A 284256-nucleotide genomic window follows, 5' to 3' on the forward strand; every position below is an offset into this window, starting at 1 on the left:
AAAATCACGTTTTAAGCGGTGTAATGTAATTTTTTCAACGATAATAATAACAAAACTTGCACTGCCGCTTTAAAAGGCCTTAAAAGATATTTACCATCGTGTTACCATGTACACACGTTTGTACGCGATTTCTAGGTGAAAATGGAAAGTACATTAGTTGAAGTGTGAATACATGCGTGTACTTGCTAATAGAGCTACATACAAATGTCGATCGGACGAGATATATTGAACTAATCATCGAAACATTCTTCCGCGTATAGAAAGTACGTGACTCTGATTTACAATTAGTTCGTGAATTTTTCAATTTCAATTTTTCGATTTCATATCGATATTTTATTCCACACATTTCTAGTAAAGGTTGTATATCCTATCGGATATTTTTTATCAATCGCAATGATACATTTAATATTTTGTCTTCTCAAACGAAATTTCTTCGATACCATATCCTCCACGTACATTGTACGCTTCCCTCGAAGATCGTTCGCGAAAAAAATTCCTGCGGTGTAATAACAAAAGTGTATCGTCGTTCTCGTACATAGCGGTAAAGATTCCGCGCTCCTCAATCTCGGCGGCCCACCGATACAAATCTCTCCAAAGGTATAATATCCTTTCTCTCTTTCTCTCTCTCTACCAGAGTATGTATCCCTCGAAGATCCTTGAAGAATGCCAAACCGGTTCCTCGCATTGAGCTGTCTCTAACCTCTTGCGCGCTCCAACTCTGCGCTGCAGCGTAACCCAATTAGAGAGAGAAACCGAGAGATGGACGAAAATTTCGGGCAGTTTTTGTAGCTATAGTCTGTTGAACCTGCGCGAACCTGCGACTATCCGTGAAGCTCGTCAGCTCTTGCGTGTACAAAAGTGCACGAGACTGTCGGATCGGAACCGCATGATCGATTATTTAGATTTAATCTATCTTTTGAGCAAATACAAACGAGAACGATTAACGTAGCTCGTATTGATGGTTTAAGGGGGAAAAATCAACAGAAATTAGAGACGCAATCGACCGAATAGACGTTGGGATTGAATACACGTACTCAATCCCTTCGCAACAGATCAGCAAACAGTTACTTCTTTGCCAAAAGTATCCATTAGCTGCTGATTTCAGACTCACGCACTCGCTACGTACAGTACGAGCGCAGCTCTCGGCGCGAGTAATAAATCAAATTTCGAGAGAAAAAGTCATGAAATATCTTGGCGGCCTCTATACTAGCGCTGGAAAGATTCCTTCTCGCAAGCAGCTTCTAATTCATCAAAGTTTGCGCGGAGTAAAACCTTATAACTCTCGGAGCAGTACACGTTTGTTTGCATTACATTTGAACTTATTGAAAATCGAGCTTGCCTCCATTTTTCTCCTATACCCATTGGACACGGTATAAAGTCTGCGTACGCACAGATATACTGTAGAAACACATCGATCACATCTAGTTTATAAAGCGAAAACGCAGAGCGAGATATGCGAGCATTGCACTCTCCGAGCACGTATGAGCCATGTGTAGACCAGTTATTCTGGTTGACTTGGTACTACTGCGACTACACTGTGTACTCTGCCTCGAGAAGGAGAGAATTTTCCCGATGTGTCGCTCTGCGACGTGTCCCTTTTTGTTTTCCACTGCGTTTCAAACGCGACGCGATCCTTTTCTTTCGTTTTTACCATTCCCGCAAATATACCTCGGCGTACAGCTCGTGCAACAAACTCACACACACTCAAGCGGCTGAGCTCCGATTTTTTTGCTCTGCTACTGCTGCTGTGTGTGTACTGTTGTAGACTGTTGCTTCCTCGCTGCGCAAAGGTATGACTTTGCTTATAAATAATCATCCAGTGCTACTACTGCACTTCAAAGGAGAAAATTGTAAAAAAAGTTTGAGATGTGTATATCCCGAGGATGTTTACCGCCTACCGAATGTTCAAACGTTAAAATTAATAGCGTACAACAGTCGTGTATTTCTCGGGTTTGATGGGATTCATCAAAAGTTCAGTATCCAGACGCTCTTGAGCATACTTTTTTATACGATAGAGCGAGATTAAAATTGGTGTTTCTGCAGCTGATGTATAAGTGCAATCACTTTTACAAAGCTCGAGATGATGAAAGGCTTTTTTTATTTATTTGCGAGATATAAGGTAACGATTGCTACGTGTCAGATTCAATGAAGTCTTTACGACGAGTCGAACATAATTTTCAAAGCCATTCTCTGCCGATAACAATCGCATAATCAAGACGCGCCTCGTGGGTGTATTTTATTGCTGCTGGGCTCGAGCTCGGCATCGGTAGCGCTACGCGGAGATCACGATCTCTCACAGAAGCGTCGATCCGCACTCCAACGAGGACGAATTAATTCCAGCGTCAGAATTTTGCAGCGCGTATTATATATACGGCTACTGAACTGCTCTCATCAATTTATGCACATTTAAATGGCTGCTGCCGATTGACGTGTTATATACCGCGCTGGTTGCTGTATACGCACCGCTTCGCCGAGTAAGACCTTGGCGATTTATGCCTGACGCGTCGTCGTCGTCGCGCAGGTGAGTGCGTCGGCCAAGTCGAGCGCTCGTTTCTGCTTTTGCTTCTGCTTAAATATACTTTGTTTAATCGAGTCAATATCGCGCGACGCGATCGTGACTTGTTTGGACTCACGATTGGCTGTCTGATCTGCGAGCTTGACGAATCAATAATTCAATAATTCAATATTTTGTTCGAGTGTATAATATCAAATTCGATTTAGCCTACATTTATTTATTTTGTAATGTAGAGTATCGACGCGACTGCACGAGTCTTCGCTGACTTGCAGGAAGTGCATGAACGACGGAATATTATAAACAAGCTCGACGTATCGGGGCCGGATAAAAATATCATGACACTCGCCAGGAGCGAGTTGCTCGCTCGACACACCTTGTAGTGTACGTGGTATCTTGTACAGAGCTGGCGAGGCGCTTAGGCGCGAGAAGGCGAGAGGCGCATAACAGAACTATTAAATCATCTGAAGCATTTCGCTGCGGAGCCACCGACTTGGACTTTTATCTTTCTCAAGTCTCAATGAAAAATAGCAGAGGCTAATTGATGCGTTGCATTACGAGCTCGAGCAGTTACTACTAGCTACTACTACTACTACATAGTACACACTGCAAACAACTCGCGAATTATGTTGTGCCTCTCTCTCTCTCTCTGGCGCACGTTTGATATATAATATATAGGAACTGCATCGCAGCTGTGTATACTCGGCAAAGTGGAAGATTCCATAAGTTCATCGTATGGCGTGCGAGCACTTGAGCGCATATAATACCGCCTCGTTTGCATCGAGGCAAATTATAATCGATCCGTCATCGATAAGGGGTCAATCAACTCCGAGAAGATCGCGGCGTGGTCGTGAAATTGACTCGCTGCTGCATCTGTCTGAGACGGAAACAAAGCCAGCTTTTTTCATCATCGTCGTCGTCGAGGCACTGCACAACACCATTGGCCGTGAAACCTTAGATTAAACAGCGCCTCGACTAGAACCGGCGCGACATAGACCTTCGCCGGAGCATCGTCATTGCAATATGCTGCACTCGGGCTTTTCCCTTTTTAGCATGGTACTTCTACCGGCCGTATAGCGCCGAGTACGTCCCGTTTGACACCCGTGTACAAGAAAAAATAGAGAGAAAAAGAATCATCGAAACGATAGACGGCGAGTATAGTAGCGAGCGAACGAGCACATTTAGACGCGCGCCTGCATTAGACGAACTGGTATTTCGATTATCGAGAGGAAACCTTATACACGGCAGCCGTGCAGTGGAAAAAACGCCATATAAGCAAATGTGTGTATGTGTGCATGCGCACACGCACGTGAGTTGTATAGAAAGATGACACCTCGTGTGATGTTCGCCAAGTATATGCATGCACTCCTCCGCGTGTGTATAAATGCATGCGCATATACGTGTTTATTTATATACTCGTAAAAACGAAGAGTAAATAGCGAATACTCGCTCGACTGCGATGGAAGCCTGCCCACGTACATACTCCACGTATCCAGCAGATACGCACGATTTTATCATTTCGTCATTTCGCTTTGTGGACGCCAAAATGAAAATTTATGTACTCTTTTTATTTTGTCAAATTTCACACCTTACGACAGACATCTAGATGCAAGCTGGGCTCCGCATTTACATTTCTTTTCGTACTACTCGAGCCGTCGATACTCCAAAGACGACGCGGATGTAATTGATAGTGCGCTCGGAGTTTCGCACACGAGCACAGCTCGCGAGTAAGAAACGGATATAGGGTTACCCCCAAGTTCTCCATTATAGGCTGGTTGAGTACATGCTACGTCTTGAGAAGCTATCGGGCCTATACGTAGCATTATTCTTAAAAAAAAAGGGTTCCGAGCTATAATCCACTTAAGAGAATAAAAGCTCCTGCCATGCAGCCGTATACGCACTCGCGCATCTATACTTTATATCAAAAGTTCCGCTCTTATTTTGCCTCGAAGAACGGGAGCAAAAAAAATACTCAACAGAAAAACAAAGGAGAGAAACGACTAAGAATTTCTCGCTAATAGATATTTTATAGACGCAGTGAGCGCAGGCCCCGAACGAATTGGATTTTAAAGACTCAAAGATGGTATAAGAAAAACCGGCGCAGATCGAGCGAGATACGTCGTTTTATTTTCCATTCGCCGAGAGAGAGAGTAAATATTTTCGCTGCGCTCGGCTCGGCAGAACTTGGAGAATTAAAAGCTGCTTCTTCGTACATTATAACTTGCTCTGCGAAGGATCGGAGTGCTCTAAGCGAAACTTCTTTAAAAACGAAAGCGAAAACACCTCGTTTTTTTTCATCAATCGAACCTCCACAGCTAGTTGGACAACACGAAGATTCAAGTTGATTTTCACCTCATTGTTTTTATTCGTTAACTAAGTGAAAGGATTTATTCTTACGTTACATAAGAAAATTTTACACGCGTTGAATATAGCTCAGCAAAAGTCCGTCTGAGCTTATACTGCATTGGTACATTACAAGAACAACGACCGGACATATAAACAAAACGGTCAGGGTACGCGACCATGCGCGCATCTGCCCTTTTTCCGGGCTGTGCAACCCCCTCTTCTACTTTTTATCCTGTTCTTCTCTCTTTAATCCGATCTGGTGCAAGCACTACTCGACACACACACACGCACACACACGCACACGCAGACTGAAGAGAATGAGAGCAGCTGCCGCTGGTTTTTTTTTATATCACACAAGCGTAATATGCAAAATTGGCTGAATAACCGACAGGACAGGGTTAGACTCAGAGCCGTTCAGACTAGGCTCGGCGTGCAGCAATAATACATTTGAGTGGGGTGCAATATATTTTGGCAACACCCTGATAATGTAATGACGCGATGACAATGATGATGTAAGTTTACTCGATAATCTGCGAATAATACCCAAGTTTTAATTTATGATGGCTCGAGAATTCATGTCCATGTACTCATTGAAGCATTTACGTCTACTAGTAACTTTCGGACGTATACATGCATTTTAATGCTCGATATTTGTCATTTCGTTTGCAATTGCTATTTTTTCAACATTTTTTAAAATTACAAGCAAAGATCGTCTCTAGTCTTGGTCTGCTGACCAATCAGAGGCTAAAATTTTATTTCGAGTGGATAGAGATTACCTACATACATTTTAATGAATACACAAGTATTTACGCAATTTAAAATCCAAAATTAAAAAAAGATTGTACGAGCAGGCAATGAAAATAAAAAAATATTCTTCATTTACTCGAAGAGCGAGCGTACCATCACTAGTGGCAAACGTGTTTTTTTTCATTCTACGAGAATGCATATAAGAGTTGTGCCGTGTATGAAAATATTGTAGAGCAGGGTGGGGTTTGAATGCTTTTTTGATGACTGACGGTCCACAGCGTGGCTATAATACACAGATGCTACATAGCTGAAACTCGTTGCCGCAAGTCTACGAGAGGGGTGAACATAGCGAACTTTTTTTTTACTGACAAGTTTCAATACTCCAGGGGGTTGTTGTTGTTGTTGCTGCTGCATTGCTAGCTTGGAGCAGGGTAATAGAGAGAGACTCGAGATATGCGAGATATATCGGAAACGCGTGTAATACATCAATCAATTCGTTTGGGTAATACTCCGTGGATTATTATCAGCGCGAGTGCGTTGGAATCGTTGCGGTTGAGCCGCGGAGCACGATGAGCGGGGAAAAATCGACGTAATGAATATTTTCAGTACGCAACGACGATGAGGACGACGACATCGACATCGATGAGAAAATTATTAAATGCTTTTAGCCTGGAGCGCGTCGTTTGGAATTATATCCATGCAGGCGCGTAGGCGGATAGCTCGATGGAGGAACGGCGCGCGACACGCCCGAAGCACTGCTTGTCAATCATAATAACAATATTTCATCGGCGCATCGACGCACACGAGAGGAGGCTCGAGCCGTAAGTCATTTTCATCGAAAATGTTGAATAAACTATCCCCGCGTCGATGCGCGCGGTGCGTTTACAAAGGAAGTCGCAGCTAGCTGTAGCAGCTCTTTAGCAGCGATCTCCGAGCGCTCATATGTACGCCTAAATAAATCAAGCACTTTGATAGCGAAACGGAAGCAAACTCGAGCCTACACTCGAATAAGAGCTTTTCACCCGCATAGACAATATTGCATGACGCGCGCGCGAGGGTGTAGCGCTTACCGATCGGCAACTTGGACTTTTTCCGTCTTAGTCTCTCCCTCCCACGTTCGCTCAAAGCTTCCACGCGTCTGGCCTTGAATTTTTTTCAAGTGCCTCCGACAAAAAATCATCTTACGATATACATAAATAATTCGCGATAGGCGCGCGAAACGATATTTAACGTATCTATAGGAGAAAGCTCGACGCGCGGCTACTTATAGCTTGGCTTTATTGCGCACCGGACATTCCAGGTAGGCCGCGCGATATCGCACGAAATTAATGGCGCTGCCGCTCGACTTTACGGCCGCATGTATTTATACAACAACAAATCATTTGGGTCACTACTGAATCGAGGTTTTTACGATACTCGCCGCAGTTGTCGTTCGATAGCATAATGCGCGTAGTTTTCTCCTGTACTTACTGCACGTGTACAGAGTCGGTGGCCGAGACGCATCGTGTACAGTACACGTATCAATTGTTACAATCCGGAGCTTCATACTCGAATCGATAATAGATTCGAGTTTCCGATGCGGCGGTGTCGGCGAGCGGGCATGAATCCGACGTTACACGTACCGGCGTTTGTTGTCCGTTTCGTTGGGGCAAAAATCGACCCCGCGCTCACCTCGCTCGACCGTACAACACAGCTGTATACGTCACGAGAGAGAAAGAGAGAGAGATGCAGAGAGCCTTACAACGAGCCAAAGCGAGCGAAGCCCTTGGAACCCAAGCCTTTCGTCGTTGTAGCAGTCGTGCGCTCACGCGTCCGATAAATCAACCGTGCACACTCACACATAGACACACACACACACACGTGAACGTGAGCACGGGGGTAAAGGAACTCGATACTACGTCGGACAGCCGCGCGACGCGACTACTCCAAGGTGGACGACAACTCCAAGCCATTTTTTTTCTTTTTCCTATAAATTATTTTTTCTATTCATTTTGCCGTTTAACGCCAAACGCGTCAGCTCGAGTCACGTATCGCGAGTCTACATAGGTGCTTGACTTTATCGAGGCACTGTGTAAGCTCTTTTCACACTTTCGAGCACTTTTTTCAAAAGCCCTCGTTTATTTTTAACCTCGAGACGGACAATATTTACGAAATGTAACGCGTTCCTTGCGAGCGAGACAAATGTGTATCCTCGTGCAGACTCACTTACATGATCCGACCGTGATTTTGTTGTAGAGCTTGGCTCGAGGCCGTATAACGTCGTTTGCGGACACGCCGAGCCCACTGTGGGCAAACCAGTTTCTTTCTATATAGGTGATTCTCTGCCATATCGAATGTGTCTAAAAAACTTTGTTATGCAACGACAATCCAAAGTTGAAAGAAATTAGCTCTTCAGCTTTGAATTTTAGTATTTTTGTCTCGCATCGATCTCACAAGTTGGTTTCAATGTTGCTGTTGGACTGACACATCAGATTCGCAAACAATTTTCAACGGAAGTGTGTTGCAGAGATGAGACGCACCCTTTACTTCATTTGTTTTTCTATTCTTCGCTTTTAACGTGGGTGTATCTATCCGATCACTTGTACGTATTTAATGTACAAGGTGGGTTATTTTACTCATCTTCAGTCTCCTATTTACATTTGATCTTGGTTTTTCTCTCGTATTTTCGAGCAAGCTCGTTCTTCTGAAGCATCTCAAAGTATTTAATTCAAGCTGCGCATGTATAGCGAAGAGAAATTATGCTCCTTTTATTTTTCTTTCTAACCAAGCAATTATTTTTTTTGACCTTGCATATATCGTAGCATGCAGCTAATCAGACAGTCGTGATCCTTGACCCATGTTCGAGGATTTTTCTAATCGTCAAGCAAGAGATGATTTACTACTGCAGCTCCGAAATGGCCGGCGAAGCGTCGTCACGTTCATGCATGCAAGACCTTGACTGGTAAAAACCCAAAGACACGATCGTGGCAGGCGATTGTTCTCCGAACCTAATGCAGCGCATCTATACGGCGCTCCAAAGATATCCAACATCGCAGGAATACGCTCAGAATGTAGACATTAAAACGTTTATACCGTGAGTTTTTTCAACGTTCAGGATTACCCCATAATCGTATAAAATGCGACAAGATTTTTGGCACGAATACGGCAAGTTTCGAGTACGTACGATACGCACTGCCTCGTAAAGTTCAGCAAACTTTTAAGCGCACGGAGACTTCATAATGTTTCAGCAAACGTGCACATAGTCCGTTTTCTTGCAGCAGTATTTTTAATGTAGCTCGTCGAGCATTACACGTAGATATATATAATATGAGCGAGGATACTTTACGATGGAGAAGGTATCCTTTGCGCGTAGGTTGCAAGGCGATTGTTGTAATCTAAGTAAACAGGCGAGATCGAACGAGCGCCGAGGGTGAACGAACCGATCAAGCCTACGACTATTTACTGTAAAAAAAACCTGTTCTTCTTCTTCTTTTCCCTCGCAGTTGGCTTCATCGTCGTCATCATCATCATGATGATGTTGGTCATCGTCTACCCTTCAACGATCATCACCGTACACACGGTCAAACACACACATAGCGAAGCTTTTTGATGCAAATCGCAGGGGGGTCCGCAACTGCTGAGCTGCAACTGCTCGGCTGTAGTTATACGTTTCGTGTGTATGTATATAGCTGCTCTGCGCGTTACAAAGAAAAAGACTCGATCTCTGGATCAGCTCCAGCTGACAACACTGCACTTTTGTCTCTGCTTCTCTGTACACGTCGCCCGCGCGCCGCCATATACCGCGCGCACACTTCTCCCGTTCTTTTTGTTTTTCTTTCTCACTCTCGGCTCGCGCGAGCTTGCCATTGCTCTCGCTACTCTGTATACGTGTGTGCGTGTATATATTCCGCCACGATGTTACAGAGGATGATTTCAAAGATTCTCTCTTTTCTGCGCATAAAGTTGGACAAAAATATATAAAGAACGCGTACTTGCTCTTTTGGCCTGTGGAATATATAAATATGAATAAGCCGGTAGGGGCGCGCAACTTTATATTTTACTCGCAGGATTTATAAACGATATCGAATGCAAAATTTCAGCCTCGTTCAGCAAGTTCACCTTGGACGTTCGGAAATTTCAATAATATTTGGTCGGCTGCAGGAGCTCCGAGTAAACGAAACTGCTTATACACAAATTCTTAAGATTCTCATTGCCAGCGATTGGAAATAAATTAGCTTTTCGTGTAATTAGTACATAAAAAAAGCGCCGAGGCAGAGGACCCTTTTAAAAGCCGCATACGTATTACATTATTCGAAATGGCTTTTGAGTTGACGGTGAAAAACATTAAAGTCGCGCAAGTACGACTGCGGTATGTACCCGTATACTTGCAAACTGCTGAGAAGCGAGAGAGAAGGAACGAGAAGGCAATTCCGAAAGTTGCACCTTTAACGACTGACGCTCGGTTCATTACCGAGCGGCCATCCGCGAGTCAATTGTACGTATTAAATCGGCCTCGCAGCGTACAGTCGAAAAAGAGAGTATATAGTCCTCGAACGATTGATTTTTTTCCTCGCAACTCAGCCAAATCGCTGCCCGACTAATTTTTCAAGCGTATTCCCAACGAGGCCAGGCCGAACTCGATTAAAAAATTACAGCGCTCCGGGCTCGCGCGGCGTCGTCGTCGTCATTAGTCCTCGACATAATCGGCTGCACGCATTGGCCTCATATATTATAATGTATACATTATCGTGTACGAGTGCAATGCACGAGCTTTTGGAGGGAGTTTTCACGCGCGATGAATCGCCGTTCGAGTGCGCCCGCGGAGCGATTCATCTTTTTCGTTGTCCGATGATTGGCCTGACTCCAGAGAGACGCGGCGCTCGCGCGGCCTGGCGCGAACGAGTTTATTGGTACTCTGGAATTGCTCCAAACACACTGCAGCGTCGAGAGCGCGCGCGTAAGTGTAAATGCCGTTTGTTGCAAGAGCAGCGCCAGAACGACTTGTTATGATCCTGCACTATCGCGATTCTATGCGCGGGCTTTTAACGGATTAGTGTGGCACGTATACGACGCGCTCCGATTGAATTTTCCAGACCATATTTTCTTTTGTTTTCTATGCAGTCTAGTTGCGTCGCTGCGTTAGAAAAAAATGATCCCATTGAAAAATCGACGCGGGACCGAGAGCGCACGAGTTCGCTGCAGATGCACGTTGTTTCGGTAAACGGCTGCGCGTAGAGCGTTCCAAGACGCTTATTTTTCTGAGATACGCTTTCGTACCTCTATATACGAAACGCAAAGTCTTGAAGATTCACGGAGGAAAAGTTCAATTAGCGCAGGGTCTACTACTCTCTGTCCCTCTGTCGTTTGGACTGGAGGCATAAAGTAGATAGCGGAGAGCCGAGCCGGCAAGTCCGCTGCAGGGCCGAGCTATCTACTTGCGAGCACTCGCCCACGCCCTTTTATATACATCTCGCGGAGCGCGTGTGCGAGCTGCGACGACGGTCAACGACCGTGCGAGAGTATATAAGGGGAATATCATGTGCACATGCACGTTTTTACGCTCGTTTCGCGCCTGACTATCGACTTTATTTATTTCCATTTATTTTGGAGTTGAAATTTCTAGTGTTTTGTCGAATGTAATTTATGACCAGTTTTCCTGTCGTTGGTGCGTGGGATGTTTCGCGCATCAAACGATACAGAGAAGTTTAAGTTGAAGATCCGAAAAAGTGAAGTTTGACTTTCGATACTTATGATTTGTCGTAGAACTTCGAGTTATTTTATAAAGCTCTAGATGGCGAATATTGTTACCCATAAAAAGTCTTCAATTGAAAATCATATAAATGTTGATTATTTCATACTTTTCTTAATTTTCACAATCTCTTAATTTTATTATAAACTTTGAGACAAGTATTTAGTTGGTATTTTATTTGGAAGTTGTACTTACGATTGATACGATACGCAGCTCATATAATTTGCGTTTAAAAAAGTTTCTTTTTTGTCTATAAATTAGGGAGGTCCTCGTATTAGTTAGTTCAAAATAAGAAAAGTTCCACTGTATTTAGAAAGAGGTGACGCTATCGATGTTCGTATTAACCAACGTACTGCCGTTCGAACGAATATTAAATCAGCGCGAGGCAAGCCTGGAACGCGTCTCTCTCTCTCTTTATCTTGGGCATAATACTGCAAATGTATTATACGTACGTTATATTAGATAGAGCTGCCAGTAAAAGGCCGAGCTGCAGCAAGTACACAATAAAAGAGAGCCCGCTCGCGCATATTATATATATTAACGCACGTAGGCAGCAAACATAAGCGCATTGACCAATAAAACGTCTGGTTCTTTCTTTAGACAGTCGTACGCATGGTACAAGCGTCCGGTCCGAATGCCATACAGGCAGGAACATCGGTTGAAACATGATTTACGCAGCTGTTACGAGAGGGTTGCGGGTGAGAGAAGCGATCGTTAAACAACGACGGCCGCTACGTGTCCCTCGCAAACCAGTGCGAGTGCGTTCGCTGCGCTATATACAAGCGCAATATACTTATCGCGGCAGTCATCGATATTTCGTAGATATATCGCTGGTCGCCCACCTACTTGTGGTGCGCGTGTACCTAGTCGACGAAAAAACATATATTTTTCGTCTAATGACTTGGCGCCGCGTATGGAGCCGAGAAAGAGAGTGAGAAAGCTGCGGGCAATAAAGCAAGTGGAAAAGGAAGCTTTAATATGTCTGGCCTCGTACAGGAGGCTCAGAGCCGGGACTCTCTTTCTCGAGCGTGCGCGCAATTAATTTAGCGGCTACCATTGGTACACCGCGCGCGGACTAATTTGTTGCCGATTGTTGGACGCCAAATGTACGTTGCTGCTGCTGCTGCTGTGGTCTGTGGAAGGAGCACGCGCGAATCTTTCTATTCTGCAAATAACGCGCTTGGCCACTCTTACCTACATAGGCGTGTAGCTGCACAAATGGATCTATTTCGGGTCGCCCTCTTTGCTTGACTCGGAGCTGCGAGAAGAAGCCTATACTTACGTGCTCTCCCTAATGTTTGGTCATTTTCCGCGCGCCGCCTGCAAGAGCTCAGCCACTTCTTCTCCGACACGCTGGCAGAAAATCGACCATATCGGACTTTTTCCTGCGCACTGCTCTGCGAGGCCTGATTAACTTTGGCTACGTCGCGTAGTGGCTGCATTAAAGTCATTTGCGAAAAACCAGACGAGCTCGTTCTGGGACGAAAATCTTCCTAGATTACATCGCGAGGCGTTGGTCGTCGAGCCCTTCCTTACTTTCTGCGTGACGAGTCTACGAGAAGCCGCGCTATATCATCGTGATAAAAACGTGATACGAGTCGTTGACTTTGCCTCATCTTCCTTTGCTTTACAGCTTCGCTCGACGTCCCTCCGTGTCTCATCCACATGCTTGATCGTTCTTTGTCACGTTGTTCAACCAGTCATGTCTTATCTGTCCCTTATACGTACTATATATTTGCAACGTGTTCAATTGATTGGTTTCTTGCGAGAGATTCTTTCGCGCTTCACAGACCTCGACTGACCGCATTGATTCATCGATGCGAGCTTCGAGTAGTTTAATTTTGTTCATAAACCTAATACGCACGAAGCTCAGTTGGTAAATTCTACATCTAGCCGCAAGTTTAATTATCGAAATTGTTTTGTCTTTGTACGAAATGTTGCATATACCAATTTCTTGCAAAAGAGGAGAATACGCACGAGCTATATCGCACGATGCACGAAACGAGAAAGTCGCGGCTCTTTCCCCCTTTTGGCACGTAAATTCGCCTTTGTTGCTTGTGTACTTTTTTTGGTTTCTCTCCTCTTGCGCCGTAAATACACTTTTTAATGACACCCGCTTCGTCGCAACACAATGAGACGAAATAAGCTCTCTCTCTCCCATATAATACTCTCTCTCTCTCTCTCTCTCTCTCTCTCTCTCTGGTTTTCTCTCAATGTTTGTATTACTGTTTGAAAGACGCCGAAAAAGAAGAGGGGAGACACAGAGTTGATGCTTTATTTTACAAAAGTTAACAAAGCCAAAAGGTTCCATTGGCTAAAATAAAGGCGAGTTTGTGAAGTCGATTGATTGACTCTGACCTTCAATGCGTTAGTGTCAAATAGCGCCACGAGCCACAAAAAAGAGGACCGAAGAACGAATTCGAGCCTCGCGTGCAATACGAGACTCGCCCAAAATATTTTCCATGCAGCTGAATGTTTTTTTGTATACTTCGGTCTCCGAGTCAGTTGTTCGTACGGCACAATAAATAGTGCCAAAAATACAAGTCCATTGGGGCTGAGAAATTTTATTACGGCGAATTTCTTGTTTAACCGAGCGTCTTACATTGATTGCGTTATTAGCCATAAAAGTGTCAGTGCAAAAATTACCTTTTATTGCTTTTCGGATGCAGCCTGTGGTGCTAGGCGCACAGAACATGCTTCTAAGAGAGCTGTATATAGACGTCTAATATACACTTATTTCGGCTGCAGGCGGTAATGACCGTGCTTGCAGCTGCCAACGACGACGACGACGACATTATATATTTAAAGCTCGCAAAATCTCTTCGTCACTTTGGTTTTCCACACCATCGTTAATTCAGACGCCTTGGACTCGCTTGTATCTCTCCACGAGCTCTCAGAGGTATTATATAAACGGAATTGCATTAAAAGGCAAATTGAGAACTCGCAAGATATTTTGACAATTGGACTCAAGGACGCAACGCGCCACAACTCGAGAAGCACAGCAATTCTATTTTCTCCGACAATTTCGGACGCTGACCGGATTTCGACGCCGATTTGGCAATTCTCTTCCTCTCGTTTCTCGCGAGTAAGCAGCTGGTTTAAAGCTCAAGCTCGTAAATATTCTTTCTCGAGACCCTCTACACAGTCCCTCTTCTCTGGCCCAGCCCCAGGAGAAACTGGTGCGTTATAAGAACGATATAGTGCTTGCGTCTTACTCATGGGTTATTTGTTGGGGAAGAAAGGGAAAAATCAAGCTCGCTTCGAGCCTAGCCTCGCGTGCGCCCCTTAAAGAATTCGATTTTCTTAAGTGCTTACGAGCACTTGCGCGCGAGCCTGCACCGAGCAATATGTAAAATGTAATCGAGCGATCGGTTTGAAAAACTAATTAAGCGCCGTCGCGTACACAGCTCTTGGAGCGAACGAGACTATAACGCCAAGTAGCAGTTAAAAAAAAACGGCATCGGATGCAAATGCATTTCTTTTATCTCTCGTGTACCCAACGTTGGCAAGTAAATATGGTAAATACATAAATAGCAGGTGTGGAGAAGAAATTCAGAGGATCGGTACAGTGCTTAATGGAAATCAATGATAATCGAGCTTTGAAGACCTGGCCTTGTGGCATCGCGTACTTGCCACACGGCTCTCCCTTGTAATTTTATTACGCGAGTAACATTTATAAGAATATAAATTCAAATTACAAAAAGTGCGGATATCTACACGCTCTTATCTCAGCGCAGTATACACACAATTTATTACGAGGATTCCGCGTATAAAAAGGCCGTAAAAATGCGTATGGGTTGGTGCGGGTTTGCGTACACGCAGGCCGGGAATGTGGTCACGAGCAGCGCGCAGATACCAATCGAATAACAATACAAGGCAAGATTCGGTCAATTGATTTTACGAGTACAGCCCAGATACATCGTTCAGCGATCGTCCAACGCGAAGGCCACAAGGCTCCGCTTTCTCCGGCGCGCATCTCGATTGTAAATACCCCACCGTACATTATATAGCTCCACTGGGAGAAAGTAATCCACGAGCTTGACTCGTACAACGAACAAAAAAATAAAATATCAAATGGAAGTGTCACTTGGGCAGCGTTTAGCGCGCGTCGCTCGACCGCACGAGTGAAAAATCATCGACACGGCGTTGCTGGTGAAAAGTATAACTCTGCTGCGCTACAGTATAAAAAAACACACGAGTGGGGATGCAATTGCAACGCGATGTGCGCGTGCATTAAGCGTGCCGCGCGTACATATACATATCTTTAAAGAAGAGAGAGAAAGAGAATCTTGCGGATCTAGGAAACTATTAAAGCCGTGTACTGCCACTGCGCAGCGAGCTTTGTTTCCCCGAACAGGATAGAAAGAGAAAGAGCTCGAGGATCGAGCAGTGCAGATATGGCTTTGGCGCGCTTAATAACGTGACTTTGTGCTCCTTAGCGCAAAGTAAGTGCGATCGAGGCTTTACGACTTGGAAGCTGACACAGCGAAAAACAATGCGTATCGAATTAAGCCACTGCTCGAGAGCTGTTAATGCAGCAACACTCGACGTGCTCGCATGCCAAAGCGCACAATATATAATAGCCGAGCAAATAAAGCAAATAACGAGATGTTTGTACGCATGTACACTCGCGTGTGATGTATCTTCTCGTCGTCCTCGAGTCTCGTACCGATTTCTCGCGGCCTACCTACGCACGCGACGTATACGCTCGACGCGAACACGACGTATACAAGCGCGCCTGAGTTATAATTCGCAACTGCCCCAGAGCCGACGATGCTGCTACATCACCGAAAAATCCATACACGCGAACAGAAGTACATACATCGTAAGTGCACATGTCTCAACGCATATACGCGCCGCGGACTGAGTGCAAAACTCCATCTTCTCGACGACGACGACGACACGTCAATCTTATCTTTCGGATTATATACACTTTGTAATGTATGGTTTCATATTCATGAGTGAATTACGCGGCTCTGCTCGCGTATGCGTCGTGCCGTGCGTACTCGCGCGGCAAGTGCATACACGTATCATACAAGCGAATGTATGCGATTCGCAACCGAGCCGCAACGCACAGGAAGGAGGCGAATCTTCAAGTGAGTGTAACGAATGCATACAGCCACAACAACGGCAAAAAAAGGAAAAATTTAAACGAAGATCTTGATCCCGCATGCTCGAGTGATCATTGTAATGTGCTATGGCGTAAATTACTGCGTCACGAGCACACATCACACAAAAAAAACGACAACGTATCATACTCTTCTTTCCTTCCTCTCTCTTTCTATTTTCGTTCATTTTATTACACGAGCCGTGTTTTTTGCTTGTTTTCATTATTATTTTTCTCTCCCCGTTAGCCACTACATACATTCATAAATAATTTTTTCCATAAATAATAACCTATTGAAACGTCGCCTTTAAGCTCATTGATCGCGGGGTACAAACTACTGTATATAGAGGTGCGCTCGTTTGAATTTTGAGCTTTGAAGTCGCGCGCGGCCGCATTGAAAAGCGAACGTGCTTAAATTGCCCTCGAGTCGCTCGCTCAGCTTTACCCGGACGACGCTCGCGCTGTTTTCGCGGTTGAAAACGTAATGTATACATCCCAATTTAGCGCTACGATCGACGTTAATTGGATGTGCGCAGCCTTTCCGACGCGCGGCTTCTTCTTATATGGGCATTTGTTGCCTTTTATGCATGGAAAATGAGGCCGTACGTTCCTGAGACACAGACATAACAACGATTTCCAATGAGCCTTTGACTTTTTCGCTATTTTGGGCGCAGAAACCCGCAAAATATATTTCAGCTACGTGACTTACGCGGTTCGGCAAAAGCTGGGCAAAATATTGAAAAAAATGATCGGGTTAAAGGCCGCACAGGCGACGCCAGCACCGGTACCAGCACCACCACCACCACAGGCTGCATTGTGTTTTTATCCGCTGCTCGGCAATATGCTCGTGCTGCAGCGTACATGTATATATATCCACACGGAAGTAAGGAAACTGACGCTCTCTCGCAGCGAGGCATCGCAGCCGCGGCAGACTATAATGCAGACTCGACTATGCACACGATGGCTCGATACAATAAAGAAACAAGTCCGGATGTATCCTCTATATACACAGCCTCATCCGGTCATCGGTCCCTTTCTTTCTGACAAAAAAAAGCAGCGTCACGACAGTACGTATACGCGCGCATATAACTCGTGCAATTTTATCGCTTGCGCTCGTGCACGCAGGGCATGCGCGTTGCACGCTGTATAATATACTTAAGCGTTCGCATGCACTATCGTACTCCTTCCTTTTTCTTTTTGATTTCAATAACTCCGTCGATCGATCGGAGTCCAAAATTCGTCGCGTGCGTGGCGTAATATTGCCTCGCCAAGAGGGTTGAAAGAAAGCGAAATCGAGCTTCGGATGTATTATAATATGTATGCACGCGAAATGTTTGAATTCCTTCGCGTGTCATCGCGAGTACAGCACGTGGCCAACTCGAGGGGTGAGCGAGAGAGAGAAAGAAGAGAGAAACCTTTCAATGCGACATATCTTTCTCGAGTGACTCGATATGACTCGCGTGAGCTAATACGGAGGCGCGCTTCAAGCTCGAATCATTATTGTCGTCGCGCGCGTGCACGCACACATCTGTATTTTGCCTTATCATCGCTCCTAACTATATACCGAACCGTTGCTTGGAATACGGGAAAACTACTCTACCGCAAAAAAAAAATATTAAGCGCTAAAAAAAAGAATAATAAGAAGAAGCAAACCGAACAACAAGTACGCATACGGAAAATTGCAAAGTCCTAACGGTACGCATGTACGTAGGCTGCCACGCGCGAACGAATAATATATAGCGCGTCGACGTCGTTTGCATCACTTAGCATCTTCCCTCTTGAGCTGCGAGGAGTGAGCAACTTGTTCGCATGTGCAACTACTTGTTACGCGCAGCGGGGAGAGAAGGTACGAGGAAGAGTCGATTTTCTCGGCCAAACAACAACAATCGTCTTGTGTATTTGCTGCTGCTACACTTTGTGCGAAGGAGGTAAACACACAATGATCGTTACACTTCTCGATCGAGCTTCATTCTGCAGCCGAGAAATATATACGAATGGAGCGCCAAAACTTCCTACACTGGAATCGAGTGGCTCTTTTGTGTTCATCTATACACGACGGAGCAGAGGCGCGTTTAGTTATGTGTATATAGGTAGTGCGTTGTGTACATGCCCCTTTTGGCTCGACTCTTAGGACGATTGAGAGCTTTGTGGCTCTATGCGTCTGTATGCGCGTGTGTGTGTGTACTGCACACGTACGCGTCGCGCTAAATGCTTTGTAATAGCTGGTGCGCAGCGCGAGTCACTCGTTCGACAATAGGAACATCGATTTAGAAAGATTAGAACATAATAGCGAAGCGAGCGGTCTACGCATGCGTTTATTACGCGATATTACTTTCTCACGAGCAGTTCATTCTGCGACAATGATAAAAAAAATGAATAAAACTTAATATAACAGATGTTTGTTTCGCCCATGCTCTACACAATATGTATATATGGGCCTTTTTCGATCGGCCGATTCGATCCATTCGTTGTGCATGTATGTACGCGAGGCCGCACAAAAGACGCCGGAGTTGCATTGAACATTCGCGAGCAAGCGAGATAAGAGATGTTGCAGTTTGTGCGCGCAACGCCACACGTACACCAGGCACAGACATACACCGCATTCGTTGCACAGAGAGTGCAAAGTTTCTTGACCTTACGTACACCATGTATTATAATGTACGGCGCGTACGTGTCTGTGTGAGCCTGGACTGCACCGACTGTATAGTACCGCGGAGAACTCATAATGGGCCGCAGCGCGAGTTTACATTACACGCGGCGATGGCAAACAAATAGCCAATATCTGCGTTTCCTATGCATCGAAACTGATTCATTATAAGGGTTGTATAGGCTGTGCATGCGACTGCCGTGCGTGGGCGGAAAAACGATCTTCCTTTCACGTTAAGTTCCAAGATCGTTTTCAGTACTATATACCCGTAACGTCGCGATGCGCAAATAAACGCGGATAAATGAACTTTTAAATATTCTTAGCATTGATTTACGGCACAGTCTTGAGATTCACGCGACATGGCTTCTAGCGCTTTGTGCAGCTATTTCACCATACATGCACGTCGTACAACTCGAAGAACATCTTAAAATAAGCACGCTTCGCGAGCAAAAGTCTGCAAAGCCCTCCCAAAAACAAACACGTCGCAATCGAGAATAATGCGCTCACCGGAGACTCGGCATTCTCCTTACTCTTTCTTTTTTTTCATTCTTTAGCCGAAATTGAGTTTACACGTGCTTCTGAGCTTTCGCTTAAATGAATGAAATAACCATCTAGATGGAATCGGCGATCTAGTGTCGCCGGTTGCGCGGATTTCGAGAGTCAAAGCGGGCAGCTCGCCAACACCTCACTGCTATGGAAGTCAATGCTCGTTATTACCTTCCTTACTTTAGTCATTTTCGCTTCATGAATTACGTCATTACATACACGTATACGAAATTGCACATAATTTGTTGTTTAATCGATCTCTCAACACACTCTCATACATGTAGCAATAAAAAGTCTTCGATGATCGAATTACGGATAGGCTGACATTCAAATATCATCGATGACGTTTCCGTCGTGGTTGTGCGCAGCCGCGCGTCTGCTTTTTTTACACGGTAATTCAGCGATTTGCGATCACAATTGTCGTGCGGCGCGTCGCGTTTATTAATAATCGCGCTTGTATAAATGCTCATAAACGCTCGTCATACGTGCACAGCCTGTACGAGTCGAAATAATTTAATGACATATAATCTCGTCGAACTTCCGGATGCGCCACGACTGCAAAAGTACATGTATGCCACGGAGCAGAGATCGTGCGACGTTTCGTAGCTGTGATTAAGGGAAGTCGAGCTTTTGTTCAAGCGCGAGAATTCGTATGAAAAAATAAGCCTGCGAGTACGGGCAGCGCAGCGAGAAAGAAAGAATGAAAGAAAGAAAGATAGAGAGAGAAAGAGAGAAAAGGGAAAGTATGTGTGTGCTTGTGTATATAAAATACACAGGGCAGCAGCTCGTCTCTGCACCGAGAAACGTGACCAGTTTATGCTAATGCTCATTCCGAGCATGCAAACGTATTATATTGAGTCGCGTCGCGATCATGGCATTGCGGATCCGACAGAGTAGGCGCGAGAAGAAGCTATACATATTATATACAGTCGATCCTTCGCAGATGTCGTGTGCAACTATTTTTTTTTAACGGCAACGGCACCAGCCAACGACGACCGATTAGATTATATATTACTTTAATTAATGAACTTATCCGACTGGCAATCAGTGCGAGCAGACGTCCGTGAGACAAAAGACCTCTTTATATGTACATAGGTCCGTGCATTGCGCCGATATTGTATTCCAGACGCGCTCGCAAGCAGCTCACACCACGACTCCTCTCGACTGCCTGTCTGTATTCACAATTTTTCCTCTTGAGCCCCAAGCTCAAGCTGCTTCTGAATATGCACACGCATACACAGAGAGGCTGTCTTAATGGAATGGCAAACAAATGCGCATACACACGGGCACGCACAATATCTTACATCATATATCTTATGCAAGAAAATGGCGAACGCATTATCCTTGCGATGTATCATTTAGTCGCGTGACAATCACTTCTTTCATTCGCGAGCTTTTACAGTTAGCGTGCATATTATCTGCCGTTCGCGCGCACATGACGTTTCCATGATTTTTCTCTTCTTCACGGTCGCAGAGTCGTAACTCGTGTGCGTCTATTTTTTTCCCTTTCTCTCTCTCTCTTCATTTGTGTCTCTATGCTTTCAAGAACAAAAAAGCCATTATTACTGCACGAGCTAAAGTGAATCACGATTACAGGCGGGTGGTCACCGCCGCAGCTCTCGTGACGCGTCAGTCCGACAATTATGTATTTCGCTCGTGTTTTATTTTTATTTTTTCCTTTTTTTTCGTGCCACTTTCTGTGTCGAAATAATTTCCGCTGCAAAGAGTATAAACAATATACTCCTGCCTGCAACGTTATACTGCGAAGAAGAAAAAAAAGTACTCTTGACCGCAAAAAGGATCTACTGTGTTTGCGCGTAATGTGCGCTCCGCATCCAACCCGCGTAAATCTCTCTTTGAGCTAAATCGCGAGGAAAATGAAATTCATTTTAGCCCCCAGCGAGTAATTTTTGTTTCGCCAAAGATTACGCCCAGAGTTTTTTGAAATATTTTTAAAAAAGGCGACGATGCACTGGAGTGCACGAACGCATCATTATCTACATCGCATGAAGCGTGGCTAATTCTCTTTTTTATCACAGTCAACGAAATTCAGCACTGCTCGTGATCGCGTGTATTGCTCGAGTTTAAAAATTGACGCGTTTTAACGAAAAGCCACCGTGCAATATTTTACGCAAACGCTTATGATATTCGATTCTGGAAACCGAAATGCCGAGTATATCAAAGCATAGCCAATACTGCTCTTAATAGATTCCCAAATAAGATGGTCTTGAATACGTGCATAGATTACCTCGAGCATAAACAGTTTTTAAATATACACGTACTCTAGTAAAAATAAAAAAAAAACGTGACCCGAATTTAATATAAAATCTCAAGATATATTATATAGAGCACGTGTGTACCGATTCGCACAGTAGACCGGGTCATCGGACTTTTCGAGGATTTAAGAAATAAGCTGATGGCCGATCGACTTCAGCCGCGCGTGTAAATACAAAGCAAAGGAAAATCTCCGCTCGAAGAACTGCTCAAACTCGAGCATGGCAGAAGTGGCGCATTGGCTGATCTCGCAGATGCGGATGATCCACGCGCGTCCAAGTTTCTTTTTCGCGCTCGCAGAAAAGGAAAAATGACGAAATCTCATATTGCTGATTGCACGGAAATAAACCGATAAATCGCGCTTATAACATATCGCTTTACCGATCTCGTACGCTCGCCATAGCGAGTAATCGAATCGTTGGGCATATCCGTGCACAAGCTCGATACGAGTTATACTGTTTATTTGCTCAAGACGTTTTTTCTTCCCCCTTTCTTTTTGTATAATCGCTACCGTAACATAAATGTGTGCCATTCAATCGATCAGATCTGGTTTTTGCTCTTTGATGTATGCATACACGATACTCGAGATGAAGTATTAGAAGAAAAAAAGAGCACTCGTGACTTGGAGTGCTTTTCACCTAATTCCGAGTTATGGTATTGAAGCAACATAGGAGTTTCTTTATGCATAACACATACGCTTTGTAGGTCAAACGTATAAACAATATAGCAATTTGTCGACGCCGTAGCCGATCGCCGCATACGTCGCGATAAGACGCTGCAATTGACCTTTAGACATGGTCTATCGTGTTATTGCTATCATCGATCTATTCTTATGTGTGTGTGTGCGAGCTCACGCTATAAATCACGACACGCGTGTAATATGGCTTGTCTGCTCGATGTTTCATAACACGTCGATGACATAATTCAAGATTTAAATGAAATTTATTTGATGTAAACACTCTCTCCCAAAGGCACAGGAAACTCGAATGACGATTAATTTTTTTTCCTTGCCCCGAACGTTTCTGCTGGTCATAATGCGAATGCGAGGCCGCCGCGTCAAAAAGTGTCCGTCTCGATTTAGCACCTGCAAAAATTCACGCTCACCAAGCTCGTACACCGTATCAGCTGAATCATGGAGATGATTTCGATCGATTATCCGCTCAGCATGAAATATACGATTTTTATGGCGCAGAAAAAATTGATCAACTGCGATCGTCGTATTTTAAAAGAAATGTAAAAGTTGACGTGCTTTTTACCTCGTTCAAATGTAATTAGCAAATTTTTCAAATTAAACTTGTAATCAAATTACGTGTCAACAATGTTCTCAAAGTTTCATCAAAAGTATGTTATACATTTTAAACTCGGTTTTCATTACAGTCGAAGCTTTTCTCTGCTTATTTTCACGTGTACGTTACGAATAAATAAATCGCACTATGGATAAAGTTACGCGAGCCAGTTGCAAAATTGTGGAAAAAAAACCATGAGTGTATATATTTATATAGCGACTTGAGTAACGTGCAAATATTGACATTACAGAAGATTACAAACAATATGAATGCCGAGTCATCTCCGATGCATAACTGCGTGTAAATGAGTAACGTGTAAAACGAGAAACTCATGAGCGTAGGCGAGTCGCTGCCACGATACAATCGTATTCCAGAGAGCAAAAAATACAACGAGAAAGAAATGTATTAATGCACACACGAAAAACAAATTCGAAAACGTCGAGTGCAAGAAATACACGCGCCGAGTTTACTTTGTCACTGAATCCGCTCGTTTGCATGCTGCTGCGTACACGCTAAAATGCTTACAAGCACGCAGCAGCCCAGCGCGATACATACATGGTCGCGCGTAAATCAGTGCGCGAACGTCATGGTACTGGTATACTGCTCTTTGCGCCTTTCTCTTCGTTATGCGCGTCAATCAAAAACGAAGGGCATTATATGTAAGGCAGAGACGCACATTATGCATGTGTGTGCGCGCTCAACGCTCCCGGGCGCTCGAGCTCCGGCCGAATCAGCTTCAATTTCGACATAATTACGCATAAGAGTGATTTAATGGACGCTTCCGAAAATATTATACGCTGCTAATTTGCAAGTATGATCTCTAGCGAGAAAAATAAATCAAACTCTTGCGCTTCGATTCGCGCGCGTGAATTAGGCGATATGTCCTCGGCTGTCCAGAGTATTGTGCCTATACCTTTGTTTATTGCCGGGGAATGTATTGGCAAACTTGCATTAAGCTCTCTAATTCGCTCGTGAAATCAACTCGGAAGCTGCCCGTCGAAGAGAGAGCCCGAGAGACGAAAACAATCAAGAGGGAGCTTTTATGTTGTATCAACCTCTCGACAGGCAACAATGAGCACTACATAATATGAACCTTATTGTAAACGCTCTTTCATTACTCTACGGCAGCAATTGCCACAAGCTAACCCTTGACCAGTGCATTTTCGAGTACTTATTATTAATTTATATAATATAGAGTACGCACGCCTCGCTTAATTGTTTGGTATCGCGTGCTGGGAAATGATTTTAATTAACGACTACCTATAATTAACGGCGCAGTCAATTAACTGATTTTTTTGTTTCATTTGTGTTTCAGGTACGTATCGAATCTTAAGCTGCTCGTTTGGTAACGTATGCAACGCACACAACACTGGACATAAATTTGCGAGGCATCTTCATGCGTATAAGAGACAGGGCATTTTTCTCGCGTCCAATACACACTCGAACTTTACACGCACACTGCACCCAGTCGCGAATCGGCATGTACATGCATATACGCACGATGCAGATCGCATATCGCATCTCAAGTAGAACAAACACGTCTCGGATGAGCTACCGCGCATCCTCTCCTCTCGCTTCCCGCAGGAATCACGTCCTATAACGGTCTTGCGCGCCTCCAAAAGCTATATAACGAGATATGCGCGGCCAACGAGCCAACGAACGAACGAACGAGCAAACGAGCTGCCTCGCAATGGGATACGATCGTATTGCCGGCCGCATGTTATACATCAGCCGCCGCGTGCGTGATAAATTTATATTATAAACGTATAGGTATATATATAGGCGAGGCATCGAGGTGCGAAACCGTTTCTCGCACGCCACATACGACGTGCTTGTAACTACGACGGCGACGATCGCACGCCAATATTAAAAGTAAGCCATGCTTCATTGGCCGCGCTGAAACAAGATATATCGATTAATATAAGTAAGCCCTTCCTGCGACGTCGCCCCGTAAGTATATTGTCTCTCTCTCTCTCTCTCTCTCTCCTTCTCTCGCGCGCGGCAGTTTTGTTCTGCAGTATGTAGGTACACGGCGCAGCATCGCAGCCTGCGTAGGCGAGGTCAATGCACATTAGTCCGTATATAAAACACGACTCGCGCGATAGCGACTATTTGACCTGCGTACACTCGAGTTGACTGCACATTATTCCAAGCATTCGGTCGCACTCGAGGTGGAGCACAGCTAGATTAGACGCTAGGAATCATTACTCATCGCTCGGCGCTTGCATATTACAATAATATCGTTCGTGATACTTCCAAGAAAGATATTCTTTCTCTCGGTGGCGTAATTGATGCTCTTTTGCGAGCAACATCTTTACGTTCAAAGAAATAGTCGCTTCTCTCGGCCGCGACATCACGACAAAGAGCCCATTTATAGCTGCTACGTAGCATAGCAGGCAGCTCATATAGGAGAATAATATAAAAAGCCAATGACAATTATTCAATCTGCCAAATGCTCGTATTATCCGCGCCAAGCGTACGTATGGTATATAGATAAATTGCGAGTCGGAGTATAACGAGATTATACCGCTTGCTGCACACAGCTTAGGATGTGCAATTTGCTCGCTTAGGACGCGTCACGCCTATCGCGACTCTATAAATCTACATCTTCCGCTCGCGTATGTACATGCATGCGAGCTAATGCCCAGGGATATCGTATCATAATGCATTATCGATTCATTCAATTGGCCAGCGGTTCGGGGCCACTTATATCGAAATTACGATGTTCCAGCGATTGATTGTATATCACGCCGCTTCTCGGATTATATGCGTCGCGCGATTTCGTGCTATTCACTCGGCGACTGCATTAAACCAAAAAACAAAATTATACATTACGATATAAACAAAAGCGAGCAATTAAGTTTTTTGGCTGGCGTTCGCGTTTCGCACCTACGTAGTAAGGCCAAAAAACTTCAGAAGGACCGCCCGGCGTCGCTGTGGTAGGGCAAAAAAGTCCGTCGAGAGTCGTTAAAAACTAAAGCAACAAAAAAAAAAGAGAGAAGGAAGAGAGAAGTCAAAACGATCGAGTTTCTTCTCGGCGCACTTTTGTAAGGACCTGCACGATGGCTCTTTGTTGTAACTTTACGATTTCTACGGAAACGTAGTTTTACCAAAAAAAAAAAAAAAAAGTTATAAACCTACACTACCCGGGGTCTTGTACAGCACAAACGAAGTTTCGCGAGCATAATGCAGAAAAAAATGACGAATTTCAGGGGTTTACACGCATGGTTTTTTCCCCTCTTCGAAATAAGCATGTAAGCAGCTAAGCTTTTTTTGCCGTGGCGATGGAAAATTTTCCCGGCAGATGCGTCGAGTCAGTCATCTTTCTCGGTCTCAACGGCTGCGGATAAATTGATGACGACGTAATGTGACATAATAAAAACGAATTGGGCATGACTGTGCAGTGCACACACGCGGGCTCGTGACCATTTTCAATTACCTCCTCATAGATTTTATGCGCACAAAGTACGCATATTAAATATTTGTGCAGAGCGGAGAACCAATTAAAAAGTCAAAGAGAGAAACAAAAAGCAAAGAGGGGCTGTTTTACCCGCTCGCTGTTATATATAATAAGGTTTCTCTCGCTCGATAAAATCGCTCCTCTGTCTCTGGCTCACTGCTCTGTGTATGCTCTACTGGAATCTTTTCTTTGCTGCTGCTGCCGCCGTCGAGTGCAGTCCATAAGCTGCCACCAACGTCGATTTTGCCCGCGTGAATCTTGATAAAGAGTCATGCTAGAGGTTTGAAAGCCTCAGAGCTATTATTATAAATAAGCGTAATAATAATATTAACAGAGCGAGCCTCGAGATAAAGATATATATATAATACAGTTGCGCGGCAATTGCGGCCTTACGTGGAATTTATGTAATTTCTGGGAGGATTTTGCCCCAGCGAGCGGCATACGAAACCGATTAGCGCCGATTTTTCGTCCAAGGAGCTTCGCGAGACCAAAAGCTACTCTCGAGCGAAACTCGAACGGTAAATCACGACTAGACTCGGTGCTTGCGCGGAACAAGAGAGTCGGGCTTTATCAATCATAACGAATCACGCAGCTCAAAACAAACTGCATTGTACAAGCTAGCTTCGCTGGGTAGTTTGTAGTTTTCCTTTTCGGGCTCGCACACCGAAAACGTGACTCAATGCTGCAACTCTCTCTCTCTTTCTCTCTTACAGTGCCGGTATAAAAAGACGAAAGACAAACGTGCTTTTGCGCACACAGTGCGTATGCGTACACAAACGTGCATGTGTATGGAGCTTGAATTATTCGCTGCAGCCAGTGATTTCACAAAGAGTACAATATACGTGCACAAGCGAGTAAAGTCATTCTCGGGGACCATAAATATCATACACATACGCATGTATATCGTATATGAGTGAGCCGCTACATAGCACGTATAGCTCGAGACTGAGAGAGAGAGAGAAAAGAAATCTTGCGAGCGAGGCATTGTGAGTTCGTAAGAACTATTTGCGATTGGATATTACAGAGCGACGCATGTATACGCTCGATTATAATAGGAATACGCGCGGCTGATAATGAGTAAGTGGAAATGAGATAAGTAATAATAGGCGCGGGATGCGCGACATCTCTCGCTGCGCTGCGATCGGCCAGTCTGACGTGAGAATATTACGAAGCTGCTATAAAGGCATCGATTACGGAATGCTTGAATTATATATTGGTCAGGGCTAAAATCGACTCATTTAACTGGTTGAATAAAAGCTATATAAGCGAGTACGGCTGGGCATAGTCGGAGCGAATCTCGTAGCGCCCGGCCTTATGTCGTCGTAAATCACCTGGGCTGCGCGCGGCAACGGCGGCGCGGCACACAAAAATAAAAATCCAAAAAGGCGTTCACCTTTCTCGCGGCTAAAGTCTCTGCATGCGCCTCTCTTTCTTTCTCGAGGCTGTCCTTGAGCGCGAGCTAACCTTGACTCTCGGTGGCGCAAAAAACCATCTATGTTCGTCGTAGTCGTCGTCGTAAACGCTGCGCGAGTATTATAAACACGTACAAAGCCTAGAGCTGCGCAGCGCGGAGCGAAGAGTGCATAAAAGGGATCCTCGCTCAGCTCGAGTATTATAAAATTTGCTCGTAACTCACCATATCTTTGCGCACGAGCGACTCCGCGCTATGTACATTATGATCATGAATAAGGGATGACCGATCGGGTCTTTGCGCGCAGAAGAGCCGGCGGTTCGAGGGAAGGCGAAATGCTACGTGCGAGGGTGCAATGATACATTTCAATTTGACCAGATTCGTTACATATATTGGCGAGCAAGTGTAAGCGTGCTACGAGACAAGTGTAAATATCAACCCTTGGGCCGCGACGGCCTATACGTGCGTGCGCCAACGCATACACGAGCTAGACTAAAGTACCTACCACGTTGAGTTACGGCTTTAAGTATTATAATCCATGCATATGCACTCAGGGGAAAATAGCTTTGACAACGTGAACCAGTTTACAGAGAAGCCACATCGAGAATTTCCATATTTACTCTTAATTAAATAATCGTCATTTTTCAATTTTTCCTCTCTCTCTCTCTATCTCTCTTTCTTTTTTTTTCCACGGAAAATAAGCCGTTCTTTGTCCGAATTTCTCGGAAAAAGATTCGTTGAGAAAAGCTGGTGAGCGCGTAAAAATCGCCGTCTTTGCGCGCCCATTGTACTTTCTGAAATACTTGGGCAAACAACAGAAAACATCATCCCTCCTTGCTGCTGCTACGCAAGGGCGACGAGCAGACAAATGCGTTTGACGCGGGCGTATCGTGCAAAAACCTCATTTCCTCGTTTATAATACGCGAAAAAAACTCCGTGTCTCGCTCGGTCGAAGTCGAGGCCATAGCATAGACTCCTGCGCGCACAAGAATAATATACGAGTGTGTATCGATTTGGCAAACGAAGCGTTTAAATCACGAATCCGGCATATATACTCGCGCGGAGAGTGCGAAAAAAGACGTTTGATTTTTACGATATTATACGCATTGCGGAAGCGACGCAGCGGTGCTACTGCTGCACACGGGCATCGATCACCTCGTTCGACCTCCCCCGAAGGCGTTGTAAGCTCGCCTAATATGGCCCGAGGAGAGAGAACCACCCCCTAAGACATAATGCACAGTTAGACCCTCGTTCGTCCTCCGATAAATACGCGGACGATTGCTTGCGCAAACAATAATACGACGAGATGGTCGAAAAACTTGGCCAACGCACAGTGGCTGCCTAAGCATTGGGGAGAGTAGCCATGGCGGTGATGCGTGGGTGGGACTTTACTCAAACAGCTCACGACTCCGCAGAAGGGAGAAAGACACGTAGATATATGTATTCAAAAGACGAACTATATCGAGGGGATTAAGCTCGCGTACAAAGCTTATGAATAACTGGAGCTATTGCCTTTACAAGCATCGAGTTTACGCTCGTACTTTCATGCTTATTAAAATTCGAATTAATTAAACGGCTTATGCATCTGATCTGTGCTCGCAGCTATTTTTCTTCTTGTAAGGATAAATTTGCGCGGCATGAAAACCAGAAGCTCCAAACACGTGAAAGATAATGCAAAAACATCTTCTGCCGGGTGAAAGAGTATGAGATTTAAACTAAAATCTTCTGTGAGCTCGAGTCAATGTAGATATTACACGCGGTATAGCCGTCTTAGCTCGCAATTACACATCCACTAGATAAAGAAGATAATGTCAGCAAGCATAAATACACGAAAAGCTTCATATTGAGCTTCTATAAACAATGTATATTACTTACACTGAATACACCGTTTGCATTTAAAACGTCATTCAAGCGCGCTAATAATAGCTCAACAGTAGTTGACAATAATGTACGAGACTATAAATTTTCATAATTTTGTTGTTGTTTTGCCCACAGCCGAATCGGACATGAGTACGTTCGCCCAGCGCACCGAGCACTTCCACGCGTCCAACGAGCCCACGAGATGTCTATTCCTGAAGGAAACGAGGCCGAAGGCCCTCAGCCAGATTTACGATGCCGCAGCGGCCGCAGCTGTGCGCAGCCTCGACTCGCTGAGACGCGACGTGCCGGATTCCGCCATGGATCTGTTCGTCTGCACGCCGATACTCTCGAAGCGAGCTGCCAAGCGAAGAGATCAGAGCCTGGATATCGAGTCGAGAGTGGTGAGTTGAGAATCTTTACTGCTGCATACGTATCCGAATTCGCATACGATAACGTGTAGCGAATGTAGGCTATGCATACGTATATACAAGAAGGATACCGTAATCTATCTTTCAAAGTTGAAGATCGGCCGGAGCGGACACGTTCGCTCGTTATAACTTAAAACAGGTGTGCGCGCACATGCTGCGACCAATATGCCGATGCCTCCGACTTTTGGCAGCCTTATACGTGCCGCGTCTTTTTTCATCTTACTTTATTCGCATTTTTCTCGCACGAAAGCCCAAAAGAAAAACCTCGATGTCGTTTTGTTTTCTGATTTTTAAAAGTCGACGACGCTACAGGGATACAGCTTCGTATAGCGAGGCAAAAAGACCGCCACCAGGTGAGAGAAGGCACCGCATCAAAGGAATTCATATCATCTTTTTCTTTCTCTCTCGCGTTGGATTCTCGCTTCTCCTTCTCTCTCTTCGCACGCGATTTTTGCGCGAGCGCCACGCGCATTAGTGCCTTTTTTGTTGTTGCTGTGCTCGCTCAGGCCCGAGAGAAGCGTGGGAAAAGCTAAAGCGATTTTTCACCTATACTGCAGAAAGGGATTTATTTTTGAAGCGTAGAAATAATCACGTATCCGCTCGATTGCACTGGAGGATATGCGTTACTTCATGATCTCACGCGTGTCTGTATGGGTAGAGAGGGGCGGAAGAAAACTCCACGTGTATCGTGTACAAAATGAAAAAGAATCATAAGATCACGATGGCGAAGGTTAATAAATTTAAATTTGCATAGGTGATCCATAAAGTTAATTATGCGTTATGAACTATTCACTGATTCCTATGCTGCACTCGTACACACACACATTATAATCCCGTTGTCCGTTCGTTTGGCTGCATAACGAATGAATCGGTATTCGCAGGATTAATTACGCGGCTTGTAATGAGAAATGCTGCGGGCTCGAGTCGAGCCTTTTTTTCAAAATCAAATATTCAATAATTACAGGGCAACACATCTATTATAAATAAACGCGTGGGTTTAATTGCCATTGTAGATTTCTGCCATTGCAAACACGATCTCGCCTGTGCAGCAGTTAGAGCTGCAGCTATTTTTCACTCGCGCTTTGCTTAAAGGATCAAATTACACTTTTACAGATAGATCTCTAGTAAGCACTTGGTAATTTAGTCGTAACTTTGTTTAGATAAAAATCTTGTAAATGTCTATTCGGGAAGTGCAAATTTAACTATTGTTCACGAGTATGAAGTCATTCGAACATTTAAAAATCATGTAATGGTACAAAATGGGCAGTACTTGAATCGAATTTTGAAATAATTAGATCGGGAGAAAAAATGAGCATCACGGTCGGATGTGAGATTTTCCGAACATGTTGACAAACAAAAGTGAGTCAGAATCGGTATATCCGCGCTGGGGTTCACCGAGTGAGAAGCTGAGCTGGAGCACAGCAGCAGCAGCATCTTGTATAATACGGACTCTGGTCACGAGATGGGCGCGAGTATAATATATATAAGAAGAAACGAGAAAGAAGAAAGAAAGAGAGAAAGAAAGAGAGTAGGTATAAACGCGGGGAAAAATCTGGCAACGTTGGAATTCCACCCACCACAGGCTCTGTATACGTAGCGAGGGTCCCGTAAAAGTGCTCCGATCTTCGCTCGAGGGAGAGGGAGCGCACACACATATAGATACATTCAGCGCACACATTTACAAAACGTAATGTACGCGCACGAAAGTTGCTCGCGTGTGTGTGTGTAGTCGTGCGCGCAGAGGCCTGCAGACCCAGAGCGAAATTTCCGAGCGTACGACGGGTGGTCCTGTGTGAACTGTCCTGTTTGTAAAATCGGCGCTCGTCTCTCGAATTCGCACGGTGGCTTTGTTTCAATTATAAACACGAGTCACATGTACACGAGAGATAGATTAGCGAGCCTCGAGTCGGATTTCCAAAACGATTCGTCATAATGTACGCCGTACACGCGCCGATAGATTCGAGTGGAGTTTAGGAAATCCCCTCTACTGTAAGAGCTCGTGGTACACGGCATACTTTGGTCCTTATTATTCATTCTCGTGGTCTGTGTACTCGCCGATGCACGTGGATCCAGAAAGCGTAACACACATGCGCGTATATTAAGATAAAAACGGCTCGATTCAAAGTGGCAGCCGCCGCCACCGCTAGCAGCATCAGCAGCAGCAGCAGCCACTCAATGTGTGCAGCTCAACACACAATGATAAAAAGTATAAATATCGCGGCTACAGCGGCGCGTAAGACCAGAATGCAATCTCTCGGCTGGCGCGCGGAGCACTATAGCTCTGCATGATATACACACACACACATCCAAACGAGTTAATGCAGATTCCCGCGGTTATATCATGCCAAGCATCATCATCATCATCATCATTGCTGCTCGCTCGCGCCACTTTTCCTTCTCTGTTTCGCGCGCGCGCTCGCGGACCCCAATAATTTTCTCCTCTCTTAGCTCTGACCACGCTCACGGTTTCGCCGAGCGCAGAATACGTATATAGCATGTATATAAGAGATACGACTGCTGCTGCTGCTCCTACTGCCATGGGTAGATTCCTTCAAGCAAAACTGGTTCTTACGACGACGACCCTTGTATGTGTGTTTGTGTGCCTGTTCATAAACATACACAGACACACACACGTACGTACGTACGTACCTTCTCTGTCTCTCCTTCGTATTATATACTCCTTGGAGATATCCTTTACTCCTTTTTGTCCGTAAGCTGCACGAGAGAAAGAGCAAGAACGAACAGCGTTGTGTTCTTCTCTCTCTCTCTCTCTCTCTATATATATATATATTATACGTAGTACACGGGTAAAATTGCGCGAAGGGCAACGAGCGCCTGATGGCCTTCCATACCCCCCCGACTGACCGAACCATTACTATATAGTCCAGGCTGGTATGAGTGTGTTTGTGCCACACACGGTAATGATGCTTCTTTTTTCGTCCTTTTCGTCCAGCGTTGACCACGAGGAATTTTAAGTTCCATTTATATATTCACAGCATACGATGTATACGTCGCTTTATGTGTACACTGTATAGCACGCATCGCTTTGTATATTACGCGGCTACTGGCACCAGATCAAAAATCAATTTTCTTATATTTTTTCGCTAGAAAATAATTGAATCATACATTCGATTTCCCTTTTTTATCCAATTGCCTGTGTCGCATCTTCCGTTCCCTTCTGTATATACGAGGAAAGACCGAGACGAACGAGTAGAAAATTCCATATAAAGTCGTGCATTATATGTGCAGCTTCTCCTCTCGGTGTCTCTTTCCCTTGTGCACGGCACAACACCGAGAGAGAGAAAGAGAAAAGGGAAGGAAGGAAGAAGGCTAAGTGGCGGCTGGCGTCGATGTCATTGCTTCTTTCATCGCGAAACACATAAGAGAGAAAGAAAGACTGCCGATGCTGCTGCCACTTCTTTTTTGCTTGGCAAGATATTACTGCGACGGTGAAGCGAGATGATGATGATGATGCCGATGCCACTGCAACCTGCCATACGGCCTTGCATATGATCGTGCGCGCGCCTGTAATAATCCAGACTTCTCTCCGTGCGCTGTAATGTACGTGCACCGAGCCCGATCGTATAATGCGCGCGGCGCGCATAAAACGCAAATTGTGCCCACTGCATCTTAAAACATTCCCCGCGGCATGATCCTCGAGATACTTTTATTTCTTTCTTCGTTTCGTTTCGTTCCAAATTTTTCGTTCGCGCGAGCGCAAGAGGCACACGCGATAATTGCTTGAGAATTATGCTCGTGGATCACCTTGCGCTCCGAATTTTTCTGCCGAAATTTCAATCGTCGCGCGCGGTATTCGTGCGCTTTTTTCTCTCGTTTCTCGTTGCTCCACCATAAAACTCGACGCGAAAAGAGACGTATTATCGTGCGAGTAACTATATCACTTCCACGCGTCTTTCTACACTTTCACGCGCATCCTGTGTGTGCGCGTCTATGATGATATACATATAATACGTGCGTCAACACTACGTCTCTATTGCGCAAAGACCGCACATAACTGTGAACGAAGAGACAACGAAAAAGTAACGTTAAAAGAAGAGAGTAACTGAATCTTCTCGACTTCGTAGCCCGCGGTATAATAAGCTAAATTTTTCCGCCCCGATAACCGCAAGACTACCGCGCGCAGCTCTCGTGGTCTCGGAAAATATCGTATATTATGTGCGTTTCTATGTATTTTCTTCTCCTCCGCAACTTTCATCCTAGGTGTAAGTTATCAGAGAAAGTGCCATCTTCAACTTTGTTTTTTCCTCTTTTTATTTCTCGACCCCCCCAAAAAAAATGAATATATTCAACAATCGTCACTTTTTTTGTCGATACAGCCGCGGGCGATCGAAGATCTACGTCGGTGGACGTCGGCCGAGGCACTGGGAGACGTGACGGTCGCACCGGATTGCGCGTCACGCATACTGGCCGACAGCGTCGACGACAGCCAGCCGGTCGACCACAAATTGCCGAGTCCAGAGGAGCAAGTCCAGGCCGTCGCGCTCAAGTGAGTTTTTGCCTGACGACGGACGCAATTAATACCGCATCTATTTTCTATGAAATAAACAAAATGTTATACACGTATCGACATTTTTCTCGAAACAGATTCCCGGCCGAAGTCGTCGCGGTGGACGTGAGTGGACGTGGCTTCCGACGAATGTCCATGCACCGGAGGTCCCTGCACGCGGGTCTGCAGGAGCCGCAGCAGCAGGAGACCGTACGCAGACGCTCGAGAACGCGAAGGCCGCGGGGCAAACGGCGCAACACGATCGCCGGCACCGATCACAAGGAAATACGACAGGCTGTTGTTGGGTAAGTTTTGCTGCACGTCACAACCAGAGATGATACCGCACGCGTCTTATCCGTGCGTCGACTCTGAATTTGCATTCAATAGATAGTGTAATAATATCGTGGCCTATATACATAGCCTACAGTACGATCCATTGTTCCGTGCGCTAATTGAACGAAAATCGATTTAGAAGAGCGTAAAATTTTACAAAAAATATTTCGACGATCCTAGCGGGTAAAAATCACCATAGCAATTAAGAGCTGCGTACACGAAATTATTATTCTCTAGCGAGCGTTGTACGAGCTCGCCACAACCAGTTCGCCCACGTAGACTATTCGAGATATAAATCAATGGAAAAATTGCGTCGCATGCGGCTCATAATTCGTTTGGTTAATATCGGTATCGCGATCTGTGGCGTGCGTTATGTGACTTGCACAATGCCGAAAGTAAGCGAGTTCAACCCGTACTTTTTTCGACGCATATCTTCAAAGGATACATAAAAGCATGCGTATTTTCCACGAAAAAATAATTACGTACGGATTTTCACTGTAATCCAACACTGTCATTAGTCGCGCGGCCCCGAGCGCGCCGCTATATTCTTTATCGATCACCGATTATTACGTGTATCGCGTAATCCAGGCTTATTCATACATTACGTACCTGTCTGTATAGTATATATACTATATACGCGCTCAGTCAGGAGAGATGCACTTATGTTGCGCGGCTGCAGGTACGACCTCGAGCGGCCTCGTAATAATCAGACATGTTCTCTCCTTCGCCTCTTAGATTATTGGTATACGCGCGTTCGCAAAGCTGTGGCAAAGGAAAAAATGAGAAATAAATTTGAAAATCGCTGCGGCCGGCCGATTGGATGATTGCCGCCGCATAGCGTATTATACAGCGCAATACACGAGTAGTACAGTCTGAATAAACGTATAATATCCTTCGATCTCCGACATTCGAAGGAAACAAAAGTTGAAATTCCTCGGGTGTGTATGGCTCCTCCCGCACGCGACTAGATGCTTTCCCACAAAATCAAACGAGCTCGCTTCATTTCCTCTCTCTAGCTGTCTCGTCGACTTATACAGACTGTACAGCACATATATACTTCCTGCATTATTTCACTTTGCTCCTCGCTCCGGCAAACAATCTTATCTGGATTTCGTACATTACATACGAGTGTGTATATCTGTGTATGTGTGCGTAACTATACTCACTCTCGTGCGTATTTTCACAGAGAAATTCCAGCGGACGAGTCGCAGGATCAGCAGCAACAGCAGCAGTCGGCGCACGGGTCCGCGGGCGGCAAGAGCAAACGCGCCTACCGATCGGCCAGTACAGATCTGCTCGAGACCAAGAGCAAAGACACGCCGGCCGAGAAGAAGTCTCATTTCAATACCCTCAAGGCCTGGGGCCGCTCGAGATTGAGACTCATCAGTCCCAAAAGCGCACAAGCCAGTCAACAGCACATGGTATGCATTCTTTTCATTCTACGATATTGAAGATTCGTATACGCAATGCTCGAGGTGAATTGAATGGTAATGGCGTTGTAGGACAATCTGGATGTTTCGTCGATCTCTTTGACGCCGACGACGACATCCTCGAGGCCTCTGTCGCCCGAAGACGAGATCCTCGACGCCAACGACGCGGCCACCTACGTAAAGGCAACGAATCGCCGATCCTACCACGAGCGCAAGCCGTCCTCCTCCTCGTCCAGCGGCAACTCCAACGTCAGCACGCCTAAGCTCCAGCAGCAACAGCAGCTACAGAAACAGCTTCAGCAGCAGCAGCAGCAGCAGCAGCAACAACAACAACAACTGCAGCGCCAGTCGCTGGTGCCGAAGGTCCTGGTGAACGGCCAGACGCAGGATCAGGAGAGCGGCTTCGTCAAGGAGACGGCCTCGGCCTCGTCGTCGACCTCGTCCAACGGCAACGGCAACGTGAAGCTGCGTGAGAGCGCGGCCGAGAGGCGCGAGCGCAGAAAGGCCAGCAGCAAGCCCGACGAGCCGCCGCACTCGAGCTCTGGCAATTGGAGCGCCTCGTCCGAGAGCGGCAGAGCCAGTATCGGTAGCGAGACCACAACGGCCACTACTCATCAGCCGAGGTAATTCATTCGTTCAGCGACCAGCTGCTTGCACTTTTTCTTTTGCTATACAGGCTAATTACTCGTATAACTTATGCGCGACTGATCAAAATTACTCATCTCGTTGTCATACGGTGAAAAATATATTAACCCTTTCCGTCTTGGAACTATCTTGTATAAATTTACTCGATAATCATTTTTTTCACGAGCAGAAAAACTATTCATACAGCTCAGACTAATTATCGCCACTATCTTATATAATAAAACGATGCCATAGCTTTTTTTGTCATTTTAATCGCGAATTACATAAGTCACGCGTATGCAGCAGCGAGCATACAACAAGTCGTTACACGTAACGCACATAGGAGCTACGACATTGGATATTGCTTGCTTGATTTTCAAGAACGACTTATTAACCTCCATATTGAACATATGCTTATTACGTGCACGTAGAGGCGTGCAGTGCACCGTCGTGCACATAGTCGCCGCGACATGTTTTATAGTCGATTTATAATCCACACGCACTGCATTCCATCGGGGATCTGCCGGACGATAAGTGCCGCGTATAGTTAATTTTTACGAGCCTCAACGAAATTAGCTTAGGCGCGCGAGCTGGCGATAAAAATCCTTAAACAACCTTTTCCGAACTTCGCTTTGACTCTCGAGCCGACCGATTTCTACGAAATGCACTACACGCACATCCGTTGCAAATATTTGCCGTGAACGATCCTTTGAGTGAATCGAGCCGTCGTCTAATGCTCGCCTGAGCGTCGTCAAACATCGTTAAACGTAGACCAACAAAAAGAGTTTTCACTTTGTTTTAGTTTGGTATGTTTGTTACTGCATTTTTTATTTAAAATATCAATAATAATACGTTTTTACTTGGTTCAACAGATCGACGACCACAGCCTCGATCGGCACATCGTCGAACTCACTGTCGCACGCGCGTCGGCTGAAAAATCGCGACAACTCGGCCTCCTCCTCGGTCACGTCCGAGGGCACCCTCACGCCGGACATAATCCAGGACATCAACGTCGTGCCGTTCTCGGACGACGGCGAGACTTCCTCGGTCTACTCGTGCGACACCGAGGGCTACTACACGTCGTTCCACGTGGACTCGGGCCTGAAGACGCTGCGCGAGGAGGAGCCCGCCTCGACGGCCGCCTCGTCGATCTCGGCCTCGCAGCAGCACCTGCTCCAACCGGTCCAGGCCCTCACCAAGACGAACGAGGTGCAGAGCGAGCCCGCGTCGCCCTGCGTCGAGAACGAGTACGAGCTGTTCGGGCGCGGATCGACCAGTACGACGACGAGCTCGGCCGGCACGGTTTGCACGACTCTGTTGGCGCCACCGCCACCCGAGAGGAAGAGCAGTCTCACCGTCGTCGCCATCGTAAGTAAACGATACGTTCAATTTTTCGGCCAACTCGAGTACTATATCGTACGAATTCGATGGACGCACAGGTGCACGGAGGCGCGAAGAAGAACGGCGGCGAGTCGCCGGACAGCGGACACAACACGTCCTCCTCGCCGGTGGAGTCGGCCTCTTCGCCGGCCTGCACCGGTCGATCCTGCTCCGAGTTCGAGTACTCCGAGTCGTCGGACCTCGAGGGCTGCGAGCGCATCGAGCGCATACGCTCCAAGACGGCTTGCACGACCAGTCGTATACCCTCGATGTGCGTCATCACGCCCCCAGGTTCGGACGACGAGCAGAGCCATCGCGAGCAGCAAGAGCAGCAGCAGCAGCAACAGCAGCAGCAGTCGCGATCGAAGAAGGACCGACCCAAGAGTAACGTACTCATGTCCGCGACCGTAGGCAGCTCCAAGATGGAGGTCATCAATGGCCAAGATAAAAATTTGTACGCCACGGTGCAGACGGTGCCGATTCAAGTTAGAGAACAGCAGCCAGTCACCAGTCAAAGTACCTACGACAAAGGTTTGTTATCGGTTGATTCGCTTCGTGAATTATCCATGCACGCTCCAGTCTCATTGGATAATTTTACAGTACCTCCAGCTCAAGCTCTGAAAACGAGTCCACTGAGTAGTGTGCTTGGTAAGCTCCGTACCGTCTTATCGAGTCACAAACAACAGCAGCAGCAGCAAGTGAAGTCGAACGTCGACTTGGAAACGAACAATCTGAACAACAATCGGCCACCGTTGGGGGCCAACGACCCGGGCGACTACGTGACGATCGCCGACGTGCGCAACAACAACGACAAGCGCACTTCGGCCGGGGCTGCCTCGAGTGCCACCTACGCCAACGCCGACCTCTTCAAGCGCGACGCCGAGTACGTGAGCCTGAGCGAGCTGCCGAGGAAGCAGGACTCGTCGCTCGAGAGGCGGCGACAGGGCGCCAGGGTGACCCTCGACTCCGAGGGCAAAGTCGTCTACTCGTCCGATAGTCTGAAGCGCAGGAAAGCCGCGCACACAACCTTCATTCCAGGTTGGTTTCTCCTATCCTCTATTTTTTTTTATTTTTTTTTTTCGCACGAATATTACATACTCGTAGCACGATCCAGTTGTAGTACGATTTGGTGAGTGGAATGAGCGAAAAAAAAAAACGAAAATATTTTACTACCTCCCCAGGACCATTTGTTAAAGAAGGCTCAAGTTCGCCTGGTCAATCGCCGATTTTGCGCCGAGCTCAAGTCGTGCCCCGGGCAGTGATTAGAACGGGTGACACAGTCGACGCAGCCTCGATCAAGCCCACGATCATCGCCGAGACGCCCAAGTCGAGCATCGCCGGCCAAGCTCAGCAGCAGTTGGGCAAGCTGATAATCCGCGCGGCCAAGTCGCCGGAGCGCAGCGTCAGTCCGGATTACGTTCGAACGCCGACTACCGTGGTCGGACCCACGCCTACGTCGGCCACGACGACGACGACGGCTACGCCGCTGAGCAGCATCGGCGCCGCGAGACTGGCTCGTCAGGGTGCCTACGTCAACGTCCAGGGCAGCGAAGGTAAGGCAGCGACCAACAACAACAACAACAACAACAACAACCACAACAACAGCAATAGGCGGTCTATGGTCAGAAGCTTCGATTCCTTTACTAATAACGGCGCTAAATCGCTTGCAAACGGTCACAATAACAAGAGCTCGAAGCCGATTAAGAACGGCGTCGTTTCGCCACCCGTCGACCCGAGCCGGCGAATAATCGCCAACAAGCAGGTGGCCGCGGGTAGAAAGTCCACAGGCGCGAGATTCAATTACATTCCGCAGAGCTTGCGCCAGCGGGGCGACACGCCGAAGCTCGTGCGTAGACTGCCGGTTATCGCGGACGGTGCCGTCGTTATCAGTCGCTCGAGCGACAGCGACAAGCCGAGCGCGACGGCCGATCGTAGCGCCGAGGCCAAGTCGGTCGGTAACAAGGAGAACAGCGAAAGCCTCGCTAATAATAACGTCGACTCGCCCAAAGTCGAGCGCAAGCTCCGACGCAGCGAGAGCTACAGGCTGGCCAACAGCCCGATCATGTTCATCAAGAAGCTGAATTCGTCGGCCGGCGCCGACAAGAGCCCGAGCAAGATCGTGAGAACGGCCTCGGACGAGCTGCGCGAGGAGCTGCTCAAAGAGCGCATCAATTATCCCGAGAGCGTAGCGAGTCCCGGTCCCCCGCAGCAGCAGAGTCCGAAGACGATCAACAACGATCGCGACGAGGACGAGAACGACGAGGACGCGCGGAATGCTGCCGATGTCGGTGCGGCGGCCCGTCTCGTTCTGGCCAATTTGACCCAGAGTCCGAGGCCGAGGGCCATCGATCTCGAGCCCGCCCGCGTTTTAAAGTACACGGGCTTAGAGTCCGAGATTTGGTAACTTTTCGACCTTCTTATCTTCCGAAATTGTCTTCCGTTATAGTTATAATCCTTAAACGAGCGAAAAACTGATCTCCTGATGCAATGAGCGAATAACGACCACCGACTATCAATCATTTATATTTTTACTAATTGTCCCCTCGTTTAGAGAATCACGTTTTTGCACTCGCGACTTTCCCACTGATAAAACTCATGATAAGACTCCTCTCGATGTTGTGACTACGATACATTAATTCAATGCATAGATTAATTGTAAAAGAAACAATCTTGATTCTTTTTCCACGATTAATAGACGATAAACAAAAAACACAAAGTTATACATTAACGCGGCAATGCATTCCGAGTGAATTTTCCACTTACTCGCGACTTCGCGCCGATAACTATACAGTACGCTATTAAATTTCGTCTCCATACAAGTACGATACCTTTTGAGGGTGCACACGCGCGATCAACTAAGCTTCGAGACAATGAAAGGGCTAAAAAATGCAGAGAAGCTCGACAAGATCGATGAACGATATTTTCTTTCTTTTGCGTTTGACTTTGCTATAGGTGCGATGCCGGTGCATTGCCCTCTATATAGCTTTAACGATCCGAATTAATGGCCTAAAATTTACGCGTCAACAATATCGACGAGCAAACAATATATTGCGTAAACGAACATTTGGTGCTAAAAATCGAATTGGAACGATGATCGCGAGACACTGACGTGGCTAGAGATCATCCTACTTTGATCCAGTTTTGGTTTATCGTCTCGTTTCAAGGACGCACGCTTGCATTAACGTTGCCGCGCATGGAATTTTTCGCTAAAGCGGCAAAACAAACTAATATTTTTGCAACGATAACGTTACAGAATTCACACAGACAAAGGAACGATCGCATATGACCCTTTGTAAGCCGTGGCTGTTGCGCAATGCAATTTTTTTTCTTTCCAACGAGCCTTGGCGAGATATATAGAAAATAGAAAGACTTTGTATAGCTCTCGTTTTTTCTTTAAATTTTCGTGTGTGGTCTATGGTGCGATCTTTCAGGACAATTAATGAATTATTTATCTTCGTTCACGCGTTCACGATTTTTGTTTCACGGGATTTTTTTAACTCAACCGACCCATTAGCGCTTCATTAGATCATTGTATACGATGATCGTGTCACAATTAATCATTTCCTCGAGAAAACATTGCGATAAATTTCTCTTTTCTTCAAACGTTTATGAGCCATCGTTTATTTGTACAGCCCAAACCACCAACGTAGTAGTCAATTGACCAAGTGAACTTGTGATCCGATTGATTTTTGGGATTCATTCAAGTATTGGAAGGACAGTGGAAAAATTTCGCGCCTTGTTTGATGCAGCCATTGTTTTCAATTTCGATATCTACTTTTGCATCGGAGTTTTCGCGAGTGAAATGAGAAATACATCCGCAATAAGCAGCCTCTATTGCATCAGAATACATTGAGATTGTGCTAAAAGCGATGTTTGTCACTTTTTATAATTGATATTGATGATTTGTTATAAACAAACATTCATTACGTGAGAAATAAATCAATTTTTAATTGATAACTTTCGACGTTTCCAAAAGTGGACTTGGTCTAAAAACCATAAAAATCAATGCAACGCGAGCCGGTGTCGAGCTCCTTCCATCAATAAATCGTTAGTAATCGCTCGCTGAAAATTATATTGTTTTCAATGGCTCAATTCTATTTTCTATTGCATCATAGAATGGAATAATTGTTAGCGCTGATCACGAGGTTGCCTCTAAGAAAAAGTGTGGAACTTGTCTATTTATTTTCGAACCCTAAGCTATTAGACAAACGATAATGATGCACCTATAAACGTTTCCATTTCCAGACAAAACTGTTTTTATTTTTAGAAAAACTGCAATCGCAGCTAATAGAAAATTTTTCGATATTTCTTCGCGTGTGTCAAGTATGTCAGTGACGATAAAGTCGCGAGAGTTAACGAGTGGAAAGACTTTCGGTGCAGCTCGAGATTACGCATTTGCGTTACTTACACATGCACATTGCACACATTTGCCGTAACGCTAGACGTGCAGTCGCCTGCCAATCCGGAGAAAACCTCGGAGCACGAGGAGAATCTTCGACAGTCGAGATCGGGCAGCCGGTCGGATCGTGCGAGCACACGCCACGCTGCAATTGCATCGATTGTACATAATTTCGCGTTTGTTTGTTAGTTGGTTTTCCTTCTTTTTTTTTTTTAACACACACATTTCTCAAGCTGAAGCCGACGTGGTTGAAAAAGCTTAAGATGCTGGCAAGGCATTTACTCTTTCTCGCAACGAGAAGACCCAGTGAGTTTTTTTCTCATACTTTATTTGGTGGATATATATTTATATTACTCGGGGAAATGTAATTGCTTATTCGCATGATCATACAAATTGGAATATCAGATTGTTTATATTTTGCTCGGCATCCCCAGCAAAATTCATATTAACCTTATTTTCTACAAAAAAATTGCACTTGGTCCTATTTCTCTTGTTTCCAATTCTTATCGTTATCTTATGCGCGAAGCGCAGGCGGAAAAAATTCATTCGCGTGAGACAAGTCGGCTTGAGTTTCTCACGTTAACGCGTGCCAAGACGCGAGGGAAAAAAACAAATTTATCAAATCACCAGTTTGTACTTTTCCTCCATTTCACATTATACTTAAACTTTTCTCTAATCAACTCTAGAGTAATTTGAATGTTTTAATTATTCTCTGGATGATAATTATTATATGGAATATGTTTTAAAACATATATTTCATATTCATATTTAATCGCCATCACTCGACTGAAATCGCGAACATGCGACTCTCGAGATACTTTTCATCTTGTATGTTGCAGCATATTAATGCATCTGTATACTTAAGTATTATGCATCGCATCGAAATTTCAAAACCTTTGATTGATTTTTAATGGAATTTGCTCTCGTTTATCTTATTTTTACGCGCGCGAGAGTCGTGTGTCCTGCCAAGTTGGATGACCCTCATCAGAGATTAAATTATCTTCAAGCATTTGAACGTGTCGTTGCAGTTAATTTCCTTTTCTGAAACCTTCTTTGCTCGCTTGTTGACAAAGCTCGCCGTGTGGGGAATTTATTATTCGAGGCTTCCAAGTTTTAATAAAGGGCAATAATTCTTGCCAGGGCTGAAAAAGCATTCTCGAGTTGACCGTATCAACATTTATCTCGTGACGTTTTTTTCTGCTCATCGAGACAACGCAGAATCATCGAGATTTGCACTAAAGATGAAAATTAGTTATCGGACGCCAACAAACGTAGCACGTACGCTTATCAATCGAAAAAAAAATAAAAAATTTTTTTTTGACGGATATAATGAGTTTTTGATAACAGTGACTCACAAATACAAGTGATATTACTTTCACACTATAATCATAAAAAAGGGTCAATAAATTGCGAATGTACAAAAATGACTCATGTGTGTATTTTCATGAGCTCGGCAGACAAAAACTCGAATCATTCAAAATATAGGACTAGCGTCAATTGTTATTAGCTCATTGCCTCACGCATCAGTTTTTTGAAAGACGCGCGCGTATACGTATAGCTCGATGAAATTTTAGTTAATTTTCGCATCTAGAGCAGCGAATACGCGTTACAAAAGTTCCGGTCACTTTTTCTTATTTCCTTCTTACGGTTGGAAGAAAAAAAGAAAATCAGTGATATTTACGTGAAATAAAAGTAATAAGCGCGAAGGAATCAAACACTTCTGACTTTGATAGAGTATTGTAATTTTTTTATACTCCACAGTGGCTTGTTTCGTTCGTTTAACATTCAGTCTTCTAGAGTTTAAGTAAAACAATCATCGCTAGTTGCCACATTTATATAGTTGAAAAAAAGTACAAAAGAAATTTAGAGGAAACATTGTAAATATGAAAAAATGAATTACATATATTTATATATATTGAAGGCTTGTAGATTTAGCGCAATGCAATGGTCGCTGTTTTTGAGTTAGAAAAAATTAATTTAATTAGGCGAAGCAATCGATCGAATAATTATATTATTTATATAATATAATATACATAATTAAATATTTGTGTAAATATTATGGTTAAACATACATTGTATCGTGCTCGCCTCGCGTTGTAAGTCTGGTCAAGCGAATGATCAAGTGACTAACACCTTTCACTAACTTTTTTTCGCTAAAATGTACATATCATCATTATTAATTTTTTATATGAAATTCACAAGAGGATAATAATTTTTATATGGCTTTTGCTAATAATATTTTACCATTATAAGGGATTTTAATTACTCATTTTAACATGATTATTTTTATTAAGTTTTGACTAAAAAAATTACATTGCGATGGGATAACTATAATGAAGCGGACGTATACTTACAACACGGGAGGTGCATATGTGTGTATTTGTGTATCTTAATTTATGATTTTATTTTAAGTTTCTTATCACTGATTGTTTACTTTTTATTTTTTTATCTATACTTTTTTATTATTCTTTTTTCTAATAAATTTTTTCTAGTAAGCACAACTTGATATAGCCTTAAGAATTGTATAATTTTTACATTTAAACCATTGAATGGTACTTTTCTTTTTTGTAAATATTTTGTAGAAAATCATTTAAGTTTTAGAACTGTACATTGATAAATAGATTTATGTTTTATCGATCTTTCGTTTTAACAAATTTTTGGAAATCAAGCGATAATTATTTTTTTCATTATGAAATATGTATCATATGAATGACTGCTTATTTTTTAATTAAAGGTTATTTAATTGCATCTGCATAAGATATTTTTTTCTTGTGTTTTTTACCGCACACTTTTTTCATACATTGTAGCACGTTGCACAACTACTACATCACACAAAATCAAGTATACAAAAATTACTAAATAATTCCATGATTGGTATATTGATTAAAGATAACATTCGAATGTAAACAATCGGGTTAATGAATTTTTGCCTGTGTTCGTGGAAGACACGAATGAAATCGTATTGATTGAAAAAAAAGAGTTAATCTTCACTTCTCAATATTGAATTTTTTGGCACTTTGGTTTGTTTGTCTTTGAGTTTTCATGTGTGACTCGTTCATCGTAATGTACTGTAGTGATAACGAGTACTTTTTGTTTTAATTTTTAAAAATCACCAACGCACCCAATCACACGAGTTTACGTTGTAACTCTCATCTATCATTATAGTTGCATTGTCATATATGCACGGTGAGTACAATTTTCGTTTTTTTTCTTATTTCACGCACGATTTGTTTTATCACAACCATTTTCTACTAACAAGTAATTTTGTAAATTTAATTTCTAACTTTTCGAAATAATATATGGGATGAGAGTGAATGCTTTCGCCAAATAACAAACAGAATATTAACCCAAAACCGTCCACGCAAAATTAAAATTATCGCTAATACTACATACGCTTGATGATTCATTTGACCAAACTATACAAGAAATACTGTAATTTCCATAAATAGTGTATAGCCTCTCAATTTCTACAAGCATATTCTATATAAGTAAAAAGCTTTTATTTTATAACGTAATTGAATCGGTTAGGCGCAGGATTAAATCAACAATCGATCATCTGAGAAACGGCAATGCAAACTCTCACGAGGTCATTGTTTGTTCACAGAAAAACCTACGCTTGTCAGTCAAGTGGCCGAGCAAAGCAACGCCGCTACTGCTTGCCAACATCAACAGCCGCCACCTTACATCGGTCCTCCGCAGGTGACCTACGCCGACAATCGCCTAACGCGTCCTCAACACCCAGTGCAAACTCAGCTTCCGTCGGCTACTCAACTGCAACAGAAACACCAACAACAAATACAACCACACAACATTCATCCTTATCAATTGCAAGCGAATCATCTGGCTCATCAACATCCTCATCATCCTCATCATTTAGTCTACGAATTCGATCCTCAATACCAAAGATTATACTCTAATTACGCGGACAATCAGCGAATCCTCTGCCAGAATCAGTTCTTCACTCTGCCAAATCGAAAGTCCCAACGCGAAGTGATCGATCCCCCGCGCAGCATAACTCCCGACATCACCAGAGGATTGGTAAATAGCAAAGTAGCGGTGGGCTCTCTAAGCGCAGCACACATGCTCGCCCGACAGGGTCAGAAAAATAATGTGTCGGAGAAATTGCTGGCCCACCATCATCAAGGCCAGATGTCGATGTATGCCCCATGCCAGGCTGAGCAACATCTGCAACAGCAGCAGCAACGAAGGATGTCACCCGTGGACATGAAAAACAGGTGTGTATCGATTTATAAATTGAAAATGTTTCAATTAAACTGATTCTTTGGCGTTCATTAGGTTCGCTTCTCCACACAGCTTATCAGCCGTGGGTTATCGTCTTTTTGCCTCGCCTGGCCTTCAACAGCAGCAGCAACAGCAAATGCAGCAACATCAACAGCAGTATCAAGAAAATCTGAAAAACGCGCCGTTTTCGCCAATCGGACCGGAGCATTCGAATGGAATTAGAACGTCGACACCAACATTGAAAAATAACTATCGAGCATTACCAAGCGTCGCCGAGAGGCTCGCGCTTCAATCGCAACGTTGCGCCTCTCCCAATCCAGCCCTTCTGAATTATTCGGACCGATCGGACTCTGGCAGGAATACACCGACGAGCTTGCTACTGTCGCCGATCAAGAGCACCATGTCAAACGAGGAACTGTTCGCAGTCATACACAAGTCGAAAAAGAGACTGAACATACGGGAGGACGGTGAGAGTCTCTCGCCGGCCAATTCGATCGGTTCGTTGAGCAAAGGACAACAAATGATCGGTACGAGACACAGTTGGAGTCCCGAATCTCAGAAGACACCCGAGGTAAGCTACTAGTTCTACCAACAGTTTAAAAAATACGAGCACATTTCCCGAGCTAAAGTGATTTTCCATCTTTTATAGATTCCAAAAACGATCCTAGCTCCACTGGCAACGTCTCGCATGGATTTCAAACGTCTACTGCTCCAACAGAGCATAAAGGTCGGACCCACTCGAATATCGGCGGCCGAACAGCTGAAGCTGTCGCGCCAACAACAGCTCCAGGAGCCATCTCAACAGACGGCCTCACCGATCAAGCACACGAATCAACAGATACCGTTGAACAAAGTCATGAGTCCGCGATCGGCCTGGAGATTCCAGACGCCGCGCACGGATGTGCTCTCGTCGACGATTATCGAGGACGCCGCCGCCGAGGAGAAGGCGATGAAGCCCTCGCCCGAGACCCCCTATCCCGTCACGAAATTGCCACCGGTGTCCACGAATTCGAGGCGGCAGCTCGACATGGCCGATGAAAATAAAAAGGAAGAGCTGACGAACGTCCTGAAGGAGAGCAAAAAAGTCATTAATCAGCTGGCACCGTCGCGGCCCCTCATGAAGAACGAGAAGGAACTGGAAAATCGTTTGCAGGCCATCGATGACAATCCAATCAAGGCCATTGAGAATCGGCGTATCAGCAATCAATTGGCCCGAGCACAATTTTTAGCTGGTAACAGCGCGACGAGCGCAGCCGACAACAACCCAAAAGATCTGTTCGGCGCGCGGTTCAGGGCGCGATCGGAATCGCCGCAGCAGAACGCTCACCAGCATCGGGTACTTAATTCGGGATCGCCGAGCAGCCAAGCGCAGCAACAGGCGGCCTCGGCGGCCGACGCGATCGTGTCGCGCAGCCCGAGCGCACCGGCCCTCGAAACAGCGCTCTAGAGAGCAAGCTGGGCATAGGCCTTTTCGACGTCAATTTTTTACTAGCTTTAACCGCTGCCTTGCATAGCCCATAGACGTATTAGCCCTTCGGAAGGGATTGTAAAATATATATATATATTATATAGCAAACAACTTGTACAATAACGAATCGATCTCGATAGTTATATTCATTTATGTTCTCGAGAAAGTCGCCAAAATATCATGCAACGTTCACATGATGAATTTCGCCAATCAGATTGCGAAATCGTTTCTTGACATTTTGAGCCAGCGAAATGTTATTTTTTTTTTTTTTTTGTATGTAAATTTTTAGTCTATAATGTTTTCTCATTTATGTACAGTTTACATATGTATATGCAAAATATTACGATTAAATTATTATACTTTGTATAAAAGCGTGAACATTTTGTGTTGAGTTTGTTGGTTTGTGAACGGTATATATTTTTGAAAGAAAATAATGTAAATATTTTTTATGACTTTATCACGCCGTTTACTCTGCGTACATACTATATAGTTTACTCAACGAGCACCACGATATAATTGTATTTTTCTTTTCACAAATTTGTATAGCACGCGATCGAACTAATTCAACAGTACGTTGTACCTTGATTTTATCAACTGGATATATTTGTAACAAATTGTATATTTTTCGATTTCGAAAAATGTTCAACAATGTAAAATGTAAATTAAATTTACTACGCTTATAAGTTTTCGCGCCTCTAACATTACGATAACGCAGCAATTTTTTCAAAAAATCAGTTAAATCATTCTTCCAAATGACTGAATTGCATTTAACTTATTGCAAAACGCAGTCTGAGCGAAATAAATTTCGTTCATTTGTCTCGCGTTTTGATTTAATTTGTACGTTTTATCGTTGAAAAAAAAATACACAAAAGAATTCAAGTGTCAGAGACTCGCAACAACGTAGATCAATATCTACGACTTTGTAGAGACTCAAGGCAATTGAACTTTGTCTTCTTTGTCAAATTTATACATCAAGGATATAATTATATAATACCTTCATCGTAACTGATGGAAAATTAACTTGAAGAATCTCAATCGCTTGCTACTAGTCTAGTCTGGGTAGATTATTTTCCTACTACATGTATGTTCTTACCTGAAAAAAATAAAATCAATTATTTATAATCTAGTGAACTATCGAACGAATTTGCCAAAAAAAGCCTTTTTTAATGAAACGATAAGAGATATTCAACGATTGGCTTTCATATATTATATTATATATTATATATACGCATCAACTTCATAAAATTTACATAATATTATATACACATATTTTTAATTATTAATTTGAATTATTGTCAACATAGTAGGCATTTTTTAAATATATGTAACTGCCTCACTTAACATGTATAAAAAATCGATCTATATGAATATTTATTCTTAAACATAAGTTATTAATAAATTATTTGAGCGCGTTAAAACAATAATGACCAAGTTGCCTTAATCTGAAAATTCAAAGTCTATAAATATTACAAATAACTAAATAAGTAAAAACTTTTTTTTTTTTAAATTCCTATCATACAATTGAGCTTGTTCTTTGTGTTTCTTCATTTTCATGCATTGATTGTTCAACTTGATAAATATGACGTGGATATTATTATTACAATTTATTAGCGTTTAAGCTAATCCTACAATTTTGTATCAAAGTGAAACTTATAAAAGAAAATATAAAATTTATCATAAATACACGCTTCATTTGAGTAATATTCTGAACATAGTATATTATTCAGTAGCTTTATGTACAAAAAAAAAATGATGACATTCTCAGTTCAAAACTTTAATAAGAATCGCCTTATTTTCCCGATCCCTTAGTTATCTCTCGAAAATAAATTTTTCCAATAACATTTTACTATTTTAAGGGTCACATTTCCTGACTGCTTCTTATCTACTATATGCTGCTGTAGCAAAAATATCATCTTTTCGTTTTTTCAAATAAATATTACTAATAATCAACCATTTCAAAAATGTAAGGTTTTATAAGGCATGATTTTATCTTTACTAGAAAATTAAACACATTCAGTAACTTACTATATAGATATTTATTTGTTTCCTTTATTTTCATAACATTTATTTTAAAATTCTATTTTAACACTTGAATTCAATAAGAAACTTACTATACGAAACTTATTATTAGCTAAAATTTCTTCTGTAGTTTGTAACCCTGTTGAAAATTTTGGCTGAATTTCTAGCTGAAGTCCAGCTAACGAGAAATCAACTTTGAAAATTTTTTCGAATTTTTTTATTTAAGCAACCATAACTTTTTAACTAAGCATCAAATCTCAAATTTAAGACCGGATTATGAAAGGGAATTAAATTTTACATAAAATTAAGTATGTGCGAAGTCTTTTCAAGGTCCTAAACATGGGAAAAAATTGCATCTATGGCGAACAAAAAATTTCGTCACTTTCGCCATTAGTGGGTTAACATGCATGAAAAATAAAAAAAAAAATTTCTCAGAAACCGATCGCAACTATTGCTTTTTATTGTACACATAAAAACCAACTTTTTTTGTAAATAAAGTTTTTTTCCACACCCGCTTGAACTCCGAGTATATGTGAATGAATAAAAAGGTTTTTTTCACTATAAAACGGCTGTATATTTGTGAAAAAGCACGTAGGACAATTTTTAAAAAAAGGATTTAAAGGTCTTGTCAAAACCTAAAAATCTATAGGCTTAAAATGTTTCTTTGACTTCTTTGTCTAAAATGGCAAGAGAATTAGCAGAGACAAAAAAAACAATATTTTTTTTCGTTAATTGTTAATAAAAATTGATAGATAAATAAATAAACTGAATAACAATTTTAATAACTTTAAAGTGCTGGCAAAGACCTTTCAAATGGTGCATCCCAAATTCAGATCTGACGTTTTTTTGACTGAGCTACGGCACTTTGAAGACTTAATCACGCAGATGCACTTATGTAGTTACAATAAATTATTCGCACAACACATCCATAGAAGAACACAATATTTTAAGTCCCATTGCTGACTATCTGCCTGAGCAGAAGTATAACTCTTTCATAATTATATTCAAGCTTTATTTTTTTCACTATAATTATAAGTATCAAAATGGTTATCCGCATGATGCTATGATGGTTATTGGCTGTATGGTATTTTCTGTTTGACATAAATTTGTTATCGTTGTAATAACAGTAAGTAACCCAAGTAACCCAAGTAACCCAAAGTTTCCCATTTTCCTAGGAAAAATCGCCGGGAAACCTTTAAAGTTGATTATCTCGAAAACTTCATTTTTAAGATTTTTCTAAATAGTCTAGAAGAAAGATCAGGGAATTTTCCATCGATATCACAAGGATGCCCAAATATTTTAGTTGACGAAGCTTTATTTAAGTAGTAAGAAGTGAAAACTTGCCTATCGCTGGTCCTATTTTTCTAATGCAAGCAATTAAATTGGCCACGGTATTTATATGTTCAAATATTACATGTAGTTGCGCATAGATCGATATAGTTCAATTTTTTAACTATTAAAGCCCTTCACCCATCAAATTTACGTCATGCACTTTTTATTTAATAGGATGTTCTTTCTATTGTTCCAGTTTTTGTGAATTTTTTGCATCAGTATAAGGAGCTAGGCTGATTTGCATTCAAAAGGGCAAAATCTTCTAGATAAAGCATCAATTTCACGAGTTAGAAAAACCTTAAGCATAAATTCAAATTTTAATATATTTTTGAATTTACCGCGCTGGCGCCATCTTAGTTTCTTTCGTGGTCGGGAGTTTGGACGGGAATAGAACTGCTTTGCTGCGCATCATGAGCATGTAAGCCATAAACTGTTCCCAATATCTAAGCTACGTCCAGAGTATTGGAGTTACGACTCCAATATCTACACGTAATTCAACAGAGTACATATAGCTACTAGCCTTAACATACGTGTGAGTGTGCACTGCGCAGTGCGCTCAACGTCTACACTCTACAATCTACCTCACCATATAACATATAACTGTTCAGACTTCACAGTTGGCATATTGTTAATGCTAGGCTAGGACGCCGTAGTTGAGGCGTAATTCTCTTTATACTCTGCTCGAGCTGATTTCTTGCTCGATTCACGTCGCATCCGAGATAAGACGTCCGAGTGACCACGAACATCGTTGTCTTGTCAGCTTGGTGAGCTTTTGTTTTACCACCCAGAGTACAGAGAAAACGTTCGCTGCAGCTTCGAGGCTGCTATCATCCATAGTCGATTCCCCGCGCCGTCGTCCAAGATGACGGCCCACGACCAGATGCGTGCTATGCTCGACCAGCTCATGGGCACCGGGCGCAACGGTAAGGTTTTTTTTTACTCTACACGTTAATATTTATCAAAAAACCATCTCGTATAAATACAAATACAATATGAAAAATATTTTTACTCAATGCGTTCTGTGCGTTGCTACCTATATCTAGCCGTGAAAATGTGATGGCGTAAGTCCCGCGAGTTCTTGTTAATCTTATCATTTTAGCCCCCCACGCCTGTATACTATCGGGAACATTTATCATGAGAACGCGCGGCAGCTTTTTTCATGTTTATTTCTATTTGTAAAAACTTGAATATTAATATCCTGCTAATAAAGCTAAAATGTTATAGAATTAAAATGTTGTTATATAGATAATACCATACTTAAAGAAACCAAAATGCTTATTAATCCATTATATATCACTAAGACGTTGTGATGTATCTGTGGTAGTTTATTTAATAATTATAAATGATCAATAGAAACAAGGACTATCTGCAGAACTTCTGTGATTCAAATAGATTTTATGTCTCATAAAAGAATTGTTTTATTTGTTTGTTTAATTCATATTTTATAAGTAACAATAATATACTTAATTGTTCAATTTTTAAAAGTTTAATTAATCAATGTCTTTTTTTATTTCAATTTTAGGTGAAAACAACAAGTTCCAAGTGAAATATTCTGATCCCAAAGTCTGCAAAAGTTTTCTGCTTGCATGTTGCCCTCATGAAATTTTATCATCCACGGTGAGTACATTGGGAGGTCCTTGAGGTCCTAAAATTTGGTTAAGTTGGTCTATCTTTTAAATCTTGTATAGGACTTTTCTACCAAATGAAAGAATTAAGTAATCATTTTAGATAGGTGTTAATACTTTTCATTTGACTCCAAATACTTCTACGCTATTATTTTTGATAATTTACTTCCTTTCATTTTTTTTTTAAATTACTTCATCTTACCCCAGTCTATATTTGGAACTAATGCTGTACTGTTATCCAGCGGTACTCTATTTCCAGAGCGTCTGGAAAAACAATTGCGAACCAATTGTTTGTGATACCCTGTTGAATTATGTTCGATTCTTAGATGTTGAAATATGGTAACGCGTTCATTCCGTAAGTACTAAAAAATAGTTTCAAAAACACATAATATTACGTACGTATTACATTTATCATTGATTCTACTTAATATACTTAAACTACTTGGTTGATTTGTGTTGCATACACAATTACCTAAAAAGACTCTTGTAGAAAGTAAAATAACTTGAAAATTTATAACTAACTTGATTTTACTTGAATCATGCTTTTATATATCCATTTTTCTGAATTATACAAATGATAGCAGTATTCAAGTATATCTTGTAAAATTTATGAATTTTGCTTGTAAAAACTTCTACTAGGGTGTATGCACATATATTTATATTGATTGCTTGGAAGTGAGAGTAACACTGGAGTTTCATCTGGATTTTTTCCAGTACACATTAAAATGAAGTCCATTTTTTGCTTTATTCCAAGACTACACATGTTGAACTACCCTTGATCTGTTGCGTGCTTGGGTGAGTAGAGCGTTTCTTGAAAAACAAAATGTTTAAAGATTATTCATATTCAACTGCCAAAATCAGATTCTCTAAACCCAAGAGAGAAAAGTTATGAAACACTAAAACTTTCCGTGAGTATGAGTGACTACAGAAGAGAGAGTTCAATTTATTTTGTTTTGCTCGCAGAAGCGTATAGAAAAAGGGAGGCACTGACTGTAAGTAAAGCTTCACAAACTGCCAAAAGTTGGGATAAATTTCTTCATTTTTACGATTGATACATCAACTAGATTTTTTTTTATGCAAGTGAAATAGAATCTTTTTAACTGATATTTTGACTTTATGTTGAATACATTTTTTACTTAAATTTAGAACTTTGGCAATTTGTGAAAGAAACCGTCAAAGTAGGTGGAAGAAAGGGATTTGGCTCTATGGATAAAACAGCAGAGCGAGGTTTTTATCGTACGTATAAATTGAAAAAACTTTTTAGAAATCCATATTTATATTCGGAATTGTTGTAATTACTTGGTTACCAAGCAAACGATTGAAAATCGAAAAGAATATTTTGATTCACTTCTGCTAAGTCATTGTTTTAAATTGATGAAATATAAAACTTAAGGTTGTGCTGATGCGTGTAATTCATCGTTGTTCATCTCTCAATGTCAGACGTCGCAGGGGGTAGCTACTCTGTAAGTGAGTCCAAACCAACATACTATCATTATAGAAAGTTAATAATTTGTTATTTCTTTTTATTTTATTAATAATTAAACTCTCTTGATTTAATTTTTTTATTACTATTACCTGTATGTTAAATGATATGATGATTTAACTGCAAAAAAATGAAGCAGTTTTCATCGGGCATGAGTTCAATGAAATATATTAATACTTAAATTTATCTGGAGAGCAGTAAAACTTATTTTACAAAAAATCAGATGGGCTCTCTTATTTCCTGTGTATAGGAGCAATGTCTCTATCAATTTATTGACTTTTATTCAAAAGTTCAACCATAAGCAGATTCAACCGCACAGCCTTTCAAATTCACTACAATAGGTTCTGTTTAACCAGTGTGGAAGACTTTTGCCGAAGACACAAATGCCTTTGTAAGTCTGACAAACGCAAATCATATTCGAAATAACGAATAAAAATGTTTATAGCTCACAAAAGGAAGTTAACTATAATAAAATAAGAATTCATATCAATCTGTACAATTTAGGTGAACATTATTTGATGTTTTATCTTTGTAAACATCTCTTGAAATTTCAGTTAGATTGCAATCAAAAAGTGTTCAATTTCTTAAAAATAATGATCAGTTAAAAATCAATTATATGATAAAAGTATAGAGTACTGAACCTTTTATACCCTTTGATTGCACATTGTCTTAGGAAAGAAACTATTACAATAATTATAGAATATACTCATTTTACCTGTAATAAATGAAATTAACCGCGCAATATTTTAATATCGATGATCAGTTATCAAAGGGGATCTAAAAAAATTGGATCTCATTTTTCATGATATTTTTTACAAAAACTAATGAAAGTTGATTGTTAATCGCAGCGCATGGACTTGGGAGAATGTCCTCAAATTCACGACTTGGCATTGCGTGCTGACTATGAGAACGCGCAGAAGAAGAAAGATCACTTTTATGACATTGACGTGAGTATCTTTACACATTGTTATTCATTCTCATTCATGAAGTAGTTCTATCAATTAGCAACTAATTAAATTTATTTTATACAGGCCAATGAACACTTGAAAAACTTCATAGCCGACTGCGATCGTCGTACTGAGCAAGCCAAGCAGCGACTAGCTGAAACACAAGAAGAGCTAAGTGCTGAAGTAGCCGCCAAGGCCAATAGCGTTCATGTTTTGGCTGAAGAGATCGGTAAAAAACTGGCAAAAGCTGAACAATTGGGCGAAGAAGGCTTCGTAGAAGAATCAATGAAGCTCATGGGTGAAATTGACGAGCTGCGTAAAAAGAAAAATGATGCTGAACAAGAGTACCGTAACAGCATGCCGGCATCGTCATATCAACAACAAAAGCTCCGAGTTTGTGAAGTGTGCTCGGCTTATCTGGGAATTCACGACAATGACCGTCGTTTGGCGGACCATTTTGGTGGCAAATTACATCTTGGCTTCATTAAAATCCGTGAAAAACTTGCCGAACTGGAAAGTACCATGGAGAAACGTAGAAAAGAGAGACGAGAAATTCAAGATCGCGAACGTGGAGGAAGCAGGTACAGGAGTCGAAGCAGAAGTCGTAGTCGAGGTAGGGACAGAAGCAGAGAACGGCGAGACAGAGATGGCAGAAGGGATAGAAGCAGGGACAGAAGAGATAGAGATAGGGATAGGGAAAGAAGAGATAGAGATAGAAGAAGGTCCAGAGATAGAAGGAGGGCATCTAGGTCAAGGAGTCGTAGTCGTGATAAGAGAAGGTAATTTGATTATTCAATAGTACTTGATTTCAAGAATATTTAAAACTAATATTTTCTATTCTATATATTTAATTTTTACTATGATGAATCAAACGGCCGATCTGAGCTTCATTCAATCAAGTCGATTGATTCTTATGAATCTCCTTTTTGTCTGTACAATGATTTTTCAGCCGAAGCGATTAACTGATAACAATATTTAAATGTTACATTTTTATAGAAAACGTATTACATTTTATTTACGAAACTTAATTATATTTTTGTTTCAGGTCTAAGCGTTCTCGCAGCAGCAGTCGTAATAGAAGATCACGCTCTCATCGCAGTGGCTCCAACGACCGCAAAAAATAATTTCAAAGATGTCCTTTCATTAACGTACAAAACATCGTACGGTTATTCTTACCTAATTTATAATATTTAATATATGATAAATGCTTGAATAGATTTTGTATATTAAGATAAATAGTAAGATTAATTTCAGGCATCAATTATATTATAATATACTCTTAAATTAGAAATTAATGAAGAAAAAAATGAATTCATTAATAAATTTTAAATTGAATATTGAGAATTTTTATTTTCAGTTGTGAATTATAAAACGGCGATTCTCTTGTACTTGTAAAATTTAGCAAAACTGTATGTTTTATTATAAATAGTTAGGTTAATGATTTATTTCATTTAGATAATAATAACAATGATTACAACTACAATAATGTAAATCCTTTTTTATTTACTTAAGCAATAATAAATATATAAATGTGATTTCAATCAGTTTCTTTGTCACTTAAAATTTAATTTTTATCCAACTTATTGACTTTTTATAACTATTTTATGGAAGAAAATAATTGAAAATAAATAACAATATAATGACATCATGCTTTGGGGATTTTAAATCGATTCATCATTACCAAACTTTCATTAATCTATTCATTTTAAAAATTGTGAATTAACTTTCTTCTTGAGTTAAAAGCTTTATGGGTCTAAAAAAATTCCATATTTGGTATATTTACTTGTTTCAGCCTTTTTGATTTTATTATTTATTTTGTATTAATATCACAAAGACATAATCTTTTACATTCAATAATGGTGTACATTTTTATGACAAATTTTTATTATATAAATTTACTAAAACAATATCTACAACAAAGTTTCTTAAAATTTATGTTCATCAATAAAAGTGTAACAATAAATAAAGTCTATAATACAGTAAATAATACTGCTATCATTAACAATCAACTAAAATATGCTCAATTGCTTGAAATATACAAAAAATGTAAAACAAGCAGGGAAAACAGTAGTTTTAAAAAATACCAAAATATTCATCAAAGATTACATTCATTAGTTTGTTATTATAACAATAAAAATCACACACAAAATCCATCATGAAACACTAAAAATATCCACAATTCAAATTTTCAAAAATCAAACATTTGATAAAAGTAGTCTTTTCTGTAATCTGTTTTGACGTGCTACACATAATTTTATAAATTTAAAAATTTTGTTACAACTGAAACTGTCAGGGTTTTGTTTACTATAAATATTTAAATAAATTCCAATCACGACTAAAAGTCCAGACCAAATGTATTGACTTGTGAAAGGTTTATAAAACAGGAAAAAACTTATTATAATAGTTACTGCTTTACGGCAAGTAGTCACTGTTGCTGCTACAAAAGCTCCACTAGATTGAACTAATGAAAGAACAACTTGAATTCCTAAGTAACCAGAGATTGAAAAAAGTAAGGCATATCCATAGGTTTCAACTGGATTCTAAAATTGGAAAATGTTACTTTGAATAAAATTATGCCTATTACCAAAAAAAATTATAGAATGGATAATAATTTACCTTTACACAAAAAGCTGTTCCTTTGAAAAAATCTCCTGTTAAAAGCAGTATAATGAACAAATAAACAAATCCAATGCTGTAAGAATACAGAACAATTTCTGCATTGGCTGCTTTAAATTTTTTCATTGTTTTTTCCTGAATATTTCCTATTAAAGCATCACAAAGTAGGGCACAGCTTATCATAACTACTCCAATAATATCAAAGCGAGGTGAAATCATACTATCAGCAAGAGTGAAAAGTATAAGCCCAAAGCACATAAGGCTTGCAGCGAAAAAGTCCAGCCAACCATAGCGTTTTTTCTGAATGATGATGCTTCCTATCAGCACAGGAATAAGCTTGCAGCATTTAAAAATCACCTATAAAATAGCAATTTTGAAATAGAAATGTCTCTATTAGCATTTAACTGTTTAAATTTAACAATTTGAAATTCAAATTTGAAACATATTATAGGAAAAATTCTTCATTATTAATATTGCTATGACTGACCTGAGTAGGATAGTTCAAGTAACCCAATGATGAGTTAGAAAATCCCATTGTTCCAAGAGTCAACAATGCAAGCAGTAAGTAAGTACTAATAGAAACTTTTCTACTTATGTTTCTTATTTTGCATTCTATCCATCCAAATATTGTATAATAGGCAAATTGTATGAGTGTTAGATACCATCCAAATGGTCGAAATCCATCAAGGGTAAATATCAATTCCTATTAAATTGTAAAAGAAACATTATTTAACATTAGAACCAATGATGAATCTCAATTCCACAAATATACCTGCAAGTATCCGTAAATAATATAACACGTGAAGATTCCAATACTACACCAGAATACTTGTGTTTTTGTACTGCAATCACTAAGATCAAAGCAAAATAACTTAACATCTTTTTGTTGTTGCAACTTAGGAACAGAACCATTCTCCATTGATATCACTAAAAAACATTCACGATTGAAAAAATAACATCATACTGTATCATACACAAATAATATTATCAAAAAATACAAAAATATAAATCTTAAATTTCTACCTTGATAATCAATTTCTCGCTTGTTACGAGACATGCTGATATTTGAATGTCAACGAGTGGGCGTTTGTTTTGGTTCTATTCTGGCTAACCTTGTTTTGCCGGCATTCTATTTCCATTAAAAGAAAAATAATGGCCTATGAAACTTGAAGGTAGGTGAAAATTTTTTCTCGTGTTGAAACTACTTCATTTCAGTTTAGTTGACAGAAAATTGGTTAAAATAAATTCTAACAAAGAATACAAGCAAATATTCGTATGCTAATTTTAAGTTGTGCCAGCAAAGTGCAATTGCAAGTCGGTAGTAACACTGACAACGTTTCAGTAGAGGAGCGCGTCATCTACTGTTATTAGTTAGTACTTTATAATATTTTGCACGACAGAGATCAGTTTTTTGAATTAAACTTTTTGTCGATGCATAAAATTTTAAACAAATGATTCGAGGTAGAATTTGTCGCTTTTGTCGATATGAAATTCATAAAAAAAAATAATAATAATAAAGCTACTCCCGCTATGCTATGAGCAATGAGCAATCCACCATAAAGCGCCTCCTACTAGGGGATTCCCTGATCACCGCATTTATTCAATAACGATTGACGATCGGGATTCGGGACAGTAAAGTTCGAGAATCAGTGAATTCTTGATTTATAGTTTTTCGACTTCATCGATTTGTCTACTAAGTATAAGTATTACTGAAAACACATCAGATATATTTTCATTATTATGGGTGATCAAGAGAAATCCATTTTCGAAAACTTGAATATTCATAAAAAGACTTTTCTCAGAGCATGGAAATTGAAACCTATTCAGGAGCATAAAAATGCCAGTATTGCAGACAAATTGAGAAAAGAAGGCAATCGTCTTTTTATCAACAATGAACACAATCATCGCATGCACTACCAAATTCTTGAGCATTACTGCAAGAGTTTAGCCTTTGCACCGATGGGCTCCAAAGAATTTATTTTTGCTAATGCTAATCTGTCCGCGTTTTTAGTTCATGTCAAAAAATATGAACAATGTATTGATGTGATTGACAGTACTTTGGGCATGACAAGGAGCCTTATTTTAAAGATTAAGTTGCTGTGTCGTAAAATGGAATGTTTAAAACAACTTGGTTCACATGACTACAAAAAAGTTTTGGATGAAGCTAAAGAGAGTCTTACTAAGCTGGATAAAGATGAGCTTACCCAAGGAACATACTACGTATCAAAATCAGAAAAAGCTTGCAAGTTAATGAGTATACTAAATAGTAATAATTATCAAATTAATGTAGCAAAAAGTGCTCAGTTTGATCAAGAGGCAGATGATGTTGAAGCAGCTATTTCAGTTAATTACAATGATAAGTTTGGTACCCACTTGATAGCAAAAAGATCATTTAAACCTGGAAAAATAATTTTTGTGGATCAAGTTTATGATACTGTTTTAGATGCCAAAAAAAAATACACAAATTGCAGCTACTGTTTCAAAATACTTTGGAAAGCAATACCTTGCAATACATGTAACAATACCTTGTACTGCTCGACCAATTGTCAAGAAGAAGCTTGGTCTAAATACCATGATACAGAGTGTTCTTTGATTCCACAAATTTCACTTGTAGCCCCAGGTTTTATAAATTCTTATCACTTGTGTGTACGGTTACTTGTAAAGGGCTTAAAAGAAACCAAAAAGATAAGCATATTAAAAAACAAGGTTGAGCATATTTTAAAAGGTAATTTGTTAAAATCATAAATAATCTGAAAGTTATGTTACAACAATATTATTAGAATAATGAAAGAATTTTTACTTGCAGGTGATGCTCAAGATAATAACAACAAAGCGAAAAAATTTATGAAAAACAACTTTGAATCAGTTTATTCATTAAAAGTTTCTTTAAATAATAATTTTACATCAAGAAATCAATCTGATGCTATTTATGTTGGTGTTTGGATGGCTATTATATGCTTTGTGAAGCATTCTTTTCTACATGAACAGATACAATTAAAAAGCCTGAAAAGTTTCATGATTAATGAAGATGTTATTTTTTTGGCCAAATTATTATTGAATTTGTGCTCAATAAAAGACCAATATGGACTCAAAGTATAATATATTAACTAATCAATAATGATTTGTAATTAAAATTATTTTATAATCCATTAATATTTTCAGTATCAAGAAGTACAAAATGGATGGCTATTGTGTGATGAGTTTGAAAAATACTCAGAATCTTATGTTGATGACACTAATGAATCTTTTTGTATGTCTCCATTGACAAGTCTAATCAATCACTCCTGTCAACCAAATGCTATGTACACTTACTTAAACAATAGAAAAATAGCTGTGGTTGCTTTGGGAAGGATTAAAAAAAATTCTCAGGTCTTTTTTTTTAATTTAATTCTCTATAATTAATTTATTTTTCATGATAATTTATCATTTTTTATTGACATTTTACAGATATTTATTAACTACATTCCACAATTTTTCAATCTTGAAGTAAAATACAGGCATGAAGAATTAAAAAAATTTAATTTGATTTGTGATTGTACCATTTGTGAAATAAATATGCCTCAACTAGGTATTCCATGGAGACTTTACCCATCGGTAAAATGAGTATTTTTTAACCAGTTAAACTTATAAAACATATAGTAGTAATTGCAAAAAGTAATATAAAAATTTATTTGCAGCATTTATATTTCATGGCTCAAACAATACAGGATAAAACATTTATGAAAATTGTAGAAAAATGTAAAAATATTTTTTGGGTTCTTACTGCAGGAGGATATTTGAACAGAGATGCAATACCTCTATTATCAAAAGCTATCACTGAGGCATCCATAAGTCTACCACAGCCAAATATACTTTCCTATTATTTGCAAAATTTGTTGCAAAATATAATTCTACATGTTCATGGAATAAAGTTTGAAAAATTCTATGAAAATTGTAACACAGTACGCTCATAGTAAGTTTTTATAGTATATTTGAAACTTCGTTTCATTACTGTAGTGCTGATATTGTGCTTTAATGATTTTATCCTTAAAATGAAAATTCAAATTAATATTATACAAATTAATATGAGCAGCATTGTAAATGTGAGGTAAACAGCCTTTCTGATGTGCATTGTATACCATTGACATTTACTTCAAAAATTATTAATAAAGCAAAATTTACCTTAAAAATTTCTTTGTATTATATTATTTAAAATACTTTTGAATATCATTACAAAAAATGTTTATATCTTTTTTTAGGCAAAAGATTGTGTAATAGGTTACTTCATTACATAGCTCGCGCAAAAATTGTTATGACTATAATCATTAATTTGATTAAAAATATTTCTCAATTTAGTGATCAATGCAAAACGGGGTATGCCGCCGTCATTTTTAAATAAGTACATTCGACTGAAATAAGACTTGAAAGTAACTGCAATGTAACACGTGAAGAACTTAGCTCAGTTGCCACTCGCTCATAGCAACATACCTCATTTCTCAATAATGTCAGCTAGTGTCGAGAATAATTTTTGTTTCAGTCTAAGAGTAGAGGACTAATTTTCCAATTATTTTGTTCTCGAGCAACAGGTGAATACTTTAGTTAGCCCAGTCAGAATTTATTTTGAACCATTTATTAATAATTCACTAAGTAAATCCAATTGTTAAACAGTACTTAAATGTACGTTTAAGAATTCGATCATATACAATATTCATTAAATATGATAGATATTGAATTATGATCATATTTTGTTAATCTAATTCATGATAATTAACTTCGAGATTATTGTTAACAATTATATTCTTATACTTTCTTGAAATATAAATACTTTGCATATTTCGATAAAATACTCATTAGATTGCATTAAAGAGTGCAAAAATATTTTACAAACGATTTTTTATTTAAAAAGCTATTTAGGTCAAACAATGGATAACGTGCTAAAACCTATTCCGATAGAAGACTGGCATTTACTGAGAGACTTGCTAAAAAGACAATGGCCTAAATATATAAAGGTTAATAATTTTTTTCTTTTAAATTAATAGTACTTATAATCAATTCGAAAAATGTATATTTGATGTTATCTTAGTATTACTATTGGCTGAACAATGCGATTAGATGGATGACTACTGGATTCGATAAAGACTTATATCAAATATACTGCCCAAATGGAAAATATGAAACTGGCACTTTTATTGGAGTGCTTTCAGTAAGTAAATTAATATTATTTATTCGCAAGTTGCACAGTAACCGAAAAGACACGATTTCAAACGATAAACCGTGTCAACAAAATTTGAGTTTTACTCGATAGTTATACTGATAATTTATTGTTTTAAATGTATAAAATATTTAAAATCAATTTCATGGAACATATTTTGTAAAGTAATTAATTTAGCATTCGTGCGTAATTATCGAGGGAGTTATCATTTGAATATGTTTAAATATCAGTGAGCCTTTATATAGTGATTAATGTATAATTTGAGATAGTATTCTCGTTAAAATTTTGAAAGTAAGGAAAAATTTCCTATTATCGAGCAACGCTTAACACGGCGTACTTTTGTTGAAAAATAATAGAGATTATTCATAAATAATTTTACGCAGTAATAATCTGTCCGAATCGAATAACTAATTAGGCATTCCTAAAAAGTGCCTTAATAGCCAATTGACAAACGATCGAAAATTCCATCAGCACACCACACAAGGCGATTCTCATACGCGTGATCTGCGGGGAATTTCATAAGTTTGTTGAATCCATTAGTAAACTTATACATATAAATTAATAACACAAAGTCGATGAAAAATTATTTTAATCATTACTTTTTTAGCTTCTGACGTGTAGGGTTGTAATATTCAGTTTTGAAGAAACAAAAGAACTATTGCAAAAATCAATCCTTGATCTTCCAAGAGTAATCCATTGGTCCGAAGTAATATTTTGTGCCGTTCATGAAAATCTCGAGGAAGTTTTATCAGAGTCATTAAAACAAATGAACATTCTCACTGAATTTTCAACCGTCACTATTTGTCATTACAAAACTAAAGAAGATTGTGCTCAACAATTAGTGGAGTGAGTTACTGTCGATTTAGTTTAAACTTTTCAAGTTATAAAACGCTTGGCAACATTTTTTTTAGAATTCCGCCCGAGGTTTATGTCGAAAATTTGGATCTTAAGCATGTCAAGGAGATTCATTCGGTTTGGCCGCATCGTGACAAGAAAAACCCTGAATTATCATTTAATTTTTTGTACACTTTAGTCGAATACAATGGTGGACTCGGTCTATTTTTGAAGGACAACGATCGTCTGGTTGCGTGGGTATTACACAGCGAATGGGACGGTCTTAGTATGTTACAAACCATTGATGACCACAAAAAAAAAGGCTACGGTGCGGCAATAGTTCGAGCAGCGTCCAAGGGATTGGCAACCGAACACAATATCGATACGGCATTAGACGTTGTAGAGGATAACGCAGCGGCACTAAAATTGTTCAAATCCTTAGGTTACCAGAGCTTGCATAAAGCCGTTTGGGTTCATACGCTAGGGCCAAAAGAAAAAAAAAGTTTATAGTTTTTCGTTGAAATATAATCCTTAATTTTATTTTTGTATTCTTTCAAACCTGTCAGTTGAAAAATTATGTATAAATGCATGTAATTTTTTACTAATACTCTTTTTAAACTTGAATAAAAAAATTCATTTATTAAATTTCGACTAACTTATTATTTCATTTATTATAAAAATAACCCGAATTCAATAATCAAGAAGTTCTGTTGACATCACTTTAATTCATCAAATAATTATAAAAACACCCGAGGGACGTTCGAATTAAATTTCCCAATCTGAGACGCTCAGACTAGTTAAAAAATTGCCTTTCGAGCTTCATTCAGCCAACTACATGCTTGATGCTCGCCTGTTCAGCAGCATATTACTTATTTTATTTTCTGCTAGTTTGGAGTGTCTGCATGTTATGAAAACCATTTCATAACCTACGTATATTTTTATTTTCTTACAGACAGCAATAATATGTGCAATTATTTGAAAAATAATTTTCTATGATAAAAAAAAAGTTAAAAAATAAATTTTGATGAATGTTGATACATTAAAAATGTTTAGTTGGCAGTTTACAATTCCCTCTTCATGTTTCGTAACATTGTTGTAAAAGAAAAAGTGGAGCTTTCGAAATTATCAGAAATTAGCGTGCATTGGAATAACAACAATTTAACGGTAAAAATTCAAATTGTTTATTGAGTAAAAATGCTGATTTTCAAATCATCAATTTTTCCATTTGACTCTTTAAGCACATCAATCCAATTGTTACTCTAATATTTGTTTTGAAAAAGTGGAATTCGAGATATTCTGATGATTGTTGACTAGCAAGTTTACCCAAGTTTTTAAAATTTTCAACTAATACCAAAATAATTTACTCGATATGATTTGCTACTAACAGGAGCAGACATCTCCAGAGGTTCAAGTTTGAAGTAAATAAAATACTGCAATACAATGGCTTTCTTTAAAAAATATAATTATTCTACAATTTGGGGTAATGCTTTGAATTATCTAAAAGCTCAACTAGGACTCCAGCAAGTAACAAAAAAATTATATCAAGTGGAAAAACTTGATATACCAAAACCACAGTTAAAGTTCAAAGAGAAAGTTGACAACAGTGAAACTATTTGGAAACCTACTTTAATGTATAAACCTAATTCAATGCAACCTCTTGATTTACAGCTTGAATTGAAATCTGATGGGACTTATGAATATTGTCATCCTTATAAATATGAATTAGAGAATTTTCATCCACCTTCATGGCAACTTAAAAAAAAATTGACTAAAAGATTTCAGCCATTAGAAGATACACCATTATACTTCATTGACAAAGAAGATAAGCTTCATGATATGTTGGAAAATTTAAAAACTTGCAGTGAAATTGCTGTAGACTTGGAAAATCATTCGCCAAGAAGTTTCCAAGGAATAACATGTCTCATACAAATATCCACTAGAGATACTGATTATATTATAGATACTTTGAGCTTACGTTCAGAATTACATGTTTTAAATGATATTTTCACAAAACCAACTATACTCAAGGTCTTTCATTCTGCCGAAATGGACATTATTTGGTTACAAAGAGATTTTTCATTGTACGTTGTAAATATGTTTGATACTCAAAAAGCTGCTAAAAAGTTAGAATTTCCCTTAAGTTTATCATATCTATTAACAACATGTTGTCAGTTAAACATTGATAAGAATTCAAAAAAAAACTTTCAAATGTCTGATTGGAGAAAAAGACCGTTAACAAAAAGTTTATTGAAGTATGCTCGCGAGGATACACATTATTTGCTATACATAAAGGATGTATTGACAAATGCTCTAATTGAGAACAATAAAGAAGATTTACAATCTCTGTTAAATGTTTACAAGGAAAGTACGGAAGTATGTAAAAAAGTGTATGCAAAACCAGTTAATAGTGAATTCAGTTTTCTTCATGTGCTTAGACGAAAAAGAAAAAATTTTAACAATAGGCAATTATTTGCACTTAAAGAATTGTACAAATTAAGATTTGAAGTTGCTAGAAGAGATGATGAAAGTGAAAATCATGTTTTGTCTAATTCAATATTAATACATATTGCAGAAAAATTACCAATCAGTGATGAGGAAATTCTAAATTACAATGAAAACTTTTTAAGTGAAAACATTACAGAAATAAAAAAAATTAATGAACAAGCAAGAAAGCTACCACATGCACCTTGTTTGGAAGATATTAAAAATGTACATAATAAAGACTGTATAGATAAAATTCTTTAGCACTTAAGTGTTTTTATAAAATATTTGTTCGTAATATTGTATTAAATATGTAAATATGAAAAGAAAATTGTAAATGTGATAGAATAATTCTTGAGTCTATAGTAAAAATTTTACTTTAGTGTTATGTACAATTGTATTAAATAAAAAACTGTTACAGTGATCATTTTCAACATTTGAAATATTCACTTCCATTAGAAATTTTAATTAACAAACATAGAATGTAAAATCGCTGCAAGTCATTCGTAAAACTATAAAATTTTATAAAATTTACTTATTGAAATAGCACTTAGTTTCCTCGTATTAAAAAATGTGTACATCAAGGTGCAATTTCTATGAAATTATTTGGTATATGCAAGTTACCAAAATGCTCGTCATGCGTGATTTTTAAAAATAAAATAAAAATTTTTAATTACAATCTTCAATCTTTTTTTCTACCTTTTGAAGCGATCTTTGTTCTGATTGAACAAAAAATAACAATTTTGTGAAAACAGATTTTTATTTTAAAATGACTATACAACAATATCAATACTGATCTTATTATAATATACATTTTTTATATACAATCACATATGTAACATTTTTTATATGTATCTAAAATACAATTTTATAAAAACTCACTTTAAAGCAAATAATATTTTTTTAAATTACTTAATCATTATTTTGATTAGTTTTTAATTCCTTAATTTCTTGGCTATTGGCTTCATTTTCATTAGTGGCTACAATATTAACTATTTCAGCAGAAGCATCTTGTTTTTGTGTTTGTAATGTAGTGGAGCTCAACATAACAGATATTTGTTCTGGCAATGGACAAGCTATCAGCATAAGTTCTTCACCAGAGTAATACTGACTGAGTAATTGGCCTAACTGTGCGAAAGCTCCGACTATGTTATTACGAATGGGTCGGAAAAGAATACTCTCTGTTTCTCGGTTCGCCAAATAAAGCTGCATAGAGTTTTGAATGCTAGGTAATTTGAACTTGATTAATCGCTGCGCTTCACTTATAACAGCTGCTACTTGCTCTGCTGTTCCTAACAATTTTTGAGCTTGAGGTTGCTCTTGTTGCTGCTGTTAAAATAATGATTTGATTAAAAATAAGATAACAACGACTTTAAATTGATGGGTTGATTTATGTTTTACCTGTTGCGTATATTTACTTCTTTCTAGAAGTAAAATAACCGGTTCAATTAATAATTTCGTAATATGATCGATCAATCGCTGACAGGACAATTTTAATTTCGCATCAACATGCTTTCGTGAATCGAACAATTGTTCTCGCATTTGCGGTGCACCTTCGAGTAAAAACTCTAGCAACGCGTTATTCGATAATGTGAACAGTCTTGAGCGCTTTCCCAAAAGGCCAAAAGCAGCAGTTTTTACTTTTGAAAAGTCCAAACTATATTCTTTTACGGTAAAATCAACTTGAAATGGAGCAATCTGTTCTCGAAGAATTAACAAATGTTTTACCTAAAATTTTCAATTATATTAAGTTAAATAAATTCAATTTAAAATTATAGATTTACTGAACACTATACCTGAAATAGCTCTGCATCTAGAGGCGTTGAACGAAGCTGAATCTTTTCTCGTGCTGACTCAATACTTTGAACGCAGTATGTTATGGCTTCTTGGCTGAGAGACTGAAAAACGGGTCTATCAACACATCTGTAAAGGCGCGATAAACACACCAAAGTTCGTCGAACTGTTGGATACCACATCCCATGTAAATCGGCAGGAGAATTACCCATGTGTGAACCTCGTGGATAGAGTGGATCCATACCCTGATTAATTTAGAAATTACTATCTTAATTCAAATTCAATTAATTTAATAAATAATTGCTTACCATTGACATAACATGAGTCCTTCCAACAGGTTCAATACTACTATTTGTAGCTCCACTTTCCATGCTAGATAAAGATATTTTTTTCATGCGCACCTGCCTTTCCTCTTCTCTTATACTTTCTGCAATATCTTCCATCATTTTCAATTTTTCAGGATAAGCCAAATCACCAGGAGATGGATTGTAACCAGTTACATCACTTTGAAGATATAGATGGGCTCTGAATACTAATCTCTCTTGAGCATCTTGTAGTAATTGAAGACACACATTACCAAACCCTTGCAAAGGTTCAGTATTATTTTGCACATGTTCATCTAACATTTCTATACGCAATATACAACATATTTCAGCAAGAGTTTCTAAATGATTAATGTGAATTATAAAAGGACGTATCATATCATACAAAGATGTGCAAAGACTTTCTGAAAAAGCCAGAAGTGCTGGTGATGGTTTAGAAAAAAATTGATAAAATAATCTATATTCATCAATAGAAGCATGTAAAAGTAATGAACAAGAGTGTCTGACTAAACTGCAGTGATCGCCATTATATTTTGTTTTAACATTTTGAAGACCTTTTTGTACACTAGGTCCTAAAACCAATCCTCTATGATTTAAAAAATGTTGATGACATTCAAACAATAAACTTTCATATTCCTGTCTCTTTTCAGATTTGGCTTCAATTTGTTCTATTATAGGTTTAGCTTTGGGTAATATAGCTTGAAATCTTCCATAAAATAGAGCTAATGCAGCATCTGGATTTTTTTGTATAACGTCACCATCGTTAGGATGCATTATACTTTCAGTTGCTTTTGTAAATAATCTGAAGATATAATGGTGAATTAAAGTTATTGCTTTTGATTGGCAATGCCTGTACTTGATAATGTAAGGACTGCTTTCTTTAAAACTTGGATGTTCTATCATAAAATCAATATTTTCATCTATTTTGTTTATAATTTCAAAAAATATATCGCTGTTTACTGAAAGAGTTGGGGCATCTAGTTTGTCCATAATTTGATCAACTTCTTTAAAATGCTGTACATTTTTAGCTATTTGTTCTACAAATGATATAAGATTTCGCTGATCAGATATAAGCTGTTCACTAGCTTCATGCAAAGAAGTCGTTTTTGTAGAAACAAGATTATATTGCTTTGTTAACGAGTTAAAGTCTTCAAGGACACTTTCAATTTGTTGACAGAGTTCATCACACTCATTTTGTCGAGACTTTAGTTGATTAAGATAAGAAATATATTTTGTATCTTCAGCAAAAGTATGTTTTTGTTCAAGTCGAGAATAGCACAGTAGAAGCTCTTGACAAGTTTCAATATGACTTATAGAATCTTCATCGTTTGTTTTATTATCCTATGAACAATTAATTAATTGAATTTTGTAATATAAATTAAAATAGATAATAAAATTCAAATAACAACCTCCACTGAATCAGATTTAGCAGATAACTTTTTCAAATTGACTGGGTCCAAAGATGCTACTTCATCTTCTAAGGCAGATAACTTAGACTTTTGTTGTTTAGTTAATGGAGCTAATGGATCATTCATCAAATCCCATTTGACTAGATTATCTGTCACGCTCACAGCACCTGACATATTGAATGATTTCATGTAAAATGTTTACTGCCCAAGATTACTCAAATGTATTAACTTGAACTATCTGGAAAATTAACAACACACATTAGTTTTTTATAAAAATTTACATGTCAGAGATAAGAAAATGAAAATTTAGCATGTATAGAATAATAATCAAGCATTGTACGTGATTTGAAAAAAGAAAAAAACAATAGTTATTCACAAGTAACATAAGCAGTAAAAAAATTGTTCACAGCCTGAAATATTGTAAAACATTTCTCACCATTTTTATTTAAACTTGCTCACAAATTTATGAATAATGTCAACGAGATACGAAATATTTACGGTAATAGATGCGAAAATTTTAAGGAATAAAAATTATAAAATATCATAATTAAAACAATAATAAAATTAATCTGGTTTTATCCGGCCATATTTTTGCCACGAACACTACAGCCATATGAATTGCAACAACTATGATAAGAGGCCTCTGTAGTCTGTATACAGTGCAAATGTAGCAGCCGCCGCAAAAAGGTTATAGGTACGCCTGCCGATTGCTCAGTGTGTGATGTTGGTGGAATAGCCCGAATAGCTTACTCCCTATGTCGTGTCTGCAAATGCAAACTATAGTCGCTCATTAGCGAACAATGTTGTGGAACTTCTGTCGCGCATTTCGAGTTGCACCCCAACTTTTATCACTTCCAGCGATAAGTGGCCCCTGCTGTGATTACTGATTAAAAGAAATTAAAACTATTTCATCTCCTTACGAGAAGCGTAAAGTAAACTTTGACTTACAATGATGTTAATGTTGTAGTGGACGAAAAGCTTAATACGTTTGATAACTGATACTATTTAATTTAGTTCGAAAATAAGTTCTGTGAAGGTTAAGTGGATTAAAAAAGTATAAGACTTTTGTCGCAGTCTCGGTTTCATTACATTTACGTGAAAATCATGAAATACAGTTTATTTTTGTGACAATGAAGCGTAGCCGTCATCGTAGACAAGTACTCGATGTTAATGGCGAGTCTGATTCTCCACATAGACGTAGGCTACAAGAACGTGAGTAAATATTATCTATTATGAATGCATCCTACTTTCTTACTCATTATCATAGATTCATTTTTTACTGGATTGATGATAGGTTATACACATAATGGTTCGCCCAGCAATTCGTTAACGGGTTTTGTTGGACAGTACAATTCAACTGGCGAAAGTGAAAACGATAAACCTACAGATCAACTGAACGACCAAGTTAACGATTTTCTTAAGGAAATACAACAAATAACTCCTAACGAATCTAATACAGAAGCTTCAAAAAAAACCATGGCTCATCCTGGATCGTGTAAGTATTTAGTTTTTCATTGCAAAATTAGAAAAAGGTTTTCTTCAAATGTTATGCCTGCTTTTGACAGATTGGCAAGAATGTGTAGATGAACAAACAGGATATCCATATTACTGGCATACAGAAACTAATCAAGTCACATGGGAAATACCCATTGAACTGAAAATGTTTAAAGAAAACAGTCAAGGAGGTAATATAACTCCTTCGACTCCCCACATTCCTCAATGGTCCAAAATGAGTAAATGTATGGTTTTATTTAATTTCACTATTATATGATAAAAATAACTCTTTTTTAACTATAAATGCACTTAGTTTCAGATTCTCAAAACAATATTCCCGATGGTATGATTCCAAAAGAAGTGGTTGCAAGAAATCGCAATCGTCAAGCTGGTATTATCAACAAACCAGAAAAACCTTTACACAAATCGGATAGTACTAAGACCCGTAAAAGAAACGAGAGTTCAGATGACGAGTATGCCTAATTTAAATATTTTTAGTATTCTAGCCATATTAGATTCATTCAAATTCACGGGTTTTTTATTATTTTAGAAAAATTGAGATGATTACTTCGTTTGGTAATGAAGATAGTGAATCTGAAGAAGAGGATGACAAACAGGAAATCTCTAATAAACCTATTATTCCTGCTCCACAAAGTATTTTAAAAAAGCCAAATCGAGCTCCTAAATTAGTAAAGTCAATAGAATCTACAACAGTAGAAGGTCCAATGTTACCTCCTGTACACTATGGTCCTCAAAATCAAGAAAAATTAAGCGAAAAATTAATACAAGTATGTATAAAGCAGAAATGTGTTTTATAAAAATTTATTTTAAAACATAACAATAATTACTATAATGAATTTTATTTTCTTTTAGAAAACTCAAAAAAATAATGATACCTCAGATGATGATGAAGTTGATATTTTACAAAAATTAAAAAGCCATGCTAAATTAATGCAATCACGGGAAAACCAGCATTCATTAACTCGTGAAAAATTTCAAAATTCCAGTAAAAATATAAGACCTTCTCTTGTTGGTTATGAAGATGATTCAGAACCAGAAGAAGACTTGCCTAAAAAACCAAATAAACCTCTGTTTCCTATCGCTGAAAAAAATGTAGAAACTAGTGAGAAGCCAGCCAAACAATTAGAAACTGGCTCTTTAAAAATTTATGACTACAGAAATAAAGACAATAGCATTACTGATAAAAGTGACGGTAAACTAAATGATGCCCTTGAAAATGAAAAATCAGATGAGCACAGAGAAGAATCAGACAGTAAAACAAATAAATTTTTGGAAAGCATTGATATGCCCAGTAAAGGTTTTAAGAGAAAACGTCGCATTGCTTTTGATGGTAATGTATCTTATACCTTAATCATAAATTCCAGTATCAAATTACTTTTTTCTCGAAAATTATAAGTTTTATGTTCAACAGTTGCGCCAGTTAAAGTCAAAACACCGGAGCCTGTTCAAACCGAATCGAGTAATAGCGATGAACAAACTGAGCAATGTAACCTTATAGAAGAAAGTAATAACGATGAAATAAATGAGACTTCAAAAAAACCTGACAAAGAAGCTTTGAAAAAAAGTCTGACGATAAATTTTGTTAAAAGTTCTTCTCCATCATCATCATCATCAAGTACAGAAGAAAATATTAATCCGACAGCTGGTAGTAGTGCGGTGTCTACTAATGAAAAATCTGTTGAATCTACTCCTGAAACTGACGCAGATGCTACTGCTGTCACAGCTACTGAAACCAATAGTGTTATAGCTAAAACGACCACTACTTCTACTGCTGCAAGAACAGAAGAGGAAAAATCAGAAGTTTTAACTCTTACTGAACCTGTACTAGAGAAGCTTAAATTCTTGTCTGAAGGTAGTCCTGCTGCTTCACCTGTCCAAATTATGGCCATACAGTTACAAGTAAGAAATAAATTGCTTATATAATGTCAAATTTACTGTGTTGATATTATATACATTATTTATTATTTGTTTTGCAGACTCTGATAAGTGCATGGGAGAGCAGTGACCTGCAAAGTTCCTATTTGAAAAAGTGGCTGCAATCAACTAGTTGCGAATTGACGAGACTTGAGCAAACGGCTGCTCCGCCTGGCTGGGAGTGTCAGTGGGATAGGTACAGTATCCTGCAGATATCTACTCATAAATCACACTTGTCTTTGGACTTTCATAATGTAATGGAAAAAAGCGTGAGACAAGGAATCGTGTGTTACATTTCCAACTACATTTGGAGTCTATAACATATGCGAGTTGCTTTAATTTGACACTCGAAATTTGCAATTCGGCATGAATATTTATGAAAATCGATCAAATCGTTTTCCTTCGGTTTTCGCTAGAAATTGATCATTTTTCTTTCAATTACTCCGAGAATGGCTGTGATATATTCCACTGTGATATTAAATATAATATATATATTTTTTCAGTTAAAAACCAAAAAGTTTAAGTGAGATTTAATGCATAAGTAAATATTTTTTATTGATTTGTCAAATAATTTTGTTTATAGCTGAGCTTGTTACGTTTTTGTTGTTAAATTATAACTGTTAAATTAGAATTCAAGGAAAGTGAACATATGACTCTTTATGTTAAACGAGTGAAGATTTAAAGAGAATCAGTGATTACTTTTCAGCTATACAATACAACATGACTTGGATGTAATTTAAAAAGAAGTTGTGGTTTTGATAATCTTTTGATTAGAAAAAATGCGGAATTTATAAGGTGTTTATTTAGCCGTAGATGTAGTTGATTTTTCCCTCTTCATCGCGTAGAAAACGTATTTTAACTGAATACTCATAAATCATTGTTATACAAAATCTGTGTAGTTAAATTAATGAAAGTGTTTTTTATTCATATCAACAAAATCGTTGGCAAATGACATATATATCATTGGCTAAAATTTTTGAAGAAGTTCGTATCAAATACTTTTTCAAGAACTCGTTTAAAAACGAAAACCATTAACTTAATTTTCATACGTTAAAACTTAAATACTGATTGTCAATTTTATCCATGTGTTTTGACAGTTAAAATCTTCTTTTTTTAACAAAAATAAATGCGATCTTATTCATAATCAAATTGATTTTTTATGCAGTTTTTCATTAACTCAATTAAAATACTTACAGTCTTATACTATCACACATATCAAATATCATACGATTGTTTGATCAACTTTATTGATATATATATAAATAATATAAATATATTATTAATTGAACCAGAGAAAATCAGTTATGTTGTTACATCAAAATCCATGTACTTGAATTATTCTTAAATTTGACTAATTATTAACCATACCGTGCCACAATGATAAAACAAAAACGTTCCGCTGCAGCCGATAAATATAACAAAAGGATAAAACAATGATTTTATCATCCACGTGATGCTGAAATATCCGGAGACCGAATATAGTCAATCGCTGTTACTACTTCTTCCACTTGTTCTCCCTGATACCTGCGATGCGAGTTGGATAGACATTGCTAAAAAATAAATAAATCGAACAAAACCCAGAGTTTAACTTTTACAGGAGGAATCTATGGAAGATTTATGTGTCAAAGCAGGTAGGAGGGTACGATGTAAAGGCTCGTTTCCATACCGGAATTGCCTGCCTTAGTACCAATAAATAAACTGCTTATTCTTTATTTTTAAATAATATTAATAACAATGACGATGATAATACTTGCTATTTTGTTACACAACGGTTTAACGAATTGAAAATTGTTATTTTTTTCTCTAAATTTTAAATTAAAAAAAAGTGAGAGAGATTAAAGTTAAGTAGATAATTTAAATGAAAATACTGTGCATCCTGTGCTCTCATTGTGCTTTTGTATCTTTTTGTTTGTTTGGCGGACTGCGTATGATGTGTCGTTGCATGTGTACACACGCATATACGCGCGCTTTCGTACAGGTTGCACAAGCGCTACTATTACCGAAACGCGACGACCGGTGAAGCCCAATGGACTTATCCGCAAACCGACGTTGTCGGCGGTACCGAGGAGATGGATTTATGTACAACGCCACCGCCACCCGAGCAGGAGGAAACAGCCATTATCGGTGAGTTGAATTTCATCTTTTTTACAATATTATATATCCATCGTTCGTGACAGATCGTTAACTTTTTTACTTATCAATCACGCAGAAATGAATGTAGCCACTTCTAAAGATGCAAGTGAAAGCTCAACGCCGCCTTTATCGGAGAATCAACCAGAGCAGACACCGCCGCCGCCAGCCCTGCAATCAACAGCGGCACCAGTAGCTGCACCGGTGGAGGACGATCAGCCCCCGACATCGGTACCGCCCCCGCCGATCATCTCGAGCCCGAGTCCGCCGCCGCCACCGAAAATCTACGCGGAGGACTTGAAACGCAGCGAGAGTCGCAAGCGCAAGGGCAGCCCCTACGAGGAGCCGAGCGAGATCCTCGCGAAAGTACCGACCACCGGCGGCCCGGTGGCGGCGGTCCACGAGCCGCTGCCCTCGCCCGCTTACGAGCCGCCAACGCCGGATCTGGCTGCCGCCGCTGCTGCCCATTACGCTCTCGATCCGACTAGTGCTGTTCTCTACGGCACGGCTGCAGCCCATCATCAGCAGCCCCATCCGATTTACGCCGCTACTTTAGCCGGAGCCGCAGCGGCTGCAGCTGCTGGTCTGCCTCTGCTGCAGCATCCCCACGCACATCATCATGCGCATCATCACCCCCATCCCCATCCGGCACTGGTACAAGGTCAATTGATGCACTACAATCCGGCTTATCATCAGCATTTGCATAATGTATGGAAACATTATTTTACCACATCGTTCAATAGACTCAAGCCATATAATTTCGAATATTTTTTCTTTTTAGCAAGCATTGGTAGCAGCTCGTATAAGCAATCAAGAGGCAGCTGTACAATTCATGGTTGCTGAATATGCCAGGGTGTACGAGAACAACCAAGTGATCGCCAAACCACCGGTCAAGGTAACGGCTCAAGAAGCCAGTCTTGGCTCGGCACTCAATTCCTTCTACAGTGATATTGCGTCAATTGAGAAAGCCGAGGTTGATCTTCATCAACCACTGCAGCATCAACAGCATATGGTCGCTGAATCAACGACACCTCCGGTATTAGTGCAAATGCCGATGCCAGGTATTACTGAAAATCCAGTAGATTCAGAGGCTTTGAAGGAAAAGAAGAAGAAGAAGGTAAATAAACGTTTATATTTTTACTTTTTTCAAAAAAAAGCTTACTTTTAACAATTAATAAATGATGAATAATGATTTGCCAAATATTTTTTAGACAAAAACTGGACTGAGCAAGAAACAAAAGGAAATGTCTAGTATGGTGGCTAAGTGGCAAAGAGCTCAGAAAAATTACAAAGATTGTGATTAACCCAAATTTTAATTTATCTTAAAATGAACTTTAATTATGCAAACATGTATAGTATAAGTTTTTTAAGATTCAATGAAAATTAGAAAACCGCCCGTTTTATTTGTAAATAATATTGTAAGAAAGTAGTTTAATTAATTTATTTTAAATCTAATAACACATGAGTGATGATTATTATCAAACGCTCTCTCTGTACAGTTTATCATATAATATTGATTATATACTGTTGAATAAATAATGAAAATAAATTTATGTACAAAAAAAGGTCTTTGATTACTGAATTGCAAGCTTAAAACTTCACTTGCTTTTATATTGCTATAATGAAATGTTTCTCAAGATAAGACACTGCTTGTTAAAAAAAAATCAAGGTTGCCCATAAAATGTGTAGACAAGTAAATTTTTGTATTAGGACTTGAAAGGGAATTATTAATTTATGGTTGAGTGTGCTTCTTTATTTGAAGTATTCAGTTAGAAATTTGAAATATGACTCATTCAGGATTGTTTTAAATTATTTTTTATTGCCGTTAAAAAAATTAAGCAACAAGTGCGCTAGCAGTGGAGCTCTCGTACTTCCAGTTTGGAGGAAGAGATCCTTTTGTCTTATAATACCGAGCCAATCGGTGAATTCTAGATTCAACCAGAATTAATCGGAACTTGGAATCCTTATCCTTGCGATTCCTTTCCAGATGCTTGCGGATGGCAACTGCTTTTTTAATTAAATAGTAAAGGTCTTCTGGAAGATCAGGAGCAAGACCCATGCTCTTGACAATACGCAGGATTTTATTACCAGTGCGGAAACGCACTTGTGCAACGCCATGGCTGTCCCTCAATATGACACCTTTTAAAAAATATGATTATTAGTATTGAGATATATAATAACAGGTACGGTAATTTTCTAAATTAATTTGAAATACAAAGATAAAAAAATTAAATAAAGTCATGAAAAGTACTAACCAATTTGAGATGGCGTATGTCCTTTCTTGGCGAGCTTGTAGATCAGCTCTTTGGTGTCTTCGACAGAGAGTTTCAGCCAATTTGGCACACTCCTCCTGTATGGCAAAGCTGACTGGGATATACCCTTACTGGAAACAAAAAAATTGTTTGTTAATGGTGGTAGTGATGAAGAATTATCCAATAACAGAACAATTTAATTTTAAAGATCTTTAGTAGAAGCCTTATCACTAGTGTAATTGAGAATTAACTTTTTTTGGTTGTCAATGAAAAAAAAAGATAACATAATGAATAAGGACATCATTATTGTGAGGTATTTATTAATAGAAATGTTTGAATACTTTTGAGAATTTTGGGATATGAATACTCATACGAAACACATGGCTTCTTCATGAACCTGTTGACTACAACTACATAGTTTATTTTTTTACATAATTTAACAAGTAAAAAATTATCAAACAAAAGAAAGAACACGATAATTGTGAAAACTGTCTTTTCTTACCCAGGTGCATGCATACGACCCATCTTTTATGATTTCCGACTAAAATTTCACTCACGATGGTGTGTTGCTCTTGGCAGTGTTGGCATAGAAAAGAGGTTAGAAGGAATTAAGAGAGATTTTTAATTCTTCCACCAGGTGCAGCTTCCGCTGTAGTTACAAGTTTAACCATGCGCCACTACACGCATTACATTCAAATATCGGATTCAGAATTCAGATAACTAAACATTTTGATAAACATGAGAGATTTAAGATTATTCATTGATATTGTTCGTTACATTTTATAGTTAAAGCACTTAAATTAATTTTTAACTGTATTTGAAGAGGCTCAAAAAGCATTAAATTAGCTATAAATCTCAGAAAATTATTTTGTAAATAAAAAATATGTTCAGAATATTTTTTTATAAATTGAAACAAAGATGAATGTTGAATGAATTCTAGAAAACGCACGGCATTCGAGTTGTTTGACTTACTGAAAATAAATTTAAAAAATGATTTCAAAAAAATCAAACATTTTGTTTAAGGAGGATGATTTAATAAAACGAACTGGTGGCTATACTTTTAGATAGATACTGCTCGTTGGACCTGAATCTCATATAAAAGTCTAGTTTTATGATAAACCGCATACGCGCATAGAACAAGAAGCTGTGGGTTGTGTTGTGATACCTAGTACCAAACTACCAAGACACTATCTGGCAACATTGTGCATCGAAGTTCTATTGCAACGTTGCATTAATATTGCTGGTACAATATATAATACGACTTTCAACACAGACAGTCTTTAGCCAAGGCAAGTGCCTTCATGTCTGACAGCTTATGTGAGCTTTATGCTTATAACTTATAAGTATACCTATAGCTAAGTACAGTCCGTGCTGAGTTTGTGTGCTTGGAGGCGCTCGAAGCGATGTGTGTTTTCTTGGCTTCGCGGCATGCGCAGTTGCGACGCGTCTCGGTTCGCTCGGCTTTAACTGTAATACTCGCATAAATACGCTACGCTTTATATCTATATTTTCTATAAATATAGTATAGCCTATAGCATACGTGTATACTGTACGCCAGTGACCAGTCCCCAACTATTGCCAATACTATAGCCGAGACTATATAGCCCGAGTACCGAGCGCATACACAGACACTGCGTGTATAGTGTAGGACATATTCAAGATGTCGGCAGCTCATGCCTCGACCTCGCGGCTTCTCCAATAAATGTTTCTTACATATGATATCTTAATTGTTGATGCTTCCTCTTTTTCTTTTTAATGTTGTGATTTAATCGAGTGCGCTTTTGTAGCTTTACAATTTTTTACTTTCTCAAGTCCTATTCGTTTAATTGTGTTTGTTTTTATTCGATATAATCTATCGCGAGTTTTTCGGTTATTAGTGTACAGTGTAAAGGACGTTACAGTCCAACGCATCTAGTAGTTGTGGCCCAAGGGTGATTCGAGCTAGGATCACAACGTCCACGTCAACCGGCGAAGGTAAAAGAAATTTTCGTCTTTGAAGCATTTACTCTTCCACGTATATAGTAATATCTACACATACATAACGGATAGACCCTTGTATGCATTTACATGTATACATGCAATTCACGGGGGAAAGTTGTGTGTGAATAGGTAGACTCAGATGGTTTTCGGGTAGTTTCACCACGAAGAATGGGTGAACTCACATCTAATAATGCAACCTTATGGACTTGAAGACGAGTGACTGAGCGATAGCATATAATATTGCTTGCGATGAGCGAAACCTGTAAAATTATTTTTTTGAAATGTCATAAGTACTCAGTACTGTCCAAAATTTTACTTGAAACGCGATTGACAAGTTAAAAACAGTAAAAAAATTTTTAGTTTGAGAGTAGTTTTAAATTAATAAAAAACCTTACATTATTATTATACTCTCATTCTAGTCCCTTTTTCGTTGCTTAATGTATAAATAATATTCAATGAAATAACAACTTTATATTCAACTTTCACTTTAAAAATCTTCGAAGTTGTTTTGATCTTAAGATAAATAAAGACAAATTCAATTGAAAGGTTACCTAAATTTATTTACTGGGAATTTGAATATAAATCAATTCAACTGCAATTTATTAATATATAATAATAAAAAATAAGTTAATTTGAAATTTATAAAAGTATATATATTAAACATAATTTATGAATAATTTTGTTAATTATAAACTTTTTATTTTCAGTTTTTGATTGTTAATCATGTACTAGAAAATTTTATTGATAATATCAAGATGTCGAGTGATGAAGATCCAATTCCCAAACGCACAAAGAAGAAAAAGCTTTTAGTTGTATCTGAGAGCGAGGATAGTGAAGATGAAATTGTTGTACCTGGAAGAAAAAGAAAAGTAACAGTACTCGACAGTGACAATGATTCTTCTGAGGACAGCGATGTACCAAGAAGAGCAGTTGTAAGAAAAAAAAATCATGTAAGTCGCCTATAAACTTAAACTATGAAACCTTTTAACTCCTGGTAATCAATGATTCTATATTTTAGAAAATAAAGAGTGAAGATGAGTCTGATAATGATGATCATAATATAAATTTTGGTATGTATTCCTTATTTTTTTTTAATTAAAAAATTTATTGATGTAATCATTTTCAATTTTTTAGATGGGGGAAGTACAAGCTCTGAATGGCAAACAGACTGGACCAGTGAGAATGAATCAGACACAGAAGTGAATTCTCCTAGCAAAAAATCACTTAAAATAAATTCTTCTGGTGCTGAATCAAGCGATGGAGAATCTGAAAAATGTCCAATTTGCCTACTGAGTTTTCGTGATAAACCAGTTGCTAATCCAGTTACTTGTGACCACAATTTCTGTGAAAATTGCATTACAGAATGGAGTAAAAATATAAATACTTGCCCCGTTGATCGCAAAACCTTTGATGCCATAAGTATTAGACGTAACATTGGTGGGAAGGTCAGTTATTAAAATTATTTTTAAAGCTGATTTCAATGATAATTATTTTTTTTATATCTATAAAAATTAATCTTAATTTATTGAACTACTTTTAGATTCTACGTACAGTTGCTATTTCACAACCACAACAGGATGGGCAACTTCAGGATAGGGAAACTTTGGAAGATTTAACTTATTGTGAAATTTGCCATTCACCTGATTGTGAAAACTTATTGTTGCTTTGTGATGCTTGCAACAGTGGTTACCATACTTATTGTCTTAACCCACCATTGGAAGATATACCTGCAGTAGACCCCTGGTTTTGTCCACCTTGTGATCAAAGAATTCAACTTGATCAAAGAGTAAGCAAGATTTGAATTTTTTTAAATTTACTCATGGTCTATTATTTCTGCTTGATCTCTTATTATAAATTACAACGAGTTTTGAACCCTCAAAAAGGAGATAATTTTTTCATTACAATTTTTATTTTTTATTTACAGATGATAGAAGAAATCCGTAACTGGGCACGACGTCCCACTAGAATAAACCGATTAGATGAAGTGATTGAAGACATGAGATTAGCTAGAACCCCAACGCATCGACGTGTACGTGACACTGTTGATCGTATTAGAGCTGCAGCAAATTCAGCTAGTTTAGTACAACAGCCATCAACATCCTCACATAGCGATGCTAATACATCTGATAATCTCGCTGGTCCCTCTACAAGTGGTAGACGTAATACCAGCGCCACTGCTCGTACTTCTCGTCGAACACGTAGAAATGGTCGATCAAGAAACGAGACCACCAATATGGAAATGAGAGAAGTCAGAATTCCCGAATATGACGAGAACGGGGAATTAACTGAAAGAGTTACATATGTAAGAGCTAATAATGCATCAACTTCAAGGGTCACCAGAAAAAAGAGGCGTAAGGTACGAAGAGTCACCAACGCATAGTATTTATTATTAACATTAACCGTGATTAAATTTTTAGAAATTTTGTTTGAAATAAGATTGACTGTGCCAATGTTTTGTTCATATAAATCGTTTAAAATTTTTTTTTTAAATTGAAAAATTTCTGAGTATAGATCTGTGTAATCGTTTTCATTGATTAATATGTGTGCTAATTGTATTTTATTAGAATAATGTAATTTTTCATACCCCGAATACGAGTTTACATCACAAAAAACTCGTAATAAAATTATTTTCGGGTTTTAGTTTTGTAGTTAAAATTTTTTGTTTAATTTTTTTCAATTATGTAATATTCTGATATTGTTTTAATAAATAACTTGAAAGATTCATTTAGCTTTTTCACTTGATTATAAAATATTGAGGAGCATGTCTTATCACTCCATCTGGCAACATGTACATGGTAGAAACATTACACCTAGAAACAATTGTTGAATCTTTAAAATTATGTTCTTAAATGGTTAATTAAAATTTATTATTATATTTTTAAATGCTTAATTTAAAATGGTTGTACTAAATTGCTTCATTAGCATTTATATATTTGATTTATTTGATTGAATCTATTTTTAAAATCTTACAAGTTCTCTTAATGCACTCATACTATGACTTTTTATAATTCAATTTAATGTTATATCAATTAAAAAAATTTTTTGTATCAGGTGAAATCAAGACGCAATGTAAGAGTTTCAACATCAAAAACTATTCGCTCTTTAAAAAGACTTATGAAACCTGTAAAAAGATGCACTCAATCAATGAAAAATCACCCTCCAGGTCTAACATCTAATTCTAATATCAACATATCAAGACATTTGGCTGGTATTGGACAAGTTAGCATATTTGGAAGTGGACTTGGACTTGATTACAGTCCACCAGGGTGAGTTGATTATTTCAATTTTTATTGTTTTGACCAATCAGCTTCTATTGTATTTTGTTTTTGACGTAAATCTTTTTGTAATTAAGAATTATATATCTGAACGTAAAATATTAAGATTCAAATATAATTGTAAGTTAATGTTTTACAAAACTGTTCTGAACATCATATTTATAAAAGCTACTTTGACACGGGTCTAGATATAATCATTTCATTAAAATCGGATCTTTCTAAAAATTAATTATCATCTATTAAAATTTTTCAATAAAGTCTAAACCAATCTATAAAAATTTTTTTTAATTTAACTAAATTTACAACTCAACAAATTAAAGTAGCTTTTCTTTTTTTTTTATTTAATATACTTTTTTATTAAAAACAAACTTAATGGTAAAAGTGTAATTTCTTTCATTTTGATTTGCATGTTTTGTCTAAAAAATCTTCAAAATAACTTTTATATTTTCAAACTCAAGTTACATATGAGTGTATATAAAATTGCAGAAACTTGCTTTAGTAAAAACTTGAATTAGATGTATGTATTAATTGTTAATTGAGAAAAATACTCTCATAAAGATTATATTTAAGAATTTGAAAGGAAATACTGACATGCTATTTTCAATAGTATTAATATTTTAATTGGAAAATCTGTATGGATGTAATAATGTATGAATGAGATCTAAGATGATGCACACAATACACATTGTTCTCAAATTATCAAGACGTATATTAATCAATTTATTAAATAATTTTCATTTATAATTTAGAATTTATTGATATTTGGTAGTAAGATGTTTTTAAAATTTTATTAATAACTTAAAATATTTTACATAAAAAAAGCGCCTCATTCGATTAAATTACTTTGGTTCTTTTGATTTTAAATCTATAAGATAAAAGTAATTATTTTGAATGATTTTAATGAAAAAAAATGTTATTTTACCAACATATTTTAAAATATCTTACAATCACATGAATTCATGTGTACCAAAATCTATAAATGCGTATAAATGGTTTGACATTAAAAAATTTTTAGATGTTCAAAATTAAAATTTAATTTTTTCAAAATTTTCAAAATTTGAAACAATACAATTACAGTTATAAATATTTTATCAGTATAGGTACTATACAAAAAATTTTCAAATTTCAAACCACATCATGAACCAATATCAGATGTATTAGATAATGCAACATAACAATTGTCTTGAATATCTTTACAATTCCTTGTATAGGTCGGACATTGATGATGGATTCGATATTGACACGTCTGGGGGTGTTCTTGGAGTGATGTCACGCGTTCGAAGACCTGCCGTTGGAAGGAGAGCAAACCTTAAAGCTCTAATAGATCGGCCTGTATTGAACCATCAAGAAGAACCAAGCAATTTCCTTGATAGTATTCTTATGGGTCAGGAAATCTGGCATTCCAAGAATACCAAAGCTACCATAAAAGTCGATGGTTCTCTAATTATCGATAAACCCAAAAAGTCTGAACCAAATAATAACGAAAGTCCAGTGAAGATCGATAAGCCACTCAACGAAACTCCGGTAAACAATGATAGACGTCTAGATGTAACAAATGCTAATCCAGAAAATCTGACGAGAAGCGCTCCTATGTACAATAACCCACGTAGTGGTAACCGTGGTAGTGGTAATTATCGTGGCGGAGGAAATCAAGGCGGTGGTGGCAGTTATCGTGGAGGTGGTGGTGAAGGAGGTGGGTACAGCGGCGGTGGCAGCGGCGGTGGAGGTGATGGTTCCTACGGAGGTAGTGGAGGTAGACATAGTTATGGTCCACCAGGCAATATGCCACAAGATTACTCAATGGGTGGCGGAAATTATATGCCTGGAAATGACCATCGTAACCAACCTCCACCCGCCCACATGAATTCACCCTTCAATAAGCGCAATCGAAATCCAGCAAATTATCACGATTCACCCAATCGATTTCCTCCTCGATATCATCCAGATCAACATAGTCCCATGGGTCTTCCACAAAATCGAGACTTTGCCTTTTCTGGTAGATCCATTCCGGATTTTCCTCGCTCACCGCAATCTTTGCTACATCCTATGCCTCCACCGTTGATGCAAAATAGAGACGGAGGCAGGCAAAATAGAGGCGATGGCATGCACAGTAGAGACAATAGAATGTCTACTAGAGATAATGAAATTCGAAGAGATAGTGGTCGGGGTGAACTATATCCCAGAGATAGTATTGTAAATAACATGTACGATAATCGTAATTTTAATACTCGAAAAAATGATGACACAAATGTAGTCGAATCAACGTCAAATCAATCGGCTGAATCGCAGCAGCCCGATGAAAATGAACGTGTTCAAGGTGGTGAAAATGTTGTAATCGATGATGCACCGAAAACGTCTAATCAAACGAGTACTTCTGTTACTACCGATAAGTACGACCCATTTGCTGACGACAGCGATAGTGACGACGAACAGCGTTCTAAACAATCAAACGAAAAACCTAAATCGTCAAAACCAGTCGTGCCTTTGAGGCCTCCCCCTGGTCTCCGAGGCTTCCCTGGCTTGAAAAATGACGATACCGAATCTTTATTGGGAGATGATGCATCTACCATGGGCGATAATACGTCGGCCGCAGATGAAAATGTAGGCGATCAAATTTCCACTATCGGTGATGATGGTACAAACGAAGGACAATCATCTCAGCCATTAGAACCTCCACCATCGTTCAGTTCTTTTAGTAATTTTGATTTGGAATCTGATCAGAAATCAGAAAGCGCCAGCAACGAGCAAAATCAAAAATCTAAAGAAAAAAAGGAAAAAACTTCCAATCAAAAGCTTCGTTTAACTGCTTACGATTCTGATGAAGAGTCTGAATCAGACCAATCTGATTGCCCTAATTTTTCTATTTATTCATCAGAAACAATGAATGTGGCTAGATCTAGTGAGCAAGAGATGTCATCTCAAATTGATCCATTAAAATCACCGTCTGCGTCTCCAAGTAAGGGCTCTAAGCCTTTAGAACCACCACCTATGCCACCATTTGAAGATGAATTACGCGCTGATCGCGAAGATGGTGTTACTCCACTAGAACCACCTCCTATGCCTTCAGGAATGTTGGAAGACGATTTACAGAGCAAAGCTGGAAGCCCAAATGCTGTAGAACCTTTAGAGCCTCCTCCAATTCCCATGGATGATTTGGATGAAACCGCTCCATTACAACCACCACCAATGCCTCCTATGGATTTCGAAGATGATTTAGGGCGATCTACGCCATTGACTGCTATGAAGCCTCTTGAACCACCACCAAGTCCTCCAGATTTAGGCAGAGCAACGCCTGCTTCAATTATGCATCCTTTGGAGCCACCACCAAGCCCACCAGATTTGGATAGAATTACTTCAACATCGGTTGGTCAACCTCTGGAACCACCACCAAGTCCACCAGATCTTGCAACTTCTGTGATTCAGCCGCTAGAACCACCACCAAGTCCGCCTGATTTAGGTAGAATGACTCCAGGTCTTATTATTAAACCTTTGGAACCACCACCTATGCCACCAATGGATTTTGGACGTTTAACTCCGGCCCCAGATGTTACTACTTCAATGTCTTCTATACCTCATATGACTGATTCAAATTTTGAAATGACAAGTAAAGTATCTATGCCTTTAGAACCTCCTCCTATACCACCAGAATTAGATATAGATATAAGTATGTCTGAGGAAGAGTCCAGTGGTGTGGAAGAGGAAGATGATTCAGAAACTCCTGTATTTGGTCCTAAAAATCGTTCTAAAAAACGAACAGCTTATAAGATTGAGGGCAAAAATACTACTGGAGAAGATGAAACAACAATTGAAACTTCTGAATACCTTGATGCAGTTCAAAAAGAAAGACAAGCATTGAGTAAAACTTCTGGAAAGATCCAATTGGACAGCCGAGGTAAAATCACGTTCAAGATAGGAAACTTGAGTCGTTTGAACAAAGTAAATCTTTACGACGAGGTTGACGAATCTGAAATTAAAAGTTTGCCGCTGGATTTGGAAAAAGAAAAAGAAAAGGACAAAGAGAAAGGAGAAGAGGCAGAAAAACAGAAAGAAAAGGCTAAAAGTAAAGAAAAAGAAAGAGAAAAAGATAATGACAAAGAAAAAGAATCAAAAAGAAAAGATCGAGACTTAGAAAAGAATAAACGTGAATCGAGAAGTAAACACGTAGAAAAAGAGTCAAGATCTAGAAGTAAACACGACGATAAAAAAAGGAAAAGTTCAAAGTCAAGGAGTAAATCCAAATCTTCGCGCAAACGTTCACGATCAACAGCATCTGGTTGGGATATACGACCTGATTTCGCAGAGTCAGGTTCCGAAGACCGTACTCGAAGCCCGGCTGAGCTACGTTCCAAATCCAAATCTAAATCTCGATCTCGATCTCGGTCTCGCTCGGTTTCAATAACTCGTTCTTTATCAAGATCAAAATCAAAATCGAGGTCTCGATCAAGATCTAGATCTACATCGAAATCTAGGTCTAGATCAGAATCTGAATCCTCCTCAAGATCTCGATCAAAATCATCGAGTTCTGTACAGGAGATCAATGATCAAAGTCCTCTGAGACCAAAGCAAATTCCGATTGATTTAGATGAGCTTCAGCAAACTCTGGACAAAAAGCTTATCGAACTCGATGACATGAATAGTAAAAATGCCGAACACAATAAAAATCAAGATGATATGGTACGCGGTACTTCTCAAGGCATGGAAGCTGCAGCAGCTTTGCTGGATGAAATTGAAAATTCGTTCGACGCTGATCTCATTAGAGAAATTACGTCTCCGAAAGGTGCCGCAGGTTCGGATGAAGACAAGATGTCGTTAGCTACCGAAGATGAAGAAGAAGCACGAAAAATGGCCGAGGAATTGGGCGAACTCGAAGCAGCAGAAAAGGCCAAAAAGTTAAAGGAGCAAAAAAAAACAGATAAAGATAAAAGCAGCGATGACGACGACGACGACGACGATGAGTCTGTGGAAGCCGTCGCTGAGGTCGATCGCAGAGAGGAAGTCATCGATCTCGAAAGCGCAGAATTCGATGATAAAGCTGTCGAATACGACGGTGATCTCGAGGAAGATGGTTTTCAGATGGAAACTGCTCCTAGTCTAACACCGGCGGTCACTCCAGCTCGAAGGCAAGAAACTCTGGAAGAAGAAGGTATAGATCGCGATCAGGACGAGCCGACGTCCGAGTGGGAAGCTGACGGAGCCATTACTCCGTGCAAAGACGAGTTGACCACTAAAGAATTGCGTCTGCGCGAAGCAGCGGCTCTCTTGGCTGACAGCGGACTCGAGCCAATTACTCCTGCACGCGACAGATTGGACGATGGCTTGGCCGGCATAAGAACACCAGCCGACTATGCCGGCCTAGGCACCGAAGCTATTTCAGAGACCGACGAAGCAATGAATTTCGAGGATGAGCTGGCTCTCCTCAATATGCGTTCTCGCGGCGGAGCTTCTACCGTTGATAAAGATGTTGAAGAAGGTGAAATAGCCGAGGAAAATAGACGGCCGCAATCGCAAGGCCTCAAAATCAAAGATATAGTAGTCGCTGAAGACGAGAGCACGAAGCGCAAGCGAAAGAAGGACAAGAAAGAAAAGGAAAAGGTCGTCAAAGATTCGGAGCGCAACAAAGAGAACATAGCAGCTCTGGAAAATCTCACCGCATGGAAAAAGTTGGCGTCAAAAGAACGCTCGTATCGCGAGAAGCGATCGAAATCGCGAGATTCTAAAAGCGCTAAAAAGAAAAAGGAAGAGACGAAAAAGAAAAAGGAAAAGCGCAAAGAGCTACCTCGATACGACGTTAGAAAGCTAGTTGCGGAAAAACCACGTTCGCGCAAAGACGCGTACGGTCGCGATCTACGGGACAGCTCGCGCAGTAGATCGCTTAGTCTGTCCCGCGAAAGGTCTGCAGCGCACGTGCGCCGAAGCCGCTCGCTTTCGCCTCGCGGGCGAGGACGCAGCAGATCGAGATCCTGGTCGAGAGGCAGGCGTTCGCGCAGTCATTCTCCGCCGGCTCGACGACGTTCTTTGTCACCGAGAGGCCGACGCATCGATCGAGTTCGAAGGCGGTCTCTATCGAAAGACCGAGGAAGATCGCGATCTCGTAGTCGCAGACGATCGGTATCCCCAGCGACGCGATCTCGCAAACATCAAGTCGCGACGAAGAAACGTCGCTCGCGAAGTCGCTCAAGAAGCCCCAAGAGTCCTCGTTCGAGGAGTCGCTCGACTTCTCGAGGCAGATCGCGCAGAAAGGACAAGAAGAAGGCGGTACGAGAGGCTCGATCGAGGTCACGCCAGGTTAGGAAGCGATCGCGAAGCAAGAGCGTAAAGAGACGTGATAAAAAACACACCAAGAGAGCCAAGTCGAGGTCGGTCGAGCGACAGCACAGCTGGGAACGACAGCAATTGGCTATAGCTGAAGCTACTGCACGTGCCGACCCCAACTGGGCCGGAGCTCATTGGTCGCCGTCTTGGTCGCGCTCGCGTTCCAAGACGCCTCCTTTGTCTTTGCGTCCTGATAACATAGCTCGCAACTGGTCACCGCCGATGAGTGGCCTCATGCAAACTACAGCTCCGAAAAACTTGAAGGTCATATTGACAAACAAGGAGGTTTTGAAAAAGAAGAAAAAAGAGAAACGCAAAGAAGCTCGTAAATTAAAGGAACTCGAAAAAAAGAAGAAGGGTGTCGGGACAGTTGCCACGCTCGGAAAGCGGGCACGCAGTCCGGCTCCGCAAAAAGAAGTATTCGCAAGCGGTGATAACATACTCGTAAGTGTGTGTTTCAATAAAGAGAACGAAGCCCAGTCATCTATTTCTGAGCCAGAATTGCCCGAAACGATACCGCTTTTACCTCCAGTGAAGCGGCGCCGTAGAGAACCGTTGCAGTTGGAACCACCTACTTTGCAAATGCCCCAGCCTGCTAAAAAATTGAAAAAAGATAAAGTAACGAAAGAAGCGAGCCGAGCCAAATCGCCACTGCCAGCTTCAAAGTCGGGACAACAGCTAACGGCAATTACAAAGCCACCTAAGAAGAAGGATAAAAAGAAATCGAAAGCAGCGGAAATAGCTGCCACGAAGAAGCCCACCGCTATTATCGATCTCGATCAGTCACCGTTCCGAGAACAGACTCCTTCTCCCAAAGACATCATAGTCCTAAGCGACGATGAAGATAAACAGCAGCAGCAAATCGACGATGAAGAAATGGGTACACCAGAACTGCAACAGGAATCTTTGACGCCAGCTCGGCCAGAGCCGACTTTCCAGCAAGGCCCTAAAACACCACCCGAGCCACAGCAATCGCAATCCATCAAATTTTCAATTACTAATAAGCAGACTAATCTTCGTCCGTCTCTGATAAATCCTCTCATGGAAGAAGATGATGAGGAGGAAGAAGAGGAGGAAGAAGAAAGGGCAGAAGTAAACCGTGGCGTTGGAATGACTGCTGAGATGCAAGAACTGATGGATGAACAAGCTGAAGAAGAGCTTGAACTACGAGCACAAGAGGAGCTTGAGTCTCGTGTCAAAGTCGGTCCTAACACACCGCCAGAGCCGCCGGAATCTCCAGACGTTTACGATCCGTTTGATCCTACCAAGTCGCGATCTCCGACTCCGGAAACGAATGAACAAGGAGATCACCGTCACGGAACGGACGAGAAAGCTACGGCTAGCTCGCCCAACGAAGCTCATATTGACCTGGACACATCGGCCGAGATTCAGGAGGAAGACAAGAAGACAGAACCAGTTGCCAAACCAGCCTCCGATAAACCAAAAATAATATCCATGGTCACTATTAAGAGGCCCTCGCCGAAATCTAACACGCCACCTCTTAATGATCATCATATGGAAAATGCCGGCAAGAAGGTCGATAGTCCTCCTGTTAATAATCAAGATAAGACTAGTAGCACTGCAACCAGTACGGCAACGGTCATCAATCAGTATCATTCCATCAATCCTGTGCTAGCTACGGTAGCCGCTGCTGTGCAGAGAAGCGGCGTCTTCAATTCAGTCTCATCTGTCGTAGGACCAAGAAATCTCTTGCATGTAAGTGTTTTTCTACTTTTTCTTCAAATTAACGTTGAAATTTTTTCAATCATTTAATAATTATTTTGAAAAAAAGTTATATTTTTAATTGTGCTGAACTCGTAAAATACTCATTCGTGATATAATTTTTATTCAATCTTATTACAGCCATTACCTAGACCACCGACTCTGCCAAATATTTTCCCGCATTCGCTACCGAAACCTCCAGCTCCGTTGCGCACATTACCGAGCAAACTCTTGCCTAAAAATATCTCCATGCTGGGGCAAAACGGAAGCGATGCAATGATCGACGTCAGTGCAGTTGAAAGTGGAGCTACTGCTGGTGCCGCAGGTGGGATCGATTTGTCGTCACCGTACTCACCTGGATCCAGCCTCAGCGATGGTTTATTCGATCCACCCAGTCCAGGGTTCAATAATAATTCGCCAAATGCTCCTGTGTCGAATAAGACTAAAAAGGGTAAAGACAAGTCGGATCCTTTTGACGCATTATTCGATGCTTCGCCAATTGTTCTTCCTAAATCATCGAAGAGCCGATCGAAAAGGCAGACGGAAAAAGATAAAAAGAAGAAAGGTAATGAGAGATTTACAGAAACTTGAATTATCCAATTAAAATAAAAATTTATATTACTGAGTAAATTTTATGTTTTAAAGGAACTCATTCAAAAATTGGTGTTCGAATGGACGAAAATCAACTGCAAATTTTGGATGATTTACCAAGTTCCGCTGTAGAGATGCAAGTGAAAGATAAAGTAAGTATTTTCGAAGAAAATAATAATTTTTATTATATCGTGCGTACTAATATTTCATGTCCTTTTTGTAGTTTTTGAAAAAACTTAATCGCCAAGAAAGAGTTGTCGAGGAAGTCAAACTCGTTTTGAAACCGCACTACACGAAGAAACACGTCACAAAAGAAGAATACAAGGACATCATGAGAAAAGCTGTTCCAAAGGTCATATATTGTTTTGTTTTATAAATAACGCTTCAAAAATATTATTGGAATACTAGATATTAAATAATCATTTATTTAAATCATTACAGATATGCCACAATAAAACGGGAGAAATAAATCCTAAGAAAATAGCAGCACTTATTGAGGCTTACGTCAAGAAGGCACGAGCCAAGAAGAAATTGGGTTCATCTGCACCAAGCTCCAGTAACACGGCTAAAAAACCAACGTAAGTTGACAAATCAATAATTATTTTTATCATAGATAACTAAATCGACAAATTTTAATTGGTATACCATAGCTCCTCGTAGAGTACAAAATTGAATAAAATATCAAAATGTTTATGAATATACAGGAAAAACTTATGGAGCTGATCACAAGATGAAGAAAAATTGATTCACCAGGATATCGTCTAGTATTTTTATGCAACAAAAAACTTGGGTCAATTTTAAGAAAGCTACAACGTTTTATGCTACGTCATTCATAAACTGGACAAAAATGCGTGCTTCGGTAGGTTCTAATTTTAAAAAAGTACAGAAAATATGGTAATCAAAGTCTTCGATAGACGTGTGAACAATGTGTATTGTATGTGTATATAAGAAAAATGCAAAAATGCATTTTTTCGAAAATTTACTAAAATTATAGCGCAATAATTTTTAACCTCAGATTATATATACTTATAAATATAACTTTAAAATTAAATTAAAAGTCTTGGGCTTAGTTTTTGGTGAACGACTATAATAGTTTACAAGTAAGTGATGTAAGAATGTATGAAACTAGCGTGAATTATAAGTAATAAGGACTTGAAATGATTTAGTTTTGTTAAATTTATTCACACATTTGATTAGTATTTTGTTTAACATGTAAGAATATACATAAGGACTTGAGAATACTTTGAAAATGATACTGTTGATGAGGTTTGATAGGAATGATGATTAAAAATTTTAGTATTGAATTTAAAAAATGAACATAATTGTATACAAGCTAAAAAATAAAGCAAACTGCATAGATTTTTTACACTTAAAACAATGTTTGCAGTTTAAACATTGAATTAAAAGTGAATATAATGGCCAGGACCATAATTCATCGAGTAAATATAAATAATATAATTATACTTAAATAATGTCAAAGCGCACGTATTCCAAAACGAAAATGAGCTCGAAATAGCAGAAATACTTGTCTTGTAGCATAATTGAATGATGTATATAAATTTCATAATTCGAGCATTCAAAAAGTTGACTATATATTTTTAACAATTCCAACCATTTTTCGTTTTTCATATTTTCTAATTGTAGTTTCTTAATATTGTATGTAACAAGGATGAATATTGTATAGTCAAGGTATGTAAAACCATTTATTATCGTAAAAGATAGTTTTATAAATAATGGTCACGAATTGTTTTGTTTTTATACTTAATAGTCAGACAATTGAATGAACGACTTGAAGGCGTTTATGCTGTGTAAAATTTAAATTTCTTGAAATAAATACAAATCTCGAATAACATTTTACGTTTAACTTTTATTTAATTTTCCCCCTTCAAAATTGTTAGTTATTATCAAAATTTACTATCAAAGGTACAATATAAATAACACACTAGAGATTTATTTTTGAAAAAAAAACATTTTTATTTATACATTAAACATTACAAAAATCACAGTTTTAATGAGGAAAATAATCTTCCAAGTTTAATCAAGTAACTTTTTTATGAAATGAAACTTTGTTCTTGACTCGTTGAAATATAAGGCCACTATTGTATGATGTGTTAGTAGATTTTCAAAATCGGTATACATCATTGATGAAGTTTATTTGGCAAAAGCAAATCCAATGCGATCATTGACCATATCAAATTCAGTGTAGAATTTACCAATAAAGACATCTCCAAGAATCCACAGAGGACCATTGGGTTTAGGGATATCAATACCCATAAAACCACTCAGACAGATAGTCTTTCCAAATTGTGAAACCTGATACAAAATGAAAATAATGTACTTTCTCAGTTAATTTTTTTACTATCATATTAAAGAAATTTTATATGACTATAAAATAATCATATAATTATGAAATAATTAAATAGTACAATTTTTACCTTCAAAACATAATCTTCTCCTTTCAACGAAAAATCTTTGCCAGCAAATTTAAAATCGATGACAGGCAAGTGGGGTATGGCATCACAACTCACCTGAAATTAAATTCAAATAATAAATACACATTAAAAATAGTTTTGTTCACAATTTTCTTTTAAATTAATATAAATATTTAATGTACCATAGCTTCTCCAGCCATAATTGGTGTGGCTCCTATTTTCTTATTGATTCCTTCAATTTCTGCTACTGGACCCGCTATGAGTGAAGTTCCAGTGTCAGCGATGGCTTCACATCCATTTTCACAGAATACTTGATCGCCAACTTTAATTCTAAAAATAAATAACTCTTTAGTAAATTTAGTTTGTAAGTTTTACAAGCATACTTATTCAACTTATGAACTCACTGGTCCATTTTGAATTGCCAATAAGCTTTACGAGTAACAGGAACATATGTAAATTCTCCTTCATAATGATCGGGATCTGAACCACCCAAAATCATTTCCCCACCTATCTTTGCAGTTGGGTCTCTATAAAATTCATTTGTTTGATTATTATTTAAATCATAATTGAATACTTTGAAGAATACTTTTCAATCAATATCGATAAAAAATATATCTTATTAGTTCGAACCTAGATAAGTAGAAACTGAAAACAGCTTGAGGGACCAATCCTTGCTCTACCATACGATCAAATACTGGTGTCACTCCATCAACTGCAATCCTGCTATAAGCCATTCCTAATATACCATCAAATTTAGCTGCTACAAAAGCTAATCCTGGTTCACTCATTGCTTCAGCAAATGTTACGTCAGGCACTTTAACACCTGCAATCTGAAAAGTTAAAAATATTATTTGATTTATATCACAAATATAGTTTTTATAACTGTAAAATGAATGAAAACTTACCCCAACAGCATCAGTTGATAAAAATCCAGAAAGACTTCCTGAACCATATCTAATGGCAAATTCAGTGCCATTGGCTTTGTATGAGCTAGATTTCTGACTATTATACTTGTTGTGAAGAACTGAAATAAATTTATATAAAAATTGCAATGAATTGAAAAATTATTTACATTATAACTTATTAGACTTACGGCAAGCAATATTGGTCAAGTGACATTTTTTAGATGGCACCCAAAGATTAGAAGAACCAGTATCAAAAACCACAGTAAATTTTTGAGGAGGTGTACCAATGGTTATTTCCCCATAATATTGAGCATCTAGGTAATTAGAAAGAGGTTCTGGAATTGGATCAGATCCATAACGAAGTCTTACTTGTTGAAGCTCAGTTCCAACTTCTTGAAGCTTTCTTCTAGCACTTTGTGCTCTGTACAATGGAATCCTGTAATTAAGTTGTTCAAGTACATCAATCAAAACAATATAATTATTACTCTTACTTTTCACAAGAATTTTATTGTAGTTTATAATAACATGATGTTCTTAGTAACAGTGAGTAATGTAGAAAAGCAATACATCATATGTAATAATGCAAAAAAAAAGATAACAGTTCTGTGTTGGTCAGTCTGATATCGTAATGTTTGGAAGTTGAATCAAAGCTTTTTAAACTCCATTATCAAAAGACAAGTTTCATTATCATGTTATGAGATATTCAGTGACTCACAGAATATGTATAGTGCAAAAACATTTATAGTTGCGAAACTATTCAATTATAATTAAATTATTAAGAGAATGTTTATTTAATAATTAATTGAAATGTTAACATCAATTTTTTTATTGAAAAACTGAATAAACAAATAAATAAAAATGGCAATCTTTGAAGCTTAAACATAAGTCTTCTTAGGATAAGTGTAAAAAGACCAATTTTTTATTTTTAAAAAGATGGAATAAGAAAAAAAATTCAGGAGAAAATAATGGTAATACGACTTTAAATGAAATAAGCTATGACGTTGCGTATTTGAAGCGTATAAAAGCGTTGGCACATAGAGCGTGAGCTCTTTTAACGAAGTGTACACACAAAGGAAATCCGATATTTACCTCAATAATTCGGCATTAATCAAGCCAAGGCAAAAAGTCGTCCAGAAAAATAGACGAAACATCGTGCAAGACGAACAATAAATTTTTAATAATTAAAACAACACGAGCAGATCATCAACGGCTGGATGATCAGCGAACAATGACGCTTGTACGTAAAATTAAATAGCCCTATATACTCGCTTTCTTCGCAGTCAGCGCGGCCTATGTGTACGTCGCTCGAGAGTCAAGAAGCGGCCGATTTGTTTATGCGCTGCACAGTGTTTCGGAGTCTGCGCATTATGATCACATGTCACACAAATATAAGCTAGAAATGAGGATTGAGATCAGACCTCTTGCTTGAAAAATATCTGCATTCTTTCATCAGCCAACGGATACTATAAAAGTAAGGCGCGTTGTTTTTGAAAATGTAAGTCTTCATTTTATTTAAAAAGTATTAAAAAAAGTATCATTATCGTGACGTATTAAAATAGACATGAACAAGTGTAGGTAAAAGGATAGATAATTTTTTCTTCTTCAGAAAATAGTTTTAGCCACATAGACAGCGTGCTCGTTCATATTAAATTCAGTATAAAACTCCATCATGAAAGCACCACCCAATTCCCAGTAGTCAGCTGTGGGATCTTCGTTCTCAATAAATGGACTGAAGCAGGCTTCGATGCTTTCGACGACAACCTGTTGATTAGAACCATTAAATATTCAACTAATAATCATAGGAATAAAAAAAATGGCACATGAATCGAGTCTTGACTTACGCGTTGCACGTAGTACTTTGACTGTATTTCAAAGTTCTGTCCGTTCATCACGAAAGTCACCGAAGGCAATTTGGCATATTCTCGGCAATTCACCTTGAAAAACAAAAAAATAATCGAAAATTGATTTTCTGTTATTTTTTATATGATATTATTATGTTCAACGAAGCTTACCGAATATCTATCTAGTCCACTTATGTAGACGGCTTGAAGCATGTAGTTGAGCTTTTTTATCAGTTCAGAAGGCCCAACAATTGTGTTGGCCGCCGAGTCAAACACGGCATATGTCTCGCCCGTTATCGGATACTCCTTCTTGCTTTTCGTCGCGAATATCCTGTTGACTCATCGCGATTATTATTACGGCATTTAATTACAAGCGCTTACAACAACTGCATTAAGAGAGTCAATCGTGTACTTTTTTTTAACGTCTACGCTTACCCTCCGACTTTGACTTTCCACAATTTGTGCGGCTCGACGACCTCGAGCTTTGTTAGGGTGTCCGGGACGATTTTCGTACGGGCCGTGGCGCCGAAAAGTACCTTGCCGGCTCTGTCGGTCGTCGCGTCTCTGTTCATGTAAAACGTGAACACGTAGTCCTCGATCAAGTTCTGTGCCATTAAATTGTAAAAGAAAGGAGTGACTCCGGGCCAGCCGGACTGTTCCTTGTAGGCCAGACCTACGATACCGTCGGACTTGTATTTTACGAACGGATTGAGCGATATGTGGGTGGCCTCGAGGAACGTCTGATTGACGATCTCAATATTTTGTAACTGAAAAACGAGCGACAATTGTGCAGAGTTCTTTTTTAACGGAAATTATTTCATAGAGCAATGTATTCACGTGAAAGTTGTCGGTTGACAATATACCACCCAACGATAGCGCCGAAGAGTTCAGATTGATAATCGTGCCGTTTTCTACGTGCGTCGATGACTTCGAGCCGTCGTATCGGTTGTGCAGCTCTGTCGAGACGAAAACAAGACGATGTATTTAGTCACTGCGACAAGAAAATTAATAGCTCGTACTCACGGCAAACGATTTCGGTCCATGCACAATGGGATGAGGGTAACCATACGTCGCTCCAAGTAGTGTCGAACATCACGCGAAATTGTTGCGCCGGTGAGCCGACTTTTATCAAGCCATAGTATTCGCCCTGATCAATCATTATTTTTAGACGTTATATCGATTGAACGAAAAATAAAATGGATATTTACATTCATGAATTTATATATATCTGCGGAATCGTTTTTCCACGGATAATTTCCCTCCAGTCCCGTCAAAGCACTGCGGATGTAACGCCCATGATGCTTGCCGATGGTCGACGATACGTCAGTTTTGAAAATATCCAATCTACGGTCGTGGAAAATCTTTTTGTCACAGCGATTCTCAATGCAATTTAACATAAAAATGAATATAATTGTAAACTCACTCGAGTTTTCCCTCCACTTCTAATATAAGAATAACTAATAGAGCACAAGTATATGTTATTAATTTCATTTTGATAAAGAGAAGAGTCTCGTCGTTACAACTCGATGCCTGAACAATTACTGATGCCGAGCGTCTACACTCGGCCCGCCTTTCTGTATACGTCTCGCATTCTTGTTCGTTGCAGTTTGGGATTCCCTCGATATATTAAGCAATGGTGGACCTATTCGACTTCCTTCTTTTTTACAACATAACAGCTCAATAATGAACTGCAATTTTTAAAATTTACACATTCAGAATGCGTTATCAGACATTACACCTGTTATGGTGGTGGTTTCGTGTGCGTAATTTTGCATTCATTGAGCGAAATTAACTAAGCAAATCATTTTTTGTTATTTCACTACTGAGCCTTACCTATTTTTATTGAAACATTTTATAAGCGTTATTGTATTAGTTGGAAAAACAATGTAGAAAGGTTTCGAATTTTCTAATAAAAAAATGTCATTGCAATGCAATGCAAGATGCAACATTGGAAGTTAATTTTATGACTCTAAAAACAATTTTAATCTATCATTAAAAATAACATCAAGTTTTTATTTTTTCACCTACCGTGTATAATGAATTTATCAAATAACAGCTAACGATGTAAGTTGAAGGTATTTTCCAGGTTCAAGTATGGATATTACATTTTTAAAGAAATAATAAGCTTTATGATAGAATTGTTTTGTTTTACAGTCGTTTATTATTTTTAAATCATTCGTATATATTTTTTAAATCGTCGCTACACATGTCTTTTTGTTTAGCGCTGAACAAGAGATTTTTTTATTCTGACATCGTACGCATGATATTATAAATGTTTTTATTCTACATTCCATAGATGAATGCCCAGGTCGTACTGCAGAGAGAATCCACCTTACTTTCGCAGTGACACATGATATAAAAAATACAGATCATTATCGTACAATCATTTTCGTTTTTAATGTAAATTATTTTATTAACCAGATTTACAAAACGGATGGAATGTATAAAGAAAAAGAAAATCTCTTACTTTGCTGACATGTTGAGCGACGATTGTACGTCACTTATTTACGAGGACGTAAAGGAGGATCATCAAGTCAAAGATTTACCAAAAAACTTAAGGTTTTACGTAGGAAAATGACAACAATACTTTTCAAAATTTATCCGACAGCAATTTTTAACTACATCGCTTAAGCGAACAATTCTTAAGAGTCCATTACAAACGTTTATTGAATGCGCAATTAAAGTAAGTAGTCTAGGATTCAAAGAAAAATAAAAAATCATTGTTATTACAAAAGTTTTTAAATTATATTTTGCTGTTTAAATTTTAATGGATAATTTTTTTATTTGATGACATCTACGTACGCTTGAAGCGTCCGGCAAGAATGTAACTTAGCGACGAAGAAGTTAAAATTTCTTTCGACAGATGTACAATCGATGTTCTAGACGATAAGTTTGTGAACAATAAGAATATAAGTTTTCTTGTTTAAATAAGCACTATAGACGCACCATTCGTCTTTCAAATGTACACTACTAACTTATCCCTTATACAAGTAACGATCTTAATTTTTAATATTATGCATGCTCTATATTTCTAATACAGTATTATTATACCAAAAAATATAAGAACCATATTGAAGTACAATCTTACGATGAAAAATCTTATCGTTCTCGCGCCAAATCACGGAGAAAAAATTACTACACATAATCCGGGCGCGTGCGAGCGCGCTGCATCATATTTGTCTTGATCGTATCTTGGTTATTTTTTCGTACACATATTACACTTATTACATATACATATATTTAAATATAACGTAATCCATTCGTTCCAAAACTTAGTCTCGCGGGATGATTTGTATTTTGCAATTTTTGTCATAAATAAAGAATGAGGTTCAAATTTTTTTTGTATGATTAATGGATTAAATGGTGTGTGTATGCGATAATTCTTAATTAGGTCTCTATGTTGAATGGATGTTTGAAATTTGTAGCTTTTTGTTATGAAGGTATGCATCCACGCGCGCTCGTCCACCATCTAGCCTGAGATTATGCGTCGCCATTGGTCTCAGCTTCGACCGCTGCGACTACAGGCGCGTCGTCGAGCTTAGCTTTCTTGGGCGATGTGACTTCCTTGGCATCACCGTCGACAGCGTCACCCATCGATTTCCTCTTTATACAACAGGTGTCGTTGTTTGCGTCTGTAAATGATGACATGATTGTTAAATGAAATTATGCTCCGAAAAAATTTTCGAGTTATGTTGAAGGATGGATAAAATGTATACCTGTGGAATCACCATTAGTCGATTCAAGTTCTTTCTCATCGACGTCTTTCTCTTCGCTAGAACCGTTTTCTTTGGCCTCTTTGCCGTTTCCATTTTCGGAAGCCTCCTTGGAGTCTTCGTCAACTTCTTCGACTACCTTAGCTGGAGCCTCTTTCACCGGTGACTCCTTAACTGGAACTTCTTTCTCGTCATCGAGAACCTTCTTTTCGGGCGAGCTCACAACTTTGGTTTCCCTAGAAAATGGAATTTCATTATAAGTACATTGTTTTCATGGTACAAGGTTTTCACTATTTTATTAGGCGTAAGGAGGCAAATCAATTGAAAATTTAAGAAACAAATATTTTCGAGCAGAGGTCGGGAATGTTGTCGTCGAGGATCAACAGTAAAAACATAACAAGAAGATTCGAGTCCCGAGTTATTGAGTCATATTCCTAGGATTATTCTCAAATTTATAATATATATTTTACAAAATGAAAGTTTTACATTGCTGGATACATAGGAATAGAAATTTGAAAAATTATACAACGCTTCAACGAGAAAATATATAATCATCAATTGCCTTATTTGCATTCAAGTTTCATTAATATCTTACGGTTTACCATCTTTATGAAAGACTTTTGCGTTGGTAGGAGATAAAAAAGCGTCTCGTCAGTCAAGTATTAAAGTAACTAAAGCTTTCTTTATATTGTCAAACGCAATCCGATACGTTCTTTTTATGAAGCATGCAAAAACACGAACATGTGTGCGTCAGAAATTGATCAAATTATCGTCGGCTTCGCAATGTGAGGCAACGAGGGTACTTAAAGCCAAGCCACAATAATTTCAAGTAATCGAGAGAATTTACGGTAAAGTTGAATAACGCGAGGGTACGTATTAACACTATCGCGCGTGTTAAGACGTGATCTGTACAAGTAAATATGAATATCGAGACACATCGATTCCGCTATCGAGAAAGACAAGCACAGGTGTTAACTCGATGGATTTAAATAAATAACGAGAAAGCCGCAAAAACGCTCGTGTATCAGCGAACATCGTTGGCGAAATGTTGTTCGCTAGAGTCATTTATCAGAAAAAAAGATGAAATATTATTTGAAGAGCACTAAGGCTTTTACCCATGTACATCAAGGAGATGATCGAGGTATTTGGACTGTTTGCTTAGCAAACACTTCAAATTGAGTTCTAGGAAATTTCGAGTTGTAGTATAACAGCGAATCTTAGCATCGCGTAAATGAAGTTTTTGAAAGAAAAACGGACGCAATATAGAAAGTGTTTTTTGTAATTTCAATAATCCTCGTCACGCTCTCATACAGGCATACAATTTCATTGTAAATATCGATTGAAAAACCAATTACTCGAGTCCGAGAGAGGATGCCGGCATGGGAAACGCGCGAAAGATAAAAGCGACGCCATGAGTAACGCCGCATGGCGGCGCTACAACCATTTCGCTGTGTACAATGAATACAAGCGCACACTCACGCTCCAAGGACCGTCACACGCTCGTGGACGCATATGTGTGTGTAGTCCATACATACTCGCGTTCTATCTCTCTCTCTCTTTCTTTCTCCCTTCGAGTTTTATAAAATAATAATAATCATTAACGTGAAGCTCGTAGTACCAGCTCACCGCACGCTTCTCTCTCTCTTTCTCGGTTTGGCGCGCGCGTCTTTATTCCCCTCGCATCGAGGATGCGTGTGCGGCGCGCGCTCCCATTTCTGCTGTCCTACCGGCTACGACGACGCTATTTTGCCAAGCCTTACGATCGCCGCATTCACATACAAATTGCTAAGTACTCGCAAAACCGATTTCCGTGATGAAGAAAACTGGCTTCACACGTGGTGCATCGCCAAAAGCACGCACAATGCATGTCTCGTAATTTCGATCGAAAAATTATAAATCCGAGAAAATGCGACACGCGAGCCTTAAGCGCAACGTCGCGCGTCCGTGTAAAATAATGCCTACAATGACTTTCTGCGCGAAACATTTTTTCTATTCTAGCGTTCTCGCTTCGCCGAGCGAGCGAGTGCGCGCACGTTTAGAAGCGAAGTTTGTGTAACAAGTTCGGGGTATGTGCAGCGTTACACACACGCTCACACGAGCAAGAACGATCCAACTACATACACACACACACACCGACAAATACGTACAGGCTCACGTTCACAGAAGCAGAGCGCAGCGTATACTTGGGTGAATATAGGAAAGATACCGGAGAGAAAGGGGGAGGCAGGCGGCAGGCAGAGTTAGTTGGCGCTCGCGGAGAAGCGAGAATACACGGCGCGATCGATAAAATTCGCCGGTAGTATGTGCCGCATATATACACGGCGACCCTCGGTACACGCCAATATTATGATGCTCGTGTGTTTATACGCGCTCGCACGCTTAAATCCGGCATCTACTTGGATCGATTAGCTTTGTTCGAGCCGCTGCAGAGCGCGAAGCAATGAAATTCACGTACATGATATTTGTCACCGTACGCGAGGGAATCGTAAAACAATTGCGACGCGCGTACTCTGAGCGAGAGAAAGAGAGACAATACACGTACACACGTGTTTGCTCTACGCTGCGAGTGTCGTTATCGAGCTTCAACCGAGCTGATCACTAACACGGTAATAATGAAAAAAACAAACGAAAAGCAACGAGTTGGCAAAACAAAGAAAAGATACAGCCGCGCGATACACGGAAAAAAAGCGCGCGCGCGAAGCGAGAGAAGCAGCGGCTTCTATGTGACCGTAAGGACAGAGGAGAGCGCGCGGGCATGGAAAAAAAAGAAAGTCGGCGTCTCTCGTGTTCTTTCCCGTTGCTCAAGGTACAATCGTCCTAAGCATGTTAAAAAAACGAATATAATACTTTACACAATTTTCATGGCATTTGGGGGGAGGGGGAGAGGAAGTCGTGCAATTAAGGTAAACTGAGATAAAATTCAACTTACTTCGTTTCTGTATCAGCCATTGTGTTGGTAAGTTGTGTTAATTACACTCGATGTGTTTTAGATTAAAACAAAATTCACCCACAACACACAAGTTGTTATAAACTGTAAGATTCGTTTGCTATAAAATGAGCACACAAAAAAAGAACAGCGAAGCGTCGAGACGTTAACTGTAACGAAGCGCCGGTTGGACTGAGAAGACGCTGCCGGCGCGGCGATCACCGAGGAGGAGAGGAGAGAGAGCAAGAGCGAGATAGAAAGGGAAAGACAGTGCGAATTGCGAGAGCGAGAGAGAGCGCGCAAAACTCTATTCGCCGGTGAATGCCTGTGAGCCAGTCTGAGCCCCCAAGTGGGGGAGTTGAAGCTGCGCGCGCGCACGCAGGTTCGCCGCCGCCGCCGTCGCCGTCCGAATTACATTTTGCGGGCTATGGTTTGCGTGGGATTTTTAAGCTCTATTCATAGTGCAACATTTTGAGCACCTTTGCATTTTATAATGCAAAAATAAATCATGGGTTTCCGAAGCAACGCAGGTCAAAGAAATTGAGCCAGCCTGCGCGTGTCATTCCGTTCAAAAACTCGTAAAAACACCCACGACTGGTAATCTTTCAGAAAACCACAGCTTTACGAGCGAATTTTACGACAAAAGCGTGAATTGAATGAGTGCAAGCCGAGCGTGGTTATCTATTCCATCTGAAAGCGAAATAGCATCGGTGCCAGTGTGGAAAGCCCCTTAAGGCCAAAGAGAAAACGGCGCAGGCAGGCACGGAGCACGACATGGATGTTCTCATGGCAGAAAAAGAGGGGAAGGATGTATAATAAAGGGAGAGAAGAGAGCGGCCGGCGTGCATGAGCGGCGCGCGCGCGCGCGACACGAACGCGGCAAAAGATGTGCGACTCGGCGCGGCTGCTGCTGCTGCTAACGCTGCTGTGTTACCTATATATCTCCTTTCGCACGCGCACACACACACACAAACACGTATATAAATACACAAGCAAAAAGGCCAGGCTGTACGTGTCTGCGATGTTCGTGTGTGCAATATCTCCGTCTCTTTCCCTTTGCTCCGTCTTTCTCGCTCTATCCGCAGCCATCCTCGTCCCGCGCGCTCGCAATTTTGAATCTGTGTGCGAGTACGTGCATACATATACGTGTACATACACGGGCTCACGTTTGTGTGGCGTTGTGTTTGCATCGTGCACAGCACAAACGTTGTATTGGGTGCTGCATAAGCACGGAGCTTCGCCACCTCCACCGGGAGTTGCTGCTGCTGCTGCACGGCCTCAACCGGCTCAGGGACGGACTGAATGCGCGCCTCTAACGTCCACACGTTCAATACCATTAATCGCGTTTCACCTTGCTGTTCTAATGACTCATTGGCTTTTTTTCCTTTTAATTTTATCGCTCATAACGAGAACAGAATTTTCCAATCGTGTACTCTTTGCTTATTCATCGCACACATTTCGAGTTTAGCATCGATTTAGTCTCGTAGCTGTTCGTTGCACGCTGTTCGAGTAAAAAAAATTGTGAAACGAGCCCGAGAAATTTCGCCTCGCTTTCGACGAAAAAATAATTCCAAGCCCCCGTGATCGTGCTCTTGGCTGTATGATGCAGCAGGCACAGACACATGGCTCTCTTGGCGCGCATCCCGTGCCTGGACTCGACTATATACCGCGTTCGCTTCTCGCGCGTAACATAACATTTGTGCTGTTCTGTAGATAAAGTGAAACTATAGAGTGTGGATTGTGTATATATGTATATATTTATACATACAAATATATATATAATAATATAAATGTATAGAGCGAGAGAAGGTAAAGCAATGAGCATTGCATGGAATAGCCTAGCTTTATGTATAGGTCTATATGTTGGAGCTGCACGACATCACCCGGTCTCTTTCTCTCTCCCTCTCTCTCGACTATTTTTCTCTTTCTCTCACCCTCGTTCTCGTATCGCGTGCACATGTACAAATCTATCTATATATAGATAATACATAGAGCATACATCTGTGCACAAACACGTACACGTACACACGCAGACACAAAACGGCTGTGGAAGCGCGCGCGCGAGCAATAAAGATAGATTTTGACGTGACGGACGGAGTCGATAATGCGAAAAAAAAAGAAACTGCTCTCGCTGCTACGTAGGTACGGTGCACCGCAGCTCCGCTCCGATGTGGATAGATCGCTTTCGAATAACAGAAGCTATATTTTCTTTGCGTGTATATATACGTTGCACAGGGACACGGAGCCCGCGAGCGCCGACTCGAGCATCGGAGAAGCGCGCCTCTCAGCGTGTGCGTGCGTGTGTGCTTTATCCTGGCATCCTGGCGAGCGCCTCATGCCCGCTCGTTCGCTCGCTCGCGACCATGATTCCTCTTAACGCTCCGGCGAGAATATTCAAATTAATTTCCAGGAACGCCACGAAATTAACGAGCGCGAGCTCGCGTAGTAGGAATTATATTCAGACCTGTAGAATAAAATCGATGAATATTTTTCATCCAAGTGCGAATGAGAAATAGAAGAGAATCCGTAAAAACTGTAGGTATGGTATTCGCAGGTATGCATAAACGCATCGTCTATAGCGTGCGTGTGTGTGTGTGTGTGTGTGTGTGTTATACCGGCCGGCGTGTGTTTGTGTGCCGGTGATAACAATCATAATTCGGCACGAGAGGCCGCGTTCTGCGGCCTGACATGAAAATGTATACCTCATATACAAATGGCTAGAATGCATATCGAATCAACGAAACCTTTTAACAGCTCCAATTATTGCCCCAGGATGTATTTTTTTTTATTCAACTTTTGTATATCCTTTTGAAACTAGTCGTTGCAGCCCATACTACATAGTCCGAATCGATATGAAAACATGTACATTATAATAATATACCAAACCTAAATGTGAGTAAACGTACATAAATATACTCTCATATAGAAGCGCAGGCTTCTGTTTCTATTTTTGAATGACTCGCGGGGATTTTCCGTTCAAGGTGAAAAATAGTTGATATTACCGAGCTTATTGTTATTTTGTTTTTTCCACCAGTAGGTATAATATGCGCGGACTTTTTGTGTGTCTGCACCGTGTGTGTGAGCATGTTGTATTACTTTTGTGCAAGATGACCTCGAAAGAAAAAAATATATAAACGGCGTGCAGTCGCGGAGCATCTCACTGTTATTCCGGCGCTCCAAAATAGACGACATTTTTCCGTAAAACGCGCGTAATGTACGCGCACGTACAACTGCTACGTGCCCTATGAATGGGATCGAGTAATCCATATGTCGTTTTATTATTTATATCGCATTGGGAAAGATAAGGCGCTTGTCAGGAAACCGAACGGACTCGTGCTAACATGTCGGAACGAGACATCGAGTGGAAAAATTGTATCGACTGACATCTATTTTTTTTTCTAGCAGTCCACAGTACGTCTATTTAGAACATCTGCGCGCATCGTTCTTATGATATTCTGCCTTTCATCCAACACCCGGCTTCTCAATACATTAAAGTACTATGTGATAGCAAATGTTAGAAAATTAAAATTTTCATTAAATGAGCTTGCCGCGATTAATACAGAGACTTGAGAATTCGGATGTTTCGAATCGACTTGCTATGCTACGAACTCAACGAAAAAGTGAAAAGAGAATGAAGCGTATTAGAGCTTTTGATCCACTATGTCAATGGAGCGAGTTTGGCTCAACAGCTGAACAAATGAATGGCGAGCCGAGCATAATATATTAACACAATAATACATCGAATGTCGGTCTGTTTTCAGAGACACAGAGCACGCAGAATTCAATTCCAACAGGTCTTGAGAAATATTCGCTTTAGCGGCATTTTCAAATCAAAGTCCGATTCGAGCAGCCAACAAGTTTCTGCCTCTAATTTAGGTTTGCCCGCGCGCCATCCTCATAACCGATTAGCGCGCAAATATGCAAGCGCGATTTGCGAAGAGAGGCCCGCACGCGCGCAGGGTAAAATTAATTTCTCGGCTCGTTGAGAGAATTTAGGAAAGTAGATCGCGAAGAAACCAATGCGATTTTACGACGACTCGAAGTTCCTTGAAATTTCGTGAAATCGTTCGTTTATTTACTCGAATCAATTGCGATAGTCGAGGAACACGTCAAATCTGTTGTCTATAGGCCATCTTACAGGAAGCACGATCGAAACTGCCTACATGTCACGCGTTGATCCGATTTTGGTTCATCCCGTCCCTTTTTACGTCGATTTTCCATGATATAATCCAAACTTATAGGTTTATCGAGCGGTGCATCGTCGAAGGCGAACAATCGTCCCTAATTGCACACAGCGTTACGTGGCGTACGTACGCCCTTAATTGTGGCGCCTCGTGCAACGCAGTCACAAGCGGTGTGCACGTCGAGCGCTGGGCGCCGCTCATTTATGTTATATATAAAATTATGCCATTACGGCGCATTTTCTCGTCGATCGCATCGCCGACCCACACTGAATTGTGTGTATATATTATTGTGTATATATCAGACAGCCAACACATAGACACAGAACGCAACGCCAAAGTCAGTCAAAGTGTCTCGGGACTGTAATTTTTTATGCATTACCAGCGCGCGTATAGATAACGATCAATTTAAAAATAGAATACGTACAATTATCCCGCTCAAGCCTTTATGTACACGTACGTATACATGCGTCGGGCGTACGAGTGTGCGTACACGAGCACTGCATATATACTTGAGCCAATTATATATAAATGTGTGGCAGCGCGTGCAGACCTTTTATCGTGGAATTACGTTACGCAATATTATCATCGGGCAATTGCATAAGATTGACGCTTGCGAGCTTCCCGGAGCCTCGCGCGCTGCAGCACTGCCTATTATGTACTCGATCGTGCGCTTAATCTTACAGATTACCCTTTGGCATCGTTTTTATTTTAAGTATTACCAGTTTCTGGTGGACTTGGATAAAGGATCGGCGTGCGCGAGAGTTAATGCAATTATAATCTCTCTCGATGTGCCCTATGCGCGGCGCAGACCGTGTGCGCATTTATAAACGGCTATGGATTTATCGACGACAGCTTTACGCACGCATATATACTTTGGAGAAAAAGGAAAATTTCGAGCGAAATGCTTATTTATAATATCTAAACTGGCTTGGGTGGTTGAGTCGAATTGCGAGGCCAATGGCAGACCACGACGACGACGACGAAGATGTGTGCTTCTTATATAGGCATAAAAGTCGTGTCACGGAATTTCGAGCACGTAACGAGGTCAATGGACTCTTCTTACTCATTGCAGATGGACTCGGCTCGACTTCTTTCTTGCTCGCTCGCTTCGCGCGTCTCGCCTCCGTATTATAAAGGGGCTCAACCGAACTCTCGCCTCAATTTCTTTCCTCGTCGTCGCGTCGTCCTTTCACGGGTCCGGCCCCGTGCACGAGCCATTTTTCCGATCTTTTGACGAAAAAATAAAGAAACGATCTCACCCCTCGAGCATTTTTCATCGATGCCAAATCTGCTCCGCAACGAGTTCCCGAGGCAAAACAACGTGAAAAAATGACCACGCTATATATATGTAATGGCCATTTTCTTGCTTGGCATGTTACAATGTAAGAAGGGCACGGATATAATAATTATAATGACGTGACACGCGAGCGCTTCTCTGTAACAGGTAGACGATTTCCGGAGTACGGGCAGAGCCAGCTGCTACCTCTGACTCGTTATACACACACACACACACACACAAACCCACGCCTGCACATGTTCGCTTACATTTTATATTACATATTATGTATACACGCTGCGGTGAGTCAAGGCTGTGAAGAGATTAAAAATTATTCGATGAATTTTCTGTCGCCAAACGCGAAATCCAGCGGTAAATATTAGTGCAACTGTATTAGAATTACTTTGTTGCTCTAGACAAACGCTAAGCACATACGACAACGAGAAGCTCGTTGAATTCTGTCCAAGAGGCAGCCATCTCCTCGAATTCGCCCTCTTAAATAAGCAACGTCGCGCGCGGCAATCGCATAAATTCGCACGGCACACGTGCACACGCTACCCATACGCCTCGAAGCGCACATAATATACGATACGCGAGTACATTTTTCATCGCAATTTACAATGCAGCTGCTGAAAATAACGACAAATGCTCTTGCCCTGAGCTACGCGCGTATAGATTAAATATATAAAATATAATACACAAGTCGATATGGAACTATAAGCGCGGCTGAATCGGCTCGACGAGCTCCGATACACATCCGTTTCTTATACGCGAACGATGATACATCCTGAAGGAAGGAGCCGAGTCGCCGACACGAGGCACGAAGAGGCAATTTCAATCGCGCATTCGTAAAGTTCATTTAACCGAGCAGCGGCGCGCGAGTAACAACGAAGCAACAAAAAAGAAGGAACGAAAGAAAAAGTAAGTATCGCAGGCTCGAAGTTGTTAGCCACACGTAACGTCGGTACGTAAAACAAAAAAAAAATACTCTCGGTGCGCAGCGCGTCATATATAGGTATAATATAGACGCGCACGCTCGATACTTACCGCGAGTGAAAAGCGCCGGAGCACACTGTAAGGCTGCATTATACAACGTGCTATAAGACGCGAGAGCTACGTACATGTACGCAATTGCGAGCGTGTGAGTGCGTATATAGATATATATCGGTATGGATGTACTCGCGAGTAAAGTGTATAGTACACCGGCCGGTGAAAAAAGAAAGCGCGGCCGTGTGCGCAGGGCTCATTTTGCGTCTCCTTCCTGTCTGCACGGGCCACGGACAGCCAGAGCTCGCTCGCCTCTCTCTTTCCTCCTCGCAAGCGTTCTCATGTACGTATATATATACACGTACGCGCCGGGGCATTGTGTGCGAGAAGCGCAACGTGGGCGGCACACGCGGCCCAGCCAAGTGCTCTTGCTTGCCGTGTACTCTATACTGTACAGCCTGTACTCTCGAGTCGGAGTGTAGCGCCTATGTATATACTCGCCGAAGCGCACTCGCACACTCTCATTTATACTTATACTATATAAAGACACTTGCCGCAATTTTACTTTCTATATATAACGTGGATGCGGTTTTTTGTCATCCCGCTCACTGCGCCAACCTCACGAGATTGAGAAAATTTCTCCGCTGCCAGGCCCTGGCGCTACTTCGTGCTTCGAATCAAAACTTTATCCTCGTATTGATCTTCGAAACCGTTCGTTCGGTGGACCGAAAATTTCTCGGAAAAACATCTGGCCTGTAGCGGCTGTTCCCTGGCAGCCGCGACGAGGACTCCGATCGCTTCCCTTAAAGACGTTGTGCACCGGGCGACAAAGTCGCGCTCAAAGAGAATGTCTTGCCCTGCTGCTGCTCTTGCCGCTACTCGCTTGCTCGAGAAAACTCGTTTTGCGCGCTCTCGACTTTTGTATTTCTGTATGTGTGTGCGAGTGTGTGTTAAAGCGCCAGGGCACTGTAGGATAAAATAAAATGTACATAAGTATATCGAGTATATAAGTTGCTCATGCCTCCGTGAACGAATGTAGCACACTGACTTTGCGCTGCTGCCGTTGCTGCAGTCGGCGAAAGAAGATCGAAAAGTGATAAAGTCTATAATACGCTCGAGTTCGATACACTGTATAGGACGTGTAGCGTCTCGTGAGTTGCGAGTGCAGCCAAGCGAGCTTACGAAGCTAAATCTTTTGTTTTCCAGCACTTCCTGTATCGCAGACTCTTCAAGTCCGGTATTCATTAGAATGACCACAGGTAAGAAAAATGGGAGAATCTTCGTAATTGTTATTGAATTTTATTGGTCAAATGTAACCGGTTGTCCGGTCGAGATCAAAGAAAGCTTGCCCAACAGCCCGACGACTTTCCCATCTGGATCCTTCATATAACTCGAGTCATGTTTAAGGTACGCAGAGCACTCGAAACTATCGTTTAGAGTTGCCGAATTCCTGGAGGCACTACCAAGTACGAAAAACAGAAGTATTTCTATTCTATGATCTTGGCGGTTTTCGCGCGCGATGATGATCTCATTTCGAAAGTAGCGTATGTATATTTCGCTCACAGAGAGCACGGCTAAGTAGAGCAACAGCAGCGGCAAAACAGCAGCGACGCTTGTGCTGCTAAAAAGCCAAAGTCTACAAAATGCAAAATAGCTCGCGACGTCAATTGAAGCATCACACAACCGTGGCCGCCGACGCCGCGTGTTGGCCTGTTCTATACTGTCTGCCTGCATATGCGGCACTCGGAATCCCTCGGCCCGATCGTCAGTCCCGAGAAGAGAGAAAAAGAGAGAACGAGATTGGCGGCTTGGCTTTCGGGCTCTTGAACTCGACCTGAAAATCGCCTCGGCGACGCATCGCGCGCTCCTCTTCCATACAAACAAACACGCATAAATCACTCGACGCTGTAACGTCTAACGTCAAAATTTTCTACTGATTTTTGTACGCTCTTCATCCTTTGAAATTGCCATTGAGTTGAGAGCGTATAATATAATTGTCGCTCTAACACAAGAAAATACCTTACTTCAAGTTGATGGCATAGCCTGTGCTTACTCGCGCGCAGAGGCAAAAATACTTATAGTTTACTTTTCAAAAAGATCTGATTTGATTTGAAATTTGATCGATCGAGACATTAATCTAGCGCTGGTAAATTTGATGTATTTACTAAAAGCATAAATTATAAGTATTTCAATACATTAAATTGATTTCTGATAAACTCAATGACCTCTTTATATGAATCAACTCGAAGTAAGGTATGTTGTTGCGGCTAGGGCGACGATAGGTCGTATACATATCACGGCTACGGGATTGCGTTGACGTTTTAACTACCTCGGCCGCTTAGAGATGCAAATTTTACGCTGCAGCCAGAGGGCGCTAGTTTACGGAACGATCGCAATATCTCGCACACGTGCACTCGAGCGATATTATCCCTCGTATTTTTAGCCCATTCGGATCGTAAATCGAATTGGTAATTTTAATTGCACGTCAGCGCGTCGAAGCCGAGGCCGATTGATAAAAACTCGGCTTTATCGCTTCGGTAATTCGGAGCAAAAAGTCCGCACTGCGTTACTGGCGCAGCGCATGCAGAGATGCTGTGATTGAGGCCGTTAGCGCACGCCGCTTGCAGCCTGGCGAAGGTTCAAGCCCAAACCGTTATATTTCGCAGACGGGAAAAAAGACTGCCCTGCATGTAAAATAATGATAATAATGACAAAGATTCTTGCTGGGTGCGCTGCGGAGGGAGAAAGAGAGAGAGAGAGAGAGAGAAAAAAAAAAGAAAACGTCAAGATTATTCTGGTTGCATCTGAAAAAAGCCGAAATGATTAATTGGCGATCGGTACGATGTCTCGGTAGCTCAAGAGGCCAGTTGGTAAGATATCGCGTACATACATGTTTTATAGTCAAAGCTATCGCACGGCTCCCTCGAGTCGACGCATCGCGTAAGCTTTGCGCTCGATTTCATATGCAAGTTTTTCGCCGTATGCGTCGTCGATTGTGAAAACAAATGTTGACGTTGCCAAAAATGACTCCGTTTGCGCATCGACGCACGTTTCTATACCTATATACCTGTACTGCGTGTGTGGAAATTGCGAGAAGGTCACGGTAAATGTGAGTGGAAAAGCTCGGGGGTAGAAATAGCATTAATTGTATCGTGTATGCATGCGCACGCACACGCACTTTTATCGTATACGACTTATAGACTGCAACTTTGAAGCTCCAAATAAAATGCGAGCTTCACTGTGCGGTAAAATCAGTTAGTTTATAACGACAAAAAGGGAATAACATTTCGTTTTAATTTTACTTATTTTTCTACCAAGACTTGTAAAAAAATCTCGACTGTCAATATTTTTTGAAGAAAAAAATCTTTCACAAACACTAATTATTTGCTTCAACTTCTTGTAAAATCGGCACGTATAATTAGATTTTTTCCCAACTACTGTTGTGAGAATTTTGTCCACAAACACATTCACTCATATCGGTACCCTGTCTCACATTTATGCTAATTAGCAATACAAGTTCAACACAACATACCATATAAATAGTGCAAAAACTTCTACTAAACATCAATTTGATTGTTTTATTTTCACGATAGAAAAGATGACTTCTGTATTGAAAATTTGTCTCAAACAAATTCCGTGAGTGCAGCTAGCATCGATGGAGACTTTAGCGTTACATTTGAATACACTTTAGAACTGTATTCGGCACCAAAAAAAATTATAGGTACAGTATCGCAGACGCCGATGTACTGATTGAAGACAAAACCAGTTTTGCATGAATCACGTCGTTAAATATATTTTACTAGCATACTTGGGATAATTATTGTAGTTAGGGGTTAAAGATGAAAAAACGTAAATCTCATTTTAATCCTAAAACTCGGTTTTTGTTAGAGTATTTGAATTTATTTTTTCTTGTCTAAAAAACAGTCCTCTACGCACACGATGAATTTAGATTTAAAAAAACGAGCTATACTAGTAGCATATTTGACTTGAATTTGTTGATGAAAATTTAGTTTTGTAATTCAAATAAACAATATACTTGACTTGATGATAACATTTTCCCAAGAGCATCGAATTGGCGAAAGTCGTATTTTTTTTTATTCTTCACTGATTTGATAGTTTTTATTGGCGTTAAAAAATGTTTACATAGCCACTCTTTATTCTTCACCTTCCTACAAGTAATAGTAGTGACATCTATTCGAGTACTGTGGATTAAATGCCATCGATAAGAATGGTATTACGGTCAATCCGACTTTCTCAGTTCGTCTGCAATTAAGTATCCCCTCCCTCTCTCGATGCGCAGTGTATGTGTACATATGCCTTCTCCTTGTTCTATGTTTTTACGTACCGAATTCTCATTACTCAGTGTTTCGATGCATTAACGTAGCGGAACCTCGCTTCCGTAAAGTTCAATTTTTACGCTGATAAGTACTTGTCACTAAGAGAGATCTGGGGTTTCATTTTCAGGTAGCGTAAATAATCTTTTTTTTTTAGTTTTTTCGGCTACTCTTAATCGATACTGTTGAATGCAAGTGTGCGGTTGTATTTTGATAGTTGTCAAAAAACCAGACTGTGTGCTATGCGTCTACCTAACCTCAATTATACTCACAACAAATATTTGTTTTTTTTTCATTGCAGTAAAGTAACATTTTCTAAGTGATGTCAGAATCCATGGACGAACGAAGTATCAGACTTTATTTTGAGAGGATGAGGAATCCTCGTCAAAATCAACCTTCTCAATCCGAAGAGCAAGCCGCAATCAGGCGCATGCAAGAGGCTCAGAGGATGGCCAGGCACAGAGCAAAAAAGAAGCGTTGTTTGGACGAGAATCTTGCTAGGGAAATTTCAAAGATAGCAGAAATGTCAAAGATGCCTGATAATTCTGGTATGCCTGAAATTTCTGAGCTGAATATGAACAAAATTTCAGCCGAGTTGAGGCAAATGATGGAAAGAGGCAAAGTGTCTGAACATATCGTTCAGATGGCTCAGATTGCTGAATTCAATAAAATGAATGAAATGAACAAAATGTCACAAGATATGAATAGGAAGTACGAAATGGAAAAAATGACAGAATATGCCAAAAATAACGAGTTAATGAAAATTCAAATGCAAATGAACGAAATAGCCAAGATGAACGAAATGGTCAAATATTCTGAGATGGCCAAGTATTCAGATATAAATAAAATGAATGAACTTGCCAAAATGAATGAAATGATGAAACTCACACAAATGGCTAAAATGAATGAAGTAACAAATTTTCTATTTAAACATATTTGTATTAACAAAATTTATCTTTTAAAACAAAATTTTATAATTTTTTAGATGGCAAAAATCAATGAAGTCCAGAGAATGAATGAGTTTGCTCAATTAAATGAAATGGTTAAAATGTCGGAAATGGCCAAGTACAATGACTTTAATAAGTTAAATGGATTAGCTTTTAATGAAGTGGCAAAGGAAATTGCAAAAATGAATGAAAAAACTAAGATGAATGAGATGATTAAAATGGCTAATATGCAAACTGACATGAATCAGATGGTTGATTATTCTAAAGTATCGGACATGGCTAAACTTACTGAATTAGCTAAATTTAATGAAATAACTATCACGAAATTAGTAGACCCACCCCATCAACAACCACAACAGCAACAACTGCCACCGCCGCCTCAAACCCATCAACCACCTCCACCCAAGGTACAGGATATACCTAGGATGTCTGAACCTATTATAAATGTTCCAAATCCCAGAAATCTGCAAAATGTTCAAACAGTCCAAGTAAGTGTAAGAAAAAATTGTATAAAATGTGTAATGAGATTAATGAATATTAATTGAAAATTTTTTTCAAAAAGGTAGCACAATCTAGCCCGTTGAACAATGTTAACTTTTCGTCTACACCAGCGGGTCAAGGAAAATATGCTCAATTGTTAAGCATAATTGAAGAATTGGGTAGAGATATTCGTCTTTCTTATGCCGGAAGTCGTAGTGCAGCTGAGCGTCTAAAAATTGGAATACAACAAGCTCGAATCATTGTACGTGAATGTATAATGGAAACTGAACATAATGCAAGACAATAATTTGTTATTATACAAACAAAAGAATGTCTTGTACTGGTCATTTTTTTCTCTTTATATGAACATTTTTTATAATCTTATATTTGAAAAAGTATTCATTATGAAGTGAAAAAATTTTTCCAATTTATCAATTTTGAAATTAATTAATATATGTGCACATAAATTTAGTTCATAAGCATGTAAAGTATATTAATTTTGTGCTAGTTAATGTTTCATAAGGAGAATCTCAACGTGAATGCAAATGAATTAGCTTAATTGTTTAAGACAAATTTTAAGGATTATTGTATCCTTTTGAGAATTTTATTGTTTTTTTTTGGATTCATGGTTTTAATGAACTCACATTATCATATTTTAGATAATGTTAAATACTTTCTGATGTACAAAAAATTGTATAATTTATTCAAGTACTTTTTATAGCAATAATTTATCATTTACAATTATATTCAGCTCATATAACATAAATAAAAAATAATTAATAAAACGATATTTATCGATCAAGATACTGCATTGTATTGTAGCAACCTTAATTAGAAAATGATATATCATGAGTAAATAAATCAGTTTTCTACGAAGAATAATTTAGTTTTTATTTTAATTTTACATATTTTGCTTCCTCCATATAGATGTTCTGTGATAAGTTCATGAGCTTTTATTCATGAATTTTACAAACAAACGAACTCGACGAAATTGGTCTCAATGTGCCTATAAATTCTGTTGAACCACTTACCGCCGTAAACAGAATTTAACATTCACGCGAATTAAATAAAGAATTCTTGAAAATTACATCAGATCATTGTATGAAATAAAAAGCATAATTTTTTTATATAATTTTTTATTTATATTATACAATAATATTTTAGCACATTTCATTCATTTTTATATTGTTCGACGGTATACACGTGGACGGTTGTGATTATTCATTATATTTTTTATCAACAATTATTAAATAATTATTTGAAACGAGTCAAAAATAGTTTGATTTCTTTTTAAACAGAAATCCATCAACGTTAATTGTACTTTGTTACATTTGTTTAACATTCGTGTAAAAGATTGTGAGAGAGCTAGAGAGAAAGAGCAACTTAGAGAGAGAGAGAGAAATTATATAAGTGAGAGAAATAATATTAAAACGCGATTAAGTAAATTGAGTAACAAGAATGAAAAGCGCGCGTTCACTTTTCCTGCAATAAGATGCCACTATTTAGGGCAAAATATTTTCGCGTAGTTAAGGCGAGATCGTTATTATTTATCATATGTTTTATTTGTCACATCCGTCCACGTTATTATACCGCGCACGTGCACATGAGATTTTAATTTTAATATTTTATTGTCTTTCAATCATGATATAGTATAGTTAATGTAGAGTTTCTTAAAATAATTGTATATATCTATGTATATATAATTTTTTATTTATTTATAATATATTTTCAAGTGTGTGTGTTTTTTATGTGTGAAGAATGGTTGTGTAAGTGTAGATATATTTTATTTAATTTATATTATATATAAAAAAACGCTTTTGCAGCTTTTAATGGAGTATTTCAAATTTTTTCTTTACGCGATTGTGTCGTTTTGCATTATTAATGTATATAAACCGATTTATTATTTAGCTGGTGAAATAAAAATTAAGCTGATCAAACGACACTTTCACCGGGTGGTACAACATTCACGGCGAAGGCAGCCTGCGTCTCTCCTTTTTTGCCGACCGCCTGGACGGTGTACTGGCCGATGTCATTGGCTGTCGTCGATTTGATGCCGAATTTGTAACTCTTATCACTGTCCTTGCTGAATTGGTACTTTGGACTATTTTCATCAATCGGTTTGCCGTCCTTCAGCCACGTCACTATTGATGAAAGTGAAACAAAAAATATTTTTGATTAAATAATGTAAAAATATAAAAAATGACAGTCGACGGCGTAAAATATTTTCGATAAAGCGATTCTTACCTTTGAGAGGAGCTTCACTGAATTTGCATGATGCATTAACGGATTCGCCTTCCGTGACCGTGGCCGATTGCGGGAATGTCGTGAACACCGGACTCTTTGGTTCATCGTTCGGTACTGTTGTAGTTATAATGACATATGAGATTTCACTATTCACAATTGAAAAGTACAAGGCGAACTGCAGTCAACTTACCGAGAACATTGAGAGTGCAAGTCGAGAAGCTTTCACCTTGATCGTTGAAAGCGTCACAGGTGTACGTGCCGCAATCCTCGGGGAAGATTTCAGCAATGGTGAGCTTGTGTATGTTGGCTTCATTGGTGTACTGGAAGTCTTTGCTAGGCTTGATTTCCTTATTGTTATGCAACCAGATGACCTCGAACTTCTTTGCGCCGATGATGCGGCAACTCAACGTCACCGCGTCACCGTCGTTGACCGCTTGACTCTTGACATGATCGACTATTTGTGGTGCTTTATCTTTTTCTTCCGGCGCCGAGGCACGTGACTTGTGAACGGCTGCGTGGAAAAAGTTTAGGTTTTAGGATTAAATTCAGGATATAATTGTTTATCAAATTCGTGCATCATTTGAAAATGCTCAGGACTTACGATCGACCGTGAGTTCGGTACTGGTTGAAACGCTGCCAATGCTGTTGGTAGCCGTGCACACGTACAAGCCGGCGTCTTCGGGGAACACTTCGGCAATCGTGAGGCTGGCTTGTCCATTTCTGTAGCGCAGGTCGATCACGTCTGACGATTCCATTATCTTGTCGTTCTTCGTCCAGGTGACTTGCGGCTCTGGATCTCCGTTCACTTGTACGGTGAGCTCTAGCCGCGATCCATCAGTTACAGATGTGGTGCTTCTCAATTTTTGACTGAACGAAGGTGGACCCATGCTGGCATCGTCTGGCAGAGCTGTTTGAACAAGGTCAATCATGTAATCGTCAATCGTTCCATGTAAGCTTTTCTTTGATTTATTATACTCACGAATAAGGTCTCTGGTGTTGCTCCTCGATCTGGCGGGGCTGCCAGTAGTTTTGCTTCCGTACTTCTTCTTCTTGCTGGCCAGATCCTTCTTGGGCTTCTCGACGGTTTCGGTCTTGCGCGGCTCTGGCTTAGCAGCCACGGGCTCCGGCTCTGGCTTCTTCACCGGCGTATCGGGCAGTCTGACGCTGTGCAACTCTCGCTCCTGAAGCTCCACCTTGTCCACGCCACTGTGTCCGGGCTTGAACGGCGTGTACGGCGTCGATCTGATGAGGGTGGTGGTGACGGGTTGATACGGGGCGGGTTTCAATGGCTTCTCGATGAAGCGCCGCTCGCCGGAATGTAAAAAGTCGTGGGCCAGCTGTTCCTGCTCCTCAGTCTCACCCGAGCCCTCTACTATAACGACGCAGTTGGTCTCGTCGGTGCCATGGCAATTGGTCGCCACGCAGCTGTACTTGCCGCTGTCCTCGGGCTTGCAGTCGACGATCTCGAGGGTGACGACGCCGTCCGCGTTCGTCATCGTGTAATCGAATCTCGACAGCTCTTTGCTGTTCTTGTACCATTTCACGGTGGGCTGTGGCTTGCCGCTCAGGCAACATAGAAGTTTGCACGTATCGCGCGCCTGCATGACTCGAGGTCGCAGCAAGAAGGTAAAGTCCGGTGCCGACTCCTTTGTCTCCATCCAGAAGTGGTATGGCAGTGGCTCGCGTCTTCGCACTGGCTGGTAAGTCTCTGGTTTGTAAGGCTCCACGTCCTTGGGTAATGGCTGGACGTTCAAGAAGACTACCTCCTCGCGATATCCATAATGGTTCTCCGCTCTGATTATGTATTCTCCTCGGTCCTCCAATTTTACCCTATTTATAACGAATGTGTAGTCATCGCCGATGTAGCGCTTCATGAATTTGATCGACTGTCTCAGCTCGGCGTTGTTACGGTACCACGTGAGAGTAGCTGGAGCCAAGGCGACCACGCGACAAGTGAATTTGGCGCTCTGTCCCTCGTAGGCAAAGGCACTCTGAGGCTTAATGACAAATCTTGGCGCAGCCTGTCGACGATCGAACATGGCGTCTTGTATGTGATATCTCTCTACTAATAGTTTCCTAAGTGACGAGTACTCGGCCAGTCGACCGATTGGCAGTACGAATGACTTCCAGTCGTCGTACTTGGCACGAATCTTATTTCTGTAGTTAATGTACCTGCTGGTATTTATTTCTTTAGTTTTCTGACTAGAATCTCCCGTCAACCATGCATGAACTAAACACTCGTGCGCAGTCAATCTCTTCTCCTTGTTCTTAACAAGAAGCCTCCTAATGAAGTCTTTACCCTCTTCGGATACATATCGGAATGCTTCCTCGTCAAAGTCCCAATCGCAAGCTTTGACGTTTTTAAGGGTTTCAATGTCATTGTCACCCGCGAAAGGCGATAAGCCACTAAGCAAGACGTAAGCTAACACACCGCAAGCCCACATGTCTGTGTAGAAGCCTACTGGCTCACGTTCGACGATTTCTGGTGCAGCGAATTCGGCCGTGCCCGTACTTATTTTCACTACTTGATTGGGATCTAATTTAGTAGCTAATCCGAAATCTATTAGTTTCACATTTGTGCTTTGACGTGTTTGACACATGATGTTTTCTGGCTTTATATCCAAATGAATAATGTTACGTTCATGCATGTGTTTGATTCCTTCGATTATTTGGCGCATGTAATTGATCACTTCGGCCTCGGACATTGTGTAACCCTCTTGGGTGATACGTTCAAACAGTTCACCTCCCGACAAGAACTCAAAGATGAGAACCATTTCATCGTCATCTTCGAATGCATCGTGCAAATTGATCAGTTTATTGTGATGTAACTGGTTCATTATGTCAATTTCTCGTCTGATCAGTTCTTTTTCCATAGCGTGTGCCGAAGGTATAAATTTGGCAGCGAATACATTGCCGGTTGCTCTTTCTCTGCAACGATGTACCACTCCGAAAGCACCTGAGCCAACTTCTTCAAGTATTTCGTAGCGATCATAAACTGAAATATTGCGTTTAATATCGACTGGTTGACGAGACAATAACTTATCGGAAATATCAGATACGTAGGCATCGTAATCATGCACATCACCTTCGCCACGACCGCGGATCTTTTTGCCGGTCTTTGGATCGTATTCATCCTTTCGTTTTGGTTCTTCGCGTTTTTTCTTAGCCTCACCCTTAGTAGTGATGAGTGGAGTCACTTCACTAGGATCCGATCTACCGAGAATGTTTTCAGCAAAGACTCTGAAATCGTAATCTTGTCCTGGAACAAGATTATGAACTGCACTGGAACAAACTCGTGTGCTGCCAACGCGAATCCAGGTCTGCATGGGATATTCACGTTTTTCAACTAGATAATTAGTGATGCTACTGTCACCATCCCAAACTGGTGGTTTCCAGCTGATAGCCAAAGAATCATGACCAATGTTATCGATTACCGGGAACCTTGGAGGATCTGGTCGATCGCAAATCTTAATTTCGATAATTTTAGAATCTTGACCCATATCATTTTCAGCTGATACCCGATATGGACCTGAATCTGTTCTGAAAGCACCACGAATGACAAGAGTCGCATGTCTTTCCGTGGTTTGAATGTCATAATGTTCGCCAGACTCAATTGTTTCGCCTTCTCTTATCCAGTTAATCTTGGGTTTAGGGAAACCAGTAAATGATACCTTGATTACTACGTTTGAACCTTTGTCAAAGTAAGCCGTATCGCGGAATCGTGGTGGAACGATCAATTTCGGTGGCGTCATGATCATAAGCTCTCCTTTCGTAGATTTAGCTCCAGCACGATTAACGGCACGGCAAACATATTCATCAGCATCTTCACCGAAAACGCTATTAACAATAAGATTATGACAATCTCCATCTGAATAGATGCTGTAACGTGAACCGTTTACAATTTCACGAGCACCTTTGAACCATGTTATTGTCGGCGATGGTACACCAATAATCAGACATTTGAAATGAGCGTTATGGTTCTCAGCGCAATTGAGTGTTTTCGGCAAAGGTTTCAATATTTCTGGTGGTTTTGCAGCTTGAGGATCTCGAATCTCAACCGATGTTGAGGCCTTCGATTCAGGGCCAATACCAGCTTCATTTTGAGCGAATACACGGAATTCATATCGCCGACCTTCGACCAAATTACTAACATTAATCTGGTTTGGTAAACAAATTGATGGATTAACACGTTGCCAGCAGCTTTCTGGTTCTTTAATTTCTCGTTTGTCGATCCAGTAACCTTGTATTCTAGCACCACCATCATTTTCTGGTTTATCCCATGATATATTGGCAAAGTTGCCTCCAACTTGTGTAACTTTAGGTACTCCAGGCGGTCCTGGCGGATCATAGATAGCCTTTGCTTTAACTGGATTTGTTCCTTCTAAAGGTGGACCCATGCCATTTTCGTTCACAGCCATAACTCTAAACAAGTATTCTTGTCCTTCGGTCAAACCTTGAACCTGATAACGAGTATCTTTGCAACCAAACATAGAAATCGTTATCCATTGACTGTGAGTTACATCGCGTCTTTCTACTACATAGTGCGTCACTTTCAGACCACCATCGAATTTCGGAGGATGCCAATTGAGCTGACAAGTGTGCTTATCAATGTGTGATGCTTCAAGTGGACCCTGTGGTGGTCCTGGTAATCCAGTAATGTAAACATTAAATACGCCAGTTGCACTTCCACTTTCATTTTCTAGACTAACTTCGTAAGATCCAGAATCAGAATCTTTATTGATTTCTTTTATAAATATGATAATATAGTCATCGAATACTGTGTATTTGAGATGATCTGAAGACTCTGGTAGTTTCTTACCACTCTTCTTAAGAGTGACGGTCATTGGCTGATCACCAGCGTAATATATTTTGATCTTTGTATTTTCACCTTCAGGTAAGAACAGATCTTCAGGCATGCGATCGATACGTGGTGGTGAACCTATCTTCAGTCTGCCTGTAGTACTAGCGTAACCAACAGCATTGTGAGCTTGGCACGTGTAGTCTCCCTCATCTGTTTCATAAACTTCCGTAATAACTAATCGGAATACTCCATCCCAATCTTCTATACGGAAACGTCCTCCAATAGTTAATTCACGGCCGTTCTTCAACCATCGAGATGTTGGCATTGGTTTGCCAGTCGCCTCACATTCAAACACGTGAGTTTTTCCTAAGGCTACGCCTTGAGAATATTGCAGAGTTCTAATAAATTCAGGTTTCACACCTCCTTCAACTTCACAAATCTTGACTGGAGTGGTGCATGGGCTAGCATCTGAACGTCCCGCTGCATTAATAGCAAATATTCTAAATTCATAATCACCCTTTTCAATGAGATGCATAACAGTGTATTCGAGATCTGTGATATTATAGTCGTTGCATTTCATCCAAATTGCACTACCGATTTCTCGTTTCTCTATCAAATAACCAGTTATCCTGCTGCCACCGTCAGATGCAGGCGCTTCCCATCGCAGGTCAACATAATTCTTTCCGACTTTGACAACTTGAGGATTTCTTGGAGCATCTGGCACCATACATTTACTCTTCAATTTAAATGGCGTGGATGCTTGACTTGGTTTGCTCATTCCAGCAGCGTTTTTCGCTCTTATACGGAATTCATATTCATGACCACTAAGAAGGTTGTAACATACGTAATTTGTATCTTTAACTAGATAATCATTAGCAACTCGCCAGGTTGTGTCATCTGCCGGGTCTCTAAATTCAACTTTGTAACCTTGAATTCGGGAACCACCATCCGAAACGGGTCGATCCCAACTAACAGTAATACTAGTTGAATCCCAATCTGAGACACGAGGTCTACCAGGTGGATCAGGAACATTGAATGGAAATTTGGCTGTAATTCCGTCTATACCAGTGAGGGGCTCTGATACTCCATATTGATTTTCAGCTCTGACGCGGAAGTTGTACTTTTTGTTTGGTTCTAATCCAAACACATCGTAATGAGTTCTTCTTACAAAGCTGCTCAATTTAGTCCAGAAACCGAGTGGTTCGAATTTCTCAACAATATAATTTGTAATTGGTGAACCGCCATCGTCAAGTGGAACTTTCCAACTGATTGTACATGATTCTGGTGTTATATCAGATACATCTAAAGGTCCTTGCGGCGGCGATGGTCGATCAACAACAAGAACTTTGCAACTACCAGAATCCGTTCCTAGCTCATTTGTTAAGTAAATTGTGTAAGTGCCAGTATCTGATCTCTTAGCTTTTTTATTGATAAATTGAGTTTCATAGTCATTGGTTTCAAACTTGATTCTATCGTCGGATCCAAGTTCATCTCCATTGATGCACCATGCTGGTCTTGGTCTTGGTTTAGCAACAAATGGTACAGTGATAGTGAATGGTTCTCCAGCAATTACTGTCATATCTCGAATGCTAAGATCGCTAGTAATCTTTGGAGCAACTGTAATAAAAAGGATAAAATTTAATAAAAATTGATTTCTCAGAATGAGATTGTTTGGAATTTTTTTATAATTTGTACTTACATGATGGAGCAGAAGCTCGAATAGCATCTGAACCTGTACTGAATGGACCTTGTCCTGCTGCATTTACCGCAGCAACACGGAATTCATATTCGTAATTTTCAATCAGGCCAGCGCATCTATAAATATAATCAATCATTAGTTATTAATAAAATTCATAATTCATAAAAATTTATCTCGAATCAATTGGGATTTAAATAAAAGAAAAATAAATTATTTTCATTTATTGAATTGAAACGATTATTGATTAAAAACAAAATTTTACCTGTAAGTTGTATCAGTCACAATTGCTTGTGTGGCCTTGATCCATTTTTCATCATTAAACAAGCGTCTTTCTACTATATAACCAGTGATTGGTGAACCGCCATCATTTCGAGGTTTCGTCCAGTTAATAGTTATACTGTCTTCGCTTGTTTCGACCCCACGAGGAGCTCCTGGTGGCCCAGGAGGATCAAATGGATATCTTGCTTTAATAGGATCTGTCGTTTGAGCTGGTTCAGATGTTCCATACTGATTCTCAGCCATTACTCGGAAATCATAGACTGTTCCAACAGCAAGGTTACGTACTCGAACAAACGTGGATGTTGTGCAAGCACTTACTTTAGACCATTCGAATGATCTTTGTTCTTTCTTTTCAATAACATAGTTTGTAACTTCGGCACCTCCATTATCTTTTGGTGGATTCCAATAAAGTGTTAAAGCATCACCAGCGAATTCGTCTGCTCTCAAATTTTGTGGTGGTGATGGTCTATCTAACACTCTAACATTGCAAGTAGCGGTATCAAAACCAGATGGATTGCGCAATTGTAATCGGTATTGTCCAGCGTCTGAACGCTTCGAATTTTTAACAACTAAGCTGGCATAATCTTCAGCTAATTGAAGATGAATTCGTTTGTCAGTATTTTCATCGATTACTACATCATTAACATACCACGTTGCAAATGGTTGAGGGAAACCAATATAAGGTACATGAATACTAAAGTCTTCTCCTGCGCGTACTGTGATATCCCGAATACCACCTAGATCCATTACTGGTTTATTTGGTTGTTCTTCGATGGTAATTGGATTGCTGGCTCTGCTAGGAGGACTTTTACCGATATCATTAACGGCGATGATTCGGAACAAATACTCTTCTCCTAATGTTAAATGAGGTACAGTAAATGATGTCAGTGGCACTGGAGCACCGTTCACTTCATCCCAATCATCATCACCACGAGCTTTCTTTTGTTGAATGATGTATCCACGTATTTTAGCACCACCATCATAACGAGGTGGCCGCCACGATAGTGTAACAGAATCTTTGGTAATACGATCTGCCTTTGGTTGCTCTGGTGCATCTGGTGCAGTTCTTTGGTGGCCAGCAGTGATAGGTTCAGTAGGTTTGCTGGGTTGTCCAGGTCCAGCTTCATTCACAGCAATGACACGGAATTCATATCTGTTACCTTCATGCAAATCTTGAACAGTGAATGTAGTGTTTGGAGTAGGATAGTTATTTGCCTTCAACCATTCTCCTCCTCGTTCTCGTTTTTCAACTATATAGCCAGTTATAGGTTTACCACCAGTTATTGTTGGTGGATTCCATGCCAAAGTGCAGCTGTTTGGTGTGTAGCCTAAAATTTCGGGTTGACTAGGAGGTCCTGGTGGATCAAATGGACACTTAGCTGTGACCGGTTTGCCTTCCAAAGGTTCTGAAACTCCATAAATTGTTTCAGCGCGTACGCGGAATACATAACGTTTTCCTTCTGTGAGACCTTTGGCAATAAAGTGTGTTGTTGGGCAATATCCTGGACATTGTCTCCAGTTCTCAGATCCAAAGTCTGCGACTTCCACAATGTAGTTGGTAATACCAGAGCCACCATCATCCAATGGTGGACTCCAAGAAAGAGAAACACTGTCCTGGGTTGTTTCTGTGTAATGTATTGGACCAACTGGTGGTCCAGGTTTATCAACAACTATTACTTCTATATCAGCTGAATCACGTCCATAATCATTGAACGCTACGATCGTGTATTTTCCGGCATCTTCACGAATTGATTTATCAATAAGTAATTGCGTGTGATCGCTCTTTGTTTCGCATAAGATACGTAAAGTTTCCACAACGCGAAGACGATCTTTTGTCCACTCAATTGTGGGAGTAGGAGCACCAGTTAATGGTATATTGATATTAATTGGTTCTCCTGCGCGAACTTTGATTCTTCGTCCAATAAGAGCATCCAAGTATAGTTTAGGTTTTTCTTTCATGGGTTTAGCGGTTATTACATGCGACACATCACTAGGTTTACCTGCACCAGCTGCATTGACCGCGGTTACTCGATATTCATATTGATGACCCTCTGAAACATGATCATCGTAATAATCAAGAGGTTTCACGGGTTCTTTGTTTAGTTTCAACCAGCGGCCTGTAGCTCTATCTCGCCTTTCAATGTCATATCCAATGATTGGCGATCCACCTGTGCTAATTGGTGGCGTCCATTGAATAGTGATGTGATCTTTATCTGCATCAACGCATTCAGGACGGCCTGGTTGACCTGGTACGGTAAACTGATTTTTCGCCACAACAGCTCTGTCTGTATTCAAAGGCTCTGATCTACCTTGAAGATTTTCTGCAGAAACTCGGAATTCGTAATTGGTACCCTCAATCAGTCTAGGTACAGTGGCATGTGTGAATTTGGGATTCACATGAGATACTGCTGGAACCCAACCTCCTCCATGGGTAAGATCGCGCTTTTCAATAATGTATCCAGTTAATTCACTGCCACCGTTGTCTTTCGGTGCTTTCCAAGATAACGTAACTGATTGACCAGTTATTTCTTCATATTCAAGAGGTCCTTGTGGTGGTCCTGGTCTATCAAGCACCGTTAATTTAAAGGAGCCTTCGTCAACTCCACTGTCGTTTTTCAACATCAACGAATAAGTACCAGAATCGTCTCTCTTGGCATCAACGATGTGTAGTATTGTATGATAGCCTATAGACGTAACAGTAGTTCTTCTATTTGAAACTACATCTTTATTATTTTGGCTCCATTTTACTTCTGGAATTGGTTCACCAATGAAATCAACGTCCAAATGGAAAATATGTCCTGCTCTGACCTTGATATCATCCAGAGGCGTTTTGATTTTAGGTGCCACTAAGAACAAAAATATTTAAAATTAATATAAATTTTGATATAGTTATGTTCTTTATGCAATAAAAATACTTACGATGACGTGGTTTACACATAACCATGTCACTCGGCTCAGAAGGTTCAGATTGTCCAGCTGCATTCTGAGCAATTACCCTGAACTCATACTCTTGGCCTTCAGTTAAGTCCGGCACAGTTGCACTGTTTTGTGTCGGTGGTACGTGAACAGCATTCGTCCAGTATGGACTATTTTTCTCTTTCTTTTGAATAATATAACCCGTAAGTGGTGAACCACCGTCACTTTCTGGTGAAGGCCATTCGAGATCTACATGGTCCTTATCCCAGTCAACAATGTTAGGCTTTCCTGGAGCTTCTGGTTCATCAAACTCATTCTTTGCTATAATGCTCTTAGTTGTTTCTAAAGCCTCTGATTCACCAACGCTATTTACAGCCTTTACACGGAAATAGTACTCTTTTTTGTGTACCAATCTGGCAACATCATGTTTCGTCACCATGCTCATACCAGCATCAGTCCAAGTTCCACGAGAAACGTCCATTTTTTCAATAATATAATGTAAAATTGGTGTTCCTCCATTATCAGCTGGTGCTTCCCAAGATAAATGACAGCTCTCCTTCGTAATATTTGATACTACGAATGGTGCTCTAGGTGCGGATGGCTTATCAATAACAGTTACATTTGCACCGGCACTAAAAATAATTTCATTCGTTAGAGTAAGTTAACATTTACAGGAAAATTTATATGTAAATTATAGTATACCTAAAAGCCCCCAGATCGTTCTCAAGAGTTAATACATATCGACCACTGTCAGATCGGTGTGCAAATGGAATTTCAAAACAAGTATTGGTATGCGTTGTGAAAATATCATGTCTGTCATCAGCTTCAACAGGTATATTATTAATAGACCATTTGGCAATTGGTTTCGGAGACGCTTCGATCGGTAAATCCCAGCCAACTTTCTGTCCGGCTCGAACAACGATATCGTGCAAAAGGTGTGGGTCAAAGTGTGGTTTTACTGTAAATAATGAAATAATTTTATTATTGTAAATCAGATATTTGTGAAACTTTAAACTGCATAATTTTATAATTTTTTTACCATATCGTGCTTTAGCAACGATCGACTGTGAAGCATCAGATGGTTCACCAGGACCTGCTTCATTAACGGCAATTACACGGAATTCATATTCTTCGCCTTCAACCAAATCAGGTACCCTTGCTTTAGTTTTATCGCCATCGACTTCGAGTACTTTTTCCCATTGTCCAAACTTAGGACGTTTTTCGATGAAATACTGTTCAATTGGTGCTCCACCGTCTCGTTTTGGCGGAGTCCACTCTAAATCAACACGATTCTTATCCCAATCAGTAATAACTGGAGTTCCTGGTTTTTCAGGTTTTCCGAATGGATCAAGAGCAAATATGCTTTCAAGTCCATTGAGAGGAGGCGATTCACCTTGTTTATTTACAGCTCTAATGCGGAAGCTGTATTGATGACCTTCGATTAAATGATCAATATCTGCACTTGTACCAGTAGCCTCGCACAATGGAACCCATCGCATATTTTCAGCGTCCATTTTTTCAACAGTGTAATATAAAATATCTGACCCACCATCATCTTTAGGTGGTTTCCAAGCAAGGTGACATCCACTCTTTGTAATATTTTTTATCTTCAATGGACCTTCTGGGGCAAAAGGAACATCAAGAACTGTAACTTTCAAAGTAGCACTGTCCTTGCCATTTGTGTTACGCGCTGTAAGCGTGTATTCTCCGGAATCAGAGCGCAACGCTTCAAGAACACGTACTCTAGTGTTATAGTCTTCATTAACTATCTTAATTCTGTCATCAGAAGTGATGACATTACCCTTAAGCGACCATTCTTTCTTTGGTGGTGGTTCACCTGTGACCGGAACATCGAAGTCGAAGAAGGCTCCAGCACGGACTTTGACATCCAGCATATATTTTCTATCGATCTTCGGAGGAACTGGAAAATTATAATAACACTTAATAAAATATAATTTAAAAATCAAATTAATTTTGATCGGTATTGGTTTTTTTTAAATTTATTTACTGAGTTCACTAATGTTTAAGTTATTTATCAAGAAAACCCCATTGTAAATAAAAATTTTCACTTGTTTAATATGAACTAAATTTCTTAATTTACCTATTAAAATTGATATTTTTCTATTAATTGACATTTTGCTGATTATTTAGCATCTATATGTTCGAAACTATTTATTGTATTTAAATTATAATTCATAAGAGCAGGTTTGTCGTCAGCACAAAAATATGACATTACGATTAAACGATTGAAAAACGACTAAGCTTCTCATCAACGATATCTATTTGTTAGCTTCGATAAGCGGAAACGTATTTTAAGTGGGAGTTGATTATCTATATCAAATCTGCTTAATCAAGGCTTAAGTTTGAACATCAAGCCATTGAACGCCTAGCAAGGTCTGAGATTGATTGAGACTTGAATATTTGGCTGGCGCTCAAAGACAACATTTTTTCACTTACAGCCTTTTGTACTTAAAAATTACGACTAATGAAAAAGAATGGTTTCTTATTACTGTATTATAATACATTTCTCCAAAAATTGTGGGTTAATGTTCAAATTAACAACACAAAGCCATGTAACCCCTTAATTTAAAGGTATGAAGTTAAAAAATATGTCATCATATGCCATTTAAGTAGTAGACCGAGATAAATATGTTTAAATACAAAAATAACTTACGATTTTTCGGGCGTGCAATGTGAGGTTTAGTTGCATCAGATGGTTCTCCTGGTCCAGCTTTATTGACAGCTCTTACTCGGAATTCATATTGAGTTCCCGGAATAAGGTCTTTAACCTTTCCTGAAATTACATCATCTTCCACTTCAGCACATTTATCCCAAGTAGGACTGAATTTATCTCTTTTTTCAATTATGTATCCAGTAATAGCAGATCCTCCATCATCAATAGGACGAGTCCATTCTAACTCAACAAAATCAGAATCGTAATCTTTGATCTTAGGTGTACCGGGTTTACCAGGCTCATCTGCAATCATAAAGTATTGAATTAGTTTTAATTAGGTTTGAAAATTATCTTTTAAATAATATGAGTTCCTTGATCATTACCGAAGGGATTCCTAGCTTCAATTGCTGCTTGAGTTGCAAGTGGTTCACCTTTGCCTTGTTTGTTAATGGCTCTGACTCTAAATTTGTATTTGTGATTGGGTATTAATCCTTCAACTTGAAGATTTGTTTCAGAACCATCAGTTTCGCCAGCTGGAACCCATCTTCCAGAGGATTCATCGAGTTTTTCAACTTGATATTTTTCTATTGGACATCCACCATCATCTAGAGGTGGCTTCCAAGAAAGCCTACATCCATCAGCGGTGATATCGGACACTCGAATTGGTCCTTCAGGCATTCCAGGTTTATCCATTACTGTAACTTTGACATAAGCTACATCTTTACCATTAATATTTTCTGCAATAATTTGGTATTTTCCTGATTCGGCTCGAGTGGCCATACGAACTGTTAACTGAGTATTATAATCTACATCCTTAATTTTAGTGCGGTCACCTGGTCTGATATCTTTACTATCCAATTGCCATCTAGTTGTTGGCGGAGGTTCACCGCTAACTTTAACATCAAAGTTAAAGTTCTGGCCTGCTTTGATTTTAATATCATTCAAGTTAGTTCTATCAATTCTAGGTGCCTGATTTCGAGGCTTGGCATAAATAACAGGTGTTTGATTCGATGGTTCACTTGGTCCAGCTTGATTGACTGCTCGAACACGGAATTCGTAGGGTTGTCCTTCAATTAAATCTCCCACAGTAGCTCTTACTGGTGTATCTGCATCTCCAAATGCAGGAACCTCTAATGCTTTTTCCCATTCACCATATTTATCTTTCTTTTCGATAACATAACTTGTAATTGGAGCTCCTCCATCGTTAAGTGGTGGTCGCCATTTCAGATCAATGTGATCTTTATCCCAATCTGTGGCTTCAAGATCAGTAGGTTTGCCTGGCTCATCAAATGGATTTTTCGCAACAATTGTTTGCTCTGCAACTAATGGTTCTGATTCACCTTCCTGATTTACAGCTGATACTCGGAATTTATACTCGCGACCAGGTGTTAAACCAGTTACATCAAGATCTAAAAATGAAACATACCAATGAATAAATAAAAAAGATAATAAATAGATATAACTAATTAAAATAAAGATATAATTTTACTCACTAGTATCGCGAGAATGACCACATGGTACCCAACAACCAGTGTCAGTATCCATTTTGTCAATTTGATAATACTCAATTGGGAGACCACCATCGTCAAGTGGCCGTTTCCATTTGAGTTTGCAACCTTCTTTGTGTACATCAGTAACAGCAAGAGGTCCTTCAGGTGCTGATGGTTTATCAGTTACAGTTACTTTGACTGTAGCTGTATCTTTTCCGCAGGAATTTGTGGCAATGATGATGTAATCTCCAGTATCATCTCGTTTTACAGGGCGTACAGTCAGTTTGCTTGTGTAATCAGTGTTATCAATATATACTGATCGGCTAGGTGTAAGAGGCATTGAGCCAAATCGCCAGTTCATAGTTGGATGAGGTTCCCCAATTACGTTCACATCGAATTTCAGAGTTGAACCAGCAGAAAGGGTCACATCTCTCAGCGTACGACGATCAATTTTAGGAGCCACTGTAATAATTTTATTATTATAATAACTTTTTTTTTACGAATTAAATTAAATTTTACTTTGTATTTATACTTACAGAAACGAGGTTTGGCAACAAATGTTCTGCTTGAATCGCCAGGTTCCGATTTGCCAGCTTTATTTATAGCAATAACGCGGAACTCATATTCGTTTCCTTCTATCAGACCAGTAACAAGTGCTGAGCATACCGGTACATCCCTTTCTGCAGCTTTTTCCCACATCGTACTATATTTATCTTTCTTTTCAATTATGTAGCCGGTAATAGGAGCTCCACCATCACTAACGGGTTCTTTCCACTTAAGATCAACTTGATTAGCCGTCCAATCAACGAATTCAGGAGCACCAGGTGGTGAAGGAATAGCTAAAATAAAATAAAGTTGTAACTAGCTGAAGATAAAAAAAATAATTATATTGAAATTTTGCTTACTGAATGGATCTTTAGCAATAATAGATCCGAGAGTTTCGAGAGGCTCTGATTCACCTTCCTTATTAAGTGCTTTTACTCGGAATTTGTACTCATGACCAGGAGTCAAACCTTCTACTTTCATCTCAGGAACTGGAGTGCGACCAATTGGCAACCAAACTCCAGTTTCTGGATCAAACTTCTCAACAATATAACCTTCAATAGGTTCACCTCCATCGTCTTTCGGTTTTTTCCATTTCAGAGTACAACCATCTTTGTGAACATTTGACACTTCAAGTGGTCCTTCGGGTTTATCAGGCTTAGCTAAAAAAATAAACAGTATTTTAATTACACATGTAACAATTTAACACTTTATATAATGTTTAGAGAAAAGCTGCTCACAAACAACTGTTACTTCTACTTCAGCAGTGTCAGAACCATACTGATTATTTGCCGTGATTTTGTATACACCTGTATCTTTGCGCTCTGGTCTATCATTGAAAAATTTAGTATTATTCGGAACATTTTCTACGCGACGGTATGTAGTTTGATGAACCATTTTTCCATTTATAGACCATGATACATCTGGAGCTGGTTCGCCAAATACTTTAACGTCGAATTTAATTGGTTCACCTTCGTGTACAGTGAGATCTCGTAGGTTCTTTCGGTCAATTTTAGGTGGCAATCTTCTGCATTTCGCAGTAATTGGTTTACTTACATCAGAAGGCTCACCAGGGCCAGCCTCATTGATCGCACGAACTCTAAATTCATATTCCTGACCTTCGTCTAGATTATCAACTTTACCCTTACAATCAGGTCCAACTGTTTCAACTGCTTTTATCCACCTTGGACTGCCTTTTTCTCTTTTCTCTATAATATATCCAGTAACTGGAGAACCGCCATCTTTCATCGGTGGCGTCCATTTGAGATCAACATGGTCCTTATCCCAGTCAGTAGCTTCTGGTCTACCAGGAGGTCCTGGCTCGTCAAATGGATTCTTAGCAACGATAGCTTGTTCGGTCACTAATGGCTCTGATTCACCTTCAGCATTAACAGCAGCTACACGGAATTTGTATTCTTGTCCTGGCACTAAATTTTCAACATCCATTTTTGGTTCTAAAGTTCTTCCAACCGGAATCCATCTTCCACTAATGGTATCCATTTTTTCAACAACATAATGATCGATTGGAACTCCTCCATCGTCAAGTGGTGGATTCCATTTAAGACTACAGCCTTCTTTATGAACTTTGTCAACCTTGAGTGGACCTTCTGGTTTTCCTGGTTTGTCCAAAACAGTCAGAGTAATGCTAGCATCATCTTTACCAGAATCATTTTCAGCTTTTAGTGTTATAATTCCTGTATGAGCTCTAGTAGCGAAACCAATTGAAAATTTGGTTCTATAATCTTCTTCTTCAATTAAAACACCTCCTGATTCACTTTCTTGTTTCTTCTTGTTCAAGTACCATATTTTGGTTGGAGGTGGTTCACCACTGACTCTAACATCCAACCGAACATGATTTCCAGCTTTAACTGTCAAGTCCTTTAGATTGGTACGATCAATTTTAGGAGCAGCATATCTATCTTTAGCCAAAAGACTATCGCTATTTTCACTTGGTTTACTTGCACCTGCTTTATTAACCGCTTTTACTCGGAATTGATACTTTTGCCCTTCAATGAGATCGCCAACTCTAGCTTCTGTACGAAGGGCAGGCGATTCAGCAACTTTTTGCCATTTACCATATTGATCTTTCTTTTCAACAATATATTTTTCGATTGGAGCACCACCATCATTTTTAGGTGCAGTCCATTTGAGTGAAACATGATTCTTATCCCAGTCCTTAAACTCTGGTTTTCCTGGAGCATCAGGTACCTCATAAGGATTCTTAGCTGTTGTTGGTGTCGTTGTTTCCAATGGTTCAGATTCTCCTTCACTATTGACTGCTTTGACTCTGAATTGATAATCATTACCTTCGTTAAGACCGCATACTTCAGCTTCAGGTAATTTAGTAACACCACAAGGGACCCATCGACCCATGTTTACATCCATTCTCTCAATTACGTAATGGTCTATTGGTTCGCCACCATCGTCATCTGGTTTCTCCCATTTCAATTTACAGCCTTCAGCGTTAACATCAGAAACTTTCAGCGGACCTTTAGGTTTGCCTGGTTTACTTACAACTTGAACTTCGACTTCAACTTCGTCTTCTCCGCTATCATTTCTAGCATTCACTACGTATGTTCCAGTATCATTTCGCTCTAATTTTGTAAGTATAAAACTAGTATGATAATCTTCATTGTCAATTTTCAAACGATCTTGTGTTTTCAGAGTGACATTTTTGAGTTTCCATACAATGGTTGGAGCCGGCTCACCAGTTATATTTGCTTCCATGCGCAATATTTGTCCTACGCGCATTGTCTTCTTTTGTAGGTTTGTTCGATCAATATGAGGAGCAACTATAAAATAAATATTGAATTTTTATAGTATTTATTAATGTGTCAAAAAATCAAATAAAAATTATACTAACGGAAACGTGGTTTGGCAATAACGCTCTTAGAAACATCACTTGGTTCTCCCGGACCAGCTTTATTTACGGCCACAACTCTAAACTCATACTCATGACCCTCTTCAATACCATTGATAACCTTCGCATCAGTTTTGGTTCCAGGAACTACAGCTGCATCGACCCATTGTCTACCTGCCTTATCACGCATTTGAACAATGTATTTTTCAATCGGTGCACCTCCGTCTTCGGTAGGTGGCGTCCACGTAAGATCGACGAAATCTTTATCCCAGTTAGTCAGATTAGGTCGACCAGGTTTACCAGGTTCATCTAAAAAATATAGTGAATCGTGAAATTCGAAATTTTAATGATCGATCCCTAATAACTAGATTTTTTTTTAAATTACTTGCGTAAAATTTTAAAGTTCGTTGATAGATATTTATTTCTTTATGATAGTAAATTGTAAGAATATTTGCTTACCAAATGGATTTTTGGCAATTATTGACTTATCGGCCTCCAATTCTTCGGAATCACCCTCTTTGTTAACTGCCTTCACTCTGAATTTATAAGGTTTACCTTCCAATAAACCTGTCACGTTTGCCTCTGGCTCCGTTGATCTACCACATGATACCCACTGACCCGATAGTGGATCTAATTTTTCGATTTCATAATATTCCACTGGTGCTCCACCGTCATCATCTGGTTTTTTCCATTTCAATTTACAACCATGCTTGGTTACATCTAATACATCAAGTGGACCCTGTAATTAAATTTTCAAATTAGTTTTGAAAATCAAAATTTGTTTTTAAAATTCAAATTATTATATTTATTCGTACTTTTGGTTTGCTGGGTTTTCCTAAAACGAGAAGATCAAACTCGGCAACGTCTTCGCCAACTTCGTTTTTCGCTTTAATTGTATAACGACCAGTATGTGCTCGTTTACATTTTAAAATTAAAAACTTTGTGTTGTAATCAACATTATCTATGCGAATTTGGTCATCTGATTTAAGTTCTGTTCCTTTGTATGACCACGTTACGGTTGGAGGTGGTTCACCAATGATCTTAATGTCAAGTGACAATGTCAAGCCTACTTTGATGGTAGTTTGTTGAAGATTGGTTCTATCAATGTATGGTTTAACTGTAAGTGAAAAAAAAAAAATTTTAAAATTAATAAATACTTTAAATAGTCTAACAATTGTCACTAATATTGAAAGCTAATTAAAATACATACGCCAACGAGCCTTTGCTGTATGTGGATTTGTAGCTTCGCTTGGTTCTCCTTGTCCAGCTTTATTAACGGCTCTAACTCTGAATTGATATTGATTGCCTTCCTCTAATTTAGGAACTACTCCAGTACATACTGGGCCATCGACTTCAATTGCTTTCGTAAAGTTAGGAGCAAATTTATCTTTCATTTCAATAATATAACCAGTTATTGGAGCACCTCCATCTCTTAGTGGTGGTTCCCATTTCAATTTCACCATATTTTCAGACCAATCAACAATTTCGGGTAGACCTGGTGCAGCAGGCGTATCAAAGGGATCTTTTGCGAGAACAGCAGTATCAGTTTGAAGAGGTTCTGATTCACCTTCTTCGTTGACAGCTTTAACGCGGAATTCATACTTTCTTCCAGGTTCGAGCCCAGTAATGGTATGCTCAGTCTTATCAGGATCCACAATACCAGCAGGTACCCAACGACCAGATGTTACATCCATTTTTTCTAGAATGTAACTAGTGAGTGGTAAACCACCATCATCTTTCGGTTTTTTCCATTTTAGTTTACATCCTTCTTTATGAACATCCGTAACCTCGAGAGGACCTTCCGGTTTTCCAGGTTTATCTTAAAATTAAAGTAATTATTAAATTATTATTTTTGGCAAGGAGTTAATCTTCAAATTAATTTCAAAATATTTTCTCCAAAAACAAATAAAATAAATCATTTACCAAGAATAATTATTTCTACATCAGCTTCATCCGAGCCAGAATCATTTACAGCTTTAATGGTATATTTTCCAGTATCTTCTCGAGTAGTATTAGATAACTGGATTTTGGTTAGATAATCTACATTATCAATTTTAACATTGGCACTTGTAGATAAAGGTTTTACTCCTCTGCTCCATGTAACTACTGGTGCTGGTTCACCTTCAACATCGACTTCGAGTTTAACCATTTGTCCAGCTCGCACTTTAATCGTTTGAAGCTTATCACGATTGATGTGAGGCTTAACTGTAATTCAATAAGGTAGTTGCAAACATTTATGTTCAAGATACTTGAGTTATTATTTTTACTTACGGAAGCGTGCTTTTGCAACGTGAGGTTTGGTAGGCTCTCCTGGTTCACCTGGACCAGCTTTATTTACTGCACGAACCCTAAATTGATAAGTCGAACCTTTTTTGAGACCAGAAACTCGTCCCTTTGGCGTGGGCCCAGTTGTAGTTTCTGCTTCTTCCCAGTGACTGGTTAATTTTTCTTTCTTTTCTATTATGTATCCTGTAATAGGGGCACCACCGTCATCTGACGGTGCTTCCCATTTGAGATCTACACGATCGACATCCCAGTCAACGAACTCGGGTACGCTTGGTTTACCAGGAAGATCTTAAAATTATACGCAATTATTATTGAAAAATTACTTTAGATTCATTGAAATCATTTTTCATTAGTTCTGCTAATAAATAGTATTCATTTAAAATTTAAACATAAAAAGGATGTATACAAACCAAATGGATTTTTAGCCGTAATCGCACGATCTGTTACAAGAGGCTCTGACTCTCCTTCTTCATTAATAGCTTTCACCCGGAATTCATAATCATGACCTTCTTGTAAACCTTTCACATCTATTTCAGTATCATTAGTACGCCCAACTGGAACCCAACGACCAGTACTTTTGTCCAACTTTTCAACTTGATAGCCTGTGATTGGTTTGCCACCATCGTCTTCTGGTTTTTCCCATTTTAGTTTGCAACCATTCTTTGTAACATCGGAAACTTTCAGAGGTCCTTGTGGTTTTGACGGTGCAGCTATGAAAATTCAATATCACGTTAGTTAAAAAGAAATATAGATCTCATACGACTTTTTTATAAGTTTATCAATTGCAAAAAGAAAAATTCAACTTTCTATTAAGATCGATCTGAATCAATAATAAAAGGTTCTTATATAAAAAAAGGAATCATGGAATAAATTGTTTAGATAATATTGAATACTTACATAAAACAGTAACCTCAACTTCAGCTTCATCTTCACCATGAGCATTAACTGCCTTAATTTTCCAAACTCCAGTATTTGCTCTTAGTGCATCATTGATTGTAAGTTTGGTATTGTACTCAACATCAACAATTTCGATATTCTTTCCAGACTTGATTTCATTATTTTTGTGATACCAAGTTGTCACTGGAGGTGGTTCACCTCTTACGTCAACATCATATTTGACCATTTTGCCAGCTCTTACAACTATTGGTTTGAGATTTGTTCTATCAATTCTAGGTTTCACTGAAAAAAGTAATTAATATATGAATGTAATATGAAACGATTTTTTACTATAAAATATTCATTTTCAAATATAATGAACATACGAGATTTATGTTTGCAAATTTGAGATTTTGAAGCATCTGATGGCGGTGATGGGCCAGCTTTATTGACGGCAATAACACGGAATTGATACTCTCCTTTTTCTTTCAAATTTGGTATTTTTCCTTCCAAAACATTTCCAGGGACTTCAATTGCCTTTTCCCATTCTGGTTTAAGTTTATCTTTTTTCTCAATGATGTACTTTTCGATTGGTGCACCACCATCGAATTCAGGAGCTGTCCACTTGATGTCTACTGATTCATTATCGTAATCTGTAATTACTGGAGTACCAGGTTTGAGAGGTTCGTCAAATGGATTCTTGGCAATAACGCCACGTTCACTTTCTAGTGGTTCAGAATCGCCTTCATCATTAATAGCCGTAACTCGGAATTTATATTCACTACCAGGATTCAAGCCAGTGATGTCAAAGTCAGTTTTATCTCCAGGAACTTTACCAACTCTAACCCATTTACCAGTTTTGGTGTCCATTTTTTCAATTTCATATTCTTTAACTGGAACACCACCATCATCTTCTGGTTTTTCCCATTTGACCTTGGCACTAGTCTTAGTAACATCAGAAACAACAAGAGGACCTTTAGGTGGAGATGGTTTACTCAAAACTATAAGTTCAACTGTTTCTTGATCTCGGCCACTCGCATTTTCGGCAATCAAAGTGTATTTGCCTGTATCTTTTCGTACAGCATTAGTCAATGTGAAGTCAGTGTGATAATCGACATTTTCAATTTTAATACGCTCTGTGTTTTGTAAAGGTATTTCGTCTCTCCAAACCCACTTGCAATCTGGAGGTGGTTCTCCAATAACATCAACAGACCATTTATGAGTTCTGCCAGCTTTAATGGTGACTGATTTAAGATTTTCTCTATCAATTCTTGGTTTAACTGAAATAAATTATGAAACATCAAAACTATTTTCACTTTATCGTAAATAACATTTTTAAAGTTAGGGTGATTTTCTTTTTAATGATAAATTTTACAAATGATCTAGATAAAACTTTGTTAAATTAATAACTTACGGTTTTTATGTTTGCATAAATGATTATCAGTTGGTTCGCTAGGTTGTCCACATCCAGCTTTATTATGAGCCCGTACTCTGAACTGATAAACCATCTTTTCCTTCAAACCTTCAACCTTCACTTCTGGTTTGTCGTCATTCGTTTTAGCACATTCAACCCAATCTGGTGAGAATTTATCTTTCATTTCAACAGTATAGTGAGTGATTGGACGACCACCATCGCTATCAGGTCTGGCCCACTTCAAGGTCACACTAACATTATCGTAGTCAATGATATCAGGTTTACCAGGCTTTCCAGGCTCATCTGAAAAAATATATATAGAATATTTCAAAATCAATAAAATTAAAATGTAAATGAAATCTTAAGAACTTTGAATGATATGTTCCCCGTTAAGTATAAACTTTTACATTGTAATATTATTTACATCGACTGTTAATATATTCTTTTAAGTAAACCCATAACAAGAATGATTTTTCCTTTATACCATCATTCTTCCGTTTAATAAAAAAGCATATCTACGCCAGCTTATAAAATACTTTTGTGTATATTTACCGTAAGGATTTTTAGCTATAATTGGTTCGTCAGTTTCAAGTGGTTCTGACTCGCCCTCTTTATTTACAGCCTTTACTCTGAATTTATATTTTTTCTTTGGCGATAAGCCATTGAAAGTAAACGTATGAGGTTCATTTGGACCAGCTTCGCCAGCAGGAATCCATCTTCCTGTATCCATATCCATTTTTTCCAAAACATAGCCTGTAATATCACTTCCTCCGTCATCTTTTGGTTTTTTCCATTTAACTGTAATATGATCGCTACGGATTTCTGTAGCTTCGAGTGGGCCAAGAGGTCGGGTTGGTTTGTCTAGCACTACTACATCAGCAGCGCTCTCACATGTTCCAGAGCTATTTGAAAGCACAAGTTTGTATTTTCCTGAATCAGCTCTTGTTGTTTTTCTGACTGTTAATACGGTATTTTTTTCATATTTGTCAATAGTCAATCTTTCTTCTTTATCTTGAATTAATTCTTTATCTCCCAAATACCATTTAACCTCTGGCTCAGGTTCGCCTTGGTATTTAATGTCATATTTAATAACTTGTCCTTTTTTAACTACAAGATTCTTTAACCCATCGCCAACAATGAATGGTTTTACGAAACGGCTCTTAGCAATGATTGGTTTGGTAGCATCGGATGGTTCACCAGGTCCTCCTTTGTTAACAGCTATTACGCGGAATTCATATTGTGTTCCTTCTTTCAATCCATCTATGGTGCCTTTAGTTACATCACCATCGATCTCTTTACCCTTCACCCATTCCTTACCAAATTTCTCTTTATACTCAATAATGTAACCTGTAATTGGTGCACCACCATCACTTTCAGGTTTCGTCCATGTAAGATCGGCATGATCGACGTCCCAATCAACGACTTCAACATTTCCTGGCTTAGATGGGGCATCTAAATATTTGAAAATAATTCTCATTAGTATTTAATAGAAATTTGACACATCTAAAAAGCTCATTTTACTCACCCCAAGGATCTTTGATTAGAACTGGATTTTTGAATATTGCTGGTTCACTGGATCCTATCTTATTAACAGCGCGAATGCGGAATTTATACTCTTTTTTCGTCGTTAAACCTTCAACTTTGTAAGAAGTCTTTTCTCCAGGCAATACTTCACCAACGCTATCCCATTGTGATTTTAAGCTCATATCCAAACGTTCAATTACATATTTTGTGATTGGTGAGCCACCATCGTCTTTGGATGGTTTAAATGATACAACGCAACTTGTAGCAAACACGTCAGTTACATCCACATCGAGTGGTGGTGAGGGTACATCTAAAATAAAAACGTTTTTTAAAAATTATTGTTACTAGGACTAATAATGTTAATCAACGGGGATATAATGTTACCTTGCATATTAACAAAGACATCTTGGACAGTTTCTCCTTGAGCATTGCTAATATTTACTTGGTATATACCAGATTGATCGTGTTGAGGTTTTTTAATTTTATAAGTTATTTTGTCTTCACCTACGATAATTTCAACATCTTTCAAAGGAAGGGCTTTTCCATTTCGAAGAAGTTTGGCCTCGACTTGAGATTGACGCGTTCCCTCGACTGCAAGAAATATATGGAGTTAAATTTAAATTAGTTCAAACTATTGTGTAGTGAACAAGTATACTTACTCTTGTATGGAATGATGAAAACAATTGGTGCACTAGCTGGACCTTCAACTTTTTCTGGTATTTCAGCGATTGGCTGACTTTCACCTTTTTTGATCGTTAATTTACACGAACTCTTTAATTCTCCACTCTCACATGTTATTTCACCGTCATCACCCATCTCAGCTCGGTTAAAAACAAGCTGATGTTTACCACCACCAAGATTTTTGATTTCCACCCTTTCACTGGGTTCAATTGGTTTTCCATTGAAGAACCAATTTGCTGGAGCTGTTTGATCTTGCAATTCAACATCGAGTACTACCTTTTCACGTTCTATACCTGTAGTATCTTTAAGTTTTTTATTGAAACGGTTAAGATCTGAAAAATGGAATATTTTAGTATTTTAATAGTTCTTAGTTCAATGGCTTATGAAAAATTTAAATTTACAATTGACAATGAGTTCAGCTTCCGTTTTATCAGCATTACTAACGCAAGAATACATTCCAGCGTCAGTGACTTTGGCATCTTTGATAATAAGTTTCCTTTTTCGACCCTCTGCTTTAATCTGAACTCTTTTATCGGATACTATTTCTTGCTCGCCCTTGAACCATTTTACTTCACCTTCGGCATCATCAAGTTCACAGGACAGCGTAATCGTTTCTTTCTCAGTTGCCGTTTGGTGTTTGAGTACCTTAACAAATTTATACGGGTACTCAATAATAGAAAGAGTAGTATCGGTTTTATCAGTTTGTTTGCTGATTTTGCAGAAGTATTCGCCACTATCGTCAAATGTAGCTCTTCGGATAGTTAGGCGACAAACGCCAGACATATCTTTCGAAATTTGATAATAGTCACCGTCCTACAATAAAAAATACGTTTTTACTTTCGTTTTAATGTAAAATTAAGAAATTTTACAATTTTTTTATATCCTACCTCCAACTTATTTTTTCCTTTATACCAAGAAACTTGTGCCATGCTCGAACTAACTGTACATTCTAATTGAACTTCATGCTTATCAAAACCGCTAGTTTGTTGGTTTAGTGGTTTAATGAAAGTGTAAGTTGGATCGGGTTCGTCGACCGTAAGGAAAGCTGTACTTGACACCCCCGAAATGTCAATTGTGTACTTCCCTGTATCTTCAACCTTTGGTCCCAAAATAATGAGTTGATAGCAGTCTTCTTCATTCTTGAACTTATATTTTTTTGATTCAAACAGCTCCTATAATTTAGACATTCAATTTTATTTTCAAGGTGTTTAGAACATTTTCTTTGAGTAATTCAATGGACTTACATCTTTTCTAAAGTACCATCTTGGTTTACAATTCGGTTTAGAAAAGTTTGCTTCAAATGTAGTCTTCTTATCTTTACCTTCTTTGGCATATTGATCAATCAGAGGTTTCAAGAAAACGTCAGGTTTCTAAAGAAAAACAAAATATTTTATTATTGATGATTAAATAATTTTGGTATTCAAAAGCTTCATAAGTATTTTAAAATACGTTTGTACATATTAATCTTACAAAAGTATGCTGAAAATGAAAATATTTCTGAAATAAGTTGAAATTCTTTCTGGTTTGATAAGAATTACAAAGATCCAAATAATTTATTTTTGTATAGTGTTTATCTAAAAAGTCACAAATTTTAGACTACTAATACGATAAAAGGATTTTGAAAACGTAGTACGTGATCAAAAGAATCAACAATTTTCAATAACGTCATTATAAATGTAAACTAGCATAAAAAAAATAAAGCTCTATATAGACCAAAGCTTGGGATACGAAGAAGATATGGTATAAAATAAGATATATTATTGTAAGTGTAACTTACAATAATACATAACTGCATATATACAAGTGCAGGAATTAAAAATGAATAAAGATTGTCAGAAGATAGACAAAAGCGTGTACAATCTTAATCAAAATTCGTCGAATTAAAAAATTCGAAATATATGCCTACTATATGCTTTGCATTCAAGAAAGCTGTACTGCTTTCTCGGAGCCTTGAAAGTCATCATAGTTATCGTAAATGTTTGACATACATGTCTAGTAGGCAACGGTAAAAATTTTAAAACCCGTAGCCTGTAAAACTTAAATAATTGAAATTTATGCAAAAATAATGCACCTATGGAAATATTTTACAAACGAATCTAGAAAAAATCGGTAAGGTAAGCAATCCAAAACCTAATCAACCCAGAATTTTTTTTTATACTTTTTGTGACAATACAAACGTTTGCCTTCGGTTAACGTACATTACAGTCATCCTCCTCCTCTTTTATAACCTTGGTTTGAATAATCCTCTGAATTTCAATAACAAGTGATGAAAGTTATTTCCATACCTTATAGAATTATTTTTTATACATTTTTTGTAAAATTTACACGAAATTTCCTTCATTGAATTCAAAATGACAAATGTATGCAATAATCATCATGCATTAAAACAAGTAAATAAACTCTACCGATAAATAAATCATTTTGTCATTCACAAGACATGATCCTTCACTCATAAGTGAAGTCACATTTTGTTTGTTAGTCTACGAAAAAAACGACGGAAGGGCGTAAAAACAAATTGGGTACAATTAAAAAAAAAAGAAAAAAAAACAACATGTATCACAAAATCGATCAGTTACCTACCCATGATTGGCTATCAACTAATCAAAAATAAGTCTATGCCCTAAGAAAAATTAATGAAAAATTACCCTTCAATAGAAATATATAGAATAATACCTTTTCTACTTTTTTCAACGCTGGCATTGGTTTTTCTACTTCCTTGAGGTCAGGTTTTTCGAGTTCAGCTTGTTCTCTAGCCCATTTTTGGTACTTGCGTTTTTTCAACATAGCACGGAAGTCCATGCCACTGGCGTCTACAGAAATTAAAAAAAGTTTTAATGGTTTTTTCTTAATTGACTTTTTAAAAAAGTCAAGAAGAAAGTTTTTTGATTCTTACCAGAAACGTAAAGCATCATTTCGGCCGAATCTTCGCCATGAATATTGCTAATAACGATCTTGTAGGTGCCCTCATCGTTCGGTTTGGTTTTTCGCATGCATAATGTAATCGAGTTCGTCTCGGAATCGGTGAGGAATTTAAATCTACCTCCTTCAATAATTTCGGTCATACCCTTGTAGAACTTGAAGGTCGGAGCTGGAGTACCTTCGACTTGAACGGTGAGGTATGCCGTCGAGTCTAATAAAATCGATAAAAAATAAGCAAAATTAAGCTTTTGTCTTTGTCAACTTGAAATATGTATTAAAATATCGATGAGAGTACTGACCTTCGACAGCCGAGTACGACTCTTGCACATCGACGATTTGTGGTGGGCCCGGGTTTCCAACATCTCGGAGCGGTGTGCTCGGCTGATTGATCTTATTTTCGAGATCCGCCACGCTGAGTCGTCGCGCGTCCGTGCTCGGACGACGTCGCTGAATATTCCCAAAGCAAGTGCAAAAATATATCGTCAGTCAAGCGTATTCGTGAGGAACATTATTTCATATTTTAATCACGTCATCTCGTTAAGTTCCGCGCTCCCGTTGACTTTTGCACAACTCACCTTGTTCGCGCGCATTTGCAACGATGCGTTTTCTCACTTGCGATCGTCACGCTTACGACAAAAGTCATCGGGATCGGATTTATTGAATTATAGCTTATTGGATAATAGAGAATAACAAATTGTATTATTACTTCTTAACTCTGTTAATACATGGTTAAGATGTAAAAGTTTTGGTTTGCAACTTATTAGTTTACAAAATTAAACAACGATGATAATGATTAGAAATAGATGATGAATGAATGAAAAAGAACGATGTATTATAGAAATAGAGCGTAAGAGAAAGAGGTCAAATGAGATGTGTACCGCTGGATGAGGCATAATTTTTGTTAGTCATCTAGTGGCTTATGCTTGTTTGATTGTTAGCTACCTATGATTGTTTCACATGTATTTGTGAAATGCACCACTAAGTAAATTGTGTGGAATGCACATATAATATTATCCATGTATACATACGTATATTGTACGTATGCAACGCTTGGTACTAACGAGCTTTTCCCCCTCGCCATTCGTCCTCTGTTCGAGTGGCTCGAGCGACTTTTTTTCGATAATTATTTATGATTAATAAACATTGCAAACAATACGTTATCAGTATTATGCAGATACAACTACCGGTAAAGTTTTGTTATTGACTATAATAGTTTTTTATCTCATTATTTTTTTTTAGATATTCATTTATTTTAAAGTGGTAAAACGTGTGCCTGTATTTGAATGATATATACGTGGGTCAAAAGTTTGAAATCAATGATTTTCATGTGTATATCATTTAGATGAGTGTATAATAATATAAAATGGAATAATATAACAACTTAAACACCCACAAACATATAAGAGTACACTATTGTTATAGGCATTAAATACATATAAATGATATGATGGAAAAGGGCACGAATAACTGAAATATAAAGTATTCTGATCGTAACCCAACACTTAATAAAGCAGATTGAACGTGCGGCTGTGTTGCAAATTGCCGACGTTGCGATTGCTTCGAGCGAACATTTAAAAGAATCTCATTTGGTCTGCAATATGCTCATCTAAATTACTTTCTACACATTTATAAATGTAACATTTATAGCTCGGAAAAATAGATGAATACATACAAAGAGAAAAACAGATAGATGGAGAAGTTGAAAAAAGAAAAAACATAAATACACTGTATATATATTTTTTGTATTTAAAAAAATACACGTTCGAGTAATCATTATCTACAAAAATACATGAAATATTAACACAACTACAAATATGTATGCATAAAGTATATCGTAGTGAAAGAAAGTTCAGTATCCACGATGTTAATCACGATTTTTTTTTAATCACAAGGAGCTTTCCGATCGGGAGCATTGTCCACGACCAGCCCCACAAAGTAAAGTAAATCGAAAATGTATTCTAACCTTGTCGTCATCAAGCAATTCGCCTGGCCTTCCGTATTTCTGTGTCGTATTCCCCGACAAAAATGTAACAATAAATGTTTTAAATTAATTTCAAAATATTCAACTGATTGATAAAAGAATCTATCAATTAATTTGATTTCTCTCAATCCGACCTATGCGCGTTTAACATAGCGATTTTCGTATTCCCTTAATTAATTTTAAACATAAATGATATCACCTGTTGTTCGAAACAAATGTTCGTTTGCTCGCTGTTAGTTGGTGATTTCGGCAAGCGAGAACTGACAATTCAGTATGAAAGAATAGTTATCATTAAATATCATTATTTAAGGCAGGCGCGCTGGCGCTGCAAAACGGGTGGTCATGAAAAAAAACTTTCCCTTTTCAACTGAATGATTTCATTCATATTTATATTTATAAAGTATACCACTTATTCCATGGTAAGTTTTTTTCCAGACACTTCGTGGCGATATTATAATATTAAAGAGCGAAAAAGTGAGATATATTGGGGTTCGAGAGCACAGCTACGGCAATGATTTTGCTGCATATAAATTTTATAGCTTAATTGAATAACCACGGCAGGATAGGTAAGCTTTGTGTTATAGGCGCAACACAAATCTCACCTTGGCATCAAACACCTCTCCGGGCCGTAATCTAACCTGCAGAAAGAGAGAGAGAAAAAGAAAAACATAGAAAAGTAGAGACGCACATGAGGTTTGCTTTTCGACATGACACATACATACACTACGCGCACATTCACATTGAGGCACAGCACAGACATGATACAGGAATTTTCACGTGATTCATCGCATACAAACGTTGGGATTTGGGAATTATTTGTCGGGTCTGTCAACTACTAATGCAAGTTGCTATGTATGGCAGCTGCGGAGGGACTCGTGGATTCGTAAATCGTAAATAAAACAACACTATACTATGGTTTTTTTTACATGATTGTAACAGAACATTTGGCTTACATCACAGGTAAACGCTGCTGCAGAGGGCTACTGCTTGGGTGGTGATGGGTCAATACTGGCTTTATTTATACTTGTTTTTTTATTTAAACATCAACACGAGCACCTTTTTTTATCATGTACAAGAAAATAAGAAACTGAGCGAGCGTATCGACTGCGCTACAATGTGGCTTGCTCGTATCGATTCATTTGGATTCAGTTTAGATCGTGAAAATTTATTGCTCAGGATGTGCGCAACATGATTGCCATGGCCCTTTCAATCAAAAAGCAATAGATTATGAGATTCAGCAGAAAATAGTCTGCGCCAATTAACGCAAAGCTGTACGAACATATATTTATACATAGGGTATTGTATGTATGTATACGTGTACAGATCGGTGAGAGTGAGGAGAGTGTGTGCGTGTGTGTGCTTGCGCGAGCTTGCACTCGAGTGGGTATATAAGTATTGGGCTGGCTGATTAATGTGCCCGCATTTATGTCTGTTGGAATTGAACGCACGACAAAGCAGGTATCCGTGTTTTTGTTGTCAGAAATTGGTAAGCAGTAAATTAGAGTCAGCCAGTCGAGCGTGACCGTCGCATTATAGTACGAGCTTGCGCGCGCGTGTGTGGCTCTCGTCGGGCGGCGGGCCACCACCTCAATCGCGTATGCGCGCCTCGCGCGATAAAAGCTCGGGCTCTTCCACGAATAACTAATATTTAATTGTGGAAAGATTAAGCATACGAGATTCTGTATTATAAATTTTACTCGCACGGGCCTGTGCAGTACATCACTCGCTGGTATTTTATACAGGCAATCTGGCACGAAGCGATCTTCTCGAGCCGCTGCTGCTTCTTTCTCGCGCGATCTTTTTCATGCGCGCAAACTCGCTGCAGCTCACTGCGCGGCAGACGCGATATATTATTGAAGCAGCCGGCAAATGCAAAACTATTGCACTTGTTCTTGACTTGGGCGTATATCGATCAGCTCGGGAAATTTTCAATCGTCGCGTACGTCTCGACTCGCGAGCTTTTTTCGCTCCCGCGATGTAAGTACGAATTTTTCTCGCGCGTGTACCACCGCCGCCGGAGCTCGATCGCCCGTACGCAAGCCGATAAATTGTGAGGCCGAGCAAAGGACTTGCGCTCCGCGCCGAAGGTATTTATATTGCCAGTGCTCGCAACGGCACATATAATTATGATAGGTAGTAGCGTGGAACGCTGCCGCGCGCGCTAATATTCGTCTTTTGCCAGATGGCATACATTTCGCTTTACACTACGAGAGAGTACGAGGGTTATTTTCGGATATCATCTGCTTATTTTCAGCGATAATTTATTTAATACATAAGAGACATTATCTTTATCGCGCGGCACTTTTTCTAGCAGCCCCGCGATATATACCTGAAGACGCTCGCGCCAACACGCGCGCCCGTGAGGATTTTGAGTGAACGCAGCCGTGGCAATTGCTCGGACACGGCGCTTTGTGCTTATATTGGACGCGTATAGGCTTCGACGCTTACGGCTTGAATTACATTTGGGATATGAACGCGGGAAATCGCATCGTTTTTATTATTATCTAATGTGTCGAAAATGTATTTCGGTCTGATTTTAGACCTAAATATGTTCGCGACATCCAAACGGGATTTTTCGAAGATGTTATTTTCAGTTTAGTATGATCTAAGCAGTGAGAGTAAGATTATAACCGTGGATATTAATTAGTTGAGGGATATAAGTAGCTTCTCGCTTTGCTCGTCGAGCACGTGTAAGTATAGAATATAAATAATGTGATATGGCGTTGTCATTAAAAAAGTGGCTTATGTCGAGTAAATGAGTACATGTTTATGCAAGAAATAATTTATTTGAAGTTTGCAGTATAAAATTTTAGAGTGCAGTGAGTGCCAGAGTACAGAGTTTGAGAGTATTGATTTTAATTTTTCATTTTAATTCTTTTTTATTTAAAATTATTATTGGTTTAAAATTATTCATGGTGTAAACATAAGTGAAATTCCAGTTATGAAAAAGTATTATTACGCTGTGTAAAATTATCGATATCATAAAAATTATGTAAAAAATTATCGGTAAATTAAAAGTAAATTAATGTTGATTAATTTTCGCTCGTTATTTGCTTTTGCTTCCTCTTCAGAAGGAGGAAGAAAAAAAATGACTCTCACCTTACGATCATCCACCACTTCACCGGGTCTCAGCTTTCTATGTTCCTATGGACCAAATTGTTATGAGCATGATATGTGCGAATTATGTTGTTGATGTTGTTTTGCTGGTGTGATTGAACTTTTTTTTACGTTTATATTGGCTCATCGTACTGTGTATTTTTTTCAAGAAGACATTTTTTTTATTTGCACTATACGTGTACCGCTGTAAGAGTTACATAATCGTGTCGTTTTCTATGTGAGGCATATAGAGTTTACCTGGTTACAGACATGTAGTCATTTCTTCATGTATGCAAGATAACAGGATTACCTTTAACCAGCTAACATACATTAATTTTTCAATTCTTACTTCGAGAATTATGGTTGAAAGTTGGGATATTCATGATTGGCTATTCGATGCCTCGTGTTTCATAGAATTTGTGAAATAAACGGTACGACTTTGCTCACTGTTCAAATTGAATAACATGGGAATGGACTGAATTATAATAGTTGAAACGATCGAGAAACATGCCAGAGAAAATAGAGAAAAATAGTTTAATGAGAGGATCTGGCAATGCAACGGTTCGAGAGCGTTAACAGAATAGATAGAGAGTGATAGATCTATAATGAAATTCTATATGTATTATACAGAGAGCAAGTCTATTTAGCAAAGTTTTGACTAATCAGATAACTAGGTAGTAGTGTCAATAAGTGATCTAATATAGTCTTTAGTCTACAGCTAAAAGAAGTGAAAATCCGATTATTAGAAAAAGTCGAGAGACCAGTTGCAGTCGAATTCAAGAATCGTAACTCGATTCAAAGATACTCAGAGTATCGTATTACAATCTCGACTCTGCCAGACTCTCGGGCTTTGGTGCTTGCGTGGGGTCAAACTACTTCGAAAGGACTGCATAAACTAGACTGGGAAACCGCGAGAAATATGTAATGATACAGTAAAAGAACGATTGTCTGGGCTGCTCGTCCATATCGTGCACCATCACAGACAATATAAATCAGAGCTGAATACTTTACCTCGTCGCTGATGATAAGACTGGGTCTGCGTCCGAGCTCCTCGGGTGGTATGAGGGATCCGCGTCGACTGCTGGTGCCACTGCCAGGCACAATGGATCCTCGACGGCTGTTTAACGGCGATGTCGCGTCCTTGATGACTTCGATCTTGGGCGCCTCGTTGGGTGTCTTGATTTCCGGTGCCTTGATCTCGGGTAGCTTAGGCTATAGAGAACACAATCACCCACAAGTTGCACAATTAGGCATTTGTCAACAAGAACGAGAACAAAAACTGGACTGACTACTCGATCGGATTAAGACGATCGAGTAAGACTCAGGGAGAGAGGGTGAGAGGGCATGAGAGAAAGTGAGAGAGAGAGATAGAGCTAGTGGCGAGAGCACGAGAGAGGCGAGACTGTGCGCGCACGTAGGTACGGCTAGTGACCCGATCTAGCAGGGAGGTGTACCAATACGTACACAGAGGCGAATTTGTATGAACTACTACTTACTACTACCTGGCGCTCTCGTTATAATTTGCCCAAAATATCCAAGGTCCCATTATGCTCTTGCTCGAGTGTACTTGCGCGCACCTCTCTTTCTCTCTCTTTCTCGGGAACGAAGCCCTCCTCTAATTACGCACACGAACACACACACACACGCACACAGATTCGCCGCGCGCGCTCGCAAGCTCGCAAGCTCGTGCGAGCTTAAGCGGACGCGCGCGCGTAGAAGTATTTATTATACACACGCGCTGCTTGTGAGACAGCAAAGACTAGTAGGTAGCTCATCGAGTGTCAAGTGGCATAAAGCACGCGAGCGAGGAGCGAGTTGGCCGCGTGCGCTTGGAGAAAAGTCGCATCCGTCATCGTATCGCGCTCCACTCGCTCTCTCTGCGATACTTTACGCATAGACCGATGCAAGAGCAGCAGCGGCGAAAAGTAGTAATCGAAACCAAGCGGGCATGAAATTCGCCCGTACGCTTCGATTACGCGCCTTCACTCTCGATGGCGCGTCGTTTTGGCCCAAGCAGAGAGACTCGCCGCCGCCGTCGCAGTCTAGCCGGAGAATTAGTTGCGTAGGCGTGCACACACCACCAGCGCTCAGCCTGTATATCGTTATAAGCGTTAATCAGCCAGCTTTGGCCGAGAGAGAGAGCGGCATAAATCGCTTTTCACTCTTAAGACCATATATACGTCACCTTGGAGTCGAATTTCTGCGATGGTCCGATTGAACAGGCACGGCGGCAGCAACGGGTAACGGCGTAACAACCAAGCCAACGACGACAACGGCCCGTGCAAACATTTTCGAGAGACGTTAGAAAATTTTGGCTTTCTCATTTTCAGTTTCTAAATTTATAAAGGTATCTTCCTGTTCGCAACTGGCGTGACAGTGCTGAGCTGGAGCATCTTCGACTTACCTGAGTAGCTGGTCTTTCCAGCTTCGTTTTTCCGCGTGGCACGTACTCTCCAAAGTCGAATTCTTGCGGTTTCTCCAAAACGGCTCTCTCGTAATCTGGTATCTCGGGCAAATCGTAGCTCTTTTCCTTGTCTGCCTTCTTCTTACTTGATCTTTTAACTTCCAGTTTATCTTCTTTTCCAGTTTTCTAGTGATAAAAATTACAATGTTGTTAAATCACGCCTGTCTTCGAGTACTCGCTAAATGATTTCTCATTTTTGTTACTAATATAGATTGACGATGTTATTTGTAAGGTAGATAATAAATGATAAAGAGATCTGTTTGTGCATTAAATTTATAGTGTGCGCATTTTTTTAAAATGAGGCTTCATTATTACTCGGTTATAATGAATGTATGAAAAGTCCTTAGTTGAGATTATTTTCTAGGGTGTTTATATTATTTGACTAGTGATTTATCGTTATGACGATTTATTTATTATAGTTTGTTTCAATTTTAGTTTCTCTGAATTATTATTAGACGGCGACCCAAAGTCTAAAAGATGAGAGGAACATGTCATTGTTGAGTGCATTTGTGGATAAAGCATTGGTGCTATTGTATGTCATTGTTATTATCAGAAATTTAATTTTAATAGTCGTAGATTTTTTTTAATAGTAGAGTTTAATAAATTTTTTATTAATAAATAATAAAAGTTATAGAGAATTGGGATTATTTCATAGATTGAGTTTTATAAAGTAGTGTTTTATTTAACACACTTGTTTGAGCTTAGAACTGTCTTATAACAGATATTATGAGTAGACCAAGAAAATAAAGGTAAAGTAGAAAGAGACAGAATAGACAGAGAGATGCCTGGGATTTATGAATGTTGTAATGGTGTGTTGAAATAGTATAGATATAGCTGAAGCATCAAAGAGATTCATTTTATGAAAAGTAAATGAGCTCATAAATTAGGAAACCTTTAAGTTAATCACCAATGAAGTGCTATTAAATTTATTATTTTTTTTTAGATTAAAGAAAAGTTTCATTGTCGCATTACGACTTTATTTTAAATAGAAGAAAAATAGTAGAGAAAATAGTAGAGTAGGTAGACTAGTAAAAAGAAGTTGACGGCAGTACTGACTTTTTTAATACCGTCTTTAGACGTAAAGTATTATTCCTTATAGAGATAGAGAGAAAAAAGAGTTTGGCATAGGTCAGAGAAAAATAGTGATCAAAGAAGAAAATATAGAAGAGAGAAGAAAAATAGACAATAAAGAATGTAGAAGATTCAAGAAATCTTCGGAGCAATATAAGCAGATATGTCGAGAGGGGAAATTATTTTCTGCCCTTTCTCGAGGGGATACCTTTAACGAAATTTTTCCATTCTCGGCCTTTTCAGGCGTTTTTCCAACTCTTTGCACAGGCTTAAGTTGTATAGCTGCAAAATTTTCAACCTTCTTTTCTTGCTTCTCAAGGGGTGGCCTACCCCATTTACCACTGGAGCGAGGACTACTACCCACGGGCTGCGTTGGTATCAATCGTTAAAATGTTATATTAATAAAAAAGTTTGTTTTCGTGTTTTGTTTTGATAATAAGTTTTATGTAAGCTTTCGGTAAATTGTCAAATCCTATAAATCTCAAGGGCGGTTTTTATGTACGCGTATGAACTGAAGAAGTATAAGTAATAGATGTTCTAATATACGACCGGTTGATACCTCAGTTCTTGAATTTACGTTGTATCGATTAAATAATTGTCACGAATGATTACACGTTGCGACAACAATTAGAAATAAACTTACTTTGAGATCAACTTTTTCAATCGAAGATTTTCTTTCGTCGGATCTGGATCCAGGTTTCAAACTTGATCGTCTGCTATCCGACTCTTCTGGTTTGGCCTGCAAAGAAAATTAAAAGATGCGTTAGATTTTTTTCGAAAACATTTTTGCAGATTTCCATGGAAAATTATGTCAATAGCGTCATAGGTGTTTGTTTGCAGGCTTTCTTTTTAGTGATTTTGTGAGGTGATAATAGTTAACCGCAGCAAAAATACATATTTATGAGTGTACCTTTAAGCTTCCGGTTTTTCCAGGTGTTTTTGGTGTAAGTGGGGCTTTCTCCTGTACAAAGTTGTGAAATTGTAATTGAGTGTTGATCGAATGTATTCGGTGTATTTAAATGTATGTAAAATACTACTTCTTTAAAGTAAAGAACTAAGGATTTTTAATAATATAAAAAAATAAAAAATTTATTATGTGTACCTCTACATTGTCAGATTTTTGAGGAGTTTTGGGCAAAGCTGGTGATTTTTCCTGCACAAAAATGAATATTTGGGAATGTATAGTATGTAGAGTTTATAAATGGATTTAAAGACTCTGATAGTGTAAGAGATTTTTTCATTATCTTCTAAAATAAATATGTACCTTCGAACTTTCAGTTACTTCAGGTGTTTTTTGTGTAACGGTTGTTTTTTGTGTAACAGGTGTTTTTTCCTGCGTGAAAATAAATATTTACCAATGAAATTTAGGATATGTCAAGGTATGAAAATCTGTTAATTTTTATTTGAATTTAGGGTTGTAGTCATTAAAATGTGCGGTGCAAATGTGTATTCCATTTAAAACTTTGAAAAATGCAATGTACCTTCAAACTTTCAATAATTTCAGGTGTTTTTTGTGTAGCTGGTGATTTATCCTAAGAAGAAAAAACCGTCAGTAAATATCGGGATCAACAAAAAAATAATTTTTTTTGTATTTGAAGGAAAAATGTTTGTACCTTGAGAGATTCAGGTTTTTCGGGTGTTTTTTGTGTAGGTAGTGATTTTTCCTAAACAGAAAACGATGACCACAAATCAGTATTGAATTAAATAAAAAATGTGTACTTATAATATATACTTCAAAAAATTGTTGCATTTGATAGAAAAAAACAATAAGAATACAACATGTGAGTTTCTAGAATTTTAATGAATAGTTTGTACCTTTGGATTTTCGGTTTTTTCGGGTGTTGTTTGTGTAGATGGTGATTTTTCCTAAGAGAAAAGGATTACAACCAATTAGTATTGGATTCAATCGAAAAATATGTGTTTATTTGTAAATACTTGAAAGAATATTGTTGTATTTAATGTGATTGATAGTTGACAACTAAACATGTGAGTTTCTAGAATTATAGTGAATAGTTTGTACCTTTGGAGTTTCGGTTTTTTCGGGTGTTTTTTGTGTAGAAGGTGATTTTTCCTAAAAAGAAAACGATTACCACCAATTAGTATTGGATTCAATCGAAAAATATGTGTTTTTTGTAAATACTTGAAAGAAAATTAACGAATTTAATAGAATAGACAATAGAAGTATGCAACGTGAGTTTCTAAAATGATAGAGAATAGTTTGTACCTTTGGAGTTTCAGTTTTCTCGGGTGTTTTTTGTGTAGAAGGTGATTTGTCCTAAACAGAAATTGATTACCATCAATTGGTATTGGATTCAATCGAAAAATGTGTTTTATTGTACTTAGAGGAAAAATGTTATACTTAATGAAATAGATAGTTAACAATTCTACATGTGAGTTTCTGAAATGATAGTGAATACTTTGTACCTTTGGAATTTCAGTTTTTTCCGGCGTTTTTTGTTTAGGTGGTGATTTTTCCTGAAGAAAAAATCAACCAATGAATATTCATTTATAATGCATGAATATTTTTTATTGTATTCGAAAAAGTGGTTAACAGTTTTTAGAAAGTAAAGTTGAATTTTTCTATGTGAGTTTTTGACATCAAAGTTAATCATTTTTACCTTCAAATTTTCGATATTTTTAGGCGTTTTTTGTGTAGTTGGTGATTTATCCTGTAGAAAAATTGAATTTTATCAATCAGAGGTGGATAAATAAGAATAAACAGAATATTTCATTGAAGTTTATGAAAAAGATTGAAGCGTAAAGTGTCAATTATTTTGTAAATGTGATGTATCAGAATTATGCTGATAAGTCTGTACACCAGTGAACTTAGATACTCGGACCTCGAAAATTTTCGATCGATTAGTCGCTTCCTTCACTGTGCAATGCACGTCATGAAACCGTAGTCACGCGCTGTTGTTTAAAAAACTTGAAGGAAGCGACTAATCGATCGCAAATTTTCGAGGTCCGAGTATCTAAGTTCGCTGGTGTACCTTTAATTTTTCAGTTTTTTCCGGTGTTTTTTGTGTGATTGATGGTTGTTTTTGCACAGAAATGAATAGTAGCGCATAAAGGTTGTGTAATTTTAGATAGAATAAACAAGAATAAAATGATAGTAAAGGAATTATATTGCTTTCTTTTGTACGTTCAAATGGATAGTTAATATTTTTCTTGGAGATTTTTTATTTTTGCGAAGAAAGAATAGTGTGTATACCGTATCTGTTATTGGTGTTTCTGTTTCCTTCTTTTCTTCTAATTGCTTCGGTTTCTTCTGCTGAAAATTTAATTTTGACTTTTAAGTAATTGTGTGATTAGCCTTGCAAACTTTTAAAATTCTGTGTGAATGAGTTAAAAAGTAATGTTAACTGAAATGTGAAAAAATTATTTTTATCATACTTTGCTGGACATTACAATACTGGAAGAAATGTTTGTTAATTTTTTAGAGAAGGTACATGAGCTCTGTTAAGTAATGAATTATATAGTGTTTTATTACAGTGGCTTATAATTATAATTGACAATATGAAAAATTACATATAAGATTTATTTTTGAAATAATTCATTTTAGTTCTTAGTTTTTTAAGTATTTATATAAAATCGACTGATACGTTAAGACTAATTAATGTTATTTATTGAAAAGATTTATTGTTACATAGTATTGAGAACTGAAAAAAATAGAATTTATTTCAAAAGCTTGAAGCTGTTATTACAGAAATGAAAGTTGTGAATGAAAGTCCCAGTATAGTGTTCATAAAAGAGTAGAGTAAAGTGTAAAAATATACCAAATGTTGTATCGTTAGTAGTACCTTAATTTCATTTGTATTTAATTTTGATGGAACGTCATTTTCGTGTGTATCACTAGGTTCTGTTATGTGAATTTCGATTGGTGTAAATGAGTGTTCATCGTATGTTTGTTGTATTATTGGTAGTGGACCAGTCACAAGTGGTTTCTTTTTCTTTTTCTTTGTAATAACTTTGCTACCTTTATCCTTAGCGTCACTTGATGTCTTGAATGGTTTCTGATTAAAAATATTGAAGTGCTTTAGATACATTTCATCGAACCGTGTATTTTCCGTTACTTATAAAAATTTACCTCGTCAGCGATATCTTTTGGCAATTTATTTTGTACATTTTCAGAATCCCGAATCGGAGTTTTGTCATTTACCGCTTTTTTCGGACCCTTCGTGCCATCAATTTCGTCGTTTTCTAATTCTACTGTTTCATCATCATTTGTATTTAGTTCTGGTTTACTATGATATTTAGTATGTTTTTTATTTTGAGCTGTTTCAACTACGGGGTTTTCAATCGGTTTATTTTCATCATCAGACTCATCGGTTTCCGATTTTTCAACATAATACTGGTATAATAATAAATAAAAATAAAATAATTAAAATTTATATAAAATATTTCGTGAAATTATAAATAATATTATTTACCGTCACATTTTTACTTGTTTTAGTTTCCGATTTAACACCTGATTTAATGTGCTTTTTATTTGAAACAGAATCAACCATGATAGTTTCATCTGTTTTACCTTTATCAAGTTCATAACTTTCCGATTTTTTATCAGAATGCTAATATATAAGAAAAATTTGAATGAATATGATTCAAGTAATAAAAGAATAAAAGAAGAATTTCGCATTTTATTTACCATTTTATTTTTGTTTGTTCTAGTTTCTGATCTTGTATTTGATTTAACGTATTTTTTATTTGAAGCTGAATCGACTTTATGTTCATCATCAGTGTCATCGGTTTCTGACTTTTCATCAGATTGCTAACGATAAAAAATAATTTGAGTAACTAAAACTGTCAAAAATGTTTCAAAGAATTTTCGAGTATAATTTACCATTTTATTTTGACTTATTTTAGTCTCTGATCTTGTGTTTGATTTAACGTATTTTTTATTTGAAGCTGAATCGACTTTATGTTTATCATCAATGTCATCGGTTTCTGACTTATCATCAGATTGCTAACGATAAAAAATAATTTGAGTAATTAAAACTGTCAAAAATGTTTCAAAGAATTTTCGAGTATAATTTACCATTTTATTTTGACTCATTTTAGTTTCTGATCTTGTGTTTGATTTAATGTATTTTTTGTGTGAAGAGGAATCAACTACCGTCGTTTCATTCGGTTCTTTTTCATCATCAATCTCGAAACTATCAGACGTCTTATCTGAATACTAATAAAATGAATTTAAATTAATAACTCAAATTTCAAGAAAAGATTCAAAAACTAATTTTTTAACAACATTTACCATTTCATTTCTAGTTGTTTTAGTTTCTGATTTAGAACTTGATTTGACGTGTTTCTTACTCGGAGTAGAATCAGATTCAGTATTCTCTTTAGCTTTACTTTCATCATCAATTTGATAACTTTTTGATTTTTTATCAGAATACTAATCAAATAAAAACACATAGCATTATGAAAAAATGTATAAAAAGAAGAAAAAAAATATATGAATATTATTCACCATTTCATTTTGGCTCATTTTAATTTTGGATGCAAGAATTGCTTTAGAGTGTGTTTTGGTAGGAGAAACACCAACTATGATAATTTTATTCGGTTCACTTTCATCATCGGATGATTTATATCGAATATCGTACTCACTATCAACCTGTACAATATATAAATATTACAAAACTGTAAACGACCATTTAAAACATTAATTTTATCTACATATTGGTTTTTACCTCTTGTTCTAATGTAATTGATTTATTGCTCTCAGTTCGAGAATCATAACTTTTACGCGAATCTACAGAGAACCGCTTGAAGTATAATGGTTTATTATTTTCTGTTTCTATATTTTCTTCGTCGCTTATTTCAACAATTGTAATTGTATCAGGTTTCTGATCCTATTTTTGAAGCAATTAATATTTACTCATAATGAAACAAAATTGAAAAAAAAAATTAATCCTAATTTTACCTCATACTCCGTTTGATATGAGTACGTTTTAACAGAATGCCGAGAATCTTTTTTAGTGTGTCTCGGTTTTTCTTGGGGTGTGTTATCGTTATCATCAAATTCTTCAACTATTACAGTTTCTGGTTCTTCAGATTCCTGCGTAAATTTGATGATAATGGTTTAAAATATTGTGTTTTTAATTCAATTTTGATTAATATTTTACGTTTACTCTCAATTTACCTCATATGTTCTATAGACAGTACATTTTTGCATTGAATTATCATCAACTGAAGTGAGAGTGAAACTTTCATATGACGAAGATGATGATTTTTGTGTTGAATTATGTTTGCGATTTTCATTGCGTGTAGATTTCTGGAATGTGTGTCAAAGTTATGTGTGTTAAATATTAAACACATAGTTAATGAAAACAGGCTTTGTACAAGCTGCTTATATGACTTTTGTAATAATAACTTGAATTTGTAAAAAAAATAGAGTTATTCATGTTTAAGTGTAATCTTACTTGACTATCAGGTTTGAGAAGATCTGTTGGTTTTTTGGTTGATGGTGTATTTTCACCAACTTGTTTATCGGTTGGTTCTTTTTTAACGGACCCCCTTTTGGTGGAATCAGGTGATTTTTTTGTTTCAAGTTCAGCTTGTTTTGTATGTGTAACCGAAGTTTCATCGCCGTTTGAAATGATTTTCTGAAAAGTTCCCGAGTTTGACATTTACTTACAAAAGTTATAATTTTTTTAATTTTTTATCGAAAATTAAAAAAATGAGATTTTTTAGAATGGTAATATATTATATTATTATCATAATTGAATAAAAATGTCTTATTATGTGTTAATTTGTTAAATAATACGCGATTAAATATTCATTAAGAATATGCATTGAGTATACCTCATCTGATTTAATAGAATCTCTTTTGACAGAGTCTCTTTTAACTGAGCTACGTTTGATCGAACTTTGTTTTGTGTGGTCGGGTTCATCGTTCGACTGAGGTTTCTGTAAAAGTGAAACGTGAATTTGTTTACAGTGGTTTTGTTATGAAGCAGTTACAAGTGTAATTGGAAGGTAAGAGCAATACCTTAGCGTCAACTTGTGCATCGCTATCTTTACGACTTTTGACGGAATCTCGCTTGGGGGTCTGTAAACGAGTAATCATATCATATTTTGGGGAGGTTTTAGAATGATGCCGTAATAATGGTAAGTTTTTAATAAATTTTTAAATTAATAAGAGAGTTAATTTAAGTTTCATGAAATTAAAAGTACCTTCTCTTTTTCAACTGGTTTGCCGAGTAATTTGGGTTTTTGTGAGGCAATACTTTCATCCTAAGGTAAAGGTTCAGTTTTGAGTACCAAATGATGTACGTCACTATTTTTTCAAATGGAACTCGAAAAATTTTCAAAATAAATTATACTTACTTTTTGGCTCATTATTGATGATCGTCGACTTTCCGATACACTTTCTTCTTCGGATTGCTAAAAAAATGTAAAATTTTTCTTAAATTGAAACAAACAACCTCAAAGGTACAAAAAAAGATAGAAGAAGGATGTATTTACCGATTGAATTGATACGCGGCGAACTGGTGTGCTCGTTCCATCTTCGTGAATCTAAAATTTTAATAAATCGTTGAAAAAATCACTCAAAAATTTTCCTCAAGACTGACTAATATTTAATTTTACCGTTTCCTCAGTCCTACTACTAACAGAACTCCTTCTACTTTCAGATTTGAGTTCTTCAACGCGGCTAACAGATTGCTTCCTTGAAGCCACTTTTTTCTCTGGAGTCATCTCTCTTGAGCCAGCTTCTTTCTTCTTTACAACCTTTTTCTAAATAAAAATCAAACAGTTTTAAAACTCATTCCACAAAAATATCAATATTATAAAAGTAAAAGTAAGTACCTTTTCGACTGTACTGGACTCTTCGACATTGATAACTTCTTGTTTTTCCTTTAATTATCGAACCAAATAAGTTATAGAATATAATTTTAATCATCATTATAGATTTAAATCATTCAATTTACTCTTGCATAAATTAAAACGTACACTCAACTCATTAATATAAATACAAACAAAATTTTGTTATTATGATCAATCACTAATTACGCAACATTTATACAAAAAAATTGTTAAACAAACCTACATTTGTCAAAATGAAATAATCAATAAAGCTTAAAATATTTTCCTGTTTAAAATGACCAGTTATTGTACGAAGCGGCAAAGTAATACAAAAAGCTAAGAAAATGAAATCAAGAGTTATGTAAGCCCACAATTTCAAAATTCAATGCTTCGTAGAAACTAAGAAAATTGCGAAGAAAAGCTTCTCATGGTAGTGACTTGAAGCAGTGAGTATCGAAAGAAATTGTCAGAAGCCAAAAATAAAAAAGCGAATCCATCAGAGCTTGAAAGAACTGTATTGCATATATGCACGTGTTCAAATGAATTATTGCCATCGTCGAAAGAGTATAATACCATGTTGTTGTAAAACTCACCTAGAACAAAAAAAAACCAAAAATCAAGTACTTGCAAAGTATGCTTAATAATAAAAATAAAATAAAGTTATTTCAAACAAGATAATAAATTTTAGATAGAATCTACTTAAAAGTACAGTATCCCGTAATAACGTACTGTATTAAGTGGGTCAATTTCTATTTTTGGATTTTGTAGGCCAAGGTCATGAAAGCAGGTGTTTAAAAAGATCAGATCAAGTTTTTAAATCATAAAAAAAGAGTTAATCATAATTATTTTTAAATACAATTGATTAAATACAAGGGTATCGCCCATTGTGTGCATATTGAAGTATAATGGTAATTGGTTGACAATGATGGAATCTTTTTTCTCACCTTTTTCTGTAGTTTTTTGTCAATACCATTTTCTTTGGATTCAGGAATCTTAAAAAATGTTCCTTTCGTTAATAATCCGATCTTAAATATTTATTTTGCAAAAGCTGGCAGCAGTGGCATAGCAATAAAATTTTACAGTTCATTAGTTGAGCATTATAAATGTGTTAATAGCATATCCATCAAGTACTTTTTTTAATCTTTGCCAGCATCTAGTCAACTGTCTATTAAACTGGCATTGATTTTTTGAACAGATGGATGAATGTTTAAGCCTTTTCAAGCAAACGTTCGCCAATAAGCTGGTGTGAAGTTCTTCAATAATGAATACCTTTTCTTTCTTTTCTTCCTCGATTTTCTTTGTTTCCTCTACCTTCTTTTTGGTAACTGTTTTCTCCTCCTTTTTCTCCTCTACCTTCTTCTTTTCTTCCTCTTTTTTCTTTATTAGATCTTTTTTCTTCTCTTCTTCTTTTCTCTGTTCCTCCACTTTCTTTTTCTCTTCTTCTTTTTTCTGTTCCTCTACTTTCTTTTTCTCTTCTTCTTTTTTCTTTTCTTCCAATTTCTTTTTCTCTTCTTCTTTCTTTTTCAATTTTTCTTTCTGCTCTTCGTCCTCGTCGGTCTTTTTCTTTTTTTCTTTTTTCTATGTAGAAGCCATCATAACATTTGTTTATAATTTAACTCTTAATGTGTGTGTGTGTAAATATAGAAAGTTAGTCGAACGAAATTAAACATGAACATGATTTCAAACAAATGTAAAAAAAATTACTGGAATTGGAAACATGAAAGGAGACAGATAGAGATGATTAACTGACAAGAGTTGAAATGAATTTAACAAAAAAAAATCACGTTATAATGAGAAAAAAATGTACTCGAATTTATCAAAGAATGGAAAAAACTAGTTAAAATCTTTATTACCTCAACAACCAAATTTGCCGTAGACTCATCTTTTCCATGTTCAGAGCTGACCACGATTTTATATGTACCCGTCATTTCCTGAGTAGTTGAACTAATAAGTAATCTAGCTTCCTTGCCATCAAAACTTTGACTATAAGTTTCTGAAGTTTTGATAACAGTCGAATCCCTGTAAAAAAGTTTTAAGTTGATAAGTATTTAGATAAAAAAATCACATCAAATATTTAAAAGCCAGAGAAATACTTACTTATACCACGTGACGGTAACTTTTGTATCAGATTTCAGTAGCACTGCCAAGAATTCTGCCGTTTTGCCTTCCTCGACGGTCTAGAAAATGTGAATAATTGATAGTATTTGTCAATTCAAATGTTTTATCTGCTAAATTATCGTTCAGATCGCAACAGCCTTTCTTATTTTCATGCACTTTGCGCGTTTAAAATTATGAAAATCTTTGTTGCAATTAAACTAAGAATAAACAAGAAGTGTTTATTTTCAACTCAAATTATCGAATATAGTACGGTGAGTATATTTGTGTGGTACGGCGCCGAATAAACAAAACACGTCATCCGCCAAAGTCACTGACTTGACTATTTTTGGCAACTAATACCTAATAGTGCAATTACACAGATTGGCAGATGTGCGATAGAATGAGTACAGAGAAAGAAGAAGAGAGGGAAACAATAATACGGTTGTCGAACTCACAATTGACTTGAGTCCCGACGCCAGTCTTGGTGGATCTGGTTCCTCGGGTATCTCCTGAACCTCCACGACTTGGGATGTTGCTTCGCCTTTTTCATTTCTCGCTACCAGCTTGTATTTACCTCTGTCTGCTTGAGATATTTGCTCGATCTCCAATTTCACCGCAAATTCACCTTCTTTAATCTTTTCAACGTGCAATTTATGCCTGTTGTCGACTTCGACTGCCTTGGTTTCTTTGAACCACGTGCAGTCAGGAGCAAACTTGGACAGGACGGTGCATTCGACGATGACCGTCTTCTTCTTAATGATCTTGATGACCTTTGGTTTTTCTTTGATCACAGGTATGACTGTCAAAAATTAAAATAGTAAAATTAGCTCTACAATATAACTAACTGTTGTTGATTAATATTGCATTATTTATACATACTCTCTACGTTGAGGGTGAGATTTGCGTTAAGCTGTCCTAGATCGTTCTTGATGCTGCACTTGTACAATCCAGAATCATCTGCTCCAGGATCGTTTAAGACAAGCTTGATGTAATAAATACCCGCGGATTCTTCCACGATGCTGATTTGAATTTTGGATGATTCTTGAATAACGTTGCCAGCGTGTGTCCATGTAATTGTGGGCTTTGGCACGGCTTTAACTTTACAATCCATGATGACGATTTTTCCCTTGTCGTGGGACTGAATTCGTGGCTTTTCCACAAACGTTGGTCCATCGCCTTCGGGTTCTGGTTCGGCTTCGATATTGAGATTCAAATTGGCGGTAAGTTCGCCAAACTCGTTCTTCATGAAGCAATGATACGCTCCTCCGTCGGCGCTAACCGGATCCTATTTTAATGAAAGAAATTTGTTAAACTCATAATAATGTGACAATGATATTTTCAAATATGAAAACATGTGCGACCTACCTTAAGATCGAGTCTAACTTCATAAATATCTTCTTGTTCGGAAACACAAGAGAAACTAACTTTGGCTGATTCTTTGATGGCATCTTTGCCTCTGAACCACGTGATGTCAGGTTTAGGCTTTGCTCTGATCTTGACCTTCAATGAAATGAGTGTACCCGTGGCATTGGGCACGATTTGAGGCTTTCCAACAAACGTCGGAGCGAAACCAGCTGGATCTTCTGCACCTTGATAATTTTCCATTAATATTTTTGCGTATGACAAAGCGTGAATACGAGAATTAGGTTGGGATGACGAAAATCTCACGAATGTATAATCGTTACAAGTCAAAGCGATGAGAGAGAGCTGAGTTTTAGTTGATTGCGCGTTAGAGTAAATATACGCGATGAAACACTCTAGCAATAATTGTTAAATACAACAAATAATTTGTTAAAGACATGGTTTTTTTCGAAGCTGAGAAAAAATTGTTGTGTTTGCTCTACTGGTTATGACGGTTATTGTTAAGAAGAATTACTATTATTATATCATTTGAATTATTTCGGCAGATATTCATTTGTACACAACTGACATACGCTCGGTATTCATCGTCCACGGTCCAACTTTTCAAATTTCGTTGCGATAGAAAATAGATACGTATATAGAGAGAAGAGCATGCATTACGATCAATGCATACGCTAAACGGACCATTAGGTCTAGCGTTACATACGACCGGCGAGTATAATAATAAATCACGAAAATAAATATAAATATGTATAAGAAATAGAGATATTTGGTGGGATTTTTATATATATGTGTATTGGTAGAGAGGGATCCACGATGCAACTTGCCTTGGAAATTCAAGGAGATGTTGGCGCTGCTGTTGCCAAACTTGTTTAAGGCATTGCACCTATATTGACCACCATCGGCCTTTGTTGGATTAGATATTTCGAGTGTTAACAAGAAAGTATCTTTGCCCGTGGTTTTCCGCGTCATTCTGATGCGTCCCGCGTTATCCCCGTTTATAACCTTGAGGCCCTGGTACCAGGTTATTTCCGGTGCTGGATGTGCGGTCACTACGACCTCCATTATTAGGACGTCTCCTTCTTGGCGAATGGTGGGTTTCTTCGGAAAACGTGGCGCCCTGTCATCGGGTATTCTGCTCGGACACGTAACACACGCGCACAACGATTACCTTATTTTTATAAATCATATAACCATTGGAAAGAGAGAGAAAGAGAGAGAGAGAAACACAAGGAAAAGACTTTTGGCCCAGAATCAGCGCTGGTTCCGGATTATTGTGCTTTATAAAATTCAACGAAAGCGATTGCTGAACAAATTGTGTACTGAGGGTAGGTACCAAATTTTCTTCAAATTGCGAGTTGACGAAATTCCTGGGTTAGAGATAAAAATGATTTCTCATACGACAAATTATCATGTCATTTTTCGAGTTAAATACGATTCTGGAGTGTTAATAGATAATCTAGGAGTCATTGTTAAGTGAGTGGTGAAAACTTATTCCAACGTTAACTAATGGACCCAAATTTAGCTGAAAAAATTAGTTCTGAACATTTACACCCACAGATTATTATTAGGGGTTTTTCCTGGATAATTTAAATATAAATATGTTTTAATTTCATAGCTTTGTAGACGAAAAATGTTTTTCAAATTTGTACCCTCAGTACCTTGCCCTATTGTGCAAATCTATCGTGGAATTTTACAACGTACAATAAGAACATGCACTACCGTTACCTAGTAGTAAATCAAAGGAAATAGTAAAGTGAGAAATAATAAGAGAGTCACAGATGCAGATAAAAGTTGAGGAAACATACATAGAAGTGAACGAGAAGAATGTAAGAAAAAGAGAGAGTGAGAGAGAAATAAATAAAGAGAGAAAACACAGAGAAGAAGTGGAGAGACATAAAATAGAAGCGAGAACTTGAAAGAAATCCTACTTGGGTCTATCGCCACCCTCAAAAGTCAAGCTGATCGTGGCGACACCTTGGCCGAGTCTATTTTTCGCTACGGCTCTATACTCTCCGCTGTCCTGCTGAACGACTTCGTTTATCAGCAGCCTAGCCAGATGATAAATTTTCTGATCTAGCTCCAGTGACATGTGATACTTGCTGCTCTCGTGGATTTCCACTGATCCTTTGTACCTGAGATCGGGCGACGGTATTTGCGTTATCGATTATGCTCATTCGAAATAATGGAAAGTCGTCCGAGAAGCTCGCCGCGCCCACAAGTGTCGCCATTTATTCATTTGGCATGCAGCGCGCACAACTTCTCGTTTATACTCATTCAAGAGAGAAAGAGAGAGAGGAAAAAATAAACCCGAACATTGTTGATGGGTCTTTGATTTAATACTTCGTATCGAGTTAAATCGCCCGTGAAAACTCGAGATGTGCCAAATTTTTCCAAGTTACGCAATTGGCACGCGAGCGCAGCAATTAAATATGCAACTCGTTTCAGCGCTGTTGCAAGGAGAATCGTTGCAGAGTTATGCGCGCTGCTATCTGCCTGTTGAATGCCGTAGCCGATGCAGGGGCGCGCGCGAACGAACGACATTAAATATATATGCGGGTGAAAGGGGCGCTGATTATTCTTACCACTTGACGGTAGGCTTAGGATCGCCTGCTAATCGACATTGGAACATAACAGTGTCACCGTCGTCGATCTGCTCGATTACCGGCGGTTCGGTAAATGTCGGCTTAACACCGTCGTCTGGTACTGGCGCTTCGTCGCCTGGTGAATCAAATTTTTATAATTCATCAATGAAAATATTAAAAAAAAATAAACAAAAAATCATTTCTCCCATCAACTGCTTCTTATGCAACTTAAGGCCTACTTAATGAATATCCCTAACTGCCTGGAACTCTCAAGTCACGAATCGCATATCAACGTACGAGGGTGCTTGGAAAACCAATAATTTATCATTCACACCTCACGCCACACTTTACGTCGCGTAACATCGGTATACTCGGACGCCGCTCGGGACAAATCGTCACCATCTCTACACTTCCGCGAATTAGTCGATTATTTAGCTTCTACATCACAACTCCAACTCGTTATTTTTAGCCTTAATAAGTTTAAATAAATTATATACGTACAAAATATTGCGTAAAATCGCTACCGCATATTATCTCGTTATTACTTGATATACAGCTGAATTAATTTTATTATTACAATTCAAATATTATACGATAGTTATTCGGTCAATGTGAGAGTCGCACACAATTTGGATTCCGAGAGTAAAGAATTATTGCACTTATTATGATTAATAATAATTCGAATAACGAAGCTTAATGTTAATATGAATAAAGTAGCTTGAGAACGTATCCAAAATTGTGCAACTCCGTGATATTTTGCGTGCGTATATGCTTTCTCAGACCAGTCTCAATTTGAACGTGTTAAATAATTCAAATTACTCTGTGCGTTACTTGTCAAAATCTCGTCATTTTAGTTTCAGCAACGGTACCGTAATTATGTATAGCCAATTGTTAGCTTCAACGTTGCAGTTTGTATCTCAGTTTGTTTCTGCTTACAATGGTATGATGTTACTTTTACAATGATCGTTACTTCAAGTGAATTTTTTTAAGCGGCAACACTGATTCTCAAACATTGTATGACGCGTTAATCAAAATAAATACATGTACGTATGAGATAGCGCTTATTTATAATGTACGTGAATGAGTTGGTTGGTCAGCACAATACAAGATCGAAATGTGTCTATGGTGATCGATGCTATTGGCACTTGGCATATATATAAACGGTAATGTTTGTGTGTGCTTCATTCCGTCGTGCCCCCAATTTTTGTCTCGTCGAATTTGCCCTTGCGACACAGAGCAAGTTTTCATTCGTATTAAACATTTGTCTCGTTCGTGAACTCACGAGGGTTAGCAGTTCGCGCTCATAATATAAGTGTCTGCATTTTATATACATATATAATCGTATGGCATGTACGTTTAATAATACGCTGCTTGAATTATGATACGTTGTATTTATACACATAAATTACATGAATATAGATGTTGATGAAGGCTGCTTTGCGCGCACTAGTGTACTTGTGTGCTCTGTGTGTATTTCATATTTTATAAGATATATGTATTTTAATATAAATTCATGAAAATTACCTCGAGTAATGTAGGCAGTTGAAATTAATATAAGCTAATTATTGAGTTAGAAAATAATTGTCGAATGAGATGAGTGGAGCGGAAAAACGAGCTTAAACACTTACTGTCAAAGTTGAGGGAAATCGTGGCGTTGCTCTCGCCATGATCGTTTTTGGCGGTGACCTTATATTTTCCAGCATCCTCGACTGTCACGTTTTTGATTTCCAAGCTCGAAAAGTACGAGTGGCCGTCCTTGTCCAACGAGAGCTGGAAAAGCCAATGTCAGTTGGCGCGTGCGGTGAGCTTTTTGAGCTTTATGCGACGGGCAAATTATGTGTACGCGTGATAATCTCTCTTACCCTGTGCCGGTCGTCGTCGGCGACAAGCTCTCCGTCGTGATACCAGCTGACCTTTGGTGTCGGGTCGGCATTGATACAGCACTCGAAGATCAAACGTTTACCGTCGTCTTCTTGGCGAATCGCTGGTTTTTTCGCGAACGTTGGCGGCAGCCCGTCGATTTGTCTGTTGAAATCGTTCCGGGAGGGATATTCGTCAATTACATACGTATGCGGAGTGCATTTCAAAAATATTCGGCCAAAAGCTTTGGGTTATTGAAGAGAACACACACAGGCAAACATGCGTATACACTCGGCAAAAATACCAACGCGATACAAGACAGAAATTTCACGCCTCAATGCACGCAGGCGCGCTTAATATGCCGAGTACAGTGTGGCATTCACCGGATATTTTATCGCTCGATCGATTTTATTGCGATATGGCAAAATACACACACACAAATGCGCGTTTGCGAACGCATAACATGGTCAGGTTAACGTTAGTTTGTGCAAAATTTCAAGATTACACACGCTCACACTCTTGAGTGCTAATAATAGAATTTTCAACTCTTTCGCGTTTACCCACTTTGCAAATAAATGTCTTGGTATATTTTCCAACTCCAAAGCTTGAGATTCGTCAAACAATTCGGCAAAATCATATTAGTTGAGATAATTTTACATAAGTTGTAAGTTTACTTCTTGTTTGAGGGTATACCAAGGTCAAGGTAAAAATGAAAATTTTTAAACACGTTTAAGATTTCCACTGACTGTTTTTCTAAAAATCTTTGCAAATATCTTCTCATGATTTCTTGATATTCGCCAGACACATGGAAAAATATTTTATCGAAATCTCAAAAATCGTGTTCGATATAGATCATTTTCCACTTGGCGTTGGTATCTCCTGAATATAATTAAATTTTTCCACACGAAAATTCATATTAATCACGAAATTAATCGGTTTAAAAACACAGAAAAAACTCGAGCAATTCGTTGGTTCGTTTGTCTATGTTTCTGATCAGAAGCCACACTCACCGCGGACGGTATGCCGGTGCAGCCGCTAAAATCATAAACACAAAAGCATTACATGCGCGGCATAGCGAGTCATTTATTTTCTTCATTTTTAATTTTTTGATAAAATGTTCTAACTATTCGTATTAACTAAGAATAGCCTCAAACTAAGTGAGATCGGTGAAAATTGTTTACGAATACTGATTATAGGATGTTGAAAATAATTTACAAAATAGTTATATTAAATTGGCAGTGAATATTTAATATCTAATCGTCTATTTGTATACAACAGGAGAAAATTCAAATTCTCTTGGCAAAATGAGACATTGTTTAAAAAAGAAATATCGTCAGTTGGCCAATGGACATAAGTTGCTTTGAAACTAGCGTAGCATAGCATTGGTTTAAAAAAGAAAGCAGTTGTTTTTAAAACTTGAAGCAGCAAACAATCGGCAAATAATCAAAAAATCAACTCCTGCAGTGCAACTCATTAAGCTGTTTTCATTATCGCGATCAACTTACTTTTCTTTAGATTCGTCCATAGCTGGAAAATACATGGAACGTTAGACAAGATAAAAAAAAGTATCGAATAGCACGAGAGCATATAAGCACGTGTACGATGACATATTGAGCCTGACCACTAATATCCTCGGAAGCCACGGCAAAATGTCGTTTCGCTCGGATGAGATCGCGGAACACGCGCGCGCGCTCGCAAGGTGCACATGAGATTTTTGCGCTCTCCCGCGCTAACGTTTCGCAACGCCAACGCGAGCGCACGTGCAAGCGCGCGAATTTCACGGCACATAACGATCGTATTTAGAGACTCGGACCGTTGCTGCTGCTGTTTTTCATAATATTTAAGATATACTCACGGCTGAAATTGAGGCTGATGGAAGCCGCGACCTCGCCCATTTTGTTTTTCGCCGTGACTTTGTAGAGGCCGGCGTCTGTCTCCACGACGTCGTCCAGCTCGAGCACGACGAGGTACTTGTTGCTGCCGATGTTCTGCGTCTTGAAGGTCGTGCGCTCGTCCTCGACGAGCTTGGTGTCGCCGCGATACCAGACGATGTCCGGCAGCGGCGAGCCCACCAGCTCGCACTCGAATATCAGCCGATTGCCGTCGTCCTCCTGGCCGAGCTTCGGCTTCTTCGTGAAGCTCGGCGCCAAGTCGTCGGCGACTCCCATCTTTCTAGGGAGCTCCTTCCTTCCTTTTTGGGGAATAGGCCTAGGGCCCCTCTTCTACCCGGGCCTCGCTTATGACGAGGCTCTGCTTCGTCGACGCTGCTCTGGGAAAACTTTACTTCCAACTGTACTGTACTCGGGACGAATTGGCTCTTCCTGTAACAGCATCCGTCGACTAGATGGTCACCCTGCGCAAGTTTAAATAGTCAAGAGCTTTAAATTAACGTATTAGATGCCTCTGGTTTAAGTCAAAGATCGGCACTTCTCGTAATGCCGTTCTATTGGCTATATTGAATTATCAGTAAGTGATTGAAAAGCGCTCGAGAGCTATCGAGTGCAAAGTTCACTGAAGAACTTGGACGGACTGCGATATGTCCACCACGGGAAAACTTGTCAGAAACATTGTTGCGAGCTTTTAAATTAAGTCTTGAGACGTTGTGAAGTAACGCCGAGCATCTTACGGAGTTATAGAGAAGCGAGAGAAAGAAAACTATAAATATATACACTCGTATTTATTAAATGTATATGTCTGGGTCGACTATTTTCTACTTCGACGCGGCTCATAACAGTTGATATGTGGGACTTTAATCTTTGTTCTTACAATTTCATCGCGGACTTATCATTTTCCACTTGAAGTTTTGAAAATGAAAGATGAGACACGAGAAGTTAGCCAAATAATGGTTACTGCTAATTTTGAATTTGACTTCACGACATATTCGTGCCTAGATATCACAGCCAGACTCTTCGGGTCTCATTCATTTGCAAGAGACAACCTTTTTTTGCACATACGGGATTTTTAATAATCGGATGTGTAGTGTGAAGCAAAATTGCAAAAATATCGTCGCAAGTTCCGTTGACAGCTAACTGTTTTAAAATAAATGCCATCTATAAATACAAGTCGAGAGTTTCGGACGAAGAAAAAAAAGAAATCATTCGATCGCGAATTTAATGACTCATTCGGGCTGGGATATAAAACAAACTAAAAATATAATAAGCTTGTATACGAATATGTGTATGTGTGTGCGTGTGTGTGTGCGCGCGCGCGCGCGTGGTTATGTATCCGAGTATTACATCAACAACAATAACAACAGCATCATCATCATTAATCGCGAAAGAATTTAGCCGCTAAAAATACGTAACACACACGATGGAGACTTTTTTTGAGACTCGCACGAAGCACCGACGTATGAATTCCGCATGAGAAATAGCGAGATGAAAATATGTAAAGTTTTCTGAAAAATTTTTCGGCTTTACATGCAGCTGTGAGCGCTACAATGATACGTTAACTATTCGACAATTATTTTCTTTTTATTCGAACGCTCGCATCGCTGTGGAAATCGGCATAAGTGCGGCGAGTTCGACGAGTCGTTGGCCGCAATACTTCAGCCAGCTTTCGTGAGTCGAATATTTGATGGCAAGCGCGGCATCTTTCGGAGCCTCGTTTTTGACATATGTACCCGCTTGAAATATTAGCAGGGCCTCGAAGAGGAGCTAGTACGAGAGATCGATGGGCAGGCGGCACACTCACACACGAGTGCAACCAACGAAGAAATTGAATCGAACAAACGAGAGAGAAAGAGATGCGTTGTCTCGAGCAGCAACAGTAGCCGTAGCCGTAGAAGCAGAAGGCAGCGGCAGCAGAAGGCAGCAGCGCTCTAGCCACGGTAGAGACAGCAGCTTCCGAAGACGCATTTATTTCGGTGCCGTGCTATTCTCGACTCCTCATCGCGGCCGGCGCCAATAGCTTACTACTCTGCTCCCCTATACATACATACATACACGCCAGGCAGGCACACGCACACCATCTCTGACTCGGAATTGGAGAAAAAGACGTCGAAAAAAGACAAGCCAACGAATCACTTGTTTTGCCTGTTCGACGCGCTGTACCTCGACTGAGAGTCAAGCCGAATCCAAAGAGGAATATACGCAAAGTTCGTTGCAACGAGCGAGGCAAAAAAATGATCGCTCGATATCTGAGAGACTCCACCGCACGGGCGACGACGGACGCGGAAAGATCGAAGCTCGCGCGCTCGCGAATTTCCATTCTTCCTCTTTTTTCTCTCTTTCTCATAGCGAGCTTATCGTTACGCAATTCTTACATAACGATTCAGTCTTTTTTTAAGTATCGAGAATCGGGGGAAAAAAGCTCTCCGAGGCGCGCTTCCGAAGTGACGATGGCGATCGAGCGAGTGAAATCTCGAAACGCTCCAAAAGTTTTAGCCGAGCTACGGATAGAGAAGAAATAAGTGTCCAAATACGTATTTTCCTCGGAAAAAGCTCGAGACGCTCTAATCGTTCATGACAGATCGGATCGAATCGGGGCTGTTCATTAGAATTCAATTCCTCTCTTTCGCTCTGTCTTTCTCTTTCGCATATATTCTCTCTTTCCTCGGCACTCTCGTGTTACATTCTCTAAAAATAAGCGAACAACGCGTGCAAACGACAGAGATGGTGAAAGAGAGTGAGCGAGAGAAAGAGAGAAAGAGAGAAAGAAAGAGAAGCGCCCAGTTACCTACATAGAGTCTACCTTTCCATGCTCACCTATAGCGCGCGCGTGCCTACTCTCAGCGCTAGCTTGTATTTTCGAGAAAAAGTAGATCAAATTTTTCAAGCGGAATCTCTGCCGAGCAAGCGTTCCGAACGCCATCAAGAAAAGCTATTTGCCAAGTAAATATATTGTATGAAAAAAGCGAGCAATACTTATGGTATATTGGGTTAAAAGTGGCATAAATAACACGATGCTTGATCACAGACGCACACACACGTACACCCACACATGCACACACATGCACGCACTCACGCACACCCGCACCTCGTATATAGACATTCATAGTCCGTTGCATCACTGAAAACACTTACTTAATCTGCGAAAAAGGTAGATTCTGCTTTTCACGCAGCTCTGCAAGCTGCGCACTCTCTCCGAGCAAAGCGAACTCGATGCGTTTTGATCGATTACGATTTGGGGCTTTTTTCTGCTCCAACACGTCGATTAGAGGTAAATTTTCGTAAAAATCTACCAAAGATTCGATCGCATATCGATTGACTCAATTATTTTCGCTCACAATATATATTTTCTTAAATTTTCTTCTCTCTTCCCTGGATTTATCATAACTGGTATTTCCTCGTCACTTTCCTGCGATGTGTGCGTTGCTCTTTCTCTCTCTTGTTGGAATTTTCTCTCTCGAGTACACACACGGCAAAAAAATCACTCGAAAATTATCCCTTTTCCAGGGCTCGTTCGCCTTATTTTTTTAACGTTCGTCAACGAATTGGTTGGTCGTCGCACTAGTGCTTACTAGACGCGAAAAATTTCAAAGATGCCGTGCGCCGGGGACCCGCGCGCGTCAACTGGCCAGACGAAATATCGTACGCTACTCAAAACTCTCTTCTCTCGCGAGCGCCGAGACGGTCGTCTCTCTCTCTCTCTCTTTCTCTTTCCAACTCTCTAGAGCTACCTATAGGCAGTCGCAAGCTCCGCTGCCAATGACGCCTCGCTTCTGTCCCCCTCCTACAACTAATACTAATATTGCTACTTTGTAAAAGCGATTGAGCTTTCGGCGTCGCACGGTAAACCGACGAGCTTTTTCTTCATTTATATATTTATATCGCTGCCTTTATAACCGCAAGTTCTCGTATATACGTGATATCGGCTGAATCATTTTCATTTGTTATGCATCCAACGATTCGATGATTCGTGCTGCGCTGTACATCCCCGATGCTTAATCTTGATTCAAGCTCATCGCAAATGTATTTGGGCGACTTTGTGGCAGTGAATTCTCGAGTGGTTAAGCAAGTTAACAAAAATAATGAGGATCGATAAAAGTAATTATAGCGCGTCCGACAGTCGAGGTGTCACTTTTCGGGTGTAATGTAACACCGATATTGAAATGTGAAAGTACGGTAATTTTCTCTAAGCGCCCGTGAAAAAAGTCTACAAGATAAACACATTTTGCTCTAAAAAAGCTCGTCACACGGTTGCGTAAAACACGCCTTCACGGCTGATGTTCAAGGCTATGGGCCGTGCCACGGTTGCGTTACCGGTCGCGCATCCGATCCAAAAGCTCGTACGTACATGCGAACGACGAGTAAATTAAATTTTCGAGAAAAAAAGTAGGCAAAAGACTATTGTCATTCGTCGGGCGATGTCAGTCATTAGGTCAGCGCGCTGACAGGCTCTTTTTTCTCGCTAGCGCCCGCTGACACCGAGTACGGCGCGGGGACAGGAGCTTACTGGCGCCTGACTCGGTACACGTATACAAGCGCAGGCATTTAGCCTATCGTGTACAAGTCGGGGGTATAGATGAGCATACGAATCGCGACTCTAGTCGTGTATTGTTCACGAGCGCAAGTGTATTACAGGTTTTGCAGCAGGCGAGTTGGAGCTTGCAGAGCTCGCGTACGCGCGCACGGCGTATATAGGTGAGGCGCGTTGAAACGCACAGTGCTCCGTCGCTTTACGCGCACGGCGACGTAGGCCGGCAGTGGCGGCGGCGGCGACGGCGGCAATCGGTATACGTGTACGTGTGTTATGAGCTGCGTTCGACGCCTCGCGGGCGCGCGCACGCCTGAGTTTTGAAGCTTACGGTCAGGTAAAGATAGATCCACGGGTGACGAGGGTTCGGTTATATTTATCCGACTTGCTGAGGGAGAACGAGAAAACCTATACATATATTCCAACTGCTTCTCTTTACTCCCTCCCTCGGTATTTCCTTCTCTCTCTTTCTCTCTATATCTTTCTCTTTCTTGCTCGCTCGCACTTCCACATACACTTGCTCTAAGCGAGAGTAGTATAGCAGCATCGAGCATGCCAAATATTAGCGATGACTTTCGACTGTGTGCGTGTACTCATGTATGTGTTTCGGTCTCGACTCTCGTCGCAGCAGCTCGTGGGTGGAAATCGTTGCAAGCAGTGTATACGATTTATTTTTCCGTTGCGCGCATCTCTTCTCGAGATGATTTTCAATCGAATCGTAGCTCATTGCTCCAATCAGCAAAATCGGACGAGATCTCGACTCTCTGGCGCTTGGCTCAATGTTACGATGATCATTTATCGAGTTCGGCAATTAAGCATTTTGGATGAAGCTATTGCTCTTTCTTTTTATCTATTATTTTTGTTTTCTTCTCGATATTTTTCCATTTTCCGATACAGGAAGGAAATAGCGACATTTTCCATGCTCTTTATTTTGAGTTTACTCCCGGAGACGTAGTTATTTTCTCTTACTCGTACTGCAGCATGTACTTTGTAGACAGGCAAAATAGCGTCCAACGCATCAAGGAAACTTCACTTACAAGCATAACATCTTATTAAATATGACTCGTTCGTCCGAATAAGAAGTACCATAAATAATGAAAACGGCGAAAATAATCCCATAAGCGGGATACCAAGTTAAACGCGTAAATAAATATCATTTGATTTATTTATGCACAGCTAAAGTCCCTCTAATATCATGACTTTGCCGCTGAATCGTGTAGTATTTTTTTTTTATTTTTGTTATGGTGTTAGCGCTATAAGAATAGATGTATGGGAACAAAACGATGGTCTCGATTTTAAAAGAAAACAAACATTTTTGCCTGTTCAAAAAAACGAAAAACTGCTTATACAATTCGATCGTTATAAATTATAATAGTGCGTAAATCTAGTCAACGCGAGCACGCATATGGAAAAAAAGGTTGAAGCAAGTGTAAGCGAGTGAGTTGTCAGTCAATCTGAAATAGATCGTTCCTATCTTAAATGGCCATAGGCGCGTACGGCCAAGTAGAGCGTCGGTATAAATCAATGGAAGCGACGCGCGAATTTCACGTATCACGCGCGAAAGCTCGGGCAAGCTCACGTCAGCGCGTGCAATATTGCGCGCGTTGGGTACGCCGCCGCCACCGCGAAAGCGCACAAGAGCTCCTATGCGTGAATGGTGTATCGAATAGGTATAGACAGCTGCCTGTATGCAGTATATACACATTCCGCGCGCAATGTACGCGAGTAGCACACATAGTAGATAGCGCGCGACGTTTCGCCTGCACAAGCTCTGTTCGCGTTCGGGCTATTTTTAGCGCGAAAAGCGCGTCATTTTTAGCCGCGCGACTCAAACAAAAATCCAACCCTTCTATATAATACGAGCGGCATCATTGCCTCGGTACTACGAGTGTATACGCGTAAAGTTTGTTTGCAGTTTCGCCATCGTACGCGCGTACGTAATGTACGCGTAAGCTCTCGCGTAAGAGCGACGAGCGCCTAACTATGTGCCGTAATCGCCGACGTGAACGCGAGCTTCTCTCGCTCATGCATCATTTTTCTTTTTTCGCGAGTGCCTTTTAAGGCACAGCTGATTCTTCGCTCCCACTTTGCTCGAGAGCGACTGTTAATACGCGAAAACATCTCGCTGAGGAATTTCAGGCCGTTTTTTTAAAGCTCCGAGTGGAAAGAGCTTTTTTTGCACGCTCTCATTTTCATAAGAAAATGCAATAGTTTTATCGTTGAAAAAATTGGTTTAGCTTGTCTTCCAAACCATTTCAATAAAACGCAAGACAAATTAAATTTGATTAAAAGTATCATCTAACAAAAGTTCAAGTACTTGATGCTTCATAGTAAGTAGCAACAATCATTTTGAATCAATTTTTCTAATTAAATGAACTTCGATTAGTCATATTCGTTAAAGGGATATATAAAAAATGAACAAACAATAGATAGAGCAGCGATCGTTGGGCCTGTTTATAAGACGAAATTAAAAGCGAGTAGGCGGGCTATTCGATTGTGAGCTGTCTAGAAAAGCCGCGAAGAAAAGTGAGAATACGAGGTTGGCACGAAATGTGCCTCTGGCATGCGATATTGCAAAACAAAAACACGCGCTTGCTCGCTCGCACAAGACCACACCGAGGCGGGTGGCCGCTCTTTCTCTCTCTTATGCGTATGTGTACGTCGTTTCGTTCAAGTTATAGCCGCAGCTTTTAAGGTAGATCGACAAAAAAATGAAGCCATCGAGCAACGGAGTCAGGACCAATTTGTATCGTTACACGAAGGATCGTAAATGATTAAACACCCCCGGTGCATCAACTATACGGAAACGAATCGGCGAATTTCTCGAAATACTTTGGAATGAAAACATTATGTTAGTCCAGTTTTCTAAAGTCTCGAGCGATGTTTTGCACGCATAATGAATTATTATAGGCGCGCACTCGCTCGACGGCGGTGGTTTCTCGCTTATTTTCTTAGCATTGTACTCTTCGCGAGGCATTACATAGACATTACGCACGAACAAGCGAGGAAAATCTCAATGTGATGTTTTTTTTCTCATTGTTTTTACGGAATTTCGACGAAAGCTTGTATATGTTGCTCGAAAATACGTAATGACTCGCTGGCGATGGCCCCCGTCAGACGTCTCGTCGAGAAAGAGAAAGAAAGAGAGAGAGAGAAAGAGAGATGCGATTCGAGCGACTGCCTCGCGTCCAGGATACATTTTATGCTGCATACACGTGTGCGTCTAGCACATGCGAACGTACACGCCGTACGCGGGTACATAAAAGAGCAACAGCAGCAGGTGCACGTCTGCCGTATACCTATAGATAGGCGGACATACGTGACACGCAAGACACCCTGCATACACGTCTTTTTCTTTCTCGCTCTCGCTCACTCTTTCTCTGTCGTACATAAGCCCATGCACATTATACACGCACTTCTCTACGCAAAATGTATATAGTGATACGTAGGTTGCGAGAAAAAGAGAGAAAGAGAGAGAGAGAGAGAGAGAGAGAGAGAACGAGCGAGAGCGCGAGGCGTGAGTGTGGTGTGTGTGCGCGCGCGCGCGCGTTAGCTAAAATTAAATCAGCGCTCGCTCTGGAAATAGATATTATATGAGTGCCGCGAGGACAGGATAAGATGTGTCGGCCTATTATATACCCCACACACACATACGCGTACCCACACATACATTTTGAGAGACACAGACGTAAGAGGCAGATCGCGAGCCGCTCGCGAATTATGCGAAAAAACAGCCGTGACGGCCTTTTTCATTCGAGCTCGCTTGTTGTTTCTTTTTTTTCTTGGTCGCTGCTAATCCATTGTGGCGTCGATTGAACAATACTGTGAAATCATTTTTTGCACACTGCTTCCACGACTGCATACCGCGTAGGAAAATTCGAACGGGTCCAAGATGCGATCGGATCGTTACCAATCATCGGATGGCTTTTCTGCGTTACCGATGTTGCATAAAAAACGTAATTATTGCAAAAATTACCAATTGTCTCGATACGCCAACGAGAGAACGTGTGTCGCTTTGCAACTCGAGTCAAAGCGCATAGGTACAGAAAACATATGTGCAGGCGATTGTAAAGCTCTGCGACCATAAAATGTTTTTACGTCAGCAAGGTCAGTGGGTGCATAGCTTTTGCACGGGGGAGGGATTTTCAGGTCGACAGACTTTAATTGTCACCATGAAATGCGCCTGCCTGCCTCGAGTGCATGCTTGCCCCTCTGAACATGCACACGCGTTGCGATGCTGCCGCCGTAGCACGACCACCTATGTGTCCGCCTTCTCCGACACACTCTACTGATCTGAATTTTCTGAGCTTCTGTAACTCCTTTGTTTTATCGTCACGCGCAAGTCATTATCGTTCCAAGCTAATTAGCGACATCTTTTTTCTGCACGCCCATTTCGGTTTTCCATCCCGCCGTGTTTACGAACGTGCAGTTTCTATATCATGAATGAATCGACTTGTTTTTATTTCCAATCTCACACTTATGAATAATTTGTTTATTCGAGATAAATAAAGTTGACGCGAATGGGCTGGATGTTTGTTCTGTTTTATTGCTCGTGAGCGCGCAACTTCGTGTAACAATCGAATGTTTGTGGGTTACTTAACCCTCTTACCTATGTCAAAATAATGATTAAAATTAAACCTGCTCTCGAAACGCTAACAATCTGTCAGAATCCAAATCGCGACTAAACGATACCGCTTCATTGGATTCGCGTATACCATTAATCCAAAAATAAATGTTTATTCTCTGAAAAAAGAGTTATGATGACATAGAAAAACACGATTTAGTACGTACTTTTTTTAGATACTAATGCTCGAGTGCGAATTTATGCTCTTTCTCTCGTTCTCCGACTGCAACTACGGCTAATTAGATGCTTGTTAAAATTGTTTTAATTGAATATCAATCTCACGTGTTTTATTTGAGTACACATAAAAAAAAAGTATTAATCGATAAGACATCGTGGTCTGAACTCGAATCCATCTTTGCAAATATTGCACAATATTACCAAGGGGCGGTAGAAAGGGGATGCTTTATTAAAACAATTCATACACTTTTTATTTAAAAGATTTAAAATCCATGAATGTCAATATCTTGCACAGTAATTATTTGTTCGGCGTTATTTTTATTCATTTAAATTAAATAGAAGTTTCAATGTGTTGTGTATTGGTGCATTTTCATCAATGTTTGTTTCAAGTTTCGAAAAGAAATAAATGTTTATTAAAACTGAAGCTGACATTATTTTAAACATCTCATTTCATAAAATTTGTATAAAATTCACATTGAAGTTGTTGACTTATTAATTTAATCTTTACAACTTATTGAAACATTTTATTTCATCACGCCAACCCGAGTATATATTTCTGATAGTTTACACGAAAAAATGTCTAAAATAATCTAACGTAAATTCGTAATACCAGTATGTGACTCGTTTCATAAAATGTTTTGAATTTTTAATGGTTCAGTGAAATTATCTTCATCTTTAATGAGGCCTCTGATTCAATCAATTAAGAGCTTATAGGCACCTATAAATCGAAAATGTTTTTATTCAAATTTTGAAAAGGATTTGCCTTTCCCTTTTCGTTGCATTTTTAAAACTCGAAAAGTTGATTTTTCACTGAGATCCAGCCCTTTTTGTGAGCTTTTCTCAATTACTTCTTGTGTTCAATTTTTTCTTCATTTTGTGTTTTCTGGAGATTCGTGTTTTTGATCACTTCATGCAAGATTCCCCTTTGAGCTCAACACCAGGGTCGCATGCACCTCTTCAGAACGTCAATGGTCACAAACGCAACCTTGGGCGAGACAATCCATCCTATAGGTTGCTCTCGATGAGTAGTTTTATGGTGATCAATACGAAAAATAACGTGAAACGAAAAATAAATGTTGCTCGAGTGTCTAAGTCGGGTAACTTATATTATATATAAGCCCCTAAGAAAGAAATTGAAAAAGATTTTGTTGAAGACATTCTTTGCCAAGTATTAATATCATGTTAAGTCCTCACGTTTGTGTTTGAATTACATAGCAGTTTCAAGAAATACGTGTGCTTAAGTTGTTTTGGATAACTAGAGCTATTGAATGATGTAGTTAGATATAATAAAAGATTGAAAATCATAAAATGTTTGTAAATAAATTACTTCATTCTTTTTTAAATAACTACCTTTTCTATTATTATGAATTCATCATCTATCTCACTTGAAAATCTTATTTGAATTCGATTCAAATTTATAGCCATTAACTTTTCTCTTTTACAAAAAAACCACAATTTCTTGATTTCAAATTTTTTGAGATTGACCAATAACGTATTTCTACTTTTTCCTTTTATCCTATTTCTTTTAGCAATACTACGAAAACAGTTTTTAGTGTATCGGTATATACTAAGAATCATGAACTATCAACTCACAAAAAAAATTATATAATGAAAAGAGCCAAAAATGATTTGTATAATACATGATTTGTATAGACATTTTGTTACTGATTAAATTTTTTAAATTTCAGTTAAAAATCAATTTTTTAGAGTTTCACCATGATCATATGTATGCAATCTCAGATAGCACAAAAATCAGTGCCACAATTTTTTTTTCTATCGATACTTTTTAATAATTGTTTCACGAAACATTTTTAGCTTTTTACAGTCGTATTTGGTCAATAGATATAAGCATTTTCAGTTGAAGATTATGAATTGTAGATTCGGCATGAAAATGAGATGAAAAAATTTAGGCCTGATTGAACAAGTTTAAAAAGCTTAAGAAAATATTTTCGCTAAGAAATACGTGATGGCGCCACAAGTTAAAAGCTCGTAGAAACTTATGAGATATTTAGCAGATACATCATTGTGCTACGGATAATGTAATATAACTGTTGCTAAATCTAATTTACCGGTTGATGACGCAAAATTAAATTTTTTATTTTTTATTTTTTATTTTTTATTTAAGTATCTAATTACCACGAAAAACGTGGTTTCATACATAATGATAATTATGTTATCAAGCTGAATATTAAATTATGCTTATTAATGCCAGGTAATGATGAAAACCAAATTTTTATTACTCGAAAGAAACAAATAAAATATTTTAGTTTACACGTTTGTGGTGAAAGAATATAAATTAAATCTAAAAAAGCATCAATAAGTTTGAAAGAATATTATTTTGTGAATTGAAATAATGAGCATATGAATGATGTGAAATTGGAATTATGTAATAGTTCTTTTAGCCGATATTTTGATAAATACTACGCTAATGAAGTATAGAATAGAATTACTTACAGTAAAATCTACTTAAAGTCATAATACCAAAATCTACTAAAAAAAAGAATCAAGTTGCAGAAACTAATAAAGTATACCATTTGATTGATATATTCTGTGGAACTTATCTTGATACCAGCGAATTGACTATTCAAAATTCATTCAAAATTCATTCAATTTTCCGAATGTGGTAGGAGTTGATTTTGAAGCACATAATAATATAAAACGGCCTTCAATCTGAATTTTAATTAAAGAACTTACCTTTATGTAAGAACATTTCTAATTAAAAAATTATAAGCTACACACTGTTTAGAAGATTAGAAATTAATAAAATTAGTTTCGGTAAATATACTGCATAGTTTAATGCGGGTTCGACATTCCAATATAAAAGATTTTTTTAAATTTAAAACGCAATGTGTCATTTACTGAGAACTGTTATACGTAGGAGACAGGATGCGCTGCAGATTTGCAGGTCACCTGCTGCGTGTGATTTTCTAAATTACCGATCGAGCTTCACGCAGTCGGTGTTATGCACGTCGTCAGCTGCTAACCACTGCAATTGTCATTATAGCTGCAGATGTGAAAGTTTTTCACTATTTACCAGCTCAGACGTTATTTAATGGCTATTTGTTTTGTCATTTTTCTCTGTATATAAAAGGTGATAAAGTTGGTTGCAGCGTATAGGAAATTGCAGTGCCTCTGGCTTGGAGCATCGTGTACCTACATTCCTTGCGGTAGTCAGATGCAGTGCTGGCGTTTATTCGTTTATTCTGCTCGTGTCGCTTTATGGGTTTATGCTTGCATCTGTGTGGTACCTGTATGTGTAATGCGTTTCGTTGCATCACCAACAACAGGTCGGCAAGTTGGCGCTTGCCACCGTCGGGGCAACGCAATCGCAGCCAGCGACACGATTTCAGCACGATAACGTATATAATACACGCCACGAGCGCATTATCCGCCTCATGGTGCTACTTATACGCTCGATGAATTTCGTTTATTATATTATTTTTGCATTTGTGATTTCAAAAGTGCCAGGTGACGTGTCGCGCGCTTTTGTTTCATTCACGATCCGATTGTTGACACGCGCTATTTTTACATGCCACGGAAAAAAAGCTGCTTGATCCGTTTCGATGATTTCAGTCGAATATTATTATAAATCACTTGGGGCCAATTACGAACGATAAGATTTTGTTCTTTTCCGATAGCGATCGTAAACGGCATTTTTTGAGAGCAGTGATAAACTGCCAATGTACTCTATATACCCACCTCGGTCTTCTTTCAATCTATTTTAAAAGTCTTGGGTGGAATAATAAAAGTCGAGCGATTGTATCGGTATTTTTACATAAGTATAATTGTTTTTGTCAAAGTTAAGCATTTGCGATGTGATGCTAAAAAGTGGCCACATAATGTACATATTATGCATTATTATTTTATGCACGCGTGTAATTTCGTTTATTACAATATTCATCTTACACATTATTTACACAATACATATCATAATCGATCAACAATAATACAGTAACAATACGATTAACAAGTACAATATGACAACTTACATCTTAAAAAATAAAAACTACATTTATTGAATTGCAATAATAATATTAATAGTAATAATAATAGTGGTACTGAAAGTTAATAATCATTAAATTATAATGATGATTTGTAAATAATTAAAATAATTATTACGATTGAAATTTGGTCGAGGATCTTCAATATCCGGACAGAAATTAATTAACGAATATAAAAATTTGTTTTGAGTTTTGACCGATGAAACGTACGACGATAACGTACATTTATCATGTGTAATCTCAGGAGTAAAAAAATTTGCGAATGTATCGAAAGTGTTGCAGAGCAAAGGAATGTCTGTCTGTATACATGTATATAAATATATACGAAGAGCGCGCGATACTCGATTGCGATATTATAGCGATGTGGCTTTTTTTATTTATATCTTTCTCGAATCATCATTAACGAATGTTCGGTTACTCTCCACTACATTACTGAGAGATTAATCGAAAAATTGCACTTATATACTCTCTCGTTAATACATAGCAACATCGTAATGATTACTCATCGGAGAGCTTTCAATTTTCTCACGGAAAAAAAAGCTCACGAAGTATCGTAGAAATTACAATATACCATGCGTAAAATTGGAATTTATTACATTGGAAAATTTCGTTGCCCGGGCGAGAGGTTCTCATAGCCGTGTAAAAACGTCTTACGACGAGCTTGACGTGCTCGCGCTAATATTTACGAAGCCAGGAAAAAATGCGTCAATTTTCCAGAGGTGCCGTTGCGCGAATGATCGCGGCGATACAGGTGAGCTATTTTCGACAGCGCTACATGTGTAAGCGTGTGCACAATGACACGCACCTGTATCAGGATGACACATATTAAACACATGTTGCACATAAACAGACGCGCATGATCGTCGTCGTCGTCGTCGTGTAGTCGTCGCCACTCATATGCATCGTCGCTGTCGTCGTCGTCGCAATCGTATTGCGCGCGCTCGAGACTCGGCAATCCGAATCGCGTGTTATGTGTATCGTGCACATGTGTGTGTGTGTATAAGTATCGAAGCAGTCGCGGACACAGAGCGTACTAGTGCTCCTATACACACATGCACGATACAATATATATAGCGATCTCTCGTGCAGGTGCTAGATCTTTTGATAATTGGCGAAACCGAGCGGAGTTGCGTAAGTCCAGCGAGCCACGTATAATAAGTACGTCAGTTATATGGCCAATCGGCTGATAAGCCGCGCGCGTACATATAATCGAGTAATAATCGCTGCTGTATTTGCGGCGGTGGCGGCGATGGCGATAATCGCGAGCTTAATAAGCACGCCACGGAGTCCGAGATTCGGTGCTGGAATCGATCGATCGATCGCCGACAGCGATTCATTAGCTCTTTATTTCGGACATTTCTTTTTCTTTTCTTTTTTCAAGCTGCTAAAGATCGCAGCCGAAGAAACGGAAAAAAAGTAACGAGTCACCGTACATCTCGATACTCGGAGCGATGTATCGTTATACGCACTACTTACACAATAAGCAACAACAACTAGAAAAGGCTAGCCGCCAGTCGCGCACTTCCTGCATGCAATCACGATGACGACGACGACGACGACGGCAAAGACTGAGCGATGATCGAAAAAAATGCGCTCGCGCGTCCATGTAATACACGTGATCGTTCGCGTTTTCCTCTCCCGCCCGAAAACGGCGCAGGCAAAAGAAAACGCGAATCGATCGATCTTACACAATGATATCTATATAATATGGCGCGCGCGAGTACATTATGATAAGTTTTTATGTTGCTGCCGCCTCAAAGTTTTTGCACGATATCGAATTTATCCTTGAAATTGAGCGACTCCTTCTTGGGATCGTACTTTTTGCGCTGAGCCAGTTTAGCTCTGAGCTCTTTGGCGCTCATGCCGAGGTTCAGGGTTGTCGACGTCGTCGTCGTCGTCGTCGTGCCCGCACCGCTGCTCGGCGAGTCCGTGACGGAGAGGTCCAGCTGCGAGGGCGAGGACATGGTCGTCGTGGCGCTCTGCTGCTCGTGCTTGCTGTTGCCGCTCACGGACGACTTGACGGACGTCGCGTCCTCGTCCTGGATCATTCGGGACGTTCCGTTGCCGTACTCGTCGTGTATACTGTGATGCTGATGATGATGGTGATCGCTCGAGTCGTTCGACAGGCTGTCGCTGTTCATGCTCGAGTTCTGAAAAGAGGCAACATTTTTTATCCCGTTCAATTGGTCTCTGGAGTGAAATCGATAAATTAGGCACGGAAATTATTTGTCGACGCGCGGGATTCGGGATGTTTTGAAAAAAGGCGCGCGCAAATCGTATCTATAGTGTACCGAACGAGCTCGTGTTTATCGTTACTTCTCTTGAAAATCGCGACTTTATTTATACGAGCGACGACGGTCGCGACGAGAGCCGTGCAGTATAGTCACGGAGAGAAACGCTATATAACAATTACAATTAAAAACACAATGAGAACGGACCGTTGCAGCCTTGAGCCGCGTACTCGCGCGCGCGTTGAACAATAACTCGCGAAAAAAAAGAACCTAGCGCGCTCGATCTGCAGCTGTAATACACCATAAATTGAAAATGCAATTGCATAAGCTGCACTAGCGGCGTTTGCGGCGCATGATATACGTACATACGTCGGCTGTACCGAACTGCCAGAACATTGATATTTCAATGCAGTGTGAGTGTGTGTGTGTGTGTGTTTGCATTAAAAAGCGAAAAGACACGAGAGCTCGTCGGTGACAGGTAAACACACGCACGAATACGTTCCGTATAGCTGTATACGTGCACAGCAGCAGGTAAGTTAAGTAGACAGCGGGTTCGCACGCACACGAGGAAAAAATGGGAATATATACGTGCATACATAGGCAAGTACCGGAGATGCTTATCTAACGATTGTGTGTATATATGTATGCGTGTGGACAAATTCCCGGTGAGTGCTGTAAAGCAGCGGTGGTTCGATAAGAGAAACCGAGCAGCAGCAGCAGCAGTAGCGAGTATAAGGTGTACGCCGAAATGGGCATTTATCAACATTATTATGTAGGCAAGTACGCGCGCGATCGAGCGCGCAAACTTTCTCTCCTGCTTCTCGATTTCGTAGGATTTTCGTATAGTCGTTGTCGCGGTTCTGCGGGGAAAAAGTCGCGTGCGTCAGTGAGTACAAGGCTCCCCCCTGCCCGTGCGATCCGAGCGAGTCGAGCGATCGACGCCACTGCTGCTGCTGCTGCAAATTACCGAATTATTGCGAATTCCGAAGACAGTCACTCGGCTCGTGCGGTTATTAGCTCGAGCTAGCGCTGTATATATACGAGAGAATTAAATTGCCGCCGTGGAGCATGCCGATTGCGTCACCTCAGGCGCCTTATGCGCTGCCTGCGGATCGCACCGACAAGGCCATCGTCTTTGGATCGCTCGAATCGTTCGCGAGTCCCGATTCCCGTAGGCAATCGCGAGGATGCGTTGGGACGACTATGTAGGAGAGGAGCGCGAGGACGCGCACACGCCAACCGGTCGTCCAGAAAAGTTCCTACCTCTATAGAATGGAAGAGACTATCGGGCATCTTTGGGGTTGGATGCACGGCGCACGTGACTCGCCGCTACGCGGCTCTCGATCGAGCTCGTGACTCAGAGGCAACGATCCACGCGCACGGGGCCGCAATTATCGCACGTATACGAGGGGGGTCAACTACGCAGATACACGTTAACGTATACAAGGAGTCGGGGCCCTGACGGAACGCGCGCCTCGTGCTCGGCCTTCTCTCGCTCGTTCGATCCGTCTCACCTGGTGGCCGTTGCGATGCTTGTTGGGCGCGGCGGCGGCGTTGTTGGCGGCGGCAGCGGCGGCTGCGAGGGCGGCGTCCCGCTCCTCCTGCAGCAGCTGATGCGGACTCTTGTCGGGCGTGCGCAGCTTCCTGATGCCGGGCATCGAGCCCTTGATCGGCATGTTGTTGGTCTTGAAGTACTCGTCGGCCTGCTGGTCGACGACGAGGAGCCGCGTCTCGCCGGCCAGCGACTTGATGCGCTCGACGACCTGCTTGTGCGTCTCGCCGGTGATGTTGACGTCGTTGACCTCGATTATGCGGTCGCCCTTGCGCAGACCCGCCGCCTCGGAGGGCGAGCCCTCGTCGACCTTGCCGATGAACTGGCCCTGGCGGCCCTTCTCCGCGTGCAGATTGAAGCCGTAGCCGTCAAAGTCCTCCCACTTGATGATGTGACAGAGTCGGGCGCACGGCAGCTGCTGCTCGCGAATTTGGTGCTCCATTCTCTTGGATCTATCTTTCTCTCTCTTTCGCAGATTCTCTCTGGGCTCTGGGCTCTGGGCTCTCCCTGTCTCACTCACTCTCGAGACTCGTCTCTCTTTGGCTCTCTTTTTCTCGAGAGCGACTCGAGATTGTATATGTTATACACACGCACTCGCGAAGGTCCTGCGGCGCGTATCCGACTGCGCCCCGATCAGCGATCGTTTCTATGCTCGGCACACACACGCGCGCGCACGGTATTACTCTTTTTCGTTTGTTTGTTGACTTTTCGGCTGCTAGATCGCACAGCTGCTATGCTCGCACTGCGATAGGCAAGAAGGCAGCCTCGCAAAAGGTGTACTATGCACGATACAATTGACGCGAGCGAGTCGTCAGAACTGCGCGAATTCGCGGCGACGAGTGAGAGCGCGACACATCGGAGCGCCTGTAACCACACGTGCTGTGCTGCTGCTGCTGCTGTGCCTCTCCGACTCGCTGGCGTATATACTCAGGCACTCCGGCGATATATAATATTATCCGTGTACGTAAGTGTGTGCGTTGTGTGTTGTGCTGCTCCCTCATGCAACTATACCATACACTCCGGCACTCTCGCTCGCACTCGCTCGGATATCTCAGCGCCGCGCGACTCTTTCTCTCTTTCGCACTCGCTCGCGAACACGCCGAGACTGCACTACATACCAGCGCAAGAAGGAGAGAAAGAGAGAGACCGATCCCCCTCTCGTACGTGCAAGTATATTATACACACAGAAATCGGGCTCGAGTGTCTATAGCGCGGGCCCGAGCAAGAGAGCTAATACATTTATCGCGCGCAGGCCGTTCGCGAAACAGAGATATGCGGCGACGACGACGCCGAAGACGCGCCGCTCGATCGACGACCAGTTTCTGCATTACAAATTATAATACACGCTATGTATACTCGCCACCGTCATCTCGTGCGAGTAGCCGATCTCGAGCAAATCGGAGCAGACGCGCGAGTATAGCTTACTCGAGCCATCGGCTCCGTTCTACGCAGGGGGGACTGTTCCATCGGCCCATCTCTCTCTCATTTTATACTTCTTTAATAGTCTTGCTGTATAGGACATGTAATAACAAACGATCCGATGTACAATTTATACAAGTAGACGATCGTGTATCGGTTGCGCACGAGATCGCGCCACGCAGTCGAGCGCGCGACCACCTGTGGGATTTTCAGAAAACCTATTAGCCGACCAAGAGCTGCTACTACTACGTTGGTGCGCGGCACGGTTTAAAAGTCTCTCTGTGTTTACTATCGAGAGTTTAAAAGGCTGCAGAATTCGTATTTTTTTTCACGCTCGAATGTCATTTTCTCGATCGCAACGAAATTCAACGAGCGAGCGTGACTATTCATAAGCGAACGATTAGATCGTCGCGCAGAGATTTCTCCGCGCTACCAGGTTCGCGCTTGGTACCGGGCGACCGAACTCCGAGCTCCGAACTGCTAGTATAGCTGAACGCTTTGTAGCTGTATAAGTGCGACTGGCGATTGGAGCGGGCACCTCGTGCTCCGATCTACACACCTGAGCTCGCGAGCTCCGATTCGAGGTGTTGCGCTGCGCGCGTCGCCGCCGCCTCATCCTCCGTTGTTCTTTCTCTCTCTCGCTCGCTCGCTCGTACATCGCGCGTCGTTCGTCTCTTTTCAGCTCGTTACAGCTCGCTACATGGCACACTCGCACACATACGCGCGTGCATGTATACACACACACACCCACACACATATATACACGTTATAATTCGTCATTGTCGAAGCTTGCATCGGATCAGCGGTAGCAGCAGCAGCAGCAGTCGTAGCAGCAGCGAGCCAACTCGTTGAGAAAATAAGGTGCGCGCGCGCCCGCCCGTCTGCCTGTCTCTCTCTGTGTTTTCTGTCGTTTCTCTATTCCGTGCATGTGTGTACCGATGTGACTGTGTATATCAACTATGTGGCCAGCAGAGCTCTAGATGCATGTTATTGTTATTAATAAATACCGAGGCGAGATCGCAGCGCGGACCAGCTGCGGACAATCCTCTACCGAGTCGTGTGGTGTGCCTGTGATATAGATACGGGGGGGCCTGATTCGACATGTGGAGCCCTACGCACGTACAAGTGGTCGGTGAGTAATCATTCAGCAACGTCACTGGCATGTTTTTTAATAGCGAAAAAATGACAGCACATCCGGGTCGTCGTCGCGCATTGTCTCGTACACGGAGTCGCGCGTATCATCGATATATAAATAGCGTTGTGTGTTAGAGAGAGAGAGAGAGAGAGAGAGAGAAAAGCTTAGACGATGGATAGAAAAAAACGAAAGAAGAGATCGTCTCGCGTTTTGACATTCCAGACTCTTGCCTCTAACCTTTTGCGCGTTACGAAACATTCGGTAAATTCCAAATGATTATGAGTCGCGAGTACATTGTTTTGCTGTTGCTGCTCCTATATACAGCTACGGCTTATATATGACGAAAAGTCCCGTAAACCAGCTGCGAACCGATGCTATATACCTTTTCTCTCTTCCCCACTCTTGTCTCTCGATCTCTCTGTCATAGCTTGTTCTTTCTCTCTCTCTCGCTCTTTCTATTTACTAGCAAAAACGAGGCACGTACAAACTATACACATCCATAGTCGATTCATCCTCATATAATACGCATTGTGTCATGAATTTTTTCGCATTAAATTGTATAAACGATGTGCAGCGTCTCATGCATTGATATCTATATGAATTACAGTGCAACGAGCCAAAAACCTCATAACCAAGGGCAAAAACAGTGAGTACAAAAAAAACGACTTTTTACATGTTTATATTTACGTACATCGTACATTATGCGCGATTATATTATTTGTACGCGAGCCAGCTTGCGCATTGCAAGTTCTGCTGCGCTTGGACACATGTATCGCTTGGCGTTGACCGAGACATACTTTTTCGATTCGTGTATACACATGTGTAATGTGCATAAGCAGTGTACTACAGCAGCGACTTTCGCGAAAAGTCTGCCGCAATCTCTGACACACATACAAAATATGCTTACGCCTGTTTATTTATCGTCGTCGTTGTCGCGGAGCCTATTCAAAAAACTGATGAGCTTTTCAAAAAAAAGATACGACACTTGTGTTGCCTAGACGCTCGTGTGTATACGTACATGCAGAACAGCAGATCGCACGGCACGCGACACGCGTATACCGAACAGCGCATACCTTGACATTTCTCCGTTTACGCGGCGTATTGTCACAGTTTCGTGTGGCATGTGTATCGTGTAACGCATTTAATCTGTACACATAATGCGATATCGTTGAAGCATTACTCATCAGCCTTTTACAACTATTTGTTTGTCATTTTTTTTCGCTTCTTGATAATTAGATCGTCGTTTCGCGGCAATTCTAATCTCGCGTTGAGTGCCGAAAAAATTACGATGATGTCAGCTTCGTAGCGTTGTCTTCTTAATCGCGCGAGACCGTATATTAACATAGATATTTATAGTGATAAGCGCGAGAAACGTAGCCTCTTTGGTTTATATTAAAGATACACTCGCTAAATAAATTTATACAAACTTCATTTTCAATCCCCTTCGAGCGTAGAATATGTAGAAGAAAAAAAAAGAAAAAGAAGACGATAAGCGCGATCGCGAGAAAAACTTTCGAATCGCTTTATCTTTTTTCCAATTAACGAGAAAAATAATTTTTAGCGTACCGTTAATCGCTGCGCGCGTAAAATATATAATTTATGAAATATATACAATAAAACAGATAAAGGCGTAAATTTCGAAAAACGATGACAATGCCACTTGAAAGTGACATAAAAAATCGACGATAGACACCAAGTCATTCAAAAGACATATATAGTATACAGAGAGCAAAAGATAAAACACAAAAGAAGAAGAAACATATTTCGCGATCGAGAGCTCGTCTCGGCAACGGCTTTAATAATATCGTTCAAGCTCGACTGCAAATCGAAATAATGCTAAATGCAATTACATGTGAAATGTAATATATTTACGGATGAGCGTGTGCTGCAGACGTAGTAGTCGGTATCTTTTATATGATATGTATAATATGTATATGCCGCTGCTGCTGCGTTCACATATTATATACGCGCGGGAGCGCTAACTTTCTAAAGAAACGCAAGGAAATTAATGCATACACAAACTCGTATGAGCAACATGTGTATATGGTAGCAGATCGCGAGATGCAGCTCTCGTCGAGCGAGAGACCGTGATTCAGGTCACGCAAGAACAATCGTAAAACTGAAGCGGCTGCATGGCTCGCGTACACAGTAATATGCACACGCACTTTATATCATTATACAATATCATTCAAGTGGCGTTTATATACACGCCAAGGGCCTTTTATAAAAAAATGCGCTGATTGCAGAAACGAACGACTGCTTCGTGACGATCGGCCTGGGCAAGGACAAGTACCAGACGTCGGTCAAAGAAAAAGCGACGTCGAATGTCGAGTGGCACGAGGAGTGCGAGCTGCGAATACCCGAGCATGGCAACACGGCCGAGATTGTGCTCACGGTGCTACATCGCAACTTCATCGGCGATGAGTTCCTCGGCACTGTGCGCATACCCCTGGCCAAATTCGACATCTACGAGATGCCCAAAAACCGATGGTAATTGACAAAAATTATTTCAATTCGAAATATAGTTGCTGATTCTGTTCTCGAACAAGACTGGAGAAATGGAAATAATGAAAACGAGAAAGTCAAGACTCGAGCACAGGAAGAAGGAATCATTGTGTTTTTTTCTTTGCTCTTACTTGATATGCGCCTGTCTTGACTCTTCCATGTACGAGCGCATCATTTTAACTATTCCGCGACGAGACGCAGACAACATAATTGCCGACACATGATACCAGCAGCCCAATGTACGCAAATTTATCGCGTTTGTGCATGCATATAGATTTGTATTGTGTGTATACGCCACTCGAGTCACGTTTGGCCTCGCGTCGCTTTTAACCAGAGTTTGTACGTCGCTCAATGGCTGCATTGCCTGGTTACCAGTCGCAATTTTTCGTATTTGTCTCAATTTCTTTGAAATTCAAACGTCAGGAGCGCGAATGACGCAGTTTGCTCACGATTTTACGAGCGAAACTTGGAAACGCTTTATAGCTGACTGGATGATGATTTTCAGGTTCACTCTGGAGGGCAAACCCGGCAAAGAGAAAACGAAGGAACGGGGCGAGCTCGAAGTGCGCGTGGGTTTCATCGTAAAGGCAGGTGCCGGCAGTCTGTCCGACCTCACAAAAAAGGAGCGCCACAAAAGCTCGCTAGGTCAGCTCTCGTCCAAGGCCCAGAACTTCGGCGGCAGTCTGCTCAGCATCGCCAGCATCGAGAAGCGCAAGAGCCTGAAGAAGCTCGCCAAGTCCATCGGCCATAAGGTATCGGGCAAGAGCCGCAGCAAGAACAAGCTCGACGACATCTGCGACGAGGGTGAGTTCCCGGCCGTCGTCAGAGGTCTGAGGCCGAGAACAGCCGGTCAGGAGCACGGCGAGGCGGATCCCGGGGTCATCAGCGACGAGGACGATGACGAGTTCACTGTGAGCGACAAAACAAACAACACTAATTATCCGCCAGTTGACTTACGTCGATCTACCCAGGTAATAACAATAATTCTCCTTTGCAGTTTGACGATCTGTCGCACAAGAGTTCGACCTCGTCGATCAACTCGGCGGCGACACCGAGGAGCGGCCGAAAGCTCACCGAGGGAAATCGCACCGAATCACCCTTGGCCAGGTTTTCCGATGCCAACCTCTCGCAAACCGAGAACGAAAAACTGCAGCAGAATCGATCGGCCACTTTGCCTCCTTCCAAACCACCACGCTTTGCGTTGAACAACAGCGGCAACGGAGGCAGCCCTGGTACAGGAAAACTCGAAAAGCAACAGGAAGATGAGTGGGGCCAAAAACTCTATGGGATGCAAACGAGTAATGCCTTAAAAAGGTATTGTATCATTATCTATCGGCTACTTGTCTCAAAAAATTCATATTCATGTGGTTTTTTGATTCGTTTGAATAGGTGGGACCAGAAGCGTATGAGTCCCAAAGTGTCAGTCGAGGACTCGACTACGGAGAGTAACAGCGGACCAGTCAGCGAATCTCGCAACAACGTCGTACCGTCACCGATACCTCGGCCTAGATCCGACGTCGTGCTGACGTCCGTGGCGGACTCCAAGCGCGAAACGAGCAACAAACAGTCGCAACAACGACCGCAAACGCCTACGCAGCAGCAACAACAGCAGCAACAGCAGCAGCAAATCAAATCCAACAAAGACAAGCAGAGAGAACAGTTGCACCAGCAGCTCGTGCAAAAGCAGCTGGACAACAAGAAGAAAGACAAGCAGCAAAAGTTCTCGTCGGAGCGCATAATAATCGGCGGCGAGGAGAACACCCGCCTGGGAACCAACGACCTGATTTCTCAGTCGGGCAAGTTGCCGCGCGAGCTCGCCGAGCAGTTCGAGGGCAAGTCCAGAGAGGTAAATACCGCATGGCTCACGTACGTCGTGTCCCGATTCACAGCGATTTCATTCGTCTGCTGTCTGTGCTCTACGCGTGTGCTCGGTTGCTGGTATCATTGTGACGAATGATAACAAAAAAAAAACTCGTTTTACGGAGGCCGAAACAAATTGTGCTCGTATCAGCTTAGCAATTCGCGATTAACTCCCAAATGGGAGGAAATCGCCCAGACAGCGAAAGTGCGCAGCGTTGGCTACTATGCGTTAAGGCAGAAACGATCGCTCGATTTTCTCGCATTTTCCGCATAACTGTCGCTCCGCGGAGATTCGAGAAATTTTCAGTTGTTCGTAAGTCGCTCGCGCTCGGCTTTCTCTTGTATAATTCTTACAACAACTGAGAATCTCGATCGCGGCCGCTCGCGTTACGCGTAGGTGGATAGCTGAGGCTGACTCTTTCGCGATTTTTCCTTCTCTTTTTTTCTTTTCGTCGCTGATCGTCGGGCTAATCTTGCAGTAATACATTTATATAGCAGCCGTGCGCGCCTAGCTATAAACGGCAATATCGTTTCGTAGGTGTCTCGTACGGACTCTCCTTCCTGCTCGTCTTGCATGCGTAACTCGCGCGCCTACTGCGACGAGCTTTCACCGACGTCGATTTTTTTCCTCTTTTTTTTAGCTCGAAAATAGCCATGACTATTACGCTCGAATCGATCCGTCGAGTTCTTCCGATGTTACGCGTGGCGCCGTTTCTTTTTCTCGATAGCGCGTTAATTCTCTCATCGCGTGCATCGTCCTCGCAAGACTCCCTATACCCTGACTAATTTTGACACGATTCCCGTATTCTTTTAGGATCTGATCGAGTTGATTTTGAACCTTCAACTCGACGTAGCCGACAAGAAGAAGCGCCTGCATGACCTCGAGGACTACATCGATGCGCTGCTCCTAAGGGTCATCGAGTGCTCTCCCGTATTGCTGCAGAATCCATTCCAGCCGGCGCGACGGCTCTCGTCGCCCGGCCACCAATGAAGGCTCGACATAATTTTTAATCTCTTCCGCGTCTTCCATATCAATTTGTACATACATATATTATTATTATAATTATAATTACTATTATTATTAATTTTAATTGCATATACATATATATATCGCATCATCATCATCATCTATGTAATGTAATCGTCCACTAACGAATTCCTATGATGGTCTCCTTGATATTAATTATATGTAAACAAAAGTGCCCGAGTACTTCGAAACGCAGCGATCCGTCCAAAAGCTGAATAATCCCTGTTTTGTCTAACACGAAGAATTCATTTTAATCGTTTTTAAGCTAATCGTTCTTATTACTTTCTAAATGTTTTCATTTCCACATCTGTAACGTGCCTTATTATATGAAATACGCTCATTTTACAAAGGCGCTGAATTGCATCGATGCAACAGTGCAATGTGCGCTTAATGGGTCCAATAATTTAATTTTATTCATGAGTGTTTATTTGCATCTGTTAGCCAATTGAATCATAATATATGCCTCGATTATGAAAACTGAGATATTATTATTATATTTAATTCTTCGCGCATCTATATACGCTGTAAAAATATCAGTATATAATTATTATTGTATCTTTAAAAAAAAGGATTTTATCATGTTGAGAGATATATCGATTGAAAGCAGTCAAGACGTTGATATTAAAAAAAAATTTATTTACCAAACAATTTGATATCATATTGTTGTTATTTATTTGTATGTTTTCATAATGATAACTAATTATTCATTTAAATGTTTAATTATTTATATTGTTTATGTTCATATATTGTGAAGGTAAATGAGAAAAATAGAGAAATACAGAGAATTTTTTTGTAAATTAAATATATTTTCTGCTCTGCACAACCAAGTGCACACAGTATAATACCCAATACTCTTATGTTATACGCATATATTTAAACTTTTTTTTGTAAATATAATCGTGTAACGATCAATAACAACGACAGAATATTATGTATATATTTATTTTTATATATTTTGCTTCTAGTTTGTTTTTTTCATTATAACGTACATACATACACATACAAGTGTTTTCATGGTAGACGTTAAAAGGAGGTATTAGAGGGGGTGGAAGGAAGGTACCAACGTAGTTGTATCATATGTGATTTTTATGAAAAAAGGCGACCGGTTTATGCGCAATTACTTTTGTCGAATTCTGCGGCTTTCAAAAAAGTGTGTGCACTCGACTTGAATTTGTTTTTTTTCTCTTTTTTATCATCAATGTTCTAGAGAGTAACAACGTAGAATTGGATGTGACGAGTTTGAAATTCAATACGATTCTTTGATCTTATACGATAAAGTTGCGTAATCTCTTCTAAACGTACAGTCCTTCCGCGATCGTATAATAATATTTATTTTTCTTCCCATTTCAACCACAGGAAGAGCAATCGAAATTTGTTGAAAAATCCATCGTGAAATGTTCGTGCGTCTCAACGTAGAACGTACAATTGTCTAATTATGCACTCCAAGGATACATAATAGGCACCGATAGACGTCACACAACAACAATATTACAAATCAGGATTTAAAATCTTAAATTTATTATACACAGAATAATGTACTGTGCCCTCGTAGTATCACAGACAGACGTAAAAAAGATATCAAATGATTCGTTTTTCTCCGAATTATCATCCTCCCACCTTTTGAATCTTGTTTACGAATCTAACGGATATAGGATCGCATTCTCACGCAAGCTTTTAATTTGCAATTCAGCGTTATAAAAATAATAATTCATAAATTGAAGGAGAAAAATATCAATGATTTACACTAAACGTGATTAATAATAGGCGTTCAAGTACACTTATATTGTTGCGCATCTTTTCACATTTTTGTATGCTTTAGTTTTTTTCTCTTTGTCTTTTGTGCTCGTTTCAGAAACATGTGTATAGGTAAGAAATTAGTTATACGTTTATTATATGAGATTATTTTTCAAGCAACTTAAATCGGTCGGCACTATTATTGTCGTATTTTTTTTTTCATTCATACTTTTTGTTCCGTATTGTAATATTTCAACGCACGGCAATTCATCATCTGTTCATCACTCCGTTTCCATCAATCCTCGAAAGTCTTTTTAATATAAAATGAAAGCAATCATAAGTAACTTGAGCAAGGGACAAACACAAAATTTTGGACAAATGAAAAAGGCTATTTGCAGATATAATAATTTTGAGCTGATGATTTGACAGATTAAATGAAATTTAACTTTGTTCTCAGAACGCCAATTAGTCAAAGTTCTTGATCCGTACATTTAGAAATTGTTAGTAGGCCTCCCAACAAACAATTACTTATATAAAAATTGATTGTTCCATATGAGGTTTCGAGAAAAGACCTAATTGTTTCTAGTTACAGAATTACGAATTTTTATATCGAAAAAGGTCGAACGCTGTTTTTCCAATGAAAATACGTGCAGGTACCTGTAGTTTATATGCCTTTGCTTAAATGTAAAACTTACGCTTTAAATTTTTATCTTTTTGTTTTTTAATGGAGAAACACGTTCGTCGGAGCCGCACCGTAAACAAACGATATTTTTTTTTTTACAATTTGATATATCTGTGTCATTACATAGAAAACGTTCGTCTTTATTTCAACGTTGCTACAACCTTCGCTATGTCATTTAAAAAAGTTTCATTTCGTCGAATACGATAACATATCTATACAGTAAGAACGCTTGGTTCTATATCAAAAGCGTATTCGTATTTTTTTTGTTCTTCGTAGGTGTGTGATATTATGATACAAGATCGACATAGACATTTCTCGACGAAGCGATTATACATATTATTATTTCAACAATCAAAGCTTCATCATTTGATTCCGTTCAAACGAATGAATTTCTGCCTATAAATGTGTGTTTATGAGTGAGCATGAGTGTGCGTGTATTTGTGTGATTTTTAATTTTTTGATTCTTTAGTTTTAGATCGACGCTTTGAAAGGTATAAAAGTTATATGTATTCATGTATAGTTAGGTTTCTCTTCGTTTTCAAGGCCATACCGAGGAAGAGCAGGAGGATCCACTTTTCAGGATACAATAAGCATATTTTCACGCGATTCGAGTTAACTTTATGATTGTTTACCCTCGAGTGTGCAGTATTTGACGAATGTATTAAAATGCTAAAGTCGTACGATTTCACATGCATAGAATTATGGTGTCTTCTTTGCGTTACGTACGTGTTATGTGTGTGGCGTCTCGTATTCCGTTCAATAAGCAGACATTGGTTACGTAAAAATAAATTTAGAAGTTCAACGATGTTATACGACGATACTTTTAGTTGCAAAAAAAATGTATACGAATTCTCTGGAAAATCGAATGGTCAACATTTTTTTCTTCTAGCATGTTAAACTTGTTGTTTTTCATGTCATACATGCCCCCGAACTTATTAGAATTTTGAGAATCAACCATCATTCTTTTTCAGAGGTCTGAAGTTTTTTTTTCTAAATTCATAGTTTAAGGCTCTAAAAAGGGTGAATTCTAATAAAAATTCTGAGAACACATATGACATCAAAAACAGTAAGTTTTTCATGCTAGTAGACATTTTTTTATGACATTCAATTTCATAGCGAATTAGAACTATATTTATATTTATTCCTCGTGGCATTTCAGACTTTTGCTTAGTAGTTCAATATTTCTATACCTTAACTCGTTTTTTTTTACCTATATGCACAATTTTTTCCAATCGCTTACATGCTCTAAACTCGTTTGTTTCTTTTTTTTTATTTCTTGGTCAAGCAATTAAAGTATCTCATCAAACGCAAAAATGTTTGTCGTATATAGCTCACATTTATGTCGGAGAATGCGACTTTTTTCACATCTTGACATTGCACATCTTAAATTCCTATTTAATACCGTGATTTACCCAAGCGCATATTTAACAACAAGAATTCGCTAATTTATCAACTCCGTGTATACTTAAAATTCTCTCGAAAATATGAATTTTCATGCATAACAACTTGTAATCAGGATTTGTATATTATAATATGCGTGTATGTATACACATGTACGCTCGCATACATGTATATATAAATATACGTAAATCTTTTCAATTACAATAATATGTACCTTATTCTAAGATATAAGCTTTGAAAAGGCTTCAATAAACTTGCTTTTAGGCAGTTTGGATGTAGTAGCATCGTCATCACTAAATCATTAATTAAAAGTAATGTACATGCTCGATAAGATGATGCTCAGAAGATGCACGAGATTCGTCGAAAAATGCATTTTTTGTTGGCTCTATGTACATGCGGAATGTTATTATTATTATTATTATTATGTAATGCATGCATGAACAAACTCGTACCCACTTACATGCACACATATGCACATTCAATGCGTCGAGTCATATTTCACATTTTAGCACTGCCTCAATTTTCCAATGTTCATTCACATGATTCGCGGATGAAAATGAAAAATTATAGCTCGTACAATTTTTTGCATTTTCAGTATTGTCACACCTCATAATTTTGTCTTAACTTAACAACACACTTGTCCGGAGTTTGAAATTCATTGCACGATTTTAATTCGTTTAAAAATCTAACTATCCGACATTTCCCCTAAGAGTTATTTTATGTGCAGATAATAAAAAAGTGTTATTTTATCATCCATGCTAGATGAATTATTTTTCCTTTATAATAATAATACTTTTTTTCATTTAATAACAACGTATCTCACGCAATTAGAGAACACTATTTTTATATCAAATACTATGACGATTATTGGACGCGGTGTTTCATTTTTTTTTTGTTACATAGAATTGTAAGTACGAGCTAATCGTAATTCTAACCGATGAAGTAACGAGTGACGAAACAGAAATAATTGAAAAAAGAAACAACAACAACTCTGAACGTCTGGAAGAAGTTCATCGAATGAGAAGCTGGCGACGCAATCGTAATTAACGCCGCACTTGCCTCTCGAATACCATTTATAGGATGATGTGTGTTGTGTGTGTATAGATTTGGCTTATTATTTCCTTAGCGAATGCCACATGGGCGCAGGCCGCCTGAGAGCTGCGAGCATCTGACGCCAGTGCGTGCCGGCTCGGCCTGTGGACGATGCCCCAACGATTATGTGGCCGACCGAGTAGGCCTTCGAAGTGTTGCTCAAGTCTCCGGAAACCTCGGCGACTGTCAGTCTCAATTGAATGTTCTGCGGCACAAGTCCATAATAGATTAGCCATATTTATTCGACTATAATATTCGCTCTACCTAGTCGACCCATTTTTTCTATTCAAGGTGTGAACTCTTTTATTTGAACTAATTGCTCGCAAATTTAAATGGGTCATAGAGTATAGTGTTACTACTTTGAAGTGTAAGAGATATAAAAATAAACTGCTATTTCTTTTACAAGCAGCTACTTGAAATACAAGGCTCAAAATAAAAAGCTTACTAAGATGATTCGTAAATCTTGAATTTTAACCTATCTGGAAAAAATAATTACCTGAAGAGAATGTGCCGGCACTTTGAATATTATGGCCTCGTTGAAGATGGGGCTCTTCTCGCCTCGCTTGATGGATGTGCGTTTTTTGTGCATTTTTTTGCCTTGTTGCAACAAGTATATCTAGCCAAAGTAAAATAAAGATGCGTTTATTCTTTTGTAGGCGAAAAAAGTAAAAAAGTCGAGCTTAATTACCTTGACGAAAAAATCTCCCGGGGAATTCTCGTTAGCTCCTCGAAGATTGACTGCTTTGACCACCACCAGTGTGAGTCGTTCGGCCGTCGGCAAGTAGCTAAGAGAGAAGAGCAGAGCACCGAGCTGGGGCGCTGGACTCAGCAGCGAGAGCCAAGACGTGGTGGCCGGGGGCCTGGGCGTCTGGTCCAGGCGCAGATTGGCCTCGCCCAGTATCGTGGCCTCGCCGTCTGCCGAACTCTCATTTGGCAACTCGTAGGAGTAGACCTCGACGAGGAGGCTCCTGCCCGCCGAGCCACCGTCCAGAGGGAAGGAGAAGTTCTCCTGATAGCTCGGACAATTGGTGTCCTTGTAGACTCTGGTCTGGGCGTAGGCTTGTCTGTCCGGCAGCAGGTAGACCCTCGCGAAGGTGTTCTGAGCAGGACTACCGTCGGCGACCGTGAGATCTCGGGCCTCGAGAACGCTCACCAATAAGTCCGTCTCGCCCACGTGACCCGGCCACCTACATCCGAGTAAACAATTGTTTTTCTTCTCGAACTCGACGTTGTATATTATTAATTGCGCTTACCTGTCGTGCTCCAAACCGATGCAGATGAGACCTACGGTCTGCCGCTCGTCGTCGCCCGCCTCGAGGTCGTTGAGCACGACACTCGTGTCCGAGCAGACGCTCTCGCAGCTAATGGCCCGCTGCAGCGACGACATGTCGTCGAAATTGAAGCTGATCTCGAGCGAGCTGCGCCTCGAGCGACAGCTGCCGTTCACGAGCTCGCCCAGTATGTCGGGCACGATTATCTCGCCGTTCTCCTGGCCGACGTCTTCGAAGACTTGCGACAAGCGACGCTTCATCTGCACTTCCTCGAGCACGTTCAGGAACTCCTGACTGCTGCGTCGGCGCTCGGACTCCTCGGCCTCGTGCTCGAGCAGCTCTTGAAATCCGTTCATGCGTTCTTGCACGCTCTTGCGACGCTGTTCCAGACTATTGAAGATTTCCTAGAGCAATAATGGTGCACAATTATTAATGTTCGTCGTTGTTGAAAATGTTGCTCATTATGATTAAATTTCGGCTTACCTCGGAAGTTCGAGTGAAACTTGGATCAGAAAGATAAGAATTGTAGGCCTGTTGATCCAAATCTTTCATAAGCAACGGAGAGGCTGGTGGATCTTGCAAACTATTCGAAACCTGCCACGAATTTTATCATTCGTTATTTACATCGTTACGCAAGCAAATATCAGAAAAAAATAATAATTATACCTGCTGGGCAGTCCTCTGAGCTTCCTGATTCAGTTCTGGACTAAATAAGTCCGAGGCCCTCGGTGCCAGCATCATTTTTTCGTAGGGCGAGGTGGCTCTTGAATTATTCAATCTCTTGCTTTCCATAACCGCCTGGGAGGTGACGAGATTTTGAACTTGCTGAGCCGACGACAGGATCGAACTGTAGGGACAAATGTCAAGCGCATGATAAATAGCATTTAAATATCGTTATAAATTCATTTTCCGCAGTGCGCATGACTATATGCTCGTAAGTCGGTTTAGATTCCGTCACACGCGTCGTTTTATATATATTTTATCTCGACGACGATTAATCATAGCGCGATTACTCGAAGTTTCCTAATTAATAACGTCATTAGTGACGTCGTGAACTTAACGCGGCACACCTACATAGGTACGTATCACCACATACGCGGAAGCAATACAGTAAGAATTTAAAGTCTCACCTTGAATTCTATACAATCTACATAATCAATGTATACTCACTTGTAGAATTCGTTGGCGTCAATGTAATTCTGAGCTTTTGTGACGGCCCTCAGAGCTTTGAATATTTTCTCGCCAGTGGTGGGTTCCGCGCGTCGACCTCCTCTTCTCCGGCCTACCCTGATATCGTCGTCGTCGTCGTCGTCATCGTCGTCATCTTCGTCGTCGTAATCATCGATGTTGTTGATTTGTCGTTGCTCGGGGCCTGGATCAGGCGGCGCTGGGGGTGGCGGAGCCGCTGGACTGGCGACCTCCTCCTCGTCGTTGTCCGCGAGTCGGTCGTCGAAAAAGTAGTTCCGACCCCCCGAGAGGGTCGGACTCGTTGCCGGCGCGACGTCGGGTAAGCTCTGGATGTAGCGGGCTATGCGCTCCAGATCCTCGAGGTTGCGGTTGCTCTGCACGCGATGCATGAACGCGTCCTGAGAGCATCGATTACGAATAGCCATCGCAGGAATATAAGTTACATCGACGCACGAGTACAAGGATGTATGTGCACTTACCTGCGCAGAGTAGAGGGAATCGTAGTTGGTTTTGCCTTGATGAACGATGTCGTAGCTGCCGTACGGCGGGCTGTCTTCGTTGGCGCCATCGGGATCGCCCTTTTCGTCAAAGAGACCCTCGCACAAGGCAGTCCCTTGGACACTGTAACGAATGTTGCAGGTTGGCTCGCGCAGCGCACCAGAGTGAAATGGGCTGCCAATGAGCAAAGTTTACGCGTAAAAAAAAAGCCGTAAAATGTTGCATTAATTCGTAGTGCAGCCCTCCGTACTAGGCCGAAACGAACCTGTGGTTATTGAAAATCATGGCCGGCGAGGTCCTGTGCATGCTGAGGCTGGCATGGGCCGGCGGGGGCGGCAACGGCGGCGGCGGCAGCTCGTGTTGAAAGTGAAAGACGGTGCCCCTCGCGGACGAGGAGTTGAACTTGCCGAGGAGAAACTGGGCCGGCGGCGGAGTCAGCGGGCTGGGCTCGCACTCCCGTTGGCGCAGCAGCTCCGTGCGCAGCGGCGACGGTCGGGGCCTGGCCGTGGCCCGTGGCTGTGGCGCCGGCCGCAACGGCTGCGGCGGTATGTTGGACGCGGACGCCGAGGACTGAGCCGCCGTGGCCGCGCTCGGCGCCTCGTTGCTCGAGCTGCTACCTACCACGGCTGCCAGGGGTCCGACTGGCGGCTGCACCGGGGCTGGATGCACGTCCTTATCCACCGACTCGAATCTGCGGTACGATTATACATATGGGCTCGCGTATAATACGCGTAGAGTCGGTTATCGTCGGCAGTCTCTGACCGATGATCCGATTTGTGTGTATGTACCCGTCACGCGACGCCTCGGAGGCTCGAGACTCACCGCAACGCTTGACGTTATATTATGTCGGGTGATTTGCAGCATATAATATACATCGAGAATGAGCCACGCGTGAACATCATGTATGGCTATAACATGTCAAGTTGACTGACCTGGTGAAGGCTCCCTCGCGGGCGTCCAAGCGCAGATCGCCGTCGCTCGTCAGTATGTACTGGGACGAGCTCGTGCTGGATTGTCGATAGAGGCCCGGAACCTGAGCCGTCGGGTGCTGAGCTTTGACCAATCCCACCTACGCAGGCAGTGGATCAGAAAATCGTCAACGCGATCGGCTGTTTGAAAAAGCTCGCGAGCTTTCTGTAGCTCGCTCTCGATCCTGTGCCGCAAGCACGGACGATGCTCGCGCGCGCTCGCGGATAATTAATATCGAGGACGCGAGCGCATATATGCGGCGCTTTCAATTATCGCCAGCAGTCATAATGGAAACTGTTGATTGTATATACGCGCGCGTTTGACATAGCTGGACTCGAGTCGCGTCATTGAATTCCAATAAAGCAGCCGTATATCCCCAGAGATGACATACCATGTGGGTGCGTGTATGTTATAGTGCATTGGCAACTCGGATATTCAGCTTAATTATTATTGGAGAGTATTAGCTCGCGATATGTGGGGATGCGAGCCAGATGCTTTTCGAGATCGAGTCCAAGTGAGCGAACAGGAAGTGCGATGGAAATAATCGACGGATCGAGCGTGTTGGGACACGAACAAATGTACGTAACGCACGTATCGCGAGGCAAACGAAAGGATAATATTATAAAAAGTGCACGAATTCTGACCTTCTCCTCTCTAGGTGCCCAGAGCCAGGAGAGCTTCCTGCGCCAGTCCTCGCAGATGAACCAGACGTCGCGCGGATTGCATTGCCAGTTGACGGGGTAGCGCTTGCAGATGATGAGGGACGCGCCGGCTGCCAAGAGTAGTACGATGAAGACGCCCAGACCGCCGATGGCCCAGCCCATTGCTCGACTTCCCTATGTTGCTGCTGTGCTGTTTATCGACGACGTCACGCGCGGATTTAGCTGTCGCTGATTGCCTCGCAGTGGCGGCCCTCGTGCAGGCAGCTGTCGTGCAGGCGCTGCTGGATCATCCGCCTTATTGACGTCATTATCGTACTCGTTGCTGCGCATAGAGTCGATCGTGAAACAAACGAGCTCCCCCCCCCGAATTAGAAGCGGATTAAGTTGCAAAAGATAACGACCAAGATAATCCGCGACTATAGTATACTGCTTGCTCGATATACGGCGCTATACGATACAGCGAGCTTGCGAGCTCGCGAGCCGCGTGTGTACAATGGAGACACTTGAGTACCCGAGCAACCGGGATAAAGAGCTTTGCACTATGTGTGTGTGTGTGTGTGTGAGTGTATATAACACTCTGTACACGCGTTGGGTATACAGTATAGGAGCGTGAGCTTGGAGTGCATCATCAGCCGCGCGTCTATGTCGACGTACTCGCGAGCGCCCAGCACTATGGAGCTGATATTTTCAAAGAAATTATTAAGTCCGCCAGCTATCGGTACGCAAACGGCTAGGCTGCGCCGCGCCATATAAACGCGAAAAGCTCCTCGGGCTAGATAAATACGCGGCTCGACTGCTGTATATATACTAGAGCTGCAGCCTAGGCGCTTTTTCATTCGGCCTAAGCGCAAAGCGTGTCATTAACCCCTTATCACCGGGACTGCAGCTATGCGCACGAGGCGCTGCTCCGCTGTATATTTCCCTACAGTGTGTAGTGATCTGTATAGTCGCACGAAACAAAAAGGCCTGTAAATATATCGGCTGGCTCGCGGCGAAACAAAGGCAGATTACTCGACGAGCTTTTTGGATGGATGCCAAAGCTCGACGCGGCAATCTCGCGTGGCACCAGCTCGTACGAGCTTATAGACCCTCTCTCGCGCGCTATAGCTTCCTGCAGCTTCACTACTGCCTACTGTACTACCTACTACTATTGTAGCGGCTGCGACTCGACTTGTCAGTGAAATGCGAAATGCGTTCGCTCGCGACTATTATGCCGTCCCCGATGCATCCTCGTCTCTTGCCGTATGCCGACGAGCGCACGACGCACTCCCTGTATTAAGAAGACAGCCGAGTACTCGCTGCTGTTATGTACTGCTGCACGTAGAAAAGCGTCGTGCGAGCGCGTATTAGAGAGACTCGAGCTCTCGTGCAACGAGTATGTGTCATTGTTTTCCAACTCTGCTGCTACTGCTGCTGCTGCTGCCGTTGCTGTGCTCTAGTATCGTAAGTATAAGCTTCTCCGGCAGCTCCGAGAGAAAAGCGCCTGTCTCCTTTTTCGGGGAGCTTTTGACGCGTGGCCGTCGGCAGCTTGCGACGAAGATGATGAAGACGCGCGCCGCCGGAAGCCGACCCGACTCTATGAATGCGCCGCAAAGTCTCGCGAGCGCGCTCGACTTTTTGAATAGAGAAAGCTAGGCATGAATACCGTATGATCTGCATCCGTCGTGCACGCGACAAGCAGCTCCTTTCTTTTCATTATTATTACTATTATTATTATTATTACTATTGCTATTATCATTGTTATTATTCTCCCTCAAGAAGACGAGACGACATTTTTACCGAGCGATGCAGCGACAGTTTAACTGATCGACTGTACTCTCATTTGGCTAATGCACATTGTCGTTGCTATAGCCGTCGACTTTTATAAACGCGAGGCGCTGCACACGTGACTGTAATTCACGATTACGGGCTGCATAGTCCCCCTTCTGCACACCTCGCTCGCCTCTTACGAATAAGTTAATGCGAGTATTCTATACACGTGCTATGGTCTTATAACTGCTTTGGAAAAGGCCGTGTGAAATCGAGGCAAATAAAAGTCAAAAATGTAGAGTCGAGCGGCGGAAAGCTAGCGTTTCTTTTTCCAACTTTGTGCAACACAGAAGAAGGCGAGGAGTTGTGTGACAAAAATGCGCAGGTAGCCAGAGAGCAAGAGGGAGCACGAGAGAGAGAGAGAGCCAGCACAGAGGAAGGGAGCACCGCGCGACTAACGACCAGCCAAGGGAGAGGATGAAACGCATGCGTATTTATATACATATATACATAAACTAGGACAAACTTAAATGGAAAAGAGCTTACGGCTAGGTGCACCTATACACGTCGAGCTTGCGGAACTTGCACACAGCGGGCACATGCATGTAGTACATGTACACGGAGTGCAGGTAGATGGAGCACGTCAAAGACGCGTCGCGATTATTTCTGTGGCATGTACATAACTTGTTATTGTTGTTGTTTTAGTTGTCGTTGTTGTTTGTGCGTTGCCAAAGTAATGTAGCAAGAAAGCCAAGTGGCCCGATGCAACTTAAGGGAGTATTAGCAAGTGGCGCGTGGCAAGAGTCAAAGAGCATCGCAGAGTCTTCATCATTCGATTAAGGCGCGATATTGCCAACTCGGGCAAGCTCTTGGCGCGCAAAGCTCTGGTACAGCTCCAAAGTGCCAAGTGCAACTTTGCCAATGAATGAAAGGCTAATATCGCATCGGAGAAAAAGGCCGCATCGCGCAGTCACGCGGATGAAAATCGCGGCTGATACTCGAGCATCGTGCCTACAGAATGCATCGCTCGCATCGAATAAGCGGATATAGAAGCTAGTACCAACAGCTGCTCCAGTAGATCCGCAAGCAGCGAGATGTACGCGGAGTCCGTGTCAGTCGAGCGATGATTAGCAGGCTATTATCGAGGTGCACCGCAGCTACACGAGAGATCGCGCGCGCATACCACGAGCGAGAGCCGCAGCCGCAGCGACTGTAAGCTTCTCGCTCGAGCGAGCTGACAGCTTACAGCTATACACGCGTATCGTAAGAGAGCTAGCGCATAGACAACAACGAAGAAGACGGCGATGTGCAGCATAGTAGCGTCGGCATGCCTATGGCATATCGAGCGGTGCGCGATCAATAATGCAAGATACCGTGAGTGTATATACGCGCACGCGAGTCGGGCTCGTGCGCTCTGTTGCACATTCCTCGACGCGACCTGCTCGCGCTGCCATTGGCATCCAGCTCTTATCTCTCCATCTTCGCCCAGTCCCAAAGTTCTCGGGAGCAATACACTTGGAGCTTTCATTGATAACGCGCAGCTTCGCGCACGCGAGCCCTACATGCTGTGGAGCGCGTTCGGACCGGTATGTGCTCTGGCGCCAAAACAAACACGAGCCCGTGCCGTTATCCCTCGCAGCCGCAGCCGAGCATACGTTCGAGTCCGACGACGCCAGTGGGCCAATGAGCTAATTTCGCGCGGCGTATGTGCCATATAGCGAGCTTGCACTGCCATGCATCCCCTCTCCCACGACACTCGGATCCTTGGATAGCAACTCCTATGCAGCTTTGCGTACTGCACGTATTTCACGTAGGAGCACACGCGACGACGATTATTTTCCATTCGATACTTGGAAACCCTACCCTTTTTTAATGCGATATTGGCTGGATGACACTTACCCGTTATCCTTTACGTCGTGCTTTTCCCAGATGATCTTTGGATTGCGGATAGCTCCACGCCTGAGAGGTGTGTGTAGCACGAGGTGGTCTGCTGCTACTGCTGTTACTGCTGCTGTACTGTGTGTGGGACAGCTCAGCGCGAGGAGAACTGCAGCTCGGCTCGACTGCCCGATGCACGACACACTTGGCCGCTGCTCAGCGCCTCACTGGAGCCAAGCGTCGAGGCGAGCAAGCAGTCAGGCAGGCAGGCGGGCAGAACAGCAGAGCAGGGGGTGCGAAAAGAGCTTTCGCAGCGAGAAATTTTGCTTCGCTCGAGCCCTAGGCAGCGCCACCTAGGCCAAATCGCGCCGGACTATAGCCGTTCGCAGGCGGGCAGGGGCCGCGACTGCTGCTGCTGCTGCTGCTGCTGCCTGCCAGCCAGTCCGCGCTACGCAATACTGCCTACAGCTGCTTCGCGATTGCTATACAGCTATCGCGAGCTCTCGTGTAACTGCAAGCTCGGCGCATATATGCACTCGGCTGTACTCGAGTGGAAGTCGCGGCTACTCCGCGGCCAACTCCTTTCACCTACGCGTAGGTGGCTCGAGCTATAGACGAGCGTTGACGATATGCAAAAGCTCGGGAAGCGCCGCCGCAGGCCTCCGATCCGTGTGCTGCGCGCGTGACGCTGCTCCTGCCGCGCACACCGCTCGTGCGTGTATGCACGATCGATTCAGAGCTCGTAATGTTTGCCCTTTTTTCGCTCCTCCCCCCCTGCCCCGAGTCATTCGTAATTTTCGGCTTCTAACGGGATTTTCGATTCGACCTCGCTTCAAAAAACATCAAAAGAAAAAAACAAAAAATTGCTCAGCACTGTGAGTCTCTGCATTTGAACAGAGAAACACATCTGCGGGCTTGGCTGTACGTTACATCAACGTATATTTTTTCTTTTAAAAAATTATACATTTAAAACATTTTTTGGGGAAATAACGATAGACTCTATGTAAAATATATTCATTCTCGAATAAACTTTTTTTTTATCTATAACATTATTTTAAAATTCGTATTGACTCTCAAGATGGAAAAAGCTATAAATTTTAATATTCTATGATGTGAAAAAATACACAAATCACTCTGACATTTTTACAAAATATACATTGCTTTTCTCCAATACTCGTTTGTTTAACGAGAATTTTCGAATAAATTTTCTCGCGACAAATAAAAAAAGTTTTTTGGTTTCATAAAAAGGGAAAAAAGGCTTAATTAATATGTACTGCTCAACGCGCCCGCAGTTTACAGCAGTTTACATTGTACCCGCATTTCAACTTTTTCCAGGTCTCTTTTACGATATTGCAGAAAAAAATGTTCAACGCGAACTACGTTTTATCTACGACACGATTTCAATAACTCAAAAAAACACACGCACACAAAGGTGCGAGATGTCTATTGAAAAAAATCAGTCTGAGCTTTCGAAAATCAAATAAACTCATAATCAACCGCGAAATATCTAGGTTGAATTTATTCGGCACGTACGTGTTCGCTGCAGCATGAAGCGCGCGCGAATTCTACGGGTCTATATCGATTCTGCTTTTCTCCATGACAAGACCAGCAGAAGCGAAGCGAATCGCTAAGGTATTTCAACAATTTCAAAGTTTGATGCAGCCAAGCCAAATACCATAACAAAGAAGGATAGGAATTAGTCGAATATTTAAACGTTGCGAATAATTTAACCAAAGCTCCCTTAAAATTTCACTCCTGTTTGAAGCTGTTTGAAGCTCGCGCGTTACGTTAAACGATGTAATTCTCGTTTTATGTACATTGCGAATTTACCGATGTCTGTTGCTTACCGCATAATTAACGAGGGGTCTCGGCTTAAATAAAGCGACCTATTGCGAATCCTAATGAGTTTACCTGACAAAACCAGACCTCGTGTAATGTTCCAATTCATTTGCCACGAGAAATAGGATAGAAATAGCTCGATGCCAAAAAATAGTGAACTTGAAGCTCGTGCGGCCGAACCAAAAGTTGACCTATATCACTGAATTTATCGCACTTGTCGAAATGTGTAAGGTTCCAGGGAAAAGAAGGTAAATGTCAGGGTTAATTTGGCCGGCTATATAGCTCGCGCAAGAAAACTTTTTCATTCGTCCGAAGTATCCTTCCATATATACCTTTGCGAAATGAAGTTTCGCCGCGAATTCGCAGGTTTATCATTTTAATTACCCTGTATAAAGTCGAGGAAAGAAAGATTTCAGCGAAGCGTGCTCTTAAATTTTCACGCGCACGGCTACATAAAGTTTATAATGTTGAGCAGTTATATTGTAGATTCAACACTCGACAAACTTTTTATGTCGGCTTTAATATTTTCAATAAATACTGACTATCCAACACGTTGTCCGTGACAAGAGCAGCCGTTGTAGAGCGAGGAACAACAGAGCGGCACGAGGTAGCAAAGTACATAAACGAATATACACGCGTACGGACGTACAACACTTACATCGAGTTTCATACAGTAGCTTCATAAACTTTGACCTGATTCTCTTTTTCTTTCATCCTTGCCGGGGTTAGAGGTGCTCTCTCTCTCTCTCCCTCTCTCTCTTTTGCTTTCTACGTGCGGCAAGCATTTCACCTTCCTAATCCAATTCAAGTTCAGCAAACTTATATACTAAACGCGCAGGTGGCGGGATATATACACGCGAGTCAGCTGTACAGTATGCGGCGCGCTCGAGCTTTTCGATTAAATTGTCGCTCGCGCGACGTCTTGCGCGCATAATACGCGACGTTCTAACGTAAAGCGGTATATGTATAGTTCATTACAGCGTGTATTCTCTTGCTTCATACGCGTCAGATTTCATACATACGCCCTAAGAAGGGACGAGCTGCCTAGGAACGATCGACACAGATCGCAAGCTCCAACGAGCCCAGCGTTATGTACCTTTCTCTGATCTCTCTCTCTTTCATGGCTATAATGTGCGTATATACGTATATGGCTTCGTAATCGGATAGTAGGATCACAAAGAGCGAGGCAAGCGCTTGCACATATCGACGATAATAACACGCATAACGATGTCGACTCGCCCACAGACATTCACAGACAGACACAGACACACACACACACACACATACACATGTCGCAAGCTCGAGCTGTAAAGTCGTGCACAGATAACAGCTTGTGCAGTTATACCAGCTATTGCACAATCGAACTTGGTGGATATGAAGCGCTTAGTGCGCGCGGGCGGGCAAGCCGGGATAATGAAGCAGTCAATAGCAGACGCACGCAGAAAACGAGCTGGGCTTATATAGCCCGGCGTAAACGTTTTGCAAGCTCGCTCGCAGTAGAGCAGACTTGCGAGCCTCGGCATCAGCGTATCGATCGATCGATCTATCGGCATTGCTCCGCGCGCGTACCTACATATACACGCGGCAATGGCATTATGCTAAGAGCTTTTGAGCTTGCGAGCTTTCATTACGTGAATATATACGTATAAGCAAGTGCCAGCTAGTTATGTATACCTTTATAAGCGTCTATTCGTGTATCTACCATAAAGGGACGATCGGCTCGCGTGACCTTTGTCAATCGAAGGATATCATCAAAGAGCGGCAAAGGACTCGGTCCAAAGCCGGGGGGCGTGCACGTACTCTCGAAATACTTTGTCTACGTGCGTGTGTGCGTATATTATACGAACAGAACGAAAATAAAAATATTGCGCAACGGCGATCTTTTACCTTCGCAACGTGCCCCTTTTATTTTTCGGATTGCCATGGACGACGACGACGATCGCCCCGGTCGCGCGTCACGAGTTACACAAAAAAACATTAAGGCTTATCGATCGAATTATGAGCGCAAAGCAGCTCCTCATCGCTACGCAGATACACAGTTCCGCGAGCTTATTTATTCTCCACTTTTTTCGCAGTCTATATATCGTATGTTTATCGTACGTGTATGTACATAGGTATGCTAGTCCAGCTGTAGTGACGGGTTCGTGCGTGGGCGAGCGCGCCCACCTCTTTTACCGGGGCACATGGAATTTTTACATATACACATACGGATATCGTTTTATTGTGTCGAGATAAATTGCCGCTTGGAAAAACATTTTGTTTCGACGTATAGGCATATGTTCCAATTTCAACATATTTTCAACGAAAGTGGATTAGCAGGAATTTTTAAATGAAAAATTCCCCTTCTCTTTAATTTCACATTTATATTCGATGTTTATGCAGAATGGATGCTTTTATTCTCCAAAAGTACATTGCTTTACATTATTTTTGTCGACCATAAAAAAAGATTTACAGTAAAAGTTATTCCGTTCCATCGCATCGCATAAGAACAAGAGAAAAAAAATAAACTGTATGATTTACCGGCAAAATAAAAGGATCTCAAAATACTATGTAGCTTTGAACTGGAATGCGAAGAAAGACCGCGCGAGCTTTAGAGTTTTCAACGCAGGTTTGTGCAACTCGATAGAGAAACGAAAGAAAAAACCATCATCAAAGCGCGCAACTCGTCGACTCTTGACGTATCGCTTTGAAAAGGTTTCCAAGACAGTCGTCTGTATAAGAAAAAAAACATAGAAATATACAAGTTGAGCATCGCGTCGGATTCCCCAGGCAGTTGTAAAATTGTTTCATCAACGAAGCTCGTCGATCGCGTCGCGAGGGGTACGCATTTTTTTCTTCTTCTGTCGATAGCTCGGGGGAGCGTTGCGCCGCGTTGAGAATTCATACTTTATACACTGGGTATACCGTTCGGATCTCAGCTTTATTATAGCACTCGTATAGACAGTCAGGACGCAATCCACGCAGTACAGGGTAGCAAAGTATAAATGCGAGTCGAGTCGATCATCGAGATCCACGCCGGCGATGAAAAGCCGACGTAAAGAGATCAATCTCAGCCTCTGCCCCGTGTTAATGTTTATCGAGACGCGCTAATCCCGATATCCATGTCCGTGCGAGTGAGTGTATTATCGGCAGCAGATTCTCGCAGGAATCGACTAGGGTGTATATAGTTATAAGGCATAAAACCTCACCGAGGCAGAAGAAAAAAAAACACAAGAGCTCGAGCCAGTGAGCAAAATAGAGAGAAAGAGAGAGCGAGAGAGTGAGAGAGAGAGAGCGCGAGAAGGAAAAGAAGAGAGAGAGAGACAGGCTAGAGGGTATGGATCGCGATAAGGCAGCAGTCACACGCACAGTACGCCGAGAGATTGCGGGAGAGCGAGAACGTGGCGCGCGCGTGGCGTATTATACATACATACCTACGTCGCGGCGGTAGCAGTAGCTATGTAAGCTCCTTCAGCGAGACAAGTTGGTTATTCGTTTTCGTTAAAATGTGCCAGCGTCGCGTAGGTGTAGAGCTATCGGCTCTCTGTACGTGAGCGTAGTCTACCGATGTATGTGTTAGGGACGACAGCTAGAGTCGCTCTCCTGAATCGCGCGCGCAGATATGTAGTCGCTCGCCAACTACTACACGGCTCGTAGTACAGTCCGTCGAGCCGCTTTTACGCCTTTGAATCAATCACCTCCTTCGTCTGTTTTCTTCGCACCTACATCAATTTCATGCGTTTCCATCACGGACGAGCTTTTCACGAATTCAGGTATATCAACGCGGTACGCCTTGGATAGCTCGATCAACGAAATCGACAACGTCTCAGGTACATTTTACCTTTATCATCTGTACTGTTCGATTTTTTCTCATCTCGCTCTCTTTTCACCGATTTTATTTTATTAAACAAAGCTACATAATGTTTCGTGAACACGTACTTAGCAGATGCATGTAATGAAAAAATATATCATTTCACCGACATTTAATATAAATTCGTTGAATTTCCCAATTGTGGCGCAGATTTAATCTCGGTCTGACCGCTGACGATCTACCGGCTTTGTATTTTTTCACGAACATTTTTCCGTATAAAACTTTGGTTTCGATGGCATATGTTAGTCGCGGTATCGGTTTTCTCAATTTTTTTTCTCGAAAATATTGTACAAAGTTGTAGCCATTCTTCTGCTCGTGACGCGCGTACCGTCCCATATTCGAGCTCCTGCACAGCTGCGGATGACTAATTGCAACTTTATACTTTTTTACAAAATTTTTCTCGATCCATCGTTCGTTAGTGGTTATTCATCGCAGGGGATCTGTGGCGCAAGGGCGAATTTACAAGTGAGTAATTTAATTTAAATCTCGGTAAGCAAGACAGAGCTGGCCAATCAATTTCATTTTTCAGCTGAAAGTGAGAGCCCTGCATATTAAATACGTCGACTGAATTGAATAATCAATTGTATGATTCGTTTGCTCGGAAAATTGCTCAATTGACTTTACTGACGGAATCTCCATACGAAATCAGCTGACGTATATGAACGTTAATTAAATTGTCGGATATCATTCATGTAACGAAATTTGCAGTGGAATATCATTATAACTTTCAGAAACACGTCGCAACTACGGCAACTCGACGCAACAGCTGTCCTTGATGTCAAAGAGACCCTAAAGAGGCTAAATGATATGTCACATTGCTGCAGATCCTAAAGATATTTGAAGGAGCCGAAAGAGAGAGAGAGAAAAGAAATCATGGTTTCGTCGGCGGTGCTCGGGGCAGCAGCTGGTACCGGCTTGGCACTCGTCATTGCCGTCACGATCGTCGTTTACAAGTAAGTCTCGATGTGTTTACCCAACTGACACTTTCTTACTATACTAGCATGTGCCTTGTGTGTACTTAATTGGCCTATTTTTCTTTTTTTTCGATTCTATTTGTCGGGACGAGTGTGAGGATCTTTTTTTTCTTCTCTGTCTCGATTAAAATAGCCGCTGATGGAATTTCTTTCGATACAAGTGCTGGCAAATTGATATGTGCTTCTGAAAATAGTCATTTTCTAGTGACGTCGACAAAAACATAATTGTCCCTTGTGAGTTAATTTTATCGCGCCGAGGCTCAATTTATCATAGAATACTACAATTACTGGCGATATTTTTATTGCTTGTTTGATGAAACTAACGCTTTAAATTGATTGTATGAGAATGAATATTTTTTCTAAAAAAAGGGTAAAGTGAACTCATAAATTTTCGCACGAAACACGAACCGCGTTTACTTTGTCTTTCACCTACGTTAGTAAAAAGAAGCGATGCATTTTCCATAACTTGATTATCGAACTAGACTCAATTATTGAAAAATGTTGCACTAACACAAGAAGCTGAAAAGGCATCTACTCTCTGCTTACTTCGTACATAATTATCTAAATGAAGCTCGGTAAAAAGAAAAAAATCTCTACCTAAGAGAGAAGAATCTTGTTAAATTTTAAATGCTCTTGCACTCTTTCTTAATTACTTCCGTTTTTGTGTAATGCTAAGCCGTGCGGAACATATACGTGATTTCATTTGTTCCTCAGTTCAAGTTTCGCCAAGTCGAAAAACACGTTATACATGTACGTTTTGTAACAAGAGTAATATTTTTCAGGTACTACTCGATGGGGCGAAAAGTCAAAAGTTGGAGTTCCCTCGATCGATGGCCAGGAGATGCGAAATGCTCAGCGCCGGTCCAGCAAACTCGTGGCGAAAAATATTGCCAACCGAAGCCAAAAGCAAACGGTGATCGCTTGACCCACGAATCGGAGGTTCGCCGAGTACTCGATTCCTGTCGCGGTACGGCTACGTCATACTGTGCTCTTCAAAAAACTGTGCGTAAACAAACTTGGATTGTTTTGTCAACAACTGTTCTCTTTCGTACACGACCACAATCTATTTGAATATTCGATTGTTTTTTTTTCACTCAGTTGCGGATAGATACAATTTTAAATGAAACACCACAAGTGTTGAACCAATATTTACCTTGAAAATGGTATTTTGTACGGACACTTTAATATAAACCTATATCACGATTTTGCAGGCGTCCGATTTCTAGTTTAATTATGGTAAATCAAAAATATAACTAGTAATTACGAAATTTTCAATATGATTAGTTCCACTTGACTGGTATCAATTCTAATTCGATTAAGTGTCATTCAATCAATCGAGCCGGGCGAGCAGCACAATGTTATCATGAAATTGATCGAAGCTTACGCTGAGCGAGCCAGGATAAATTCCGTCGGAAAAAAGCGGAATTACGGAGCGCCACCGTAATTGAACGATACGCGTGGTTATTTAGCGACGGTCGGTAAGGGCAGATATCTCTGATATGCCGCCGATGAGCAGCTACTCGCTCGATGTCTGACCTAATTCGCACCAGTACTACTTACCAGCAGTAAAGCTTTTAGAAATACGGTATTACGCGATCGATCCCAATTATGCGTTTTTCTCTCATTTTTTTTATCTCGCTGATTTTCCGCAGAGTGTAAAAAAAGTCGGGAAAATTTCTTTAGCCAGCCTAGAATTCCTGCCGCTCGAAGGCCGAAGCTGCGCGGATAGGCAAACATCCCGTGTGTATCAGCGCTTTGAAGTTAGAGGGTCGGTCGAGATTATCCCTTGGCGTATACATAGAGTTGGCAGCTCGGTAATTGCTAAGTGCGCGCGCTCGTTGCATAGCAATCGCTTAAAACGTATATAGCCGCGTGCGATGCGTCTCGAAGAGAGACGAGCTCGAGGAGAAAATGAGACAGCCACAATCAGCTTCTGTCAGTCGGATACAAAGGGTTTGAGGCTGCGAGGGAAATGACTACGTATATACGGGCTAGCCACCGTACAATCTTTTCTCGAGTGCAGCTCTCGATGCAGGCTTTTATGTAAGCTTCGGCGGCAACAAGAGCTGCGGCAGCGGCGGTGGCCGACTTGTTGCCCACTGACCCGATTCGCCAAGGTACGCGCGTCACATGCATCGCTCGAGGATCGTCGGACGATATTGTTTCTTGATGGCTCGAGGGAGGACAAAAATCGTTTCGACGGCTCGCTCGCGCGACATGTATAGTGTGGGACGAGGCACGCGTACTCGAACTATTAACGAGTCACGATCGTCGCTGCAGTACTACCAGCTATAGATACTTGGGGAGCGAGAGCGAGAGAGGACGAAGCCACTCGTTGGCCATGCACGCTCATGTACAACTGCGTGCGGAATCGCTGTTGCCTCTGTATAATGTATATACGAAGGCGCGCGCGAGCGACACGATCGATACAGCTTGTGCTGCTGCTGCTGACGATGATACGTGTGTGCTACCTGTTCGCGTTATATCGCTGTGTGTGTGTATGTGCTACGGAGGGTGGTCTTTCGAGCGAGCCGCGCCGCCGCCGCCGCCGCTCAGGTGCGTCGATCAATCTGCCGTGGCCTTCAAAAAGCACGAGCGGAGCACGTCGTCGTCCTGTTTGACCCACGATGTGTATACGCGAGCGCCGAAGCCGCGATTCAATTTATCGCTCCCTTGCCAGAACGTATGCGTACCTGCTGTGCTACATATACAATATTATACATACAGGGATAGACTCTGTGCGTGTATAGATGTAGAAGGGGTCTCTGCGTTGCATATATAGCGCAGCGGAGCACTAGACGAGAGCATAGGCAAGAGTACAAGTGTAGCGCAGCCGAGGAGACGAAGATTTATGCATTATACGCGTCGGTGCGCAGCCGCACGCACTTCTTGGCCTGCCTCGACGTCGCGAGCTCGCGAGCGCGCTATATCACGCTGTCGCTGCTGCCTGTTGGACTACTGGCGTTGTTACTGGCTCTGTGTTACTGCGTGTGTGTACGTATAGAGGAGTGTGCGCTATTGCGCAGAGCAAGGGTAACCTGTTGCGGCGCAACCGAGCCAACAGCGGCATAAGCAGCACCAGCAGCGCGACTGGCCTCTGCTCGCTCGCTCGCTCGCCTCTATCCTTATATCGTATACCTATATAAAGAGCAGTGCTAGCAGCGATGCAACAGCAGCAGCAGCAGCAGCAACGGAATCGCGCAATATCGCAGCTCTCAGTGTCACGCCGCGAGCCGATCCGAGAGGCCACCGTACGCCACGATTGTCTCAAGGAGCCAGCGAGTCTCTCGAAGCTGCCGCAGCTCAAGTCAACGCGACAGAGATACGACTCGACTCGAGCTTCTTCTTGCCCTCCTACCTCCGAGTAAAGTCTGTGCACGCGACAAAGCCTAATAATACGTATATATAAGCAGCGAATCCCACTCGCGTACGTCGGCGAGTGTCAGCGAGTTCGTCGTAGATTTGTCTCGAGTACCGCGTCGAGGAGCCACGACGAGGCACGAATCGCGCGGCCCGTGAAAGCTGCCTCTGCAGCAGATCGGCGCGAAGCGAGGCCGTCTTGGAGGCGCTCGCCAAGTGCTCCAAGCTCACAGAGGTGCTGGGCGATGTGCTGGAGCTAGCCTGCGGTCAGCCAGCCTCGCAGCAGGCCAACAGCAGCGGCCATGCCCGGCACGAGAGTGGCTCGTCGTCGTCGCCCTCGTCACCGGCGACCGCTAGCAATGCCGCTAGTGGCGGCGGCGGCGGTACTGGCGCTTCTGCCCAAGCCTACTACTCCGGGGCTGGATCGTCGGTCACCTCCTCGTCGTCGGCCTCGTCGTCGACCTCGGCGAGCAGCCGCATCGGTGCCATCACGGGCGTCGCCATCATACGCAGCAGGTGGACCCAGCGACAGTCGAGGGTGACCTCCAGTGCCTCCTCCTCGGCCCACTCGACTCAGGACAGCCAGGACAGCCAGGTCAGCTCCGAGGTATATATCCAGCGCGATCAGCCACGCATAACACGCATACGTAACGTTATAGCTATATAGGGGACACGCGCGCACGTGCTTGCCCCCGTGCTCTCGACTCGCTCCTCTTTTTCTCCGTTATATCGACTGGATTCGTATATATAAATAGGGGCAGCTGATTCATTCGCGAGATGCTGCGATTGTTTACCGCCTAATTAGACTGTTGTACTCGGCTGGGATTCCGCTGGTGTCGCGACTGACGTCAGCGCGTGTGTTGTTGGCTCTTTTCTCTTTCAGCTCGACTCTCTCGGCTGCTCGGTGCTGTCGCTCCTCTCCTCTTCTCTCTCTCTCTCTCTCGCGGGAGACCCGTAGCTGTCGTTCGATACATTCGCGTCCGATAAATAAAAAATGGGCTAATTGGATTCAAGAGTCTGTGAATCGGTACAGATGATGCACATTGTCCGCGTGCACATAGCCTGCAGTGTCATCGCGGCGCCCGGATACCTATTCCAACGTCAGCTAATTGGCAGTCGTTCTTTCTCGCGGCCCGTGCACGATAGTTACGGTCGTGACCTTCCCACCCCGATACGCGATGTGTGTGTGTGTGTGCAGTTCATGTGTGCATAGCGTACGCAGCGTATCTACGCTATAATACACACTCGAACGAACAAATCCGAGTGATTAAAATTGCGACTCGCTCGAGAATTAAGGATTAGTTGTATATTTGTTCGCGAGCTCGAGTTGGCTTTTTAAAGCGCGGGGGCCTTTTATAACGATCGACGATGCTCTCGGCGGACGATTCGCACGTAAGAAGGAGCAGCGTTCGGCCATATAACAGGCAGTTTCTTGGCAGTACGCTGCGAGTTTTAAACGACGCACTCCAATTATCGATAAGTTTAAACGAACTAAATAATAAAGGCAAAAGAGAGAAAGAGGAAGGAATAGAGAAGGAGAGAGTTTAACGAAACAAAACAAACTAATAGAAAACTTTGGAGTTCGCATAAGTAAAAGTTTGAACGCAACTACAGCTCATAATAATAACGCAATCGAGCGTGAGTGTATGCTGCATAATATATGAGAGAAGGGGTTTGTGTGCGCGACGATAAGTTGGCTGCTTTAAATGTTGATTTAGCAAGAAGAGCGCAAAAAAGCTCAGAGTCTCTCTCTCTCTCTCTCTCTCTCTCTCTCTCTCTCTCTCTCTCTCTCTCTCTTATAGTACTCTCTTTTCTCTAGCTCCCCTTTTCTCTTTTTCTCTCTTTCTCTGCTCGTTCGCTCGCTCGCTGGCGCACGCCCGCTGCGGCTATATAATTTTTTATTTTATATGTTTTACGCTGGAAGGCGGCTGACTGGCTCGGCTCGCTGCACGAGTATAAGCTTGCGTTCGGCTTGCGCGCTCGCGAGAGAGAGAGAGAGAGAGCTGCGTGTACTCGAAAGTGGAGCACACGTGACGTCGTTCGGCCCCCCGTACTTTGTAGGTCAATTTCATTTTAGCGAGAATTTTCATCGTTGAATTGTTTATAACGCTTAAGCTGCACCGCGTTCCTTTACACACGTATCACGTTTATATGAGTATTCGACTGCTGCGGCTGCTGCAGCGGCGGAGGAGGCGGCGGCGGCTATATCTGCGAATATGGACGGACGATAACTGGACAGTGCTCGCGTGCACCGCTCCACCGTCACCATCCTGTACGATGCGGACGTTATAAAAGCCTCGTCCTCCCACGCGCACCAGCACATACATATATAGGCAGACGCGCGCGTGTACTTGTATACGCAACAGCGACATTCCGACCTGTATACATGTATAGGGGTCCGTTTGTGCGCGTGCAAATAAAACTTTACGATCATCTCGTGTTACTGGAACTCGCGGCCGATTGTAATTTGCCGCCCATTGAAGGCGAGGGAGGCGAGGAGGTAATAAAACGCCGCAGTTTTCTCGACCGGATGGGCTCGAATCGGAACGAAAACAATGGCAAAGGGTTGAGGGAGGAAAGAAGAGCGACCTGCAGCCGTCTCGTAAAGACTCTCGTGCACATAACTTTTCCATGTGCTTGGCTTATTGAAAAAAAAAGGAGAGAAAAAAAAGACGGTAGAAAAAAATAGGAGAAAAGAAAAGAAACGAAAGAGGAGAATACGTCGGCTGCACCCACAGCCGCACACGTAGCAAGACAAACGCCGCGCAAATATAGACGCGGCTCGAGAGAGCTAGCTCGGCGCTGTCGAAGATGTAATTGCTCGGACAATAGCGCGACGACGTCTCTCGCGCGCGCCTCGGAAACGCGTCGACGTCGAGAGCTCAAGTTGTTGGTATTATATCGAGCTGGCGCGCGCGCGAGCCAATTAAACCTATATACTATAATTATTATATCGAACAGAAAGACAGAGAGAGAGAGGTAGAAGGGAAAAAGTGCCGATAGGGAGGCAAATTTCATACGTATTTATACAGTACAAATGATGTACGGCAGGCGCGTGTGTGCGTGTGCGTGTGCGACGTGTTCCGACACACAACTCGATCGAACATAAATACAGCAGGCCGTGTTTATTTGCCAAAGCGTGTCCGAATTTCACGGAACGGAGCGCGCGCAGTCCGAGGATTGTTTACAATTACCTCGCGTACGTTCGTGTAGTGCGTCGATGTAGGTACGTATACGTATAGTAGAGGTAGCTCGCGTTTATTGTTACAGAGCGCAAAGCAAGCAGCAGCAATCGATGTACACGTATACGTTCACATGCATCGCCGCCGCTGAAAGCTGCCCGCGGCTTTCCGTATAATTACCCCGAAGAGCAAAACGATGATTCATTGTTACTGCAGGCCCGCAGCCCAGAGGGAGGCGCGAGGGGGAGGTCGGGCTCGCGCGCCTCCAAATCAAATAGCGGCAGCGGCCGCGCTGGCAGCTCGTGATACCTACCTATAGGATAAATTATGGATGAACGCACTTGCCCGCGAGCTGCGCCACGATTCGAGGTCGTTCGCACTGGCCGCGCGCCAATCCTTTCGAAATTACGCAAATTTTCAGCCCCGATGCCTAGCCGACGCTTTATATATAATACATATTATCGCTTTTGCACACGGCCGTTTAGCTGTATATAATAGTGGTCAACGCAAGCGTTCGATCACGCGTTATAGACACATGGAGGGCGTGTAATGAAATAAACACGCGCTCTGCGGTCTTTCGCACTAAGAATGCGTGCGTATAGCTATATAGCTATACCGCAACGGATTGGACGCCGCGAGCCAAGGGGCCTGCAGTAGGTGCTTGCGGGCGGGCTTCCAAATACAAACGCACAAGGCGCAGTAGCTCAGCGACAGCTCGACTCGGTATAATAAGCATCGGTGCGCGCTTAGGAGCGGACGCTATAAAGCGCCCCGAAGCTCGCGGCCCGTAGCTATATACGCGTCAACTTGGACGCACATTGTATAGCTGCCTATGGCTCGGCAAAGTGCAGCCGCTCTCTGCGTTATATAGGACACCGACGGCAAAGAGGAAATCCAATCTAGCTCGTGCACAAAGGGTGTCGGTTGTCGCGTACACGCGCGCGCGTACACAGCACGAGTATATACGCGCGACGCTGGCGTGCCTAAGCGCCCCCTCCTTCCTTTTCTTATAGCAGCTCCAGCTGCGTCTATACGCGTGTACGTGATACCCATTTGCCATGTACATCTGCGGTGCAGCGAGAAAAAGGATTCCACGAGTCCGTGCTGCAGCTGATCGTGTTTCTGGAAAAATCTCTTCTCGACTATAGACGCGCGCGGCTGATTTTTCAGCTCATTCTCCGGCTCGAGTACAAAGTACGTGTGTGTAATGGCTGATTTTCGCCATGAATTGGATTTATACGCGAAAAATTAAGCGTTAGGTCGTTCTGCCTTTAGCAGCGGCGCGAATAATCCGTCGGCCAGAGCGGCTTACGCGCTAAGCGATTTATTTCGCTGACGTCGGGCCGCAAAGAAGCCCTATAATGTATATATATATCCCTCGAGGATCTGTGCGGCTCATTTGTGCTCGTTGGCACGTTTGCAGCTCTTTACAAAAGGCAAACAGCTGTGCGCGCGGGCCCAAAGCCACACAATGTGCGAATTATCCTCTTTTCTTTCTTTCTCAACGAGTATTCGATAGCTTCTATTTTCCCGACTACATTATATGGCGAGTTTATGTGCTTGGATAATTCTTATACAAACCCCCAAGTATCGAGTTGTTTCGCGTGTAGCATCAGCACTCGTTGTAACGCGCCGCAACGTATATAACGATGCATTATAATCCCCTCGGCTTCTCTGTCTTGCCTCATTTTGCGGTAGGGCAACTGTATACGCGCGGCGTTTCTGCCTTGTAATACGCGCCAACTTGCCACTTAATCCGCTCGGTAATTATAAATACAGGGCGTGCACACGTATACATAATATATATGATATGAAAACTATGCTGTAATATCGTTCGCAGGAGTTCAGCGTGTCGAAAGATCTGCAGCATGGGGCGCTACCAACGTCAGCATCGACGCTCTCCACAGACTCGACCACAGGCAAGTCAAACTGTATGTACGCGCGACCCTCCAGCCCTGCAGCTTTCCTCCTCGCGCGCGCTCCGCACTGCACTTCTCGCGTTTATATACCTATATAATACACCCTCGTATAAATGTGTGTTTTATATTCGCGAATGAAATTGTCACGTCGCCCTTATATACGTTACGCAGAGAGGACAGATTTTCAATCGGGGACTTTTGTGCGCGCCCGCTCGATTTTCACGTGCATATACGCTGCACTTGATAAATTAAATCTGACAAAGTTCATTTTGACGGAGCAAATGCAGCGCGCGCCCCGGAAACTTTAAAACAATGGCTCAAAGCTCGTCAGAATTCGATCGGACTCGAGCGCGGCGATCGTTCAAAGCCTCGTAGATCCTTTGCAAGGGATAAAATAGTCGAGCGCACATGTCGGACCTGCTGCACAAATCTTCGTTTACCGAGCTCATACGTAATGCATTACTCGCGCTGATTTCAAGCCAGATTACAAGTAGCACTGACTGGCACTCGTAATTATTGCACACGCAGGTCAGCTGCAGCATCAGTGCAGTCGGAGCAGCTCGGGCAGTCGGATGAGCCTGGCGACGCGGGCCATGACGAGCCTGTCCCGTCGACCGTCGCAGGGCTCGCAGGAGCAGCTTCCGATCAACGAGCAGCAGCAGCAGCAGCAACAGCCGCAGATCCGCACCTTCGACCCGGACGGCCGCCACCACAATCACGAGCTGCTGCACGCCGCGTCGTCGTATCCACCGAGTCGGGGCTCGAGGTCGCCCTCGCCGGTGAGGGCCGCCTCTCTGGACGCCCGCTGCTCCAGTCCGCTGGGCCAGCAGGCCTCGCTGCTGTCGGCCGCCCAACTGGCCGCCTCTCAACCCGGCCTCGCCAGCGCCTCGTCCAGCCAGGCGGCGTCCCAGGCCCCGAGATCGCCCGCTGCCCGCTGCCTCTCGCCTCTCATGATACCCTCGCCTCGGGCCTCCTTCTCTCTCAGCACGTGAGTATGAGCTTCGGCTCGCAGCAGTACACGTATTGCGGAGGACGCGGACTTTTGCTAAGTGCAGCGTGGCCTCGACACAACTTTTTCCGATTCCTTGAAAGTGCGGCCCCTTATCGCTCGCTACATCATCCTCCTTCTCATGCAGCTCGCGTATTCTTGCGTATCTCTTCCGAGCTCGCTGTATACCAACTACGCGCACAATATAATCTTTGATGTCTTTGCCAATATAGAGCAAACTTGCTTTCTCTCTCTCTCTCTCTTTGCGACCGCTGCGCGACCGAGGCTAAAAGTAAACGCCTCTCGCGCGCTCGTTTAATTACTCGAACGATCGGAGCCTGGACTCGAAAGCAACGATGCCTCGAGGCGAATAATTCCGAGTAAAGCAGGCGTCGAGGGCTCGCGCGACGAATACCAATTGATCGGCGCCTCGTCCGCTACTGGATCGATTCGCCGCTCGGGAATTGGAAGCTCGAGAGTTGGAGCTCGCGGCCACGCTTCGCACCGACCGAGCAGACTTTGACGGGCCAAGCGCGTAGATACCGTGATAGGAAAACTTTGAGCTACAGGGACGGCGGCCTGCCCCCGGCCTCGCCGCTCGGCGCCCTCCAGCCGGACCTCTACCAGCGCCGCGACCAGCCGCTCTTCCTCAGTCGGGGCTCGGGCAAGAGCCTCGGCCGGCTGCGGCTGCGGCTCAGCTACGACTTCGACAAGTCCGACCTGGACGTGCACCTGGTGGAGGCCTCGGAGCTGGCCGGCGGCGAGCACGGCGGCTTTCAGGATCCCTACGTCAAGCTGAGCCTCAGCCCCGAGGTGGACGCGCGCAAACGCCAGACCGGCGTGCACCACAACGAGGCCAATCCGCGCTTCGATCAGCACTTCAAGTTCCCCGTGAGCCAGGACGAGCTGCAGGACAAGACGCTGCTGCTGCAGGTGCTCGACGACGATCGCTTCTCGCGCAACGACGTGGTCGGCTCGCTGCGGGTCGCCCTCGACGGCCTCGACATCTCCAGCCGGGGCGGCGTCGAGCTCTGGGGCGAGGTCAGTCGCGAGCGCAAGCCCCCCGAGGAGAAGCAGGAGGTCTGCCTGTCGCTCAGCTACCTGCCCCAGGCCGGCCGACTGGCCATGACGCTGCACAAGGCCCGCAACCTCTTTCCACTGCCCGGCAAGCAAAGTCTCGACGCCTTCGTCAAGGTCGGCCTCATAAGCGGCGAGAAGCGCGTCAAGAAGAAGAAGACGAGCGTGCGCAAGGCGACCCGCTGCCCCGACTGGAACGAGGCCTTTACCTTCTCCGTGGCCCAGTCGGCTCTGGCCACCTCGGCCATCGAGGTGAGTACCCAATAAACTTACTGCTCTATTGTAAAAACAATGAACCTGTTGGCCCTGATCGTATCAACCCGACCAATACAAAATTGATTGCGTGACAGATCTGCGTGCTCGACTCGAGCAGCCAGGAGAGCAGCAGCGGCCACGCGGTCATCGGCTCGTGCATCGTCGGTCCGGGTCTGGGCCAGGCCGGCCTCGACTCGGGCACGAGCAATCCCAGTGTCGAGCACTGGCAGCTCATGATACAGTCGCCGCGCGAGAACATCACCATGTGGCACACTCTGCACTGAACTCCATATATAATTATTATTATTATTATTTATACTTATTACAAATAATTTATTGCGCGGTCGCGACGACTCGCTTTACAAAATTATATGATATTATGCTGATGATATCCGCGAGAGAGGATTTACTTTTTTCCGTGTGCAGCGTGTGACGCACACGGACGCACACACATAAAGTATGCCACAGTCCAAGCACGTATACTACATCTACCTTTATAAGCATACATCTCTCATCTTTCTGCGATTTTCCGTCGAGTCTTTTTGCGACAATGAGCGAGCTTTCGTCATTATACTATATCGCATGGAAAAAAATCTCTGTAAGTATATTTTCAACTTTCATCGTTTTTTTACGTAAAATATGCGCGAAAATAAAAGCCTTCGAAATCTTCAATCAAGTATATATATACAAAATATATATTTCAACTTTTTTCTGTGATTTAATGCAACTTTTCGATAATCGATTCTTATATTTTACTACCCACAGTATATAGTTACATTTGCACGTACGAAAAAAGTATGAAATACTGAAAATAATAAAGCACGAAATCGAGACATTTTGAATGACTATCGATCTTTTTAACGACACAATCAAGCGGCTACTTTAGAATTGTCACCACTACGTGCTCAAATCTAAAAAAAAAATCCAGTTTCATCTTTGAAAAATTGCAACATTTTTTTCATATTTACGCATATACCGACCATTGAGGACAGTTTTTCGGACTCCTAGTAACAAGAAAAATTGCATGAACCTGTAAAAATTGAATAAGTACACGATGAAAGGGTGAAAAACAAAGCTTTAGCTGATAATAGCTTCTCTAAGCTATTTGTGAGCTCTGTTTATTCCTAAAAACCATTTTTGAATCGCACCCCATTTCTGAATTCGGTGGCATACATTTCTATACTAAATAGTTGGATGGGTAGCGAAATTAAATTTAAACGTAGCCTACTAATACAGCCTTTTTTACAGAAATGTTAAAAAAATCATTTTTGAATTTTTTATATTTTAGCCCCTTGAATGAGCCCTTTTAACAAAAATAATATCTCATGGTGGAAAGGCAAAACGACATAACTCCACTTTTCATATTTTTGAGAAAAACGCGTTTAAAGTTGCATGTGAGTGCCTAACTAGACGTGGCCGCCTAGAGGTCTGAAACTATGACATTTTTACTTGGTCTGAGGTACCCTTTGAACTGTATACTTATTAAATTGAAAGGCGCATCATAGCGATGATACGGAGCAAATAATATGGACTTATGTCGTTTTGCCTTTCAGCCACATATATACAAAAAACACTTTTAGAATAAGCCAAATAATACATGTAAATTTCTTCAAATTTTGTTTTAAAACATTTTGAAAACATTTTTTTAAAATCTTGTTTAATTTTAAAAATCCGTGAAATAAAAATACTCTCCAATGTATTTTAAAATCAACTTTCAACAAAAACATCGTTTTTCACCCTTTGCGTCGTGTATCTATTTTAATTTTACATGTGCAAGCATTTTTTTACGCGTAAATATAAAAAAGGTTGTTGCAACTTTTAAGGATGTAACTTTTTTGTATTAGATTTGACTATCTAAACAAAGATTAGGTTCCATCCGAAAAAATCAAATATATAATTAAAATACTGTTGCAGGATAAATCCTATAGTATAAGTACAGGATATATTACTAAACATTTCAATCATGCGTGTAAAATCATATATATAAAATATATTATTATATAATAAAACGTACAATGTCAAAGGTATGCACTTAGCGTGTGTACATTTATATGTATATCTGAATGTGTCTGGTGTCTGTGGGTAAAATATTTCTATAGCAAATATTGACAGTCTGATTAATTATGATTATAATAGTGATATTTGGTCCTCGAACAATCATATGTATGTATATACTTATACATATTTCTATAGTATTAATACTTGGATACACGCGAATTGGGCAATAATCCGACATGAGTCTATCCATTAGTGGCGGCCCGACCGATGCCTCGTGTAACAGATATTAATATACGTCTGTGTGTTTATGTTAGCTGTATAGACGTATAATTTTGCCATTGCACGAGGGTCCGATTGTCGTGTGCTTTGCCTCTCCCGGATAAACTCGTGCGTATGAGGAGCATTGCCCAGTAAGCATTATACATACATAAATATAATTGAAGTCTATCTTCGTGCTTTCTTTCTGAGCCTTTTCTGAAACATACGTATACGCATGAATAATGTTTATACTCTTCGTACACTTCATTTGCTCCTCGCTCTATACCGGTATACGATATTAACAAAATTCGACTCAAGGCATAGATTTTTAATAAATTACTCTTTTAGATAAAATGCGCGTATATCGATGAGAAAAATGCACCAAAAAACAGTAAAACTTTTGACGAATTTTGATTTTTTATTCATACGATTCAGTATTACACCTTTTTACATGAGAGTCTTTGGAAGAGTTTCATAAACGATTGGACTCTATTATGGTCTATAAGCCTTTGGTTATCAAACTCGATCGAAAAGATATTTTCATGCTAAAGTAATCCCCTGACTGAAATCGGAGCACGCCAATTTTCGCGTTCTAGTCAACTCTTGTTGAGAATAATTGATGATTCTCGCGGTCTATCTCTTGCCTAACTTTTCCAAAATAACATAAGAACGTACAGTTCCAGTTTGAGGAGAATTAAATGGTCTTAAACGTTCGTTAAAAACGAATAATTTTATAATTTCCAATCATTTTTTTTTTCGCGACGCTCCATGGAGAAAAAATATGATTATGAAAATTACCAGGTTCACTGCGGCGAATACGAGCAAAATTGACTATTATTACCTTATTGTACAATAAGTAACGGCCATACAGCAGTTATTATTAACGAGCACGGGTGAACTAATGGCGTTGTCGAGAGGAGAAGAAAAAAACTTGATTAATAAAGTGTAGTAATGTAACGACATAATAATTGATAAAAAAAAAACAATAACAATGACTAGTATTAATCACAAAAAAGGCACTATATAAATAATAATTGATAAAAATATAATATAACGTTCCGCCGATCGATATGGGCGAGCGAGAACGTCGTCCGAAAATGTACGCTTATGAAAAAAACTTATAATATTATATACACAAGATATATTAAAAAATGCAAATTAATTATATAATACCTTTTAACTCGTAACATTTTTAAAAATTATTCTCTATTTTAAACGAAAAACCAAAAAAGAAAATATATGCTTATTCATAAATATAATATGTATAAATGAAGAAAAAAAGAATATATTTGAAAAAAAATTATGCAAAAAAATATTTCTTTATAACGTATACATACACATTTATTATGTAAATCAATATGAAGGATATTGTACGTATTAAATACTTTTATCAAATATAACAAGAGTTAGCCTTTGAATATAAAATATGTATGTAGTCCTGTCAGTTATGGGAGAGATGCGATTTGCGCTTGACATATAATGTGTAACATTTCATAAGGGCAAGAGTACACCAAAAATTATAACCGCAAACTATCAGAGTAGAAAATGAAAGAGCACGAAAATTACGAACTGAAAGTATACTGATAAATATGAACAATTCCGTGTAAAATATTTTGTGAAAAAAGCCATTGACAATTCATTATTGCAAACATATCAATTATTTTTTTATAAAAAAGACAATAGTCAGGACTTGTAACTATTCAAAAAATTTGAATTCGTAAAATATATTCATCCATAGAAAAAACTTTGATTAATCAATGAAACATGTCAGGCATCAAGCGCAAATAAAATTAATTACTTAATATTTAATGGCATATATCTGTGCGGTATGGATGTTACATGTCAAAAAAAACAAACAAAAAAAAATCAAGTCCAGTTCTTGAAACCTGGTTCACAATTGAATTCAGAAAAACCAATTTACAAATTGGCTTGCTTCAAAAGTAAAAACAAGTAATTTGTTGTCTCGCAAGGCATAAACTCGTGGCAATACGTGAACATTTATCATCGAAAAAGTAAATAAAATAAAAAATTCAATTATTATTAACGTAACGACTGAAATTTCGCAGGACGATAAAGTATATTGTTGAGAAAATTTTAACAATTCAGCATTAATTGGTAGAAATATGAACGCAAAATTCTCATTAGATCGATGATCAAATAAACAATAACGTACGTATAATTTGAAGTGTGACTTGACATAAAATATACACATGTTTCTTTTCATAATTTAATTGTAATAATATAATAAATATACCATGATTGTGTACAACATAATTAATGATGTACTTGTATTTTTTGCCCTAATTTTACTAGAGCATCCCAATAAAATAATTAAAAATTATTAAATTTTCATAAGACTGTACAAAATATTAAAATATTTAATATCGCAGCTTTTACCGAATAAGTAATAACACTAGAAAATTAGTAGAAAATGCATGTGGGAAACCGCGAAAGTTTTAAATGACGTATATGCTAGATCGATACTTTTTACTCAGCAATTGGATCTATTCATTATGAGATTTGGCTCTACGGCGCGACCCAAAAAGTTTGAAAATGGGATTTTCCGAGTGACCATACGTATAAGGTCAGTATAACACCCTGAAACGAATAAGTAGAGAAACGTGTCGTCTCTAATACATTATCGACTGTATAGTACCGTATAGTACCGAGAATGTAGAACTTTTTACTCGCGGCGTACAAAAGGCAATCATATTTCACGTTGGTTATTCAGCATTTTTCGCTTTTTATCGAATCACTTGTTCATTGTAGTCGCGAGCTTTTCGAGGTATTTGTATTGAATTTATCGCACAGCATTAAACGAACAAATCTATTTAGGAAAATGAATTTTCTTTGTTCACAATTTCTCGGTCACGTGGATGTACAGTAAAATCGTATATTAAATTGAAAGTAGATTTTTGCAGTCACAAAAGATTATTACACATACATGAGATTCCATGCGACGCCGAGTAAAGCAAAAAAAATTCCCCGAAAGCTTACAATCATTTCAAGTTTAAAAAAATTCATTGACGGATTCTTCTTCTGATTACACACCGTGGAAATTCATTTATTGGAAATAGCTCATTGCAGTACTCGCGCTTCGTAATTAGTTAGAAAATGAATGAAAAAAAAAACTGGATTGAACTAACTGGATTGAATTTTGCAATGAAAAAGCGAATGCAATTTTAATCATTGCATCTAATCCAGATACGTGTTTTGATGTGAATTAAAACTAAACGGCGGAATAATTTAAAGCTAGAGAAGAACTTGGCCGTCTATGTGGAACTGTTCAATGAAGCGCTACTATACAGCACCTGCTATATGGACGTTTAATTCCCACGTCCGATGTGCGTCGGTAAAGACTGAATCGACAAAACCGACAATTACGCAAACACGGCATTATAACAGAGCTATAAGCCCAAACCAGAGTTGTCTGCTAGGGGTTCTTCTCTTGGAGAGCAGCAACCTCGAGGAATTGTCAGCAACAATTTCCTCAACAGCCAGTGTTTTCCTTCTCTCGCTGGTACCCAGCTGATTGTCTTCAACCAGCGTCACTGCCAAGACATCAATTCTCTCGTATTTGCCTCGCGGTGACCCTCTTCGCCGCCATATAGTCGCTCTTCTTGTCACTGCAGCAGAGATTGATCGATTCAGCCATGGATATCGATAGAAGTCCAATCGGACGTTTCATCAATTTCATGTATTATTTAATAGATGGTCCTGTCACCTTTGTTCGAGGTAAGCCACATTCAATCCAAAATCATTAACTGACATGAGATTGTTTACATTTTTGTTCGTCTACTTTTTATCATAACTTGTTTGAGGTTAATTGTCATTAATTAACTAGATTGACAGCTAAAAACATTTACTTCACTTTTTTTATAGAAAAAATTGTTGAACCTAATCAGCAACATTATCCATATTACCATGAGAAATTTCGTAGAGTGCCTGGAATTGAAACTTGTGCAACGGATGATTTCTGTTGTAAATTTGAGGCACAACAACAGTTTATCAGAGACAAGTATGTTAAGATAATTTATAATATAGTTTTTTTTCGTATAATAATTAATTGAAATATTTTTTCTCATAGAATGGTCGATAATGAAATTCTCAGCATTTTGAGACAACGCTATGAGCATTGTAATCATGAAGATATAAACCAAAGAGGAGAAGCAAAATGTGAAGCTATATATGAATATTACAAAGATGCTGCTGCAGCCTGGTTTTCAAAATGTTAGTTTTACCAGATCCTTTACCTTACCTTAATACTTAGATAAAGCTTATTTTACAATAAATTGCTTGTTAACAGATGGTGATCTTGGACCGCAACCAGATGTCAAGAATGCTTTTATGAAACAAAAACATCGTATGATATGGGAGCGTAGACATGGTCCTATTGGTTCTGGAATGAAAGAAGGAGATAAATATAAAATCGATGAGGAACATTGATCATATTGAATTATTAATACAAATAAATTGAGTAGAAAGCTTGATTTTCAAGCAAACCAATGTACAGACTATACATAAATAATCTTTAAATAAATTATTGTTACAATACATGTTTGTATCAAATCAGTAGATTGGGGAATTAATAAAACTGTTTAAAAGAAATTTGAACAAAAAATTCATTTTTTTATTTTTTTTATAAGATACAATGTATAAATATAAAAATATCTAAGCTACTGTGTCCAGTTTAGAACAGCATTATTTCATTTTATAATTTTTATTTTTTTTCCATAAATCGATTTACACAGCGTGTTATTTCTCAAAGAATAAAACATACTTCGATATAACTCATATGTTGATTGACGCAATCAGTTTAAAAATATACAAATCTTCATTGATAAAGGATAGCAATAATCGATCATAATTCAAGTGGCCAAACAACAAATAGTTATATGAAAATTTCTCTTGAGATCACAGCTTACATAACTAATTAAATTGTTTGAAGACTTATGGAAATAAAAACATCGTTTTACATACAAAATCTTCAACGCATCATTATATAAAGGAAAAAATTATGTGATGGCTGAAGTAAAAAAATTTCGGTTTTTTTTACGGCCAATTTGATTAATTAATCATTTTAATATTAAGTCATTCGTAAAGCCTGGGAGCGCTTTCATTAAATTGAGTTCTTAAAATTTCATTTCAAAACCCAAACGTTTTAACAAAATTATACTATAGTAAACGAGAGTAATTCTAATAAAACGATATAAACATGACTTTTATATACAATATTAACTAAGAAAAACATTTTAAAATCGAAATATTAACAGATTGAAATACAGAATAAACAGTTCTATATTTACTAAACTTTATTCGAAAATAAAGTTTTGGTTTTCTCGTTTACTATACATATTAATAAATTATATGAGTTGGCTTTTATTCACTTCATTTGCATTAAATTTACATTTCCAAACTCGTTATCACCCTACACCATTAATCGAAAATTAAAAAAAGTACCGAACTTTTATATTTTCTCATATTTTATAATTTATGAATCTCATAATGTTAAAAAGATCGATCGGATCTTTTCCGACAGCCACAGTACTGAATGGTATTCAAACTTAATTTTACGGTATAATTTACAATTTTTTTAATATTTAAGAAGGACCAAGACGTTTTCAATTTAAAACTAATGAACACTTAAAAAGACAAAAATCAACAAACAAACATATAAATTACAAATCACATCATTTTCTATATCTGTTGTCAAGTTATAGCTAAATATTAATTTTTTTTTTTTTTTTTTTTTTATAAAATGCCATTCACTGCAACCGTAAACGAAGTGGCAATATATAAAATACGCAATACATTAGCCATTTATCATTATATTTACCAATCGCTTTAATACTTTTGAAAAACAATCCTATAAGATTGGAAACTTACAATTTCTTTTAAACAACAGAATACTTTATTACTTGCTCGCAACAATTTTACGATAATTATTTGTAACGTAATTAAATGTATGACATCTACATACTAGTTTTTTCATCATTTTTGAAGCATTATAAAAACATGACAATCATTATATACTTTTTTTCAATACCTATATCAACGCTCCGTAGCTAACGTTGTAAAAAGTACATTAAAAAAAATATAATGTTAATATGACTAAGTCAAAACTGTACTTGATAGTGTTATCTCGTATTTATAAAAATAAAAGAAAACAATCGGAAATATCTACCCGTTACTAAAATCGGATCGTGAATTAAGTTACTCGATTTAAACGGTTAAGTATAGTTAGGAAACAATTTTTACAGAATATTTATCACAGATTAGCAAATGCTATACAGGATCAAAACTTTATAATTAACAATATTTGATCAAGACTCTTTGAGTCGTGGTAAAAAAAGCTTTATGTAGACCTTAAATACCTATAATGTACACTATGACTTTAATGATACTTAATTTTGTTGTATGGATTTACATTGACAACTTGGTATCATTATTGACAAAAATTTTATGCAAGAATTTACTCGAATTATTTACTCGAATTAACTCGAATAATTTTTTAACGAGTATACCTACTTGTTATTATCAGGAAACGTGCTCGCAATGGTGGACATTTGCACGAAAAGTGCAAAAATTAATATTTTTGGTATTTTGCTATTTTTTTGAGTATTTTTTCATGTACGATTGCGTATTCAACAAACTTTTTATGTATCAGCAGGGGGCTGATTGAATTGAGCGGCTAAACGACACTTCCCAACAAAGGCTGTAATAATAAGTTAATTTAGGTTGTATGGGATTGTTTAAAATTTTATTCACTAAAATTGAAAAATTTAGTACTTACCACGTTTGCTGGGAGTATTGTTTGGAGTCTCATTGATTCTATCAATGCTTTCTTTTTCTACACTGACCCTAGCAGGAACTTCTTTTGGTGGTGTGAACACGCATGGTAATGGTAATTCCGAAGGATGTGGAGCAACTACATTATGTTTATTAGTAAAGTATGGTGACAAGCGTGGATTTAGAGGATTAGCAGCAGCTGGCAGCAAATTCCTTGTTGGAGATATCAAATTATCAGCAGCTTCACTTGTAGTGATTTGCTTTAATGGAGATAAAGTCAGAGGTGGTACCTAAATAACATTTGATTAAAAAAATAGTTTCGATTAAATAACTGTTAGTGGGTACACGTAAATCAGCTTCAAGTATAAAAAAAATTACTTCAACGTTTGTGGAAAAGTACTTTGGTGGCGTGGACCAAATAGACGTTGGTGGCCAACGATTGTTTACTTTATTCAATGTTTCCTACAAAAACAAAAAAGATATATTAAGAATAAAATTTGTGATAAACAATCAATTATTACGATAATGGTATTTACCCCGGAAGTATGCGGTTTTGAAGGAGGTGGAGGAAATGAGCTCGAAAAATTCTTAAGACTCTCAAAGACTCCTTCATTTTTACCATCCATAGTTAACCACTGTTGAGAGTCCTCGTTCATAGTTAATGCCCAATGATCCGATTTCATGGCTTGTTCGTTATTCCAGGAATACTGCTGCGAGTTATCCCATTTAGTAGAACATTCAGGCATTGATAACGAAGATTGGTTAGATACCATGGCAGAAAAGTATTCATTTTCAATTGAATCAGTGCTAGAATCCGTATCTTGATAAGGTGAAGATGGGTAAGATGGTGGCAACAAACCCACAGCTATAAGTGAGATAATGTATTTTATTAAATTATTCTATTCATCTTCAAAAATGGCAAAATAATTTAAATAAATGTAAAAACCTACCTGCCAATTTTTTATTCAGTTGTACAATCTTTCTTCTGTGACGCACTTCTTTCACTACAACAGTGCAGGGTATGGCACAGAGCAAAGGAAACAACGATGAAAAGCCATACTGAGCAGGTCGACAAGCTGCTCCAGTGACTTTCAAGTAGGCTGCCTCAAATTGAGATATATTTACTTTGCCATTGTGATGCATCAAAACGCGTTGCACATTGCAAGCAAAACGTTGCAATGGTGTCAGTTCAATGAAGCATTCATTGTTCATGTTGCATACACGAACAAAATGTTCCAAGCTATGGGCATACTTCTCAATACAACATTTTTTATGATATATTTGCTCGTAGCATTGCTCAAATTTGCCAATAGCCAGGCAGTTATTTGGCACATCCATAAGTACACGACGGCACTCGAGACCAAGGTGTTGAATATGACTTTTATCAACTGATACAATAGCAGCTCCATTTCTTGTATTAACAATCTTTGATAGAACAAAAAAAATTGAATCATAATCAATCAGAAAAAATTAATTTTAAATATTCATGAACTTACCTTGATAGACCCCTCAAGTTTTTCCATCAATTGAGATATTGAACTGCAGGAGAACAATTCAGGTTTCAAATAATAACCGAATTCTTTTAAAAATGCTTGGGATACATTTGAAATCATTAGTTGACCATTGATAGGATTGCCGCAACAAGCTATCAGCTTTGAAATTTGTTCACCAAGAACTCGAAGTCCTTCTTTTTCCGTCAAAGAAATTCTTCGCTCGCCACCACTGACTTCTTCTATCTTGACAATGTCTGGAATAGCCTCAAACAGTTCGATAAGTTTGGTGAAACCATAATCCGAAACCCGACACTGATGACCAAAGTGATGATGGTACGAAGGCACAAATTTGTTGAATAGCATCCTTTGTTGTGGTGCATGCTTTAATAATTCAATGACCTCAGCGGCAAACTGTCTCGTTTTTTCGATTTCTTCAGCTGTTTGTTCACGCTTCGGAATAGCTATTAAGCGATCTTGACCATTATTCCAACTATTTACAACCACGGTGTTTTCAGATACTTCACCAAGAATATCATCTAGCTCGCATACACCATAATCTGCGACATCCCATGGCTTGCCTAAATAATAAAAGTAAGATATTAAATTCCAATTAGCATAAAAACTTTTATTTATGAGAAAAAAAATAAGATATACCAATGACTCTGGAGTAAACCACGGGAAATTCAGATAGAGTCACTTGCTTGCTGGCTTGTGCCTTCAATACGCGAAGCAAATCCGACGTAAAGCGACGAACTTGCGCTCTATGCGACAACGTGACAATTCTATTGTTACCCTCACCCATGACTTGCACAGTATGAGACAAAGCTTCTAGTAAATCAATTAGTTTAGTAAAGCCGTAATCGGCAACTCTGCACTGTCTTCCAAAATGATGATGATATGCTGGTATAAAACGATTAAAAGATAGTTGACAATGGGGCGCTGTTTTCAATAGATCCACTAATTCGCGACTAAATAGAGCCAATTGATTTGCCAATGGTGGACTGATTGGTGGACACTTATTTTCTAAAAATATATATGTGTTTTCACATCTTAAATTGAAAAATGTTCAATAAAGTAATAAGTAATAAAAAAAGGTAATACCTTCGTAATTTTCATTGTGGCTACTACCAGACCAAATAATGTGTTTCACACTTCCAAGTTGCCCTTGCCTAAGTTCTATTGTATTTAGGCAAGATATCAAATGTTCAAGGGGGACTCCATTTTCATCAACTTGAAGAGGTTTATCAAACTCAGCCTCATAACAACTCGGAAAACTAAGATTTAAGTAATTTATCAAGTAAAATAAAGAAAAAATATGAAAACAAAAAAATCAATCTAATTTACCTTGGCAGTGGTAAACTACCCTGATGAGTTGTTAAAAGTCTGTTAACTCGTTCATTAAGCAATTTCAACGAAATCTTGATGTTAGGCAGAGTTGCCATTTCTTGCTCGGCCCATCCCTTATCGCCTAAAGGTTTTTGGGCGTGTATTAAACAGTACGGCAGTTCTAGAGCTTGGCCATCCTAAAAAATTAGTAATAAGTTATATTTTGGCAAAAAAAAACTAAACTTAATTTTAATCAAACTAAAATATCAGTCGTTAATCGCTTAGGTTTATTAAAATCAGAATCCATTTGTAAAAATAAGGAACAAAAGCTCAACTTATTTAAACAATCGGATTCAAACTCGGCCTTTTGTCATCACTTTGTATGATTTTTAAACAATAAATCGTAAGTGAATAATTAATATCACACCAGAGTTGTATTCAAGCAAATCGGTGGTGTATCACGATGATCTGGATTAAGCGAAACCATTCGACCAGTAGTATCGTCACTAATGAGGCAGACATCCCTCAGTTTGTATAGCTCAGAAATGCTGATAGTTGACAAGTAACGATTTTCGTACATATCACGAAATTTAAACAGAGGTAATGTATGTCCAGCTACTTCTTGTAACAGCATCACAACTTGAGATCGAACTATCTGTGGATTAGGTCCACCAGAGTGAGCATAAGATATCAGAATACGTTTGAAGCCAATTTTATGACGGTGCAATTTTGATATGGCGTATTGCGCCTCTGCTATCGAAGGCACTTTTACAGTAGCAGCATAGTTTCCGTCGGTCTGAGAAAACGTAGTAACACCTAATACCATTACATTCGCACTAAATACCCCCGTTAGTATTCGCCTCATGTCTTTGGCATCAATATTTTGATCTAAATTTGTAACTTGAAGTTCGATTGGCCCGTTTCTAGGATTGAAAATACTCTGAAAAATAAAAATATAATGAAAATAAACTTTAGCTAACGACTTATCAGAAGTTCGTTCAAAAGGAAAGCTTACTTCTATTTCATCATTATCAGAATTATTTTCCTGTAAAGGAGTAATAGACCTGCGAGTGCGAGAATACGGTCTAGGAGTTGGCGAAGGTGTACGATGCTTCTAAAATTATATAAAATGTAAACATTTCAAATTTCATTTCATTTCTTAACTGAAAGGGTTTGTACACACCTGATTTCTCCAGTTATCTTGGTTATTGTAATACGTTGGAGATGTACCGCGATATTCATTGTAAGCTATTTCGTAAAAAAAAAATTATCAACAAAAATGTTTTTATAATTCGACATTTAATTTAAAATTGTCTATTACTTGGTCCATTGTGATTACCACCATTTGGCCAATTTCTGGACATTATCGAATCTGGTATCGGATGGTGGTGGTCAAATCGAGGGAATGGCACAGAACCTTTATGACGGCCTGTTGAAGATGTACGGAAGGTATGTGAAGTGTCTGAGGGGTATTCCCGACTCTAAAAATTATAACATGTTATTCCTTGAAAATCTCGAAATCAAAAAATTTCAGGGAATCATACGGTTCTACGTTCGTCCCATCCACGATGTGGCCATGGATGGGGGGTGGTCGGTGCTGCCCAAACTTGAGGAGAATTTCTTGCTATTTGTTCCTGGAGCCTGCAGGATGCATCAGTTGTACGTATTCTGTGCATTGGTGGGGGAAAACCTCTGTAAAATTTAAACAATTTTTTAAATATACTCTCTTCTTTCCATTCAGTCATCACACGTTTTGGTAACAAATTTTATTTCAGATAAGATCAAAGCTTCTAAAATCATTACTCGAATTATCAAGGACTCTAAAAGAATCAACTTGGAACTCAAGAGCTCACTCTCGGTATTCATCATTATAACACGATTTGAAAATTATTTTTTCAAAAATTCGATAGATCGAAAATTGTTTTTTTAATTTGCTTACCCTTGAGGAGTGCTCATAACACCATTCCAATGACCATAGTTTCCTACGATCGGAGTCGATGGATAATGATGAGGAGTTCCGGGCAAGCTTCTTCCATTTGCCCCTGAATTATGTGCCCCTGAATTATGATACATTTCATTCGTAGATTCGTTCACCGCTTCCGGTTCACTACTGATTGCGTTATCATGGACTAGGGATTTATCTAAAATTAAAAAAAAAAAAAAATAAAAATTGTAGATAAAATGTTCAGCGTAAATTATTTAAAAGTCATTTCAATATACCACTAAGACAATAAGAGAGAAAGAGACAATGAAAGAGAGAGCAAAAAAATAAATATCGAGTCCAAAATGTAAACAAAGAAGGTCAATGGCGAATATACTGGTCACTCAAAATTAGTACTTGTAGTTGCGTAATTTTAAAATTCAAAGAGTAGGTATTATGAAACTTACCTTGAGTTTTATTGAATATATCTTTAACTTTTAAACATTTGACATTGATTTTTTGGTTAAATACCAATTCTCCTTGCATACGCTTCTCGGCTCTGTTAAAAGTAATTATTCGTCGATAAAGTATGAATCAAAATATGCATGGTTTTCATTAATACCTATTTTTTTTTGGAAAATCTGAGAATTTTTTATTCATTAATTTATAACACTGTTACACGTTTCAATATTTAACAATTAACGATACTTTTTAAAAGTTAATAAAACTTTAAAAATTTATAAGCAATACGACAAGAAGCACACGAAGGTATAACTGTAGTAATAAATCGCGCGCGTAAGTGAGATACTTAACGTGTGTTGTCGTTCAATATAATAACACAATTGTAACGTTTGAAGAGAAATCGCGTTTCGACTGTTAGAACGCGACTCGATTATCGACAAACTGACTAATCCACGAATCATTCACGGCTGTTATCCCCGCTCTTTGCTCTAAATATTGACAGTACCAACGAAGTTCTAATTTAGCGGGAAAAACGTTCTCAAAACTGTTAGCTTTGTTTTAATACAATAATATTTATAATTTGTTATATACCTCTCAGCCAATTCTTGACTTGTAAATCGTACCACAGCCATATTTGAACGTATTTGTATCACTCGACCACCACAGTTGTATGACAGCTGTTTTAAGCGGTGTTTAATCTTGCTAGTTTCCTTATCTTCTGGAAGATTATTGACAAGAATATCAAAGGTTTCTTGATTTCCTAGTTGCTGAAACATAAGAAGAAAAAAAAATAAATTTATTATTAAATATGTTATTTTTAAATATGAAGATTGCATTATGATTGAAAGCAATATCACTTACTTTAGTAGGGGATCGTGGGGGTAATTTTTTTAATAAATTTGAAAATTCATAGTGTTCATCTGCACACATTATCAGAGCTTCAGAAGTATTTGTGTTGTGCAACAAAATTACATGAATCTTTTTACGATGCTTTAAGTCACTGAGGTCAGAAGCAAAATTAACATCACCAGAAATAAGAATAATAGCACCTGGGCTGCCATGAGTATCAGCAAAACGTCTCATAAATTGTCTGAGTTTTTCATCAGCTGCATTCTTACAAGTTGATGACACATGAATTAAATCTACTTGTGCATCATTGAGTTCCTTAATAATTTGTTCGTTTTCTTTTTGTATATCACACACTACAACAAATTCAGCTTCTTTGTAGCCATTATAAAACTTATCTCTAATTAATTTGGTTACAGCCATAGCAGAGCGTCCTCTTGGTACCTGTAATGAACCACACACAAAGGTTGAGGTCGATGCAATACAGGATAATGCCAAAGCCTTAGGGCAAGCTTTGTACAGTTCAGCATTCAGCTTACTTGACAGTTCTCGATATCCCAGAATACTCCAATGGGTGGTATGTATTGGGAGCGATACTTGACTGCGGCAGAAGCAGCAGCTGAGGTGACAAGCACAGGATCAGATGTATACAACTGATCCTGATGTCGATGTTGATGTTGATGTTGTAGCTGCTGCTGCTGCTGCTGCTGTTGCTGCTCCGGAGAGTCGGGCTCCACATGCCTCAGCTGGCCCGGGAGTGTCGTATCCATGTAGCTCATTAATTCGCGAACATGGAAACTACGTGCTGCAGGCGTGAGGTGGGTAATGCTAGGTTGCGGCACGTGCTGCAGAAGTTCGGGCAGCGGGTGGATAGGATTGGCCATCGTTGCCAAGATAATTGATGAGTCGCGCGTGTCGCTGTCTCGTCATCGATACGAGATATGCCGCAAGCTACCTGGTCCAGTTTGGGATCTTTACAGCACGATCGCCACCTTCTCTAGAGTCTGGTCGTGCAGGCGATGCAAGCTGTCCGTCGATTTCTAACCTCTTGCGAGGTCGTCGTCATTTGGCAATTTATTGTGCCGCGTCTAGTGTAGTTTCGTAAAAAAACGAGGTGTTGCTACATTCGGTATTGAACGAGTTGTTGATTAATCAGTCGAGTCTTGCTGACTCCAGTCAATTTGTAAAAGTAAATAAACTCCAGTCAGCTTTTTGTTCACCGCTGTAGACACTGTGTCAGGCAACTGCGCTTTGCCATGTTCAGAGCAGACGCGCGATGCGCGAGAGCCCCTACGTCGGGTGCTCGAGTTCCATAAGCCCGATCCATAACAATAACAGTACTCTTCGCGCTTCTTATCAAATGTCAGGTGAGGCATCCGCACGAGCATGAGCAGAACTCACGAAATTCGAAACTGTACGTTACGTTGCAGTTTGGAGCATAGAATCAAGAACAGAGGTTATCCGCAATGCGATCGAGATCAGCGCCATCCTTAGACTTATTGTGCAAGCAGCGCTCGATGCATTTCTTAATGGGTAACTCGGATAGGACGTGTTAGTTTTGAATCGTACTTGGTCGATTTCTTTTTATTAAACTTGTATTCAAAATTATTTCAAATTGGTACCTGGATTCAAATCGGGTACTACTTAAACTCTTTGCATTTTGCTACGAAAGCTCGATTACCTACTTCTTCGAGCTTGACAAATAGTTGTTTCTTGAGAATTCGAACGTTATCGAAGTTCTGTAGCATTCTCATGTAACGCGTTTGTAACGATTGCCGGGAATAATAAAGAAAAGTAGTATATTAACAGCCATAATCGAGGAAATGAGGGATTTGATTATAAAAGTTCGTTTACATGGAAATGCAATGAAGCTTTGGCAAGTCAAGCAGATGGCGCTTGGTTGGCGAACAAGAAGCTCAGTCGTGGCCGGTCACTGGCCACTGCTGCCTCGCTTACATCGCAAGTCCAGCGCATCATAACGCGCAAGCAGCAATGCAATCGCTTAGCTTTGTGTACCTTCAATGTAGATCGTGTAAAACCGTTGGCGAGCTCAGAGCGCATCCGCGTACTCGTCGTGCTACTGGCAGCGCAGCTTTTTTTTTTGAGACTTTTTGAGGAGAAGCGCGATTCACGCACGAGTATGGTGCGCGCTGGTGTTAGCTCGCCGAGGCGAAGAGTTGCGCGCTACTGCACGCCTATACAACAGGGGCCAGTCTATAATGTAGTTTAGTGCCAACTTTGGTGCATTATTTCGCAAGCTACGTCGGAGTCCGTCGACGACTCGACAGCGACTGGGAAAAATTCGCGGCTCGCTCCGACGGTCGTTAAAAGCGCGGCAGCCGCGAGCACTGCGCCGCGCACTTGGGACCTGGATATTCTTGGCATTCTGAGCCGTGCATATAGCGGTACTGTACACGGATGTGTACGTGCAGTAGCCAGCAGCAGTCTGCGCGCGATACTCGTCCACGCGCGTCTGCTCGCTCAGCTCGGTAAATACTTATATATATCCGATCGCAAGCACGCATAACTGAAATGCGCAACTAGGTATATAGCCGCCGTGCTGCACTTAATAGTGGTGTCGTAAAGCGAGTGGCATGCTGCGCCGCATAAGTCGCGAGCTTGCTCCTATGGCTATCGGTCGCGCGTGCTGAGTGACTGCTATGCGAGTCTCGGGCACGCATCAAGCTCGCACGTATGTATATATTATGCTGCCGCAGCGAAGCACGCGATCATGGGGCCTCGGCGCAATCAGTTGTTATTTACAAGAATAATATAAGCAGAGAGAGAGAAAGAAGACTGCATCGGTATATACCATATAGCAGCAGAAGAGGAGTAGCAGCGCGCATACATATGTATGCACAAACAACGAATGCGAGTCGCGCGCTCGGAGGGAGAGCTGGAGCAGCAGAAGCAGCCGTCGCCGCCAGCCAGCAAAATTGCAAAATATATCGTGTATAGTATATAGCGAGCTATATACTCGTCGGCGCGTACGTACCGCCAACGTTATATACGCTGCTACTGCTCTCGTCCGAGTGTGTGAGTGACGTGCCGCGTACACACGACAGCTTACAGATATAACACAAATATAGATAGAGCCAAGAGTCGGAGTAGCAGCGACGGTAAAGACGAGTTCGCGCTCCCGAGTTATATATATAGTACGGCAGTGATCCAGCGGACGCGAGCGAGCGAGAGAGCGAGCCGAGGCAGAGGCACAAAAAGCGGAGCGTCGTTGGCTTGTTATATATACCGCTGGCCGTGCTGTGCGTGCACTCGCTGCAGCAGCCTGTGCCCCGGCGTCATCCGACAAACTGCTCTTCGCGGCCTGCATATACGACATCCTATCCTATAAGCGCTCGGCTACTTTTCAACAACAAATAAGAAAACGACAGTGAATCGGTGTTTTTTCCTGCTCAGCTGGACTGGCAGAGTCAACGGGCCAGTCAGTAACTTAGTCATCGCTAACAGCGAATTATAGTCGACGTTGCAGAGAGACACCAGCAAAACGAGCACGCGCCATACAACTCCAGCTATCTCTCTATATCAGTATCTCTCTCTCTCTACATTTGTGTGTATATATACACACACGCGCGCACACATACACACACACACGTAGCCTGGCGTATATATACATGTATAGTGTACACACGAGTGATATATAGGTGTATACATATAGATATACTTGGCTGAGTGAGTACACACAGGTTACAGTCGTGCAGGCAGCAGCAGCAGCAGCAGTAGTAGCAGCAGCAGCAGTAGCAGCAATAGCAGGGACCAGTGATCCCGAAACGTGAGGCGCTCGTCGTGTATATAGTTACTTGGTGATGTGCCGTGGCTGGTGTGCGTGCGAATCGGTGTTTTTTATTAGTCATTAGTGCGTGTGCGCCGCGCGCGCGTGTGCATATATTTTTCGCGTGTGGCCAACCAAGTGTCGGTGACTGCTCCAGTCTCGATTCCACGGCTGTGCTGTAAGCTGCTATATATACTAGAGATATACTGCTGCGTCGTCGTCGTCGTCGTCGTCGTCGTCGTGCAGACGGTCCGTCGTACTTAGTGCCGTGTGTGCGGTTAATGCAGCCGCTGCTCTACGTGCAGTCCCTGTCGCCCCGCGAAGCTGGCGATTGTTATTGTTACTTGTGTTGATATACATACATCTCCCAGTGTTTTGCTGCTGCAGCAACATAACGCGACGCTACGGTAAAAGGACCGTCTCGTCATCATCATGGCGAACCCGCGTAAATTCAGCGAAAAAATCGCCCTGCTCAATCAGAAGCAGGCGGAAGAGACGGCCAGGTTCGAGGCCATCATGCGAGAGGTCTCCGACGTTACGAGCCGGGTATGTGTTATCATCGACGGAGCTTATACTCGCTAAGTCAAACGCAATGTTTTTCTCCATTTTTTGCCCACAAACAGGCCAGAGTGCGTCTCTCATTATGTTGATGTGGATGCGCGCACGCGTGCGTCTCTCGCGCTTGCTCTCTCTCTCTCTCTCTCTCTTTTCCTCGTACATACATCGCTTTCGCACACACATTCACAAAACATAACACACCTATACATACTATACACATGCAGAACACACATTGGCAATCGCCAGCGGAGTACAGACATTGCAGACACTCACACACTATGTATGGCACTCTCCCGCGCGCCTCGCGACTGACGAGAGTCGCCGCGACAGCGTTTTGCTCTTACGTTATACCTCGTATATAAACATTTTCTCCGATTTGAGCCATGCATATTCAGGGTCTTATCGGCTCCAATTCGAGTAGCGATCCGATCAACGACGCACTATTACCCGTCGTCGATACAATAACATAGGCACGAGTGAATTGACACTGCGCGGCCGCTCGATTGCACATTTGCCATTGTTTATTATTGTCGTCGTCGTCGTCTTCTTCTTATCGATGTATACGCATAGTATGGAGCGCGCAAAAACAGCCAACGAGTCTGCGGGGACCTTTGACTTTGCCACACGTGAGCGCAAGCACACTATATAATACGCCACTTGCGGCTGTGTCGCATCGTATCGCGCACATATATAACAGATGTAGGCGCAAGCTTGCACACACATACACACACACTACACGCGCGCGGCACGACACGTCTGTTTACAAACAGCGCGCCTTTTAATTTTCCAACAAACGCCCCGGTCTATATATACGCAATGTATTCGCTCGTATCTTATTAAATGACGGATCCGTGAGAGCTTGTGTTGCGTCGATCAAGCGTTCGCTGCATCGAAGCTTACGGCGTCGATGAATTTTCGGAGCTTTTTTTACAAGGATACATTTTCTCTCGTGTAGTTTAGTTTCAATTGCTACAGTCTATTCTGCGACTACTTCGAACAGGTCGAAATTATTATTTTTGGTCGCAGGGATTCGCTGAAATTAAATCTAATTTGCATAACAGCTTCTTTTGCCTATAAAACTGTTTGATTCGTGACACTTTCACTGATACAACTATAATCTTGAATCACTTTCGCTCCCTAGCTTTCTCATAATACTTCAAATCAATTTAACATTCCGCATAGAGTGATGCTACACTTGTACACTGATTTATACGTTTATATACTTACTTACATCTATATTTTTGTACGACTGACTTTCATTTTCTTATTTTTACTAATTTTACACCTGGAACGTTGTCTCCTCAATTTTCTCGTCGACGCGCTAATGCTTTATACATGTTTCAAACTATCGAGTTCCCATAAATGAGTCGAGGGCATGTTTATACATGCTGCGCCTTTTGCCCATATAATAGCGATCTAAATACGCTTAGAAAGCGTTGTTTTTCGGCCAAGTATTATATGCATCTCCTTTATCGTCCGAGGCGTGCCGAAACAATTTATGGATTTATTTTCCATTTGGTTTCGAGCACTACCGATACTCGTGTGAATAATTCTCCAATGAATCCCATAGAAAATAAAAAATAAAAAAAATCTGGGAGACACTGTCACGTTATATATGTGATGAATTTTTTTCTCGGACAATAATGTTACGAAAAAAGGTAAATTTTTACACGACTACGAATTGCATTGGAGCGCGTGCAATTAAACACAGGCATATCACACCGGTTCCAAGCCTCATTGTAAAATCAGGAAAAACCAAATGCTCCGTTTCGCAATGAGCCGCGGCTGCGAAGTTATTTATATCGCTCCCGCTCAGCAATCCAATTATTATACAACCTGCGATATTGAGGAGTACGTGCGAAACCGGCCGTTCGAACTACTTTATCATACTCGTACGAGAGAAACGGCGAGTTTGAGAGGTCGACCCGGGTATCTCGAGCATTGCCGCTTCGCTCGAGACGCGTCCATGTCCCGAAATTTCAATCGAGGCGCTGTTTATAGATAACAACTGTTTAGAAAACCACACGCGGTAATTTAAGTTATATTAGAAAAATCATGAATACGTAGCATATGAACTGGCACTCAGTTTACTGTGCAAAATACAATAAATGAATGGTATATTCAGAGTTAAGAGACAATTAATGATTTATGATGATGAAAAACATATTGTATTGTTAATGGAATCAGGCGGCGTCGGCGAGCAGTTCTGTCGGCGCGAGCCCGACGGGTGCGAGTTCGTCGACGGGCGACGTGCCACCAGCGGGCAGGCCGCTGTCGGTCAAGAGCGCCGGTGCGAGCCCGCCCCAGTCCTCCGGCAAGCATCTACACATCAGTTTGGCTCAGCAGTACAGAGCTGGCGGCTCCTTACCCAATGTTAATAAGCCCCAAGAGAGCAACAGTCTCGGAGTCGGCACGTCCGTTGCCATACACTCGATCGACCTCAAGGTAGCCGCCTCAATGTTGCCTGCCACCACTTGTCACGATTCTTGCTGCCTGGCTCACGTCTTCATTTTTTTTCCTTTCTTCGTCACTTTTCAATAGATGCACATATTTTTCGCCTGCTGACTTTTATTTCTTTGCTCTTACACTTTTGATTTCATACAGATCTGTTTTAATACATTGCTCGGCTTGTTTTTTTATTTAATCTCACCGTCGACGTAATTGATGTAATATATTTATTCCGTTACCACGATTATTACGTTTTACTCTTTTGACTCGTTTTCTTCACAATCTAAAGCGAGAAATTATTATCAAATTTTACAAATATAATTATTTTTCGGCTTATCTATCAGTTGTAAAAAAATGTCACAGATGTCTACACAATCTTATCGTGCAACTAACAACAAAGAGATAGATTGCCGAAGATGGCTTCTCAAGTCCTTTTTTGTTTATCCACAAATTATATGGCATGTGTAAGACTCGGTTATTGTTTAGAAAAGTAATTTTTGAAAATGCATGACTATCAATTTGTATAAAAAAATATGTTAATGTAAAAGAAAATGATTAACGCTCAAAAGGTTGGAATATATTTTTTATTCGAACATGGTCGTGAGAATGATAAATGACACCAAGAGCGTTGATCTCAATGATTTTGTAATCGTACATCGTCTCGAATAAGTCAATGCTGAGATAAAAACTATTCTTTCATTTATAGAACGAAAGAATGCGTCACTTTAAATTTCGAAGTTGAATCTCGCAAGGGCGATTGGATTTCGATTGTCCGCTTGATTCGCGTTTACGTCCGTTTTGCCGATGATTACTTCCTCTTTTGTGGGATAGCGCACGTATTTCGGGACGGTGTCACGCGCAGTCGTTAGACCATAAACCAAAGCTGCAATGAAACAAAAGGGTTGGAGCGAGTCTCAGCTTGTTAGACAATTTCTCGGATGAAAAGCTTTACTCACGTCTGGGCGTTTCGCTTGCACGCACGAAGATCTTTTGTACATCTTGTCGCAGACGTCCTCGCCAGGCAAAGTAGCGCAGGCTTCGATTAACTCGGCCGCTATCTCCTGGAACTCCTCCGGGATGAAACCGACCAACATCTCAATTTCAATTTCGCCGTCCTCGTCGACCTATCGTAGTAATGTCAAAACTTTTCACTTCCATACTCCCGAAATAGGCGTTGGATTACTTTTAAGAATTTGCTCGCTTATCTTACCAAACTGAAGGATTCAAACATGCAGTACATGTAGCAGGTGATTGCTCGGTCGTTCGGTATGTGGCCATCGTTAACTTGATCGATCAATGCTGAAAGCAAAGTACCCAATTGAACGATCTTTTTCGCAAGCTCTCGATACGCAAGAAATGAATGTCTTACCTTCAGTAGTGCCGTATTCCGCCATACATCTGTTTTTGTCGTTGGAAATCATGTCCATGATCTCGTCGGTTATGTATTCCGGCCTCTGTTGGCGTAGGCGCGCACAAAATAAAATAAGAAATTAACGCTCGCACGAGGAACGTGAATACAAAAAGTGTAAAAATATAAATTTCGAGAGGATATACTTGCTTTCGCATAAACGACGAGAGCTTGAAAGGTGAGGATAGCTGCGAGCGCGCTGAAAACTCGTGCGGGCTGCATGTTGGCTTATCTTAACGGGCCGGTCAGTGCCGATGCGTCCTCAAGCGATGAACGACGAAATGCTTGATCGCGAACGTGTCACCGGTATTTAAGAGTTCTTTCGCGAGTCCAGACCAAAAGTGCTTAGATCATAGACGTTCGGTCGGAGCCGGAAATGTCATAATTGTGCGCTCGAGTGCACTAATCACTACCCACCTGTGCGAGAAGAGACGCGCGGCATCGATACGTCTATACGACACAAGCGTGTGCGAGCAAGCTGACACGAGAGAGAGAGAAAACAAAAGACGCGGCAGAACAGCCGGGAGTCAAATTTGCATGCGCATCCTGCAAGTACGTACGGCATGCGGCTTATAGCGCTACATACATCACACGACGCGAATCACGCAATCGTTTTTAATTGCCCGTTCGCGACTCGACTCTTGGAAATTCGTCGGCGCGTCGGAAATCTGGTCTTGTGCTTACGGACATCGCGTTGTACGAAGCCTTCGCGCTGGTTTTTGCCGATCCGACTCCGCATCGGGAAGCGGAAGCAGCTCTCGCAGCTTATGTACGGTGACTTGCCTCGTATCAACGAAAAATTCGCCAAAATAAATTTCGCCTGCAGTGCGCAAAGAGCTGTAATTAATCGTTCAGCGAGTCTTTAGCGGTGCTTACTTGGTCGAGCACGTACTTTCGAGCGATTTTCATTTCCATAGACGCTCCTGGTTTTGGAAAAAGCTCCTCGGTATTCGATCGATCTGATCGATCGGCGCCGGGGACTCGTATATGTACACGTGCTCTCCGTTGGCACTTGCAAGTCGAGTACGAGAGATCGGCTTTATAATACATCCTATGTATGTACGTATAGGAGCTGGCACGCGAGCTGCAGATGCCGCGATGCGTGCTACACGCATCCTCTCGTGCGCGATATCCTCGGCAGCCGACAGCGGGAGAGCCGACAGAGAGCGGAGAGGTGTAGGCTATATAGCTCGGAGCGTTCTGCAGCTCGGATATCCGCTTGTTCCAGCGAGAGGCTCGCGAAGCGCCGAGAACGTGGGGTATTGATCGAGCGACTCAGCTTCGGCAAGAGGAGGCTTTCGGCCAGGGGGAGGGAAGATGTTACCTACTCTCGCTCGCTCGCCTCGCGCTCCACGCTCTTCCTGTGTTACTCCGGGCTTCGCCTCCGTATATAGGGACTCTACTCTGTGCGACTCCTCCTGTGCGTGCTACATATACATCTACGAGTGAACTGGCGAACTCGACTCCAGCCCCTTTCGCAACCAGCCAGTTTCCACCTTCTCCTTTTTCCACCTCCTCTGTGCTCTCGCGCTCGTTCGTTCTCTGCTATGTACTACACAGCCGCTCGTCTGTACGTACCCTTCCAGCGCACAGCGATTGCTCTCTGCCCACCCCTGCCCGGAGGCCTAGCGATTTATAATGTGGAGCAAGCAGCGGTAACCCCTTGCCATGCTCCTCCCGCCCCCTCTCTTCACCTTTATAAGCTCGAGTGCAGCTATGTGTTTGGGTTCGTGCACGTGGTACTGCTGCTCTGTACGACTCGCGTCCCACTCTACGATCCAACCCCCCCGCAAAAGTCATCTTCGCTACTGCTGCTAATGCACGTAGTACTTTGTACTTTCATTGATATCTGCTCACCCGCATATGCTACGAACTTGGCGTGCTGCTTACCTATACTGCTCCTGCTTGCGTGTATCCGTCGCCGCCACCTCAATGTCGGCCGTTAATCTGACAAAAAAAGGAGCTCAGCTGATTTTTTTTCTTCGGCAAACTTTTCACACTCAATTGCAAAGGATGTACCTACTTGAAAAGAAAAAAAAACATTCTCTCCTACGATGATTCAACATTCAACGATGATCAAAGTTACCTGATGGAACTCTTCGAAACTTTGCATTATACTTTGTTACTTTTCACTTTTACTTATAGACCGATTTTTCTTCGACCCGAATTAATTTAGCTGAACTTGATCCAAACTGCCCTTTTATTCGCATCATAGCGTTAAAAATAATGTAATTTTATCGTTGTCTCGGTCACCGATGATGCATGTCCATAGTAAACACACGTTTGACAACAACGTAATGTTTTTCTACCCCAAACCAAGGTAATGCGATCCGCATGATTGTTTACGTTCCAACTGCATGCTAGAAACAAAACAAAAAGCATAAAAATCGTTAATGTAGAATAGAAATGATCGATATTTATTTAAATAGCAAAACAATAATCAAACGCGAATTTACAGACGGCGTTGAGCAATCTGGAAGAAATGCAACAAAATCAGGGAGGCTACCGGAACCAACAGCAGCAGCAGCAGCAGCCGCAACAAATTCAGGTTGGGCAAGTACAAGCGCAACAGCAAAATCAGCAACAACCCGAACGAGGCCGCAGCATGGGTGTCGGTCCTATGAGGAAGCCCGTCGAACGCCGTCACGACACATCGCCCTACAGCGGAGTGCCGTACCTGTCGCCGCCGCTGCCGGAGAACTGGAGACGCACTATATCAGACTCGGCGCTGCATCAGAGCGCTAACGAAGCCTGCCTCCAAAACACCACCGGCATCCAACATCGTAGAGGTAGCGATACCTGTTAGTATCAAATTTTATCTTTATATTATATACATTTTTAGTGCTGTTAGTGTTATTCACGCTCGCTAGAATAGAGCTTCATTATTGTTTGAGCCAATTGACTTTGAACTTTTAGAAAATTTCCAAATTTATAAAATAACTGAAAACTTGAAATTTTTCAACTTCTACGAGTTAAATAATGGTAAAACATCAGTCTTTTGAAACTTATTATTCAAAATTGAGTCACGTGTGCATGTCATAAAAATGATCGTGTATTCAGTTTTTCTTCAAGTATAATTGATTAATTATTCAAAGATCTTTTAATAATCAAACGTATTTTTGTAATTACAGATCAACGTACACACGGAGGCTCGACCAGTGATAATCGAGAGTCTCATCACACTTTTATTGAAAGACCCCGATCATCGTGCGATATGCCAAGAGTTCCCGGTATCAAGTAAGATTAAATTCGCCAACTCGTTAACAAGCACGCGATCATCGATTACGAGAACATATATGATATAACTTTTGCTCGCCCTTTGCAGCGTTTATCCCAGTTCTCAGCCGCCAGGGCAGCAAATTCCCATTGGCAATAATACGGGCTCGTTACCGGACCTGAGCAACATGCACTTTGCCGCGCCACTACACACACCTCTCGATCAAGAGGATCACTCCAGTGGCTCGCAATACAGCAACGTATGTTTTATGCATATTCCAACGTCTTTTCATTACTCATGTTTCATTACGTGTCCTTCACACTTTTCAAATCTTCTTATTTTTCTACTTACTTACTTTTTTACATTCTTTTTGTTCTGTATTCGATACACTCTGATATATTTACTCTGATGACATAATACGCAAAATTATCCTATATACATATCTATTTTTAATACGTGGCATACCAAGCGATAATTTCATTCACTTGATTTATATGAACTTGATTTATACATTATTTAACTGCTTCTGTAATGGTAATTGTCCACTTAACGGGACAAAGGTTATTCCTAGCCAGGTTGAATGCTCGGTTGAATGACATTATCTATATTTGCATATACTCTAATCAGTTTTTAATGACAATAGTGCATAAATAAACAATATTGTCAATTTCAATTGATTAATTTGTAATTCAAATATTTTTCCTTCTATTGATATCGATGTATTTATTATTCGTTCGATTCTATTTGTCGTGATTTATAATAGTCAACATAATCTTCCGTATTTATACATACTTATAAACATATTCGTTTTTGTATTACGTAAAATTTGCACGTGCGCTTAAATCTGACGTGTTTCCGCGCGTAATATAAGCCTAACTCGTAGTATTATACCGCCAAATATATACCCCAAGACAATAAGTTTCGTTTCATACAAAATAACTATTGATAAGAAAAAATCGAATCATCGTTGAGAACAAATTTTTCGTCACATTTCTTAGCTGAAATTTTATGGTGCGCTCGGGCGAAAATTTGAAATTTAGGTAAAAATAGGAAACTCGATCAGGTTGAAAAAGATGAATAAATGCGTTGTCTTTTAACAAGAAAAGCTAAATGAAAAAAAAATTAGAAAAGTGTATTTATTGTAAGTAAAACGATAAAAGGGTGTGTGTATGCTGTCTCGTCTATTGCAGAGTCCTCAAACCGGCAGCCCCACGACTCTGTCGCCGACGAGCTTGGCCCAAGCCAAGCAAAGGCTATCTTTAACGCAGGAACACAGCTCGTCAAGCGCCCAAGTAAATATCCTCTATCTCTGGCCGATAATTCTACAATAAATATAGTACATAGTACCTATAGTACCATAGCTTTGTCTATATTAAATCGGCTTTTCTCCGCCACTCGGACCTCCTGAAGATTAAAAAAAAGAAAATTTATATCCTTATCATTTCTTCTTTTTATTTAGACTTCACGCTAATCGTTTACAATTATAGAAATGTAGTTGAGTTCAACACTCTAGTTTTTATTTTTCGTATTTTGTGGCCTTGTATCGCCTTGCGATGCAAACTCTCAGGCAGTGTCCGATAGTTTTGAAAAGCAATAGAGGTAGTTGCATGTGTCGGATTTGGAATGAACGACAAAAAACAACGTACTTTCACACCCAAACACACAAACCAGACTTGGATGCAAAAACAGGATTATGTATGCGTATAAATAACTTGGCGTTTTATTACAGTTTGATGGATTTTGTGCTCAACTACCAGACGATCGTTTGCATTATGACTGATTGATGTCTTACTTATGATAGATAAAATATTTTGATTGTTTCTGTGTTGTTTATTGATGTACCTGTGTGTGCTTCTCATATTTACTTTACTTTTTAACTCTTTTTTAATTATTTCTATACTTTTAAACGTGAATTATCATCTGTCAAATCTTTTTTTCCATTCTGTCTATCATAATGCTGTTTTGAAAATGTTGTTATTGCTTGTGTGTTGTTATTATTAACCAAAAATTTACTTAACGTTCATTCACTAAATGAATGAAGTCCCTTTAAAAAAAGTTTAAATTGCTTTCACTTAAATACATTAAGCATTTGCAACGTTCGCATTAACAGCATTATTTACATTTTATTTGAGCTTTTCACATTTTTATTTTGCCTCATTTTGTAGATTTTTAATTATTATTTTGCAGAATCATTTAACGGTGCCTGTTAATCGTAATTTTCTTACGCCTACCTGCAAGGTTAGTAGTTGTATTGCAATGATTTTTTTTTACTTTTAATAAAACATTTTTTTCAGCTTTTTGTGACACAAAAAATGTGGCTAAACACTAAAAAATTTAAATATTTTTGAACTATACCGGGAATTCTTATATCCGTAACCAATTACTTTTTATGTTCACTTTCTATAAGATCCAGACCACAATGCTTCAATCGAATTCATCATTCGATGGAAAAAAATCGCTAGGTCTGAAAATCGTACACACTTCGCTTGCAACGTTGTTCGAGACAATTTTCTTATAGCACCAATTCAGTATTGTTCGCAGTTTTCAATGTTATCTTTACTGCGCATGTTTTTATTTTATATTTCGAAAAAAATTGAAGCTTCCAGTGTGATTTTTTATTGAACTTCATTCATAATTTTCAAAGATATGAATGATATGATAACTGAGCTGAAATTGATATAGATTTGAAATCGTGTGATGCTTTATGGATCTAGGAATATTAAGTGTTAGAGGGTTATACCAGTAAGAATTTAGTTAAACATATATACTTTAAATAATTGGAATCCAAACCTTCGATTTTTACCTGCCTGTGTTGAAATGTTCATTTAGAAGTGTAATCTTCTATGGCACTGTAATGATGAAGTTTAAAATACATTTGTGGTTTTTTCTCAATTCTTGCTGAATTAATTTTTTTGCATGTTACATCAAATACATTTTTTTTATATTGGTGAGAAAAATTTAATCTTTATTCTGGAAAACCACAGGTGTATTAACCAAAGCTTCAATTAGTTAACAGTGTTCAAATGTCGGTGGTAAAACATTTGTACGTCGAAGTATAACTATAAATAAAAAAGAGACCGATTCTACTCTGAACGATATGAGCATTAATAGCGCTAAAGTTGCTCATTATTTTCAAAGCAGGGTTTAACGATGGATGGTAACCAAAGTAACACACAGTTACACACACAGTCCCAAGCACAGAGTATACCTGGTTCGACGTCGCCTGGAATGCAGCAACAAATGGCTCACAGTCCTGGTCATTACGTCTACCAGCAGCCGTGTAGTCCCATTCAAGCTGGGAGTCCAGTAAGTTTTCAAGAGGAGTGCAATTCACTGTGCAATAATGTAACACTAATTGTGCATTTTTTTTTTCTCTTTCAGAATCCAACGCAAACGCAAATGATTCAACAAAACATGCAACAGACCACTCAACAGTTTAATACGCTCACTTATAGAACGTCGCAATCAATCAATCGGCCTTCTCCGCAATCGTCGCCTAGTCTCACTTTTCAGGTACGATGCAGAGAAAATATCGGCCCAATGCAATCTCAATTCTCAAAAAATAAGTATGAATCTAATGTATTTTTCTTTGAACTTTGACAGGGAAGTCCATTGAGTTACAGCAACAATCCCTCGGCACCTTCGAGTCCCACGAGTCATCAAGGGCCGCCCACGCTTTCACTCGACCCAAGTGAGCAGAATCTCTACAGTCAAGTCCACGCTGATTTCGAACATTTCAGCATGGTGAGTTTGTTAATTTCAATTTATTCTATCAGACCAAATTACTTTTTTATTTTCATTATAACAAATTCGACTGTTCGATTCTTTTCGACACGCACACTATTCAACATATCGATACCTCTATATATCTTTAAAGGGCGCGATGGTGAGTATTTTGATAGCGAGTTGGCAAATTTTTTCCTGCAATTCTCATAAACTTACAATGTTTATCGCTATAAATAAAGCATAATCAAGCATCGAAAGAACATAACATAACTCATTACATCTATAGGACGCTATGTTTCATCTTAAAAGATCATTTTTTCATGACCATCTGTTTAATCAATGTTGTTACCAAATATTCCAAATAACCACGCGTCTTTACAATGCGAATGTAAATCAAAAGTAAATCAATGCCTTGACATACAAAGAGGCTTAAATTCAATTTTTTCCATGGATGATGCTAATTAGATTTCGGAATCAATGAGTTTTGTTTATCTACGCGGCACGCAGTGTGCATAGTGCTTGCGTGTGCACTCTATATCGATCCTCGTGCATCATTGCAGCGAAGAACTTGCGTATCTTTGCAAATCCCGACAGCTACGCCCTCCCACGGCACTCAGAACTGCGAAAATCAGCGAGTTTATATTCCGTGTCTATAAGTGTCGTCGTCCGTCCGTGCTGCGTTGTCGTTGGTCATGTTGTTGCCCCCGCATCGCAGAAATTCGTAGCATGAGCGTGAGATGATGAAATTACATTGCGCAGAAATACTGCACGCGTGAAATAATGTGCCCGTTGAAACCAAAAGAACCGAATATTTATCGCAGTGATAAATGATAAGGAACGAACTAGACGGAATATTTTCAAAGCAAATAACCTCGGTAACTTTTTCTAAAGTCAGTTATAAATCGTTTCAACATTCAGTTACAATTTGCTAATCAGTTGAATGAAAATGAGTGCGGTGCAGTCATACTCCAACTCCAGCTCCAACTCCAGTAGTAATAAATATTTCTCAGTACTTAAACATCTCAAGTACGAGTATTTGGTAGCTGGCGTGGCTGGTGGTACCATTTCAACCGTGGCTCTACATCCTCTTGATCTTATCAAAATTCGTTTTGCTGTTAATGATGGACACTCAAAAATACATCCAAACTATACAGGGTTTGTAAATGCGGTTCAAAAAATAGTCAAGAGCGAAAGTTTTGCTGGACTTTACAGCGGTGTAGTTCCCAATGTTGTTGGTGCAGCTTTTTCTTGGGGATCTTACTTTTTAATATACAATTTTTTTAAAAGTTATATACAAGATGGCAACGATAAAAAAGCTTTGGATGCATCGATGCATACCTTGTGCGCAGTTAACGCTGGAGTTATTACTTTGTTAATGTCAAATCCAATTTGGGTTGTTAAAACCAGATTATGTTTACAATATTCCAAAGGAGCAAATCTTCCAGAATCCAAAAGATATACAGGAATGATTGATGCCATTCAAAAAATTAGTAAAAATGAAGGTATTCGTGGATTGTACAAAGGGCTTGTACCTGGCTTATTTGGAGTATCACATGGTACTCTACAATTTGTAGCTTATGAAGAAATGAAAAATCGATACAACATATACTTGAATCAACCAATTAATAGAAAATTAGAAACCATAGAATATGTAACATTTGCAGCTATTTCAAAATTATTTGCTGTAGCTGCAACTTATCCTTATCAAGTATTAAGATCGCGATTGCAAGATCTTAATCATAACTATACAGGTACAATTGATTGCATAAAACGAATATGGAAATATGAAGGTGTTCATGGTTACTACAAAGGCTTAAAAGTGAATTTGTTGAGAGTCACACCTGCTACAGTTATAACATTTGTTGTTTATGAATATGTTTCATATCATCTTTTGAACCCAAAAAGTGAAGAATTCCAAAGTTGAAAAACTGTGATCAACCTAGAAATAAAAAAAAATTAAAAAATAATTTTTTATTTATGCATTATTTGCTTGTCAATGTTCCTGAATCTGTACATATTTTTAATATTGTTGATAATGTACATTTGCACAAAAAAATAGTCAAATAAATCAGTAATTTTTATTTTAAAATATCTTATGATTTACTTATGATTTACACTCGCATTCAATCTGCAATAGAATGTCTTTCCTTACTTTCTAAAAATTCTCTAGTTTGAAGATAAATTCTTCAAGCATATTAAAAAACAGACATCATAGAGTTAGTACAAAAGTTTTACTTTGGTTAAAACAATTCATTATGTGTATTGTATTTTGTATTTAAATGGAAATTTGATATCATTTATCTGTTGCCTGTCATCATTAGGATTGGGTGCAAATGATGCAACAACTAGAAGATACTACTTACAGCTTGAGCACACCACTTGATGAGGTGAAAATCGAATCTTATCCCTCCAGTTGGGATACAGTCTATTCCCAATTTAAACTTTTTTTATAATTCATGCTTCTATTTATGAATGATTATATTGTTTTTCATAAAGCATGGAATTATTTTCCATTGGTTCTATTTAACCATATTACTTTAAAGCTATGTTCTTAATTATGAAACAATTATCATTTAATGTTAATCCTGTTATGCGACTGCAGAAAACTGTTCTTAGGTATAATTTATTTTATTTCATTTGCACCACTTCCAATTATCATTTTTTAACGTTAATTGAACTATTTTAACAAAAAATGTAGTTCTTACATGTTTTTATGCAAGGAACTCTTAAAGATTATTTATAATTGGTTTGTACTTTTAAGTTTCTTAGATGTCTGTTTATTTAATCTTCCATTTAAAATTATCTTCATTTGGCTGATAATTATTAGTAAATATTAGTGAAAATGTATTAAATATTCAGTATTATTTTTTATAAAAAAACTCTATACTATCTTTTAATTTAGATGGACTCACCATCCACTACAATAGCTCCTTATATGAATTCACCTAGCCACTCTGGCACTTATACTACTCAGGTCAATGAAGATTCTTCATTTTTAAATGTGTAAAATTATACTTATGAACTTAATAATAAGATATATTTATTTTTTACAGAGCGATATCTTAAGTGTGGCAAGTGAGCTCGGCAGTGGTGATGGTGGCTATTTTAGTGCAAGTCCTCTTCAGCAGTTGGCATATAATACAAGAACACCTACAACAACACAACAACTAACACCTCAAACTCCTAATACACCAACAATTACACTCACAGGTAAGATATATAATATTTTTCGATTAACTAAAAATAATTTTATATTCAAATTATTAAAAATGAAATATGTTTTTAGATTGTTCTTTGGGTTCAGACGATCTGGTTAATGCAGACTTTACAAAAGACTTTGTTCCAACTATGGCATCTTTTGGTCAGGATCTTTTTGGCCCTGATGATCAACTAGCTCAAGATCTGAACTCGTTACACCATGAAGATCTCACTGCCCTTAGATCAGGTTTAGATCCAATTGATTTAGAAGACCTGCATAGGCTTACAAATCCTGAAATGGTAATGTCAGATCCAACGACAGAAGCTGACTTTCGATTAGAACAGCACTAATTGCTATCTATCAAGTATCAATGATGAGTAATCATTTTTACTCTAAAAATACCTACCATTTACAAGTATGTAGATATTTCTGCTCGCATGTAGATATTTCCATTCTGTCTGTATCTATATAAGACAAGCGCATAGCTCGTTTTGTCTTTTTTCTCTCTTCTTCTATTTTATCCTCTCAAACTTACGTGTATACAAATGACTGTCGCTTAATTTTATATTTTTAAAATTTTAAATATATATCTACTGCTGGACATGCCGTGCTACAATTAGAGGTGAAAATATTGTATAAATTGACAATGATGAACTTAATTAAAGTCTCCAAACGAAGCACTTAGTGGTAATATGTAATAATTATGCAGTAAGTGTGAAGGTGACAAATTTTATTACTCAATTTTTTTATTTTATACTACTTTATACATTGTAATAAGTTATTTCAATATATAATGATAAAAGGTACCTACAAATACATGTTTTAAATGAATTAGACGTGAAGATATACATAGTCATTACTTATAAATATTACTATTTCGATGATTAATATTATGAAATGATCTCTGAAAAGCACAAAATAAATCATTTATCAGTTATTTGTAAAAAAAACGGTTAAAGAAAAATTTTAAAGAATTTTGTCAGAATAGCTATTTTAGAATCTAATATTAATTACAATATTAATAAAAATGACTACAACTGTGAAACAGAATTTAATAAACTGAAAAAAAATTTGAGCCAAATATACCAAATTCCAAATTTTAACAAATTTGATTGAAAATTAAAAGTATAAATAGCATTTTGAATTGGAAATGATATTAAGTTCTAAGAACGATTTTTATTTGATTAGATACCTCAGTTTTGAAAATATCGACTCCGTCATTGTTTCAAAGGTGGATCATTTTTTACATTAAATACAGATTCGCCGAAATGATCTCCTTTTTTTGATGTTGGTCTTCATTTTAATTTGATACATTTATTTCTTAAATTAATGTTCATCTCTGGAACATCAATGTTCTAATTTTATATCCTTGAATATATAATTGAATAATTTCAACATTCTTTTACTTAAAAATATTTTGATTAAATTTTTTTGTCTCATTTAACGGAAGCTCGTGAAAAAGCACACGCACACTTTGGCCACAAAAATGAAGAAAATAAAAGTTAACTTGGTATGAGAATAAGCATGAAACATTACGCTAACTAATGAAATGTAATATATTAAAAAAAAAGGATAAACAAGCAGTATATGTTCCCTTGTGCTCGCATGGCCTCCATGGTTGTCAATTGTTTTTTGAAAGTAATTTTAATAATAATAAAAATGTTGATACATATTGTAACTGAAAATACCCTTCTAGGCTCAATCGATCATACGAAAATAATTGTGTATAGAAACAATAATATTTAAGAAACGTATTTTATAAGCGAATTCGCAATCGTCATGATCATAATTAATAATGCATATTGCTACATTTTAAAATTGGATTAAAGAAACATTCGTATGTTGTACATAACTCATATTAAACAATTCGTATTACATATTATGCATTGTTATCGATTATGCCATGTAATACATGTATTATGCATTGTGTATTCCTTGCATGAGTCTTCATAAAAAATTGCTCTGTTAAATTGTTCTGTCATTGAGAAATTGTGAAAATGGCCAAAAAAGGTCTCAGATGCATAAAAGTTGACGTAATAATGATTGATGTCTTACCGACTTTTTAGAATTATATATATTGTTAATAAGAATTTGAAAATCTGGTGTCATCAGTGCGATTTGAAAATTTTATGTAAATGTTGAAAAGAAACGATATATCCACTAGTTGCATTAAATTTTGCAATCGGTGAAAAATATTTGTATTTTATCTTATTTTATCTTACTGCAATTTTTGGGTAAATCTCATCGGTAAAAATTTTCACTCTTAAGCAAGCCGTTTATCCAGTGTTCATAAATATTGACGATCGCTAAAAGTAAAGTAATCGACTATGCAATGTAAATGTGAACTATTAAAATAATTGAGTAGTTTTGAAAAAACGGCACGATGGACCAAAAATACGAAATACGTGCATAATTTGTACTATGAAAAACTTCGTGAATAAGTTAAATTTTTTGTATTTGTTGAATTTAAATCGAAAAAAATCATTTTAAATTAGATAAATAATCGTTGATACGTAAGATGTATTTGTTAGTTGTTAACGAAGAGAAGAAATATTGTTATATTTTAGTGTGAAAAGTAAAGTTATTAATGTGATCTGATCAAAAGAGAATTCATATATTATAAAAGAGCGATCAACAGAGCGCAGCAAGTATGTGCCAAATCGCAAAACCGTCGATTATTAATGAAACAAAAGAAAAAGAAACATTTGTTTATCATTTATAAATAGATAGGCAGTGTATTTCGAATACCTACCATAATAATTATTATGATACTTAAATCGATGAAACATTAAAACAAGACGCTAAGGGTGAAATGAAAACATAAACTATATTAAATACACTAAACAATTTTGAATATTTAAAATATTATTTATACTATATAAGAATTTGAATATGGCCGTCTCATTCAGTAATGTGCAATCGTTTAGTACATATATCGTTTCAATTTAAAAGGTAATGTGGAATATAGTGACAGTAGAGTCAATTTACTCCAGTAACTTTGACTGAGTCGCAGTGCCCAGATTAAATAGATACACAAAGCAAAAACAAAAATTGAAACTTATAGAAAATGAATTAAAGAAGAATAAATCTAATTAGTCCTACAATTAATAATGATGTGAAGGCAGAAAAACTAAAATTATGAATTACATAAAATTAGTAACTTTTTTCTATTGTCTAGTACTTAAACAATAGTCATAAATAAGAATATACATATAAATCATTATATCTAATTGTATCATACAATTAGAGACATGCTCGCACATATGCATGCACGCCATAGCACATCGTTACATGGTTACATCTCAATAACTTCTGTTTTCTCATAAAAAGATTAAGATTATTGGTTATAATTATTGAACATGTATAGATATAAATTTAATGCTGTGGCTCTTGTAGCCAAAGTTGTTACATTTTATCATTCTATTATTAAATTATAGTATATATCCAAATTTATATACTGAATACGACCAGTTTCATTTTCATGAATGACTCTTCTACGTATTTATGTTCAAGTATCCAATGTGACAAGCTTTTTTAAATGAACTGTATGAAAGTTTTAAGTTTTTAGATTAATTTTATGGACTTTTATTATCTGATACGATATCATCTCTTCTCTACCTGATAATTACAATTATAATTATGATAATTATTATTACTATTATTAAGTGGGTGTGAGCGAGAGAAAAAGATTGAAGTGATATGACAACATGATGGTTTTTGTAAATGAATGTGTGTGCGATAAAGAAAAAATAACAACATTTTACATTAATTGATTTGCAGTTATTTAGTATCTTTTCTATAATACCTATGATTTTCCGTACTCAAGCCTTTTTCATCTTATTATCAAAATTAAATAATTAAATACCTTCGTGGAATTTGAAAATAAAATATTATTGTGTCCCCGAAAGTATTCATACCTAATCATAATAATCAATAGTGAAACACTGTTCGACCGGATCGAACGTGTAGTTAGCGCTTGAACGAGAGAACTCTATAAAACATAACAAATTCTTATACAAATTGGAGCTCAAGCACGAATAAAGAAATAAAAGAAACAAATTATAAAAATCAATGTAATAAAGTATATTGAAAAAATACTGAAGTTGAGGTAAAAATGGAAATCTTTCATCGCATTTTATAAGATTTCTGCTAAATATTAATCTAAAAAGCTAGTGACTATCTCGAGAATTGTTAAATGATCGTGCGCGATGCTTTTCAAAAAAACATTCAGTAGAATTCTTAGAAAACGTGTTTCAAAATTTATGTTTTTACCCTAGCTTCGATATCCTTGTAAGTTGGATAACAAGCACATACAAAGGATCAAAAAAGATGAAATTGTTATTAAATATACGATATACAATCTAAATCAAAGTATTGAACAAAATGTAATATCTGTAAATAGCCAGTGTTTTTGTGGTAATTTTCAATATTTACACATCATAAATAAGAGTAAGTTCATACCTCCAACACAATAAATTGATATTCAAGCATTTATTATAGGACAGAAACAAAAGGTCAAAATAAAATTTTCTGAATAATTCAATATCTATTGCCGATATGTCATTGTACCATATTATTGTGAACACTTTCTCAAACATCGATTTTTGTAAATAAAATTAAAGAAATAAAATTTGAAAGCGTCAAATTCTTTTCCTTATCAGTAATTAGTTGTACTATTAAAAAACAGTTAACGATTTTATTTATGAAAACAAAAAGTCTCTTAGACAATATTTCCTCTTTTTCAATATAGTATTAGTATCCTTTTCTTTACTTTGAACTAATCTATCAATCGCTTTTAGCAACTTCATGTGCTTTATTGGTTTTGGTTTTTTTCTTAAGCTTGGCACGTTCGTGCATTCATTTTTTTCTACAGACAAAATTGTTTGCATTATCTATTGATTTGAAACAATAAACTAGACGCAAAAAGTCTTACCTGATTCGGGCTCTTTATTATATTCCTGTACTAGTTCGTGGTCCTCTTTTCTAATTTGAAGTTTACGGGTGACTTTTTGTTTTATGGCTTCGATTTTCTTGCCGATTTTGTAAGCCATACATTTCATGAGAGAGCTCATCATTTTTTGGTTAGAATTTTCTCTTTTATTCATTTTCGTTTTCATGTTATTACTATATCGATTGCATTGACTACAAACAATTTTTCTCAAATTTTAACGGATAATGAAATAATCGAGCTGAGGAAAATTAAAAATATTTTACCTAATTCTAGTTTGAAGAGTTTCAATGCGACAAAATTGAATAATCAATAACGATAGTAGAAAAATAAAACGAGCAAACATGGATTTTAATAGACTTTAATGATGGCCATATAATTTTTTATCCAATTCAGTAATTTGTATCTCGCTTTAATGTAATGCATTTGTTTATTTAAATGAACGAGTCTAGATAATTTGTATAGGTTGGGTATAAATATTAATTATAAAAAATTCGATGTAATACCATTTGTAAAAACGAGTCAAAATAAAATAAACAATAAAAAAAATTAACATTATAGTACAACACTTACTAACATGTTTTTAAATTTTTATTAAAATACATTTTTTGGGCTACAAAAAATATGAATTTCTACTTTTTCGTAAACTTGTTACTATTGACTTTGTAATATGTTTTGAAGATTACTCCATTAAATACGTCTACATTAAATAGACGATTCTGAGCTGATAAGACAATGTACACAAATATGATCGATAACTTAAATTTTCTTCGTACGATCCCCGAAGAAATCAAGTTATTGTAATTAATACAATAGAATAATTCAATTAAACATGTATTTTTGATTTTCGTCTTATATTTTCATGAAAAAATCAATAATAATAAAAAAATTAAAAGAAATTAAATTAAATAATAGAAATAAAACCAAAACGATGACATAAATGTAAGCAAAGTTTATTATTATAATCAACAGGTTAATTACATTGGACATGTCATAAAAAGGGGATTAGCAAATAATAAAACGAATTTTATTAAAAAGTAAAATAAAAAGAATAATTGTGATCATTGTATATAAAAATACGTCAAAAAATGGTGTAAGCATTTGATTATCAATCAACAATTGCATAGATTAAGTTAAATAATTTTTTTCTTATTTTATATAACATTCATTTTTTATATATTTATGACAATGTTTAATAATATAATAACATATATTCTTTGTTTTTCGGATTACAATGATTAATATGAAAATTTTAGAAAATGACAGTAAATATATATGGCAACGCTCGGTGCAGCAGCACGTAGCACCGCATGGTTGTCTTTATGAAGCGACAACAATATGCTTAAATGTAATTTACGTTTTACAAACATATAATAAATAAAAGTCTAGTTGAAATGTTTACTTTGCAGATCTCATTACATAACAAATATGATAAAAGAGAAATAAAGTAAAAGACAAGATCGGTATGATGGAGCACTCGATGAGTTTTGTGAAGTTTGAGCACCAGCCGACACCACTGCAATGAGGTATAGAAATTAAAATTTACGACCGGAGAAGGGTAAAGAGTAAACGATGTGGCGCGGTTCACGAATATTTATCACAGTCCAAATCGATTTGTATGCTGAACGAAATACAGGGGCGTTGAGAAATGCACTTGAAGAAACGCAGTGATCAGTTGGTTTCTACCACGGGTATGTAAAATTTGTGGCGCTGCGTGTCCCGAGTATGCTTGAACTGGGCCTTCTCGTCCTGGAGAAGAGCAGTTGGACACGGCGCTTGCACCGTGGAGTAGGTGCTCGAAGAGGAAACGCGTTGCTCCTCGCTGCCTCGCTCCATCCGGACGTGGGACCTCTCGGTGGAGCGACGTTCGTGACTCTGGTTCGACGACGACGACTCGATTCTTTGCTGCTGTTGCTGATGCTGATGCTGTTGATGCTGTGGTGCCTGCACCTGCAAATTATCCTTAGGCGGCGATCGATGCACTCGGGTCTCCCTGGCGTAGCTCTGACTGACGATGGGCTCGCCACCGTTGCGTTGCACGCTGCTGCGCGTCTCCCGACTCTGGTCCACCATCTCGTGGAACGAGGTTTGCTCCATTCGGCCGTCTCGCTCGGCGCTGGCTATGCGTCTGTGCAGCGCCGTGTTGCTGATGTCGGTTTTCGATTCGATCAGATTCCAGCGCTTGTGGCCCGAGCTCGTTCGCTGAACTTCCTGTTGTTGTTGCTGCTGCTGCTGATGCTGTTGCTCATGCTGCTGATGGTTGCTCGTCGTCATGGTGCGCTGCTGGCGCTCCAATTGCTCCTGTCGTTGACGTACGAGGCTCTGATGCTGGCGCCGTTCGTACTGATCGTCGAGACGAGCCAAGCTCACCGGTCGAGCCTCGCGTACCTCGGTACTGCTGATGTGAGCACCGGATACGAGCTTGGACTCGTTGTGAAGACTGGTGCGGACGTTGTTGACTGACGCCGGCACTTCTCGACCTTCGAAGCTGTGAACGTTTTCTCGCCTTACCACTTCTGTCGTTAGTTTCGGCTGTGCTAAGATCTGTGCGTAATAATCCTGATCCAGAGTTTGACGGACTTGTTTGTTGAATTCGTGACTTTCCACTCGTACATGAGGCTCGGGTCTGTATGGAATTTGTACGACTTTTTTAATAACTTGTTGTTGTTGTTGTTGCTGCTGCTGCTGCTGTTGATTCTTGTCTTCGACGCGTAGTGAACGCTGGAAGTGGGATTCCCGGCGTAGATCTGATTGTTGCATGACTTTGCGTTGTTCAGTCGATTTATGAACAGAACTAGCTCGCTCTTCATGGTGCTGCTGCTTAACTTCCCGCTGCTCTGATTGACGTTTCGTCACTTCGTTCTCAATCTTCATGTGCGCCTGTTGTTTACTGACGGTGTGACGTTCCATCGTAACCGGAGACGGAGCCTTCGCTGTTTGTGACATTTCAACTTTTCTTTCAACGTGTTGCTTGATGATCGTTCGACTTTCGGCTGGAGCTGGAGAAGGTTCCTTCGGCCTCTGCGGCATTTCCATCCTACCTTCCATTTTCAAATTGTCTTCGTGCTTAATGATGGTTCGACGTTCGATTGCCACGGGAGATGGAGCCTTAGCCCTTTGCTGCATCTCCATTTTACCTTCGATTTTGAGATTATCCGCTTGTTTGATGGCTGTGCGTCTCTCGGTAACTGTAGTAACGTCTTTTGATTTTTGTGGCATTTCCATTTTACCTTCCATCTTAAGGTTGTCATGTTGTTTGATGGCTGTGCGTCTTTCGGTAATTGTAGTGACGTCTTTTGGTTTTTGCGGCATTTCCATTTTACCTTCCATCTTAAGGTTGTCATGTTGTTTAATGGCTGTGCGTCTTTCGGTAATTGTAGTGACGTCTTTTGGTTTTTGCGGCATTTCCATTTTACCTTCCATCTTAAGGTTGTCATGTTGTTTGATAACTGTACGACGCTCGATGCTAGCTGGCGATGATTCTTTCGGTTTTTGAGGAATATCCATCTTTCCTTCCATGCGAAGATTGTCCTCGTGTTTAATAACAGTGCGTCTTTCGAATACTGTTGGTGACTCTTTCGGTTTCGATGGAATTTCCATTTTTCCTTCCACTTTGAGATTATCTTCGTGGCGAATGGCAGATCGTCTTTCGCTGACTGTGGTTGTTTGTTTGGATCTTTGTGGAATGTCTAATTTGCCTTCAGGTTTCAAATTATCTTGAGGCCTCTTGACTTCAGCGCGATCACCTTTAATAGGACTCTTTTCTTTTATTGGTCGTACAAACTCGCCTTCGGGTCTAAGATTGTCTTGAGGTTTCTTTACTTCAGCGCGATCGCCTTTAAGTGGACTCTTTTCTTTTATTGGTCGTACAAACTCGCCTTCGGGTCTAAGATTGTCTTGTGGTCTCTTTACATCAGCACGATCACCCTTGATAGGTCCCTTTTCTTTTACTGGCCTGACGAATTCGCCTTCCGGTTTCAAATTATCTTGAGGTCTTATGGGCGAGGGACGTTCAGCAGGTTTGTATGACTTGGGTTTCGGTCTCTCGAAGTTTCCTTCTGGTTTCAGATTATCAGAATGTCTAATTGGAACACGTTTTTCAGCTGGTCCAAGTGGCTTACTTTTTGGAGTTTCAAATGTGCCTTCAATTTTAAGATTATCTTTTTGCTTAATAATCGTACGTCTCTCACAAACAACTGGGGTTTCAACAACCTTTTTCTTTGTGAATTCACCTTCTACTTTAAGATTATCGTGTTGCCTGATAGCTGTTCGCCTTTCAGTTACAATCGGTGCTTGAACAACTTCTTTTTTAGCGAAATCACCTTCAATTTTCAAGTTATCCACTTGTTTAATGGCCGTTCGTTTTTCGGTAATAACAGGAGCCTTTTTCACTTCCTTTTTAGCAAATTCCCCTTCTACTTTAAGATTATCTTGATGTTTAATTACTGTTCGTTTTTCAGTGATAATAGGTGCTTTTGTGACTACCTTCTTTGCAAATTCTCCTTCGACTTTTAAGTTGTCTTGATGCTTTATTGCAGTTCGCTTTTCTGTAACAATTGGAGCTTGAACTACTTGCTTTTTCACAAATTCACCTTCTACTTTCAGATTATCTTTTTGCCTAATTGCCGTTCTTTTTTCAGTGATTACTGGGGCTCGAGGAACTTCTTTTTTAGTAAATTCACCTTCTACCTTGAGGTTATCTTTTTGTTTAATCATTGTTCTCTTTTCAGTTACAACTGGAGCTTGAACAACCTCTTTTTGAACAAAATCACCTTCAATTTTCAAATTATCCTCATGTTTTATTATAGTTCGTTTTTCAGCTACAGGTACGGTTTTAGATTTTTCTGGCATATCAAATTCACCTTCTACTTTCAGATTATCAACTGGTTTTTTGACAATTGGTCTCTCGGCGGGTTTAAATTCTGTGGGCTTAGGTCTTTCAAACTCTCCTTCGATTTTAAGATTATCTTCATGTTTCACGACGTTTACGCGCTCACCTTTAACGACTTTGTAGTCATCACGAGTACGCATATCTACGAAGTCACCTTCCATTCGCAAATTATCTTGATACTTCGTTATCTCCGCTCGCTCTCGTACTATAAAATCGGAATAGTCATTGCGTGATGTGATGGTCTCCATATTACCTTCCATGCGCAAGTTGTCAGTATGTTTAACAATTTCCGCTCGGTCGCCTCTAGTTGGAGTGACATCCTTAATTGGTCTTTCGAACTCACCTTCTGGCTTGAGATTATCTTGAGGTTTAATTGGGACTTGTCTTTCAGCTGGTTTAAAACTTTTTGGAGATGGTCTATCGAACTCACCCTCAATTTTCAAATTATCGGATTGTTTAATGAGTGTGCGTCTTTCAGCAGCGCCCACGGTTGGTTTGATTGGTCTTTCAAATTCGCCCTCGGGTTTAAGATTGTCTTGTGGCTTTTTCACATCAGCACGGTCGCCTTTCAGAGGACTAGTTTCTTTCAAAGGCCTTTCGAATTCTCCTTCTGGTTTTAAATTATCTTGTGGCCTTACAGAAACTGATCGTTCAGCTGGTTTGAAACTTTGTGGTGTTGGTCTTTCAAATTCTCCTTCAATTTTTAGATTGTCTGTTTGTTTTATAAGTGTGCGCCTTTCAGTCTTAGCAACAGTAGATTTGATGGGACGTTCGAATTCTCCCTCGGGTTTTAGATTGTCTTGTGGTTTTTTCACATCAGCGCGATCACCTTTTACTGGAGTAATTTCTTTAATTGGCCTTTCAAATTCACCTTCGGGTTTGAGGTTGTCTTGAGGTTTAATAGGAGTTTGACGTTCGGCTGGTTTAAAACCTTTTGGAGCTGGTCTTTCAAATTCTCCTTCAATTTTTAGATTATCCGAATGTTTAATGAGCGTGCGTCTTTCGGTCTTACCAACAGTTGGTTTGATTGGTCGTTCAAACTCTCCCTCGGGCTTAAGATTATCTTGTGGTTTTTTAACCTCCGCTCGATCGCCTTTTACTGGAGTAATTTCTTTAATTGGCCTTTCAAATTCACCTTCTGGTTTGAGGTTGTCTTGGGGTTTAATCGGAACCTGTCGTTCAGCTGGTTTGAAACCTTTTGGAGATGGTCTCTCAAATTCTCCTTCAATTTTAAGATTGTCTGATTGTTTGATAAGTGTACGCCTTTCAGTTGTACCAACAGTTGGCTTTATTGGTCGCTCGAATTCTCCCTCGGGTTTAAGATTGTCTTGTGGTTTTCTTACATCAGCGCGATCGCCCTTTATTGGAGTGAGTTCTTTTATTGGTCTCTCGAATTCTCCCTCGGGTTTAAGGTTGTCTTGGGGTTTAATTGGAATTTGACGTTGGGCAGGTTTGAAACTTTCCTTTGGAGTAGGTCTTTCGAATTCACCTTCGACTTTGAGATTATCTGAATGTTTAATGAGCGTTCGTCTTTCAGTTGTACCCATAACTGTTTTTATTGGTCGCTCAAATTCTCCCTCGGGCTTAAGATTGTCTTGTGGTTTTCTAACCTCCGCTCGATCACCTTTTATTGGAGTGATTTCCTTGATTGGTCTCTCGAATTCTCCCTCGGGTTTGAGATTATCCTGTGGTTTTATAGGAACTTGACGTTGAGCAGGTTTGAAACTTTCTTTTGGAGAAGGTCTTTCGAACTCTCCCTCAATCTTAAGATTATCGGAGTGCTTGATGAGAGTGCGTCTTTCAGCAGCGCCAACAGTCGTTTTAATGGGACGTTCAAACTCTCCCTCAGGCTTCAGATTGTCTTCGTGCTTAATTATTTCCACTCGTTCTCCTTTAACGACTTTATAGTCATCACGAGTACGTGTGTCGATAAAGTCACCTTCCATTCGCAGATTGTCTTGATATTTCGTCACTTCAGCTCGCTCTCGCACTACGAAATCAGAATAGTCATTGCGTGACGTGATAGTCTCCATATTACCTTCCATGCGTAAATTATCAGTACGTTTAATAATTTCTGCTCGATCCCCTCTAGTCGGAGTGACTTCTTTAATAGGTCTTTCAAATTCCCCTTCGGGTTTAAGGTTATCTTGTGGTTTAATCGGAATTTGACGTTCAGCTGGTTTAAAACCTTCCGGTGTTGGTCTTTCAAATTCACCTTCAACTTTGAGATTATCTGAATGTTTGATGAGTGTTCTTCTTTCAGTTGTACCCATTACTGTTTTGATTGGTCTTTCAAATTCTCCTTCAGGCTTCAGATTATCCTGTGGTTTTTTCACATCAGCTCGATCACCTTTTACTGGAGTGATTTCTTTGATTGGTCTTTCAAATTCTCCTTCTGGTTTCAAATTGTCTTGTGGTTTTATGGGGATTTGACGTTCAGCTGGTTTGAAGTCTTCATGTGTAGGTCTTTCGAACTCACCCTCAATTTTTAGATTATCGGATTGTTTAATGAGTGTTCGTCTTTCAGCAATACCTACAGTAGTTTTTATTGGACGCTCAAACTCTCCTTCGGGTTTGAGATTATCTTGTGGTTTGATAGGAACCTGACGTTCTGCTGGTTTAAACTCTTCAACTTCTCGCTGTGCAAATTCGCCTTCCACTTTAAGATTATCTTCATGCTTAACGATCTCAACTCTTTCACCTTTAACAACTTTAAAATCATCTCGAGTGCGTGTTTCAGTGAAATCTCCTTCCATACGAAGATTATCTTCGTGTTTAATTTTTGTTGAGCGATAATCAACTTGATCATACAAAGGATAGTCAATTTGGCTCGTTGTGACGTTTTCAGCATCTGTCTGTTCATAGTAGTTATCTTCTTTTACCTCTGTAATCACGACTGGCTGCGGTTTTTCTATAACTTCGTAGAGTTGATAGTCTTCTTTCACGTGCGACGAATTCTGTGAAAATAGAAAATATTTAATATCCATGTCTACTAATTTTTTATATTAAAATTACTCGTTTTTCATTTATTTAATGTCATTGATAGCCGTGTGATGATTATTTTAAAAAGGCAATAAGTTAGGTCATCATCACATCAATCCGTACCAATTTAACTTATCCTGGTAAAATATTTTCAATTCTTCATTGTATATAAATGTAACTATTTAATGTATTAATGTTAGCTAACGTTTCATGTAGCTAGATTTATTTTCTTTCTGATAAGCCGAAATTTATAGATTTATTTATTGGTGTCAATTTTCTATCTGACGATTTATGTTTTCACCCGAGTGCACGTAACGTATATAAAAGTTTATAATTGACGCCTACTGTTCTTCGACGCTTTATGGTACAATTAGCATCAAACTACACGCGTTAATTCGTTTTGAAGGGTTACTTGCATAAAAGTAAATTTGGCATTATCGTAAAGTTTCAAATTTTCATTTACGAATTTCTATTTAGTGTATTAATTAGCTATTTACAAAAAACACTCTCGAGTTAGATCGTCTTTTGATCGCAAATGATACGGTATATTTATGCATAGAGAATTAAAAAATAACAAAAATTGCATCAAATATCGTGCAACGGTTCATAGATGAGCATAAATAAGTTTTTGATACATTTAAAATGATCAAATGAAAACTTTTCAGGCTAGCGTCTCGTACACGCAGCATCTTGCAGGTGACACTGCCTTATGTACCAGCGAAGGCCACGCATACGTATGTATAATATAGAGTTGTGCAATGCACGAGCAGTATGTAGACTGTTGCATATATGTATACGTTCACGAACACGCACACAAGCTCGCGAATACGTATAGCGCAAAGTCGAGGCTCGGGAGAGCGCTCGCACCTATCTCCCCCGCATTCTTCCAACTGGAGAATAGAGTTCAATGGATGGCAGACAGGTATGGTCATGCATGTATGTAAAATTAGCTATAGCTTCCGGAGCTGCGATTTTATCTACGATTCCGAAAGGATGATGCTCTTACACTGCCGCCTGATCTTTTCGAGTATTCAACTTTTACACATTTATAAATTGAAAGAAAGAGAGAGAAAAAGGCGGAGATGTATTAACGTGAAATCAAGTGAAAGAGTAGTCGTATACGGCAATGAAAAAAAGTACGTAATACGTATGTATATATTTATGGGCTTGTCCGTTTTAGTCTCGTAACCGAAGGCCGACCTTGCTAAGAACGGCAGCTTCCTTTGATTTTACATCGCGAATTTTTTTTTCCTTCTTTATACTTATCGGAAGTGATCTCATTTTTTTTGACTCGGAAATTTTGTTCGCGATCATTATTATGCCTAGAGAGACATTTTTATTTTGACTGCCAGTGAAGAGCCGAGAATTTTGAGTACTCGTCGTATACACGAGCTGTACTATGCGGCGCACGTCGCTTGTTCTTATCAAAAAATCATCGTCAAAAAGTCATACAGCCGGTAGTATGCGTTTGTTGTTTTACGAGTATACAAAGCATCGCAATTTTTTTCTTCTTTTCTTGTGTGTTAAATTTTAACACAAAAAATTTACGTACACGCGACGCGTCTGTTCATATTTGCAGGCACGCATTCCACGAGAATGACGTATGGTTTTGCTCATGTATGAATTTTCGCAAAACACAGCGTATCTATTGAAATGAATTTTCTCGCATAAAATCGCGCTCGTTCACTTTTAAATGAATAACTATTAAAGACTGGAGCAGCTAAGGCAAGCAAAGTCTAATTATTTTTCAGTGACGAGCGCGCCAACACCTGTGCCACACAGCTGCTTATATCGTCGTAGTCTTGCGATAATTCAACGGCAAATAAACCTTATCGCTATTTTCTATTATGCGCAAGTGTATAATAGCAATAAAGTTATCGTCAATGAGGTGAAATTTAACACGTGGTTATAGCTAGTCGATCGTCGTTCGAGTACCAGTGGAGCCAAAACAAAGCGCAAAATGATTTGCTTCATACTGACAAGTATACGTATCGCGCACGTGCTTGTATATAAACGTGTAAAAACTTTTATTTATTGGCACTCGTTGATTTATGCCGGTAAGTGGAAAAAAGTTGACGTTAGTTTAAAAATAGAATGTTACCAGTGCTGAAAGTGCAGAAAACATCACTGGCAGATTTTTCCTTTTTTTTGCTCGTTTTGTCTCAAGCAGCGAGCGCCAAAAGTGTTTATACAGTTAAAAGCCGAGCAACGATTATGCGCAACCGCGTACATGTATCGATCGCGATCGGATGAAAGGAAAGTGAAAAAAAGCTCGGACGAAAGGAAATAAAGTGCACTCACGTATTCCTGTAGCGACGTGAAGCTGGACGACTCGTGGTGCATCTCCTCCGAGTGGTACAAGGAGTCCTTGACGTCGTAGACGTAGGTGGTCGTGACCGTCTTCTCGTTGGTGTCGCTGGGCTCGAGGACGACCTCGATCTCCTGCACGGTGACGATCTGACTGGGCGGCGGGGGCAGGATGGTCGTGTGGGTCTGGACGATCTCCTCGACGTTGACGGTCTCCTCGAGGGTGACGTTGCGCGCGTTCGGCGGCACGACCTGGCGCAGCAGCATCTCGTCCTCGTGGCTCTCGAGCCTCTCCTCGCTGACGATGCGCTCCTCCGTGACGAAGTTGTCGACCCAGTCGGGGCTCGGCTGGCGGGCTCTGTTCAGCTGGATCGTCTCCACGAGCTGCTCCTGGCTCCTGTCGTCGATCGCGTTGCTCGACGAGACGACCTCGTGGTAGAGCTCGCGCTCCTCGCTGACGCTGGCGTTGCTGCTGCTCTGGAACTGCACCGGGATGACTCGCTCGGGGCTGATTCTGCTGTCGAGGGTCGACACGTCTTGGTAAATTTCGTGCTCCCTGCTGATGTGTCCGATGGGCACCACGTGCTCGGGACTGGCGCTCTGCTGGCGTATGACCTCGTGATACATGGACGAGCTGCTGTGCTCGTCGAGGTTGTCGTAGACCGATCGGCGATTGTCGATCTTGGTGTCGTTGCCGAAACGATCGTTCGCTACAAAGTCCGGGCTGACGCTCCGCTGGTGCATCACCTCGTGATACATGGAACTTTGCTCGTCGACGTTGTCGTAGTAATAGCTGCGCTGTTCTTCCTTCGACTCGAACGACGGATAGTCCAGGTGCACGGGGCTGGAGCTGCGCTCGTGCACCACCTCGTGGTACAGGACATTTTGATCGTCGACGTTGTCGTAGAAGGATCGTCTGTTTTCGATTTTCGATTCATTCGAGGAGTGCTGCTGCTGCTGCAAGAGCTGCTCGGGACTACCGGCTGAGTTTGTTTCCTCGCGATAGAATCGCGTTTCTTCGTAACTCGATTCGTGCTGCTGCTGATTGTGCTGCTGCTGCTGCTGTTTGAGCTGCTCGTCGAAAAGCCGGCGCCGGACAAATTCGTGATCGGCGTGCTGCTGTTGGTTGAGCTCTGTATTGCTGTAGCTACTGTTGTGGCTGCTGGCAACGTAATCGGCCTCGTCGAAGCTCACGCTTTGGTTGTTATTGATCTGGCGGACGTCGACGTTATCGCGGCGCTGCTCGAATCTGTTGTTGCTCGTGCGGCGAGTCTGTCGCGGTGACGTCTGGACTTGCTCGTAAGTGAAGGTACCGTCCCAGCCGGTCTCGCTGCTCTCGTCGTAGCTCCTCGTCGTTTTTTTAGTCTTGCTACCGCTGCTGTTGGATTCGACTTGCTTATCCAGTCGGTGATTTTCTATGCTCGTTTCGTTCGATGTGAGGGCCTGTTGATAGGGTTGCTGCTGCTGCTGCTGCTGACCAGACTCGTAGACGGCGCTACTGCTGGCGAAATAACTGGCGGCGTACTTGCTGGAGTTTGCCGTGGCCTCGTAAGCCTCCTGGTGACCCTGGCTCTTGTCCAGGGTGACGTGGCCGCCGTTGGGCAGCTGCTCCACCTTGTGCTCGTGCTGGACGTTCTTCTGAACGTAGGGCGTTGAAGTGTGTACGATGTGGCCGTTGGTTTTGTGCAGCCGCTCGTCTCCCGAGGACGACATGAGCTCGGCAGCCAACAGATCGAGGCTGGCCAGTTTCGCGTTGGCGGAACTGCTGCCGTCGACCTGCTGATGTTGCTGACTAGTCATGTGTTGGCTCGAGCTCTGCCTGTTATTGCTATTGCTGTGGCTGTGGTTGTTGCTGCTGCTACTGCTGCTGTCGTAGGAGCTTGTGGTGATCGGTAAGTGTCCGGTCTCGGTGACGCTGCGCGAGATGACGTTACCCTGGGCGTCCATGACCAGACGCTCGGTAGTCTCGGCCTCGTAGGTGCGCTGGGCCTCCTTGCTGTACTTGGCCCGCTTTATCGACTCCTCTCGATTCACGCTGCTGCTCGTCGTTGTGCTGGTCAGCTGCTGTTGGCTCTGTTGTTGTTGCTGCTGCTGCTGCTGACGCTGCTGTTGGCTGCGCTTGTTCTTCTTGGCTGTCATCTTGTCGTTTGTTTTCGTTCGATCGGTAGGACTGTATTGATCAAGCGATCGAAACTCGCATGTCTCGTTGCCGCCAACCAACTGTCACAGAGATATATAGCACAGAGTCACACACAATTGAGCAAACAATTAACCAATTTAAACAATCAACCAACAGAAACCAAAAAAACAAACAAACTTGTGGTGAACCAACAAATAAATCGTTACGATACGGGTGAAAATTCGCTCGAGTGCAAGTCGGTGCGATTGTAAGCGAATTAGTATTCCTTTATAATAAGTCGAGAAAATCGGATAAAGTATAATTGAATATGTCGTGGGGAAACCGACCGGTTGGCTCGATCGCCTGTAGCAGACTGGAGTCGAGGAGCGCCGGTCTCTGCCTCGTATAGATACTCTCGCGATGCGTGTTCTCCGGGTTGTTGCCGATCTCCTACTCCCACCTCCGCGCCTCGTCGTGTGTTTCGCGCGCGGACTCGTTCGCAAAGCCCGCGCGTGGGATGATATTATACAGCAATAGGTACACTGCTTGCTCCGAGCTTATTGCATATATACGAGAGTGTACGTGTATGTGTGCGACTGCTGCATACATCTCCTACTACTTGGCTGCTGCTGCGATCGCCAAGTAGATGCCGAGTGGGGCGACCAGTTAGAGCTCCTTTGTCGTATATAGGTACTAGTTGTCCGAGTCCCAACGTACACGTACGTGTATGTGTGTATACGAAAACACTGACGTAATCGTCGCTTTTAAAAGTCTTATTTGCTGCACATAGCCTCGCGGCGTGTAGGCACGCTACGACTCACGGGGGCCTTTTGTTCGTTTCCTTGCTCAGGAGCTCGATCGAGCTTCCCTCCGACTTTTTCGGGATATGCTCGTACGAGTATAGAGCTCGAGAAGCGCGTGCTCGTACGCGATAAATGCTAATGCGTGCGCGCGACTTTTTTATCTCTTTATTTTTGCCGATCGATGCTCGCGCGTCGAGACACATCGGGAGCTGAAGACCTTGACCCGATGCCGCGAGATCGGTACGTACGCACACACGTATCATTATATATCGATTCGACTTCTCGATTAAGGGGTCGAAGGACTAAATCCTTATATCGTTTGGCGTCGAACGAGCCAGTAAAAAACAGCGGAAAACACGAAAAAAAGTCGTATATTATACGCGCGATCGTTTATTTGTCGCGAGAGCATCAAGGTCCGTCGTGCAGACTTCGATGTAGGCTTATAGGCAGGCCACACAATATAGCACAGACACGATCGCTGGTGTTACGCATGTATAATTCTACATGTATACTACATACACGCGCGTGCATGGCAAATTTATGAAGTAATTTTACAAGTGTGTATGTGTGTGTGTTTGCGTGCGTGAATATGTACGCATTAGCTGTCATTCTAAGGCAGCTATCTATCGAGTCTTCGCTAATTGATTGAACGCTCGAGCGCGAGCACGCCCGAGAGAGATCGGGAGCGAGAATATATGGCGCATGAGAAGGAAAGAGAGAGAGAGATGTGATCCGCAACAGACCGAATCGAATGCCAACGACGACTACTATACGGCTCACTTCTGCCTCGAGCCTAGCGCTTGCAAATCTGTGTATAAACACAATCCCAAGCCGCACGCGTATATTTACTCATTACAGTTTAATATCCTACACATAACGAGCTACATACAAACGTGCGCCTGTAAATGTTTGCAAAAAACCGCTACGCTTCGCGTATGTTTTTTTCGCTTCTTAATAACTTGACTCAGGTGTAGGATTACCTTTTTTTATAGCGGTATACGCGTAGTACTTGTAAGTACATATACCGATCTTTGGACTCTACGGTACAGCATATAAAAAAAAAACACGGACCGATCGTATCGCATTTGGATATAAAAACTTCAGGAAAATGTGCAAGCCAATCACATGGACAAATTCCTAACTCGATTCAGTATACTGAATACTAGTATAATATACGCTACAAGCGTATCGTCATTGTTTTCATTCGTAACTCCAAATGTCCTCGTTGAATCGGTAGCAGATCGAAAAAAAAGAACAAGATGCGATTCAAGCTTGACTCGCAGGCGCATTATACACAAGAGAACGTTTTTCACCTTAACGCAGATATCTATATGTAGAACAACTTTCAACTCATCGCTATTTATATGTATAATAAGAGTAATTATTACCGATGTTGCGTGGACACGCGGCGAACGTCGTAAATTTCGAAGCTGACCCGAATCGGGAAGCCAACTCAAAACAAATCGGCAATTTTTAACGCCGCTAAATCACATCGCCGTATATAATATAAGCTCGTCTTCCTCGTTTTGCGAGGGCATTCATTCAATTCGAACAATTGCCGCGGCTGAAATCACTTACGCATACGCGTAGTCGGCGTTTTGGATGGCCGTGTACATGCATTAGCGAAAGACCTGCATAAAGTTTTAACCGCATCACAGATCGCGCAAATTTTTATTGCGATCGGATGTATGAAATTGTACTATAAAGTCAGCTCCGTTCATCGCCGTGCACGCTCGAAGTGACCAGCGCGACGCGGCGCGACACTCCGCGACTCCTTCCTACATCCCACGCCTTATAGCACTTTCAAGCGAAATACCATTCGGAAGACGGTTCGCCGATACGTGCAGTATAAAAAGGACGTCTCGTGGCGCCTGCGTCCGAATCCATCTCGACGCGCGCATACAAACGAGAATCGCTACTATACCTACGATGACGCGACTCTAACAGAATCTTGTAAAGCTTGTAATGGCTACCCGTGTACGAGTAAGAAAGTTGTAATTTTTTTTTCACCGTCACCTAGGCTTGACCGTATAGCAATGACAGATTGATTGATTCAATAATATAATTACGTACAATGTAAGAATTTTAACTTTATTGCCTGTATGTACAGCGCCATGGGCTTTCGCGTGCAGTCCGATCGCGAACCGATCCCAAACATCCTTCGAATCGGAATCGATCGTTTGTGTTTATAATAATAATAAAAAAAGATTACGACTCAAGGGAGAAAACCCGCAGAAAATGATGGCATCGCTTACATATGGCACCTGGGCCATTCATTACCGCAGCTCGCCGAAGAAAATAGCGCTTACATGCGCGAGAGAGCTCGAATGATGACTGGATTGTCGTTCGCCCACTCTTGGCATCTCTCGGCCTCTCGTCGACCATATACGGCTATATAACCACGTAAGCGTGTGTGTGTGAGTTCGCCTATAAGCAGCGACTCGCACCACTATATATTTTATGTACTATAATGTGTGCACGAGAGGCGCTTGTTGGCTCTCGCAGACGAGCTCTCTCGCGTGCGGACGAGTTGCTCAAAAGACCTTCTCTCTTTTCCCGACTGCGGCCGCTGCTGCTACTCGTCTGTCTGACGTCTTGTGTGCAGCTCGCATTGCCGATTCGCGCCCACAGCTTTTCGTCGCGAGACGCACGGAGAAAAAGAGAAAGAAAAAGCACCACGACGCATCGCGAGCATCAAAACGATGAGTCTCACGCGGGTATTATAGAGGAAATGAAATGATTCTTGCACTTGCTCGTTAAAGTCGTCGCGCAAACGCGATGCAAGCTCGAGCAAACGAGAGAAAGAAAGAGAAATGTTGCATTTGTATTTCTGCTCGTACCAGACTTTATTCTTTTTTTTTAATTTTGATTGATGTATACGCAACTGCTCGAATATATAATATGCACCTACATCTCTCTTTCTCGCTCTGCGCAGACGTGGGGGCAAGAAAAGTGAATTCCGATTATCCGTATAGCGAGCGAAAACGGAAAGTATAGTCGTACGCTTAATTTATTGCTCGTAGATAAGAATTGTCGTACATAGGCTGCTGTTGCCTCGATACATACTCACGGAGTTTTATTATTTTTTTCTTTTTTTAAACAATCGCAATCGTGGCGCGCAACATGGCAACGGGTTTTCACCTAGATCGCTCGACATGTCGTTTTGTCTTACGCTCCGGAGAACGTGCTACATTGAGATTTTTAGGTGCGACCAATTGCGTTTATAGTCATTACGTCTATCTGTGTCGTCGGATGCTCTTTCCTGTGACTCTCTTGCCTGCATACAATATATAAGCTGTCTAATTCATCGCCAATGTGTCGCTGTCACTGATTACATTTGCCTGTGGTCGACACGTTTATAACGAATGGACGTATGGTTTAAATGGGCACATCGTGTCCGTGCGTGCGCGTACTATTGCGTAATGGATAAGCCACCTCAACAAGCGACGTATTTTGGTACTGTATACTGAGACTTTCACTTGGAAATGTATGCCGATGCCGAAAAAAATCAACTTGTTCCGCAAATTGCGACCGATTTAAGAAATCCCGCCTGCAATCTTTTTGTCAACTTTTTTGAATTTTTAAATGAGCCATTTTTTCACGCTTATTGTACTGAACCGATGAATATGAATTTACGGAAAGACTCATGAGAAAGGAAGATGATCTGGTGTAAAATTAAAAGCAAGACTCGACGCTTAATAAGCTACTTCCATTCGAAGTACTTGAAAAATAATAATGCTGATGAACAATGCCAGAATATTTGAAACTCGCTTCAACTACGTCAACGAAATATATAAACCTTACTTATATAAATTAAAGCTGCTCTTAAAAACTACGTATGGTAAATAAAATTGATCATTTTGTAAAATAATATGAAAAAGTGTTATGCATATCAATTACATCCTACGAGTCTTCGGCGCGACTCGTAATGGTGCTGCGGTGTATTTTGTCTTTTTTAAAAATAGCATCTGATCTCTTGCGCTGTTATTTCCGGAGTAATAAATGCGTATACTACCTGATGATTTGTGATTCATGTCAATTGCTACACAAAAATTTGCCAAGCGACACTGCGACGTCGCGATACTTAAATTATCCGAGATGAATACGAAAATCGGTATGAATATGAGTGCGAATATAGATCCGACGCAGTTAATACGTTTGGAAAGCTCTTTTCCATTACGGGCACAATTGCAAAAATGTCGTTTCTGTCAGGCTGGATTATATGGGTGTCAAGAAAGAGAGAAATAAACAAGATTATCACGACAAAACTGGATTGTAAATTGCTGGCAAAAGTCGAGCGACCAGATCTATTTGCGTAGATGATATGGGTATGCAACAAGTGTCGATCGATCGTGCCCGCGACGCTTTTACAGCTGAGCCGTTTCACTTTTGTTCGGCACTTTTGTTTCGTGGAGAAAATTGCCTAAAGTATAATGATCAGTAAGTTCGACAGTATTGGTATTCTGCAGAGATCTCTCGTAGTTGCTTTTGCTCTACGACCTATGTTGCTTTGAAAAAGCCATAATGAGGTGACCTAAACGCTTGAAAAAAATCAACCCAGTAGTAGTATTTTATATTCTGCACCGCAGTGCGTACAGTTCTTAATTTGGGCATCCGTTAATTGGAAAAGAAAGCTCTGCGTTGCGATCGGCGTCTCGGGTCACAGCAGTCCTGTCTCCCTCGGTTTTTCCGCAATAAAACTCAGAGAGATCGTCTCGCGTCGATCGTTTTTCAATCCGATCGTCGCGATCCGAGTCCGCACGCATCAGGCATGTATTTTTAAGATTGTCCGTCATGCGAGAGCGCACCATTATTGGTCAGCCGAAGGTGTGCGCGATCGAGCTACTATACGCCGATCGAGAGAGTCGAGAGCGAGAGACCGGCGCGCGGCGTGTGTCCACAGACGACTGCCAAGGTTTTCGCCATTGTGCATGCAGACGCGCAATTTATTATGTTCGGCGAGCCGCAACAGAATAAAAAAAAAAGAGAAGAGTAGCCAGGAGGGACACGCGAATTTTTCGAAGGAAAAAGGGATTCTCTGTATATCGCCGAGTTCCTGCGCGCCTCCACGCAGCGCACTGCGAAGCTGAGTCACGGGCTATTTTTGACTCGCTCGCCGATCATTTGCGCTGCGTCGATATTTTTTCGCAAATATTCAAAGACAAACACGCAATAAAAAGCTCTTGATTCGGAAGTGTCGATTTTTACAAATGGCCGACATTTG

General features: G+C 40.0%; 26 protein-coding genes and 1 long non-coding RNA gene across 56 annotated transcripts in view; 13 read left to right on the forward strand and 14 right to left on the reverse strand.

Moving 5' to 3' along the window:
• Positions 1 to 30065: 30065 nt before the first annotated feature.
• Positions 30066 to 49857, forward strand: LOC106648959. Of its 4 annotated transcripts, none has more exons than XM_023458990.1 (12): positions 30066 to 30325; positions 34690 to 34859; positions 34958 to 35164; positions 36379 to 36613; positions 36695 to 37245; positions 38119 to 38614; positions 38686 to 39157; positions 39227 to 39664; positions 39808 to 40179; positions 46630 to 47260; positions 47322 to 47838; positions 47917 to 49857. In XM_023458990.1, exons 1-12 carry the CDS (start codon positions 30071 to 30073, stop codon positions 48712 to 48714), a joined length of 5142 nt encoding a protein of 1713 aa, XP_023314758.1. In that variant the 5' UTR covers positions 30066 to 30070; the 3' UTR covers positions 48715 to 49857. The 4 variants fall into 4 exon arrangements, with proteins under 4 accessions (XP_023314758.1, XP_023314762.1, XP_023314759.1 ...); XM_023458994.1 differs by having other exon boundaries at positions 47340 to 47838; XM_023458991.1 differs by having other exon boundaries at positions 39823 to 40179.
• Positions 49858 to 52511: 2654 nt separating this feature from the next.
• LOC106648786 (putative RNA-binding protein Luc7-like 2) lies at positions 52512 to 57624 on the forward strand. 5 transcript variants are annotated; one of them, XM_014365874.2, is made up of 6 exons: positions 52518 to 52618; positions 52695 to 53009; positions 53609 to 53703; positions 56043 to 56141; positions 56226 to 56920; positions 57187 to 57624. In XM_014365874.2, exons 2-6 carry the CDS (start codon positions 52949 to 52951, stop codon positions 57263 to 57265), a joined length of 1029 nt encoding a protein of 342 aa, XP_014221360.1. In that variant the 5' UTR covers positions 52518 to 52618; positions 52695 to 52948; the 3' UTR covers positions 57266 to 57624. The 5 variants fall into 5 exon arrangements, with proteins under 5 accessions (XP_023314731.1, XP_014221360.1, XP_014221364.1 ...); XM_023458963.1 differs by having other exon boundaries at positions 52512 to 53009; XM_014365878.2 differs by lacking the exons at positions 52518 to 52618; positions 52695 to 53009 and adding an exon at positions 53954 to 55585 and having other exon boundaries at positions 53616 to 53703.
• A 300-nt stretch (positions 57625 to 57924) lies between these two features.
• LOC106648862 (adenosine 3'-phospho 5'-phosphosulfate transporter 2) lies at positions 57925 to 60069 on the reverse strand. Its single transcript, XM_014365999.2, has 5 exons — positions 59781 to 60069; positions 59530 to 59684; positions 59245 to 59460; positions 58758 to 59114; positions 57925 to 58681 (listed from the first exon to the last, which is right to left on the reverse strand). Exons 1-5 carry the CDS (start codon positions 59812 to 59814, stop codon positions 58337 to 58339), a joined length of 1107 nt encoding a protein of 368 aa, XP_014221485.1. The 5' UTR covers positions 59815 to 60069; the 3' UTR covers positions 57925 to 58336.
• A 428-nt stretch (positions 60070 to 60497) lies between these two features.
• Positions 60498 to 62710, forward strand: LOC106648713. Its single transcript, XM_014365791.1, has 5 exons — positions 60498 to 61482; positions 61564 to 61850; positions 61920 to 62126; positions 62205 to 62351; positions 62435 to 62710. Exons 1-5 carry the CDS (start codon positions 60498 to 60500, stop codon positions 62708 to 62710), a joined length of 1902 nt encoding a protein of 633 aa, XP_014221277.1.
• Positions 62711 to 63223: 513 nt separating this feature from the next.
• Positions 63224 to 65338, forward strand: LOC106648714. Of its 2 annotated transcripts, none has more exons than XM_014365793.2 (5): positions 63224 to 63322; positions 63643 to 63745; positions 63820 to 63939; positions 64556 to 64794; positions 64860 to 65338. In XM_014365793.2, exons 2-5 carry the CDS (start codon positions 63659 to 63661, stop codon positions 65290 to 65292), a joined length of 879 nt encoding a protein of 292 aa, XP_014221279.1. In that variant the 5' UTR covers positions 63224 to 63322; positions 63643 to 63658; the 3' UTR covers positions 65293 to 65338. The 2 variants fall into 2 exon arrangements, with proteins under 2 accessions (XP_014221279.1, XP_023314734.1); XM_023458966.1 differs by having other exon boundaries at positions 63651 to 63745.
• A 338-nt stretch (positions 65339 to 65676) lies between these two features.
• Positions 65677 to 67972, forward strand: LOC106648863 (exosome component 10-like). The gene is made up of 2 exons (XM_014366000.1): positions 65677 to 65946; positions 66170 to 67972. Exon 2 carries the CDS (start codon positions 66223 to 66225, stop codon positions 67525 to 67527), a length of 1305 nt encoding a protein of 434 aa, XP_014221486.1. The 5' UTR covers positions 65677 to 65946; positions 66170 to 66222; the 3' UTR covers positions 67528 to 67972.
• A 203-nt stretch (positions 67973 to 68175) lies between these two features.
• On the reverse strand, positions 68176 to 71469 carry LOC106648715 (conserved oligomeric Golgi complex subunit 3). Its single transcript, XM_014365794.2, has 6 exons — positions 71226 to 71469; positions 70790 to 71027; positions 69366 to 70721; positions 69060 to 69302; positions 68665 to 68991; positions 68176 to 68592 (listed from the first exon to the last, which is right to left on the reverse strand). Exons 2-6 carry the CDS (start codon positions 70976 to 70978, stop codon positions 68176 to 68178), a joined length of 2532 nt encoding a protein of 843 aa, XP_014221280.1. The 5' UTR covers positions 70979 to 71027; positions 71226 to 71469.
• Positions 71470 to 71535: 66 nt separating this feature from the next.
• Positions 71536 to 78048, forward strand: LOC106648924 (fibrous sheath CABYR-binding protein-like). Its single transcript, XM_014366092.2, has 12 exons — positions 71536 to 72001; positions 72084 to 72284; positions 72355 to 72528; positions 72597 to 72756; positions 72834 to 73071; positions 73157 to 73634; positions 73716 to 74203; positions 74281 to 74414; positions 76197 to 76342; positions 76428 to 77056; positions 77130 to 77465; positions 77560 to 78048. Exons 1-12 carry the CDS (start codon positions 71920 to 71922, stop codon positions 77650 to 77652), a joined length of 3159 nt encoding a protein of 1052 aa, XP_014221578.1. The 5' UTR covers positions 71536 to 71919; the 3' UTR covers positions 77653 to 78048.
• A 99-nt stretch (positions 78049 to 78147) lies between these two features.
• Positions 78148 to 79419, reverse strand: LOC106648927 (40S ribosomal protein S13-like). The gene is made up of 3 exons (XM_014366096.2): positions 79103 to 79419; positions 78604 to 78731; positions 78148 to 78487 (listed from the first exon to the last, which is right to left on the reverse strand). Exons 1-3 carry the CDS (start codon positions 79123 to 79125, stop codon positions 78183 to 78185), a joined length of 456 nt encoding a protein of 151 aa, XP_014221582.1. The 5' UTR covers positions 79126 to 79419; the 3' UTR covers positions 78148 to 78182.
• A 602-nt stretch (positions 79420 to 80021) lies between these two features.
• LOC106648923 (serine/arginine repetitive matrix protein 2) lies at positions 80022 to 94332 on the forward strand. The gene is made up of 13 exons (XM_014366091.2): positions 80022 to 80574; positions 81288 to 81530; positions 81599 to 81650; positions 81715 to 82025; positions 82121 to 82366; positions 82505 to 82936; positions 83632 to 83846; positions 85067 to 91883; positions 92031 to 92454; positions 92535 to 92632; positions 92704 to 92832; positions 92922 to 93058; positions 93185 to 94332. Exons 2-13 carry the CDS (start codon positions 81336 to 81338, stop codon positions 93201 to 93203), a joined length of 9075 nt encoding a protein of 3024 aa, XP_014221577.1. The 5' UTR covers positions 80022 to 80574; positions 81288 to 81335; the 3' UTR covers positions 93204 to 94332.
• A 97-nt stretch (positions 94333 to 94429) lies between these two features.
• Positions 94430 to 97071, reverse strand: LOC106648926 (lysosomal aspartic protease-like). Its single transcript, XM_014366095.2, has 8 exons — positions 96907 to 97071; positions 96006 to 96253; positions 95818 to 95936; positions 95543 to 95742; positions 95317 to 95439; positions 95095 to 95242; positions 94916 to 95008; positions 94430 to 94793 (listed from the first exon to the last, which is right to left on the reverse strand). The coding sequence occupies exons 1-8, from the start codon at positions 96966 to 96968 to the stop codon at positions 94632 to 94634; spliced, it is 1155 nt and encodes a 384-aa protein (XP_014221581.1). The 5' UTR covers positions 96969 to 97071; the 3' UTR covers positions 94430 to 94631.
• A 99-nt stretch (positions 97072 to 97170) lies between these two features.
• Positions 97171 to 99180, reverse strand: LOC106648925 (lysosomal aspartic protease-like). The gene is made up of 8 exons (XM_014366094.2): positions 99082 to 99180; positions 98867 to 99002; positions 98682 to 98805; positions 98496 to 98614; positions 98094 to 98425; positions 97830 to 97989; positions 97659 to 97751; positions 97171 to 97578 (listed from the first exon to the last, which is right to left on the reverse strand). The coding sequence occupies exons 1-8, from the start codon at positions 99147 to 99149 to the stop codon at positions 97420 to 97422; spliced, it is 1191 nt and encodes a 396-aa protein (XP_014221580.1). The 5' UTR covers positions 99150 to 99180; the 3' UTR covers positions 97171 to 97419.
• A 616-nt stretch (positions 99181 to 99796) lies between these two features.
• Positions 99797 to 104502, reverse strand: LOC106648822 (cylicin-1). Its single transcript, XM_014365936.1, has 3 exons — positions 104301 to 104502; positions 101375 to 101607; positions 99797 to 101290 (listed from the first exon to the last, which is right to left on the reverse strand). The coding sequence occupies exons 1-3, from the start codon at positions 104318 to 104320 to the stop codon at positions 101139 to 101141; spliced, it is 405 nt and encodes a 134-aa protein (XP_014221422.1). The 5' UTR covers positions 104321 to 104502; the 3' UTR covers positions 99797 to 101138.
• A 10559-nt stretch (positions 104503 to 115061) lies between these two features.
• LOC106648848 (fibronectin-binding protein PlpA) lies at positions 115062 to 117314 on the forward strand. The gene is made up of 4 exons (XM_014365978.2): positions 115062 to 115208; positions 115380 to 115988; positions 116064 to 116513; positions 116588 to 117314. The coding sequence occupies exons 2-4, from the start codon at positions 115401 to 115403 to the stop codon at positions 116810 to 116812; spliced, it is 1263 nt and encodes a 420-aa protein (XP_014221464.1). The 5' UTR covers positions 115062 to 115208; positions 115380 to 115400; the 3' UTR covers positions 116813 to 117314.
• Positions 117315 to 117652: 338 nt separating this feature from the next.
• On the reverse strand, positions 117653 to 162175 carry LOC106648930 (twitchin). Of its 16 annotated transcripts, none has more exons than XM_023458927.1 (54): positions 162130 to 162175; positions 161911 to 162057; positions 161788 to 161838; positions 161650 to 161706; positions 161497 to 161556; positions 161312 to 161371; positions 161125 to 161229; positions 160743 to 160925; positions 157535 to 157591; positions 156942 to 156992; positions 156748 to 156798; positions 154967 to 155062; positions 154532 to 154690; positions 153193 to 153378; positions 152974 to 152988; positions 151800 to 152000; positions 150792 to 150836; positions 147675 to 147713; positions 146011 to 146158; positions 145686 to 145922; positions 145466 to 145602; positions 144037 to 144162; positions 143680 to 143964; positions 143194 to 143605; positions 142771 to 143124; positions 142496 to 142702; positions 142113 to 142421; positions 141140 to 142039; positions 140588 to 140890; positions 139560 to 140453; positions 139195 to 139476; positions 138708 to 139007; positions 138283 to 138585; positions 137935 to 138216; positions 137222 to 137830; positions 136827 to 137128; positions 136471 to 136750; positions 136015 to 136320; positions 133892 to 135943; positions 133514 to 133813; positions 133145 to 133447; positions 132612 to 133070; positions 131502 to 132527; positions 131119 to 131421; positions 129484 to 130365; positions 129147 to 129402; positions 128448 to 129076; positions 125512 to 128374; positions 125250 to 125365; positions 119729 to 125167; positions 119351 to 119656; positions 118940 to 119260; positions 118750 to 118863; positions 117653 to 118646 (listed from the first exon to the last, which is right to left on the reverse strand). In XM_023458927.1, exons 2-54 carry the CDS (start codon positions 162016 to 162018, stop codon positions 118438 to 118440), a joined length of 24078 nt encoding a protein of 8025 aa, XP_023314695.1. In that variant the 5' UTR covers positions 162019 to 162057; positions 162130 to 162175; the 3' UTR covers positions 117653 to 118437. The 16 variants fall into 16 exon arrangements, with proteins under 16 accessions (XP_023314695.1, XP_023314696.1, XP_023314701.1 ...); XM_023458928.1 differs by lacking the exon at positions 150792 to 150836 and adding an exon at positions 148295 to 148330 and having other exon boundaries at positions 157535 to 157594; XM_023458933.1 differs by lacking the exon at positions 161497 to 161556 and having other exon boundaries at positions 157535 to 157594.
• LOC106648931 lies at positions 155804 to 155978 on the reverse strand. Its single transcript, XR_001339288.1, has 2 exons — positions 155937 to 155978; positions 155804 to 155855 (listed from the first exon to the last, which is right to left on the reverse strand). It is a non-coding gene; the product is annotated as an uncharacterized LOC106648931 (long non-coding RNA).
• Positions 162176 to 163106: 931 nt separating the features above from the next.
• On the reverse strand, positions 163107 to 175548 carry LOC106648716 (muscle M-line assembly protein unc-89-like). Of its 2 annotated transcripts, XM_023458944.1 has the most exons (14): positions 175055 to 175548; positions 171886 to 172383; positions 171536 to 171557; positions 170033 to 170195; positions 169799 to 169940; positions 168171 to 168306; positions 167517 to 167720; positions 166413 to 166720; positions 165589 to 165812; positions 165103 to 165508; positions 164679 to 165022; positions 164224 to 164303; positions 163980 to 164145; positions 163107 to 163704 (listed from the first exon to the last, which is right to left on the reverse strand). In XM_023458944.1, exons 2-14 carry the CDS (start codon positions 172196 to 172198, stop codon positions 163213 to 163215), a joined length of 3000 nt encoding a protein of 999 aa, XP_023314712.1. In that variant the 5' UTR covers positions 172199 to 172383; positions 175055 to 175548; the 3' UTR covers positions 163107 to 163212. The 2 variants fall into 2 exon arrangements, with proteins under 2 accessions (XP_023314712.1, XP_023314711.1); XM_023458943.1 differs by lacking the exons at positions 166413 to 166720; positions 167517 to 167720; positions 168171 to 168306 and having other exon boundaries at positions 163159 to 163704.
• A 9457-nt stretch (positions 175549 to 185005) lies between these two features.
• Positions 185006 to 190149, reverse strand: LOC106648808 (Na(+)/H(+) exchange regulatory cofactor NHE-RF1). Its single transcript, XM_014365911.2, has 2 exons — positions 188995 to 190149; positions 185006 to 187399 (listed from the first exon to the last, which is right to left on the reverse strand). The coding sequence occupies exons 1-2, from the start codon at positions 189472 to 189474 to the stop codon at positions 187004 to 187006; spliced, it is 876 nt and encodes a 291-aa protein (XP_014221397.1). The 5' UTR covers positions 189475 to 190149; the 3' UTR covers positions 185006 to 187003.
• Positions 190150 to 191145: 996 nt separating this feature from the next.
• On the forward strand, positions 191146 to 197775 carry LOC106648796 (rab11 family-interacting protein 1). Its single transcript, XM_014365891.2, has 7 exons — positions 191146 to 191583; positions 192194 to 192232; positions 193833 to 194076; positions 194597 to 195002; positions 195089 to 195405; positions 195481 to 195937; positions 196766 to 197775. The coding sequence occupies exons 1-7, from the start codon at positions 191553 to 191555 to the stop codon at positions 196940 to 196942; spliced, it is 1671 nt and encodes a 556-aa protein (XP_014221377.1). The 5' UTR covers positions 191146 to 191552; the 3' UTR covers positions 196943 to 197775.
• Positions 197776 to 197955: 180 nt separating this feature from the next.
• On the reverse strand, positions 197956 to 210435 carry LOC106649010. The gene is made up of 12 exons (XM_014366275.2): positions 210124 to 210435; positions 206458 to 206797; positions 205777 to 205913; positions 205110 to 205535; positions 204826 to 205018; positions 204329 to 204744; positions 203825 to 204005; positions 203642 to 203752; positions 203141 to 203562; positions 202576 to 203074; positions 202384 to 202503; positions 197956 to 202092 (listed from the first exon to the last, which is right to left on the reverse strand). Exons 2-12 carry the CDS (start codon positions 206635 to 206637, stop codon positions 201910 to 201912), a joined length of 2868 nt encoding a protein of 955 aa, XP_014221761.1. The 5' UTR covers positions 206638 to 206797; positions 210124 to 210435; the 3' UTR covers positions 197956 to 201909.
• A 5007-nt stretch (positions 210436 to 215442) lies between these two features.
• Positions 215443 to 227929, forward strand: LOC106648717 (synaptotagmin-C). Its single transcript, XM_023458989.1, has 7 exons — positions 215443 to 215750; positions 216523 to 216744; positions 217548 to 217767; positions 225148 to 225226; positions 225755 to 226214; positions 226784 to 227543; positions 227642 to 227929. The coding sequence occupies exons 2-7, from the start codon at positions 216665 to 216667 to the stop codon at positions 227828 to 227830; spliced, it is 1788 nt and encodes a 595-aa protein (XP_023314757.1). The 5' UTR covers positions 215443 to 215750; positions 216523 to 216664; the 3' UTR covers positions 227831 to 227929.
• Positions 227930 to 233197: 5268 nt separating this feature from the next.
• Positions 233198 to 234410, forward strand: LOC106648920 (NADH dehydrogenase [ubiquinone] 1 beta subcomplex subunit 10). Its single transcript, XM_014366088.2, has 4 exons — positions 233198 to 233537; positions 233685 to 233820; positions 233890 to 234032; positions 234109 to 234410. Exons 1-4 carry the CDS (start codon positions 233456 to 233458, stop codon positions 234246 to 234248), a joined length of 501 nt encoding a protein of 166 aa, XP_014221574.1. The 5' UTR covers positions 233198 to 233455; the 3' UTR covers positions 234249 to 234410.
• Positions 234411 to 234958: 548 nt separating this feature from the next.
• Positions 234959 to 243874, reverse strand: LOC106648922 (meiosis regulator and mRNA stability factor 1). Its single transcript, XM_014366090.2, has 19 exons — positions 243179 to 243874; positions 242655 to 243083; positions 242385 to 242560; positions 241799 to 241890; positions 241350 to 241551; positions 240955 to 241102; positions 240732 to 240891; positions 240594 to 240658; positions 240426 to 240524; positions 239838 to 240350; positions 239429 to 239607; positions 239186 to 239358; positions 238739 to 239107; positions 238088 to 238662; positions 237542 to 238016; positions 237128 to 237456; positions 236970 to 237053; positions 236596 to 236881; positions 234959 to 236517 (listed from the first exon to the last, which is right to left on the reverse strand). The coding sequence occupies exons 1-19, from the start codon at positions 243521 to 243523 to the stop codon at positions 236459 to 236461; spliced, it is 4758 nt and encodes a 1585-aa protein (XP_014221576.1). The 5' UTR covers positions 243524 to 243874; the 3' UTR covers positions 234959 to 236458.
• A 1914-nt stretch (positions 243875 to 245788) lies between these two features.
• On the forward strand, positions 245789 to 264751 carry LOC106648918 (CREB-regulated transcription coactivator 1-like). 3 transcript variants are annotated; one of them, XM_014366083.2, is made up of 12 exons: positions 245789 to 246972; positions 253299 to 253641; positions 253972 to 254077; positions 254166 to 254316; positions 255248 to 255349; positions 257196 to 257363; positions 257439 to 257570; positions 257661 to 257801; positions 257935 to 257943; positions 260686 to 260757; positions 260837 to 260993; positions 261070 to 264751. In XM_014366083.2, the coding sequence occupies exons 1-12, from the start codon at positions 246859 to 246861 to the stop codon at positions 261330 to 261332; spliced, it is 1758 nt and encodes a 585-aa protein (XP_014221569.1). In that variant the 5' UTR covers positions 245789 to 246858; the 3' UTR covers positions 261333 to 264751. The 3 variants fall into 3 exon arrangements, with proteins under 3 accessions (XP_014221569.1, XP_014221570.1, XP_014221572.1); XM_014366084.2 differs by lacking the exon at positions 257935 to 257943 and having other exon boundaries at positions 245790 to 246972; XM_014366086.2 differs by lacking the exons at positions 257935 to 257943; positions 260686 to 260757 and having other exon boundaries at positions 245791 to 246972.
• Positions 250000 to 251149, reverse strand: LOC106648921 (general odorant-binding protein 69a-like). Its single transcript, XM_014366089.2, has 5 exons — positions 250991 to 251149; positions 250802 to 250886; positions 250643 to 250731; positions 250389 to 250556; positions 250000 to 250315 (listed from the first exon to the last, which is right to left on the reverse strand). Exons 1-5 carry the CDS (start codon positions 251060 to 251062, stop codon positions 250298 to 250300), a joined length of 432 nt encoding a protein of 143 aa, XP_014221575.1. The 5' UTR covers positions 251063 to 251149; the 3' UTR covers positions 250000 to 250297.
• On the forward strand, positions 257965 to 260118 carry LOC106648919 (mitochondrial folate transporter/carrier-like). The gene is made up of 2 exons (XM_014366087.2): positions 257965 to 259999; positions 260105 to 260118. Exon 1 carries the CDS (start codon positions 258724 to 258726, stop codon positions 259705 to 259707), a length of 984 nt encoding a protein of 327 aa, XP_014221573.1. The 5' UTR covers positions 257965 to 258723; the 3' UTR covers positions 259708 to 259999; positions 260105 to 260118.
• A 2116-nt stretch (positions 264752 to 266867) lies between the features above and the next one.
• The window catches only part of LOC106648981 (trichohyalin), a 21066-nt gene continuing 3677 nt past the window's right edge, over positions 266868 to 284256 (reverse strand). Inside the window, exons 1-3 of one of the 4 annotated variants that reach the window (XM_023458918.1) lie at positions 278577 to 278650; positions 276105 to 278330; positions 266868 to 273778 (exon numbers count right to left, since the gene is read on the reverse strand). In XM_023458918.1, the coding sequence (XP_023314686.1) occupies positions 267602 to 273778; positions 276105 to 278249 (8322 nt within the window). In that variant the 5' untranslated portion in view covers positions 278250 to 278330; positions 278577 to 278650 and the 3' untranslated portion in view covers positions 266868 to 267601. Of the gene's footprint in view, positions 273779 to 276104; positions 278651 to 284256 lie in introns of those variants that run through there. The other 3 variants (XM_023458916.1, XM_023458919.1, XM_023458917.1) reach the window with 3 other exon arrangements.

This window comes from Trichogramma pretiosum, unplaced genomic scaffold (genome assembly GCF_000599845.2).
Source record: "Trichogramma pretiosum strain Unisexual culture from Peru unplaced genomic scaffold, Tpre_2.0 scaffold37, whole genome shotgun sequence".
Classification (NCBI taxonomy): domain Eukaryota; kingdom Metazoa; phylum Arthropoda; class Insecta; order Hymenoptera; family Trichogrammatidae; genus Trichogramma; species Trichogramma pretiosum.

Coding starts and splice junctions, on each gene's coding strand:
- LOC106648959 (XM_023458990.1), top strand. CDS start 30,071: ATGAGTACGTTCGCCCAGCGCACCGAGCACTTCCACGCGTCCAACGAG. Junction 36,614..36,694: donor AAGCCAGTCAACAGCACATG/GTATGCATTCTT, acceptor ATGGCGTTGTAG/GACAATCTGGATGTTTCGTC. Junction 40,180..46,629: donor CAACGTCCAGGGCAGCGAAG/GTAAGGCAGCGA, acceptor GTTTGTTCACAG/AAAAACCTACGCTTGTCAGT.
- LOC106648786 (XM_023458963.1), top strand. CDS start 52,949: ATGACGGCCCACGACCAGATGCGTGCTATGCTCGACCAGCTCATGGGC. Junction 53,010..53,608: donor CATGGGCACCGGGCGCAACG/GTAAGGTTTTTT, acceptor TTTCAATTTTAG/GTGAAAACAACAAGTTCCAA. Junction 53,704..56,042: donor ATGAAATTTTATCATCCACG/GTGAGTACATTG, acceptor TGTTAATCGCAG/CGCATGGACTTGGGAGAATG.
- LOC106648862 (XM_014365999.2), bottom strand. CDS start 59,814: ATGTCTCGTAACAAGCGAGAAATTGATTATCAAG. Junction 59,461..59,529: donor TTATTTACGGATACTTGCAG/GTATATTTGTGG, acceptor ACAATTTAATAG/GAATTGATATTTACCCTTGA. Junction 58,682..58,757: donor GAACAGCTTTTTGTGTAAAG/GTAAATTATTAT, acceptor TTCCAATTTTAG/AATCCAGTTGAAACCTATGG.
- LOC106648713 (XM_014365791.1), top strand. CDS start 60,498: ATGGGTGATCAAGAGAAATCCATTTTCGAAAACTTGAATATTCATAAA. Junction 61,851..61,919: donor AAGACCAATATGGACTCAAA/GTATAATATATT, acceptor TAATATTTTCAG/TATCAAGAAGTACAAAATGG. Junction 62,127..62,204: donor GGATTAAAAAAAATTCTCAG/GTCTTTTTTTTT, acceptor GACATTTTACAG/ATATTTATTAACTACATTCC.
- LOC106648714 (XM_014365793.2), top strand. CDS start 63,659: ATGGATAACGTGCTAAAACCTATTCCGATAGAAGACTGGCATTTACTG. Junction 63,746..63,819: donor AATGGCCTAAATATATAAAG/GTTAATAATTTT, acceptor ATGTTATCTTAG/TATTACTATTGGCTGAACAA. Junction 63,940..64,555: donor CTTTTATTGGAGTGCTTTCA/GTAAGTAAATTA, acceptor TTACTTTTTTAG/CTTCTGACGTGTAGGGTTGT.
- LOC106648863 (XM_014366000.1), top strand. CDS start 66,223: ATGGCTTTCTTTAAAAAATATAATTATTCTACAATTTGGGGTAATGCT.
- LOC106648715 (XM_014365794.2), bottom strand. CDS start 70,978: ATGAAATCATTCAATATGTCAGGTGCTGTGAGCGTGACAGATAATCTA. Junction 70,722..70,789: donor CTAAATCTGATTCAGTGGAG/GTTGTTATTTGA, acceptor AATTGTTCATAG/GATAATAAAACAAACGATGA. Junction 69,303..69,365: donor GGACTCATGTTATGTCAATG/GTAAGCAATTAT, acceptor TAAATTAATCAG/GGTATGGATCCACTCTATCC.
- LOC106648924 (XM_014366092.2), top strand. CDS start 71,920: ATGAAGCGTAGCCGTCATCGTAGACAAGTACTCGATGTTAATGGCGAG. Junction 73,072..73,156: donor TAAGCGAAAAATTAATACAA/GTATGTATAAAG, acceptor ATTTTCTTTTAG/AAAACTCAAAAAAATAATGA. Junction 74,204..74,280: donor TTATGGCCATACAGTTACAA/GTAAGAAATAAA, acceptor TTTGTTTTGCAG/ACTCTGATAAGTGCATGGGA.
- LOC106648927 (XM_014366096.2), bottom strand. CDS start 79,125: ATGGGTCGTATGCATGCACCTGG. Junction 78,732..79,102: donor GGTCGTATGCATGCACCTGG/GTAAGAAAAGAC, acceptor TTTTGTTTCCAG/TAAGGGTATATCCCAGTCAG. Junction 78,488..78,603: donor ACATACGCCATCTCAAATTG/GTTAGTACTTTT, acceptor ATTTTTTAAAAG/GTGTCATATTGAGGGACAGC.
- LOC106648923 (XM_014366091.2), top strand. CDS start 81,336: ATGTCGAGTGATGAAGATCCAATTCCCAAACGCACAAAGAAGAAAAAG. Junction 83,847..85,066: donor CTTGATTACAGTCCACCAGG/GTGAGTTGATTA, acceptor TTCCTTGTATAG/GTCGGACATTGATGATGGAT. Junction 91,884..92,030: donor GACCAAGAAATCTCTTGCAT/GTAAGTGTTTTT, acceptor ATCTTATTACAG/CCATTACCTAGACCACCGAC.
- LOC106648926 (XM_014366095.2), bottom strand. CDS start 96,968: ATGTTTCGTCTATTTTTCTGGACGACTTTTTGCCTTGGCTTGATTAAT. Junction 95,937..96,005: donor CTTGACCAATATTGCTTGCC/GTAAGTCTAATA, acceptor AATTTATTTCAG/TTCTTCACAACAAGTATAAT. Junction 95,440..95,542: donor TTCAGTTTCTACTTATCTAG/GTTCGAACTAAT, acceptor TGAATTTTATAG/AGACCCAACTGCAAAGATAG.
- LOC106648925 (XM_014366094.2), bottom strand. CDS start 99,149: ATGAAATTAATAACATATACTTGTGCTCTATTAGTTATTCTTATATTA. Junction 98,615..98,681: donor ATGGACCGAAATCGTTTGCC/GTGAGTACGAGC, acceptor TCGTCTCGACAG/AGCTGCACAACCGATACGAC. Junction 97,579..97,658: donor CAAAGTACTACGTGCAACGC/GTAAGTCAAGAC, acceptor TCTAATCAACAG/GTTGTCGTCGAAAGCATCGA.
- LOC106648822 (XM_014365936.1), bottom strand. CDS start 104,320: ATGGCTGATACAGAAACGAA. Junction 101,608..104,300: donor ATGGCTGATACAGAAACGAA/GTAAGTTGAATT, acceptor TCCATTTTCTAG/GGAAACCAAAGTTGTGAGCT. Junction 101,291..101,374: donor GACTAATGGTGATTCCACAG/GTATACATTTTA, acceptor CATCATTTACAG/ACGCAAACAACGACACCTGT.
- LOC106648848 (XM_014365978.2), top strand. CDS start 115,401: ATGTCAGAATCCATGGACGAACGAAGTATCAGACTTTATTTTGAGAGG. Junction 115,989..116,063: donor AAATGGCTAAAATGAATGAA/GTAACAAATTTT, acceptor ATAATTTTTTAG/ATGGCAAAAATCAATGAAGT. Junction 116,514..116,587: donor AAAATGTTCAAACAGTCCAA/GTAAGTGTAAGA, acceptor TTTTTCAAAAAG/GTAGCACAATCTAGCCCGTT.
- LOC106648930 (XM_023458927.1), bottom strand. CDS start 162,018: ATGACTCCAGAGAAAAAAGTGGCTTCAAGGAAGCAATCTGTTAGCCGC. Junction 132,528..132,611: donor TGGTCATTCTCGCGATACTA/GTGAGTAAAATT, acceptor TTTCATTTTTAG/ATCTTGATGTAACTGGTTTA. Junction 119,657..119,728: donor CAACACCAGAGACCTTATTC/GTGAGTATAATA, acceptor TTGTTCAAACAG/CTCTGCCAGACGATGCCAGC.
- LOC106648716 (XM_023458944.1), bottom strand. CDS start 172,198: ATGGGAGTCGCCGACGACTTGGCGCCGAGCTTCACGAAGAAGCCGAAG. Junction 168,307..169,798: donor GATTTCCCTCAACTTTGACA/GTAAGTGTTTAA, acceptor TTGATTCACCAG/GCGACGAAGCGCCAGTACCA. Junction 165,813..166,412: donor CATCTCCTTGAATTTCCAAG/GCAAGTTGCATC, acceptor AAAATTATCAAG/GTGCAGAAGATCCAGCTGGT.
- LOC106648808 (XM_014365911.2), bottom strand. CDS start 189,474: ATGGAGCACCAAATTCGCGAGCAGCAGCTGCCGTGCGCCCGACTCTGT. Junction 187,400..188,994: donor AGCATCGCAACGGCCACCAG/GTGAGACGGATC, acceptor GCCTCTTTTCAG/AACTCGAGCATGAACAGCGA.
- LOC106648796 (XM_014365891.2), top strand. CDS start 191,553: ATGTGGAGCCCTACGCACGTACAAGTGGTCG. Junction 195,406..195,480: donor ACGAGTAATGCCTTAAAAAG/GTATTGTATCAT, acceptor TCGTTTGAATAG/GTGGGACCAGAAGCGTATGA. Junction 195,938..196,765: donor TCGAGGGCAAGTCCAGAGAG/GTAAATACCGCA, acceptor GTATTCTTTTAG/GATCTGATCGAGTTGATTTT.
- LOC106649010 (XM_014366275.2), bottom strand. CDS start 206,637: ATGGGCTGGGCCATCGGCGGTCTGGGCGTCTTCATCGTACTACTCTTG. Junction 205,536..205,776: donor CGCGAGGGAGCCTTCACCAG/GTCAGTCAACTT, acceptor ATCGTACCGCAG/ATTCGAGTCGGTGGATAAGG. Junction 205,019..205,109: donor ATGATTTTCAATAACCACAG/GTTCGTTTCGGC, acceptor GCTCATTGGCAG/CCCATTTCACTCTGGTGCGC.
- LOC106648717 (XM_023458989.1), top strand. CDS start 216,665: ATGGTTTCGTCGGCGGTGCTCGGGGCAGCAGCTGGTACCGGCTTGGCA. Junction 216,745..217,547: donor GTCACGATCGTCGTTTACAA/GTAAGTCTCGAT, acceptor AATATTTTTCAG/GTACTACTCGATGGGGCGAA. Junction 226,215..226,783: donor GCCTCCTTCTCTCTCAGCAC/GTGAGTATGAGC, acceptor TTTGAGCTACAG/GGACGGCGGCCTGCCCCCGG.
- LOC106648920 (XM_014366088.2), top strand. CDS start 233,456: ATGGATATCGATAGAAGTCCAATCGGACGTTTCATCAATTTCATGTAT. Junction 233,821..233,889: donor CAACAGTTTATCAGAGACAA/GTATGTTAAGAT, acceptor TTTTTCTCATAG/AATGGTCGATAATGAAATTC. Junction 234,033..234,108: donor TGCAGCCTGGTTTTCAAAAT/GTTAGTTTTACC, acceptor GCTTGTTAACAG/ATGGTGATCTTGGACCGCAA.
- LOC106648922 (XM_014366090.2), bottom strand. CDS start 243,523: ATGGCCAATCCTATCCACCCGCTGCCCGAACTTCTGCAGCACGTGCCG. Junction 243,084..243,178: donor GGGATATCGAGAACTGTCAA/GTAAGCTGAATG, acceptor GGTTCATTACAG/GTACCAAGAGGACGCTCTGC. Junction 240,351..240,425: donor CTGATAATGATGAAATAGAA/GTAAGCTTTCCT, acceptor TTTATTTTTCAG/AGTATTTTCAATCCTAGAAA.
- LOC106648918 (XM_014366083.2), top strand. CDS start 246,859: ATGGCGAACCCGCGTAAATTCAGCGAAAAAATCGCCCTGCTCAATCAG. Junction 246,973..253,298: donor TCTCCGACGTTACGAGCCGG/GTATGTGTTATC, acceptor GCGAATTTACAG/ACGGCGTTGAGCAATCTGGA. Junction 255,350..257,195: donor ACAGCTCGTCAAGCGCCCAA/GTAAATATCCTC, acceptor TTATTTTCAAAG/CAGGGTTTAACGATGGATGG.
- LOC106648921 (XM_014366089.2), bottom strand. CDS start 251,062: ATGCAGCCCGCACGAGTTTTCAGCGCGCTCGCAGCTATCCTCACCTTT. Junction 250,732..250,801: donor GGAATACGGCACTACTGAAG/GTAAGACATTCA, acceptor CTTTGCTTTCAG/CATTGATCGATCAAGTTAAC. Junction 250,557..250,642: donor TGTTTGAATCCTTCAGTTTG/GTAAGATAAGCG, acceptor TTACTACGATAG/GTCGACGAGGACGGCGAAAT.
- LOC106648919 (XM_014366087.2), top strand. CDS start 258,724: ATGAAAATGAGTGCGGTGCAGTCATACTCCAACTCCAGCTCCAACTCC.